Source organism: Rhineura floridana, chromosome 9 (assembly GCF_030035675.1).
Source record: "Rhineura floridana isolate rRhiFlo1 chromosome 9, rRhiFlo1.hap2, whole genome shotgun sequence".
Taxonomy (NCBI): Eukaryota; Metazoa; Chordata; class Lepidosauria; order Squamata; family Rhineuridae; genus Rhineura; species Rhineura floridana.
In genome coordinates this window covers 20,163,167-20,451,524 of record NC_084488.1, presented here as the reverse complement: position 1 = coordinate 20,451,524, position 288,358 = coordinate 20,163,167, and the positions used below count along the sequence as shown (strand labels likewise).

The following is a 288,358-nucleotide window of genomic DNA, read 5'->3' as shown; positions in this document are numbered from 1 at the left end:
TTTACATGCCACCAGGTTAAATGTTGTCTTCTGGAGTACTGAAGAACAGATGGGATGCCTCTTTGGTCTCCTAAAGGGACTTCTTGTGAATGAGAATGATTCGTTCTAGAAATACAAATGCAAGGCATTGCCGCAGTATTATGAACCATTGCTATATCCCTGTGGGAGTTTCTGTGAACTTTTCATGTTGTTAAAATTCATACAGATTATAATTGATTTAAATTAATGTGAACTAAGTGTTAAAATATGCATGGAGAGAATATTATTTCCATCCAGACCAAGTTAAAACAACTTAATTCCATCAGCTTCAGCAAAATCCCCAAGCTCTCACAATTATAAGATGACTTCAATGTTTACTAATATACATTTTCATCCAGCCCTATCTTAAAGGCATGCCTTTTCAATCCCTACAGTCCAAAGGAAAGTCGTTATAGAAACAATTCATGCTTTTACCTCTCCAAATCCACAATCACAGTTCAATAGGAACTCTCTAAGGTTATATTCATTTTTAATAATTCAGGATCCATCATAAATGTAGCCTGATCTAGGAGTGGAACAGAGGCTTTTTAAAAAAGGAAGGGGGGAAGTAGACCAACAGCTGGAGCCAATGACAAACAGACAGAGCCAACTAATTCCTGTTTCATGTCCAGCTTTCTCCTCTCTGCTGAGTTCCACAAGGGCAACTATGAAACTAACAAGGGAAAGCTGGCGGGCAGTGCCATCCCCTGACCTGGTTGTAAGTAAGAAGGCCAGCAGGTAGGGGCTACTGAGGTTGGTGGGGCAGTGCCCCATTCTCATTCTCAGTGCCCCATTCTCTCTCGTGAACCAGCCTCTGCTGCTCCATTTGAAGGTGTCCCCTGTTTGAAAGGCTGTTCTGGTAGAGGTTCATTTTAAAGAACCAGAACAAGCAAGAAAGGGGCCTTGAAGTCACCCCCCTCCAACAGTTAGCACCTGCACAGTAGACTCAGAAAGTACACAGATCATCTGGTCAGTCCTCCACACTATAGTGAGATATATATTTAATTATAGTCTTTATTTCTTACGTTTGCATCTGTATATATAAATTAGTATATGCAAATTGTGTCATTTCCCCCTCTTTGTTGCAGATGTATTCTTTTGGGGGCAGGTAATCTGTAAGTAGCCACCCTAATTTTGCTACCTTTCTAAAACAAGCCTATTCATGTTAAAGTGTGTATATGTCTATGATTATTCTTGATGGACTCTTGCTAAAAGAAGCTCTCTCTCTCTCTCTCTTTGTTTTCTTGCAATGATTATATAAAACCCTAATCATCCAGGTAGGTTTACTTTAATTACCTCTCACGTTTCATGTACTAAAAACAGGATTTAAAAAATCAGTTTTCATCCATGAGAGTTTTTTAGTCTTAAAATTTTTAAATCCTAAACAAAAGTATTGATAGCCAAATACATAACCAAGTTTTCAAGGAGGCCTGGAGTAGTTAATGCTGCAAGTTTTTAAAAAACTGCTTTAAGACAGGGATGGGCAATCTGATCTCAAAAGCTCCCAGAAGTTCTCAGTTCAGGCCTCTGGAAAGCGCAGCCTGCCACTCCCCTGAAGCCTGTTTGGTGAAGAAGGACAGGAAGAGGGAAAAGGGGTCATCTAGCCCACTTTGGGCTTAAGTCCCGCCCACCAGCAGCATGTGACTCTTGATGGATTACCCCAAGGGAGGACTGTCCTTGCTTTATTATAAAAAAATGTTATTCTTTAACTACAGTCATCACCCTCAGATATGTTTAACGACATCTGTTTTTCTTAACACTTATCACAATCAGATATAGCAGGAGACACTGCCTTCGGAGATTTTTTGGGGTTTAGACATATGGCATGAGGATGGAATTTTTTTTTTACATAGAAGTTATATATAACAGAGAGAGAGCGCACAGTGTGACTGGGAAACACAAAGGTAAAAAAATGATGGAATGGGGGATGACGAGTCACTGCATCAGGTGCCAGTCAGCTCATCCCCCACACACAAAGAGATCAGAATGTGGAGGGCCAGACCCCAGACAGATCCATAATTCCCCCCTTCACTATCCCCATACTTACCTGCTGTAGGAAACAATTGACTCAACTGCTACTGAGCCTGACACTTGCTACTCCTGATCTAGTCAGTGATATAGGAAATGCTTGCCCAGAGGAGAAGTGTCTTGGATATTTGGAAATCACTGTCAGACTGGAGTGGTGTCCTACAAGGCCAGCAAAAGGAAAGGGAATTATCCCACACAGGGGACCATAGCCTGAATCTAGAGTTTCCATTTCCTTGAGATTGTGACATGAGTTGGTTAGAGCATGCTGAGGATGAAGCAGAACGTACTGTTCTGTTGGCCAGACAGGCCAAGTTCCTAATATTTATATCATACCTTGGCAATGAAAGGGCTTCATACTGACTGTCAATTAGACATATACCTGTCCCTTTAAGACTCCGAGCATGCTGTCCATGAATGCTCACTAGACTAAATCCCAGAGCCTCCCAGTTCAATTAGAAAAGGATCTGGCTGGTGGGCTGGATCCTTATCTCTTCCACTTCCTGTGGCCCAAGTTTGACAGGTGGACGAGGACTGCAAATCCCCTTTCGGCTCAGCCACATTCTTTTCTGCCATATATGATGTCAAATACAAGGCAAAACTGCTTGGCCAAAACAGCCAATGGGCTAGAAGTTCCCCACCACTGAACTAGAGGGTGTCATGCCTACTTTATATAGGACAGTCCTCTACTGGGAAGCATCCTTTATTTAAAAGACTGTCCATGTTATGGCCTACTGATTTCGGCTTCAGAGATTCACCACTCTCTCCATTAAATATGCTTAGCTTGGATTGAATCATACCCCAGGTTGTTATATATTTGATGCAAACTGGCAATAACTCAGCTGGGGAGGGGAGGGGGAGGTGAAGCACAGTCAAAGATAGTCATCTAAAACAATCTCCATTTTCTTCTAGGGAATTGCGTAATTTCAAATGTTCTTGGAACTACATTCCATTAATAAAAAGAGATTAACAGCCATGAAAGAATGACATCCTTTTCAGGTAAGAAAAGTACCAATAATACAAAGAGAGAATACAGTCCATTGGAAGAAGGAAATTAATTGGCTTTCATCCTACTGCCAAGTCAATTGTGTTTACATGTTCTGGTGTGTTGTTTTCCTGAAATGGATTACATCCTCCTACATTCCAGATTAATTTCACAGAGGACTCATTTAAAGCCAGCTTATTAGCTTTGGGCATTTCTAAGGATTTCCAGGGCAACTTTGTTTTTAAAAGCACCCAGAATTAATTTGGCATGTCATCCTCACATAATTTGTCTTGATATGTTTTTTAAAAATCGGAATGTACTGAAACTCTCAAGGGACAACACTTGCCCTGGGGCACCGGACTGCTGACAATACCCAGATGACTTGGCAGCTGCCTATAATGGTGGTGATCTTTCATCACAGAAGATATAAGCAATGGCATAATAGCCGATTGCCATGGGAAGTTCACAAGCTGGGTAAGATACAGGCATCCTCTCATAATGAACTTGTGCAGCACCAAAAAAAGGGAGAGAGGACACTGATTTGTATAAAGTTGGCAAATACTGATTTGTATCTATAGATGCAAATTTAGAAATAACATACGATCATTTAAATCGAAATGCCATACATCTCACCATATCGGAGCCTGTGATTGGTGTGCCTGCTCAGTCTGTTGTCCAGGTGCTACCTTCAAGATTCTCCTTGTGGCTCTTCAACTTTAAACTGGACTTGGACTGTATATAGCTTTTAAATGGTCCTCTAAAAACCTTTCAAATAGAGGATTGTCTTCTGTGAAGTAGGACACGTGGCCACCCTATTGGTCTAACTTCTCCAAGGATTGTCTCTATGTTTGGAGGTTGCACACTCCGAAAAGTATCCATAGCAACAGGAGAAGCAGTTGCCACTAGTACATCCAAAGGAACTGTCAAATGTTGAAACGTATGTAAGAGACTTCATCCTAAGTGTTTTGCAAATTGGTCCCATTGGATTCCTCAATTTCACTCAAGGACCACTCACACCTTCCACGACTTGGGACGGCTTCACTAGATGACTCTATGGTCATTCAATGCTGGTGGAGAACAAAGATTTATTTGCCGCCATCATGGCCACAGAGTAGGCCCTAAGATGAGCTCCAGCCTTTGGCTGGTTGTACAGCCTGAGTTTGGGCTTTTCCTTCACCATCAATCCGGTTGTCATCCCAGCCATTTTATCACTCTAAGCTTCCCAGAAAACCAGGGAGCCAATTGGGCTGTAACCAGAGGATGCGTCGGCTTGATTGACTGAGGTGCCCAGATCATTTCCTTGTTGTCAGATACCATACTGATGGACTAAAATGCTTTGATTGTATTATGAATAAGATTTTCAGACTTTATTTTGTTTGCTGGCTTCATTTATACACGCCTTTCAATAATAATGCCCAAGGTGAATAACAAGAATAAAATTCACAGTGGAAAAGTGCAATGGTAAGACGCTTGGTTTGCATGCCATAAGGCAAATTATGGCTTGCCATGACTGCCTGAATGTGTGGGTTCCTGATGAGGACCTTGCCCTCACTTTGGACCTCCCTGTGTTTTTCAAGTTGACATGGGATGGCAACTAAGACAAGGTTTGCCTTAGTATATCATCTGAATACAAGATCATAGTAAAGCTCTCCTTAATCACAAACTGTAACCAAAGGGGGAAAAAAACAAGGTTTGGCTTAGGATGTCACCTGAGCCTGAACCTGGGACTGTGGTTTGGGTTTCTCTTCCCTAACTATGATCTGGAACCGTAGGACAAACATTGGGTATGGATCGTGGTTAAGGAGGAGGGACCTTAAAGCATGATCCCAGGTTCAGACCAAACGGTGGCTTAGCTGCCATGCTGTGCTGACCTAAACAGCCTAGGGAGGAGCACAGTGCCTGCAGTCTCCTCCCTGGGTGCCAGTGCCTTCATACTAAGTTGTGATTGGTTCTGTGTTGTACAAATGCAGCCACTGATAAAGCAAGGTGCCTTTAACTATGGGGCTGCTTGTAGAGCTTCATTTTTGTGAGTGGAAAAGATTGGATACATCGAAAACTTTAATAATTATAACACATCAAAACAAAACAAAACACCTTACTGTTGCCATATAGCTATTTAGAAAGATTTCCTGCCAGTAAACTGGCCAAATAATAAAGGGCCATGAAGTTTCCAATATTGTCCATCCATTGTATTGTTTGTTTAATATGTAACATGTTATATAATTGGTTAATATGGCTTTATTGATAAAGTTAAAGTTATAGAAATAGATCTATAGTTGAATTTTTCTCTTTACATAATTCCCACATGGCAGAAACTGAGTATATCAATGACGCTTGTATCCTCTTTTGTCTTTTAGCTGATTCTAGAAGTTGGCCCCAATTAAGCTAAATGTCATATTAAGAGTTCAGGAGCAAATTAATTACACTCTTCACACTGATTGGAGATGTAATTTGTTGCAATGATCAAGGTTAAGTAATTTTTTCCTTAGGTAATTCTATGACACAGATTAGAAAGCCAATTCAGGTAGACGTTGCATGCTACTAACTTCAAGTTCCCCATTACGAATTCCAGAGCTTGCTTTGGTAATCTTTTTGGTTACTTTGCTTCTTTGAGGGGAGAGGGAGTGCTCTGCTGGGACCAGAGTAGATGGGAACCAGAGCCGTGAAATATTATAACCAAGATTTCTCCTACCTTCAGATCTTGGCTACAGGACCAATCTCCAACCATAACTTCAGAAATATCCTCAAAGTAGGGATGGGTAGCATATCCACTAAAACGTCACTAAAATTGCAAAGTAAATCAAACACATTTAAAGTGAATATCTGAACTGTATCAACTATCTTAATATTGCTGCTTCTTCCCTGCTAAAACAAGATCAGCACAGCACATATTTTGTTTCTGTTATTTGGGCTGATTGCAGGTGTTGCCACCACTCACCATATGCTCAGAGGCACATGTTACCAAATTCTTTCAAGCTATACAGGAAGTGGATTGGACTGTGAAAGACCAACCCAAATTGTGTTTTTGCATTTTTACAAATTTGTAGGGTAGTATAGTATCTCAGAGAGGAGGTCAGGTCTCCTGCTTTCCTGGTGCATTCACTATAGCTGCCCAATTTCCCTGCTTTTTAAAGCTTGACAGAAATATCTGTTAGCTATAGGTACATTCTTAAACCACAAGAGTTTTTTGCCTATTAGTAAATTAAATCTTACGTGGCTAGGCAAGATAGCTGCAATTAAAATTAATCTTCTTCCCAGATTTCTTTTTCTGGTTCAGTGCCTTCCAATTCAATTAGAAGACAAAGTACTTAAAAATGGCAAACACTGATAACTTTATTAACGTAAATAAAAAAATCTAGGATTCACAAATCTATGTTTTACAAATCTTGTGAGTGTGGGGGAGTAGACGTGCCCAAACTTAAACATTATTTTGAGCGTGTCAAATTAAGCAGCCATCTCCATTATAAGAGGTGATGCGGAGTTTGATTGGGTTGCCATAGAAATTGAGGCTGACTGCATACATTTACCTTTTTTGAAGATGCAGAGAGATGTGTTATCTTCCCCCTTAACAAACTCATTTCTTTGGAAATACACCGTGTGTGTGGAAAACAAGGATGAAGGCGATATCTCCTCATACATCACCTTTGTTGCCATTTTTGTATCATCCTAGATATGTGGAAAATAATAAACTGAATCAATTTGGGAAGTAGCCATCACAAGGTATCTATAGGATGTGCGATTTACTCCCTAACAATGTACCTCTCATTGATGCTCAGCTTAGAGATGCTTTAAATCCAGTGGCTGTAGGTTGTTTTCAATTATTGCAGATTCTTACATTTTGCAGGTTTGTTGTTCCACAAGAAAGTATAAATAAATAAATAAATAAGAAAGTAATCTTGTGTTCAGCCACATGGCAGTCTCAATGGAGTTATCTTATCACTATATCAGCATTTTGTACCACAAATTCCAGGTTTCTTAGAAAGTCTGAGGGACTTGTGGGAATTGCACCTTAAACATCCAATCTTGGACAATAAATGGAATAATATTTGGATCCAACCTCCACATAAAATAACTTCTACAAGGACCAGAGAAACCATAATGTAAATGCACTGCCTTCAAGTTGATTCCGACTTATGGCGACCCTCTGAATAGGGTTTTCATGAGGCTGAGAGGCAGTGACTGGCCCAAGGTCACCCAGTGAGCTTCATGGCTATGTGGGGATTTGAACCCTGGTCTCCTAGGTCATAGTCCAACACTTTAACCACTACACCACACTGGCTCTCTAGAGAAACCATACTTAAGCTAATAAACCGATGGTATTGTACCCCGGCAAAACTCTACCTCATCAGTTAAGAACTGTTGGAGGGAATGCAATTTATGGGGTGGGTATTTCCACATGTGGTGGGAATGTTCTATTGTAAATACACTTTGGCAAAGAATCTTTCAGGAGATTTCAGAGATTGTGATGCAAATAACTCCAATGGATGCTGGCTTAGTCCTGTTGTTGATATTCTCTGTTAAGTGTTTGAACTGATTATTTTCTTAGTGGCAGCAGCGAGAGAAGAGAGAGCTCATCATTGGTGGTGTGATGCACCTATTTCCATCCAGGGTTGGTAGACAAAAATCTGGACCATGGCACTGGCTGAGAAGCTCACTACGTCTAGTAGAGTACTGAAAAAATGGAAATGGACTGCCTTCAAATTGATCCCGATTTATGGCGACCCTATGAATTGGTTTCTTTCATGGTAAGCGGTATTCAGAGGTGGTTTACCACTGCCTTCATCTGAGGCTGAGAGGCAGTGACTGGCCCAAGGTCACCCAGTGAGCTTTGTGGTTGTGTGGGTATTTGAACCCTGGTCTCCCAGGTTGTAGTCCAACACCTTAACCACTACACCATACTAGCTCTCAATTTTTTTTTGGAAATTTGGTATCCATTATTTGATCATTCATTTTATTTACTTAAAATATTTCTACATAATAAAATTGTAAACAGTAAAATCACAAAAACATTAAAATAAATTAAAATACATAAAATACAGTACAATTAAAATGTATACACACACACAGACACACATATACATATATATAGGGATTGGTACTAAAGGGACTACAAAGGTAAAATTTAACGTAGAAGGCATAAAATCAGTGTCAGGCTCTACCTTCAATCCCTCCCAAAGGCTCTCCGGAACAAGATCGTTTTCAGAAATCTCCGGAAAACCAACAGGGAGGATACAGAGTGAACTTCTTGGGATAAAGTATTCCAAAGCTTGGGGGCCACAGCTGAAAAAGATCTCTTCCACGTGCCTGTCAATCTAACATCTTTCACTCCAGGCATGCAGAGGAGACCAGAGGCAGATGATCTTAAATCCCGGGCAGGTACATATAGGCGTAAGTGGTCCCTCAGGTACATTGGTCCAAGGCCGTTTAGTGCTTTAAAGGTCAGAACCAGCACTTTGAATTGGGCCCGGAAATCATGTAGTCAAAGTGGTGTTGTGGTGCCCCCAACTCTCCATAAGTCCAGCTGGTTAGCTATTCTGCCTAGGCATTTATGGTCTATAACAGCCTTTCCCAACCTTTGGGTCCCCAGATGTTGTTGGATTACAACTCCCATCAGTCCCAGCCACCATGGCCAATGGTCAGTAATGATGGGAACTGTAGTCCAGCAACATCTGGGGACCCAAAGGTTGGTCTATAATGTGACGGGTACCTTTTATTTCTCATTAATATTGCATTGCTATCTCTTTGCTCTGCACTGGGAAACTATGGAATATGTACCCAGCAGGAGGAGGGTTATGAAAATTATGAAGTAAGTCTTTAAATACAGGACTGAAAAGGTGGAAGACTACTCCCTAGGCCAGTGACTGTGAAGCTGAAGCCCTCTAGATGTCAGTTGGACTCTAACTCCCATCAAACAGAGACACCATGACCAATGTTGAAGGATGATGATGGAAGCTGTAGTCCAAACTACATCTGGAGGGCCACATATCTCTGCCCAAGGCTATGTTGGAGCTCCTCCTCACATCATCTTCATACATCCCAGAAACTGAGACAATACATAGTTTAGCAGATCTTACATTGCAACGGTAATGTGAGTAAAATCCTGAGCTTGGTAGGTTGGCCATTCTGTACTGACTTAGATAATCTGAAATAATTGTTGAGACTCTACTCTTATTGGGAAATGTAATCTTTGTTCCAGTTTTTGGTTCATATTTAACTTGCTACCCGAAAGTGATTCTTTTATACCCCAATTAGGTTCTATATACTATACAAGCAAACCGTTTTGTTATTGATGAAGGGGGGGGGAGAGTTCCTAGAAGACTGGAAAATTATTTGGAAGTTTAATTTGCTCCCCAAGTGGCCTAACACACCATGAACTTTAGAAACTTCCAGCCTTAATGTGCTCTCCTTCCAGATTGCCAACTCTAATTAAAAGCAAACTTAATCTTAGTACCTGCTCTAAGAGCTTGCATACAATCAGTCACATTAGCATGAACCTGTCAAAAGCAATATACAAACCTGCCTAGTGAATGAAGGAAGCAATGTATTCTTACCCTTTGTTCCATCCACTTTTGTCTCCTAAATTAATTATTCAGGCCCTTTCATAGTGTAACTGGGAGTCTGGCAGGTAATACATTTTCTCTTTAATGAGTCTTTCCCCAAGACTCATGTCTCTACTTTTTTATAGGTATGGTGACTAATGTGCGTGGCTCATCTCTTCTTTGGCAGTAAATAGGAAGGCATATTGTTAACTCTACTAAACATCATTGCATGTTATTTATCAGATAGATGCTGATACAATTTCTTATATTCTATACTGCATTCCTATCTCCGATATTTTCTGTACAATAATACAGGTGGGACTTGCAACAAAATGCTACAGTATAGCCTCACCTCCTAGCACAAACACTCCTGATCAGGGTCACTGTCAGATCCCCATATTCTTCCCTACGATAGAACAGGAATGAGGTATCTGGCAGGTGAGTAGTTGCTGTTTTCTCAGAAGGGAAGGGGTAAGGTGGCGGTGAGATTGGTGCAATGCACACACCCCAGCAGAGCCAATCCAGTGCTCCTGCCAGTATGTTTGCACCATGCCACCCTGCATGCCTCCTTTATCCTTCCACTCATCATCAGTAACTCACCTGCCAGGAGGTCAGGTAAGAGTCTCTGCCCCACCCACTTCTGGTGGGAACACTGTGGCCCTCCATCCAATTGCTGGACTACATTTGGTTCACCATCTGTAGAATGTGCTCCCCAGTGAGGTCTGCCTGGTGCCTTCATTGATATCCTTTTGGTGACAGGCAAAAGACTTGTCTCTTTTCCCAGGCATTTGATAGACTGAGATGATGTTGTTTGTATTAGTGTTCTGGCAAAGCTTTTTGTGGCTGTATGGAGATGGTTGTTGCTATATTATTTTGTTTTTATGGTATGGTCTATTTACTTTTGTTTTTAACAGGGTTATAAGTCACTTGGAGACCTTTGGGTAACATGCAACTAATAAATCTATAAATAATGATAATACAGTTCCCATTATACCTCAGCACTGCCCATGCTGGCTGGAGCTGGTGGGAACTGGTGTCCAGCAATATTTATTTATTTTATTTATTAGGCTTTTATACCGCCCGACTAGCAATAGCTCTCTGGGCAGTGAACACAGAGAATACAATAAAATCACAATATGATACAGCAAAACAAATAAATCTCTTTGCAGATGATTTTGCTTTAATGTTAGAAAACCCATTGTCTTCTTTACCAGCAGTACTTAAAGAAATCACAGATTATGGTGGTGTATCAGGAATGGAAATTAACTACAAAAAATCTGAGATGCTGAATATTAATGTATCACCACCTGATCAATTACATTTACACAAATTATCTAAAATTAAATTATGTCCTAAACACATAAAGTACCTTGGTGTACTTATTACTAAAAACTGGAAAATGCTGAAGAAAATGAATTTTGATGTCTTGGTAAGATCTGTTAAACTAGACATGAAAAAATGGAACAATCTTCAGCTTTCTTGGTTAGGCAGGATAGCCACTGTAAAAATGTAAGTATTACCCCATTTCAATTTCCTATTCCAGATCCTTCCAATTCAAATTGACACAGAAATATTTTTTAAATGGCAAAAATTAATAAATAATTTCATCCATCAAAACAAGAGAGCAAGACTTAGGAATAATGTTTTCTATAAATCAACAAAATTGGGAGGACTAGGAATACTAAATTTGATGTCGTATCATGACTCAGCCCATATACGTTGCACACTTTTAATGATGAAACATTCACAGCAAGGTATGTGGATCTCGCTGGAGCTTGACTCTTTCGACAGAAAACAGGCAGCAGCTCTTCCATTTCTGACGCACCACCCTGTAGTTTTAAAAAATATTTTACATCCTTTTGCATTTGCAAACCTTCAGGTCTGGACATGCCCGGATTAAGCGTCTGGCTCCAGACATCTCTCCTGAAGCTGAAACAGATCATTCCATTCGCCCAATGTTCTGTTTTTTTCAGATCCACATTCAACATCCTGTTGGTCCTCAGTGTTTAGTTCTCAAATTGGTCATTTTTGGGGAGGGGGAAAGTTGCTTTAAAAAAAAGTTATTTTGTACTTCTGCAAACCTCAGGGTTCTTCTGAGTATGCTGATACTCCCCCCTTGTTTTTTAATCTCAGTGGCCCTGTTTCAGTTTCAAAACTGTTGGCAACCACCACCTGACTTTACTATTAAAGTGAATGATAAGCAGGCCTAGGATGTCTTTTTGAGTTTAAAAGATGGCATTATTGCATGTCAAATAAAGTAAACAGAAATGTATACTATCTTAGGTTAAATCTCACTGGATGCCGAATGCATCCATCATATCACCAGAAAATACGTGGCAATCATTTGACCATTCAAGGAACATCTGGAGAATATTCAACATCAAAAATTGGTAGAGGAAAATTTGTGGGAGCAAATTAGTTTTTAGCTTTACCAGAAGAGAATGTGAGGACATTAAAAGTGCAGGTGTATCCTACAAAAATACCCCTCTGAAGCATATATACTTCAACAGTATAATATTTATTACCGGCAAAATCTTAAAATGAAATTACAGCCTTATTAAATGTAAAACCTGGCAAGCATTGTGTTTATGAAACAAAGCAGTGCTTTCAGCAGTACAAAACCTAAACAGATCTCTTGGGTATATACAGCTAGTACAAGCTGCTTCTCCTCATTCCACCTCCCCCAAAGGTTTTACTCAGTGCAACTGTCCGATATTTAAAAGGTGTAAATACTCATAAAAAACAGGAAGTAAAACTTCTTCCGTTTCTTTCACGAGTTGTTTATCTTAATTATTTCCCCCTAATAAGCATGATTTTGACCCATCTTGGTTGATAAAGTATTTATAGAACTCAGCCACAGCAGGCCCTATTGTAGTATACTATAAACTTCATGCAGAGCTTGGAAAAGTTACTTTTTTAAACTACAACTCCCATCAGCCCTAGCCAGCATGGCCACTGAATTGGGATGATGGGAGTTGTAGTTCAAAAAAGTAACTTTTCCAAGCTCCGACTTCATGGCTGCAGTCCTGCCTTCATTTACACCACAACTCTACATTGACTTAACCTACCTCACAAGGTTGTTATGAAGATGAAATGATTCACATGGAAACTGCTTTGAGCTACAAAGAGGGAAATGGCATAATTACAAATGCATCAAAACATATGGAAGCAAACAGCCTTAACAGGAGAAGATTTGGAAACAGAAATTGAAAAGCAATACAAGGAGAGGATGCATCAATTGATGACTGGTCTGCCAAGAACAGATCTTGCCCCTATATGAACCTCCCAATACCTAGGACTCTTTTATAATAGTATACAGCTAGCTATAGGTGGCCACTTAGACTTTGATGGCAAATCACTGGAGAAGCAGGTTTTCTGTAATGCTGGCCCACACAGTTGTACCTGAACAGAAATGGGGGGGGGGGGGTCAGGACATGATTCCCACTCTCTTCTCATCATTTAAGAGAGAGATGTTGAGAGGTTCATAGAGGGGCAAGGGCTGTAGCTTAGTAGATGAGTGCATCCTTGGCATGCAAGAGGTTCCAAATTCAATCTCTGATCTCCAGGTACGGCTAGGAAAATCTGCTGCCTGAAGCCCTGAAGAACCACTATCCTCTGACCTGATAGGCACCTTCTAGTTTGACATTTAAAAGCTTGCTGAAAGCTTTTCTGTGTCATGAGGATTATGCAGACAATTGAGATCAATAGTTAGTTAATGATGTCCAGTATTAATTTTTATATGGTTTTAACCAGTATTTATATATGCTCTAAACCATTTTGATTTCTTTTTAATGAATTGTGGTATAGAAATATTTATAAAAATGATTTTTATAAATAAATAATAATGTAGACCTGGGATGCCTCCAAACTGTTAATATTTTGCAGGAGGGATTCAAGCATATCCAGAAATTTAGCTTTGTGCAATTCAAGTGGATTGAATTGTCTTAACGTAACAAATCCACTTAATTTGTTTTGTTGTTGTTTTTGCAGTTAGGAAAGTGATGAAGAAATATACTGAAAAGTGTGGGATGAAGAAATTGTTAATGGGAAGACATATACAGTAAATATACCACAAGCAAATCAAGATGAATGCTCATTATCGTATAAGTTCCTCATAAACAAATCAGAGCAAATGCTCAATAAAGATAGGACATAGTTTAACCTTGTGTAAGCTTTGTACAAGTAAATCAGGATGAATGCTCAATAAAGAGGTTGTCCGGGGAAGAAGGCCAGATTATCCATGGCACAATTGGAGCAACTGCACCAGGGCTTTGCCTGCAAGAGGGCCCTGACTCTGAACTCTCATGGGCCTTGTATTAAGGAAGTTAGGAAGCAAAACGTGTAGACAGTTGAGACAGCCTTTCCTTTCCTGCCTTTTCAGCGTTTTAGTCAATGAGTGAACTAGTTCAATCCCAGGGCACAGAAATCCCTGAGTCCTAAAGAGCAGCTATTTCCCTCTTTCCTTTAGTTTCTGTTTCCTAATCTGTTATCTTGATCCATTCCAATCTGGGTTCAAGCCTGGTTATGGGACTGAATCAGCCTTTGTCACCCTGATGGATGACCTTTATCAGTTGAAGGACGGGGAGTGCGACCCTGTTATTCTTACTTGATCTCTCACTAGGGTTGCCAAAAGCATCCCAAACACTGAGATTTCAGGGGCGGGCCCTAGTGATGCCATAGAAGTGTGCCCTAGTGATGTCATAATGGATGGGAAGTAGTGATGTCATAGGGGATGGGCCCTAGTGATGTCATTGGGGCAGACCCTAGTGATGTCGTTAAGCATGATACATTAATCATCAACCACAGTTGCTTGGAGCATACCACTCAAACAAACAAACAAAAATCTCTGATTGGACATTAAGATAGAAATCTGAGCCAGGTCCAGCTGAAGTGACAGAATCATTCCTTCTTCCCTGCTTAGACAGCCTGAGTAAGAACATTTAATCTAGCCTACTTGATTCTGAAGTGTGGCTTCAATTACTGTTGTTCCCAAGCTACTGCCTCTGAAGGTAGACCAAACCATGTGTGTTTTCTCTCTGTCAATTATTACTCACTGGAATTGGGTTTGTTGTCTAAGTGAGTTTATATCAGCCCACAAATAAGGCAGGAAACAGTGAATTCTCTTTTACCACTATTGGGCAAGAAACAAGCCATCATGCAAATAACAAGGTACATCATCAGTGGGTTTAAGGGGGTTGAGCTGACCACATGGAACCACTGTTGTTGCTTTTATGGATGTAAGGGAGTATGGTCAGAGGTAAATGAAATGCAAATAGAAAAAGAAAAACAATACACTGATGATTTCCTAAATGCAATACCATACCAAACACAAGATTCCTATGTGTAAGACAGAAAGCTCAGCATCCCACAACCAGTTAGGGTTCCTAACCAAAATGAAAAAAATCCTGGCAGCCAGTCAGCCAAGGTCACAGAAATCCCCATGCACCACAACCTGACCCAGGGCTGCAGTCAGTGCAGGATGCTGTGGCATGATTGCTGACATGAGTGAGACCCTATCAGCACATAATACCTCTGCTCTGAAATCTGCACTGGTTGCCGATTTACTACCAGGCCAAGTTCAAGGTGTGTTTTCCATGTTACGGGTGCCACAAAATACTTGTTCTGCTCTTGTAAGAAATCGATCCTTAGTGTGGCAGTACTTGTGCTTTGGAACTCCCTGCCTATTTACATTAGGCAGGTACCTTCATTGTACTCATTTTGGCTCCTGCTAAAAACATTTTTGTTTAGGCAAGCCTACCCGGGCATGTAGAAGCTATTATGTTTTTTATCTGTTTTTAACTCATTGTTGGTTTTATTATTCTGAATGTTTTTAAATACCTGTCTTTTAACTAATTTTGCCAATAATTTTATTGTTTCCATTCTTTCTATAAACCACTTTGAGGTTTTTTACAATAAAGCAGTACATAAATGTTGTGAATAAAATGCATAAATAAATTTTGGAGTCACTGCGGCCCTTGGATCTCTTTTCTCTTTTTAGGCACAAAGGAATCTGCCTTATACCAAGTCAGGCCATTTGAAACCATCTAGCTCAGTACTGATGATATGGACTAGCATTGGCTCTCCAGGATTTCAGGCAATAGTCTCTTCCAGAGATTGAAGTTTGGACCTTTGCATACAAAGCATATGCCCTACCACTGAGCTACCACCCTGTTTTAAAATGTATCTTTTAAAATTGTTCTTTTCATTTCAGTAATGAATGCACAGCATACTAGGACAGATCCACATAATACATTTAAATCACATGAATCCCACCACAGAATCCTGGGAACTGTAGTTTATTAAGGGTGGTGGGAACTGTAACTGTGAGGGAGAAACTACACTTCCCAGGATTCTTTGGGAGAAGTCATGCACTTTAAATGCAAGTTGGATGTGCTTTAAATGTATTGTGTGGATCTGCATTACTTCATAAACTTTGCCTGCATATAAATCATTTTAATTAAATTTTAAAATGGAAATAGGCCACAAAGTTTATTGGGTGACCATAGGCTATGCATCATCTCTCAGCCTAATCTGTCCCTCAGGGTGAAAACATCAGAGGGGGATCATGACCACCCCAAGGAAGAAGGGCACTCTTAAAACGTAGAGGAAATAATTTGTAAATAATAATTTACAACCATAGTATGAAATCAGACACATAGCAAGACATAGTATGAAGAAATATTTATGTAAGCATGAATGTCAACGATGTTTATTATTTACACAACCTGTAAAGATATTTATAGTGCAATCCTATGCATGTTTATTCAGAAGCAAGTCCCAATGTATTCCATAGGGCTTACTCAGACAGGGAAGCATTCACAGGACTGCAATTCAGTGATAAGGAACTGCACTCACCCAATTCAAAATTCAGAATCATGGCACTTTAAGCTGTTTTGCAACTGTTTTTATACTTGTTTTACAGTTACTGGGTTTTAAATGGCTTTATTTCTTTTTGTGAGCTGCCTTGGTTTCCAACCCTACCTCACAGGGTTGTTGGGAATATCCCATATGTACACACACTGGAGATGTAAAAATACATACACCCCATATAATAGTTTATTGTTAAAACCAGTTGGCCATTGCAGAACATTTTTGCCAAATAAAAGCCGTGACACCAAAGTAAGCTCTGCCTAACTCTTTTTATTTATTTATTTATTTAACAGATCGGACACGGAGAGAAAGATTTACAACACAATCCTTTTCTGTGTTCACTCAGAAGTCCCATTGATTTTCATCACAATCCTAGCCATATCTACTCAAAAGTAACTCCTACTGAATTCAATGGGGTTAACTCCCAGGTATGCGGAATTAGTATTGCAGCTTTACTCCCAGAAAAGCTTCATATTGGGAAGGTTTTCAAAACAGAATGGGAATAAGACAAATAAACTGCCCTCTTCAAGAGTCCAGTAAAATTTATTTATGCCAAAGCTCTCTGGGTAGTTTACAGCAATTAAAAACATTAAAAACAAATATACAAATTTTAAAACACAAAAAACGATTTAAAAACACAATTTAAAAAATTTAAAAACACATGCTAAAATGCCTAGGAGAAGAGGAAAGTCTTGACCTGGAGCTGAAAAGATCACAGTGTTGTCGCCAGGTGCACCTCATCAAATAAATCATTCCATAATTTGGGGGCCACCACTGAGAAGGCCCTCTCCCTTGTTGCCAGACTCCCAGCTTCCCTCGCAGTAGGCACCCAGAGGAGGGCCTTGGATGTTGAGCGTAGTGTATGGGTGGGTTCATGTCGGGAGAGGCGTTCCATCAGGTATTGTGGTCCTAAGACGTGTAAGGCTTTATAGGTTAAAACCAGCACCTTGAATTGAGCTTGGAAACATACAGGCAAACAAATGCAAGCGGGCCAGAATCGGTTTATATGTTCGAACTGTCTGGTCCCTGTTACCAATCTAGCTGCTGCATTTCGCACAAGCTGCAGCTTCTGAACCGTCTTCAATGGCAGCCCCACGTAGAGCTCATTGCAGTAATCTAACTTGAAGGTTACCAGAGCATGGACAACTGAAGCCAGGTTATCCCTGTCCAGATAGGGGAGTAGCTGGGCCACCAACCAAAGTTGGTAGAAGGCACTCCGTACCACCGAGGCTACCTGAGCCTCAAGTGACAGAGATGGTTCTAGGAGAATCCCCAAGCTACAAACCTGCTCCTTTAGGGGGAGTGCAACCCCCATCCAGGACAGGTTGGACATCCACCATCTGGTCAGAAGAACCAGCCACTAGCAGCATCTCAGTCTTGTCTGGATTGAGCCTCAGATTATTAGCCCTCATCCAGTCCATTGTCACAGCCAGGCACTGGTTCAGCACATTGACAGTCTCACCTGAAAAAGATGAAAAGGAGAAATAGAGCTGCGTGTCATCAGCATACTGATGGCCATGCACTCCAAAGCTCCGGATGACCGCACCCAATGGTTTCATGTAGATGTTGAACAGCATGGGGGACAGAACTGACTCCTATGGAACCCCATACTGGAGAGTCCAGGGTGCCGAGCAATGCTCCCCAAGCACCACCTTCTGGAGGCGACCTGCCAAGTAGGAGCAGAACCACTGCAATGCAGTACCTCCCACTCCCAACTCAGCCAGTCTCCCCAGAAGGATACCATGGTCGATGGTATTGAAAGCCGCTGAGAGATCAAGGAGAATCAATAGAGTCACACTCCCCCTGTCTCTCTCCCGACAGAGGTCATCATACAGGGCAACCAAGGCAGTTTTCGTGCCAAAACCAGGCCTTTAACCTGACTGAAATGGATCCAGATAATCGGTCCCATCCAAGAGTGTCTGGAGCTGGCCTGCCACCAATTGTTCAAGGACTTTGTTGTTAAATTTAAACAACAATTTAAAGTTGTTTGACTCCTTAATTAGAAAAGAGTAGCACTGAAGCATGTACGCTTTTTAAAACTTCGATTCAAAAACTATTTGAAAGATAAAATGTATAATGTGCCATTTTTTGCAAGTATGCAGGTGCTATGGGTTGGTGATTCCCAAGTTCAGATAATTGGTCAGTTGCCTGCTTTGCATGGGGTCATGCTCCCTCTGAATAGCAGGTTTGTAGTCTGGGAGTGCTCCTGGATCCATCTTTGTCACTAGAGGCAGTGGTGGCCTCAGTAGTTAGGAGTGTCTTTTGCCAGCTTTGACTGGTAAGACAGCTGCGGCTGTTTCAGCCCAGGATAGACTGACCACTGTTGTCCATGCAGTGGTAATCTCCAGGGTGGATTACTGTAATGCGCTCTATGTGGGGCTACCCTTGAGGTTGATCCTGAAGCTGCAGCTGGTGGAAAATGCACTGCCGTGACTGCTCACTGGGACAGGGTATCGCCAACATGTCACCCCACTGCTGAAAGGATTGCACTGGCTTCTCATTAGGTAGCAGGCCAAGTTCAAGGTTCTGGTTTTGGTGTACAAAGCCCTCCACAGCTTGGGACCACGATGTCTGAAAGATTGTTTTACCTCTTATATACCCAGTCAATCACTGTGCTCTGCAGGTGGGGTCTTCTGCAGATACCAGCTTATCAGGAGGTCCATTCTGCACAACAAAGGAAGCAGATCTTTAGTGTAGTGGCACCTACCTTTTGGAATTCCCTTCCCTTAAAATATTAGAGCCACTGTGGTGTAGTGGTTAAGGTGGTGGACTATGACCTGGGAGACCAGGGTTTGAATCCCCACACAGCCATGAAGCTCACTGGATGACCTTGGGCCAGTCACTGCCTCTCAGCCACAGAGGGAGGCAATGGTAAACCCCCTCTGAATACCGCTTACCATGAAAACCCTATTCATAAAAAAGATATTTTTAAATATGTTTTGTTTAAATATGTTTTAAAGTCTTTTGTTTCTAAGTTGTTTTAAAGTGGTTTAAGTGTTTTTGTTTGCCATCCTGGGCTCCTTCTGGAAGGAAGGGCGGGATATAAATAAAATAAATAAATAAAAATATCTCTGTAGCTTTCCCAAGCCTAGCAACAGCAGCCAGTCAAGTCAGAGAACATGGTGTAAATACATAATGAATATAGTACAGCTTATTTATCCTAAATGTTTTGGTTATCTCTCTTCCCCCCACACAAAAAAGCAATCTAATAAATTAAGAGAAAATTTTGAGGTTTGGGAATAGGAAGTGATTTATGGTGTTCTGTATGAAAAAGGTAAGAGGTTCACGAACTTTAATCTGAACAGGGTTGACCTTTGCATGTTGAGGTTTGTGTTTGACTTCTGCACAGAGTGGCAATGGTGAGAAGTGTGTGGAAAAGAGACGGCTGATTTTTATTTAAGGTTTTATTATTGATTATGATTTGTCTTATTATTGATCTTTGTAAGCCACTCTGGAAGCCTGTTTTGGCTGAAGAGTGAAGAAAAATGCTTTGTGGTTTTTTTATGTCAGTAGAATAGTATACAGAATAAAAATATCACTGCTTCAGAACACTGGGGCTTGCTTGCATTCTTGAAGCAATGAGGTATGTTTACAGGTTAGTACAAAAATAGACTGAAAACACCAGAAACAATATTTTAAAAAACATTGGCAGGAGGCAGAAGTCCTTCCGAATATTAGAACAACCAGACTGGATGCAACCAAAGGTCCTCCTAGTCTAGCATCCTGCTTCCTTCAATGGCAGCCAGATGCATCAGGAAGCCCATAGGCAGGGTCTGAGACCAATAACCTTTTTCTGTTGTTTGTCTGTCATCCCTGAGAAGGGCCGGTTTCTAAAGGACGGCCAGGTGGGGCACTGGCCCGAGGGCCACTGGAGCTACAGGGCCCCTCTGCTCCCCTTCTGTGATCTGCAGCAGCAGCTACAGATCGCAGGGCAGGAGCTTCTGTCTACCACCCATTCCTTCTCTCCACCTACCTGTCTCCTGCCTTTTAGCATTGCCCTTAATGAAGATAGCGGCGGAGGTTTCCCTAAGGTGCTGAAGCCCCTGCTGCCATCTTGGTTGATGGCAGATATGTGCACGAGTAGCACGCACGTGTGCCATCAACCAAGATGGCTGCAGAGGCTTCATCCCCTTAGAGAAACCATGGCTGCCATCTTGGTTAATGGCAATGCTAAAAGACAGGAGACAGGTAGGTGGGAGGCATGGGGGGCCACAAACGCACACGTGCATGCACACACGTTGGGGCCCGGGGCAAGCTGATGCCCAAAGGGCCCGGCCCTGCCTGTTCCCATTGAAAACTGCCATTTGGGTGGCTGGACTATGACAGATGTGGAAATCAAATGTCTCTCCCCATCTGTATGGGATATGACCCATCTGCTTGGCACTGGTCACAATGTTTCATTTGGAAACAGAGAGAGCCGAACTGATGTAACTGAAACCCTTTGTTCTTTCCTTTCCAGTTGTCTACAAGTGACTTTACTTTTAAAAGTAGGGAATCAATAGGGTACGCCCGTCTCACTAACATGGCAGATAGGGCTGACATCTCTTTAGCTACAGGCAGGGATGGACGTTGTCAATTATGGGTCTCTCCATTTCTAATTTTTCCAGTTTTCAGTTAAGTTCTCCACACTTCTTAGCAATTTCTGATTTTTCGTTAAACAAAGTCCTCATGAAAATTCTTCAGCATTTAGTGTTTATATCTGCTAATACATTTTTGTGTTCCAGTTTGACTAATGGACACATTTTTGCAAGAATTTTCACTAATGTATTCGTTTTATGTACACTTTCCCCTAATATATGCATTTTTGAAAACTATTTGGTTGGAGAACTGCATCGCAAAATCTGGATACATGCAAAGTTTGAAGGATGACTGTGTTTTGGCTCTCATTTAAATGCAAAATGAATAGGATTTCTCCTCCATTTCTAGGCACAGACTTACTGACAGTGACTAGCCCAGGATGGGACTTTTATGTGACTATAGCTCCTGCGTTTGAAGTTCTGCCTAGATATGGGTACAGCTGACAGTGCATGAATGAGGTATAATGTTTTTCATGAGACTAACAATAGACATTACTTAAAGGGCATGCTCATGTCATTGTCGAACTACCATACAAATTCTGTGGCACTCTGTTAGATTGCTATCCTTTCAGAAGATTGTGAAAGTTCAGTTTAGTTTAATGATGTCTTATTTCCTCAGATGATATTTAATTAATGGAACAGAGGTCCTTATTTTCTCTATAACATGACAAATATCCCTTCTTAAGAATCTCCATTTGCAAAGAAGGAAGCAAAAATCAAGTGTTGGCAGTCTTGTGTCAAAAGATTTGCTATTAGCATCTGTGTGTTGCAGTTCTAATTAGTTTGCCACTTCAATCCTTTAAGCAATTTCTTTTTCTTTCTTTTTGTTTGTTTGTTATATGAAGACACTGATAAATGTGATGTCATGATAGTTAAGGTTAGACAATTACATTAGGAATACATTTGGCAGCAAAATGTTCTGAATCGATAGAAAACAAATGAGTCATGCTTTTGACACTTTCCTTTAGGCTGTCCTACAGCTGAGGATATGCTTGTTGATTTGTTTACACTGATTTGTTTATACAACTTTTGCATGTACTGATTATTAAAAGGATGCAACCACTGATAAGACTATAGCATAAGTAAGACTTCATTCTGTTTTAACAGTTTGTAATTAGATTCAGACTCACTTCACACATTACAAAGAAATCGTTTTACCATGTTTTAAGAAGGGAGAAATCCAATCTGGGGTTGGAAGCACAGCAGGTTTGGGATCCAGGGCTGGGTCCAAAAGGGAAGCATATTTTTTTCACCCAATATGTGCAGCTTTAAAAAGAAACAGCTGGTGTGTGATGGGGGAAGCAGTACTAAAACTATGGCCACTTTCCTAGTTGGGTGATTGTTGATGCTTCCAGACTTGTTTATGGAGCATTCATCCTGATTTGTTTGTAGGGAGGTTAGATGGTGTTGCATCAAGTGTTTTCTCACATTTTCCAGTGCATTTTCTTGTCATTTTTCCTTATTGCAAAAAGTCCAATTTTGATGGGAAGTAGGATCATTGCACAAGGACTCCCAAACAACTGTTACTGTGCAACCTGAATTTGTTGGAATGTGATTTAATCTCACTTAAAAAGTCTGTGTCTCCAGAGTGGGGCACTGTAACATGTGAACGGCAATGTGAAGATATGGCCAATAACTGATCATGAGCTTCAGCCAGTCTCTCCAGGGCCACCCAAGACATTTTGCTGCCTGAAGCAAAGGACAAGACAGAGCTCCTGCCCATTCTTCATACAGATCTCAACAGTGTTGATTCTTACTTCAACAGTGAGAATGGGCAGGGTCTTCCATTGCACCAGAGAACAGCAGCCTAACTTAAAGGGTGCAGGGTAGATCACATGGAACACACAGCTCTGACTGCCCCACACCCCTTACCATTTGCCACCTGATGTGGCTATCTATCTCTGCCTAACAAAGTGGATAAAAATAAGTGATTTGGATTTTTTAAATTGGATTTTTTATTTAAAAAAAAAACCATTAGTAAAACAGTACTCTCTAATTCAAATCTATCTTATTACAAACGTGCTAACCTACACTTACAGTTTCATTAAAATGAATTAATAGCTCTATCACATTCACATACATTCAGTTACCTACCAATCAAAGGGGGCATTCATTTCAGTTTTTCTTCTCATGAAAATGGCTCTGCCCAACCCAACTAGAAACTCTTGGGTTCTTGGAAGTTCTCGACGTTCAGTTTTTGTTTCTCTGACTAGTTACACACACAAAGACACAGGCTGGATGGGAATGAGATTGTTGTTGTTCTGAGCTTATGCAATGGAGGATCACACAAGGCAAAGAAATTAGGACAGAGACAATATAGAGAAGGACAGCTGAAGGCAGAATAGAAAGGAACAGTGGAGAGGACTGGAAAGAAACAATGGAAGACATTACAGTACAGAGACAGCTTTCAGTGCCTATATTCGCCCACACTATCTGGGAATACTGTGAAGAAATTCCTTCCCTGGGCTGCACACCTCTAGGTGTGCAGCCCAGCGTGCACACCTCTACAGCACACCTCTACAGCACTGTGTTATACGTGGGGCTGGGTTTTTTTTTCCAATTAATTTTTATTCAAATTTTCAAAACCAAAACAATACAAAAAGAAAAAAACACAAATCAATAACTAATACAATAAAAAAGAGAAAAAATATAAAAATATTGACTTCCGATTTGTCATAGTTCAGCTATAAATCTATAATATATAACAAACCTATCTCTTAATAGATTATAAAATCACCTTCCTCCAGCAGTTATCTTAATTGGTTTCAAATCTCATTAACATCATATCATTTTAATCTTCCACAAAAAGTCAAAGAGAAGTTTCCAATCCTTGAAATATATGTCAATCAATTCTTTTTTTTTCTAAATAAACATGTCAATTAATCCAACTCATCAAGTCTACTAAGTCCAGTAATTTCAAATTGCTCTTCTGTCTTTATCTGTATTAGGTCCATCTTCCATTTTCCATCTCCACGCATCCAAAAATCTTGCTGTCATAGTCATATAATAAAAGTCTGATAGGAATTTCCTCCATCACAGATATTTTCTTGCCATCAAATCCGAACATATCACTGAAGTATTGCTGCAAAGCCGCATCTCTGTTCCTCTTTTCCACATGATACACTAGTACATCTCTTGAAGATTTTTCCATTGACACAAAACAGGGATTAATTCTGTTGACTTTCTCCATTTCAAGTTTCATCAAATCCTTCCAGTCCAGGAATTTTTTTGAACCGATAATATCTTTATCTCCAATCTCTTCAATTCCTTCAGGGACAGCGCTGAGTTCCAAACTGTAATATTTGTCTCCAGGATCCGTCATAGCCAGGAAATCCAAATCTTTTTTCATGTCCATATTTAATCCAATCTCCAAAGTTTGAACCTTGCCTTTAATTTCTCTTTCATCTTTTTTTGGTTTTCCAGATCTATCTTTATTCTCCTTTCACGTAGAATCCTGAATGTCTTTCAGCTCCTGTCTCATTTCGTGAAATTCAATTTTCCACGCTTGTCTATTATTTCTCAGGTCTTGTTTTATTGACTTAATCTCATTCATTATTTTCTGAAACATGTCTAAAGATAAAGTCCCTTCTTGTACATCCATGATCTTCTTAATTGTCATTCTTAAAGCCAAAGGAACAAAACTCCTTCAATTTTCAATGTCCCAAGCAAAGAGCAGTTTATTTCTTTATCCAGTTACAAAGGAGTTAATCTTTCCAACCAACTGACGTCACACGCTAGACAGCCCTTATCTCTTATATGCCCAGAAGTGCAAAAACAGCTTTAGTTCACAGCGTCCAAATAACTAGTAGCAGAGAGAATGAGCAGATTCGTCAAAAAAAAAGTAGATCAGGAAAAATAGTCCCATACATATATTACACAAAAACCTTATAAATCAAAAAGATTCCAATCAGAAATCCCTCATCCGTTGTAATCTTTAAAATGCTATTTTCCATATCAGCTTTTTGCAATAAAAGAAAGATAGGCTATTTTTATTTTCTTCCCCCTTAGTTCCGTGAGTAAAGAAGGAAAGTCTTAACTCACCTAGGTTATCTTAATTGCTGTTACTTTGACAAATCTCTTTAGCTGTATAGATAAGACACAGGAGGCTTGCCTGTTTGTCCGTTGTTCTTTAAAGAAAAAAAACGGGTCACTTATTCAGCTGAGCTAGCATAAAAATCCTTGCTCCGTCTGGGCAGCTGGAAGCCTTTCTTTCGCAGACAATTCTGACGAATTCCAGACTCCAGCTATCACGACAAAGCTATGTGGGAAATCTCACGTTTCTTCCTTATCCGGAAGAAATTATCCCCAGTCAGAAAAGACCCTTCTGACTGAATTAAAAGCTGAAAAAGTTTCATCTAAGACGGGAGCCCGTCTCAGAGCTGCACAGGCGGAGGGATCCTCCTGGGAAAGTCAACGTGGGGCTGCTTTTGAAGATGGTTCTGCAACTGCAATTACTGCAGAATTCAGCATTCAGATTGTTGACCAAGGTAAGTTGGTTCACACATAACACAAATCCTGGCACGGCTGCACTGGCTACCAATTAGTTTCTGGGTTCAATTCAAAATGCTGGTTTTGACCTATAAAGCCTTTGTGGCTCAGGACCTCAGTATGTCAAGAACTGCCTCTCTGTGTATGAACCGACCCAGAACCTACATTCATCATCAGAGGCCCTTCTTCATGCGCCCCCTACACAGCAGGTTCAAGGGGTGGCTACACAGGCTTTTTCAGTGGTGGCCCCCCAGCTGTGGAATGCTCTCCACAGGGAGGCACGCCTGGCACCTTCTTTATGCATCTTTAGGCTCAAGGCAAAGACCTTCCTTTTCTTCTCAGATCTTTGGCCCTTGATGTGGGTGGTTTTAGTTATTCCATTTTATTTGGGTTTTAAGTTTTTATATTGTATGTTTTTAATTCTGTTTTATAGTGTATGTTATTAAATTTGACCATTGGGTATGAGGTGACTAACAAATAATAATGATAAAGATAACAACAACAACAACAATAATGCTGTGTTTATTGGCAGTATCCATACATTAAGTCTCCCCAACAACCCAGGGAAAATCTGTATGGAGAATAACCTTCATTAAGTGCAAATAGAATATGGATATGCTGCAAATGCACATCTGCAGCATATCCACAATGCAGTGTGCATCCAGATCTAAATGATGCATATTTTTCTTGGGAATGCTCAGTCCCATAAGTGTTCTATTGATGTCACATCTCGATATATCCTATCCCCTGTCATGAATCATGTACAGTTCCTTCTTTCATGTCACTGTAGCTTGAAAGGCCTGAATTTATCCAACATTTGGATTATCCTTCTATAAGAAAAAAACACAAATGTCTTTTAGCTTAACCATTATTGGTTAAAAGTTTTAGAAATGGTAGGGAAAACATCCTAAGGGCATACTGAAAATTGCAAGGTAGATTTGTTTTCAACTGAACTTTCCTTTACCCTCATGAAAGCAAAGTGTGTTAGGATTTTAATTTCCCATTGTCAGTGCTTATTACAGAGTGCATTCATTGGAATGAAACTTACAAGGGGGAAAACCAGCAGGAGAAACCATCTCCAAGTACTGTGTTTTTCCCCAAAAGACAAGAGCAATGCTTAAAAGTCATGAGACAGAATTTCCATTGTATAATGAATATGCCTTTGAAAGTTTAACAGCAAACCACTTTATTAATGATGAGACTCAGGGAAATGCCTGGCTGAAATGTGTAAGAAATTATCATTTTGTAATGGAGTAGCATTGGGAGAGGGAGAGATGCCATAGGAAAGCCACTTCATAAAGTGGCAAATCTGTCAGTGTAAATGAGGAAGACTTGGGGAGTTATAAGGAGATGAAGGACTGAATGCTCTTAGACCTGTCAAATTGATTGGACAATTTGGTACCTAAGGAGGTGGTGGGCTGTCCAACACTCTTGAATGCCTCCAGTGCTGGAAAGCCCACCACTTCCCTACGTTCCATTGTTGTACCGCTCTGACAGTTAGGAAATTTTTCCTGATGTTCAGTTAAAACTGGCTTCCTGCAACTTGACCGCATTATTCCTTGTCCTGCACTCTGGGCCGATTGAGAAGAGATCCTGGCCCTCCACTGTGGCAATCTTTCAAGTACTAGCACTGTTCGTGCTGTTTCCAATTTGGTTTTTTCCTCCCAGATAATAAAAGAAAAGAAAGTGACTGTCTGTCAACCTGCGGGGGGGGGGGAGAGGGAAAACTACATTCCCAGCAAAACTTTGTTCCCTTTGCTAAACCAGCATCACTGCCCTACACACACAAAACACACAGAGAAACAACCCAAAATCCCTCCCTGCAGTGCCAGAAACAATTTGGTGAAGGGGAGAGAGGAGTCCAGCCCAGTTGTAACTATGCACACTTACTTGGAAGTTAGTCCCACTGAACTCAGTGGGGTTTAGATCTGAGTAGGATGTATAGGATGGCACCTCTGAATGCTCTGATTATCACTCTCTTCTCACTCTGCCTCCCCCTCCTGCTTACCTCTTCCTCCTCTTAAACTGAATTTGATTCCCCCTCCCAAAAAGCAAAGAGCAGGCACTCTCTGCCTCCCCCTCCTGAATCATATTTGAGCTTTCTCCCCCCCCCCGCAAAAAAGCAAAGAGCAGGCTAGTCCATTTTATGGTCACTAAAGGAACAGCAAAGCACTTTAAAATGTTATATACTCTGTGTTTCGTTCGGTGTCAGGAACAACTACGGAAACTCGCACCATGAAAGTGTGGTCCAATAGATAGCAAATGTGCAAACTATGGGAAAAAATCCTGCACCAAATTCAAATACAGAGAAATTCTCACCCATCCCTAACCGGGGCCCAGGGGATATGGGGCAGTAGAGCTCACTCTCTACCCACAAAGAGGGAAATCTGCAACATTACAAGTTGCCCTCCCAGGGAGCATAGGATTGACCCCTTAGGGCTATAAAGATTGTATTAACAGTATCTGTATGAACTGATGGGAGACTTAATTGCAACGCCAAAGTTGAATGGGCCAGGGAATGGAAGTCAGGTTCATGATTGGCTAAATACATTTAGGGGAATTGTGTATATGAATAAATGAACTAGTTGAGGAAAGTAAATGATGAGAAACTATGATTTGAAGGAAAACTTTTTGCAAAAATAAAAGCACATTTACAGAGATGATTTCAGTGAGTGGCAATTTAAGAGTTTTTTAATCAGGAAAATGGACAATAAGTGCTGATTAAAAAGAAGAGTTGGCCATTTGGAGCCTCTCGGAATACAAGGGTCTGGCTCACTATAAGCCTGCCTTAATTTGCATTCTTCTAACATGCTCTTTTCAAAATTGAATGAAAAACTGATTTTTTTTTAAAAAAAATGTAACTGAAGTCTACACTTACAATTAACTTATAAACTGCATTTAAAGCCTAAACTGAGTTTAATCTGAAGGATGAGTATCCAGTTTTGTTCATAGGGGTCCCTCTCCAAAACTGAGTTTAGCTCAGGTTGAGGTTCACTTATTTATTGAAGACAATCAAGGATTCATTGATTCGAGGAGAGCTAACCCCCTGCCTGTACGTTTCTGTTGAGTTAACTACCATCATCTCCATGATTCAGCTTCTGAACTGGATATTTCTACAGGAGTATCCTTGAGATTTAACTTCTGACACCGAATATCTTTGCAGTGCTCTTGTTTCAGCTTCAGTTGATAATTATATAACTATATACAGTGCCTTGCAAAAGTAATCAGATCCCTGACCGATGCTCTCATACTGTGTGTGTTATGTGCCTTCAAGTCGATTATGACTTATGGTGACCCTATGAATCAGCGACCTCCAATAGCATTTGTTATAAACCACCCTGTTCACATCTTGTAAGTTCAGGTCTCTCATATTATTGAATTACAAATGGTACATTGTAATTTCGTTCTGTATGATATTTTATTTTGAAACACTGAAACTCAAAATTAATTATTGTAAGGTGACTGGTTTTATGCTGGGAAATGTTTGTAAGAAACATAAAAAACTGAAACATATTGCTTGCATAAGTATTCAACTCCCACACATTAATATTTGGTAGAGCCACCTTTCACTGCAATAACACCTTTGTCTTTTGAGGTAGGTATGTTCCAGCTTTGCACACAGTGTTGGAAGGATTTTGGTCCATTCTTCTTGACAGATTTGTTCCAGGTCGCTCCGGTTGGTTGGACATCGCTTGTGGAGTGCAATTTTCAGAGTGCCACAGATTTTCAATGGGATTGGGATCAGGACTTTGACTGGGCCATTGTAGGACATTTACCTTTTTGTTCTTGAGCCACTCCAGTGTTGCTTTGGCCTTGTGCTTGGGATCATTGTCCTGTTGACTATGGTCACTGGGATGTTTAAACACTTGGATATTATTTTGTAACTTTTTCCTAATCTATGCATTATCTCTTACTTGTGTAGAATGCTCTTTGGTCTTCATTTTCCTTCAGATCCACAGCCTGACCAATGATCCTTCAACAATGGGGGATTTATCCTGACAATGTGACAACTTTAATGGTTCACAGATGGAGGCCAATGGTACGGTAATTGTGTCCTCAATAGGGCAATTTCTTTCATTTGTGTAAACTGGGAGCTACCACAGCACAGGAGATGAATACTTATGCAAGCAACATGTTTCAGTTTTTTATGTTTCTTACAAATTTCCCAACATAAAATCAATGTCACTTTACAATAATTGATTTTGAGTTTCAGTGTTTCAAAATAAAATATCATACAGAGTGAAATTACAATGTACCATTTGTAATTCAGTAATATGAGAACAGTAATAAAAGAAGATTAGACAAGTTCATGGAGGACAGGGCTATCAATGGATACTAGCTGTGATGGCTGTGCTGTGCCACCCTAGTCAGAAGCAGCATGCTTCTGAAAACCAGTTGCTGGAAGCCTTAGGAGGGGAGAGTGTTCTTGCACTCGGGTCCTGCTTGTGGGCTTCCCCCAGGCACCTGGTTGGCCACTGTGAGAACAGGATGCTGGACTAGATGGGCCACTGGCCTGATCCAGCAGGCTCTTCTTATGTTCTTATGTTCCTCATACAGGTGCCTAACTTGCCTTTCTGCTTGCCATCATCTGCCTTGTTTTGTCACTGTCACAAGAGGAGGAGGAAGTAGCAAAGTCATTGCTTGAAATGGAGAATATCTGGATGTAACCCTATTATGAGCTTTGACCTTGTGACCAGAAGGATGTCATATACAGATTCAGTCTCTCTTCACTACAACCTAGCTCTGAATACCAAGGAAATAACAGCTCAGGAAGCTGTCTCATACCGAGTCAGTCTGTTGGTCTATCTAGCTCAATATTGCTTTGTAACCCTAGAAGAAAATTGTTTCTCATGTCTCTGTGCATGCATCTTGGTGGAAATGATAAAGACTTTGTTCAGACTTGGAAATTGTATCACATCCAAATAACTTTGGAGCAAACATACTTTCAGCAGAATTGGTACAGAACAGTACTTTTAAGTATTTCTATATTCAGGCAACATTTTCCACATTAATTAGTCCATCAAGCAGCCACTGAAGTTCTGCCACAGAAACCCAGTGCCCTACAAAGGATTTGGGGGCCTGTACCATGGAATAAACTCAGTTTATGTAAGGCACTGGCTGAGAATATGGGCCCTCACTGTCACCTTGCATGAGCTGAGAATGTGCCTACTTAACTTTTTTTTCTGGCTCCATGTTGAAGGGAAAGAAGTGTAATATTAGTCAAACTCTCAGTCTTGTCTGCTATTCTTGATCTCATTGAGGAATCTCTGAGAAGGTTCCAAGGGATCCCACATAGTTCCACAGAACATAGTATATAAACCAGTGGTGCAAAGGGAACATATTTGTAAGAATTGCAAGCCCCATTGAATCAAGTCAGATTTACCTCTGAGTATACATGATTAGGACTAGTGTTATTTTTGTTTTCAAGGTAGTTCTACCTTGATGTGTTCTCCTCTTCTATTTCTTTTATTATTAACAAGGATTTTACAACACAGTCCTGTGCATGAGTACTCAATGTATGTCCCTTGAATTCAATGGGGCTTACACCCAGGGAAATGGGAATAAGTCTCTGCACACTTACCAGGAAGTATATCCCATTGAATGGAAGTTCCTTTTTAATAGACATTCATAGGATTGCGGTGATAACTGATTCATCCCAAATGAATTGCAGTTGTTAGCTTAGATAATTTTAATAATTGTGAGGTAGTAAGAAGCCCCCAAATATTATTGCAAGCTCTTATGCTACTTATTCATGAGTTATGTATTAAACTATGGATTCATTTGTACTTGTGATTGTCATGTCTCTTGGCTAGTGGAAATGGATTGCAGAGTTTTACCAAACATTTTCTTTGTAATAACACCTTCAAGACATGTGAAAGAATGACTCATTCAAAATAAGAATATATTAATGGTGTTGCTATCAGCACAAAAGCACAAAAAGTGAAATGAACTATGATCGTAGTAAAGAACCTGGGTTCATGGATTATTGGACATAAAATTGCACTTTCCATTTTATACCTTGGCTTTTCAAACCTTTTGCATTAAAATGTCTGTGAAATTATGTGGTGAATCGCATCCAAAGTTCATAAACTTAAGCAAATGTCCTCATTTAGGGCTCCTTGCGCATAGACTAATTCCATCTGAGTCTTGGCAAAATGCCACATATTTGGAAATGAAAATCTATCTGGAATATTAATGCATGCTAACCTAAATCTATAAATGGTCCAGCTTTTAAGAAGTGCCAGGTTGTTTGTAGTGTTTCATGTCAAACTAAGTCAGCTTATAAAGAGATTTGAATAATGATTGTTTACCTATGCCTGAACTACAAAAGGGGGTGGGGGCAATGAGACAGTATTTGTAAAATAAGTACAATTGCATTTTTTTCTCCCCCCCAAAAAAGCCTTTTAACATGGCTGTTACAAACCACTAAGAATAGCTGCTGCAGGGCTTACTTGAGAAATTTCCAAGCATCATGCTAAAAATGTTAGGCTGACAGTTATCCTGCTTAGATTTTTGTGGTAAGTTGTTTGTTTTAATTTATATCTGTTTTCATATATGTACTCTAGTTTAAAGACTCTGATCAGCTTTCACAAATATTTAAACCTGATATTAAAAAGGGAACACACCAAAACAAATTATCTTCCCTATGCGTGCACGTGTGACAGAGAGAGAATAGGCCTCTCCCTCTTGCCAAGGGCTGGTGTGGAGTCCTTTCATGTGCACTAAATGCACATGAATGGAGTGTCCAGAAGGCAATGACATACAGAACAACAAGGCCAACTCACTTATTCTCAACCCCCCGAAAAGGCCATTGAGAAGGCTGCCCTGAAAAGCATTGCTTTAAAAGAGATTCAGCAAACTATCCTAGTCTCACTGGATACCCTGGCCAGGATTTCCTACGTCACCAGCTATCCACATACCCTGGAGTGGCCTTCTTCCAACCCACACAGAGCTACAGTTCTCAGAATTCCCTAGTAAGAGGGATTGATTGTTCATCCACTCTGGAAATGGTAGCTCTGTGAGGGGAATAGGGGTTTCCTAACAACTCTCGCCATCCTTAATTTCCCAGGATTCTTTGGGGGAACCCTTGACTGTTTAAAGTGGCATGATGCATCTTTAAATGTGTAGTGCAGATGGGAACACTCTCTCAGTTGCTGCTCTGAAATAATGCAAATGCTCCAATCCAATCCAATCTATTTATTGTCAGACCATAGGTCATCACAACATCACAGTAACACAACATCACAACATGAAATAAAAACAGTATAAAACAAGCTTATAACTAAAAGAATTACATCTATAAAACCATACAGAACATGTTTAATTTTCCTTAGTTTCCAGATCAACCAAATATTTTGCTCTCAACCTATGAGCTGCCACAGCAAAAAGGGCTACCCGATAGGAAACCCAATAGTTAGTATCGGCTAAGAGCAAGTAAACAATCTGTTCGACGCTGAGGGATTCTCGTTGATTAATTAAAATGTTAAGGAACTTAGCTCTTGGGTGGTCATAAAGGGGGCACTCTAAAAGATAGTGAGGAAGGTCTTCCAATTTTCCCGATTGCCATATGCATTTCCGCTGGTCCATAGGAATCTGAAGATAACGGCCAGCTAATAAAGCAGTTGGCATTGTTTGAAATCTTAAGGCTGTAAAGGCGAATCGTAGATGGGGTGGTAAAGGGATTGACAGGTAATTCGCTCTTATATGATCTACTTTATACAGCCTAAACCAAGTAGAAAACTTAGTATTAGTAATTGTCAATCTATCTATCCACTCACAGTAATCTTATACTAATGCAAATGCTCAGAATATACGTAGGAGGTCTTTGCTCTTAAGATATGGGACAATAACAAATGGACAGAGCATTTCCACATGTCAGAGTTACCCATTTTGAGACTGCTGACATTCTGCGGCTGGTACAGAGTACGGCTATGCAGGAGCCCATCACTATGGAGAAAAGAGTGGCTGTTCACTGGCTTTCCTGCTACATATCGGATTGAAAGTGCACCAGTGCATAATCTTTGATCTAATCGCTAACTTTGAGAAGACAAATCATGATGAAAGTTCGTAAACTGGTTTTCTGGAGGTGACCGGACACATTGCAGACAGGGCTTCTGCCTGTTTCTGGTATTACATTTCACAACCCATCCAGTCCATGAAAAAGAAACTAATGAGCATGACTGTAAACCAGTCCTCTGATCAGATACTGAGAAAGGAAGAGATTCAGGGATGCAAGGCTTATCTGGGGGAAACATGAAGCATATATTCTGTGTGAAACTAACACACACACTCAAGTGAGACAGGGAAAGGACAAGCATGTCATTTCACCTTTTTCGGCAGGCTTTATCATTTGCTTACAGCTTAGGTAAATTTAAAAGGCAGCAAGAACAAGATTAGATTGTGCTGCAACCTGCCTAAAGTTTTCTGATGATGGCAAACTGCTGCAGGTGATGGTTTTCCAGTTTCATTTCCTCATTGTGGCTGGGCCCAGCTCTCTACAGAAATGAGATTAAGGATGCATTCCTATACTCTATCCTGGGAATGAGCCCTATAGAATTCAGTGGGTCTCACTTCTGAATAAGCATACATCCCTAACACTAACCCTATGGGCTGAATGTGCATGTTAACAGACACAGCATGAGATCAACTGTGGCTCTAGTAACCTAAGAACTGGAGCTCCACTCTAATATGGGAAGAATTGTTTTGACAACTTAATTACTTAGGAGTTATACACAGACAATATTAAGTATATGACTAGGTTAAACTCACATGGTATCACCAGGCTTGTATTTGCATGTTCAAAGGTTTGTTTTTAAGCATATAACAAAATGATTCCTACATGGACAAATCAACAAATTAGTCATAAGGGAAGACATGTTTTGGTTGCTTAAGTGCAGATGTTCTCATTTGATCACAACTAGCACCTCCTCTCTCCGTCTCCATTCCAAAAGGGAAGCCAAAAAGCCAGCACCTGCTATCTTTCAATCAGATGTGGGAAGATTCATCTAATTAGGAATCCTTCTGAAATATATTCTGTTAGAAAAAGAAAATGCTGTTGGGAAAATAATCCCCAAGGCTTTTTGTGCATTTCTGGAAGTTGCTGATGTGTTTGTAGATTTCAAAAATAAACATAACTGGCAACATGCTCTATTTTGGCACTGTAAAGCTGCATCTGTCAGAATATTTTTTTTCTCCACAAATCTGTTCTGAAATCAATGAGCCACTTAGCAGTGAGCAATTTAACTTACAGCCATAGGTACAGGGTTTGCTGGAGCAGTGGATACAAAACAGGTTATTCAACTACCAAAAACTTTCTGGTTTAAGACCAGAGTTAAGGCTATCATACTGTCTCAAGTTACACAAAGCTGGGAAATTAAAAGTTAAGGATAATGCCTTAACAGACAGATCCTGTGATCAGCAATGATGTTGTGCAAAGTGATAAACTGCGCTTGTTTACAACTTACCCTCCATGCACCCACACTTGTCCTTGGTCTTTCAAGCCCAAATCTAGATGAAAAGGATGGAGCTCCTAGCACCAGCAAAGATGACCCATGTTCCCCTAGTCTCAAATTACCTCATGAAGCATCCGAGTCCCACTGTATTGCTAGAGAAATCCTCTTGAGTTAACCATAAACTACTTGGAGTTTTAAAACCCTGAAGTCTGACAGCAAATATTCTTCCTTACCAAATGCTGGAGCTGCTCAGAGATAAGGGGACAGGCAGGTGTCTGGACAAGAGTGTGGATGCTTGTGGCTGGGTGAGGCAGAGGCAAATATTTAGATCAGCCTCTCCCAATATGATACACTCCAGATATTTTGGATTATTGGCATGGCCAATAGAAGTTATAGGAGTGGTAGTCCAAAACATCTAGAGGGCATCTGATTGGAGAAGCCTGATTTAGGAACTAGGAAGGAAGACTTTTCTTTCTAAATCAGCTTACAATCCAAACTGATGAAAGCCAATGTCATGCAGTGGTTAGCAGGGCTGGTCCCAAAGGGTGGCCAGGTCAGGCCCTGGTCGAGGCCCCCTGGAGCCACAGAAGCCCCTGAGGGGCCTCTCAATAGGATGGGGGAGGAATAGCGCTCCTTTTCTGCGATCGCAGAGAGGGAGCTTCTTCCGCCTGCCTGTCCTATCTTTTGAGGCTGCACGGGCTGCACACGGAGGACTGCCATTAACCAAGATGGCGGCTGAGGTTTCTCTTATTAACTACGGTACAGGACAGCTTTCTTGTAAAACCATCTTGCCAGAGAATCATTAAATTCTGCATATGTCTTACAAGAAGATATCTGAATCCTATTGAACATGCTGAAAAGATGAACATAGTTCTATAAAGAGTGCTTCTGTTTTATCATATCTGCCTTTGAAAATCATATCTGAACCCCACCAAAATAATCCATTTTGATGCAGCCTATGGAGGTAAGTTCTAATATGGATAATTAATCTGTGAATGATTCTCCTCTTCTGATCTTACATTAACTTGAGCAGCCAAACATAGACTTTTATAGAGTTAAGTGCATACGTGCTGGTCTGTGCAATTCCACAGAATTGATTCATTTCTCTTTTTTAAAGAAAAAACATTAATGGACATTGAATTAAAAGGGAAAGGAGCCTGCAATAAAGAAAGTAATATCAGCAGGTTAGATGGCATGGGATGGAAAAGATGGTCAACACAAGCTGTATTCTCAAAGCTGGAGGCAGGCAACAGCTGAAGGTATGGCCATATTTCACAGTTATGTCCACACTCATTCCCCGTCCCTGATCATGTCTGCTCAAGAGGATTTGCACGTTTATTAAACACTATAAAACCTGCCATATCTGTTGGACATGAGATTAGAATGGTGTGGGGGGAAATGAGGGTGTATAAACAGCTGGTATAGCACAGTGGGGAGGAGAGCCTGGCTGGGAGTCCAGAGTCTGTGAGTTCAAATCCGCGCTTGTGTCTCCTGGGTGTCAAGATCACAACCACAGTGAGTAACTCAGGGGTTACGTGCCCTGCCACCTGTGCAGCCGTGGGCAAGCTGCATAGTCCCAAGGAGCCCAGTTGCCCCCCAGCTGGCAGTTGCGGACAAGGATGTGGCTGGCTTGTGCAGCTGTGGCAAGCATCTTAGTACATCAGCCTCTGGGCTTCTTTTCAGCTTTGACTCAGCTGCGTCATTGTTTTTTTTCACTGCCCATGGTATCCGCGAAGCTCTCCTCCAACACCACATTTCAAATGAGTTGATTTTTCTCTTATCCACTTTTTTCACTGTCCAACTTTCACATCCATACATAGAGATTGGGAATACCATGGTCTGAATGGTCCTGACCTTAAGCATTCAGTGATACATCTTTGCCTTTGAGGACCTTTTCCAGTTCTCTCACAGCTGCCCTCCCCAGTCCTAGCCACCTTCTGATTTCTTGACTATTGTCTCCATTTGGTTAATGACTGTGCCAAGGTATTGATAATCCTTGACAAGTTCAATGTCCTCGTTGTCGACTTTAAAGTTACATAAATCTTCTGTTGTCATTACTTTAGTCTTCTTGACGTTCAGCTATAGTCCTGCTTTTATGCTTTCCTCTTTAACTTTCAACAGCATTCGTTTCAAATCATTACCGGCTTGGGCTAGTAGTATGGTATCGTCTGCATATCTTAAATTATTGATATTTCTCCCTCCAGTTTTCACACCTCCTTCATCTTGGTCCAATCCTGCTTTCCATATGATATGTTCTGCATACAGATTAAATAAATAAGGTGACAAAATACACCCCTGTCTCACACCCTTTCCGATTGGGAACTGGTCGGTTTCTCCATATTCTGTCCTTACAGTAGCCTCTCGTCCAGAGTATAGGTTGCGCATCAGGACAATCAGATGCTGTGGCACCCCCATTTCTTTTAAAGTATTCCATAGTTTTTCATGATCTACACAGTCAAAGGCTTTGCTGTAATCTATAAAGCACAGGGTGATTTCCTTCTGAAATTCCTTGGTCCGTTCCATCATCCAACATATGTTTGCAATATTATCTCTGGTGCCTTTTCCCTTTCTAAATCCAGCTTGGACGCCTGGCATTTCTTGCTCCATATATAGTAAGAGCCTTTGTTGTAGAATCTTGAGCATTACTTTGCTTGCATGGGATATTAAGACAATAGTTCGATAATTACTGCATTCCCTGGGATCCCCTTTCTTTGGAATTGGGATGTATATGGAACTCTTCCAGTCTGTGGGCCATTGTTTCATTTTCCATATTTATTGACAGATTTTAGTCAAAATTTGGACTGATTCAGTCTCAGTAGCATGTAGCAACTCTATTGGTATGCCATCTATTCCCGGTGATTTGTTTCTTCCAAGTATTTTAAGAGCAGCTTTCACCTCGCATTCTAAAATTTCTGGTTCTTCATCATATGGTTCCTCTGTGAATGAATCTGTCATCCTGGCATCTCTTTTATAGAGTTCTTCAGTGTATTGCTTCCATCTTCCTTTTATTTCATCTCGGTCAGTCAGTGTGTTCCTCTGTTGATTATTCAACTTTCCTATTCTTGGTTTAAATTTCCCTGTAATTTCTCTAATCTTTTGGAATAGGGCTCTTGTTCTACCCTTTTTGTTGTCCTCTTCTATTTCTATACAATAACTATTGTAATAGTTCTCTTTGTCCCTATGTACTAGTCACTGTATTGTTGCATTTAGGGTTCTGACTGTATTTCTGTTTCCTTTTGCTTTTGCTTTCCTTCTCTCTTTAACCATTTTAAGAGTTTTGTCAGTCATCCATTGAGGTTTTGCTCTCTTTAACTAGATATATTGTCTTTTTGCATTCTTCCCTGATAATGTCTCTGACTTCACTCCATAGTTCTTCTGGTTCTCTGTCAACTAAGTTGAAAGCCTCAAATCTGTTCCTTATTTGATCTTTATATTCTTCTGGGATGTTATTTAAATTGTATTTTGGCATTATGATTGCTTTGTTCTTCTTCTTTAGCTTTACTCTGATTTTTGATACGACCAGTTCATGATCTGTATTGCAGTCTGCTCCTGGTCTTGTTTTCACAGAAAGTATGGAACTTCTCAATCTTCTGCTACCAATTATATAATCAATCTGATTCCTATATTGACCATTTGATGATGTCCATGTGTACAGTCATCTTTTTGGTTGCTCAAAAAAAGTGTTCGCAAGAAACAAATGGTTGACTTCACAGAATTCAATAAGTCTTTCTCCTGCTTCATTTCTGTCTCCTAAACCCCATTTCCCCATAATTCCTAGTTCTTCTGTGTTCACTACTTTTGCATTCCAGTCCCCCATGATTATCACCACGTCTTGTTTTGGTGTGTGATCAATTTCGTTCTGTACTTCTGCGTAAAATCTCTCCAATTCCTCTTCTTCTGTGTTTGCGTCACTCAGACCTTGCGTTGTAGCTCCTAATTGCTTTTGCTACATCATTTCTCCCTATTAAAGCAACCCCATTTCTTCTTAATTTCTCATTTCCTGCATAAAATATTTTGTAGTTGCCTGATTGAAAATGTCCCATTCCCATCCATTTTAATTCACTCACACCAAGTATTGTAATGTTGATACATTCCATTTCTTGCTTGACAATCTCTAACTTTACCTGGTTCATGCTTCTCACATTCCATGTTTCTATTGTGTGTGTCGTAGAACTCCGGACTCTCCTTTTGCATCTGTGCGCATCAGCCTCTGGGGTTCCTTTTGGCTTTGACTCAGCTGCGTCATTGTCTTTTTCGCGGCCCATGGTATCTGCGAAGCTCTCCTCCAACACCGCATTTCAAATGAGTTGATTTTTCTCTTATCCACTTTTTTCACTGTCCAACTTTCACATCCATACATAGAGATTGGGAATACCATGGTCTGAATGGTCCAGACCTTAAGCGTTCAGTGATACATCTTTGCCTTTGAGGACCTTTTCCAGTTCTCTCACAGCTGCCCTCCCCAGTCCTAGCCACCTTCTGATTTCTTGACTATTGTCTCCATTTTGGTTAATGACTGTGCCAAGGTATTGATAATCCTTGACAAGTTCAATATCCTCATTTTCAACTTTAAAGTTACATAAATCTTCTGTTGTCATTACTTTAGTCTTCTTGATGTTCAGCTATAGTCCTGCTTTTGTGCTTTCCTCTTTAACTTTCAACAGCATTTGTTTCATATCATTACCGGCTTGGGCTAGTAGTATGGTATCGTCTGCATATCTTAAATTATTAATATTTCTCCCTCTAATTTTCACACCTCCTTCATCTTGATTCAATCCTGCTTTCCATATGATATGTTCTGCATATAGATTAAACAAATAGGGTGATAAAATACACTTCTGTCTCACACCCTTTCCGATTGGGAACCAATTGGTTTCTCCATATTCTATACAGGCAGCAGAGTAATTTTTCCTGACTTGAAGAAAGTGTGGAAATGACATTCAATTGAACATTAACTATTTCATGATTGTTGCTCTTTTCTGTTTTTAATTTACTTTCGTTAAAAGAAAATTCAGCTTAGGAAGACTGATGCCCCTTTTCAGTCAGCTCTTTATTTTGTACTCCAACCTTTCCCCAAAAGAGATCATAGCTGCACTTCAACCTCACAATAGCCTTTGCAGTGTGTTTAAATGATTGACAGTGACTTTCAGAAGGCCACCAGTGAACATCAAGGCTGAACAGGGATTTGAACCTGGGCTTTTCACTTCTAAACCAAACACTCTAGGCAGTGCATACTGGTGGGTTCAATATCAGTGGGGCAGTGAATCTACTCCGGGTTTTAGTCTGAACTTTCAAGGAGCTGTCTGACATGCTGAACCTAGCTTGGGATGTTTTCAGTACCTTGAACAGCTCCTTGAAAGTTCAGATTAAAACCCGGAGCAGATTCACTGTCCCACTGACATTGGACCCACCAGTCTCCCCTGACTCTAGGTGTGGGATTACATTGGTTGTTGCATTCTGGCTAGAGACTGATGGGAAAAAGCCACAAGGGCTGAGAAGAACCCTAGTTTAGTAACAGTATAGAGAAGGTTCAAGATTCAAATCTCAGCATCTGTAGTTAAAAATCCTAGGAAAAACATCAGCCTAAGCCCCTGGAGAGTCAATATCACTTGAAATAGACATTTCGCTCAACATGGACTAATGACACTGGTTCAGTGGAAGGTAGCATCATATGTTCATATGTTCCCCTTTATCTTACCTTTGCGATATGAGAACCACAGTAGCATGGGAAATGTGAAGTCCTATGCTGAGGTGCCTTTCTGTCATTATCATATTGTGCCTATGTCATACTCAGAGTAGACTTACAGAAATCCATTGTCTTAAATGTCTGTGATGGGTAAATTGGATACAATTCTTCATCATTAATCATGGCATTAAAACTTAAGTAAACACACCAAAAACAGGAAGCATCCAAAAATGATGAGCAAAAGGGAAAAATATATCTCAAAGATGCCAAGAAGATAGAATATTTTATTGTTTAATATGCCTGACACGTTTCAGCAATGATGCCTGTATCAAGGGCTTGTTTTCTTATTTCTTAGCAAACTGATCACAACTTGTAGTTGCCCTACAAGATCTTTTGTAACAGAAGTGCAATTCTAAAAACTATCTTGACCATGTCTTAGTAGAATTTATCATGCCACTTAAACTAATCTATACATAAGATTAGGGATATGATGATGATGATGATGTGTAATAGAAGAGGGAACAGGGAGGGAGAAAAAATGAAATAGTGCATCTATCTTAACACTGAGAATTACATTTCTCCCATTATGATATAAAGATGTGTCTTGTACCTTACTGTTCAAAAAGAGATGCAAGGGAATGTTACAAAAAAGAAATTCTCACAATGTTTCTTGTTTGTTCTTAATGTGTGGAATAAAACATGTATACTACTTCTTTTTATCTGAGATATCACTAAACCAAATACAGAAAAGAGGGGTTACATTGTCTTGATGAGTTGATTCTGGGAGAAATCTGATATCTTATACAACATCTGTGTCTGTTTTTTTCTGAAAGTGATGAAAAAAGTGACACTGTACCTTGAACCAGTGAAGCAGAAATAAAGTATGTAAAGCGCAGACAGAGAGGATATAAGGCCAAATTAGATGCCTGCTCCTGTCATTTTCCACAAAGTTGGTTCTTTTCTGCAGAGACAATGAAGCATACATTCAAAAAGAACAAGCAAGCTCTTGATGTGCACTGACAGAAGTGTTCAAAACAATGAAGGGATTCAATAAAGCAAAACATGAAGAACATTCACATTAGACTGGAGATTCCAACCCCACAGAACTGCATGAAAGATAAACATTCTGACAGTGGGTGTTCTACGCAGAGAAAAGTTAGCATAGAAATATATGAATCCCCAAGCCAGCATATGATTATTTAGTTGCTCAGCAAAATAATATACCACCTTTCTTTCCAGGTGCTCAGATAGCTATGGTAGCCCCATTAAAGCAAGTGTGTTGGATGTGTGAGGCCTAGGTCAGGAGAGGTTTGCCTGGTGAGGTGGAGCTGCAACAATAGCATCCCAGTAATTGCATCACTGCCATGTGATGGAAGGAGAGGGGAGTGGCAGCAGCTCAGTGGTCTGACTCAGTACAAGGAAGCTTCCTATGTTCCTAAAAACCCAAATTCAGAACTGTGCTGAGGAGCTTATGCCACCAAGAACCAGCCCTGTCTCTTCAAAGGTTTCTTCTGTTTTAGGGGTTTTGCTAATATGGTGCCCTCCAGACATTGTGGACTACAGCTCCCATCATCCTTGAGCATTGGCAAGGGTAGCTGGGGATGATGGGAGTTGGAATCCACAACACTTGGAAGGCACTATGTTGGCTACCCTTGTTGTGTCACAGAAATGTCACCAGTCTCCAATGACTGTCATTTCAAGGAAGCCAAGCCCAGGGTATGTGCTGGGACTCCTGAAACCTCCCACCACTCAAAGAACAGTATACTTCTAGGGTTATCTTTTGTCCTATGAAATCTCAACAAGCGATTCCTACTCCTTCCTATGATCTGGGTTGTTTCTGATATTTAAGTTTTCATGAAAACATGAGTGCAACATTATCCCCAAACAATTACTTGAAACTTGTTATATCCAGTATCCATCAAGGGATCATTTATGTGACCGGTTGGTTGTACTAAAGACATACCTTTTTATCATAGTTTAGGGAATTAGTAGTCAAGAAGGCTGTTCTGTTCTAAGGAAAAAGATGGGGACAGTCTAGAACTATGATAGGTCAGCTCTGTTGGTTTGAGAAGAGCCTTCCTCAACTTGGTACCCTTCAGATGTTTTGAACTATAGCTCCCATCATCTCTAGCCAGCACAAAGGCTATTCTAGAAAGATAATTCAAGTTTACTGAGGGACACCCAAGTGTAATCCAGTAAGCCAGAAAGGGGTCTACCACTTGCATTCCCTGGCTTATAACATACTTAACATATTTATATCCCATCTCACTTCCAAGATGCCCAAAGTGGCAAACATCAGAAAAATTATTAAAACATACCTTTTTTAAAATCCGAAATCATAGTCGGTGCAACAGATCACTTTTAAAAGCTAGGGCATACGAGTGGTAGACCCCTTCAGATCATATTTCATAGAACATCCAAGCCAAATTCTTTCTGGAACTCATCATCTCAATGTTATTAGGGAGGGGACCAGACAAATTTTCCAGGACAGGAAGTTCCATAACCTGCAAGCAGCAGGCTAAGAGGAGGGGTATAGCTCATTAGCAGAGCACAGAAGGTCTAATCACCTGGCATTCCCAGTTTAAAAGAATCAGATAACAGGCGATACCCTATGGAGCTGTGGCCCAGTTCTCACATCACATTAAACCAGGCGTTGGACATCTTTGGTCCTCCAGATGTTGCTGAACTACAACTCCCATCTTCCCTAGCTATTGACCATGCTTGCTGGGGCTGATGGGTGTTGTAGTTCGGCACCATCTGGAGAGCCGAAGGTCCCCCATGCCTGCATTAAACCATATATTATTTTCAACTATGGTTTTACATGAATGCATGCTCCTCAAAAGTTCATAATTTGCACAGTGTTCAGAAGTTCTCAATTTGCTGCTCCCCCGATAACCCTTTGTTGCACTGGGGAGGAAACAAACCAGAGGCTGGCTTCCAGTTACATGGGGACCAGCACTCAGGATTTATTTCCCCTAAACTTTGGATCAGATTTAATCCATGCTGTTGAGATTACTAGCTTTTGGTATATCAGTCTTCAGAATGGGAAAATATGTGGCCAGGCCCACATATTCCACAATAAAGAAATCATGTTTCACCTATAGCAATAAAGAATCTAAAATGACACTAAGGTTTACATGCCAATGAATCTGAAATACTCATGATAAGAACAGCGAAAGGCATGAATTCTTGGACCTTCATCACCACCTAAAACATGGTGTGCACAGACTACTGTGCTGGTGCAAAATTACAGGACATACTGTTGTCTCAGCATTACAAACTGAGATGTGGATATATACTGGATAGGCCAATGGTATGTTCTTTCCCACTCAGACGTCACCCTCCTATATGGACAATGTTGGCATTGGAGGGACCCATATCTCTGGTTCCTCCAAACATATTCTTGCAGCAGTGAATTTCACCACAGAAACATAGAAAGCAGACTTATACCAAGTCGGAGCATTGGTCTATCTAGCTCAGTATTGTCTATACTGAGTGGCAGCAGAACTCCAGTGTTTCAGGCAGGAGTCCTTTCTAGCCCTACCTAGAGATATGGTGGGATGAACCTGGGATCTTCTGCCTGCAAAGCTCCATACCACTTTGGATATATATGAACTGGTCCTTAAACTCACATTGTAAGTAGTGTTAGGCCTCAATACCTATTCCTAACATCCTTGCAGATCAAGCTACATATCTCACAATATTGCAAGCTTCTCAGAAAAATACAGTAAAACAGTTTGAGTTGCACCAAATTCACCATCTTCATACATAAAATTAATACGACAAGGCTGTTTCGAAACATATGACCCTCGATGTTTCTGGAGCAGTCAACTAAAGCCATCTTTTCAACCAGACTCAAATTTAGTTGTCAATTTTAGGAAAGTATATACTGGTGGTTTTGAATTTTAATTGTAATATTGAGAATAGTTGTGTCCCAGATGGGGATTTTTTCTGCATGTGTTATTATTCAATTCATAAATATTTATATATTAATAAATCTAGCAATTAAGTCATCTAGTCTCAAGCATACATTTTAATAAATCGTACATAAAAAGTGATGGGCCTTTCACTGACATCTATTTTACATCATGTGAAGTGTTATGTTCTGAATTATCCTGAAGTGTGACAAAATGAAGTGTATTTTTTCCATCAATGAGTGAGAGTAAGTAAATTGTTCAGTCATCTGTGTAGAGCCAGTTCCATCTGAAAGTGCCCATTATTATTTCTTAGCCTTATCTTGTCAGTTTCAAGTCTTCTTGTCAACACTTTTAATGAGGGGAAATCTCTTAGAACTGGGCACAGTAAACAAGACTTGCTTTGATGCTGTGAGATAAAGAGTCCATTTATTGTACAATAAAACTGCGCTTACCAGTCACCCAGCCTTATCTGTTGGACAGCATAAATCAAATTAATCAGTGTGTTTTCAGGCACAAATTAACTCTTGTTTTTCTTTCAGTACAATATAGATGAGAGCTGCACAAGCACTAGAACAAGTGAGATTTCATTGTTGATGACGTGCCCATCTTTTGTTTCTGACCTTTTCCCAGTCTATTCTGTTTAAATAACAAACAATAACTTGGTCCCAGTCCAAATATAGTTGTCGAGGTGCATCCCCATTTACATCAAAAGACATTTTCAGTATGTTCAATGGGGTTCAGATAAGCTGTGCAATGCAAGTTGGGGATATATGCGTTCCAAAGTGCTTTCCCATCCTCATAGCAACAAAGATCTCTCCAGCTTGCTTGGGCCACTGAATTTTATTGCAAACGGTTTTGATTTAAATTTGCTGTTCTGGCATTCATGGTGTGAGTGTACCTTCTGAGTTGTAAAACTGCCTTTCCTGTTTTGGGGCTCAGGCTATTAGCAAAAAGACGTCATTCATGCAATGAAGATGGACAAAGAAATTGCTGGATATAGTCATAGTCATTGGGGCCTTGTTAGAGACTAACTACCGTGGAGGGGAACGTTTTTCAGCTTGAAGGCCTTGTCCCTTCCTAGGCAAACTTCTGGGGGCCACATGGCAGTGGTGGGGCAAACGTGGGTAGAGCAACAAATGTTCATTTATCTCACACATCCCTCTCTGTTCTCCATCCAGGCAAGCAAGATGCCTCCAGGCAAGGACACATTCTAGCCAGGCAAAAGTACACAAGGAGTGTGCAAACAGGGTGGGTGAGGAGTGTGGCCTGTCGATAAGGGATGGAGTTGGGATGGGGATGTGACCCAGAGCTTATTGCTATAGGGCGGTCTAAAAATGTAATAATAAATAAAATAAAAATAAATAGTCCCAAATGCCTGGAGGGCTGCATTCAGCCCCTGGCCTTGAGGTCCCCCATCTCTGTCTCAGTGTTGGTCGAGATCTAGCAACATATTTATTGTTATTTTATTATTTGATTTCTATCCTGCCCTTCTCCCAGCAGGAGCCCAGGGCGGCATATCAAGATGCCCTGCCCACATAACAGGTAAGGAGCTCTCTTTCCGTGGTGGTGTGGAGAGCCCACAGACTACCTCTGCGGCAGCAACTGCATTGAGCAATCACTCACATGGGGTTGCCTGGAGAGATACTCGTCACATAGAGACTGACCAATGCAAGGCAAGAGCAACACATGAACAGAGTTGAGTATTCTGCAGGTAAAAGGTAAACTTTCAAACCACAAATCTCACCATCTAATGGGGCAGAATCTTAAATGGTAAGGGATCAAACAGTAGGTTCCTGGAATTCCCCATCATTCAGTTGGTCCTGACCCTAATTTGATCCATCTCGGTCCATCCCAACTGCCACACCCTCTTCCCCAGCTAATCACAGATGTTATTTACCAGGGAAAAACAGGGACCCAGAAAGATTGTCGCCCCCCCCCCCTCCACTGCTGGGAGAATATGTGATCCAGGCTGTACTGTGAGCATTTGAATGCAGTACCTTACTGACCTTCCCACTTCTGCCTCTTTCTGTCTAAAGAATGAATGGCAGTTTTCTCTTGTGCCACCAGGAAGGTACTACGCTGAAATACATGCAGTACAGCCACATTCGCTTCTGAAGGAGAAATGTTGAACAGGGACAGATTTTCCCGAGAGTTTACAAAGATACTCTCCAGCTTTGCTGCTGCCAAATGATAAACAGAAGCATGGACATTCTGAGATTGTGATCACACCACTGCATTTTGAATGCTGCTAGAAGTGCCATAGTAAAAACAGATGTAACCCTGAACTGAATCGTGTCGCATAAGTAGCTCACCAAAGTGCTGTATTACAAGTTGTTTGAATGTATGAAACCTTTTCATTCTGCAGATGGTAGAAAGAAGACAACAACTAAAGTTACCTAGCGACCAAGGTCACAGCTGCAGCCAATCACAATCTCCAAACTCCATCCCCTTCTCCTACTCTTTATGTTCCTGTGCTTCACCATCTCTTCTATTGCTTTCCTAGATCATCTTCAGAGTCTTTCCTGCAGTTCTTCTGTCTTTGCCCTTGTTGCTGTGGAAATTTTCCTTTCTTTCTCCTACCCTCATTCCCTTTGGAATGCCCTCTCCTTAAATATTAGACAAGTGCCTTTTGTATTGTCTTTTAGGCACCTACTGAAGACTTTCCTTTTCCAGAGAGTCTTTAAGTAGAGATCTTTATCCCAGTCTACGTCTGTATTGGAGTTGTTTTAATTATGCTTCGAAGATGTTTTAAATATGTTTTATCATTTGCCATTTGCCGCCCTGGGCTCCTTTCAGAAGGAAGGGCAGGATATACATTTAATATAACAACAAATTTTCTCATGGCCTTCTGCCTCCATTTTCCATAGGCCTATACTGCCTCTGCTTATTCCTTTCCCTCTTCTAAGAACTAAAAAGGGTTGGGAATAGAAGCTCTGTGAGGGGAATCAGCATCCTTGACAAATTACAGTTCCCAGGATTCTTTGGGGGAAACTATGACTGTTTAATGGTATGATACTGCTTTAAATGTATCATGCAGATGGAGCCCAAGTCAGGTATCAGAACATCAATGTCCCTATGGCAAACAAGATTGTTCAGGTCTCATTTCCTGCCCTCAAACTTTATCTTCTTTGATGCTGCCTGAGGCAAGAGGGTGGGACCAATCAGTTGGATCTCACTGGAGGCAAATCTCTTGCTAGGCAACAGTTCACACTGAGGTCCTCTGAGGCAAGGTAGTGGGGCTGAACAGCTGGAACTCACTCAGCCCATGATGGGAGGAAATCTTCCCTTGTTGGTAGCTGGTGTTTCCAGGCAACTGTGGTCCTCTGACACACGGAAATCAGACAGTGGGACAGTCCACATATGCTCATTGTTGTGTTCTGAGATGTATGAAGGCCAAGGAGCTTGCCAAAGCTGAAGTTTACATTATGCAGTGGTGGACATGATGTTGAGAACATAAGATGGTCTTTTCCATCCCAGTGGCCTGCAGATGTCCATTGACCATTCTGGCTGGGATTGATGGGAGATGTAGTCCAAAACATCTGGAGGGTACCATATTGGGGAAGGCTGATATAAGAAGAGTCCTTCTGGATCAGATCAAGGATTCCTCTTAATCCAGCATCCTGTTTTCCAATAATGGCCAATCAGGTGCCTCTGGGAAACCCCCAAACAGTGCACAAAGGCAATTACTCTCCCCAGCTCTATGTTCCCAGGTATACCACCTATGACATTTAGCTGCCAGGGCTACTATTGATTGATAGACCTATCCTTTATGTATTTTTCTAACCCCTTGTAAAGCCATCTAAGCGAGTAGTCGGTGTCACCTATGTCAGTGAATACCATATATTATTTGTGTGCTTTTTGTGTGTGTGTTTAAAAGATGTTTTGCCGCTGCAGATGTGTGGATGGGTGCTGGTTACATTTAACCCTTCACTTGCAATGTCCACCAGGACTTCAACCACCTAAGTTGGGTTTACAGTAGGGCCCCACTTATATGGTGGGTTAGGGACCAGGCCCCCGCCGTAAAGCAGAAATCGCCGCAAAGTGGAGCCCATAGACTATAATGGGGCCATTGCATGAAAATGACGCGAAAACGCAAAAGAGCAAAAATCGGCTTTAAAATAGAACATGAAAGCCACTGCATTAGCGGAATGCTGGGAAGCGAAGTGCCAGTAAGCGGGGCCCTACTGTATTTTGTGTCTTGGAGATGGAGTGGAAATCTGGCTGGGGTAGGGATTGCAGATGAGAACAGAGCTTGGAAGATTACTTTTAAAAAGGAATAATTTCAATTACTGTTACATGGCCCCAAAAAGGAATAAATTACCATTACAATTACAATTGTTCTGAAAGGAATGATTACTTTACTGTTACTCAAAAGTAATCACTACAATTACTGTTTAAAAACATGTTAGTGCCCAAAAGATGTTGGCCTTGGCTGCAGCACACCTAAGTAGCCTAAAACATTAAAAATAGACACACACATAGAGGTAGTAGAATAATTTGTTTTATCCATAAGATGGCAGTGGTGGTGTCTCTGCTGGTAAGGGAGGTGGGGAGGCAGGCAGAGGCACATCAAACCAATGCAATCCACCCACACTCAGCCAGCAAGCATCATCTCTTTCACTCAGCCACCTTCTGGACCCTGCTCTGCCACCAACTAAGGCACAACAACCCAAGCAAACATTTTCCAAGGGTGCAAAAAAGTTAAAACATTGCAAATGCAACAAAGTAGCCAACACATTATTAACACACACACACACACGTTATCTTTCACCTCCACAGTTCTTTATCTCCATTCTGCTGCTGCCTCCTTTTCCTCCTTTATCCATGTTCTTGTACTCATGCTCCTTCCTCCACTCCATTCTCCACCACTGTCCTTTTTTAACAATTGTTCTTTCCACTCCACCCCTGTCTCGCTCTCCATCTCCTCCCTTGTCGCCTCCTAAACACCCACAGAGCACGAATCAGGAGCAGAAGACTTCCACTGTTCCCCCTCAGTAACGCTCAAAAGTAATGCAGGAAACATTATAATTACTCCTCAAACGTTATAAAATTACTCCCCATTCTATTACAATCAAAATGTAAAGAAATTACCCACTCATTACTCAAAACAGTAATAAATTACAAGTAATTCATTTTTTGTAACTAATTTCTTCCATACACGGGATGAGAACAAGTGGATGAGCAATTAAACGGACCCCTGATGCCTGCCTATCCCCCTCCTGCAAATGTGTCTCTACTCCCTATTAGTGGTAGGAGGCAAACACAGACTTCTGAACCCTGTTTCTGTTATTGTATAATGTGAAAATGTTAACTTTCATTGGTACCCCACCTTGAGTGATGAAGAAGCCTACAAAGTGTTTCCAGGCAGTCACCCAATCAGGAAACAACTGGGCCTGGACTCAGATTTTGCTTGTCTGCAGCCAAGGAATGTTGCATCATGTACTTTCAGACCCTGCCCATAGGGTTACCAACCATACTCTTTTAAGAGTACATGTACTCTTTTTGAGATGGTGCAGCAGCATGCTTTTACTTTTCAGTTATCAAAGACAAATGTACTCTTTTTGAAATGACAAAATGATAGTAACCCTACCTGCCCATTATTTGTTTTTTTAAAGCATTTTTACCCATTCTTCAACCGAAAGGGGGGGGGCTCCTAGGTCAGCTTACAAAGACCAATTTTAAAACACAACACAAAAGGAAAAGGGATTGGAAGGGAGAATGAAAAAAACAAACTCAGGTTTTGCTCCTTAGTTACAGTGGCAAAGTTATTATATTGACCAGCTGGGATAGAAACACTTCAAGGTGGAGGAAGAGCCAAAGTTGCTTGTCTCTCAGCAGCGCCCTCTGCTGCTGCCTGATGGAATGGCTCCTGCAAGTGCCAGCTGAGAGAGGAAAGGTGTTATTGATGGGCTGTAGCATTAGTTAGGTATTAGGTTCCTTATATATTCTTCGAGGAGGAAAAAGGAAGGGATCATGTACATAACAATGCTAGAAGATCCTTTTATATTGCTTAACAACCCTCTCAATTTTCATGGCAATACACAAAACAGTCAGAGTGAATAGAGAGTTCAAAGTCTAAAAATAGAGAGAAAAACCTCAGAGCCCTTTTGGACTTTTTCTGTCAGAGTTCTCATAATCTGTTGAAATTCATTAAAAATCAGTCATGTTCACAGAGTACCTGTAATCCTATTACTGACCTTGCCCCATACTCTGACCTTCATCTTCTGCAGTTTAAAAGTTAAAAAAATGCCTGGCTGATTTTTAATTAATTTAAGAAATTTTGGCTTGAAGCCAATGATAAGGGTGGGCATGCTCAGTAAGAACCAACTGTCAGTGTTCTAAAAGCCAGACTCACAGCTGCTGGGCTTGGCTAATCGGGCCACACCCACACCAGACTTTGATTTCACTTGAGACAGTCATGGCTTCTCCCAAAGAATCCTGGGGACCATAGTTTGTGAAGGGTGCTAAGAGGAGACTCCTGTTCTACTGAGAGAGCTCCAGTGGCCAGATTAGTTTAACAGTCAGCCACTCTGATTGAAGGTCTGTGAGGGGAACAGGACGTCTCCTAGCAACTCTCAGCACCCTTCACTAACGACACTTCCCAGGATTCTTTCAGAGAAGCCATGACTGTTCAAAGTGAAATAAAGGCCTGGTGTGGATGTGGCCAGGGACAGCTTTGGTTTAGATTTGGGTGGGAGGCTACATGTGCCTGCTGTAGAATAAAAAGGTGGGAGAAATGCTGAAAAGCAATAATACTATTCACAATGTTTTCCTTTTGGAAAGGAAAGGGGCTTCCCCTCTGCCCAGTGCCCACCCACCCAATATCCTCCTCTCCCCCTCTTCCTACCCTCTCTGCCCCTCCCCTGGTCAGTGTTGGACTACAACCAGGGAGCCCAGGGTTCGAATCCCCACACAGCCATGAAGTGACTTGGGCCAGTCACTGCCTCTCAGCCTCAGAGGAAGGCAATGGTGAAACCACCTCTGAATGCCATTTACCATGAAAACCCTAGGGTCGCCATAGGTGGGGATCGACTTGAAGGCAGTCCATTTCCATTTTCAAACATGATTGCACAGAAATAAATCCCACTGAACTCAAAAAGTCTGCAACTGAACAAATCCACCCTCCCTTCTCTGCCCTCCTATCTCCTCCCCCTTGCCCCTTCCCTCCCCCTTCATTTGCCCCTCCATCCCCTTCCAATCCCCTCCTTCCCCCTTCCCCTCTTTCCCCTCTCCCTCCTCTCTCCCTCCCCTTCCTCCTCCCCATGGTCAGTTTTACCTAACTTAAGTATGATTGCATGGGAGTAAATACCATTGAACTCTATAAGCATGAAAATAATAAAACCTGACCTCCCCTCCCCCTTCCTTTGCCCCCCTCCAATCCACTCCTGCCCCCTCCTCCTCCACCCTGGTCAGTTTTACCTATCTTAACCATGATTGCATATTAGATCCCATTGAAAATAAGCATGCAAATTATCAGACCTGCTTTCCCCTCCTTCCCCTCCTCTCTCCCTTCCTCCCTTCTTCCTCTTTCCCTCCCTCCCTCCCTGGTTAGTTTTACCTATCCTAAGCATGACTGCACAGAAGTAAATCCCACATAACTCAATAAACATGCAAATGATCAAACATGTCCTCTTCCCCTCCCCCCCTGCCTGCTCCCCTCCCCCTTCTCCCCTCTGCCCTCCCTCCACCTCCCCTTCCCATCCCCTATGGTCAGTTTCACCTATCTTAAGCATGATTGCAGGGGAGTAAATCCCACTTAACTCAATAAGCATGGGAATGATCAATCCATTCTCAGCAAACTTGGATCCCATTTCTTACCTCCTGGGTTAAAAAGCAGAGAAATTTACTAATAGGAAAAAAAACACCTTGCGGTTTAAGAACGTACCTATAGCCCACAGATATTTCTATCAAACTTTAAAAAGGAGGGAAATTGGGCAGCACGTGTTACCAAATTCTTCCAAGCTACACAGGAAGTGGATTGGACTGTGAAAGACCTACCCAAATTGTGTTTGCATTTTGACAAATTTGTAGGGCACTACAATATCTCAGAGAGGAGGTCAGGTCTCCTGCTCCCCTGGTGTATTCACTATAGCTGCCCAATTTCCCTGCTTTTTAAAGTTTGATAGAAATATCTATTAGCTATAGGTACGTTCTTAAACCACAAGGTTTGGAAGGAATGGTTTGACATTAAGCTACGGAGTCCATGTTGCCACATAAATTTGTCAGCTTGAGCACCAAAGGAAGTTGTTTCAACGTTAGCTCTTTTTTCTTTTGGTCCTCTGAGTCATCAAAATAACCCCTTGGAGAAAGGGATTCCATTTCATCTCTAACTGTGTTTGGCAGCAAAGCCTGAATGCAGGACGAATCAGTTGGCTGATGCGCTCGTGTGGAAACTTTTCCCGTTAGCAGCCATGAATGATAGTGTGCCACTCTGGATCCGCATCAGAGCTCTAAAGATGGCTTCAGGCAGAGCCTTGAGAGGGTGGCAGGGAAGGGACAACCTCCTAGGCCCAGCCACAAGCCTGCAATGGACTCTTTCCTGACTGCAGGCTTGCCGTGTCCTTTCTGATCCTGGGTTGGGGCAGTCATTAACCACTGTGGGATTGTTTCTTTTCTTCTCCAGTAAATCAGCAGGCAAGGGAAGTTGGGAAAAGGAGAAGCCTGTAACAGTTTCTGTCAAATTGGGCCTTAGAGAAAAACATGCTGGCAGGTTGAAACTGCTTCAGCCTACCTAATGTCCTCCCCTATACTTACCATAGTGGGATGAGTGGAAGCTGGCAGTCCATTGAGTATTACGTGGTGAGGAGTATTATGAGTATTGTCTTTCCTGGGAAGTAAACCACTTTTGTCCACAGAGTTTACATTGTCACTGGGACAGATTGAGTAGACGAATCACTGATGGTGAATTAAAAGTAGAGGTAGAAGAGAAATTTGATCCAGCTTGCATTTAAAGGCAGATCAACCTCACCAAAGACTCCTGAGTAAGCTTAGCAGTCATGGAATGAGAGGAAAGGTCCTCTTGATGACCAGGAACTGGCTAGGAAACAGGGAACAGCGAGCAGGAATAAATGTCTAGTTTAGAGAAAAGGTAAGAGGTGACATGCTAAAAGTGTATATAATTCTGCATGGCATGGAGAAAGTGGACAAAGAACAGTTTTTCTCCCTCTCTCATAACACTAGAACTCGTGGACATCCAATGAAGCTAAATGTTGGCAGATTCAGGACAGACAAAAGAAAGTACTTCTTCACAGTGTGTAATTAAACTATAGAATTCACTCCCACAGGAGACAATGATGGCCATCAGCTTGAATGGTTTTAAAAAGGGATTAGACAAATTCATGGAGAATAAGGCTATCAGTGGCTACTAGCCACAATGGCTATGCTCTCCCTCCACAGTACGAGGCAGCATGCTTCTGAATACCAGTTGCTGGAAGCCACAGGAGGGGAGAGTGCTCTTGTGCTCAGGTCCTGCTTGGGGACTTTCCCTAGGTATTGGGTTGGCCACTGTGAGGCTGGACTAGATGGGCCATTGGTCTGATCCAGTTTGCAGTTCTTATATTCTTATGTTGTTAGTTTGTTCTGTTTGAAATATGCAGATCTTGATCCTTGCCTGTTTTAGACCACACTACTCTTAGGAACATTGGAACCTGCTTTATAGTGAGTCAGAGCATTGCCACACTCACCTGCCATCATACCTGATGTCAGGTATGAAGGAAGTAAGGGTAATGCTTCCCAACTGTCATGCATAATTCTTGCAAAGCCACTTGCATGGTGCTTCCCAAGCACCCAATAACAAGCTGGTTATTCGGCATTTGGGAAGTGTGTGTGTGGAAATAAAGATCTAGCCCCTAGGCCAAAAAGGTTTCCCACCTCTGCTCAAGGGTTTCAGAGAGGGAATCTTTCCCAGTCCTACCTGGAGATGCTGCGGATTGAACCTGGGACCATCTTTATATCAAGCAGATGCACTACCACTGAGCTATCTTCTCTAGCGACTGGCTTCCTAAAATGCTAAATCTGAATCCTTGAGGCCCATCCCATCCTGGATCTTCTTTGTTCCATCACATGGACTAACATCACACCTTGTGACATACTAAATGAGGGTCTCCAGCAGAATGTGTTGGGCAAGTTATCTTTCATGGACATTTGCGATTACTGATGCAGGCATAGAAAGTTCTGTCAAACTTTTTGTCAGACTTTTAGAGGCTGATGGGTGGAGTCATTTTAAGTGACGAAGCTGCTGATTATGTTATTTATGCATTTTATGAGAATTTTTTTATGTTCTTGCTCATCATGTATCAAGTTTTGCATTGCCTTATTTTGTTGCAAACTGCCCTCTGCAGGGCGGTATATAAAATAAATATCACTTATTTATATCACAGGCAAATATCCAAGGTGGCTGTGATGCACCTTTAACTACAGTCCAAAAGGCAGTGGGAATAAAAATTGGTATGTATACTATTTTAAGCAGGACTCCCACTTTTCAAGGTACCAGTATAGTCCATCCAGTGTTGGAAAATGTGCAGCAACACAGAAGGAGCATGCTACCTTGCTGGAATGTCTGGACTGTGTGCAACAAAGGAGTAATGACTATGAATATATTACCCTAATACTTGGGAAACATTCTTAATCTTGTTCGCCCCAGGATTTTTCCTTCTGCTCATCACCCTCTTTCCTTCTATTCTATGTACACTGAATTTTTTTTAAAGTCTGGTAGACTTTGGTTATAGATTACCTACACATCACTGATAGCACAATTCTACACACATCTACTCAGAAGTGAGCCCCATTAAGTTCAATTGGAATTGTGCATGGGATTGAAGACATTAGATAATATATAGACACTATATAGACCAGCTTACAAAGTGGTTACATGACTTAACTATATGGGAAATGGTTATTTAAGATTCACCTATTCTAGAAAACTCTAGAAGGTTCCATAAAGGTTCAGAATAGTTACTAAAGACTGTAAGTCAATTTCATTTGCATTAAACATAAACCATCTGTTTGGCATATGTGACAATCCAGGAAGAGATTATATATGTAGCCACTGATGCTGGATGCTGCTTTTTATGCCACCATTTGGTTCCTGGTGCACCCAATCAAGAAGGGAATTTGGGAATAGAAGCCTATGCACACATTACCATTACTGGATCAGGGTGCACATAGTTAAGTGAATGAATTCCAGTGATTAAATTCTGAAACACTTCATATACTCAAAAAAAGAAAAAGGTACAAACTTGAAACTACCAAAAAAGGTGAAATTTATTTATACTGGTTGTTCCACTGCTAGTGTAAATAACCATTTAATTATGGTTAAAATATCCTGGCAGGTTTTTTTTTTAAAGTCCCTTTTTATTTCTATGTTTTCTGTACCAACATTGTGTAATTGTTTTTTTTTTCTGAAAAACAGACACTGAGGCCATCTTGTGGTTAAACATAAGTACTTCCAATTTAAAATAAAAGCTGGAATCTGATCTGAAGTTTAAAAATTTGATTTGTATTTGTATTATCGTGGGCTGTTCTGTTCTCCAGATAGTGGTCCAAATAGGTTCTGGAAGTGTATTTTGCCATGTTTAAACGACTCATCTCATGGATGTTCAGGCTATATTGTATTATCTAAGCCTTATATGATAAGGGTAAGCCCTTCACAGTTACAGAGCATGTGCATTACAAACAAACTCCAAAACAGAGACATAACATTAAATATGGAATATCTCTGTTTCTTATAACTCAAAAACAATTGAGTTTTTTTTGGGGGGGGGGCGCAAGTGAAACTGTGGATAGACTGCTTACCAGTCCTTGATTCAGATCTGATAGGACCACAGTCTCTTTCGGTGCTGGATCTGGCCTGAGGCATATAGTTAATGTAGGCTAAAGAAATTAGCTAAAGAAATTTTAAAAGTTTGGAGATTATTATTACAAAATACGGTAAAAGAGATTATATTTTCTTCTTGGAAAAGGATAACTGAATATAGTTAAGGCTTTAGATGAAATAAGAATACAAATAAACTCACACTTACTTCTCTCTATAATATATATATATATGCCTAATTCCTAGAAGAAAAAGAGCCCATACAGGTGACCAAATTATCACAGGTTGAATTTTTCACTCTGGGGTAGTGTGGTAGATGAGGTGTGCTTACATTCTTACTATCTGATAGGTTAATACAGATCTCAAAATGTATGTTTGAATGTGCGACAGAATAGTTGTTTGCATGGGCTCAGTATCATCTCTTCCAATACAATTAAGTTTTAGTTACCCCTCTTAACTATTCTAAAGCATATTAAATTGGGAGTTAGTGTAGATTTTCTGAATGAACTGTAGTTGTCTTACATTCATCTCTGGAGTCCATCAAGAACTTAGTCTGCATCTGGATGATCACCAACTGCACTTACCAGGATGAATTCTCCATGGTGTTTTGTTGATAAGGGAAAGATAGCTGATATAATAGACTTAGTAAGGCCTTTGACATCCATATGTACATCCTTTGACAAACAGCATGGAGACTTTTGGGAGGGCATTTTCACCCAGCCTTAGTGAATATATAACTAAGTTCGCATGAAGATTCTGCTGTAAGTAACATGGGGGAGGTATATTGGTAGAGGTGAAGTCATGGGTAGCGGCCAGGAGGAAAGGACTCCTCACCAGTACTAAAATAGTTTCTCTGGATTTTCATTTTTTTCTTAAAAACAAAGCTCTTAGCTCTTTTACAGTCAAGGTTGTAAAAAACACACAGGCAGTATTCTGTCCTACTGTACAAAAAGGACTCACAAGCCTGAGTGGAAAACTGGGAACAGTTGTCCAAGTGCTTACCTCTCATTTTGATTTTTTTAACATGGCAACTAAAAATTGTTATAAAGTTTAGTACATTATAATTCAACAGATTATGCTATTACTTTATATTTTAATCATATTTTGAGAGGTGTTCCATTTTTTATTGTGCTACTGAATGACTGGCAATAGCCTCTGGGTAAGCAAGAAAGGTTTGGATTTAATACATTATCAGCCAGGAGTGAGTGGTGGGGCTGGGTGCTACCCGTCACACAGCCAGCCTCCTGGCAGTGGGGTTACTGTTGCTTCCCGAGATGGTTCAGTGGAAGGGCAGGGTAGCAGTGAGATCAGTGGAGTGACAGCAGTGGCATGAACACTTGACCTCACTGCAGTCCTACCCCTCTCCCATCCTATCCCGGTAAGCAGTAGAGACATCACTGCCAAGAGGCCAGCTCCACGGCACTGCCCCAATCTTCTGGCCCCTCCTAAAATCCTGTATGTGTCTATCCAGAAGTAAGTCTTATTGAATTCAATGGGGATGACTCCTAAGTAATTTGGCACAGGATTGCAAATGCAATTCTTAATATAAATAAATCAGACTACTTGCATGTTTAGGTTTTACTGTCTCACAGAGAGTGGCTTGCAATGCCCCCATGGATCCTAAGGCTGCCTGCATCATCACCATACATATTTAAAGTTTCTGTCTACAGGCCTGGCAGAGAAATGGATCACTGAACAATGAAACAGCTTTCAAATACATCTAGTGATAAGCAATTTTTGAAATGGTTTCATTTTAACTTTTGCAATGAATCAGTCATCAAGAAAGAGTAAAAGAAAAACAACTTCATAGACTGCTCCCCCTCCCCATGCCTAATAAAGTAATCAGGATGACAGTAGCACATCCCAATACTGCCTTTCGATCAATGAGTTTTTCTCACAGACACATAGTTCTCCCACTTGAACTGTAGATCTTCAACGAGATCACTCCTGCCACTCTTGTAGAGGTAGCGAGAGAGGAGCTGGAGCTTGTTAGCTGATCGTGGAAGATTCCTGTTCCAGAAGCAGAGGAGCTCATAGATCTGCCCGGTGAGATCATCAGGGCACTTCAGTTTAATAAGCGGAAGAGTGCTTCGGTGGAGAGGCAGAGAGAGGGCGAGGCAAGAAGCGTTATCTTCTGACAGCTCATGTGATAGCCAATATAGTAAGTTGTCCCACAGCGCCTCTGTGAGTAACAAAGGTTAACTTATGAAGGCAATCATTTTCTTAAGGCAACAAATCATGTTTTAAAAGATTCAAGCAGTGATAAGTGGAAAAGAATTCAAGGAAACTGGGCCTCATTCATTCTTGAAAAAAAGGCCAGAAAATGGGCAGAGAAACAAAATAGATATGATGATAATCATGCAACTGGCAGTTGCAGCTTTAGGGTGGACCTGATCCAGATCAGGACTGGACCACAGTGAGAACAAAGGGTGAAATCCTGTCTCCTCCCTCCCCTACACACTGCAGTCCTGATCTAGATTCAACCCCCGTACCCATGGCAGCTTTTTAGTAAACACAAAACAATCACATAATAGCCAGTTACATGATTATCATTACATCTGTTTCAGTCCAGGACCATCATCACACTACCCATGCCAAGTGCTGTTGAAGCCACATAGAACCCCAGCCGAAAGAAAAGCAGGAGATAATGGAAGGGATTAAATCACCCCTGGCTGCCATTTTTCCTCTGTAAAGCATGCCTTCCCATGGCCATTCTGCAGCTAAGCAGCAGAATCTGGGTACTGTACTTGGCAACATAAGCTGGCTGAACAGCATGTATAGGTATACCCTGCTTTAACGTTTGCAACGGGACGGGAGAGTATACTTTAAGAGAAAATAAACTTTAAGTGAAGCAATTGTCTTCACTTGTACTGCACGCAATCACCACTAGATGGCAGCGGTGTCATGCCAATAAAGTGTACGTTATTGCGAAGCGCGCGAACGTTAAGCGGGGTATGGGGACGGATGGAGCATGTACGTTATAGCGAGCCGACGTTAAGTGAAGCAACGTTAAGCGGCGTATGCTTGTAGTTCTGCCGTGAGGCAATCCAAACCTGCAATGAAAGCTCCCCCTTGTGCCCACTGAATGTGGACAGGGAGGGGGAGAGGCTGGAACCCAAGCTGGCACCACTGCCACAACCTGATGGCATCAGGGCTAGTTTGGGCCTGATTGCTGTGCCAGCTCCAGGTTGGCATGGCGACTTGCCTGCCACACTAAGTACCAGGGTTGTGGATGCAGTGGTGGCTCGGCTGCTTCATCATGCCCTGTTGCTGCCTGGCCAGGAGTTAGTTTGCCTTGTAATTTAATGAATTCAGTGGGCCTTACTTCTGAGGAAACATGCACAGAATCACACGGCATGCCATTTGCTGTGGAAAAAAAGTCTTCTTACCTGACGAATCAGGTGATATTCTTTTTGTGCTTTGCGGGCGAGTGATAAGCTTTTCCTTCTATGCAAAGAAAGGTATTCAGAGTAAAAAAACAATGTGACTGAGGAATCAGAGGAACAAACGTTATGAAAAGAATTGTCAATGCGGCCACAGGAGCAGGTATGCTTGGATTAGCTCCACTGCTGACCCGCACCGGCCTTCCTGCTGCCTCCCCCCTCAGTTAATGGCAGTGTCCTGCACTTTGGGAAGCTTGGTAAACAGCACTCCTCCACCCTGCTCTGCCCCACCAGCCACCACTGCGACTCGCTCAGTGTGTGCATTTTATCTTCACAACAACCCTGTGAGATAAGTTAGCCAGAGAGGCAGTGACTGATAGTGTTGTGCATTGGGAACTAGGGATGGAAGGATCTGTCAATTTCAGTTCTCTCAGTTTCTCATTTTTCAAATCTTAAATTCAGTTCTCCACATTTCTGCAGCAATTTGTACATTTAAAAAAAAATCCTCATGGAAATTCTTCAGTATTTTAGCACGAATTTCTCCTAATAAACACACTTTTTTGTATGCAGTTTTGATTAATGTACACATTTTTGGAAGCACTTTCTTCTAACATAACACATTTTTGTATGTTATTTTCACTGATATATTCATTTTATGCACATTCCCCCCCAATATATGCATTTTTGTAGACATTGGTTGGAGAACTGTGTCACAAAATTCAGACACGTGCAAATTTTGAGGTATGGCTGTGTTTCGATTCTCATATTGTTTCAGAAGGTGCAAATTTGATACCTTCTGCTTTAAATGCAAACTGAATCAAATTTCTCTCCCATCCCTATTGGGAGCACCCCGATGAATATGAAGTTTGAACCCGGATCTCCTCAGTCTAACATTGTCCACTGTTTGTTCTTCCTACCACTCATTCAGTATGGGTTGTTCTTACATCACAACATAGTGAAGGGCTTATTCATTCTTAATTTCCCCATGATTGTGTTGGGTGAGCTGTGCAAATGTCTATTTTCCTGCTGAACTTATGGTGAGAGAAGAATTGCCTCTGGGCCTCTCTACAGTTACAAATGATGCAGCACAGCTCATTACTTGCCAGGCAGAAAAAAAAACACTTTGTGTTCTTTGCTGCACACTGGCTGGCTTCCCTAAAGGACCTGCTATTTCACCCTTTCCCCAAAGCGAATCTTTTTTGGGGAAGTAGGTAGCAGGGAAGGTGGCCGCTCTGTTCCTTTCATTCTGCCAGTCCCTCTTTAACTTACATGGGGGGACACGTGGCGGGGAAGGCTAGCTCCATTACCAAACAGCTTGGTTCTTCTGTCCACTGTGGGGCAACGTCTGCAATCACTTGGAACTCAGATGCTGATCACATTCAGGACTATAATGTAGTAAGAATGAAGCAGATTTTTGCTTTGTGGCAGATTGGCAGTGTGCCCGATAGCCAAACACAGTTTTCTTACTCCTTTTATGAAGAAGGAACACTTTGCCTTCATTCAGAATGTGGTTAAGCAACATACCTTTGGCAAGGTTAGATCCAATTTGCAGAGAAGGGTCTGATGCTGGTAGTCTTCAGGTAAGAGAGGTTGTTCCAAGTTCTTAGCAATTGCTTCTTTGCTCACTTTGTAAAATAAGGTGGTTCCTTTGTAATGGGGTGAGCTGTAATTGCCAAATTCATCCACTTCCTTGATTTGGAGGTCAAGCCTCGACTTTCTCTGTGCATGAAAAGTAAGTTTGTAGGTTTTTCCAAAGGCCATCCCGTCATCTGTACATATACATTGGAAAAAAGGGGGGGATATGATTGCCTAAGTTGATACAATATTTACAAATGTTGTGTGCTTTATTTATTAGCAACTGTTTCATTAAAAGTCTTACACAAAATACTCCTTCCCGCAACCCTCCACCATACCCTCTGGTTCCCCTTTAGAAAAAATAAGACTGGCATGCCCTAAATCATGAAGCATGCAACTTTCTGATTGGTTCACTGTTCATTTTCTTCACTATTATATGACCACATTCTCACCACACATTTATTCCACTATTATTCCACTTTAAACAGTCATGGCTTCCCTCAAAGAATCACAGGAAGTGTAGTTTGTGAAGGGTGCTAAGCGCTGTTAGGAGACCCCTATTCCCCACATAGAGCTACAATTCTGAGTTCTCTGGGACTGACTGTTAAACCACTTGGGGAACTGTAGCTCTGTGAGGGGAAGAGGAGTCTCCATACAACTCTCAGAGCCCTTAACAAATTACAGTTCCCAGAATTCTTTGGAGGGAAGCCATGACTGTTTAAAGTGGAATAAATGTATGGTGTGAATGTGGCCTAATAGAAATACAATGGTTACAAAGGGATCTAAAAGTGCTTATATTTAACAGGATTCCACTTCTTGTTCCTAAGGGCACACCCAACCATAGCGTTCAAAGGATTTTGTAAAATGTCGGATGAACTTTCAAACCTGCTATGGCCTCCTATACCTGGTAGTCTACATCACAGGATAAGCCTGTCTCACCACCAGCCATCTGCATAGTTGCATCTGCACATGCAACCCAAACATTAGATGTGTGTGGCCACAGTGCAAGGCAGCAGGGGTGAGGCTCATCTGTGTGGTCCCATGATCCCCTCATATATTTGTTCAGTATATGGGTGAATCTGAAACCCACTCCCTGGTTGTTTAATAATAATAATAATAATAATAATACCTTTATTTCTACCCCACCTTTTGGCCAAAGGCCCTCAAGTTGGCTTACAAAAAATAGGCAGAAGCATAAAAATACATAAATGAAGGCAATACAATTTACAAAAATTAAATAACAAATATCATTATTTAAAAAAACAGCAATTACAACATTAAAAAACAACCATTACAATTTGTACCCCTGCAGATGTTGCTGGAGTGGATTGGATGTATGAATTGTCACCTGTTCACATGGTTATCATGCAGGCAAAAGTTTTAACTGGTCAAGTGAAGTTTAGTTTAGTTTAGTCTTTAGTTTAACTCACTGTTGGGCATTTCTGTTTGCAAGTTTGTTCATTTATTGCTTCATTTATAATACAGGAATTCAATTTGTTGACAGCAGCAAGAATGGTAGTATGTCAAAGCTGAAACAATAGTACTCACCCCTCTTCTATAGATTCTTGGCTTATAAAATTTGGGATTTGGTATACATGGTTAAATTAACAAACTTTGTTAGGGTAAGAGAAGGTAGGCAATATGAAAATATTTTGTAGAAAAGAGGAGTTTGTTTATTACTTATTGAAACAACTAGGTGCAGGACTCAGTGAATCTGTATAGTTGGGAGATATTTAAGAATTCTAAATTACTTAATTGTTGCTGTGATAATTAAATTAACATGTGATAATGTATTGGAATTGTTATGTTATTGGATTATATATGTGGGATAATATATTGGAATTGTTTTGTTATACTAGTGTACTATTTTTATATGCTTTTATATTTTGTCTAATAAAGATTCAATTAAAAAAAAGAGCCCCATTTTAATATTTAGATACCGGAATGAAAGGTATCAAACATATTCAAGATAACATTCCGGATTGTCCTACTTAGGACACTCCTACTTAGAGGAGATCTATTGAAATTCATGAACCTAAATTAGTCATGTACAGTGAGTCATCAGTGAGTCTATCCTGAGTAGAACTACCATTGAACACCACCCTCTGTGTTTCAAGGATGAACCACAGCTTGATCCCCACACCTGGTTTCAAGAGGGCCAACAAAGATGCAAAGGACAATTCAGTGCAATGTATCTTTTGGAGAATGAGCCATCAGAATGAATGTTGATGTTGTTGTATATTGGACATTCATGGACAAACTGCAGCTTGATTACCACACTCAATTTAAAGCAGAGGCAGAAAAAATATAGAACAATGTGATGGTTTACCTGACTTGAAGACTAGGGGATCAGAATAAAAAATAATGTGCATGTTAAAATTAGCTAATTGGGGCATATTTTTCTTTGGGAAAAAAATAAGTGGAATGAAATAGGGATTTATGGATTGTTCAAGTGTCATGTGGTATATACCATTGTATAATCCTTTTTTTTTAATGAAAGAAAAAAGTATGGCATGAAGTCTTTCAATTTTTTTTTAGTCTCTGCTGGCTCTTCCATGCATCAGACATTGCTTATGGCCACCATGCATGCACGGACAACTCCTTGGTGGTAGAACTTTTCAGACAAGCTATGGATGTCATGGATAAGAAGGGAACAGATTAAAAGCATAGTGCCATGGAGTGTATACCGTAGAGTGAATTATATATGGTCACAACATAAAGTGGCACATTCAAGAAAGGAAAATGGTAATATGATTTTCTTTCTCATGTGAAGAGGCAAATCAGCATTACCTTCATAATGGCTCATTCACTGATTGTATAAGCTATATGTCAGTACATTGTAACAGGCATTTAAATTGTTACGAAGTTTTTGATTTATACACTTAAGAAGTTGATTTTTAAAAGAAGAAATTTTAAGAAACACAGTAGAAAACTTTTGAGCATCTTGGTCAATTCTTATTGCATATGGGTTTATGTGAGTGAGTGAGTGTGTGTGTGCGCACGTATGTGTGCGTGCGTGTACATGGACCACTCTAAAAAGACTATACAGGAAAACCCAAAGTGGAAAAGAAAACAATTATTAAACAAGGGCAATTAACACAAAATTGAATTCTTTATATGCAACAATGTGAATAGTGTTCCTTTTCTTTCTTTCTTTCTTTCTTTGGTTGTGTGTTATGTATAGTTTTATACTGTTCTGATATTTGTATGGCAAAGAAGAAATAAAAAGTTTTTTTTTTAAAAAAAAGAATGGCTCATTTATTCACAGTGTAGTTACGCAGCAGAAAACTGATTTACCTGAAGCATAAATATTTCCACTAAATCGAAAATAAACCTGTTCTCCTTCTCTCAGCTGAAATGGCTGAGAGGGATCGGGAGGGCTGGTGAACCCCTCTTCACGCAGACCCTGCAGCTCCAAGTTCAGTTCCTTGGATGGAACCAGTAAGACAACTATCTTGTAAGGATCTTCTTTTTTCCGATACAGTACTACTTTCACTATGATGTTGTGGATGGCTTCCTCCAGATTTTGAATAAACTGAACTAGATGTGTGTTGTCCATTGCAGAGGACAGGCGAATGATAATAAAGCTACATTTTTTAAAAAAAAGAGAAATATATATGTATTTTATTTATTTATTTTATTTAATTAAGCTTATATACCGCCCGACTAGCAACAGCTCTCTGGGCGGTGAACATTATATATATAACTGCTTGAGATGAAATAAAAAAACCAATCATTGATTGCAGTTGATACACTATTGATCTGTGCGAAGTTACTCAACATTCTCAATATTCAACCATTTCATTAGTGCAATACATGGTGCTCTGTGAACGCCAGGGTTGGTTCACACATACAGGTTCTTCACTCATTGGCTGTAGCATCAAGTGGTGACTTTCTCATGGGAATGGAAGATAAGTCCTATTCAGGCATTACCAAGCAAAGAGGCAAGATGGGAACAGCGGGCCCATGTGTTTAGTCCCAATCCCAAGGTCAAGTGACTTGTCCCAGCACTTTGCATGATGAGGTTGAACTTCTTCAGCAGTGAGCCTTTTTATGCATGGAGGCTCCTTGCACAAGTGGGAACCCTGGAAGATCAGGGATAACAATCATGTGGGGAGCCTTTAGGAGTACAAAAGACTCCCTACTTCAAAGATTGCCCTCATTATGTGAGGAGCCATAATAAGTCATGTGATCTCAGGAGCAGAGCTAAATGCATGGCCCCATAGCACCAGTGTACCCATGTTGCCTCTTTGCACTTTAAATAGGGCTACACAGCCCAGCACATAGTAAAAGCATTCATAGAATGTACCACTTTAGTCTGAAGACAAAGGTTTGCATGACTGATTGCTCCCCCATTAAAAACAAACAAACATTCCCTATGCAACGAAAACTAGGACAAATGCATGTAGATTTAAGGTGGGGAAGGGTGCCATTACCAACATCCCAGCATGTGCTGCCTCCAGTGCAGATCTTCCCACATTCTGCATAAATGTCTGAAGGGATCTAACCATGTTTGAGTGAATGCACTTAGAAACCACTCCATCATCTGAAACCCTGATCAGACAGGTCATGGTTAGAATCAATGTTCTGACCTTCACATTCAATACATGAAGATTGGGTATAAAGTTGGCACACATTGGGACATGGGGGGGACTTACATGCATGATCCCTCCCCACTTTAAGCCCACACCCAAATGTGTGAGTCAGGTTTAGGTGAGAGGGGAAAGGGTTCTAGTAAAAATTTATCCCAGACATACTAGTTTTCAATCATGCTATGTCCCACCTACAGCTTGGGTGTTGGAGAATTCCGACAAAAACAGAAAAAGAAGTGGAAATTGCTGCAGTTTGTGTGTTTGTCTGTGATCAAGAATGGAAATCAGTCAAGCAAATGCGACCAGTATTCATTCACATCGTTGTTGCTGAAGTCCGCAAACAATACATATTAATGACTTTTTAAAACATTGTTTTGACATTTTCTTTACACTAACATGAATGTAAATTATGTAACATGTTAAATTGTGGGCAGTGAGATGAATAACATAGTGTTTAGTGGAAACCGCACTGCAGTGGAATGGAAACAGTGCTGCGTGTGATGAATGCAGGTCAAAATGGAAATAGCTGCCATCTCACATTCCTAAGTGGTTCAGTCCAGGAACAGTTTTTGCCATGAAATGTGGTGTTTGCATATAAAGCCTCCAAGTCATCCAATGTAATTACCCAATATAAACTCAGAAAGAATGTTAATAGTGGGGGCCCACAACTGTGAACCACCTATAAATATGACATTGATGCAGAAATTTTAAAACTATTAAAAAGAAATGAGGAAAGTTGAATTAATGACTTGCATTTCTTTCCTTGCTTCCACTGAAAAATAGAGCTCATCTTCCCTGTGGTGAAATATTTCATTGGATTTCACTGTAAACATGTCAAATGTTTTCTGAACATTTCCTTTTGCAAAATGAATATTGTACCTTCACATTAATCTAACTATTTGATTTTGTCTCACCTGTCTAAGGGCTCATTTAATTCAAATGACACAAGGCCATTCCGTGCATTTTGCACTGGGATGTCATCCAACACAAACCATTCATCTTCTTTGCTTCTGTACCCCAGTAATTTCAAGGATTCATTGAGATTCTCCCCAAGTTTTCTTGGAGAAGCACTCATCACTCTGGAGAATCATAAGATCACATGATAAACTTACTTTTTTTAAAAAAGACAAAACCACAGCTTTCTGAAAACACTTGTGCTTATCTTGGAGAATCTCCTTCCACAGAATACTGTTAAGTTGTTATAGGGTCTGTTACTCTATTGACCACAGTGAAAACATAACCTTTTCTTTGTAGTTTTTTTGTATCATTTGCTAGTTGGTAGTAAACCCTGGATGGCTCCACACCTGTCATTAATGTCCCGTTTAGACTTTGTCATTATTTCCAGTGTTTGGGTTTTGAGTGTCAATGCTTATGTTGCCCAAATGGGACCACCCATGCACAAGAGGGAGATTCAGAGGAAACCCAAGATTTGCAGAAGTATATATATAAAAAACATTTTTTAAAAAAATGCTAAGCGGATGAGAACTGCCAAAAAAACCAGCTCAACTGAGACTGAGTGTATGCAGTGACCACGACATGCTGACCAACTATTGAGGGGGAGTGTAACTGGAATCCTAAATAGAAGCATTCCACACTGCAGTGTTTTGTGCTGTCTCCCTTGTTTAAATAAAACCTCTTTCTGGAGGTATCTGAAGCCACACCTGTTTGCTAGGTGGGTGGTATAAAGATTTTTTAATTTTTTTAAAAAAATCCACTTTGGTCAGAGAAAGAAAACAATTTGAATGTGGAAGCCAGCTAGGGAAATTTCTAACTGGCTTTTGAGAATCTCAGTGTGCTGTACTTAAGGTTAGCAATTCTTGACTGTTCATGCTTGTTTTAACCCTGCTCAGCATGGATATGTATAAATTAACTGGCTTTTTTTTAATGCCTCTCTTTACTGTAATGCCTCTATTTGCAGTGAGATTGACTGTAAACTGCCTGATTTCACTCCCTTAATTGCAGCAATTGCTTTTCATGTGTTAGAATGGAATTTAAATACTGCTCTGGAGAACACTCCAGTTCTTCAAAATTTTACCAATGATTCCTTAATGGGAAGATCCATGGGGAGAAGATCCATAATGGCAGACAAGAGTCTCTGAAAAATAGCTTGCTCATTAAGACCAACATCCCCCTGTAACATATAGCCACAGAGGAAGCCACTCTCAGTTGAAATAAGCAACAGGGAATCCTAGAAGGCCTGAGTTTCAGTTGCAGAACATGTCTCAGAATCTTGTGCAATGAACAGTGATTCTGTTACATAGGCCAAATCTGTACTATACATCTAAAGCAGTATCATATTACCTTAAACAGTCAGGGCTTCTCCCTGGGAAGTGTAGTTTGCTAAAGATGTTAAGAGTCCCCTGTTGCCCTCACAGAGCTACAGTAATCAGAGTGGTTTAACAATCAATCCTTCTTCCCAGGGAATCCTAGAATTGTAGTTCTGTGAGGGGAATAGGGGTCTCCTAACAACTCTCAGCTCCCTTAACAAACTACAATTCCCAGAATTCTTTGGTGGAAGCCATGGCCATTTAAAGTGATATATCACTGTTTTAAATATATGGTTCAAATGGGGCCATAGTTAGAGCTTCTTTGGCAGACAGCTTAACGTGGAATGTCTTCTTTGAAAGTGGATTATTAAAACCCACCATTTTAGGGTGTATAAAAATGGCCAATTTATAGGAGTCAGATGTGGAAATATGCACCCCTGTGCCACACTGTGTCAACAAAAGCTTGTGTTGTTTCCTTGACCTTCTGCTTTGAGGCAAAGTTGCTTTGAGGCAAAGACAGAGTAACAAGCACATATTGCTGAATGAAATCTGCTCCATGATATCATAATTGTGTTACTGTTATTTCTGTATTGCATTTTGGTTCCAGTCCCATTAAAAGCAGCTTCTAGCAATACTGCATCATGGAGTAATTTGAGGCTCAGGGAGGGCCTGAGTTAGGCTTGCCAGGTCAGAAATATCCCAAACCCTGAGATTTAAGGGGTGGGCCCTAGTGATCTCATGGGGTGGACCATAGTGATGTCACAGGGGCAGGCCCGAGTGATGTCATTAAGCATGATACATTAAGCATCAACTACAGTTGCTTGGAGCATACAGCTCAAACAAAAACATTTCTCTGATTGGAAATTAAGATAGAACTCTTAGCTAAAAGATGGACCCTGGGTAGGGAACATTTAATTTAGCCTACTTGCTTCTGGCAAGAAAGGTTTAAGTGCCCTCATGCCAGGCCAGAAGGCCACTGTAGAAAGAAAGGAACCTAGTGTTGTGGAGATGTTAGATGGGAACACTCAGGAGTAAAGATGGATGCCCCTGAAGGCTGCAATCCTAAACACACTTACCAAGCGACTAAGCTCCATAGAACTCAACAGGACTGACTTCTGAGTAGATATGGTTTGGATTGTGCTGTTCGTACAACTTGACTAGGGATCCTCTGCAAAGATATCCATATCCAATGGGGTTAGCAACCCCCTTCTTGAATGCCCTTCCCCTACCTTTTAATATGGTTGCTCCAAATGTGTTTACAGATTTCACCTATCACTTCAGAAAGAGGTCTAAGAAAGAGTAAGAAGATTCTCTACCTTTTCTGTCTACATTGTGGTCTGCTATAAACTCACTTTGGGCTCATCTACACAGCGGTTTAGTGTGTGTTTGGTGCTACTTGCATCCCCTTTTAATTCATATGGTTCATATGATGTTACTGGCAAACAGAAGCTATGATGCAGTTTTCCCTCTAAATTGGTACTAACCCAATCTGCTGATAATTTGAAAAGTTTAGAACAATATAGCTCCACTTCGCTTCACATGTCTTTAAAGATGGTTTGCTTTGATGGTGTTTAGTGGGCGGGTGAATCATCACTTTCAGCAATTCTCCCTTCTTCGCCCACCAACTCTCCCATGAATTCCATTTTGTTTCCAGTGGTTTATCTAGCAACTTCTGACTGCTCTGTACTCCCTGCTTCACAGTTTGCTGCAGTCTTCCCTTCTTCCCTTCCTTTCTCCCCAAGCAAGCTTCCTTCACTCCTTTTGTTTCCTAAGAAATCTAAAGTGGATTTTTTTAAAAAAAAAAGTCATCTCAAAAATATTGATATCAGTATTGATATTTTCAGAAAATATTGATATTAGTATTGATATTTTGAGAAAATATCAATATTGGTATTGATACTTTCAGAAAATATCAGTATTGGTAATGATATTTTCAGAAATATTTATATTGATTTTTTTAAAAAAATACCAATATTATTCTTGCCTGGACATTTTTTTTCTTAATAATTTTGTTTGTTGTTTAGTTTGATTTATGTGAATTGTATTGTTTTCATTGATGTATTTTTATATTTGTGTTTATTTCTCTTTGTAAGCTGCCTTGAGGGCTTTTGGCCAAAAGGCGGGGTATAAATAAATTTATAATAATAATAATAATAATAATAATATGTTGATTTGTTTTTCCAGCAGGGAAAAAATAACTCAAAAGAAGCAAGGGGCAGTGAAGAAAGGGGGCAGATAACCCCACTCAGGTCAAAAATATTTGATATGCCCAGTAATTGAGCAACCGGAGGGAGTTAAAATGTAAAATTAGAGGGCAGAGCCACAAGGAATATCAACACAAATCCTTCCCAGAGAAATGCCTACTTGTGTGAATGGAAAACAATGGATTTGAAGCTACCATTGAGCATGAAGTGTGGACCTTGCAAATCTATTATGATGGTAAAAGCTGTGTATTTGCTACAAAGGAATGCTCCCATGTGGATAAGCCCTTTGACAACCAACCCAAATCCAGTGATTAATATTTCACAGAGAGAAAACACACATGGTTGGTCTACTTTCACAAGCAGCAGCTTGGGAAAAACAACAATTGCAGCCACACTTCCCAGTATGTGAATTCTCTTTTACCACTATTGGGCAGGAAACAAACCATCACACAAACAACAAGGTGCATCATCAGTGGGTTTAAGAGCTGAGAGCATGGAACCACTGTTGCTGCTTCTATGGATATAAGGGACTAAGGTCAGAGGTAAATGAAATGCAAATAGAAAAACAAAAGAAATGATGATTTCCTAAATGCAATACCCTACCAACCACAAAGATTTTCCTATGAGTAAGGCAGAAAACTCAGCATCCCACAGTCAGGGTTCCTAACCAAGAAACAAAAAATCCCTAGCAGCCAGTCAGCCAAGGTCACAGATATCCCCATGCAGCACAACGTGACCCGGGGGCTGCAGTTAGTGCAAAATGCTGTGGCACGATTGCTGACATGACTGAGACCATATCAGCACATAATACCTCTGCTCTGAAATCTGCACTGGTTGCTGATTTGCTACCAGACCAAATTCAAGGTTTGCTTTCCATGTTATGGGTTCCACATAGTACTTGTTCTGCTCTTGTGAGAAATTGATCCATAGTGTGGCAGTACCTGTGCTTTGGAACTCCCTGCCTATTTTGTTGAATTCTTTTTGGCACCTGCTAAAAATATTTTTGTTTAGGCAAGCCTACCCAGGCATGTAGAAGCTATTATGTTTTTTATCCCTTTTTAAGTCATTGTTGGATTTATTATTTTGAATGCTTTTAAATACCTGACTTAATTTTATTGTTTTAATTCCTTCTCTAAACCACTTCGAGGTTTTTTTTTACAATAAAGTGGTCTATAAACGTTGTAAATAAAATACATAAATAAATTTCTGAGTCACTGTGGCCCGTGGGTCTCTTTCCTCTTTTAGGAACAAAGGAATCTGCCTTATACCATCTCAGGCCATTTGGTACCATCTATCTCAGTACTGATGACATGGACTAGGATTGGCTGGCTAGAATTCCAGGCAACGGGCTTTTCCAAAGACTGGATTTTGGACCTTTGGATCAGTTACAAAGTTTACTGGGTCACCTTGGGCTACTCACCATCTCTCAGCCTAATCTGTCCCTCAGGGGGAAAACAACAGAGGGGAACCATGACTACCCCAAGGAAGAAGGGCACATTTAAAATGTAGTGGAAATACTAATGTACAACCATAATGTGAAATCAGATACTTATCCAGACATACTATGAAGAAATATTTATATAAGCATGACTGTCAAAGATGTTTATTAGTTACATAACCTGTAAATATATTTATAGTGCATCTTATGCATGTTTACTCAGAAACAAGTCCCAATGTATTCAATGGGGTTTACACAAACAGGGAGCGTGCACAGGACTGCAACCTCAAGTGGTAATTAACTTCATTAACTCAACCCAAAATTCAGAATCATGCCACTTTAAGCTGTTTTCCAATGTTTTGTGCTTTTTTTAATAGTTATTGGATTTTAAATGGATTTATTCCTTGTTGTGAGCTGCCTTAATTTCCAATTGGCAACCCTGTCTCACAGGGTTGTTGGAAAGACTCCATATACACACACAATGTAAAAATACATAGACCCCATATAATAGTTTATTGTCAAAACCAGTTGGTCATTGCAGAACAATTTTTAAAAATCAGTATTAGTTTCCTGCCATATAAAAGCAGTGACACTAAGCAAGATAACAATTTACAATACAAACACAATCCTTTGCTATATTCACTCAAAAGTCCTATTGATTTACAGCACAATCCTAACCATGTCTATTCAAATATAAGTCCAACTGAATTTAGTGGGGTTTACTCCTGGTATGTGGGATTAGCTTTGCAGCTTTACTCCCAGAAAAGTGAGTACAGGATTAAATGTTCATATTGGGAAGGTTTTCAAAATAGGCTATGAAGTACAAAAATAAACTGCCCTCTCCAACAGCCCAGGAAATTTTCAATTTGTTTGACTGCTCATAATTAGAAAAGTATAACACATTGTAATGGCATCATAAGCTGCATGTACACTTTTATTATAATCATAACTGAAACTGTTTACTGTGCATGCCTACCAAAATCCTGGTATGATATCTTGTTCTAGATCTCCTGTACACACAGAGAAAGGAACTTTTGCTACTGCTGAAAGTTATAAACTTACTGAATTTATGAGATTTTTGGACAAGCAGGAAAAGGCAACCGTTTTCTAAACTTGCAGTGGCTTCTAGCTATTGTCTGGCAGTCAACAAATCCCTTCTCAATCACAACCCTGACTTCACTTATTGGCAACAAACCTGAAAGGGCAGAGTTAGAGCAGCCAGCTACAAGCTCATTTAACAGACATTGCAAGGGGAGGGGTAGCTGACATTTTGGTGTATCTATCTTGAACCAGGCCATCTAGGAATTTAATTATTTTTTTAAATGAAAGCTGAGAGCTCAGAGATTGGGATGACTCACCGGAAGACCCACAGAGGACACCAAACATCTGGAGTCTCTGGGCAGAAACCAAAGACCTGGCAACACTAGCTGTGACAGCATCACCTCTGCACAACACTAATCTCTGAGGGCAGGGGTGGGTAAATGTATCACATGAAGATTTCACACAATGAGATTAATGATCCTACACGTTCTGGGGTTGAGAGAGGGAAATAAAAGTGTAGATCAGGGATGGGGAAGCTGTGGCTCCCATCTTCCAACTGCCATTAGCCCAGCCAGCATAGTCAAACCTCAGGAAAGGTGGGAGTTGTAGTCCAATAATATCTGGAGGACCACAGGTTCCCTGTCCCTGATGTGTATAAAAAACTGCCCTGTCTGGAGAGTGAACACCTGCAAGAAAGGATTGGAAGTATTTATATATTTTAATTAAAAATATTTATATACCACCTTTCGGCCCAGAAAAAGCCTCCAAGATGTAAATATACATCTTAATACCATAAAACTGAAAGCAAGAGAAATCTTAAAACCAATCACTTAAAACACAGCATAAAAAAGGATTAACACTATTTAAAAACCATTAAACGCATGGTAGATTAAATAAATCTAATGTAAATATTTCTGATAAAAATATAAATACACAGTTTGCAAGGAGGCAGGAATTATTCTCTCTCACCGAAAACGATGCACAGCTGTAATCCTGTGCATAGAAGCACTCATCGCTCTCTCCTGGTCTATCTCATTGCCTTCCCTCTTCTTTTCTTGATTTGGAGGACAAGGCAGAACAATTGTGATGGATTTGTTGAATGGCTGGGATGAAGGATGTTGAAGATGCACTAAAGGGCTTGTAGATGTTACTAAATGATATACATCATTTTTTGTTTTTAATATGGAAATTACAGATGGCTCAATTGGTTGCACCTAGGGATGGAAGGATATGTCAATTTCGATTCTCACAGTTTCTCATTTTTCCAGTCTTAAACTCAAATTTCCTACTTCCTGGAGCAATCTGCAATTTCCCCCAAAAAAATTACTCATGAATTTTTTTTAGCATTTTAGTGCAAATTTCTCCCAATAAACGCATTTTTCTATGCAGTCTTGACTATTATGTACACAATTTTGCAAGCATTTTCTCCAAATATAATGCACTTTTGTATGTTATTTTCACTAATAGGTTGATTTTATGAACACTTTCCTATAATATATGCATTTTTGTAACCATTGCTTGGTTGGAGAACTGCATTGCAAAATTCAGATGTGTGAATTTCAAAGGATGGCTATGTTTCAGGTCTCATATTGTTTCTGAATGTGCAGATTTGATAGATTTGCCTTTAAATGCAAACTGATAGAAGTTCTCCCCTTGTTGCACCTGCATATAATTATTGTTGTAATTGTCATTATTTTTATCACCATCTATCATTCATCACAATTAATCAGGCCTAGCATCAGTGGACTGCACCATCAGGTAGTTGCCGATGGCCTGAACCCTCAGGAATTGATAAAGGAATATCGATCAAGCAAAGGAAAGTGGCTTAGCTGCCTCCTCCTCCTCTACTGTGACTGAGGCTAATCAGTTTTCACATTAGCAAGCAGAGACTGGTTGTTTTCCTTTTTGAAAGGAAAGGAGGAAAGCAGTTTTCAGTGTCCCCCATGCCCCACCTCCTCCTCCTCCTCCTTGGCAAGCCTGGAGTCCTTAATATGAGCAAGACTCTCTAGTTTCTAGGCTTCCTTTTAATCATTTAATGGGTTAACACAACAGAGATTAGAAGGCAAGTCTAGAGAATCTCACCCACATTCTCTCTTGAGACTCTCTAGTGCTAGGATTGCCTTTTAATCTCTGTTATAGGCTTGGCTTGCTTCCTCCTCACTTGGAGCTTGGATCATTCAAGTGGAGGAGGTGGGAGCGAGAGAGTGCTGTGCTGTAAGTAAAATCAATAAGAGAACAAACAATATATTTGAGGGGAGAACAGGTGTTGGGGAAAGCTGCTGAAGTTTGAAGCAAACAGGATCACTCCACAAAGATGGAGAATAAACAGACCATTGAAAAATTCAGTGCTAAATCCGACTTCCCAGGAGGATCGCTCCGCCTGTGTTTGCCTCTAGATGAGTTCTCATCTCAGAGGAAGCTTTTTCAGTTTTAAAACCAGTCAGAAGAGTTTTTTTGACTGGGAAATTTTTCTCCCAGGCAAGGGAGAAACTTAGAGATTACCCACAGAAGTTCCGTGGTGTTTGTTGGACTGGAATTCATTGGAATCGCCTATGAAGGAAGGTAGCCAACAGCGTCGGACAGAGCCAGGGATTACAAACAGGCTCTAACTGATTAAGCGAGACTTTTTTTCTTCTTCAAAGAAAAACGGAAATTAACAGGCAAGCATCCTCCTGTCTATTATCATCATTTTGTTATCGTTACTGCAAAAGAGATTTGTCAAAGAGTCAGCAACAAAGAAGCCCTGGGTGAGTTATAACTTTCTCTTTTACATACGGAATTAAGGAGGAAGAAAATCGAAATAGCCTATCTTTGTTTTTTATTGCAAAAAGCTGGCATGGAATCGAGCATTTTAAAGATATAAACGGATGAGAGGCATCTGATTTGAAGATAAAATTTGATTTATTTGATATTTGAGTATTATATGTCTGGGACTATTTTTTCTGGTCTACTTTTTTTTTTTGGCGAATCTGCTTATTCCTTATGCCACTAATCATTTGGACGCTGTGAACTAAATTTGTTTTGGACATATAAGAGATAAGGCAGTTCGTGCTGTCTAGAGGGTGATGTCATCTAGCTTGGAAGATTAACTCATTTGTGACTGGAAAAAGAAATAAACTGTTCTTTGCTTGAGAATAGTGACTATATTGGAATTGAAGGGGTTTTGTTCTTTTGGTTTTAAGAATGACAATCAAGAAGGTGGCTGAGACCCTGAATGGTCAGGAAGGGGTTCTCTCTCTAAATATGTTTCAGAAAATAATGAATGAGATTAAGCTAACGAAACAAGAGCTGGGACAGAACAGACAAGAGATGAAAATTGGATTTGGCAAAATGAGACAGGAGCTGAAAGAAATTCAGGATTCTATAACTGGACAAGAAAAAGAAGATGAAAGAAAGATCAAAGGGAAGGTTCAAGCCCTGGAGATTGGAATAGATTTATCAAATATGGACCTGGAAAAAGATTTGGATTTTATGGTTGTGATGGATCCTAAAGACAAATATTACTGTTTGGAATTCAGCGCTGCCCCTGAAGGAATTGGTGAAGAGATTAGAGATAAAGATATCAACGACTCGAAAAAATTCCTGGATTGGAAGGATTTGATGGAACTTGAAATAGAGAAAGTTTATAGAATAAATTCCAGATATGTGACAATGGAAAAACTCTCAAGAGATGTGTTAGTGCATTCTGTAAAAAAGAGGAACAGAGCTCCAACTTTACAACAACATTTCAGTAATACATTCAGAATTGATGGCAAGAAAATATCTGTGATGAAAGAAATCCCTATTAGACTCTTATTATATGACTATGGCAGCAAGACCAAGATTATTGGGTGTGCAAAGATGGAAGATGGAAGATGGAATCAATACTGATAATGGGAGAATGGGAGAAGAGCTATTGAAATTACTGGACTTAGTAGACCTGAAGAGATGGATTAATTGACCTGTCTATTTGGAGAAAAAATGATGGATATATATCTCAAGGATTAGAAACTTCTCTTTGACTTTTTGTGGAAAGAATAAAATGATGTTAATGAGATTTGATACCAATTAAGATAACCACTGGAGGAAGATAATTGTATAATTTTATTAAGAGACAGGTTTGTTATATATTATAGACTTTTAGCTAATCTACGACAAATCGGAAGTCAATAGTTTTTATTGTAATAGTTATTAATTTGTTTTGTTTGTTTTGTTTTTGAAAATTTGAATAAAAATTAATGATAAAAAAAAGAAAAATTCAGTGCTAAATCCAAATTCAGCAGAATTCTCACTCATCCTTACTCTTAGCAACCTTAACAAACTACAGTTTCCAAGATTTTTTGGGGGGAAGCCATGGCTGTTTAAAGTTGAATGATGCTGCTTTAAATATATAGTACAGATGGGGACAAATGAGGCCACATCACCGCAGAGGGAGCTGGATTTGGCCCAGTGGCCACCAGATGCAGACCTTTAAAATTGGATCTTTTCTCTGCTGTCATGAATTGATAACTTCATTTATTTCATAAGCAAACCTAGCTGATGACTCCAGATTCAGTGCTCTAGGACAAAGTTTTTTGCAGGTGCCAAGTATCCATAAATATCAAGGATTACAATAAGAGCAATTAAGATTTATATATTTAATGCAATTCCATTGTGTGAAGAGTGTCTGGAATAGCTGCACTCCAATCCACAACCATATGGATCTTTTGTAAATTTTATTTAAAACAAAGAGTTTATCCACGTATTTAGCAGAGCATGCAGTTAAAGGATTTTTAATATAATTTCAATATGCATCATATCAGAAAAAAAATCACCCTATAAACTTGCAATTTTTACGAAATCTGCCATTTCCTGGAATTTGAGACAGTTATAAATCAACCCATGCAGCAGTTCTCCTGTGTCATATGACAGAAGCTCATTGACTGAAAGAACTGTTGCCATAGGCTATGACCCTGATGCACTTGCAGGGCTTTCCCTTTTCTATAAGTGATGGAATGGTCTGAGTGTATAAAAGGGAATCCCCCATTTATGCACAGAGTATTTCCCTTCATTTTTATGGCAGATGGGACTAAGTTCCTGAGGGCATGTGCAGAATGGAATTAGCAACAACAACTGTTCTCTTTTTGCTGCCTACTGTAAAGTAAAGTGTAAATTAAAATAGGCAATGGAGAAGAACCAACTGCCAATGCACGTGGAATGAAGATTTCATTTTAGTAAAATTATCTATTACTAGTTTACAAATGAAATGCACACCAAATGGTGGGAATATCTACAAAGCAGCTGTGCTGGCTATTGCTCACTTTTGCAAACCCATAGTAATTATTGACCCATTTTATCCACTCTTGTTAAGCATGGCAGTCTTTCCTCACTTTATTTAGCTGGAGGTGCTGACAAACATGGAAATAGGTGTGATATGATGGTGAGGATTGGTGTAGTGACTGTTGATGTAATCAATGGCTCCCTGAAACATGGGAAAACAAAGCTATTTGTCAGAGCTATTTTCAAGTATAGGTCCATAGGGAAGCACATGGAAAGCTGTTTCACCTGTAGGTTATCCAAACACAGTAGATTATACTTCTCTCCCACTCTGCTTTCTAGAAGCACCCATCCAATCTACATCAGCAAAGTGGTTCAGGAGGAGAAAGCAAGCAGACAGACAGACTCACAGAATGCAGGGCGTTATTAAGATGATAAATAAAAATTCCCTCCCAGGAAAAATGCAGACATCCAGGAACTGAACTGTTAGCTGAACATTTAACATTGTATGGTTAATATACAGTGGTAAACTTCTAATGATTCTTTCCCAAGCTTTTACTGCCACCCAGGGATGAAGTGAATGACAGCCTCTATTTCTTGACATCAAGAATCCCTTCACAGGAACAAACAAAAAAGAAAAAGCTTTCGGCCACTGTACTATAAAGGAAGATGAGCAACATTCTGTTAGGGGCCTTTATGGTCTCACTGAGACACTGGCTGAAATCCAAAGAAATGCACAACTAGTTTTGCATTCCTTGAAGTCTGGTTTTCTTCAACACTAGCCTCACATATGACAAGCTCCTTTTGAAACCAAGGGCCAAAACCATGTTTCTTTTAATGTGCGGTTAGCAATTGTGTGTTTTTTTAAAAAAAATTAAATTAAATTATTATTATTATTATTATTAAAAAGCCTACATGGCAATAATCCTGGGGGGTGGGGATCTCCCACTGGTACAAATGGAAGTTTCTCCACCCCAGGGCTAATTACAACCAGTGGAGAGGGGGCCATCAGGATCATGGCTGGAGAGGGACCTCCCCTTCATCATGATGTGGTCCCAATGTAAATCACCCCCACCCCCAAGCCTGGTTTTAGTTTTTTATCAAAAGCGAGGCAATAAAAGTAGTATCTAGTTTGGCCCTGATGAGGGGACTTTCAAAAGCAGTGTGTGATATGGCATGGAGGTCTCCTGTTTAAAGAAGAAAAAAATCTCACTCTTCATGCCCAAACTCTTCCTTTCCTTGACTGATAACACTAATTGTCCAAGCTCACATGGGTAGAAACCATGCCATACTTTCTTCCTGCACCTGTGCTGTTCTACTTCCTGAGAAGGTAATGGCACTGAGGGAGCCAAAAATGGACACACACATATTACTCAGTCTGATTACTCTGACTCATCATTTGACCTATAGCTGATTGTGCAAAGCAAACTCGATGCACTGAAAATAATTTCAAAATGTTAAATAAAGCTCTGTCTATGACAGAGCTATGGACCTAATCTAGTCCACCAGACTTCTCGTCCAGCCCCTGGTAAATTCCCTTAAACCATGCTCCACCCCCCTCCTGTTCTGCCGCAAGATGATCATGTAGAAATAGATTTTTTTTCTTCCATACAGGTTCATTGCATGCTGAGAAAGAGGCTTCCTTTTCTCAGTGCACAGCAAGGAAACCAAGCTGTGTGTGTGTGTGTGACAGAGAGAGAGAGAGAGAGAGGAAGAGAGAGAGGGTCCCACCCACTTTGGTTTTGGTCAAATATAATGGTTGCATTTTTAAACCACCCTTCATCTTGAAGGATCCTAGCTGTGGTGTATGCAAATATTCCAATAAAATATAGTAATATACAACAGAAATAAATAAATCAACTGGTATCACAGTTTTTTTTAAAAAAACACAGCAAAATATACAGAAATGTCAGCGGAATTGGACTCTCAGAGGTGCAGTCCCCTCTCCTGGCCTACAGTGCTTGGATCTGTGATGGCTTTTTCACACATGCAAGTGACCCTTTGTATGACTGTCATTAAATGATTAACATGCGTATGTGAACTTGTTTACATGAAGTCATGAATTACTAGTTCAAATATTTGCTTCTATATGCATTCCCTAACTGGAACCTCTCTCTGCTAATAAAGCAAGGTGTTTAACCCATTTTCCAGGGAAGAATTTCCATAATTCTCAAGGATTACAGTAAGTATTTTTCAAGCATACCTTTAGGTACATTGCTATTCGAGAAGTGAAAGTTGATGGCGGGCAGCAAAATGAAATTCTGGAATCCATACTTAGTTTTCGTGAAAGTCCTTTCCTTGGAATAGTGACTGTCTCAGTCTTTAAGCATGAAACCACAGAAAAAATACCAAGCTGACACGTTTTAATTTCAGCCAAAGTCCCCTGTGTGACAGAAATTAGTGAAAGTTGCTGTACGTGAGAATGAATTATGAATTCCAACCTGGGAAACCAACCAAAGAATAAACAGAAAGTAACTGTTGAGAGTTAACAACCACTGAGGAAGACTGTTGTTGCTATTGTGTTTCCATTCAGCCTTATCAGGCAGCCACAGAAATGTGGGTACTGTGCAGCTTTATGTAATTTACCACAGAGGTGTGGGTATGGCTTCCTGTAGTCTCATCGCTCACTGCTTCAAGGTAGGATATCAATGAAAGAATCACACTATGGAGACTTGGCCAGGCTCAGCGTCAGCACCTGGCATCCTAGGGCAGTTGTTGGCCTGTAATGCCCCAGTAGAGCTGACCCCTTACCTGGGCACTCCACATTAGGCAGCTGGTCTGTGAACCTAATTATCCCAATGCTGTGAAGTGACACTACATCAGGCATTCTACAGCACTGTGGGAAATTAAAATGGCAATTCCCTATCACTCTTGGAGTGCTACTGCTATTGACAGGTGAGCCTAAGGGAGTTGTGAAAGACCACAACCTCTGTTTCCCCACTAATGTGTGGGGGAGTCTTACCACTTATTCTCCTTTTATTTATTTTACTATCACAAAGTGATAGTAAAAGTGGTCCTAGGCTATGGTCTGAAGGCACATGAGGCCAGCACCCTGCTGAATCTAAGCAAGGTCAGGTCTGATCAGTGCCTGGATGGGAGACCACCTGGGAACCATATGTAAGCTGCCTTGGGTTTCTATGATAAAAAGAAAGGTGCAGTATAAATGTAACAAATAAATAGTGAAAGATCTCACCTCTTTTTACTATCTCCTGCAGGATACCTGCCTCGTACAATTAAAATAAAATGATAGTATTTTTCCTAAACTTTTTACTATTCTGTTACTGCTATTTAATTCCAACTTGTTTTCTTAACCTTCTTTTACTATGCAGAGTAGTAGGATATCGATAGGCATGGGATGAACAGATCAGGAGACTTCTATCAATCAAATAGGCTATCTTTTATTAAATATTCATAGATTTACTTGCAGGTAAGTTATCTAGCAACACATAACTTGATAATTCTTTACTGTTACTTTCAATCTGTTACCCGATATTTTAAAAAGAAGTTACTGTTGCTGTTAACTTCTTTTTAAAGTATCAGGTAACAGACTGTCGAATAAGTCGAATAAATAAGTAACAGTGAAGAATTATCAAGTTATGTATTGCTAGATAACCTACTTGCAAGTAAATCTATGAATATTTGAATACTTTATAAAGAAGTGACTGTTGTTGTTAAAGAGAGCCAGTGTGGCGTAGTGGTTAAGGCAGTCTTTCCAAACCAGTGTGTCTCCAGATGTTGTTGGACCACAACTCCCATCAGCCTCAGCCAGCATTGCCAATGGTCAGGAAAGATAGGAATTGTGGTCCAACAACATCTGGAGGCACACTGGTTGAGAAAGGCTGGGTTAAGGTGTTGGACTACGACCCGGGAGACCACGGTTCGAATACCCACACAGCCATGAAACTCACTGAGTGACCTTGGGCCACTCACTGCCTCTCAGCCTCATGAAAACCCTATTCATAGGGTTGCCATAAGTTGGAATCGACTTGAAGGCAGTACATTTACATTACATTATATGTTGCTGTTAAGAGGTGGCTGTATACAAGCCCTAGTTCTCACCCCTATGCAAAGCTGATAGCCAATTCCACTTTTATCTCCCCAAGTTAGCTCACAGGGACTGAAAGTACTTTACTTGAAGTCTTCTCTCTGGTTAGGAACTTACTGAAAGCTACAGGGTAGAACAGGTTCTCACAACTGTCACTCACACTGGATTCCAGCTCTTGAGATTGCTGTTGTCCCAACTGGCTTGCTTCAGCTTTCCTCTAGTTTTCCTTCTGGTTAGTTACTTGAAGACCAGAACTCAATCATGAAGATGCCACAGTGATGGAGAACCCCTAAGGGGTCCTGGCCCCAGGCAATATGGGCCCTTGAAAATTAATGAAGGAAAAATGGATTTCTTTCCCCTCATTCACAGACAATAGGCATTAAAACCAAAGCGTGTGTAGGGAAAGGCAGAGAGAAGGTCAAGTCCACACATTCCTGAGCATCTTTTGGTGCCAAATGGTTAATGCATGGCTGCAGATAATTAATCTGGTATTGTTTAAACAAATGTATACAATCTCTTAATGAATATTTTTTTTTACTATTTGATCCTGGAAACAGGTTTCTGATCTCTCTTTTTTAGAAAGCAAAAGGCTTCAGCTAAAATAACTCTTTATAATGGAAAATCTAGGTAGACAGAAATTTTAGCTTGATACTGATTTTATAATGGCATGATGTGTATAATTTTATTTCATAAAAGTAATTAAGTGTGTTCTGGAGTTAAGGGGTATTCTGGGATGAGCTGCCCTCTGTGTTTGATGGAGGGTGGCTAAACTCAGTTTTACCCTTTTCCTTTATTGTGATCCAAAATATATTTTATATTATGTGGCCTTCAGCTACAGTATGGTGATATAAAATTAATCTTTCTCTATAGCAGTGTAGTAATGAGTGGAATGTTCACATAGACTTTTCCAGTCACTTTAAGAGGAACCAGAATTGGTCTTGCATCATGGTATTGTCTAAAGGAACATGCGTTATGTCCTAGAGATGCTGTTATGTCCTATGGATGTTCGTTGACCAGCTTGGCCGATCAGAAAACCATGATGGGAATGAAATGCATAGTACAGAAACATCAGTAATTATGATAGTAGAATGGTGAGATCTGGAAAAGGGAACAGATTGACATTAATCTGAGAAAAGATAACCACACAATGAGATGGGATGTGTCTACTTGGTTATGAATATACACATATTCATTTTAATAAAGTTATCTGGTTGGTTGGAAATATTTCAAGAGGGAAGAAACTGTTATGTCACAGAGGGAAGAACATGGGGGGATTGGTTGACTACTGTTACATGTTGTAATTGTATCCTATAAAACATCTGTGCACACTATATTTCTTTGCAGTCCCTCCTAGGTTTATGGGGAACTGACGTTGCATATGCTTGCTGTTTTTTTTAATAAAGGCCTACCTTTTTGCTTTAAGCCTGTGTCTTTAATTTACTTAAGGACCCCCAGCAAAGATCCCACAGGAGAAAATAACAATTTCTCTATCGTTTCCTGAGTTGAACTGTCATCTGCTACCACTCTGACCTGGAGAACTGTCTCTAGAGTCCTCCTTTTAGCTTCTGTTTTAGTTGTTATAACTAACATTTGTAAATGATGCTCTGCTTGCCACCTGCTTCTTCCTAGTCTCATCTACTGGCCCTCTTTTACCTCAAATAATGCTATGCCTGCCCTTATATGCTCTCCAGTCAGAATTCTCTTATCAATGATAAGATTCTTAGTGGGATTCTGAATCCTCATTAGTCTATAACTAAGGACCAATGGTTTTTTAATAAAATGTACACTAAAGGACCTATCACAATTTGACCCTTTTCAGTTCTCTGAACCCAGGTGAAAAGTAGACTCTGCTGCTGTCATACTGGAAAATCTCATAAGTATCTAAACCCTCTTTTGAAACTGTATTAGCCTAAATGATTCTTGGCAGACTGTCTACTGAACCCCTATACATTATTTAGAAAATGTATAAACCACTTTTACCAAAAATAAAATTAAAAAAATCTCCAGGCTGTGAACATGTACATTACATCTCTTGGGCTTCAGTCAGAAGTGAACTGTCTGTTTATTTCCTCTCATACAAAATAAAACAATATTTAGAACAGAGTGTTTTACATTTAATTTTTCCATCACAATGTAACTGTTTCCTGATAGGACCCATCAATATAAGAGGCTCAGGGCCCCCTCAAAAATGGAGTGGCCCTAGTGCTTTTTGATTATCATAGTGGAAGAAACCACATATTTGGCACCACCCATATTAGCTATCGGGCAAAGTTTTACTGCTGGTACGTAAATCCCTAAACACCCAAGGACCTGCTTACCTGCCTTTCCCCCATATCATCCTGCTCAAAGCCTTAGGTCATCTAGTGAAGCCCTGATGTGGGTGCCACGTGCTCTGGACATTCATTTGATGAGTATACAAGGCAGACCTTTTAGTGTGATGGTGGCCATCCTTTGGAATACACTCCCCACTGGAAATCAGGTGGTGCCTAGAATTTGTGCTTTTGTGTGTTTCCATAAGACTTTTTTTATTCAGCCAAGCTTTTTCAGGTTAGCTGTGTTGGATGTTGTTTGTTCTGGTTTTGCAGATGGATTTAGTGTATTCTTATTGTTTTAACTTGGCATTTTGTATTTGTTTCTTTTTTGTACACAGCCACAATACTTTCAATTGGTGGGTGGTTTATAAATTCTTTAAATAAAAGAAAGAAATAATGTCATTCTCTCGCCCCTACATGTTAGCAGACCAGCTTGGGAAGAAGCAATAGGAATGTGGCTCTCCTTAATACTGAGGTGTCGTATAAAAATCCCTAAGCAAGAATATTTTGGTTAATATTTATACTATTTGAGAACACCTACATGTTTTGGTTTAGAGATCATGGTGTACATTTATTTATTTACTTAAAGACTATGCCATTCAATAGGATGCACTCTCCTTATTTTCTTTTCAAGCTGTGATCCAGCACAACAAATAAGAAAACAGACAGTGATCTGTTTTTTTGAGTATCTCCTTTTACTGCCCATGAATGAAAGGTTTTTTGTAAGGATTTGTGGGGGTGGAGAATGAAATGCCAGGGGGGCATTCTACACATTATATTCATTAGGCAGAAACCTACTTAAAGTGCATATATCTGGCATCATTTCCACACTGCTGCCGTAATGTATAGTACGGCTAATTGTGTTTTTCTTCTTGATTTTATGAAGAACTTCAGTGCCAGCACTGGTGCTCTGCACATGTTCTGGAAGACCAATGTGATAAAAGAAGCCACACATCATCATCATCATCAATTTAAAACAAATTGGGCAAAGCAGGAATAGACCACCATGAATTTCCTGTTTGTAATTAAAGGGATGCAACAGCTCTGTTTTTCCTGATGAATTCAAAATGGGAAGTAATTTAGCCTAAAGATGTCTGGTCTCCCTCACCTTTAGCACTGAAACCAGGAAAGTATTCACTAACCTTGTGGTTTCCCTGGTGCCCTTCCAAAGTGACTGGAGTTAAATAGCGTGATTGGAAGTTCATGTCAGTCACCTTCACCATGATGTCTTTGTACATTCCTCTGTAACACGAGGCAAAAGGAATCGCAACGGTGATTGGAGAAACGATTGGTTGGCCAATCTGCGAACAGCACTCAGCACTGATGACATTGCTGACCAATTCTTCTGAATCATCCACCACCAATGAACTGAGATCATTGACAACTTTAATACCTAGATTTTCAAGGATGCTGAAAGGGGCTGAAATACAACAGGCCACTTCAGGTTCACTCAGACCATTCACTTTCACAAGAAATCTGCAGATAAAACACAACATTATCCATATTTGCAATAAAGAAGACCAGTAGGCAGAATATCCTGTAGCTGGTATAGTGTAGAAGCTAAGAGGCAGGTACTGACACTGTATGGATTTTGGCATGCCATGAAAACATTTTTATTTCTGCAACTATATCCAGATCATTACTTTTATCTAATCACTTTGAATACTCTACTCTTTTATTCATGATGTATCTTTTTCTGTATTTTATTTTGTTGTAAATCACTTAAAAGATCTATGATTATAGGCAATTCACAAATATTTTAAATAAATAAATGGGAAACTAAGCAGTGAATCAGGAAGTCTCCAGTTTGCATCTCACCTCTGGGATGAACTCACTAGGTGGGCTTAGACATACCATCCTCTCTCAGCCTCAGTGCCTCCATCCACAACATGAGAGAGAATAATACTGACTTACTTCAGAGTTGTTGCAAGGATTACAATTAGATAATGCACGTGAAGCACTCTGAACACTTGGAAGTGCCAAACAAATGTCAAATATTATTTGTTTAAATAAATGTAATTTAATCCCAATTATCCATCTTTGTTTTTACATTTATAAAACACAAGCAGGAGATTAAATTGTATTCAAAGTAATAGTAGGTTTTCAGGCTTTCATGCAAGAGCAGTGGATTGATGCAAGCCAAGCTTAAAATCAAGCCATCTGACCTAGCTTGTGTGCATATATTCCTAGTTTATGAGGAAACTGTATGCATTGTATGCCAGGCATATAGTTTGCTTAATCCAAGCTATCAGCTTGAGCTATACATGCATAGAACATTCCTAAATGTTCCTTTTGGCCTGCTGTTTGGGAGGAGATCATGCAAATGATTCAATCCCCTTGCTATGACTTTCTGTTGAACAGTTGATTGGGAGGATTTCCATTTTTTACACATGTCCAGCCCTTGCTACTTCATCCATGCCCTTTTGAACTGAAGCCTACACCTATGTGTATGGACCCTGTTGCCTTCCCCTGCAGATGAATTTAATGGATTGAATTATCTGGATCTTCTTCCTCAGCAGAAATTCTTCTGCAGTACACCTGCTTTCTATTCTCCAACACAGAGTTTATTTATTAATTAAATGTATATCCCACCCCTCCTCCCAAACGAGTTGGATGCACTCACTGATTTCAGTCAGGTTAAGCATACCAAAGTCATTGTGGGATTGTAGCATATATGAAAGCACGTGAAAGCTAATTGGGGCATAGTTCCATATACTCAGCATTCTCCTGACTCTAGGTATGGGTCAGAGCTTGGAAAAGTTACTTTTTTGAACTACAACTCCTATCAGCCCAGACAGCATGGCCACTGGATTGGGCTGATGGGAGTTGTAGTTCAAAAAAGTAACTTCCAAGCTCTGGTATGGGTGTTCGTGATACTGCAATGGAAGTTGGAAACAAAGATCCTACATGAAGTCAAAATGCTAGCCCTCTTCAGGTGTTGCATAGAAAACCTGGGTTCTAAAATGTGCTGGGAACCTCTGCGCATAACAAGAAGCACCTCGCTGCAGGCAGGGGACAGAGGGGAGGGTGGAGCTAGTATGCTGCCCTTCCTCACATAGCATCTTCTCCAGATATGGGATATCCAAATAGGGCTTCTCTTGCCATAACAGGTTTGTTAGTCTTTAAAGTGCCACAGGCCTCACTGGGTTCTGTTGATGCAACAGGACTTCTGTTTCTTCTCCTCCCCCCATACACCCCCAAAAGCTGCTCTGGAGGGTGTACTGGGGGCTGGAGAGAAGAGGAAATTCCATTGCATGCATGGTCCCTTGAGCCAGCAGAGCTGCAGTGCTTGGTTGTTTTTGCTGCAACAGACTAACATGGCTACCCTTCTGGAATTTGTCCCCAAGGCTCCTATTGAGTCTCCAAAAAAACCTCCAGTTGCTCTTACTCTTTATTCATCCAGTCGCTTTCATTGTTCTCTTCCAGCTTACCAGAAGACAGATTGATGGAATTGTTTTTATGCAAGTCTTCTGACTGTGTACAACTTTCTTGGTTGCTTCGGGCAATTTCATTACTTTTCTCCTTTTGAGTGACATCTATGGCAGTCCTGCCTGGCTCTGCAATCAGCCTGCAATTCCCATTTCCCACCTGCTTTTGGGGCTCTTTTATCTCTGTCTGTTTTTCTTGATTAGGAAGTGTCTGCAGAGGTCTTACACTGCTGTTTTCCAGCTCCCTGGACACAGTTACATTTTTTCCATGGTTTCCTGGTCTGTTTCCTAAATCTATGTTTTCTGATATTTTCTTAGCAGAAGATAATACTGATTGAGAGCCTATTCCACTGTCCTTACTTGGCAATGTAATTGATTTTTCTGGAATATGTCGATCTTCATTTTTCAGAAGTACCGGAAATTTCTGTTCTTTGCCTGATATTTTTTCATTTAAGGATACTCCACTTTCAGTTTCCACAGCTTCATCTTCCGTCATCTGGGTTCTGTTTTCCCCTCCGCGTATGGATGAAGGTTCATAAAATGGCTGTCTTACATAAGCCAATAACTGCATGTCATTTACTTTCTCTTTGTCAGCATCACAGACAGACTTCTGAGGAATACATGGGACATGTTGAACTTTGCCTGATTTTCTGCAGCTCATTTCAAGCAGCTTGTTTTGTGACTCTCCAAGGTATTTGATGACATGTAATACGAGTTTATTTAATTTCTGAAGCCAATCTGCAAGGTTGCTCCCCTCTGAAGAAGCAAACAAAAACATATTTAATGGGTAATACATTACTTGTTATTTCTTTGGGTGAAAAAGTTAAGTATGCTGTTATATTTTTATCTACTGTTGTCAATGCTCAACTTGGTTCCCTTAAACATTTTTACAGCACCTTAGCTTCTTTTTAAGAGGCGCAAGAGAGGTTGGTTTACTTAAGCCCTCCCTACCCTTTACAGAAGAGTGGCCACCGAGATTGCTCTGGTCTGCCTAACTCTGCACACTTGTTGCCTACAGCAAAGCGTTTCCATTTGGCCACACCTGGAGGGACAATGGTTTGCAAAATCTGTTAGAAGCTGATTAAAAAAAAAAAAGCTTGCATTCGAGCTGATCCCGCCAAGTTTTACAGTAAAAAGGGGTGGGGTTTGATTAGCGTTGTGTTCCCGTTTTCAGAAAAGAGAGGTAGAGACGCAGAGCAGTATGTGTATCTCTACCCTCAGGCTGCAAATCCATCCTGCACACTGCTTCTTGGGTGTGCTAGATAATTTACAGGAGATTGGAAATTGACAACTGCAAATAATTGGCAGTTATTACAGGATTTCCCAAGGAACAGACCCACATTTTAAATGATTGTTTTGGAAATCTAGGGTGACCAGGACATATATCTAAGTGGGGCCTTGGCAATCAGACCTTGCTCTGCAAATTGGGGTTCTGTTTTCCAAAACTGCATTAAAAGACACTTTTAACACATTGTTATAGAGTTGAATAAGCAAAGTACTTTTTATTCTTCAAAATCGTGAACTTCTTTGAAGCCTCTGCTTTTCTTTGCCTTTGACCTTGATCACCCAGTTTTATAATACTGTTATGAGCATGGGGGGGGGGTTTGGAATGGATGATTTCTATGGGTCACCTTTCCAGCCTCTGATTTGGAATCCTATGCCCTGGGGGCTGGCTCTGCAAGCCAGATGAATCTCTTTTGTTAACCAAATAGATTGGCCAGGTAAGATAATGGGCCCATCAGTTGCCTAGCAATGGAGGATGGGCTAGGAAGACCCCTTTTGTGATTGAAACTCTGTAGGGGAGCCTTCCCCCGACTCTTGGCAGCCAGCAGAAGGTGTGTGCTTGTAATTTGTGTGTGTCCTAGAGAATAGCTGGGGCTGCAGGCATGCAGAGAGGCTATCCCTCTGCATCATGGCTACAGGATGCCCCTGCACCCAGATGGAAAGCTGGATATTAGACTGCTGATGCCTTGAACCCCTCCATTCTGAAGCTCAGGTTGGAATGTGTGTAAATAAACAAACCATATTTCATAAAGACACTGCAGTCTCCGCTGACCTTCTTTCCAAAGGAAACCAAGACCTGGACCCCCAAAATCTCACCACTCGGAGATTGGGGGAGGCACACAACAATACAATGGCAGACTATGTTATTATCCCTCATCTCCTCTTTTCTTGCTGAATATTTTATACAAAAGAGATGCAGGGAGGGAGGGTAGAAAGGAGGGAAGGTTTTGTTGAGGAGTATTTTCTTGGAAAAGGAGCGTACTCTGAAGAATCTGAAAAGAAACTAATGCATATCAAACATCTACAGGAAGGTGAATTGGATTCATTGTTTTCTCACAAAAAAAAGCTCCTCGATTGCTTTCTGAGGAACTGTATGTTTGTGACCCAGAAGCCCAGGCATGAACGGACTTTTGAGTAAGGAATATTATATTTGTATATTGAAGTATGAAAATACTGTTGTAAGAATGCTCTAGGGCTAAAAAAATGTTATCTCTGTCTAGGGTTTTGGATGTCCTGGCACTTGATGACTGATAACTGGCAACAGCACCGTTTTGATTAATGACTGTTGGATGGTCTGTTGCTATCCCAAGCTGGAATTTGTGTCAGATATCTAACCTGGATTGGAATCCTTTATGTTGTTTGCAAGTGGAAGAAGAAAAAGTAGTCTGAGTTTGGCTCTTGCTGGGGGGGAAATGGTACAAGGTCCCCGGCTTCTTACCACAGCTTTTCAGCAGGGCCAGCTCCAGCACCAGGCATAACTGGGCCCTTGGGCACCAGCCTGCCCCAGGCCCATGGCGCGATAGCCCAATCCCCCCCAATAGGCACTGTGGGACTAATAAGCCTGCCCGTGTGCCCCATCTACTTCTTGTGTTGAGATAATGACGTGCATGCATAGCATGCATGCCTGCCATCAACCAAGATGTCAGCCCCTTCGGAAAGCCCTTACTGCCCTCTTGGGTGATGGCAGACATGGGCACATAGCATACACAGCATTCACACTGACAGAAGAGGTAGGTGGGGCATGCGGGTGGGCTTACTGAAGCCTGCACTATATGTACTGGGAGGAAGGTACTTCACCGAGGAAAAGGAAACCAAACGTGAGGTTGAGATGGAGAATGAAATCAAGGAAGCATCCACAGGAGGAAATGCTTTGTAATGGGTGTCCAACTACCTTCACATAACAGGGTAATTGTATATTTTGGTCATGACAAAGGTAGAATGTCTAGATATCCTACATGCCTATTCCTGAGAACAGTTGGTCATGGAACTGACTAGAGGGAAGGAGACCCTAGATTTAATAATGATATGGTGTGAAGTATGTGTGTTGTTGAATCAGCTAGGAACAAAGTGGACAATTGCCAAGAAGGTCCAGCACAGTCATATTCTACTTCAAAAAAGGAAACTTCTCAGTAAAAGGGAAATAGAAAGGGAAGCTCAAGAGAATGATTGGGGGGTATTCAAACTACAATAACAGAAGCTCGGCTAGAAAGTATACCGCAGATCGGGAAAGATAGAATGTTTAAAATTTTTTTAAATTGTGTTTTACATTGTTTTTAAAATATGTGTTTTTAAATTTGTATGTTTGTTTTTAATGTTTTTAGTTATTGTAAACCGCCCAGAGAGCTTCGGCTATGGGGCGGTATATAAACACAATAAATAAATAAATAAATAAATAAATAAATGCACATTTATAAGATGGAGGATATTTGGCTCAGCAATAGTACATGCAAGAAGGATCTTGGAATTGTTGTTGATCACAAGCTAAACATGAGCTAACAGTGTGATGTGGCTGCAAAAAAGGCAAATGCTATTTTAGGCTGCATTAACAGAAGTATCGTTTCAAAATTGCCTGAAGTATTGGTTCCCCTTTATTAAGCACTGGCTAGGCCTCATCTTGAGTACTGCATCCAGTTCTGGACACCACATTTTAAGAAGGATGCAGACAAACTGGAACGGGTTCAGAGGATGATCAGGGGACTGGAAACAAAGCCCTATGAGAGACTAAAAGAACTGGGCATGTTTAGCTTTGAGAAGAGAAGACTAAGGGAGATATGATAGCACTCTTCAAGTACTTGAAAGGTTGCCACACAGAGGAGTGCCAGGATCTCTTCTTGATCATCCCAGAATGCAGGGCACAGAATAATAGGCTCAAGTTACAGGAAGCCAGATTTCGACTGAACATCAGGAAACACTTCTTAACTATTAGAGTGGTATGACAATGGAACCAATTACCTAGGGATGTGGTGAGCTCTCCAACACTGGAGGCATTCAAGAAGCAGTTGGACAGCCACCTACCAGGTATACTTTAATTTGGATTTCTGCATTAAGCAGGGGGTTGGACTTGATGGACTCAAGGGCCTTTCCAACTCTGTGAGTCAATGAAGGGCTAGGAGCTCCCTTTCCACAAACTGTGGCAGGGTCAGGTTGCAGGACTCGATGCTGCTGTGGATCATGGAGAGGGAGTGCCACCCGCCCACCCTAAGAAGGGGTCCTTCAGGAGCCCCTCTGGGCCATAGGGGCCATTAGCCAGGGCCCAAACTGGCTATCCTCTGGCATCAGGGGTGGGGAAACTTTTCTGGCTAGTGGGCCTGATGTTCATCTCCCCAATCCTGCTAGCCAAAGTTGACAGGTGGGTGGGGTCACCCACCTTTTAATCACCTGACATCACAGTGATATCAGACTATGCTTTCCTTTGAAACTTTGATTTTTGGAACCTGCCCAGGATGAAGACACCTTGAAACACCTCCAGGGATCGAAAGCACACTTGTATCGGCCCATCAGCTGAAGGGCAGATGGGTGCATGCCTTCAAACTCCCCCTCCCATGCTTCTCCTTTGGACTGCAGAGAAGGTGGAGGAGACTGAAGGCATGTTCCAATCAGCCCATCAGCTGCAAGACGGATGGGAGTGTGCTTTTAAATGCCCCTGCCCCAGTGCTTCTACTTCAGACCTTCAGACACAGGGGTTTGAAGGTACACTTTGATCTGCCCATCAGCTGATGAGAGTGAGCCTTCAAACATTTGCCCTCACTTGTGATGTCACTAGTGATGTCAGCTGGTGGGTGTGATTTAGGGAAAATGGCCTCGGGGCCGAATTGAACCCCTTGAGGGGGTCATGATTGGCAGAGAGACCGGGGGTTCCCTACCCCTATTTTAAGATATTGGCAAGTGAATTGATATTGTTCAGGAACTCAGACTTGTGTGACTGCATACTTATTTTTCACTTGCTCACCCTACGCATTTGTCAATAAACAATTTATCAAAAATTGTCTACTCTTTCAAGTGCTTGGGAAGTTTCTAGTACTCCCTTCACAGAAGGAAGCTGACCTTCCAGTGCCTAAATCTACAACTTCCTGTCATTTGGGGAATTGAGGAGCATGAAACAGTAGCTTTGCATTTGATATTTTACAAAAAATAAAAAGATGTAGCAATCTTTTTGCCCAACTTCCAGAGGGGTAGTTAGGTTAGACTGTTGTAGCAAAAACAACACATTTATTATGACATAGACTTTTGTGGATTAGAGTCTACTTTACGTTCCCACACTTCAAGAGCCTATTACAAGTGTATTTTAAATCTAAATATAAGATGACATGAAAAATCAAGGAACTGATTTGACATGATTAATGATATGACTCCTTCTGTCCAATTTCTAACCCTAAAAAACAACTTAAAAGTATGATACAGTTAAGTAGGTTTGTCTCATTGATTTGAAGAACCCAGTTGCCTCTTTCCAAAGATTTGAAACTTGACATATGGAACTCTTTGCCACAAGTTGTTATGATGGCCACCAGAATATATTGCTTTCAATAATGATAATTTTATCTATTTTAGGCATTTTTATCACATTGTTTCACCAAAATAGGTTCCCAGAGTGGCTAATAAATGTTACTGATAAATCCTTGCTCTCAAATTTGCAATCTAAAACGACATGACACAAAAGGAAAAGGGATTAGGAAATAGGAGGGAAGAGAAATCTCAAGCAGTTTCTTAGTTACACAGTTCTTGTAGTGACCAGCTGGAATAGAAAAGATTTCTAAGAGTCAAAAGTTGCTGGTCTTTCAGCATAGCTGATGGAGAGGCTCTGGAGGACAGGCTCTTCTCCAGAGAAGTCGCATCTCCCTCCTTGAATAAATAATCTGAATTATTTATTTATTATTAAATAATGATTACACAAATTCATGGAAGATACATCAGAAGATACAACAGTTATTAACTGTGACAGTTAAATTGAACTGCCATGGTAAGGAATATAACTCTGAATACGAGGTGTTGGGGGCAAGTAAGAGGAGATGGCCAGCATTTTATGCTGTTCTTTCAGAGCCATCTGCTGGCCACTCTTTAGAACTAGTCCAGAATTCTGGACTAGATCTGATCATGATCTTACGTTATTTAAGGAAAGGGAGTGATCATGAGTGAACAAGTGAGGTTATTAGAGTGCATTTGGCTGACCAGATGCTTCATATCTCTGGAGTTTAAAGCTTCTTTTTAATGAGCCAATGTATAGCGGTATATTAAAGAAACCCCTAGAATTCACTTTTTCAATATATTTTGTGGATCTGATTTTTCTTAAATGGGTGAACTGTGCAGGGTCCAAAATTAGCAACATTATTGTAACAGATGGTTCTCAAATTTTCTTTATTAACAGAGTGGTATTCACTGCTAGTCCTACTCAGAGTAAACCCACTGAAGCTAATAGACATGACTAACGTAGGTCTATTAACATCAATGCATTTATTCTGAGTAGGACTATGTTGAATACAACCCATAGTTTTGAAAACATGACCACAGCCATAGATGGGCTAACCCGAAGATGAATTTCCTGGTTAATCACCAGATATTCAGACCCTGTCAGTATTATACAGCCACAAGAGTGGCTGTATACTATAGCCAGCATGTATTTTTCACATTCCGCAAAGTTAAATTGAAAATACCCCCCATGCCATTCTGATGCTTCCCATAAGCTTATTTCCAAACAAAACCTTACAAAACTTATAGTCCTGAACTCAGAAACGCTTGCTTAACAACCCTCTCAATTTTCATGGTGATACACAAAACAGTCAGAGAGAATAGACAGTTCAAAGTCTAAAAGAAGAGAAAAAACCCCAGAGCCCTTTTGGACTTTTTCCCCTGAGAGTTCTCATAATCTGTTGAAATTTATTAAAAATCAGCCATGTTCACAGAGTACCTGTACTCCTAATACTGACCTTGCTCCATACTCTGACCTTCATCTTCTGCAGTTTAAAAGTTAAAAAAATGCCTGGCTGATTTTTAATTAATATAAGAAATTATGGCTGGGACCCTATGATAAGCCTGGGCATGCTCAGTAAGAACCAACTGTCTGTGTTCTAAAAGCCAGACTCACAGCTGCTGGGCTTGCCTAATCAGGGGGCCACACCCACACCAGACTTTGATTTCATGTGAGACAGTCATGGCTTCCCTGAGAGAATCCTGGGAAGTATAGTTTGTGAAGGGTGCTGAGAGGAGACTCCTATTCCACTGAGAGAGCTACAGTGGCCAGACTGGTTTAACAGTCAACCACTCTGACTGAAGTCTGTGAGGGAAACAGGGCGTCTCCTAGCAACTCTCAGCACCCTTCACTAACTACACTTCCCAGGATTCTTTGAGAGAAGCCATGACTGGCCAAAGTGAAATAAAGGCCTGGTGTGGATGTGGCCAGGGGCAGCTTTGGTTTAAATTTGGGTGAGAGGTTACATGTGCCTGCTGTAGAATAAATAGGTGGGGGAAACCCTGAAAAGCAATGATGCTGTTCACAATGTTTTCCTTTTGGAAAGGAAAGGGGTTTCCCTTTTGCCCAGTGCCCACCCACCCAATCTCCTCCCCTCCCTGCCCCTCCCCCAGGTCAGTGTTTGACTATGACCTGAGAGACCAGGATTCGAATCCCCACACAGCCATGAAGCACACTGGGTGACCTTGGGCCAGTCACTGCCTCTCAGAGTCAGAGGAAGGCAATGGTAAAACCACCTCTGAATACCGTTTACCATGAAATCCCTATTCATAGTGTCAACATAAGTCAGGATTGACTTGAAGGCAGTCCATTTCCATTTTCAAACATGATTGCACAGAAATAAATTCTACTGAACTCAAAAAGTATGCAAATGATCAAACACACCCTCCCTTCTCCTCCCTCCGGTCCCCTCCCTCTTACCCCTTCCCTCCCCCTTCCTTAGCCCCTCCCTCCCCATCCCCTTCCAATCACCTCCTTCCCCTTCCCCCTCTCCTTCTGCATCCCCATGGTCAGTTTTACTTATCTTAAGCATGATTGAATGGAACTCTATAAGCATGCAAATGATCAAGCCTGCCCTCCCCTCCCCCTTCCTTTGTCCCCCTCTAATATGCTCCTTCCCCTTCCCCCTCCTCCTCCCCATGGTCAGTTTTTCCTATCCTAACCATGATTGCATAGGAGTAAATCCCATTGAATTCAATAAGCATGCAAATGATCAGACCTGCCTTTCCCCTCTCTCCCCTCCCCTCTCCTCTCCCTTCCCCTCCCCTCCCCTCTTCCTTCTTCCTCCTCCCCTGCCCACTCCAGCTATCCCTTCCTCCCTCCCTGGTCACTTTTACCTATCCTAAGTTTGATTGCACAGGAGTAAATCACACTGAATTCAATAAACATGCAAATGATCAAACCTGTCCTTCTCCTCCCCTCCTCCTCCTGCCTGCTCCCATCCCAGTCCTCCCCTCTGCCTTTCCTCTCCTTCCTCCTCCTCCCCCTCCCCTCCCCATCCTCTGTGGTCAGTTTCACCTATCCTAAGCATGATTGCAGGGGAGTAAATTCCACTGAACTCAATAAGCATGCAAATGATCAATCCATTCTCAGCAAACTTGGACAGGATCCCATTTCTTACCTCCCAGATTAAAAAGCAGAGAAATTCACTAATAGGCAAAAAACCTTGCACTTTAAGAACATACCTATAGCCAACAGATATTTCTATCAAAGTTTAAAAAGCAGGGAGATTGTGCAGCTATAGTGAATGCACCAGGGCAGCAGGAGACCTGACCCCCTCTCTGAGATATTGGACTGCCCTGCAAATTTGTCAAAATGCAAACACCATTTGGGTTGCTCTTTCACAGTCCAATCCACTTGCTGTGTAGCTTGGAAGAATTTGGTAACATGTGCCTCTGAGCATATGGTGAGAGGTGGCAACACCTGCCATTTCCAAAGATAGAGAATTATATTTTTGTATGTTTGTTGGTGTTCTTACTTTGCTTCTTTCCTCTGTTACTAATGTTTCTACAGATAATCTAAACTAGAAAATTTTATTTCCCTCATTATTCATCCTAGAAGTCTGTGTCAAATTTATTTTTACTAATTTCAAATCCTTTTTATTGGTCAATGTCATATGATGGTGAAGACAGCCTTTTGTGTTTCAAATGGGAGGTTATGTTCTATTTCTATTTTGGGTGCATTAACAGTTGAATCTGAAACTGCAGTTTGATGTAAAATCAGATTGATTACAATATGTTGCTACTTCAGCAATGACTCTAGCTTGCATTGGCTGCCTATACGTTTCCAAGTTCGACTCAAGGTGCTGGTTTTAACCTATAAAGCTTTACACGGCTTGGGACCACAATACCTGCTGAAATGCCTCTACCGACAGAAAACCACCCTTACACTATGCTCAACATCAAAGGCCCTCCTCCAGGTGCCTACTCCAAGGGAAGCTGGGAGGCTGGCAACAAGAGAAAGGGCCTTTTCAGTGGTGGCCCCCAAATTATGGAATGATCTTCCAGATGAAGTTCGCCTGGCACCAACATTGTTATCTTTTCTGCTCCAGATCAAGACTTTCCTTTTCTCCCAGGCATTCTAACAGCATGTCCTGAGCTCTGACCCCATGTCTTTTACCTGGTTTATCTGTGCTTCACGGTTTTAAACTTTGTATGGTTTCTAAAATTGTATATTTGTTCAATGTCTTTAATTTTTGTAAACCGCCCAGAGAGGTTTGGCTATGGGGTCGTATATATATGTAATAAATAAATAAAATAAATAAGAAATAAGAAATGGGGGTGCCACAGCATCTGATTGTCCTGATGCGCAACCTATACTCTGGACAAGAGTCTACTGTAAGGACAGAATATGGAGAAACCGATTGGTTCCCAGTTGGAAAGGGTGAGAGACAGGGGTGTATTTTATCACCCTATTTGTTTAATCTATACACAGACATAACATATGAAAAGCAGGATTGGATGAAGACGATCCACCCATTTAGTGTGAAAATTGGAGGGAGAAATATCAATAATTTAAGATACGCAGACGATACCATACTACTTGGAGAAACCAGTAATGATTTGAAACGAATGCTGATGAATATTAAAGAAGAAAGCACAAAAGCAGGACTACAGCTGAACGTCAAGAAGACTAAAATAATGACAACAGAAGATTTATGTAACTTTAAAGTTGACAATGAGGGCATTAAACCTGTCAAAGACTATCAATACCTTGGCACAGTCATTAAGCAAAATGGAGACAATAGTCAAGAAACCAGAAAAAGGCTAGGACTGGGGAGGGCAGCTATGAGAGAACTAGAAATGGTCCTCAATGCAAAGATGTATCACTGAACACTAAAGTCAGGATAATTCCGACCATGATATTCCCGATCTCTATGTATGGATGTGAAATTTGGACAGTGGAAAAAAAACGGGTAAGAGAAAAATCAACTCATTTGAAATGTGGTATTGAAGGAGAGCTTTGCGCATACCATGGACTGCGAAAAAGACAAATAGTTGGGTGTTAGAACAAATTAAACTAGAACTATCACTAGAAGCTAAAATGATGAAACTAAGGTTATCATACTTTGGACACATCATGAGAAGACATGATTCACTAGAAAAGACAATAATGCTGGGAAAAAGAGAAGGGAGTAGAAAAAGAGGAAGACCAAACAAGAGATGGATTGATTCCATAAAGGAAGCCACAGACCTGAACTTATAAGATCTGAACAAGATGGCTTATAACAGATGCTATTGGAGGTCCCTGATTCATAGGGTCACCATAAGTCATAATTGACTTGAAGCAATATAACAACAACAAACATTTCCCAGCATAAAACTCATTCACCTAACTATGCTTTCTAAGAACTATTTCCCTGACTAGCGCTGACTACGCAAGCCTCCGGTTACAGACGTTGACTCAGCACCTCCTCCTTGTTAAGGCCCCCCTGAAATAGGTTTCCCTTTCACACGCAAATGACGAGAGCGGGGGAAAGGGGCTGGACCTCAACTTCTCCCTCTGAAATGAGGGGGGGTAGCTGACTGGGTAGGCATGGGAAACTGCTGAGCATCTGGCTGGGACTCAGCAAGTGGATCAGGTGGCTCCTCGAGCGCAGGAGAAAGGGGCATGTTCTCAGAAGCAAGCTTTGACAGCTCTCCCTGCACTTCCAGAGGAGGAGTTGGGATTTGGGTGCTCTGAGATTGTTCCTCCCTCAACCCCATGGCCAAGTCCTCAAAGTCAGTCCTCCTCCTGCAAGCCCTGCCCCCTGTCCTGGGTCACAACATTGAGGGACCCTTAAAGGAACAGGAGCAGAGTCTGTTTCTAAACTTGGCAATCCTGTTTGACATTGATGATCAATTTTAAAATAAAACATTATGTCATTAAAATTATTTATTAAATTTAAATAACTCTAACACTTCTTGTATTTAGGCTTCTGCTCTTTCACATTTACTTATGAAGCCCCCTATGTACCATTAAGTTCTAGTACGCTACTGGCCTGAAGCGTTGTATTAGACTTAAATACATGGTACTGTTCGCGGTTCCCTCTGGAACTCTTGTAATAGAAATGCAACTACTAAAAATGCATGTCATTAAAAGATTTAGAGTTTGAGACATTAACCATACCTAATTTGAACAGTTAAACATAGATACGTATGCTGAAGCTTTAACTTCCATGTGCATTTCAGGGGGGAAATTGGCTGCTTTGTGTTGAATGCGAACTCCTTGGCTTACAATATACACTTTATATACTTAGCTTTACTTGCCTTGCCTTGATATCTGATGCCAACCTTTGTCACAAAGCATATTTAGCAGCTCGTAAGTATCTTGAAGAATCTTAGTAGTGTGTCCTAGTTGCTGGCTGAGGGCTTTCATGAGTTCTAGAAGGAGAGGAGTCAGTTTTGGAAGATACTCCACTATCTTCTCATTGTCTTGACAGTCACTTTTGAGAAGAGTCTCTCCTAAGCTGAGGTTGTGGTGCCAGATCTGTTCCAGTATTTGATCTGGATTATCAGATGCAGCTTCCATGGCAATTTCATAAACTAAAAGTAAAGGTTTGGCTCTCTCTTTTGCACAAAAAACAATTTTTAACGAGTTCTTCCTTAGGCTATTTACTACTAAGCTCAAGAAATATTGTACCCTTGTCCTATAGAAATATAAGCACTGAGTTGCTGTTGACGATTAAAAATGAGTTACTAGGTGACAAATAGGTGTGGCTCTCCAGGAATAAACAGAAACGAAGTACAAAGACTAGTGCTTGATTAGAACTATAATGGCTTGAGAGCAAATGTTATAATGCTGTTATACAAATCTATTGCATGACCACGGTAGGAATGCTGTGTACAGTTCTGATTACCTCACCTCAAAAAGGGCAAGGTTCAGAAAAGGGCAACTAAAATGATCAAGGCATTGGAGCATTACCCAGGTTACATTTGGGGCTTATTAGTTAAAAAAAAAGGCAAATAAGGGAAAATACGATAGAGGTTATAAGATTATTCACCAATAGGCAAAAAAACTTGTGGTTTAAGAATGTACCTATAGCCAACAGATGTTTCTATCAAACTTTAAAAAGTAGGGATATTGGGCAGCTATAGCAAATGCACCAGGGGAGAGCAGGAGGCCTCACCTTCTCTCTCAGATATTGCACCATCCTACAAATTTGTAAAAATTCAAAAACAATTTGGGTTGGTCTTTCACAGTCCAATCCCTTTCCTATGTAGCTTGGAAGAATTTGGTTACATATGCCTCTGAGCATATGGGGAGTGCTGGCAACACATGCAATCGGGTATTCTGCAAATAACAGAAACAAGACATGTGCTATGCAGGGAGGAAACAACAATATTAAGACAGTTGATAGAGTTCAGATAGTCACTTTAAATATGTTTGATTTACTTTGCAAGTTTTGTGAAGTTTCCTATAGGAAATCATTTTCTTTTACTTGTTTCTGTGAAGAAGGAAGAGGGGAGGGGAGAAAGGGAGGAGGAAGGGAGAGGAGAGGGAAGAGAAGGGAGGAGAGGGGAAGGAGGGAAGAGGAGAGAGGGGGAGGGGAAAGGCAGGTGTGATCATTTGCATGCTTATTCAATTGTTCAATGGGATCTACTCCCATGCAATCATGCTTAGAATAGGTAAAACTGACCATGGAGAAGGAGGAGGGGATGGGAGAGGTAAGGAGGTAGGGAGAGGTAAGGAGGTAGGGAGGGGAAGGAGGGGGGAGGGGATTGGAAGGGAAAGGGGGAGGGATGGGGCAAAAGGGGGGAGATAGGGAGGAGGAAGAGGAGGAGGGGAGGACAGGAGTAATCATTTGCATGCTTTTTGAGTTCAGTGGGATTTACTCCTGTGCAATCGTGCTTAGGATGGGTGAAACTGACCTGGGGGATGAGGGGGAAGGGGGAGAGAAGGGGAGGAGATTGGGTGGGCGGGTGCCTAATTGCCCTCACAGAGCTACAATCCCCAGAATTCTCTGGAAAGAGGGGCTGCCTGTTAAACCATTCTGGCCAGGGGAATAGGAGTCTCCTGACAACTCTCAGCACCCTTCACAAACTACACTTCCCAGGATTCTTTTGGGGTAGCCATGACTGCCTAAAGTGAAATAAAGGGTATGGGTGTAGCCCCGATTAGTCCAGCCAAACAGCTGTGAGTCTGGATTTTAAACACTGACAATTAATTCTTACTGAGCATCCCCAACACTATAATAGACTGCAATGTTAAATTTCTTAAATTAATTAAAAATCAGCCATGCATTTTTTTTAACTTTTAAACTGCAGAAGATGAAGGTCAGAGTATGGGGCATGGTCAGTAATAGGATTATAAGTACTTTGTGAACATGGCTGATTTTTAATTAATTTCAACAAAGTATGAGACCACTGATAGAAAAAAATCCAACAGGGGTTTGGATTTTTTTCTTCTTGTTTTACACTTTGAATTCTCGTTTCTTTCTGAGTGTTTTGTGTATCGCCATGAAAATTTAGAGGGTTGTTAAGCTTGTTAAGCAAGCGTTTCTGAGTTGTAAAGTTTTGTTTTGAAATGAGCTTATGGGAAGCAGCAGAATGGTATGGGGGTATTTTCAATTTAACATTGTGGAATGCGATAAATCCATGCTGGCTAAAGTATGCAGCCACTCTTGTGGATGTATAATACATGGCATGGAGAAAGGGGAGAGACAAAAGTTTGTTCTTCTCTCAAAATTCTAGAATCCAGTGAAGATGAACAATGGAAGATTCAGGACAGACAAAAGGAAGTACTTCACATAGAGCACAGCTAAACTATGGAATTCAAGATCACAATATGTATTATTTATTATTTTATTTATTATTTATTTCTTACATTTATACTCCACCTTTCTTTTCATGAAACCAGAGGCAGCTTACATATGGTTCCCAGGCGGTCTCCCGTCTAGGCACTGACCAGACCTGACCCTGCTTAGCTTCAATAGGGAATTGGCCTTATGTGCTTTCAGACCACAGCCTGGGATTTATTAAATGTATATCCCACCCTTCCTCCCAGAAGGAGCCCAAGGCGGCAAACTAAAACACTAAAAGCACTTTAAAGCATCTTAAAAACAATACTTTAAAATATATTAAAACAAAACATCTTTAAAAATATATTAAAACAAAACATGTTAAAAACATATTTTTTTAAAAAACTTTAAAAACATTTAAAAAAGCAATTCCAACAAAGACGCAGACTGGGATGTCTCTACTTAAAAGGCTTGTTGAAAGAGGAAGGTTTTCAGTAGGCACTGAAAAGATAAGGGAGATGGTACCTGTCTAATATTTAAGGAAATTCTAAAGTGTCGGTGTCGCAACACTAAAGGTCCACTTCCTAAGTTGTGTGGAATGGATCTCCTGATAAGATGGTATCTGCACGAGGCCCTCACCTGCAGAGCACAGTGATCGACTTGGTATATAAGGGGTAAGACAATCTTTCAGGTATTCTGGCCCCAATCTATAGGCTTTGTACATCAAAACTATAACCTTGAAGATGTAGTGATGGCCACCAACTTGGATGCCTTAAAAAAGGGTTTGAGACAGATTCATGTCGGATACGCCCATCAAAAGCTACTACTGGAGGTAGATGTTTTATGATTTTGTTTTGTATGTTTTATGAAAATTTGAATAAAAATTATTGTAAAAAATAATAAAAAGAGCTACTACTGGAGGTAGATGGCTATGTTCTACCTCCAATATGCTTCTGAATACTAATTTCTGTAAATCACAAGTGTGAAGAGTGCTCTTACACTCAGGTCCTGATTGTGGACTTCTCATAAGCATGTTGTTGGCTACTATGAGAACAGGATGCTGGACTAGATGGGCCTTTAGCCCAATCCAGCAGGGCTCTTTCTGTGTTCTTATGAGGCTAAAGGAGAATGCTATCAACTGTGTTTAAAACATCAGTGAAGTTGTAGTCCACATGCCCATGTTGCTTCAGTTAGAGAAGCATGCAGCAAACGTCCAAACATGTTTACTTAGAAGTCCCTTTTGGCTCTTGCCAAACCATTCATGCTTCTCAGTGTGCTTACTGTTCTTTGGTGTATTCAACTAGTCACAAAAGTTGTTTCACCTTGAATACACCGGAGAAAAGAAGTCAGAACTACCCCATGGTGAGTCTCTTACTTTATAGGGAGTGATAAGGAGATTTTATCACATGTAAGGTACACAAGACTATGCAGCAAAAGAGTCATCTGTATGATGCTCACTGCATTCACATTGCCTCCCTACTTGCATGTTATTCACGGGTACACCTTCCAGTCATTCCTCCAGAAGGAAAAAAGAGGCTCTTTGGGACTTCCACTGCCTAGAATCACTCCCTCTAATAGTGAACTCAATGTCTCCATCCCAACAGATCTGGAGCCGACATGGACTACTGAAAAATGAGAGGGAGCTGTCAGCATGCTCAGAGTAACCCTGAGATTTGGAGTATTTTTAAAAGTGATTAAAAGAGAGTCAAACTTCCCCTAAAGTAGCCCACCAAAGACTGTATATGCTTAGTGAACCCCAGAAGCCATAAAATGTAGAGTGTCAAAAATAAAAATGGAAATCCAAGAGGGGAGGGAGAATTCCCCCTGATCAAGGAAAGCATGACTGGATGGTTGGCACTCTGAAGAGGAGCACTCATATACTGCAACATTTTGTTGCAGCTTCTACTTGCATAACTCATAATACGAAAATAGTTTTAACATGTGAAGACAGAGGCTGTATTTGGAACACATAGTTTGGATAACTCTTTTGAATATAAGAAAACAAGACAAAGAACAAAGACCACTACTCCATCTAGATCATTATTTCTAAAGTTTCACACAGGAGTCTTTCATACAGCTGTGCCAGAAACCTTGAACCTGAGACCTTGTAATGAAAGGCTCTACCACTGGGCTACGTTTGGCCCATCCCCAATGTTATACGAACATTTAAGATGTTTTATTTACATTTAAATTGTCTCAATATATACGATTGATATGCAAACCAGTTTGAGTTATTAAGCAGATGGAATGTCAGACATTTGGAGACAAGGCTCAAACAGGCCAACAGTTCCTCGCATAATTAAGCTTCATCTGTTTCATTTGTTCAGTACCTAACATCTACAAATCGGCAAAATGTTATAGAAAAATGCTTTTGCAAAGGATTTGCAAGTGCCATTTCAAATCAATTTTCAAATGGGGAATTGTATTTTCTTTTTAAAAAAGAGAGAGAAATCTTCCCAATCACGCTAACAGAGTTACAGAGAAAAAAATGACAATATCAGATAATAAAATCTCTGGTGTGTTCAAAGCTGTCAGCTGACATTTGCAAACCGAGAGCAGGCTGGGAACACTGTTAGCTCTGAGAATAATGCTGTCTTGTTCTTCTTGCAATATAAGCATTGCATCAGGTTCATGGAATGCAATTTCCTTTCTGATTTTTGTAAGATTCTTTTTGACTCAGCTTTACTGCAGCCTAAGTGATTTTACAAGGTGCTGAAACTTTCATTCAGTCACAACAAGGAATAATGACTTCTAGAATCTGATAAACTGTGCTTTCCCATTTCTATAAAATGGGGGAAAATACATATAAACTATTGTGCAGGGAACTAAACTATAAAATGGCCTTCTACACATAACTTCCTGCACAATGATTATGGTACAGAATCCATATTTCAGAAAACATGTATAATAGAAGCACAGAAATACTGAAGGCTGTTTCATAAATTGGCGCCAGATTTAGATGGAATTTTGCTGTGCAATCCTATCCTTGAGATCTGCCAGCTGAGGATAAAGTGGAACCCCTACTATGGCGGGTGGAACACAAGAAAGGCAAAGTATGTATAATTTATCAAATAACATATTTTTATAATCCTCTTTGTTTGATCCTATTCATGTTTATTTAATAGTAAATCCCAATGAGTTCAAGAGCTCTCAGTCCCAAGTAAGCACAGCCAGGTTATGTATGCTTAGCTGGAAGCAAGTCTTCCTGACTTCAGTGGTATGAGGCCTGCCAAATTTGCCTAGCAAAAAATACTAATAATGCAACTCAACCTGGCTTGTTGACAGCATAGAGATGAACAAAGCCGTCTGCTAGTATCTGCACATCACAAAGGCAGAGCTACAGTGGCCAGTTGAAAAGCGGGAAACCTTGATTTAGTAGACCCATCATAGCAGGTCTTTGGGGCAGATGCTCTAGGTCCAACTCAGCTGCATGAGTAGGAAGACCTCAAATATCAGGACTAGCATCATCACATGTTGAAGTAAGTGGAATAATACACATTGCTGTCTAAAGAGAGGGGAGATCATTGTGGACTTCTCATAAGCATGTTGTTGGCTACTATGAGAACAGGATGCTGGACTAGATGGGCCTTTAGCCCAATCCAGCAGGGCTCTTTCTGTGTTCTTATGAGGCTAAAGGAGAATGCTATCAACTGTGTTTAAAACATCAGTGAAGTTGTAGTCCACATGCCCATGTTGCTTCAGTTAGAGAAGCATGCAGCAAACGTCCAAACATGTTTACTTAGAAGTCCCTTTTGGCTCTTGCCAAACCATTCATGCTTCTCAGTGTGCTTACTGTTCTTTGGTGTATTCAACTAGTCACAAAAGTTGTTTCACCTTGAATACACCGGAGAAAAGAAGTCAGAACTACCCCATGGTGAGTCTCTTACTTTATAGGGAGTGATAAGGAGATTTTATCACATGTAAGGTACACAAGACTATGCAGCAAAAGAGTCATCTGTATGATGCTCACTGCATTCACATTGCCTCCCTACTTGCATGTTATTCACGGGTACACCTTCCAGTCATTCCTCCAGAAGGAAAAAAGAGGCTCTTTGGGACTTCCACTGTCTAGAATCACTCCCTCTAATAGTGAACTCAATGTCTCCATCCCAACAGATCTGGAGCCGACATGGACTACTGAAAAATGAGAGGGAGCTGTCAGCATGCTCAGAGTAACCCTGAGATTTGGAGTATTTTTAAAAGTGATTAAAAGAGAGTCAAACTTCCCCTAAAGTAGCCCACCAAAGACTGTATATGCTTAGTGAACCCCAGAAGCCATAAAATGTAGAGTGTCAAAAATAAAAATGGAAATCCAAGAGGGGAGGGAGAATTCCCCCTGATCAAGGAAAGCATGGCTGGATGGTTGGCACTCTGAAGAGGAGCACTCATATACTGCAACATTTTGTTGCAGCTTCTACTTGCATAACTCATAATACGAAAATAGTTTTAACATGTGAAGACAGAGGCTGTATTTGGAACACATAGTTTGGATAACTCTTTTGAATATAAGAAAACAAGACAAAGAACAAAGACCACTACTCCATCTAGATCATTATTTCTAAAGTTTCACACAGGAGTCTTTCATACAGCTGTGCCAGAAACCTTGAACCTGAGACCTTGTAATGAAAGGCTCTACCACTGGGCTACGTTTGGCCCATCCCCAATGTTATACGAACATTTAAGATGTTTTATTTACATTTAAATTGTCTCAATATATACGATTGATATGCAAACCAGTTTGAGTTATTAAGCAGATGGAATGTCAGACATTTGGAGACAAGGCTCAAACAGGCCAACAGTTCCTCGCATAATTAAGCTTCATCTGTTTCATTTGTTCAGTACCTAACATCTACAAATCGGCAAAATGTTATAGAAAAATGCTTTTGCAAAGGATTTGCAAGTGCCATTTCAAATCAATTTTCAAATGGGGAATTGTATTTTCTTTTAAAAAAAGAGAGAGAAATCTTCCCAATCACGCTAACAGAGTTACAGAGAAAAAAATGACAATATCAGATAATAAAATCTCTGGTGTGTTCAAAGCTGTCAGCTGACATTTGCAAACCGAGAGCAGGCTGGGAACACTGTTAGCTCTGAGTACAATGGGAAGAAAATCAATGAGAAAATAGCTTCCTCCATGTTGACAGTTGCCCCACCTACAATACCACAAGAGAACATAGGAGAGGATGTGACTCAGCACCCACCAGTACAGAAGCCCCCCACAGGAGTCCACAAGTCCTGTCATGGAGATACCACAGTGTAGGGCTATATCTTTCTGGCCCCAGGTTGACCCAAAGAGGGAAACAGGGAGAAAGGCTACTCTGTACGAACAGCCTGGAGGGGCACTCTGGCATCATCTTTGGTGTAGGGTACATGTTGTGTTGCAGAGGGTCTGCACCTATCATCATGAGCTTATTGGCCGCCTCTGTATATGGGTGGCATGGGGGCATTGTCATTGGCAGAGTCCCTGACTGGTGGACTGTGTTTCCAGGGAGGTTGTGGGTGTGAGTAATCCTCCCACCATTTTCTTGTTTGCAGTTCCCCTCTGATGTTGAGAACCCATTGACTTGGGTGGCCATGCTGCAGCAGTAGAAGTGATACTGGACCTGGTGTTAACATGGTTAAGCTTTCATTTAATATACACACAGGGAACTTTATTTTATAGATCTTGCTGCCTGGACATTCCTGTGTCTTAGGTTTTGCTTTATTGCTTTCACTCTGGGATTGCATTTAGAATTGGCAGCCTCTGAACTGTCCTCTGCAGTTGTGCTTTTAAGGGCAGCTTGATCCCAGCTGTTATCTGTTGATAACAGGTCTTTGGGGCAGATGCTCTAGGTCCAACTCAGCTGCATGAGTAGGAGGACCTCAAATATCAGGACTAGCATCATCACATGTTGAAGTAAGTGGAATAATACACATTGCTGTCTAAAGAGAGGGGAGATCAGCAAGTCCATTAAGTCCACCATCTAAAATTACCAAACTGCATTACTAAGAGCACATTTTAGCCATGTCTACTCAGAAGTAAGCCCTACTGAATTCAATGGGGCTTATTTCTGGATATATGGGGTGAAAATTGCAGCTTCAACTCCTAGAGTAGTATTCACCTCCAGTCCTACTCAGAGTTGACCTACTGAAGTTAATGGACATGACTAACTTAGGTTCATTAATTTTAGTAGGTTTACTCTGAGTAGGATTTAGTTGAATACAATCCCAGAGAGCGTGCTTAAAACTACAGCCTTAAACAGTAACTTTGTCATACAGAAACCGAGATGGTAAAGTTTCTCCCTTCGCTCCATGGCAGGGCTGGGGCTTCACCTGTTGAATTTCTGCATGGTATGCTGCTGTTAAAAAAACAGAAACAAGGCCAGCAACAAAGCTGTAATCATACATCGGAGAATAAACTATTTATCTGTTCTGATTTAGGTTGCAACACTTCCTTCGCCGATTTCTCTCCAAGGGATTTGGCCGCTACCCTTTGCCCCGAGCAAACGGCTGCGGCTCCGTTTCCTCCCTTTTGCCGAGCGAGCACGCCCAACGGAGGAGCTGAACAGACGCCTCTCCCAGCCCACGTCTGGGCCCCGTGTGCAGGAAGGCACCGAGGCAACGCTTCAATCACTCCGGCTCCGGCTTGGCTGATTCAGGTGTCCCTTCCGCCTTCACTTTTCTCCTTAGGCGCTGTTGCCTGTCAGTCAAGTCTTTCCTAGAGCGCCTATCAAAGTCCAGGCTAACAAATCAGAAAGAAGGTGTGAAGGAAGGAAAGAAAAAAAGAGAAAACAAGAGAAAGAAAGTGTAGAGTTACTTCCTTTCTTCCTGCGAGATCTGAATTCTTGAAAGCCAGGAGGTAAGTTGGCAAAAAGGAGGCGCGCGGGTTGCCACTAAAAGAAGAAGGGGAAAACCAAAAGCCGCCAGGTTGTTCTGAATGCTTCCATCGGGGAAGTCTCAGAATGCCGTCTTGTTCCTTGTTTGGGAGTTTTCTTGAAATCAGATTCACTTCCTTAACTTCTGACCAGGGAGATTCTCATGTTGTTTAAGTCGTGGGATGATCAAGTATTAAAAGATGCACCCTCCCCCATCTTAGCCTCTTGTATAAATTAACAAGTTTTTATTGGAGGTTCTGTAAAGGAGCTCACTTCAACGAGACTAATGCACAATTAATGAGTACCGGCAGCTTGTTTACAGTGATGTTACAGATGGGCTGATTTAGGGCATGGTTGAAGAATTCAGTCAAGTTGAGGGTTTGGAATTGCAAAACTATTAGGGTTAAATGAGCCATAGATTAGCAACCATTGAACATAGTACATTTAGTTTTCTACTTGAAGTCTTGATTTTCCCCTCAAAGTTTATATGCACAAATGAGCACTCTGCTTAATTTTAATACTTGTGCTTAGTGTATAGCTGCTTGAATTAGTGTGTTCAAGCTGTTCACCTACATTATATGGGTAATCATTACAACAAGCCTGTAAGGTAGGTAGGTAGGTTGTTGGTAGCGTTATTCCCAAATTCTAGGGAGAGGCTGAACCTGAGAGATAGTAGCTTCCTCACAGTCATCTAGACAGTTCATGGCTGAGGTAAGAGTTCCAATGTATTATGAAAGCCAGGTTTTGTAAAGATTTTTAGAGTTGCCACCTTTTTTTGCTGTAGTTTGATGGGTACATTCACATGTAGAGTTTTTAAGTAAGCAAAGCTGTTCCCATCCTTTTATCAGAAACTTGTTATATAGAAATCTAACAGGTGAAGCTTGTCCTTATGTGAAGGTAGGCAGAGGGAGAGGAATGAGGCTATTAAAATAAGTTGGCAGCTCCCACTTTTGGTGCTTCCCATATAGCTGAGCTGGCAATATATGGGACCTGCAAGTTGGGACATGTCTCTTCAACCTTCTTGAAGGTTTGCAGTAACCAACAGTGTATCTAAAAGCTGAGCACAGTTCTGCTCAGACTGGCTAATGATGGCTTTTCAATAGGACTGAATTTATTTGGAGCTCCCCTCCCCCCAGGGTTCAGCCGTGGTGTGTGTTTATAGCACTGCAAGAGTATAACCCTGGAACATATGAAGTGAGAATAAAGGAAAGTGTTCCTGATCAGGTGTAGAATGCATTGCCGTTGAGCCCCCTACATTGCTTTTTCTGCATACTAAGTACTATCTTCAGGGGGTGGTGGGGGAAGGGGGGAAGGCTGTGATTCTCAAAGCATTTTACTTGTAAGTGAACCTGCCCTATTGAGCATGACCCTACATGTGGGATTTTGGCCTTGGGGAGCATAACATGTAATTTTGCTACATATAGCAGAGCTGTGGCTGCAGTTAAGCAATCTCCACTTTACTCTCGAGATGAGTTGCTGCTTGCTTATGGTGAGCTGTCTCTTTAATGCCAGTGTGCTCATCTTTTTGGGAATTAGTTTCACTGGGATTTCTTTCAATACATTGCCCTGCTCAAAGTGTCTAACCCCTCAACATGTTTTGAAAGTGAAAGGCAATGCTTGCATCTTACCCATGGCATGTCTACTCAAACTAAAGTCCTGTTGAGTTCAGTGGGGTTTGTTCCCAGATAAGTGGGTACAGGTTTGCTGTCTCTACTCCCACATCATTGTTACAGGATTCTTAGCAGGAAGATTCGCCCTGGGCTCCTACTGGGAGGAACGGCAAGATATAAATCTAAATATATAAATAAATAGTATCTTGTTAATTGTGAAATACACCTCACCATTCAGCTTGCAGCACCATATGGTTCTTGTAAGCTATTTCTCATGGGAAGCTATACTTTTATTAATAAGCACCTTTTAGCTGTCCATACAGGGGTTTAATTGAAGCGGGGCATGGGTGATAACATCTGGGTTGGTGATTGGCCTGGAACTAGCAGAACAATTCCTTTGCTGCTGTTCATCTGTAGCAAGCAGCATTTTTAGTAAGTGGGACTGAACAGGTTGCAATGTCAATGTTGCATCTGTTTTTTTCATGCTGCACCTATTTTCAGCGATTAAGCAGAGTTAACCGCCAGTAATCTTGTGGCTCTTTTCCTGCGTGCATCATTCCATGTTATAGCTAGCTTTGCAGTGTCTGAACCAGGAAATAGCTCATTTTCGTCTCCTGCACTAGTGAGGGCCACTCATGTGACACTTACCCCAAATACTACAGATTCAGTCTCATGCCTGCTTAACTGGAAATAAGCCTCACTAGGCAGTTTTAATTCTGAATAACCATACATAAAATTGTGCTAAACTGGGTCATTTTTTGAGAACCAATGGCATGCTGAAAATGGAAATGGACTGCCTTCAAGTTGATCTGACTTATGGTAACCCTATGAATAGGGATTTCATGGTAAGCGGTATTCAGAGGGGGTTTACCACTGCCTCCCTCTGAGGCCAGTCCTCCACAGCTGGCTAGGGGCTGCTCAGCTTGCCACAGCCGCACAAGCCAGCCCCTTCCTTCTACGCAACTGCCAGCTGGGGGGCAACTGGGCTCCTTGGAACTATGCAGCTTGCCCACAGCTGCACAGGTGACAGGGCACGTAATCCCTGAGCCACTCACTGTGGGGGTGATCTTTAGCTGGCCCTTGACACCTAGGAGACACAAACGGGGATTTGAACTCACAGACTCTGGACTCCCAGCCAGGCTCTCCCAGCTGTAATGGCATGCTATGTAGTTCCAAAACTGAGTACACTCCTCAGTCCACCAGTCAATGCATCCACTTGGTTCACTCTCTGGACTGGTCAATGAACTTTTTCTGTTGTGTACTTGTTATGTGGAATAACACATCCCCAGTTACTTTGTCAACATTGTATCCTGGAAGGAGTTTGGAGTGTCAGCTTGAACCAAGCCTAGATGTTGGCTCACTCGCTTATAGCTGTTGGCCCAGGTACTTATTGTTTGTTTATTTATTTATTATTTGATTTATATCCCTCCCTTCCTCCCAGCAGGAGCCCAGGGCAGCAAACAAAAGCGATAAAAACACATCATAAAAACAGACCTTAAAATACATTAAAACAAAACAACTTTAAAAACATTTAAAAAAAAAATATTAAAAGCAATTCCAACACAGACGCAGACTGGGATAGGTCTCAACTTAAAAGGCTTGTTGAAAGAGGAAAGTCTTCAAAAGGCGCCGAAAAGAACAGAGATGGCGCCTGCCTAATATTTAAGGGGAGGGAATTCCACAGGGTAGGTGCCGCCACACTAAAGGTCCTTTTCCTATGTTGTGCAGAATGGACCTCCTGATAAGATGGTATCTACAGGAGGCCCTCACCTGCAGAACGCAGTGATCGACTGGGTATATAAGGGATAAGACGGTCTTTCAGGTATCCTTGTCCCAAGCTGTATAGGGCTTTGTACAACAAAACTAGAACCTTGAACTTTGCCTGGTAGCAAATGGGCAGCCAGTGCAATTCTTTCAGCAGCGGGGTGATATGTTGGCGATACCCTGCTCCAGTGAGCAGTTTCACCTCCGCATTTTGCACCAACTGCAGCTTCCAGACCAACCTCAAGGGCAGCCCCACAAAGAGTGCATTACAGTATCCAGTCTGGAGGTTACCAGTGTGTGGACAACAGTGGTGAGGCTATCCCGGTCCAGAAACAGCTGCAGCTGTCTTACCAGCCAAAGCTGGTAAAAGGCACTCCTAGCCACTGAGGTCACCTGGACCTCTAGCAGCAAAGATGGATCCAGGAACACCCCCAAACTATGGATCTGCTCGTTCAGAGGGAGTACAACCCCATCCAAAGCAGGCAACTGACCAATTATCCAAACTCGGGAATCGCCAACCCACAGTGCCTCCATCTTGCTAGGATTCACTCAGTTTATTGGCCCTCATCCAGCCCACCACCCAGTCCAGGCAGCGGTCCAGGGCTTGCATGGCCTCTCCCGATTCAGATGTTACAGAGAAATAGAGCTGGGTATCATCAGTATACTGCTGACACCTCACCCCAAATCTCCTGATGGCTACTCCCAAGGGTTTCATATAGATGTTAAACAGCATGGGTGACAAGATGACAACCTGCAGCACCCCACAGCACAACTGTCAGGGGGCTGAAAGACAGTCATCCAATCCTATTCTCTGAGAATGAGCTTGGAGATAGGATCGGAACCACTGTAAAACAGTTCCTCCAATACCCATCTCACCAAGTCAGCCCAGAAGGATACCATGGTCAATGGTATCAAAAGCCGCTGAGAGATCAAGTAAGAATAACATGGTTGCACTCCCCCTGTCCTTGGAATAAAGGTCATCCATCAGGGCGACCAAGGCCGATTCAGTCCCATAACCAGGCCTGAACCCAGACTGAGATGGGTCAAGATAATCTGTTTCATCCAAGACTACTTGCAACTGCTGCGCTTATTGTTGAGTGGTAGAGGGTGTTTTGCTGGGTGGCCTAGGAATAGTGGAGTAGCCCTGTGTTGCTGTTACCCGAAAAGAAAGGACTTTCTTTTCTGCCTTTCCTTCAAATGTACTTTGTGGATTTTAATTTTCATGGGGTCAACTCCTCTCCCACCCATTAAGAATTCTGGCTCCCCTGCTGCCATTCCTGCTGAATGGGATATTATGTCTGAATCCTCCGCGCGTGTATACACTTTTATTATTTATTTATTTTATTATTTTATTTATATCCCGCCCTTCTTCCCAGCAGGAGCCCAGTTCAACACATACGGGCAAAAATGGCATGGTTAATGTACTACTTTAATATAAGATATAGCAAATGGTGGGTGCAGGGCCAGTGCCCTGGGTGGGTGGTGAGGAGCTGCATGCAATCATTCTTCTTCAAGTGATGAGTGGAAAAGGAAGATCTTCAAATCCTTTCACTCATGCTTGTTTTTAATAATGAAAAACATGGTGGTGGCCAGAGACAGTGCATGAGGCAGAATGATGGGTGCCACTGGGCTAGAAAGTACTCTCTTTCTCTTAGTTCTCTTAGCATGATAACTAGATAATACACAATCACAACTGAATTATTTATTTATTACATTTATTTTCCACCTTTTCCCCAAAGAGCTTAAGGTGGCTTACATGGCTCTCCCCGCTCCCCATTTTATCATCCAAGCAGCCCTGTGTGGCAGGTTAGCCTGAGAGGCAGTGACTGGCCCAAGGTCACCCAGTAAGCTGCATCGCTTAGTGAGTATTTGAACTCTGGTCTCCTAGGTCCTAGTCCATCACTTTAACCACAATGCCACACTGGCTGTCACACTGACTAGCACTAGTATAGTATAAGATTGTAGTTGATGTTGTCTGGAAGCCCCTTGTGTAGTAGTGTGCGTTTGCCAATGAACGGCAACACAGCACATGCCAAAAAACTAGATGTTGCTATTTTTTTTTTAAAAAAGGTTTGCTTTCTGATTGCTAAGCATCCCTCATTTGGCAAGGATCTTTCAACACTAAAGTTTTAGCATCTTTGGAGAACAGGCCTCAACCTGTTAATGGGAAAAGATGCAAAAACATAAACTAGTTTTGAAACCTCCCATGTTGTATTCTGGTTTTTGAAGGCTCCCAAATATATTTAAATGCATCCAAACCAAATTTCCCTTTCATTTGTTTGAAAGACTCTCCCCTTTACAATATGTTATATTACTTGTGTTTTATAATGACTGCTGGATGGACTTTTCTTACAGTGTGTTATTTATCACAGATGAAGTTCTATATACATTGTAGTGGCAGCTAAATGTTTATCGTTTATAATGGGTGGAGACTGCTTGCTTGTCTCCCTGCATCGAGGGGGAGGGAGTTCCTATATATAGTGCCGTGCAAAAGTAATCAGACACCTGACCAATGCTCTCATATTACTGAATTACAGATGGTACATTGTAATTTCATTTTGTATGATATTTTATTTTGAAACTCAAAATAAATTACTGTGAAGTGACATTGGTGTTATGTTGGGAAGTGTTTGTAAGAAACATGAAAAACTGAAACATGTTGCTTGCATAAGTATTCACATTAATATTTGATAGAGCCACTTTTCGCTGCAGTAACAGCTTTAAGTCTTTTGGGTAGGTATGTATCAGCTTTGTCGGGGGGGATTTTGGCCCATTCTTCTTGGCGGATTTGTTCCAGGTGGTTCAGGTTGGTTGGATGTTACTTGTGGACCACAATTTTCAAAGAGCGCCACAGATTCTCAGTGGGATTGAGATCAGGACTTTGACTGGGCCACAGTAGGACATTCACCTTTTTGTTCTTGAGCCACTCCAATGTTGCTTTGGCCTTGTGCTTGGGATCATTGTCCTGCTGAAAAGTGAATTTCTTCCCAAGTTCAGATTTTTAGTGGACTGCAGCAGGTTCTCTTGCAGTATTTGCCTGTATTTTGCTCCATCCATTCTTCCTCCAATTTTAACAAGATGCCTAGTCCCTGCTGAGGAGAAGCATCCCCACAGCATGATGGTGCCACCACCATACTTCACTGTAGGGATGGTGTGCCTTGAGACATGGAAAGTGCTAGGTTTGTGCCACACATAGCGCTTTGAGTTTTGGCCAAAAAGCTCTATCTTGGTCTCATCTGTCCACAAAACCTTTTCCCACATCACAGCTGAGGCACTCTCAAGCTTTCTGGCAAACTCCAGATTTGCTTTCAGATGGTACTTTTTGAGTAACAGTTTCTTTCTTGCCACTCTCCCATACAAGCCAGTGTTATGCAGAGCTCTTGATATGGTTGACTGGTGCACCATTACTCCACTCCTGGCCACTGAACTCTGTAGCTCCTTCAAAGTGATTGTTGGCCTCTCTGTGGCTTCTCTCACAAGTCTCCTTGTTCGAGCACTGAGTTTTGAGGGACGGCTTTTTCTTGGCAGTGCCTAGGTGGTGTGATGCAGCTTATACTTCCTGATTATTGATCCAACTGTGGTCACAGGGATATCCAAACAGTTGGATATTATTTCATACCCTTTTCATAATCTATGCATTTGTATTACATTATCTCTCACATCTGTAGAATGCTCTTTGGTCTTCATTTTCCTTCCGATCCACAAAAATGGGGTTTTTATCCTGACTATGCGACAGCTACTTTAATGGTTCACAGGTGGAGGCCAATGGTAAGATAACTGTGTCCTCAATAGGGCAATTTCTTTCATCTGTAAACTGGGAGCTTCCACAGCATAGGGGTTGAATACTTATGCAAGCAACATGTTTCATACAAACATTTCCCAACATAAAACTAATGTCACCTTACAATAATTGATTTTGAGTTTCAGTGTTTCAAAATAAAATATAATACAGAACAAAATTACAATGTACCATTTGTAATTCAGTAATATGATAGCATTGGTCGGGGGTTTGATTACTTTTGCATGGCACTGTATTGGGCTGAGGAACACACTTTTCTATCCTGTTTTTATGGACCATTAAACTTTTCTTTGAAACATTGCATAAGGTAAGGTGGCATCATTAGAAACTTAGCAACTAGTACTGAGATCTATATAGCTGGGTTAATTTCAATCGGCAATATTCTTTTTATGGCTCTCTTAAAGTCTATTATTCAAAGTACTGAGTAAGATACTAGTTTGCTGAGCTGGAAAATATGGGAAGCAAAATTAGCGCTAGCTGAATACTTGCTTTCTGCTTAGGGAAGGGCTGAGGGGGGAAAAGGAGGTGGGTGGCATGGTTACAGCTCAAATAATTCTAATCATCAGAGCTGGCAAATACATTCTGTAAACAATGTCCTAAACATTGTCAGGGGAATAAAAGACTCTTCAGTTATGTGGGTGAGATTGTATGAAATTGAGTTTTGCCAGTAGGGCTGAAAAAGCCATTCCTTTATTGCACAAGTGCCAGAAATTCTAAATGAATGAACATGTGTGTGTGTTGGAGGGGTGGAGTAGCAATCTTTCTGAGTAAGCTTTTTAGTGTTTCTTATCAGGAAGTTCTTTGGTGTGTGTCTGTATGGGAGTCTCTAGCACCTATGCCTCATCATTAGTGGAGGCACCGGGCTGGTTCACACGTGCATCTACATCATTTGATGACTCAGATCTGCACCTCTCCTGTTTTTGAGGTGACATTGGGTCATGTTTTCCTGTTATGAGAGATTCATGCTAGCTTATTTGCACATGGGAGTCTGTGTTCAATAGTAAGTGTATGTACTGCTTAAGTTGTTTCACATGGCTGTCATCAGAGCCAGTGTGGTACAGAGTGTTGGGCTAGGACTGTGGAGTTCCATGTTCAGATTCTCATTCAGCCATGAAGCTCACTGGGTAACTTTGGGCCAGTATCTCTTGCAGCCTGATCTACCTTACAGGGTGGTTGTGAGGATAAAATGGGAGGGGGAAAGAACCATGTACATTACCTTGACTTCTTTTAGAAGAGAAGTGGGTTATAAATATAGCAAATAAAGGAGGATCTTATTTATACAGCCACAAGAGTGGCTGTATACTATAGCCAGTGTGGATTTTTCGCATTCCTCAATGTTAAATTGAAAATGCCCCCCATGCCATTCTGATGCTTCCCATAAGCTCATTTCAAAACAAAACCTTACAAAACGTATAGTCCTGAACTCAGAAACGCTTGCTGAACAACCCTTTAACTTTTCATGGCAATACACAAAACAGGCAGAGAATCGAGAGTTCAAAGTGTAAAAAGAGAGAGAGAAAACCCAGACCCCTTTTGGACTTTTTCCTGTCAGAGTTCTCGAAATTTGTTGAAATTAATTAAACATCTGCCATGTTCACAGAGTACCTGTAATCCTGTTACTGACCTTGCCCCATACTCTGACTTTCATCTTCGGCAGTTTAATCTCCCCTTAATTTCTCATAAATCCTTATTTCTGCTTTTGTGTGTTCTACTCTGTTGCTGTCTGCTGAGTCTCCATCTCAGTAGATTCCCAACTCTCTCCTTTTTCAGGCACGGTATGATGGTATGTTTTGCAGTTTTATGCTGCTGTTCTCTTAATTTTAAAAAGATCAATCTTTTATTGCTGTGTGAGTTGGGGGTGTGCACTGCATGTGTTGTAAGCCGGTCTGCTGGCCATTTATTTAATAAGCTGGTCTAGCATGGTGCCTTAAGAGATTGAGGAACAATCAGGAATTCCTTGGCTTAAAGTTACCCCTGCTATGAACTCAGCATATAGTCCACCCCTCCAATAACAATACTGGCCTAGCTTACAGCAGGGGTGGGGAGCCTCAGACTGGGGGTCAAATGCAGCCCTCCTGCCTCTTTGTCTGGCCCTCAGGACTCTTCCCCAGGTCACACCCCTTCACAGCCACACTCTTCCTCACCAGCCACACTTCCTCTCCTCAGGCCAAGCCTCTTACGAGCCCTCATTGGCACTCTCCTTGAGTGTTTTTGTCTGGCTGGAATGTGTCCTTGAATTCTGATAATGCCTCGTTTGCCTGGGTGGGTGACGGAGAGGGGTGAGTGTGTGTAGAAACTAGCCTACTGTACAAAGTTAAAATCCACACTTGTTGCTCTGCTTTCTTCTGCTGACTACTGGCACGTGGCCCCTAAAAAGCTGAGCAGGAGGTAATGTGGCCCTTGGGCTGAAAAAAACATTCCTCACCTCTGCTTTACAGGATATTGTAAGAATCGCAACCCGATAATGTATGTGAAGCACTTTGAACACCTGAAAGCTTTCTACAAACATTCAGTATTAATAATAATAAATTATTTTTTGCAGCTGAATGAATTCAGAAGTGGATTCTTTCTCAACCCCTCCCCACTATCTCCCTCCAGAAAGAAGGTATTTCCCCCGCTAAGCTTTGACATCAACTTCCCCCCAAGGCCATGTTGATTAATGAACAAAAGTCCACTTATTTGTGAAGAAGGGAGTTGCCACATGGAAGATAAGCAGAAAAGCAGGAAAAGAGTGTCTTGTAGCAATTTAAAGACTAATAGATTTATTCTGGCATAAGGGATTTTTTGCATTTGATGAAGCGGACTCATGAAAGCTTATGCCAGAATAAATGTGCCAGTGTTTACAGTGCTATAGTACTCTACTGCAAACAGCAGCAGGCTAGGGCCTGCCTATCTTCCATAGAAATGGAAAGCCATGCACAATAAGACATCAAGGAAGTTGGTCATTATTGTGAAAATTATCTGCTAGTACTGAGTTGAGAGCCAGTGTGGTGTAGTGGTTAAGGTGCTGGACTATGGGTTCAAATCCCCACACATCCATGAAGCTCACTGGATGACCTTGGGCCAGAGGAAGGCAATGGTAACCCCCCCCCCGAATACCGTTTACCATGAAGGCAGTCCATTTTCCATTAGTACTGAGTTAGTAAAAAAAACTAGGACCAGTTTTTTTAGTTTGTATTGACTTGTAATCTATTCATGTGCTGCATCCATTATTCCCATGACTGAGGATATAATTGTAGTTCTTGCTGATGGGTTTCCATAAAATCAACTCTTTTGATTGTCAAGGGAATTGCATGTTAAGAGGAAGAGTAACACATATCGGAAATCCAGTTTTAAAATCGTCTGGCACAAGATAAAAGCCCAGATACTTACTTGCTTTATGATGATACTTGGCAAGGAAAGAATTCAAAGGGCATCAAGAGATTGTTCTTTATGCCAATAAAAATGCTGAACTTGGAGTATAAAGTACCATTTCTAATACATATATTCTCTCCCCACACTCTCTGTAGGATTTGAAGGTGTGTGTTGAATTTATATATGGTGTTATTGCTTGTGGAAGACAGTTCATTCTATCCAGGGGGCTTAAAGAAGAACTCTGCCTTGATTCTGAATATGTGTGGATAGTACTATATGCTTCTTTGGAGCTCTGAAAGTGAGGAATGAATTTGCCAGTATGTCATTCAGGGACATTGATGTGGATATAAAAGAGTTCCTAGTTGGCATCAATCTGGGGCAATACTTTCAGAATTTTCAAGACTTTGGTTATAATGCTCTGCGAGATTGCGTGGGGGTAAACAACAGTGTGCTTCAACAAATTGGAATATCTCCTACTGGGCACCGCAGAAGAATTCTCAAGCAATTGGAGGTCATGCTTGCAAAAATGCTAGAAAAATCTGTGGCTCTTGAAAGCCAGAATACTGAAGATGTGGAAGAGTTAGGAAATAGCTGTTCACAGCCACTTTGCCACAATCCCGACACATGCATTATAAATCCAAATGAGAGTGAAACAACAATCTGGGTAACTGGAGAATGGAGACATAAGGCTTGTGACAATAATGACATGTATGAAGATAATAGCAAATTTGCAGACTGTGAGTCATTAGATGTTGAAGGCAACGTGTCTTCAGGTTTGGACTGTCCTAACTCATCCTGTCAGGACTTGACATGCTCAACAGATGTTACTGCTGTTTCAAGAAATTCACTGAACAATGTGATGTCCAAAAAGATATCCCTTTCACTTGAAAAAGGACAGTTGGGAGCCATCCATTTTCAACCAGATGATACTCCCAAAGAAACTTCATTTCTTTCCTCTGCTTTCTCTTCATCAGAAATGAAATCTGGTGAAGATGATGAGCATCTGATGTTTTTTGGGCTGGAAAGTTTGTCAAATGCCCCACCAGACTCTCCATTCTTTGAATTTAAAGGTGAAATGGTTGAGAATGATTTGTATAGCACTAGTACTTTGAGTTCTACAAAAGGAACTCCTAGACCAACACGGTCTTTCATGCTTAGGCATCGTCCTGTTCCAGAAATACCTGGCTGTTCCACAGCAGCAGCTTCAACAAGGTAAACTTTAATAAATTGCAACATTTTATGGTGCTTTTTGAATGTTCTGTGTGCTTCATGTATACTGTTTCAGTAATCCTTGCAACTCTGTCAAGTTGGTCAGTATTCTTTTCTGTGTATTTCCAGACAGGAAGGCTGAGGCCTAAGGCCAGCCAGTAATTTCATGTCAGACTCAAGATCTGAACCAGAAACTTTATGGTTTGCAGCTCAGTCTCCCAGCTGCTATTTCAGATAAGGTCTTGTGTTAAAGAACAGCAAAGGTGATGGAGCAAATGTATATTGCACAAACATGGATGAGACAGGGAGAACAGATATAAGATGTTCTCTTAATATGTGTGGTTAGAGAATATGGAGTGTTAGCTGGGATAGCTTTTCTGAGTAAAATGGTGTTCAGCTATGCTGCAGTTTGCTTTTCTGGGCTCGAGGGTGCCTTCTACACTGCGTTGCCTCCTGTACCAGTGCCGCCCCCCACTCTGATCACCACCTGGTAACTGCCATTTTAATTTCCATATAATATGCCTGAGGGGAAGCATTGCTCTGGAGCATTTGTAAGGAAATAAAATGATGGCAGCCTATCACCGAGTGCCAGAATTTTGTTTTTCAAAGGGAGAATAAGAGCAGCTGATGTGCAGTGCTAGGGCCCAGGCAGCTGCTTAAGGATGTTACTTAGGGACATTGGATCTTCTTTCTCTTACACGCAACTACTATAAGTGCTGTACCTCACTGGTAGATCATGCGTGCAGAAGGCGCCAGGTTCAATCCCTGGCATCTCCAGGTAGGGCTGGTAATGTCTCCTGTCTGAAATGCTGGAGAGCCGCTAACAGTCAGTGTAGATCCAGTGTAGCTAACATTGTGCCCTCCAGGTGATGTTGAATTCTGATTCCCATCTGCCCTTGCAACACTGGCCAATGGTCAAGATAATGGGTGCTGGTGACCTCCAGATGTTGTTGGGTTTCATGTTTGCTACCCCTGGTATAGACAATATTGAGCTACATGGACCAATGATCTTGAGTCGTAGTAAGGCACCTTCCTATGTTAATTGGGTGCAGAAACTCTAGTCTTTTAGGCTTCTGGTCACTCTAGCTTGAAAGAACATAAAATCTGCCAACTCTGCATGCTAAAGTAAATGTATATTGCTCCCTGTCTTTCCGTCTGTCCGTGTTCACTGTTCTGGTGTGACATCCAAATTTCTCTACCTACTCTTCAGAATGCAGCATTTGATGTCCAAAGCCAGTTTCAGAGGGAGTGGCAGGCATTCTGCAGACTCATGAAAAGTAGGGTTCTCTTAATTTTAAAGTGGTCTGCTTGCTTCTAACTTTTTCTGACTGTCAGATATTCCACTGGTTCCCCAGCATCACTTCACGTAAAACAGGCTTCTGTAACCCTTTTGCTGCCACCAATTCACACAGAATGCTTCTTTAAATCCTCCTAGTAGCACACATGGAAGGCTTTAGGCGTGAGATGGTACCACCACTGAGAGTCACTATAAATCTTGAACTATGTTGTCGGTTTATTAAAGGGATATTATTTGCAAAAAGGAATAGGGTTTCTTATTTTGGGACTTTATAGGTGCTTGCTGACAGGTTCTAAAGTCTCCAGAGACACTGCTGCTGACACCAGCCTCCAAGTGGCTCTCCCCACTGGCCCATTTCCCTAAACCTCCACCCTAGCCAGTTACTTCCATAACCCAATTAAGCTGCTAGACCCAGTCTGCCTCTGTGCCCCCAAAGCTCCTCTGGTTGCACTTCTGGCTGTGGCACAGTTTAGCCAGTGTTATATCCCCACTTGTACCACTTCCCTCTGGCAAGACCTTGTTTCAGGGCAGCTCCTCAGACACACTCAATCACTGGCTCTCTTATGATCTTCACCAGAGCACAATTAATGACACCCTGGGTAATTATATATAGGCCTCAGTCCTTCACTCAGGTATTTTCACCAACCAACTCCAACTGCCCTTTCTAAGTGCTAGCTGTCAGTTAACCCTCTACTGCCTGGAATCTCCAGCCAATCGGAAAGAATTTACCTGATCAGGCCCCATCTCCTAAACTAGAGTCTTAAAGCGATTTTGTCTCTTTTCACAGAACCTGTCACCAAGCAACCACTGACAAGGAGGCTTACCGCAGCGTACGAGAACAAGGCCTCATGGCAGTCACAGTGGCCATATGTTTTTAAACACAAACACATATATAGCATTTCTCCACACAGACTATCACAAAACAGTGTGTTTCAGTACATCATGTTAGAAGACATGTGGGCCTGCCACTAAAAACAGCAAGCTTCTCCTGAGTCCCCCCCCTCCCTGTGTTTCCCTGTCCCTTTCAGCAGCAGCCAATATTTTGAAGTGGAGGAATGGGGAAATGCACAATTGTAATAACTTTCAGATACATAATATGGCATTTCAGAGGGGAAGACTGGAAGTGGATTCAAGGCTACAATTTTTGGCAGCAGGCTCCTGTTCTTTGTAACTTGCAGTTCTGCCGTGAAACAGGCTGGCGGTTTAGCCAGTATAATCAGGATGTGCAAACCACTGAACTGAGGTCACACTTTGTTTTTCGATTTTTTTTATTAAATGCGATGCACAAACACTAAGATTTGATAATACAGACGAACTGCTGGTTTTGAAGCCAAGGTCTTTATTGTTAATGCTGCTGCTTGTCTGTCAGTGCTTGAATTTTTTTTATCCTCCTAAAAAGTGTAGTGTCCTTGTGTAGTGCACTTATCTAGTATTCTTTCATGTCTGGATTTTTAAAAGAATTCTCTATATTATTATTCGCCTTACGTATGGCCAAGAAACAGATTTCCCCCCCTTCCGACCTTTCCCTCTCTTTGAAAATTGCCTCCAGCTTGTTAAGAGCAGATTTCTATAATGTGTGTCCTTAGAAATGTAAAGAGACTTTTGGGGATATGGTCTTCCAGCAGTGCTGCCAGCATGGCTGTGAATTCTACAGAGAGCTCATGTTTTGTCACCTCTTATTTAAAGTGTGCTGCTAAGTTTTTTTTAAAAACAACATTGTTCTCACTGAAACTTTAATACAAAATCTATCATGCAAAGTAGCTATAATGAGCAGAAAACTCCATGCCCCCCCTGCCTTCCGTTTAGGTCATAGTAATGGGTCATGTTTAATATCTTTTATTTTTATTACTTACCAAAATAAGTTAACAGTACTGCAGTCCTATAAAATGTTACTCTGTAGCCTGAATGCCTTGGAAAGGTTACAACATTTGGGACTTTTTAGTTCAGATAAAAGGCGACTAAGAGGGGACATGATAGAGGTGTACAAAACTATGCGTGGTGTGGAGAAAGTGGATAATACTAGAATTCATAATATTAGAACTTGGGGACATCCAATAAAGCTGAATGTTGGAAGGTTCAGGACAGACGAAAGAAAGTACTTCACACAGCATGTAGTTAAACTATGGAATTTGCTCCACTAGATGTAGCAATTGCCTCCAACTTGGATGGGTTTAAAAGAGGGTTAGGCAAATTCATAGAATAGAATAGAATCATAGAGTTGGAACTAGGGGCCTATAAGGCCATCAAGTCCAACCCCCTGCTGAATGCAGGAATCCAAATTAAAGCATACTCTACATGTGGCTGTCCAGCTGCCTCTTAAAAGCCTCCAGTATTGGAGAGCCCACCACCTCCCTAGGTCATTGGTTCCATTGTTGTTCCATTGCTCTAAGGAAGTTTTTCCTGATGTTCAGTTGAAATCTGGCTCCCTGTAACTTGAACCCATTATTCCGTGTCCTGCACTATGGGACAGTCAAGAAGAGATCCTAGCCCTCCTCTGTGTGACACCCTTTAAAGTACTTGAAGAGTGCTAGAAAGCTATGTTCTTCCTGTGCCATCAGAGGCAATGTGCCTCTAAATAGAAGTTGCTGGGAACCACATGAAGGGAGAGTGCTGTTGCACTCAGGTTTTGCTTGCAGGCTTCCCATAGGCATGTGGTTGGCTGTTGTGAGAATAGGATGCTGGACTAGATCCACTGGCCAGATCTAGCAGGCTCTTATGCTCTTAATGTCTTAACTATTTCAGTTCATGTGGGTATGTTGTGATGCAATATAACTTTGAAGAAGAAGCCTTAAGTCCTGTGAATGTGATAAACTTATATTAGTTTTACACTGGTTTGACTGTCATGGCTCCCGCTCCCCCAGCCTCTAAAACACATTATAGAAACTTTAGTATATTTGCTGAGGAATCTTGATACAGACCCTAGCTCCCTTCATAGAACTACAGTTGTCAGGGTACACTGAGAAGAGGGAGTGACTGTAAGTATGTTGTGGTAGATAGACCCATTTACTAGATATACCCCTATACTTTAGCTGAGATGTTAAGTGAATTGTTAGAATAATGCCTTCTGTTATGGCACTGAATGTGACTTCATGTAAAATTTTGCAGTTTCAGATCCAGTGGCCAGAAGGTACTTGTAAGGCATACCCTTGAACTGTCCCATGTTATGTAAAATTGGCCTATTATATGATGATAATCCAAGGTATGTTACTGTCCTGGTGAAATCTTACTTTTGCCTTGGTTTTTTTTTGCTATCTCCCTCCTGGCAGCAGAGAAGCGTATTTTCAGGAGGGTAGTAAAGAGCAGAGCTGCTATGCCAACCGCCCAGGCTTTATATTGGCAAGAAAAAAAAATTAGCCTAGACAAATAGGTATGATTGACAAAAAAGGGGGGATGTAGCTGTTTTTAGGGATGGATACATTAGTCTGTCTGTGACCATGTCACTTTCTCATTGATCTGTAGATTTTTTTAAAAAAACCTAAATTTACACATTTCTAAACCCAGTAGGAGCCCATTTACATTTATACATTTTAAAAATATATTTTGATATGTGTTTGAGCAGAAAACTGTTTTGGAACATTCAGGAAGTGCAAAAGCCGATGATTAGTTCAGGAGGTCCAGATTAATTTGTATTGAAATTCACATTTCCCCCATACCTCTAGGCCTGTTGTGGATGTGAATACACGAAGGCAACAACTCCCAAAGTTACAGCCATTTAAAGATGCAATTATCATGCTGGTTCTACTTGTAGAGTATAGTATGATGACTCACACTGGCTTAACAGAATGCTGTCCATAAATCTGCTTGGGCTTGTTGCAATAGGATGGCATTAGACCTTACAGAAAGAACTTCTAGGGCAGAGGTGGCTAACCTGTGGCCTCCAGATGTTGCTGGATGAACTCCAACCATTTCTGACTCTGGCCCCACTGGCTGGAGCTGTTGGGAGCTGCAGTTCAGCAACATCTGGAGGGCAACAGGTTAGCCACCACTGTTTCAGGGATACTCATTGAATGACATAGCATCACTATACTATGAGTTTCCATAGTCTGCCCAACAAGGAGCCAGTAATGTAGATCGGGGAGGGGGGGGATTGAAACTCACAGTGTACTTATGTTATATCATGTTTTCAATATTTATAGGTGTTATGGGGATGAGAGAGGTGGAGGAGGAGACACAGGGCTACTGGCTTCAAACGTGCCCCTTTGCCTGAAAAACGGAGCCTTTTTCAAGCCCAACTGGGCCAGGAATCTGGTGCATTGTAATTGCTACACAGAATGAAAGAATTATGAGCTGCTGCTTTGGGTCATTAATCTTAAAATTAGATGGATTGTAGGAATCTGAGATCATGAAACTGAGCTGATGCTAGAAAATTATTCATTGTTGCTTTTGGTTTTATAAAGAGAACCTTTTACATTTCTTCATTATACCGTGTCTTGCTTTTAAGTCTTTAGGGAACGCTATTGGAGTGTTTTGAAAAGAGCAGATAGCAAGTTATCACAATTTCAAAGGATTGTCATATAAGGTTAGGTGATAGGAGATGAATGGTTTGATACTATGTCACTGTTATCTTTATTTCCTAACAAGATTCAAAAAGACTTTGTTTTGAAATTTTAATAAAAGTAATGTGTCATAGTTTGTTCTTATGAGAAACCTAACCAATTGAGACAACATCAAAATGACATGCTGCCTACATGGAGAAATAAGTTTATATTGCAATCTTTGAAGACTTTTTTTTAGCATTTTGGTTTATATAGTTCTCACATTAGTAACCTTACTGGGAAAAGAGAAGGGCCCACATCCACAGGTGATTCACTTGTACACACTGGAGTGTAACAGTAGTCAGGTTGATTTGTGATTCTGTACGAGTAAAGAAGTTGAATTTGATGGCCAGTACCCTCAAAATGCTGAGTCTCAGATTTCATTTTTTTAAAAGGACAAGTTTTTAGCCCTTCTGATTTTATACATCATAGCACCCCAAAAGGTCATCATTGGTGCCTCTGGGCAGGGCCCCAGAATATGAGCTGCTTTCTTCTTCTTCAAAAGTAAGTCTATAGCCCTCCTAGAAATACAGTTATGAAACAAAACATGAAGGTGCCCTTGAAAGTGATTCCTGTGAAAGGAGCCAGTCCAGCTGCTCCCGTCTGTCTTTAGTCAGTGAGTGAAGTCAGAGCTGAAATTGATCAGGGAGTTGTTTGATGAAGCAATAGGAAACCCTAGGGTCCTAAAGATCTTCTGTTTTTCCCTTCCCTTTAGTGCACTTTTTCTGTTTCTCTAACTTATGTTCTAGTAGCACTTTGAATCTCCATAGCTTTCCCTTCCTTGTCACCTAGTGAACAGGATTCATCTTTCCTGAGGTGGATTAGTCCGAGATCAGGTACTTCCTAATTTTTTTCTGCAAAAGCTACATCACATTTTACCTGATTCAGTTAACTGACAAATATGGGGACTGAACCTGGGACCATTTGCATGCAAAGCATATGTTCTACCACTCAGCTAACCCTCTCTGAGGGTACACAGTAGAATTCTGACTTCTTCTTTTTTGCTTCTGTTGTATTTGATGTTATATAACTGATCCTTGGAAGTGATCAGGTTTCAGACGCCAGAGTGGGCTGCTGGATATGATTTCTAATTATTGGGGGTGCAGCTTGAGTACCCTTTGTAGCTCCCTGCCCTTCCCAATAACTAGCAGAAGGAGAAGATTATGCCAGTTTGCATAATTTTGTTGAGATTGCAGCATCCAGGTTTTCTAGATACACAGGATTGGCAACTTCATATAGTAAGGACCTCTTCTTGCCTTAGGTTCCATTGTGATCCCTTAAAATATCCTGTAAAGTTCATGGCTTTGCCAGGGGCCAAATACAAATGGCTCAGGCAGATCCTGACTCCTTACATTTCTATGGTGGAATAATCTTAAATTTCTAGATAGTGGGAAAGGGTTATTGAGGCATCTATAAATAATAGTAATCTTCCTGCTTTCTGTGGGCCCATGTGGGCTGGGCTCCACGCTTCCCTCCTCAGAGTTGGCTCACACACATCCTTTTCTTACCCTTCCATTTAGAGTGAAACTATTCTGTTTAGTCCTATGAAGGAGGGTCAAAGTCTGCATGAGCAATTTTGGATGATGGATTGGGCAGCTTCATCAACTTGCATGGGGGGGAGGAACGCTGTAGGGGTAAAATCGGACGGTGGGGGCCCAACTCCCCCTGAACTCAAGCAAACAAAGTAAAGTTGGCCCATTGAATGTGTATAGGGGTGGGGGAGTGGTAACTTTTCCACGCTGTTTGAAAAATCTTCCAGGTTTTTTCTTTAAGATCTCCATTTACTGGAAAGCCCGCTAGTCTTTGTTTTTGCTTGCAGCAATGCTGATATTTATCTTTATTAGTGTTGAATGGGTTTTTTTTTATTAGTACTGACTGTTGGCTGTCTTGCAGATTTAGAGATCCTGAAGGACTGAGTAATAAGGGAAGGCAGGATAAAGGCATTTTAATAAATAAAGTGAACCTAAATCTGCAAGAGATTCTGTAAGCTCTTTCACAACCAGAAGCATAAGAATTGAGATAAATGTGCCCAAATGAAATCTGCAATAAAATGTTGTAGTGTGGCATGCTTCTGTTCAGAGTTCCAGCTCCAGTCAATTAATCATTGTCAGTTAATTATATACCACATTAATTTATATACCACATTTTAATTTCTTAAGTTCTTAAATTCTTAAGATTAGCCAGTCCTCCAGGTAGGACAGAACACCAGCCAGCCTATGAGCCTGACTTGTGTAATGTTACTGGGTACTATTTTCTTTCTTCCAGTCAATAGAAAAGGCCAATTCATGCATTCTAAAAAATACATGAGGTCTTGAACTGGGGAGTAGGAATGGGCATGTATTGCATCCCCAATATACATAAGTGCTTTGGACAAGCCTGTCCCACCCCAACCTTCCTACATTGAGTGGAAAGGCCTGAAGAGGCCTTTAAGTGCATTCATTGACCCCAGGGTTAACATAAAAAAACCAAAACTAGATCCTTTAACCCTCAGGTCTTCCCACTTCTGGTCTACACTACTTAAGATCAAATATAAATAATAACCTGACCCAAAGTTTAATAAACAGCTCTGTATTGATCTCTCTCTCCCCCCTCCCCAAAAGCTCTGTGATTGTGTTACTATGAAACAGTAAGTAATATAAGTCCAAATTAAGATATGTCACACCAGCAGAACAACTTCTAGTCTTTTTCAGTCTTGTATGTTAATTTTCTTGGCTGTCCTTGCGAGGAATGATAACAATTGTCTCTTGAAGAAATAAAGTAGAAGCACAACAAATAAGTTGAAACTAGACTTCTATAGCAACAGAAAACATTATACATTCACACTTAAGTGTTGTGGAAGTGGTTTGAAAGTGCATTCCAGAAGTGTGTTTTTAATTACTAGGATGTGTTTCTGAGCAACAAGCATCTGTTTTAATCACTTCCATGATAATTACCACACTTGTATTGTTAGATCTGACTTTGGCATAAGAATGGATCTCCAGAGGTAGCAAGGAAAATATGAAGGTATTCAAGATATTGAATATTTCCAGTTCATTTTTCATACAAATATGTTTTTCTCCCACGAGTGTTTCTGGACCTTTAAAGGCAATGATAAACTACCTCTGAATACAGCGTACCATGAAAACCCTATTCATAGGGTCGCCCATAAGTCGGAATCAACTTGAAGGCAGTCCATTTCATTTTTCAAAGCATGACAAATATAATTTAGTCCAGCTTTTCCCAACCTGGTGGCCCCCAGCTGTTTTGGCCTACAACTCTGATCATCCCTGAACATTGGTCATGCTAGCTGTAGCTGATGGGAGCTGTAGTCCAAAATATCTGAAGGGCACCAGCTTGGGGGAAGGCTGATTTAGCCAAATTACTGCGCTCTATATCTGTAAAGAGTGTATATCAATAGTAGAAATGTTTATGATCCTGATTTTTCTTTGTCACAGTGGGAACAGCAAGTGCTAACATGTTAGCTTGGATGATGCTGTGGCAGGTCATGTTGTTTTGGGTTATAAGCAACTTATATGTGAATATGTTTCTGGGAAGCTGGGTTTTGAATGTTTTTGGAGACTAATCTAACCCTGAGCAGAATTGTCCACGTTTATTTTTATGACAGATTTTATTCTGCCTTTCCTTCAAAGAAGGAACTGCAACTTACATGTGGTTCCCTCTGCTCCCCTATTTTGTATGCCAAAGTGTATGTTTTGGCGATTAAGCTGCTTTTTGATATAAATATTGTCATCAACAAAATATTATCTGTTTGGCTATCTGTAATCTTGATGTGGCTCTTTATTTTTAATGCATTGTTGCTTAGGAAGTGAAAAAATTTCCATTATTCAGAACATATTTCCTTCAGGCTGAAAATTAACACAGCATGTTTGGGACATTTATTCGCAAAAATAAATGCGAACATGCAGTTTTTGCAAGAGTAGGATTTTCCAAATGGTTCATTTTCAACCTAGCAGAAATACACGGTTCTCCATCCAAAGTGCTGATCAGTTTTCTGTTGCATTTGATGTCAAGTTGATGTTTAGCAAAGTTCCTGTCGAAGTGACTGGCTGATTACTGTGCACTGTCATGGGCTGTTATTTAAGACTGGTCTATTGCACATTATTTCTATTTTATACAATATGCTTGATTGTGCAGCAAGTAATTTGCTTTTTTGTGGATCCATGATAACTCTTTGGATACCTGTCTTTTTGTTCAGAACAAGCATCAGTAGCTGTGAATATGCTATTTTCACATTGTGCATCATGACATGCAGGAAAGAAGTACAGTGAGCCTTGGACATTTGCAAACCCCCTTCCCCTCTCTTCTTACACAGCTAGAAGGAGGAGTTCAGAAGCTTTTGGTTTTGGTTTTGGTTGACCATGGTTTGCTGTATTGCCTGGGATGACACACTGTGGTGAATACTAAATGTACATGTACTGCCTTCAAGTCGATTCCGACTTATGGCAACCCTATGAATAGGGTTTTCATGAGGCTGAGAGGCAGTGACTGGCCCAAGGTCACCCAGTGAGTTTCATGGCTATGTGGGGATTCAAACCCTGGCCTCCCACATCGTAGTCCAACACCTTTAATACTAATTATGGTTAATTTCAAACAAGACAACTTCAAATATAGGTTATGAGGCTGGTTTTTAAAAACTAACCATAGAGTTAATCAAAATTCTGTGTCTAGGCGGTATGACAAACTGTGCTTAATTAAAAACAGAATTGAAAGCTTCTATATTCTTTCTCTCAGCTCTATGAGGTAGGAGGGGAAAGGGCAGTACACAAGTCCAAAGATCTCTGTGGCTTGTGCGCATCACACTAAACCTTGATTTAATGTGGAGACCAAAAATTGTCTTTTTTGGAATTAAAATATCATGGATATTCATTGCATCTCTAGTTAATTGCTTAAACAGTTCTGTAATGACTTTAGATTAAGTGTTATAATAAAGTAGGATATTTTAGGACAAAATATTAATTGTGCTGAAAATGGAAATTAGAACATAATGTTACTGCTTGGATTTTGTGAATGAACGCAACAGCTTTTTAAACCTTAAAGTTTATAATTCTAACAAAATAGGTAAATGCATGTTCTGTCTAATATTTATCTATTCTGTTTGGTATCTTTCCAGCTCCCTCCAGGAAAGAAGAAATGTGAATGGTTTAAGTATCTCTTGTTCAGAGAGTCATCCTTCACAAAGAAGTGAGTTGAACTTTGCAACTAATTGCAAGTTATATTGAGTTATTGGAGAATGTAAGAAAGCAAGCAGAGGTGATAATTGAATTTTTTATTTGGGAAATATAGCATAATAAGCATAATGTTGGGAAGGCCATATTAATGAAAAAGGATGTTAATAAATAAAAGTGGGTACATCTATTTCTTGAATGATATTTTCTTTATTTGAAAGAAATGTTAGCTTTACTTTATATCTCTTTCCACCTGATAGCATAGAACTATTTCAGTTGGGATGAATAAATAATGCTTGAGGATACGTCAAAGATCTTATAGAAAGGGGAAGCTCATACAACTCCCCCAGGGAGAAACGTGTGCACTCCCATCATTGGGATGGCTGAAGTGTGAAAGAGATGTGCAAGGTTTGTTCTGGTGTAAAACCTGAGAAGCACAGAAACAGGATGTGTGAGTCACATGTGCATTCTTCTGTGTTGCTTTCACATCATGCTTCACAAAGCCATTGGCAATGTATCTTTCCTCTGCTAGGGCAATTAGAACTTACCAGTAGCCTATGATCATTGCCTTCTTTGAAATATGATTGCTAGGGAGTGTATGTACAGTATTAGGCTCTAAGTATATGTGACAGTAGCGGATTCTGCTTTCAGAAAGGGTGCTACCAAACAGATATAAAGCAGGCAGTGAGGGGCAATTTCATACGGAGAGATGTGGGGATGCTGAAAACTTCCTTTTCAGACCGATTTTCTTCTGGCAGGATTTGCCTCTGGAAGTGGCTTCAGTAGAAAAAAGCATGGGGTGGAGGAGGGGTACAGCAAGGAACCTCTTCCTACCTACCACTGCTCCACATTAAATCCTCTCCAGCTGCTTGCTCTATACTTGTTTGGCACAACTGGCATTCTTATAATGCTGTCATAATGCAGTTACATCTCATTAAATGCTAAATAAAGTGTTATGAAGGCAGGGCAGTCGGAAAGAGCTCAACAGAAGAAAAGTGGAGATGTGTATAAATTAGTGTGAGTGCACGGAGAGAGAGAGATGCTTCCCTGTGTTCATTTTGCCATTCCTTACCATTCTCATACACTCCTCAATACAATGTCCATGGACATACCTACATGCTCTTTCTTTACAGTATTTGTCTGCTGCCATTCCACAGTGTTTTCACAGCAACTCCCCAAATGCTCCAATATTAAACCAGCCATCCAAATAACACAAAATCAAAAGTAAAATCACACTAAAAATGAAAAATCACCAAGAGCAGCAGTAATATATTCTCATCAGTCAGAAAATGCTTTTTAAAATTAAACCAAAAGAGTGATGTACCTGGCGGATCTTCCATAAAATTGACTACTCTTGTGTGTTTCTTTCACTGCCCCATCCACTGTCACAACCCCCTACAACTTGTTATTTAAACTCTCTACTTATTCCATACAACATACTGGTTTTTAAGATTCCTCCCGGTTTTGATTGGCGTTTGGTATATATTTCAATGGAAATAGTCTGGTAAGCCTGTTGCTTGAAAGAATAAAATAACTTAAGGTTTGTTACTACTGGAAAATAAAGTCACTCTGATTCCAGGCATACATGTGGCTGTTATAGAGCCATGATGCTCACAGTCACAGACACTTTTCTCTGACTGACTAGAAAGGAAGAAGGGAGGAAGTAAAGCCTGAGGAAAAAACAAACAAGCAGTTGCTAAGACAGGAATCAGCGAGGGAAAAATAGGTTGCCTTTCTGTCTCTCACCTCCCACTTGTTCAGATTATTTGTTACAATCATTGGTGCTCTAGTCCCAACAGTTCGAATCCTCTTGGGTGTACATCAAATGGATCTTTGGATCCTGGCCATGGTGTTGAGAGGATTAAGGACAGTTAATAGAGTTTTACTTTCTTCTGTGCATATGCATAAACAACTATTTGAAGTGAACTTTTGCCTGCTCCTGTTTAAAACTTACCTGGACATGTTTGGACACATTTCGTGCTCCGCAAAATAACTCTGCTGTCAGCTCTAGGCATTTTAAAACCATGAAACAGCTTCCCCTCCCCTCCCCCTCTTCTTCACACCCTGGAAACTATGAGATGGGTTTGAAGGCTGGTGTTTTTTTTATCTTCCTTTTGATTCTTTTACATTCAAAGGTTTTTGGCTGAAACTAATAATGGCTATAAACTTTCAACTTTATTCAAGGAATGGTGAGTTTCAAAACATGACATTAAGACTGGGAAGAAAATGGTAATAAAACCATTTATAAAGTTGTTATGTTTATTAGATGCTTTGTTTTGCAGAAAGGTGACCTCAAAGCAACTTACAAAAACTAGTGTAAAAATAAATAATGACAGACACTCTTCATTTAAACATAAAAGCTACATTTCTATTGCATTCTGACAGCAACATAGCACATTTTTGGAATCCTAGATAAACAGGTTCAAGCTGTCGTGCCATTGTGAAGCCATTGCAGTGTTCTTAATTTAGTCATCCTCTCATAAATGGAACCTGGGAAATGTGGGTTAGGACTAAAAAACTAATCAAAGAGTCTGCTATACTTTGGCTTTCATATAACCCTGCAGCCCTGCCAGATTTTGCAACATAGTCCCATGGATCATCCCACCATAGCAGGAAACTGTTGTGATATGAACCATGAACAACTGTGTCTTATCTTTTAGTGAATTAAATTTATAACAGCGGAATAGGGCTCCTCGAGCTGAGTGGCTCAAAGAAAGCCTGAAAGAAGTTAATGGAGAAAATATGTCTACATATTTATGTACCATAAAGACAAACACTGTCTCTGGTTGGCAATAGATTTCCAGTGTGAGGAACCCTGCTGTTTGTTTATTTATTTATTTATTAAATTTATATCCTGCCTTTCCTCCCAGAAGGAACCTAGGGCAGCAAACAAAAACACTAAAAACACTCTAAAACAGCCTTGTCCAACCTTTGGGTTCCCAGATGTTGCTAGACTGCAACTCCCATCAGCCCCAGCCAGCATGGCCAATGGTCAGGAATTATGGGAACTGTAGTCCAGCAACATGTGTGGTCCAAAGGTTGGACAAGGCTGCTCTAAAACATCTTAAAAACAGACTTTCAAATATATTAAAGCAAAACATCTTAAAAATATCTTTTTAAAAAGAGCTTTAAAAACATCTTAAAACACAATTCCAACACAGACACAAACTGGGATAAGGTCTCTACTTATAAGATTTGTCGAAAGAGGAAGGTCTTCAGTAGGCGTCGAAAAGATAACAGAGATGTCGCCTATCCTTGAAGGGAAGGGAATTCCAAAGGGTAGGTGCCACTACACTAAAGGTCCACTTCCTATGTTTTGTGGAATGGACCTCCTGATAAGATGGTATCTGCAGGAGGTCCTCATCTGTAGAGAGCAGTGATCAACTGGGTATATAAGGGGTAAGATGATCTTTCAGGTATCCTGGTCCTAAGCTGTATAGGGCTTTGTACACTAAAACCAGAACCTTGAACTTGGCCCAGTAACTATTGTTCTTGGGTTTACATGCATGTGCGTGCACCAAATGCTCAGAGTGACTGACTAACAGTGCGATCTTATGTCTATTTAAAAGTAAGCTCCATAGAGTCCAGCAAGGTGTACTCCCAACTGGAGGATTCCCATTTTTAGGGGTTTTCTTCCCCTAAAAATGAGTTACTGTATGCTGCCACCATTAACCCTAAAGCTAGCCTGAAAACCAGTAGACTGTCCAGGTTGTTGGATGTGTGTGTGTTTCTAAGCCTTACTGGTGAACACCCTTCGCTTAAACCTAGCTCTAGAAATAATTAAAATAAAGTGACTTTAGATTTACTTTTTGAAAGTTCGGGGGTGGTAGTACAGGACTTACCAGTATCTTGAGAAATACCTTTAGAGCATATGAAGTAGCTCATGGCTAGTATATGGGGAAGATTTCAGTGAGAAATACCAGAGAAGTACTTTTTTAGCCCAACAAAGTTAATAGTCAAAGTAGATAAAGATGTTTATTTGGGAAAAGGCAGAAAAATGGGAAGCCAACAATTCATATTCACAGACCTATTTATATAAATTAATCAAAATGTTTATTAGCTAGTTACATTTTATGTGCTTGAGCAGAGTCTTGGATATCAGACCATATGCAGAGTTTCTTGCAGAAAATATTATCTTAGTCCATTACACTGCATCTTATTTGCTTAGCTTCAAAGAAGGCAAGGTACTGAGGCTATAAACCACATATATTAGAATATGTGACAAGATGAAGCTGGTGTCCTTCCTAAGAAAAGAATGGTCCAAACTACATATGGTGTCCGAACAAGGCAGATCAAATAACCTTATTCTTGCCTTTAATGTATTTGATATTGAAATCTTATATGGAAAATCTCCAGTGTAGTGTTCTTCCTTTAGGCCTTGTTCAGATACCAACAATGAGAGCAGTCTGTACATAGGATGGACTTCCTTCCCCACACATATGGACACAACTTGGATAAAGTTCATATGAGCATTCATTCTCATTAGTAGCAGGGCTTTACTTTTACAGTAGAAGCTTGTGGCTGATATTGACAATTGGATGCAAGTCTCCTCATTCTCATCAGCTTGAAAGAGGACTGCTCCCAGATCACAGCATGAGGCATTGATATGAATTTCAGAGGATTTATCAAAGTTAGGGTCAGGCAAGACAGGCTGTGAGGTGAGGCAGGCCTTCAGTTATCAAAGGCCTACTTACAACTGGAAGAGCAGAATACAGTCTTGGAGAGTTTTTTCCTACATAGATCAGTGAGAGGGGCAGCTATCACAGTACGGCCTTCTACAAACTGGTGATAATATCCAGCAAGTCTCCAAAGCGATTGGACCTGCTTCACGGTGATGGATGTGGCGTGATCCACTGAGCAATAGTTTCCACTTTTGGGAGGTCAGTGTGGCCTCTTTTTACTCTTTTACCTGAATAAACCACTTTTTGTGCATTGGAAGGGATACCAGTTTTGTGGAAGCGTTTTCAGCCTGCATTCACATGGGCCAGGTGCTCTTCTCTAGAAGAACAGTAGATGATGATGTTGTCCAGGTAGGCCAGGGCAAAGTATCTTAAATTGTTAGAAGTTGGTTAACCACACTTTGGAAGGTGGCTGGAGTAGTTCTGAGTCTGAAAGGCAACAAATCCCAGGTGAGTAGTAAATGCAGATTTGGTTTCATTGTCCAAAAGGATGATGCTAATGTAAGTGGTGCCCCCTAGCTTTTCTAGAAGGACATCTACTTGAGGCATTCAAAAAGTGTTGGAGTGGTGATGTAATTCAGACAGCAGCAATTAACACAGAACTTAACTGAGCTATCGGAGTTTGGTCCCAGGGAAAGACCAGAGACTATTGGAGAATGCTATGACTCCAAGAGACCACATCTTGGACATGTGGACAAGGTGCTTGGACAGGTATGTGCAACCACTTCGGTACTCGATCCTTGCCCCTCCTGGCTTATAAAAACTAGCAAGGAGGGAACAGCTGGCTGGGCCAAGGAAGTGATAAATGCCTCCTTGCGAGAGGGAGTGGTCCCTGGCTGTCTGAAAGAAGCGGCAGTGAGACCACTTCTGAAAAAACCTTCCTTGGACCCAGAGGACTTCAACAGTGGCAAATGTTCCATTCTTGGGCAAGATCTTGGAACGAGTGGTTGCTGACCAGCTCCAGGCGCTATTGGATGAAACCGATTATCTAGATCCATTTTAGTCGGGTTTCAGACCCGGTTTTGGCACTGAGACGGCCTTGGTCGCCCTGTTTGATGACCTATGTCGGGAGAGAGACAGAGGGAGTGTAACTCTGTTGATTCTCCTTGATCTCTCAGCGGCTTTTGATACCATCAACCATGGTATCCTTCTGGAGAGGCTTGCGGAGTTGGGTGTTGGAGGCACTGCTTGGCAGTGGTTCCGCTCCTACTTGGCGGGCCGTCACCAGAAGATAATACTTGGGGAACATTGCTTGACACCGTGGGTTCTCCAATATGGGGTCCCGCAGGGTTCGGTTCTGTCTCCCATGCTTTTTAACATCTATATGAAGCCGTTGGGTGCGGTCATCCGGAGTTTTGGAGTGCGTTGTCATCAGTATGCTGATGACACGCAGCTCTACTTCTCCTTTTCATCTTCTTCAGGTGAGGTGGTCGATGTGCTGATGTTGCCTGGACGCGACAATGGACTGGATGAGAACGAACAAGCTGAGACTCAATCCTGATAAGACTGAGATGCTGCTGGTGGATGGTTTCTCTGGTCAGACGGTGGATACATACCCTGTCCTGGACGGGGTTACACTCCCTCTAAAGGAACAGGTTTGTAGTCTGGGAGTCGTTTTAGACTCTTCCCTATCACTCGAGGCTCATGTAGCCTCGGTGGCACGGAATGCGTTCTACCAACTTCGGTTGGTAGCCCAGCTACGTCCCTATCTGAGTAAGGAGGACCTTACATCAGTGGTACATGCTCTGGTAACCTCATGTTTGGACTACTGTAACGCGCTCTACGTAGGGCTACCTCTGAAGACGGTTCGGAAGCTACAGCTAGTGCAAAATGCGGCGGCCAGACTACTAAGAAGAACCAAGCGGTTTGAGCATATAACACCTGTTCTGGCTCGCCTGCACTGGCTTCCAATATGCTTCCGGGCCAGATTCAAAGTGTTGGTACTAACCTATAAAGCCTTATACGGCGCGGGACCACGATATCTGCTGGAATGCCTCTCCCGATACGAACCGGCTCGTACACTACGGTCTACTACGAAGGCCCTCCTCCGGGTCCCGACCCATAGGGAGGCCCGGAGGGTAGTAACAAGATCTAGGGCCTTCTCAGTGGTGGCCCCCGAATTGTGGAATAGTCTCCCCGAGGAGGTACGCCTGGTGCCGACACTATTATCCTTTTGGCGCCAGGTTAAAACCTTTCTCTTCTCTGAGGCATTTTAATCTAAGTTAATTTGAGTAAATGTTGTAATTTTATTTTAGATGGTGTACTTTTATATACTTGTTGTATTAGATCCTGTAATTTTATTATTGTATATGTTTTTATGTTCACCGCCCAGAGAGCTGTTTGCTAGTCGGGCGGTATATAAGCTTAATAAAATAAATAAAATAAATAAAAATCATGTACCACCTTTAATAAAAAAAAAGAAAAGAAAAAAAAAGAATCCCACTGTCCATTTTATAGTTTTAAAAAAATATTGGCAGGGTTGGAAGACTAATCCCTGCCAGACAGTACAATTTACACATGCCCATTCAGAAGGAAGCCCCACTGTGTTCAGTGGGACTTACTCCCTGGTAAGGATGTATCTGATTGCAGCCTAAGATACTGGTTAGGAATAGGGGAAGATAATGCCTCGTGCAGCAGCTGCCTCTTTAGATTCTGACTCCTTAGTTTCTTCTATATCATGTAATAAAAGTAGGACCTGCAACAAAATATTGCAGTGTGGAGTGCTCCTGTACCAGTCGACTATCCATGCCCTCCTCCAAAATTTTCCATTCCATTCCCAGTCCGTTTTCCATGTGTTCCCCCCTCCCCCCCACCAACTGATGGTCAGCATTCCATGCCCATTGAGCACACTCTGCGCTCTTTTGGTGGTGGTCTCCCTTTTTAGGATTTTCCCTATTTTTTCTTTTCTGCAAACTGTGCAGTTTCCCCAAGCCTGCTGATACCTCCCGTGTGTGTGTGTGTATGTGTGTGTCATTTTACAATTGGTATTCCTAGCCCAAACACTGGTAACAGAGGGAAATATCCTCTGACACTACACTGTGATACTTTTTTTTACAAATGAGAGAAACTTAGACTGGTGTATCACTAGACTGTAATAAAAATGCATTGAATAGCACACACAGCTGTAATTCCAAGAAAATGGTGACTGTGAGTTTGAACATAAACCTCTGCAGAAGTTTTAATTAATTTAGTCTCCAGCCCTGAGACTTGCTTAGAAGCATTTTCCAGTGCAATGAATGTTAAATTATGTAAATAGGATTAGCAATGTGTACCCATATTATTTTCTGAACTACATATATTGAAAGGGACTTGTATAACTTAATGCTGGGATGTGGACTTGAAGAACTATCTGCTGAAATACAATTGGTATTGGTGCCACTGTATTTTTAGTCAGCTTTAATTGAAGGTATGATAGTTGATACTAGGACTGTTTAAAGTCTGCACAGTTTTGTATGACAATCTGGAACTTCTTAAGAGTTGCATGCATGCTTACATCAACAATTTATTGAATGTCATAGGAGTAGCCAATGTGTTGCCCTCCAGATGCTTAGACTGAGACTCCCACCAACCCCAGAGAGCATGACCAATGGTGAGGCATGATGAGAGCTATAGTCCACGACATCTGGAAGACGCCACATTAGTTGTTCTTAGATTGCAGCACCAAGTAGTGACTTATTTGTGTGAATTAGCCATCACCTACAGGAACTTGGTACTATTCTCTTGGAAGAGTCCATGCATTTATCTTGGGGAGAAAATATGCAAGTTGTCATAGAATAAGAGTGGTGACAAGATCTAGGGCCTTCTCAGTGGTGGCCCCCGAACTATGGAATGGTCTCCCCGAGGAGGTGCGCCTGGCACCGACACTATCATCTTTTCGGCGCCAGGTTAAAACCTTTCTCTTCTCTGAGGCATTTTAATTCCTGTTAATTTTAAATTATTATAATTTGATTTTAGATTGTACAGTTTTTTGTACAGTTTTGTATTGTGATATACTGTATTGTGTTATTTTTATTGTATTTTTAATGTTCACCGCCCAGAGAGCTGTTGCTAGTCGGGCGGTATATAAGCTTAAATAAATAAATAAATAAATAAACATGTTTGTGAAAATGAGTGACACATGTACAAATCTGAAGCAAGGCTTGTTTTCTTTTAAAGGAGATTCAGCTGAAGAAAAGCCACCTCCTATATCTCCATATGGAGAAACCTTTTTTATCAGCTGCCCAGAAGACAGGGTGAGTTGTTTGCTAGTAAAATTTCTGTCATTGTGATAAGGGTGGAGTGGAGATCATGATGGTGCATTGTATGCCTTCTAGGATCCCTGTTAGTTAGATCTGGGCCACCTAGTGTCAGAGTGGAGAACAAGTTCTGCTGTCACTGCCATAGTGATCCAAGTGCAGAACTTCATTATTGCCTATAAAAGTTGGGGGCAGCCCATTCACTGTTATGGAATAAGGTAAAGGGGAACATGCAAGAACTCCATTGGAGTTTGGGTTGCTCTTGCTCATTGCCACTGCTGATTTCAGTCTTTGAGAATCAAACGTGCCCTCAACTGCCTAGACCCAGCCTGTGTTATTTTCTTCATCATTTTGGAGTGTGACAAAATATTGGGCAAAGGGAATGGAATGTTAGGAGTTGGCAGATACATTGTGTTATTTATTTGATGTATGAGGAACTTTTGGCCTTCCCAAGCTTGCTGGGCTACAACCCCCATAATCCCTGGTCATTGGCTATGCTTGCTGAGGCTGATGATAGATGCAATTCAGCAACTTCTGGAGGGCCAAAGATTCCCCACTCCTGACTTATTAGGAGCCTACACAAGTTAAAACTGGTTGGCCTTGTGTAAAGGATACAGTCTAGAAGACCAGACTCATTAAGATGGGGTAAGAAGAAGATAACACTGTATTTTATCCAGTGATTCTCACTAAGAAATAAAGCATGCATTTAGGGAGCCAGGATTCTTGAACTGGGAACTCTAGCAACAAGTTCTATGTGCCTTACTCTTTACCAGTTGGAGAAAAAAGCTTCTGGTCGTCTTTTTGCTATGCTGTAATGTCACCACTGTGCATGGTCATATGATGGTATGGCAGCTGCCAAATCAGTAGGAATCAAGTGCCACAGGGGACCAATAGGGTTCCATTTGCTCCTGAACAGCTGCTGGATACATATTGCTCTTGAACTAGTATCACAGCTTGCTTCAGCCCAGCAATGGTAAATATGTCAAAAAAGGTGGAAGTTTTCTACTAAATTCTTAAATATTTATTAAGCGAAAATACATCCCTTATTAATTGCACATAAAACCCAGATTCTGTGCAACCATTACTTTATGCAAGTTTCATTTGCAGGATTAATAATAGGGAAAATGATTTGAAACTAAGATTAAAGACAATAACTACAGACCGCACTATTCACAGACAACTTTTCAGTGTTGTTAGATGTAAGATTGAAGAAGAATATTGGGTCAGGCATGGAGAACAGAAGGTTTCAGTTTATAGGAGGGATGCCTGGAGAAACTTGTTAATGAGACACTGGGGAATTGGAGGAAGAAGGTAAATCAGCTGGAACTTAAGCCGTTTATCTGTACTGAAAAATGAACTTGGATGTTAGAGATACTGAGCTGTGTTTTCAACCAAGAAAGAAGTAATCAGTGAGAATACTTTTTTTTCCAGGAAACATACATAAAACCCCCTTTGTTTAATATGCTGCCCTTTCAAGTGGCCAATTTACATGTTCTGAAGAGTTATTTGAGATAGAATTTGCCCGGCTGGATTTTTTATTCCCCTCCCCTTTGGAAGTGCAGACCCTCTCAGCCTTTATTACAGAGATAGCTAATATGGTGCCTTCCAGATCTTGTTGGACTACAATTCCCATCATCTCCAGCTAGCATTGCCAGTGGTCATGGATGATGGGACTTATAGTTCATCAACATCCAGAGGGCGTTATGTTGGCTACCCCTGCTTTATTACAAACTGCTTCTTGGTCAAGATGGCAAACCTCTTTTGAACTGACACAATTCAAGATTATTTCACAATATGTATCACAATATTATAACCAAAGCTACAAACAATATCAATTAAAAACAAAGAATCCATAGGTAAAACAAAGCAGTGCAACATAAGCCAGGGAAATATCTTCTGGTAAGAAATGCCCTATAATTTCTTTGACTGTGCCAATTATCAATCTACGGGATAGGGATGGGGAACCTACAGCCCATGGGCAAAAAAAATGGCCTGCCAGGCTTCCCTATTTAGCCCACAAGGCCATTTTGGACAGAAGGTTGTTTGAATAGTCACATTTCACAGAATAGGAACTTTGTGTATACAAAAAAAAATCCCCATTGTAAGTTGTTTTAGAATCGTCAGAAATGAGCACTCTGTAATAGCTTTCTGCAATGAGAACATGTATCAGAAAGCCCATTTTATGTATATACGCATCCAAGATAAGACTGATGGGTAGCTGGATCTACCTGACCTCTACTTTGCTGGGTTTTGTCTCTGTCATTGTGCTCTGTTTGCCACTGCCTTGTGACACTCTGGCATTTTTTGTAAATTTTATTTTACTGTATTATATGTGTTCAAAAATATAATTAATACTTATAAAAAAGATTGTGGCAGTTATTTTAAAGGGCGGAATCCAACATTGTGTAAGTGGACTTCACCTTCCTCTCCTCTCCCACGAAGCCCTTTCCTCCCAAAAATTTCCTTGAAGGACCCCCCAAGACTCTGGGGCAGATTTTGAGGGTGCACAGGGGGAAGAAGAAGGTGAAGTCCTGTTGGTTGACTGGAAGTCAGTTCTGCTCGTGCATGGACAGCACTGGACACACCCAAAGGCTTGTAGCTTTCTAAAAATTACCTATATCTATTCAAGTTTTGGAATCTCTTTTTGCAGGAAATCTATATCAAAGAACTTTCAAGCATCCAGGAGGAGAACCGAGATGACAAAAGCACTGAAGGAGAGAGCCTTCGGAGCAAAACACGGTATTGGATGAAAACTTTTAATTATATATGCTTAACATCCATCTCTCAATCTAAATGCATAGAATAAGAATGTGTGCTTCAGGATCAGGATTTCTGAAAAAAATCTGAGGAATTGCATAATGTTGCATCCTGTATAAATTAGTAGTATTACAATGAATCAAGTTCACCTATGGGAATACCTGCAGGAAACCATTCTGTGGATCCAAAATGATGCTGCTCTTATGCACCTTTGTGCTACTGTTCTACTTTTCTAGAGTTCACTTCCAGAAATCTCAGCTTTTTCATACTTTGTGCTAAAGCTGAGGCCTGGTTTTAAATGAGAAGCTGAGTGTGGTGAAAAGCGTTTATCTGTGTAGGTCTTCTATGTGGCTGCTGTCATATTTACATGAATTTGTCCCATTATAACCTCTCATGCTGCGTTTGTATGCCAGCACAGCATTTGTCAGGATTGCAAGTTGCTGGTGTGCAATGGGCAGACCATTGGGGTTAAGCAACTCCTGATTCACTTTGGGAGTGAGGAGTTAATGAGAAAACGTCAGCTTGCACTACACAACCAGTACATTCTGTTGGTTGTTTTTCTGTGCAATTGATCATCTGAAAAGCACGGAGGCTGTATGTCCTGTGTGAGGTGTGTATGCAGGCAAGAGTGTGTGTGCGCAGAGTGTGGGGGTAGCTATGGCCACTTGGGGCTACATCCACTGCTGGTATGTGGACCTTCGGGAGGGTTGGCCAAAGGTGAATGTGGCCCTTAGGATACAAAAAGTTTAGCTACCCCTGCTCTACAGAATCATTGCCAATCAGAGGAGGTGATCTGAGCTAGATAGACCTGACATTTAAGGTAGCTTTGTATGTTCAAGTGAGGACTATGGCTGTTTCCAATATTATTTTTTCCTGTTCTCCTCTGTAAGATGCGTGTAGTTAAGCAGGGATAAAATGGCCCAAGACACACATCTTTAATATCGGAATGGCCGGATGAAAATTGTGCGGCAGAATGACTGGCTCTCTGGAACTCTGCTACTTGTATATTTCAAATTAATATCCTCCCATTGCAAATACTAATAACTTTGGCTGTCTTCTCTCCGCCTACCTGTATAAAGCACCAGTCCTCCTGAGCACACGTAGTAGGATGTAATTTCCACTGAACTCAGTGGGACCTGTATTAGAGTAAATATGTGTAGGGGCAGGTAAGTGTTTACAAGATGAAAACTGGCGAAAAGTAACATTCATTTGGCCCTGTTGCTTTAAATATTTTTTTTCAAAATAGAAAATACTTTGCGAATCCATGATCACTGTAACCAGTACAACAATGCTGTAAAATAGGTCCTATATTTTTGTTGTTGGCAGTGGTAGTAGAAGTGGTTTTATTTCTAGATCACACTTTAGCTAAAGATCACAGGGATACAACAATATATAAAATAATACAAAAGTAAAAATACGTGCAGTTGTAAAAGATCAGAAGACATACCAGACAGCAGAGATCAACAATCAGTCCCTAACATAATATGCAGCAGGGATGGGGACCTTCACCAGCCACATCCCTTGCCAGCCTTGCTTCACATCCTCCTTGGGTGTGTTTGTCTAGCTGAAATGTATGTAGAAACTAGCCCACTATACTAAGGTAAAGTTCACATTTGTTGCCCTGCCCTCTCCTGGCATATGCCTCCGGAAAGTTGCCCAAAGGGGAATTGTAGCCCTTGGCCTGAAAAGAGTCCCGCAGCCCTGATATGTAGCCTTACTATCTCTGTTCGTCCCAAAGGCATGAATGAATAAATGTGTTTTTGAAAGATACTGGAAGGACACTACTGAGGGAGCCAATCAGATCTCCAATGGGAGGGAGTTCCATACTTATTGTGTGTCAGGATTGAAGAGGCTGAGAGACAGAGTGACTTGCTTGAGGCAATGTGGTGAATTCATGATTTCAGCCAGGAACTTCCTGGTTCATAGCTCAATCTGTATTACATTAGCTCTAAGAATGTTTATACAAATATTCTGTTGTGGTAGACACAGTTGTATTTCTCTCTTGCATTATGGTAGTTGCGTATTGGGGGTTCTGCCTTTTTAGCTATGAGTACAGAAAACACAGTGCTGAGGAGGTGCTGACTGCTCTGCTGTGATGTTGGTTTCCCACTATATGAAATTACTACCCTTGATTCCCCCCCCCTATAAACAATATTAACTGCAGCACATTATATGAAATAGCAGCAGATAAAGTCAATACATTGTTCAAAGGAATGAGAATGATTTCAGTAGTCCAAGTAATACTCTGGGTCTAACTTGATATGTTGCTAAATGTGTCACTTAATGTGGTGTGTGTGCGTGTATGGTTAATCTTAGTATCTATTGTGGAGAGTCCTAATTTTAATTGGGACTGCAGTGCTAGGGGAGGGGAAGGGTCATCCTTTTCTTTCCTGCCATAGTCCTCACCAAAATGCTTCCCTCCACCCCAGTTGCTGTTAGCCCCAATAAGGATGTTTTCATTGGTGAAAATGAGAACCCCCTCCCAGGGCTAATACCAGCTTGTGGGCATTTTTGTCAGGATTATGGCAGCGAATCTAGGGTTAATTCCCCACCCCTATGTGCTGTGGTCCTGACATACATCACCCCTCTTCCTGCAACTTCAACAGACACGCTTAACATCGCATCTAGTTCAGCCTTTACAAGTGGTGTGTTAAAGTTATTGATATTCACTAGGCCTAAAGTTAGACCTGCTTTCCGCCAGTGCTGTGGAGCAATCTAGCATCATTGTTTATTTATTTATTTATTATCATTATTTTTACCCCGCCCTTTTTCCAAAACTGGAACTCACGGCGGCTTCCAGATAAAAGCACACATATAATTAAAAACATACAAAAGTCTAGATTAAAATCAAATTAAACAATTTACAGTATTAAAACCATTCATACATACAGTTAAAATAATTCAAACTCAGTTTAAAATAATACAATTAGGCAACAGCAATGCAGCACCCTTCAAGACCTGTCCTTAACAGCTTTCAGTTCCAAAGGCTTGTTGAAATAAAAAAGTCTTTGCTTGCCAACGGAAGGACTGCAAGGAGGGGGCCATTCTTGCTTCCCTAGGAAGGGAGTTCCAAAGCCTTGGGGCAGCCACTGAAAAGGCCCTATCTCGCGTCCCCACTAGTCGTGCTTGTGAGGATGTAGGTATTGAGAGAAGGGCCTCTCCTGAGGATCTCAGGGCCTGGGCAGGCTCATATAGGGAGATACGGTCTGACAGATAGCCTGGACCTAAGCCATATAGGGCTTTATAGGTCATCACCAGCACTTTGAATTGTGTCTGGAAACAGAGTGGCAACCAGTGGAGCTTTTGTAACGGGAGTCGTATGGTCCCTGTAACCAGCCCCAGTTAACATTCTGGCTGCAGCACGTTGCACCAACTGAAGTTTCCGAACAGTCTTCAGAGGCAGCCCCATGTAGAGCGCGTTACAGTAATCTAAACGGGATGTAACTAAGGCATGTGTCACCGTGGCCAGATCAGATGGCTCAAGGAACGGGCGCAGTTGGTGCACTAATCTTAATTGTACAAAAGCACTCCTGGCCACCGCAGAAACCTGGGCCTCCAAATTTAAAGCTGAGTCCAGGAGCACACCCAAACTGCGAACCTGCGTCTTCAGGGGGAGTGTAACCCCATCCAGCACAGGCTGAATTCCTATTCCCTGATTTGCCTTTCGACTGACCAGGAGCACCTCTGTCTTGTCTGGATTAAGCTTCAATTTGTTCGCCCTCATCCAGTCCACCACTGATGACAGACACCGGTTTAAAACCAAGACAGCTTCCTTGGAGTTAGGTGGAAAAGAGAAGTAGAGTTGGGTGTCATCCTGATGGCACCGAACCCCAAACCCCCGGATAACCTCTCCCAGTGGTTTCATGTAGATGTTAAATAGCATGGGGGACAAAACTGAGCCCTGAGGGACCCCACAGGCCAACGGCCAAGGAGTCGAACAGGAATCCCCCGGCACCACTTTCTGGGTTCGTCCCTCCAGGAAGGAACGGAGCCACTGTAAAACAGTGCCCCCAAGTCCCATCCCAGCAAGGCGGTCCAGAAGGATACCATGGTCGATGGTATCGAAAGCCGCTGAGAGGTCCAGCAGAACCAACAGGGACACACTCCCCCTGTCCAGTTCTCTGCGTAGGTCGTCCACCAAGGTGACCAAAGCCGTCTCCGTCCCATAACCAGGCCTGAAACCAGACTGAAATGGATCTAGATACTCCATTTCATCCAGGAATCCCTGGAGCTGGGAGGCCACCACACGCTCTATTACCTTGCCCAAAAATGGGATATTGGACACTGGCCGATAATTATCCATTATGGAGGGATCCAGGGATGGCTTTTTCAACAAAGGCCTTACAGCTGCCTCCTTTAGGCACACTGGAACTCTGCCTTGTTGTAAGGAGGCATTGATCACTCCCTTCACGCACTCAGCCAGTCCCTCTCTGGCGCATTTAATGAGCCAGGAAGGGCAGGGGTCTAGAAGACATGTGTTGGCTCTCACCTCTCCAAGGATCCTGTCCACATCCTCAGGCTGTACAAATTGAAAAGAATCCATTATTATTGGACAGGCAGGAGCCAAAGTTACATCCACTGAGACTGTATCAACTATAGCATCCAAGTCGGAACGAATCTGAGTGATTTTATCTGCAAAGTGCCATGCAAATTCTTGGCAGCGGCCTGTTGAATGGTCTATATTATCCCTATGGGGGCCAAGATGTAGAAGACCTCTGACCACTCGAAACAGCTCCGCTGGACGGCTCCCTGCAGACACAATAGTGGCAGAAAAGAATGCTTTCTTTGCTGCCCATACTGCCACAGAGTAGGCCTTCAAATAGGCTCTAGCCCGTGTTCGATCAGACTCGCTCCGAGTCTTCCGCCAACGTCACTGTAGTCTCCGTCTCATTCGTTTCATCACCGCCAGCTCCTTGGTAAACCAAAGGGCTAGTCTGGCTCCACTTCGTGAGAGGGGACGCTCAGGAGCGATCGTGTCCACCGCCCTGGCCATTTCCCCATTCCAGAGGTCAACCAGAGCTTCGACAGATTCGCCTGCCGAGGTGACAGGAAAATCCCCAAGAGCCATCAGGAAACCATCCGGATCCATCAGCCTCCTGGGGCGGACCATCCTAATCGGTCCCCCACCCCTGCAGAGGTTCTGAGTCCCAGTGAGTCTAAACACAACCAGGTAGTGGTCTGTCCATGACAATGGAACTACAGAAAGTTCCTCCACACCACCATAATCCCTCTCCACACGGAAAACAAGGTCCAGGGTGTGGCCAGCAACATGAGTGGGGGCAGATATTACTTGGGACAGACCCATGGCTGTCATGGAGGCCATAAAGTCCTGAGCCACTCCAGACAGGGCGGCCTCAGCATGGATGTTGAAGTCCCCTAGCACCACAAGCCGAGAGGACTGCAACATCGACCCCGAGACCACCCCAGCTAGCTTAGGAAGGGAGACTGTTGAGCAGCGGGGTGGGCGGTACACCAACAGAATCCCTATTCTGTCCCGACCACTCAACTTCAGATACACACACTCGAACCCTGGATACTGTGGGATAGGACACCTGGTCAGGGAAATGGTATCACGGTAGACCACTGCAACTCCACCTCCCCGCCCCCCAGGTCTCGCCTGCTGCTGCACAGAGAAACCTGGCAGGCACAGCTGAGAGAGATTAACCCCCCCAGCTTTATCCAGCCAGGTCTCTGTAATACAAGCCAGGTCGGCATGCTCATCCAGGATCAAGTCTTGAATGGCCGTTGTTTTACCATTCACCGACCTGGCATTCACGAGCAGCAATTTCAACCCAGGGGGACTGTCACCAAGGCTATCCAGGCTATTTGCAAGGGGAGACAGTTTGGGTGCAACCAGCACCCTGTTGCATTCCCATCTCCCCTGATAACATAACTGCCCTGATAACATAACATTGTTTGACATCATGGGTGAATGTTGCCTAATTTGTAGATTTTTTAAAACAAATTTGTAAAATGTATGACGGACTTCGGCAAACCATATAGGCTTTTCCTGTTTATATAGGATGTTTTGCTGTTTTATATGCCTGTTGTTCAGGATTAAGTTGCAACACCCTATGGCAAAAGAGCAAGATTGCTTGCTTGAAGTATCATTACATTTTATGTTTGCTTTCAGTACTCTTAATAATCAAAAACAGAAAATCACTGGAGACGTCGCAAACAATGAATTGGTACCCCAAGAGGATCATTGTCTATTGTCAAATAGATTTGCTGGTGAATCTGAATACTCTGCAGTGAAAAAATGTGCTCAATATTCACGAAGAGGAAAATATAAAACATCAAAAAGCCTCAGAAGTGGGAAACTGGACTTTGCTTCTAAGGAACAGATTTATTCCCCCCATTATGGTGATGTTGATGAATTGGTCAATAGCCCCAAAGACTCAATAACACCCTATGCCTGCTTTTATGGTCCTGCAACAAAGAAGGTTAAAGAAGGATGGCTGGATAAGTTATCTCCTCAGGGGTATGTCATTTTTAACTTTGAGAAGTTTTTTTTTAAAAAAATGACTTTATAACTTGTAAATGTTAGGTAGTTGATCCTGTCTGTTCTCATTTTGTTTCATGAAAGGCAGGAGGGCTGAAAAGTCAATGGGTGGCAATAGTAGTCTACCATTTTTACTGTAGCAGCACAATCCTAAACATGTCTACTCATAAGTAAGCCCTGTTGAATTCGATGGGTATGCTCCCAGGTGGGTGGGGTTAGAATTGCAGCCTAACTGCACAATCGGATTCCTGCTTTCTCAAAAGTAAGGCCCACTGTGTTCAGTGGGGCCTGCACCCAAGAAAGCATGCAGAGGACCACAGCTGAATAATCTACAGCGTTGTTTTTTCAAATAACCTTTTTTCTTTCGTTGCATGCAGAAAACACATGTTTCAGAAGCGTTGGGTAAAATTTGATGGTGACAGCGTTTCTTATTATAATAATGATAAGGTAAGTTTGCAATGGTTGAATAATATGTTCTGAGTTATCGGTGATCTCTCTGTACTTTGTTGCAGTGTACTAGTTATTCATACTTTTTAAAGGGGAAAATTGCACATAATCTAGTCCTGATTTGTTTGCACTGAAGGTCTAAAGAAGCAGTTTCTGTAGTACAGGGCTGGGAACCTTTTTCTCCCCAAGGGCTGTGTTTGCTAATTCCAGTGGTGTTTGGGCCAAGAGAAAAAAGTGGGTGGGACAACAGAGCTGTCTCTTAACTTGGCCTTCTTGGTAGTTCCACCACCCCCAGAAAGTTTGAGGATGGTAGCCCAGGAGAAGGCATTCTCTGTGGCAGTCCCTAAGGTGTGGCAGTTCCTCCCCAGAGACGTGAATCTGGCACTTCCATTATACATCTTTTGTCATATGCTGAGGATGCATCTCTTCACCGTAGCCTTTGACACTATGTGTGTGTGTGTGTATGTAGAACCCTCTCTAGTTGTGAATGTTATGTGTTTTAAACTTCTTTTAATATTGTAATTTATTTTGTTGTGAGTTGCCCTGACCTTCTGATGAGGGGTGGGTAATAATAATAATAATAATAATTAAGAACAGGGTATACTTCAGCCATGCAAAAGTCAAAGGCTTCTATACACCCCTTTGTATCCAGGCAAGCAAGATACATTATCACTGTTCTAGGACACTTTTCAGCAAAAGCCAGTAGAGACTGGTGGCTCCAATGTCAGTCAGACAGTGAATCTGTTCTGGATTTTAGTCCAAACTTTCAAGGAGTTGCCCAAGGGCTGCACCTAGATTTCAGCACCTTGGACAGCTCCCTGAAAGTTCAGACTAAAACCCAGAATGGATTCATTGCTCCACTGACATTGGAGCCACCAGTCTCCACTAGCAAGATCACTCGAGGAGTCTAAAGAGCAGGGCTGGTGAAGGCCATGGCTTAGATAGAGTCCCAAGGGCCAATTAGAGAGGACTGAAGGCCACATTTGGTTCCTGGGCTTAAGGTTCCAAACCCTTATTATAGCACATGGTAACACGCTAGTGGATAGTAGTCCTCTATACCCAAGTTTTGTTTGTTTAAAATATTTATCTCCATCAGTTTGAGGTAACTTAAACTGATAGCTTATAATCACAGAACTACACTTACGATAATACAAATGATTATAAATGGCAGCACTAAAATGCAATCCTGGGCTGAAGAATTTTGTGCCCAGCTGATCATTGTAACACTCACATCCTCAGTTATTCAGATACTGAAAAGGAAACCCTCTTCCAACTTTCTTTTAAAGGCTAATTGAAAGCATTATCCTGTAGCAGACAAAACAGCAATGTGATCTTATAGATAGATAGATAGATAGATAGATAGATAGATAGATAGATAGATAGATAGATAGATAGATAGATAGATAGATAGATAGATAGATAGATAGATAGATAGATAGATAGATAGATAGATAGATAGAGATAGTGCAGTCCTTTATTTTTTGATCAAAGGATACATTTCTAAAATTCAGAGGACAAGGGAATTGGAAAGGGGAGAGATTGTGGAATCCTCAGTAGCATATACCCTGTGGTACATACTTTTCTTGTGATTGTGATACAGCAGCAGTACCAAATCCAGACAGTAGATGCCTGTAGACACCAGCACATAATTTCTGGAAGAAATGCTCCTAGGAATTTTATAATCGAGCTACTTCACTGGGGTGAAATACACAGGAATGATGCATCATGTATGGCAACCAGTTTTCCCCTGAAAAAATAAGTTAAGTTTGATAACAATATATTTGAACAGATACCCACATGCAGGATGTATACGCACACACACACGCACGCACGCACGCAGGCAGACAGAGAGACAGACAGAGAGACAGAGAGACAGAGAGAGAGAGTCTGTCTCTATCTCTGTCTTGCTGTTTTTGCTGTTAGGAAATGTTCAAACTGTTAAAGTAGATCTGCTTGAGCAACGACATTCACTGAAAGAGAAAATTATTTTATTTCAGTTTCCTAGCAGTCTTTCAGCTCAGTCTCATCGGTAGTCTGTTCAGACATTTGAAGCATGTAGAAGCCCCCTTTGGAAATGTTCCTTATGTGTTTTATCAGTGCATAAGCAGGGAATGGGGCTGTGCCAGCTAGCCCTACCCCTTGGCATTTACACAGACAGTGGGAATATCTGCAGGCAGGGTGCTTTTGTGTGTATCCTACTGTACAGAAGAGTCCCTCTCTGTCCACATTTGCATGGTAGGTGAGGACATTGGCTGGTGGAGCTAGTTGATGTGACCTGCTTATGTGCAGACACAGCACATGAGCAACACCTCTGAAGGGGGCTAGATTGAACCTGAATTCAGAGAGAGAGTGGCAATGAATGCATGCTCACTAGATTGTTTATACAAAAATTAAACCCCCCTCAATTTGCCATTCTAAGGTGGCAATTTCAGAGCAGTTGTTTCAGTCACCATTTGCAGGTTGCTGTGTTGTTGTTTGACTCTTAAGAAAGCCTACATTTGCAGCAGAGGAGAGGGAGCTTCTTAACTTCCTCTTTCATTGTTTCTCTTTACAATCTTCTTTAAAACTGGTGGCAGCTTTGATGACATAGCGGCAGAAATGGAGCTATTGCTGCCATACCATTAGGCTTTTAAAAAAAGAAGTTAAAGTAAGAACTCCCCCTGCCCCAATTGTAAGCCTCCTCCCCTGTCTCTCAAATCACTTGGCACCATTGCTCTTCCTTCTTTCCTTTTGTTTCATTTTGGAGTTCACCCTGAAGTGAAACTGTAGAGAACATCTCTAATGCACACATGCAAACTGCGTGCAGATAATCTTTTTTGTGTGACTGGGGACTATCATTACTACATGTTGAGCATTTGTGTCAAAAGAACACTTTGTCATTAGTGTGGGTACTTGTCATAAAGTAAAATGGGTCTCTTTAAGTAAGACTCACTTGTGCTTTCATAGACTCTTTTTATTGTATTTAATGCAGGAAGTGTACTCTAAGGGAATAATCCTCCTCTCTGCTATGTCTATGGTCAGAGCCCATGGGGACAACAAATTTGAAGTTGTTACAGCACACAGGATCTTTGTCTTCAGGGCTGAAAAGGAAGGTAAGAGATGCATTTTTAAAGACTGTTGTTGCTCATTGCTGATTCATTCTTTTTCCAGTCACTTTAAAGTGTTTCAAGTGCTGAGTTGCAAGAGACTCATTGTTGGTTCCCACGGCAGTAGTAGATGTTGTGGATGATGTTTCTTAAGAAGCTAAGCAGGCTCTTCTTCCAGTTCGAGGATTAAAATTTGTAATGTTAGTCCAAAACAAAATGCAAAAAGTCTGTTGGTGGATTCTCTTACTGATGTAACTGCTACGCTGTGTAAATCTAAAATTCATTCTTGTACTGAACTCAAGGGACTCTTGTCATACGGAGTTTTGTGTCTTTTCAAGAAAAGATGCATGTTGTTTGGTACTAACCCCTTGGGTAGCTTGTCATGAGTCCCAACAGATGACATCAGGATCTACTATATAGCTACAGTATTGTTGTTCTTTGTCCCACAGCTATAACGCTTCTTGATCTATGGTCCTTGAATGATTTTCTCATAGCCCAACAGTTATTTTATCATGGGTACAGCCACCAATATTCAAACTCTAGTCAGGATAAGGACCACAGGAACATTGGTGAATGCAGAATGGCTTTTAGTAAATGCACATTGCAAAAACTAGGTGCTATCTAAAAAATATGGTTGCAACTGAAAATAGTAGATGTACATCTCTTTGTCTCCCCTGGCAACATGTTACAAAGCAAGCAAGCAAGCAAAAAAATAATAATGAAAGACAATGTGGACAGTTTAAGGCCATTTTGGGGGCATCTGCGGAAGCATGGGCCCCTTGCCAAGTCTCAGAGCTCCCTGGCCCTGCTGGTAGTACTTCTTGATGTCTGTTCACTGTCCTGCTCTGTGAGAGGCTGCATTCAGACAGCACTTCATGCCATTTTCCTGATGTTTCCTTACCTGTTAATTTTTGTGTTATATGTGATTTTTCACACAATGTAAACACCACTTCTGGAAATGTATATATCAATCAGAGTCAAGTGGGTTCAATCAGAATCAAGTTGAAGTTTAGTGCACATTTCCATCTTATTTGCTTCCAGAAAAAATCCATTTGCAACCTCATTAACCTTGAAAATTGCAGGAATTTGGCGTTTTATTTTTCCTGTGGTTTTCTTGGGATCACTTGGGTGGTATTCCATCATACAGAAGTGCACATACTTATAAAGGATGGAGGTGTGGCAACATGTCTGACATCCGTTGTTGTGTCACACCATGGCCACTGGTGTGAATGAAATTTAGCATGACATGGCAGTATGTTGATAAAAAAATACGGCAGGTATTGCCGTGTGGAAGGAACATTATAAATCGGAAGAGAAGCGCTATCATTATAATCAGGAAGAATAAACCTTACATCAATAAACCCCACATCTGAATGCAGCCAGAGTTCAATGCTCACAGGTAAAGGTTGGCAGTGGTCAATCACTTGTCTGAGTCAGGAATTCAAGGCAACAGTCAAGAGCACTTATAGGACCTTGGAGAGTTCCCAGGATTCTTTTGAGACAGCTGTGCTCTCTGCAAGTACTTAGGTCCAACTTATTTATTTATTTATTTTTATTTATTATTTTATTTATACCCTGCCCTTCCTTCCAGCAGGAGCCCAGGGCAGCAAACAGAAACATTAAAAACACTTTAAAACATAAAAAGACCTTAAAATACAATTAAAAAAAACGTTAAAAACATAAAAATTTTTTTAAAAACATCTTTAAAAAAGGGTTAAAGATATTAAAAGACATATTAAAAGCAATTCTAACACAGACGCAGACTAGGATAGGTCTCAACTTAAAAGGCTTGTTGGAAGAGGAAAGTCTTCAAAAGGCGCTGAAAAGACAGCAGAGATGACGCCTGCCTAATATTTAAGGGGAGGGAATTCTACAGGGTAGGTGCCGCCACTCTAAATGTTTGTTTCCTATATTGTACAGAATGAACCTCCTGATAAAATGGTATCTGCAGGAGGCCCTCACCTGCAAAGCGCAGTGATCAGGGGTAAGACAGTCTTTCAGGTATCCTGGTCCCGAGCTGCATAGGGCTTCGTACACCAAAACTAGAACCTTGAACTTGACCCAGTAGCAAATGGGCAGCCAGTGAAGCCTTGTATATGTTGTCTGGCTCTGTAGTGTAGTAAGCTCTGCCTCTCCAGTGGAGCTGACTAGCTGTTAAAGGGCTCTCATCTTATTTTTTAGACTTTGGTAGGGGTCTTGCGGAAGATTACTCCTCTGAATCAGAGGAGGATGGCAGGGCCGTGTTCTCAAGACAGGCGGGCCCTGATGAAGCTCCTGGCAGTTCTTCCCCCAAGAACAGATCTGGTGCCTTTTCCTCCATTGCACAGTGTATCATCCCTGGGTCATGGATCATGATATTTGCTTGCTCTCTGCCAAGTGAGGAGTGAGAGGTGGCAGCAGGGAGAAGAAGGATCAGCAGCTTCCACTTGCCTTGCCTTCTCCCTCTGAGCTGTCTTCTGACTGGACCCAGAGGGAGAGGGCAAGCAAATGGGCATTGGCAACAACAGCAAAGAGGTGGGCCCACTTATCTTGCCTAAGGGTCCACAGATATATAGGTGACACTGAGGATAATGGCATGAAAATGACAATAATAATAAAAAGCAAAAGGAGGAGGTTCTATTTTGCTTGTTCTTCAGTGCCAAAGTATTAAAGTCATCACAAGCTGTGCTTTGGAATTACATTATTAAACATTACATTTTTTTACTGCCCTTCCTCCAAGGATCTCATAGCAGCTTACAATACCCATTTTATCTTCACAACAGTCCTGTGAGGTATGCTTAATTAATCCAACTAGGAACTATATAATAGTGCCCAAGGAGCTTGCTACTCAGAAGCACCTTTAGTATGCTCTAGGGAAAATCTGTACAAAAGCGCTCATACTGTTTTTACATTAGAACCTGTCTTTTTTCCAAATGGGACACACAGAAAAGACCTTTAATTGTCTTAAAAAATAAAAATAAAATTTGGTTTCAAGGAGTTTACATAACGCAAACAATTTTTTTAAAAAGACAATTTAAGACTTCCCGGAAGGAGTGCTGGCTGGTGATTGTCTCTGAGTGAGCTCTATCTCAGAGGAAGCTTATTTCAGTTAAAAGCCAGTCAAGAGGAATTTTTGACTGGCGTAAATGTTCTCCAAGATAAAAGGGGAACCAAAGAGATTATCCACGGAACTCCGTCGAGCTGTAGATTGCTAGATTTGATTAGGAATCCCCCTGAGATAAGAAGGCATTTCTAGTAGTGGAAGACAGAGTCTGGATTTCCAACAGGCTGTGCTGAAAGTAAGCGAGACTTTTTTTCTTTCTCTTTTAAAAACGTTTTTAACGAGCTAGCCTCCTTCTGTCTAAATCTTACCAACTAACTTAAATTACTATCGTAAAAGAGACTTGTTTACGAATCGGCAACTCAGAAACTTGAGTGAGTCACACTTTTTTCGTATTATACAAAGCTAAGGAAGAAGGGAGTAATTCAAAGAACCTGCTTTATTTTTTATGACAAAAAGCTGGCTTAAAGCTGGAATTTAGATGGAGACTAAATGAATCTTCATTACAGAATGATAAAATAGTGCAGGAATGTAAGAAGAAATTAAAAGAGTTTTTTGAACACAATTTACATAAAGGAACAGATGAAAATATTGTTTGGGATACAAGTAAAGCATTTATGAGGGGATATTTTATTAAATGTAATTCTGAATTAAAAAAGAAGAAACAACAGAAAATGCAATTGATCTTGGAAGAAATAAAACAAAAAGAGGAAGAATTGAAAAAGAATCCAACTAAAGCTTCTACTGTAAATCAAATTAAAATGTTACAGAAACAAGTGTCAATGTTGACAGTTAGAGAAATTGAAAGGAAATTAAATTTTGCTAAACAAAGGACTTTTGAATTTGCAAATAAACCAGGGAAATTGCTAGCATATAAATTAAGAAAAGAACGACAAAAAAACTTATTTTAAAGATACAAGAAGGAGATGAGATGTTGACAGACGATTTAAAAATCCAAAGGGTTTTCCATCAATATTATTCAACTTTGTACAAGTGTCAGGAAATTCCCTCAGAAAAAATAGAAGAGTATATATCCAAACAGAATTTGCCTAAAATTACAGATCTTCAGAGACAAGCTATTAATGGTCCTATTACGTCAAGAGAAATATCTGAGGCTCTAAGTAAAATTAAATTAGGAAAGGCGCCAGGACCGGATGGACTATCAGCAATGTATTACAAATGCTTGGAGGAGGAACTTTTACCACCTTTACAGTATACAATGAATTCTATTTTACAAGAGGGGAAGATACCGGATAGTTGGAAAAATGCCAATATAACATTAATACCTAAAGAGGAGCAGGATTAAGTAAAACAAAAAATTATCGGCCAATATCTTTACTGAATAATGACTATAAAATTTTTACAATGATTTTGGCAGAAAGAATGAAAATAATATTGCAACAATTTATTCAGGAAGATCAAGCGGGGTTTTTACCTAAAAGACAATTACGTGATAACGTCAGGAATGTTTTGAATGTGTTGGAATATCTAGAACAACGAAATGACATACAAGCTGCTTTGATTTTCTTGGATGCTGAGAAAGCATTTGATAATTTGAATTGGAAATTTATGTTTAAGGTTCTAGAGCAAATGGACTTTGGAGATAATTTTATAAAATGGATCAGATCGATTTATACATCACAGAAGGCACAGATAATTGTCAATGGGGATTTAACGGACTTATGTGAAATACAAAAGGGTACAAGACAGGGATGTCCATTGTCCCCCCTTCTATTTATTCTGGTTTTAGAAGTGCTGCTTAGAGACATAAGGCAAGACAAAAGGATTTCGGGAATAAAGATAAAAAAAGAGGAATATAAATTGAGAGCATTTGCTGATGACTTGACAATTGTATTAGAAAATCCCTTGGAAGGAATTAAAGTATTGATGGATAAATTAGAAGAATTTGGACCATTAGCAGGATTTAAGATCAATAATCAAAAAACGAAGATGTTGGTGAAAAATTTATCTTTAAGAGATCAAAAAGGGTTAATGGAGAAGATAGATTTTAAAATAGAAGAAAAGGTGAAATATTTAGGTATCATTATGACAAATAAAAATTCAAAGTTGTTTCATAATAATTATGAAAAACTATGGACAGAGATTAAGAAAGATTTGTTAAAATGGGATAAATTACAGTTGTCATTAATGGGTAGAATATCTGTAATAAAAATGAATGTATTGCCGAGAATGATGTTTCTATTTCAAACAATACCTGTAATATCCTCTGATCTACCTTTCAAACAATGGCAAAAAGATATTTCTAAATTTGTTTGGCAGGGGAAAAAACCAAGAGTTAAATTTAAATTATTACAAGACGCCAAAGAAAGAGGAGGGCTGGGATTACCAAATTTGAGATTTTATTTTGCTGCTTGTTGCTTAGTCTGGATAAAGGAATGGATTCTATTGAGGAATAAAAGATTATTGGATTTGGAGGGTCACAACCTGAAGTGGGGATGGCATGGATATCTATGGTATGATAAAGCAAAAGTTAATGTGGATTTTAATAATCATTTTATAAGACGTCCTTTGTTGAATATATGGAATAAATACAAAACAAAGTTTTTTTCGAAAATACCACTATGTGTTTCAAGTCAAGAAGCATTTTATAGAAGAGAAATGGCTGGAAAAGAGAAATGGTTAACTTACCAAGAACTATTAGAAAATGTGCACGGTGAATATATAATGAAAGAGAGAAAACAATTAGTAAAGGAAGGATATAGTTCACAATGGTTTGCCTATTTACAATTGTTAGAAAGATTTAAAATGGACAAGAAAATGTATGGGTTTGAAATAAATAAATCTGATTTTGAAATAGGTTTGTGTACAAATGATGAATGCATAATTGCAAAAATGTATAAATTTTTATTAAAAATGGACATGGAAGAAGAACAAGTAAAAGAGTGTATGGTTAAGTGGGCAAAAATTTTTGGTTATAATATACAAATGGATCAATGGGAAAATATGTGGAAAAAAGGTTTGAAATTTACATTATGCTATAATCTTAAAGAAAATTTTTATAAAATAATGTATCGTTGGTATATGACTCCAGAAAAGTTGTCAAAAATGTATAGTAATGTTTCTAATGTATGTTGGAAATGTAAACAACAAGAAGGATCTTTTTATCATATGTGGTGGTTGTGTAAACAGGCAAAATTATTTTGGGCACAGATAGGTAGGATGATGCAAAAAATCTTAAAGATAAATATTCAGTCAAAGCCAGAATTTTTTTTATTGGGTTTTATGGATAAACAAAAGGAAAAGAAATATGGAAGAATAATATTATATATGATCACGGCAGCAAGATTACTATATGCACAAAAGTGGAAAATGGAATCGATACCAACAATGGAAGAATGGCTATTGAAATTAATGGACTTAGTTGAGATGGACAAATTGACATGTCTTATTAGAGAAAAAACGACAGATACATTTCTTAAGGAATGGAAGCCTCTTTTGGACTTTTTGTTGAAAGAAAAAAATGAAATGATGATAATGGGATTTGACGATTAATCAAGATAGACCTTGGAAAAAAGTGAATTTCGTATGTTTTAGGAGACAGGTTTGATATATATTATATACTTATAGCTGATCTGTAACAAATTGGAAGTCAAGTTTTTCTTTTTCTTTTATTTTTTTCTGCTGTATTGTTTTTGTTGTATTTGTATTTGTTTTTATAAAAAATTGAATAATAATAAAAAAATTATTATATATAAAAAAAGACAATTTAAAAGCTGATTGTAATCCTATGCATTGAGGTAAGCTTTACACTAATCTAAATTCATCCCTTGGCATGTAAACTCTTAATAAATTTTTTCGTCTGTAATGTAAGAAAACAGAGGGACAACAACAATACCTGAGAGAACAAATAATTTGCAAAACTTTGGTGCACAGTCATGGTGCAAAACAAACAAACAAAAAACAAGCAGCATTTTCAAGACTTTTTATGAAACAGTATGAGTTTCTTGGGACCTTTTTTTAGCACTTATTAACACCACTTAAAAGCTGTGCTTTCAGCCATCTGCTGTGAGTCACTGTTCATTATAAAACTGACAAAGAGCAATGTGAAGTTGATGGCTTGGGTGTGAAGATCAAAGAAAATCTGATTTAGGTTTTCTTGTGACTTGCACACACATAGATAGATAAATACAGATAATATATTGTCATTTTTACAGTGTTTCCAGCCATTTTTTAGACACTGAAAGCAGGGCTTAAGCTTGGCAAAGGAGGACAGAGTTATTTCTTCTCTGTTCATTTATTAACCTTTAGAGTGTGTGTAGAATCAATATGGAAGATGATTGTACAACTTGAATTATTTATGGAGAGTGTTTGTGTGTGTAATCAAATGACCAAGTAATATTAAGAGGGGAACAAGAGTTGAAACACTTCAAGTTTTCCTGGCAAAAGGTGAAGTAATATGGAGGAGGCATTTACCTGAAATCTATTTGGACATGAAGTCATTCATGGAAAGTGCATGTAGGGTCAGCTGGTATGGAACCATCTATACCAGAGTACTGTGTAGCTCCAGAGGTACTATGAGAACTGAAGAGGGTACATGTGACTGTTTGGGGTTTTGGTATGTTTGCAGCAATGCACAAAGGCAGTGTGGGAATACTACTGTAGTTGTTTGCCTGGTGAGGAGGAAAGAATGAGGATGATTGACCAGGAAGACAGTGGGGAAGGGATTGGTCCTGGGCCCAGTGCTCTTCAACATTTTTATTAATGACTTGGATGAGGAGGTGCAGGGAATACTTACCAAATTTGCAGATTATACAAAAATGGGAGGTATAGCTAATACCTTGGAAGACAGAAACAAAATTCAAAGGGATCTTGATAGGCTGGAGCATTGGGCTGAAAACTACAGAATGAAATTCAACAGGGATAAGTGCAAAGTTCTCCACCTTGGAGAAAGAAACCAAATGCACAGGTATAACATGAGGGATACTTGACTCAGCAATACTACATGCCCGAAAGATCTTGGCATTATTGTTGATCCCAAGCTGAATATGAGCCAACAGTGTCATATGGCCACAAAAAAGGCAAATGCTATTTTAGGCTGCCTTAACAGAAGTATCGTTGCCAAATCACATGAAGTATTGGTTCTCCTGTATTCGGCACAGGTTAGGCCTCATGAATTCTTTCCTTCTGACATTGTACTGTTCACACAAGTAGACCGCTCCTGTGAAAAGTCACTTCAACAGACATTGGCTCATCCAAGTGATGTTTAATGAAATATAGCAGTATGTTATGGAATCGTTTGTGTGCCATCTTCTTAATTCAAAGAACACAATATATTTGCAACATTTCACATGTTTTAAGTTATTTATTTTAGTTTCAAGTTTGTGTCCTGCCTTTCAACAATGTGTCCCTAAGGCTTCTGACGGTAATAATGAAACAAAGTCATAAGCAAAACATTAAAAAATCAGCATTAAAATCCTATTAAATAGTTGCTTACATCAATGTTCAATTGCTAGTTTTGTTCAATTTTCTTTCTTTTTTTTTTTAGATGAAAGGAATGACTGGATTAGTACGATCCTCAGTGCTTTGCAGTTGCAACCTGAAATCTCTCAAGTGCGAACTGCTGTTCCTCCTGAGAAAAGGGGTTATCTGGAATTGAAAGGATACAAAGCCAAAATCTTCACCTTGCTGCAAGGAAACAATGTGTGGATCTGCAAAAATGATCAGGTAAATGTGGCTTCTTTTATTACTCCATTTTCAGCATGAAATTTGTATTCGTACTAGTATTCCAGACAAAAATGCTGTGTGATATTTCTGGATCTGTATTTGTGAGGCATGTATAGAATGAAAAAGATTGTTCTGTTTATGAGAGAACCTGGTTATGGGGAGCAGGCCCTGTATTAAAACTCCTATTCAGGCATGGAATTTTATCTGATGGCATTACTTAAGCCCATTTCTCCCAGCCATCACTATTCCATATGTGAAATTACATGAATGCTTGGCAAAGTACCCACAGAAGGTATTTGGGCTGGACAAAAGATGTAAGAATTAAAATGCAATTGGCACGTTAGAAACACTGTGTTCTGTATAAATATTGAATGTATGGGTTTGGGCAGAAGGAACATAGCTGTGTGGTTGAGCACATGCTTTGTATGCAGAGGGTCCTAGGATCAATCCCCAGCATCTCCATATGTATGTATAGATGTTACACACACACACACACACACACACACACACACACACACACACACAGAGGGAGAGAGAGAGAGAGAGAGAGAGAGAGAGAGAGAGAGTTTTGAAAGCAACAAACTGAGAGGCAGTGGAGAGATACCTCTATCTGAGATGTGGGAGAATCCCAGCCAGTCAACGTAGATGCTCCTGGTCTGACTAGGTACAGGGTAGCTTCATATGTACCCTTTGGAGTCTTGACATAATGGCACATAATTGCTAGGCTCTGCAGATACTGTAAGGATCTTTTAAACGTTGCTTTCTTTCCATATACAGCATTGTTTTGAGTGAGGGCTTTTTTGTTTAACATCAGTTATCAAACCAAAAAACAGCAGCAAACAACAAGAGGAATGTTCACAATCAGCCTTTGCAATCAATACATCAGGCAGCAACAGAATTAGAAGTTTGAGTTAAGAAAGGAATGTTTTCAATTGCTTCTGGAACACACAAAAAGAGGAAGATAACTTTTTGGGGAAGGGAGTTTTGTATAAGGGGCACCACCACTGAGAAAACCCTTTCATGCATTACAATGAGCCTTGCCTCAGAAGGCAGCGCCGCATGCAGGAGGAGCTGATCTAAGTGGTCAGGTAGATTCACATAAGAGGAGATGATACTTTGGTAGGGTTAGAATCATTCTAAGCATCTTGTTCTCTGAATTTTCCATAGATCATTAGATATTGGCCTCATACTTCCATGGCCATCCTTTGAGGCAGGGATGGGCAATCTGTGGCCTTCAGTTGTTGCTGGACTACATCTACCATGATCCCTGACCATTGTCCGTGCTGGCTGGGGCTAATGGAGATTGGAATCCAACAACATCTGGAGGGCCACAGTTTCTTCAACACTGCTTTTAAGGCTAGAAACGTCTTCCCCATTAAAAAGAAGGTAGCAATTCTCAGAAAGTGGGTGGGTTTTCCCACAGGATAATGATATTTACATAGGACTTATTACAGTCTTACATTGTTGCAGTTTGTTGCCCAGTGTTCCTCCCTTGGGCTGTAGTTTTTAATTGCCTAATTGTTTAGATAAAGAGCTCTGAAAAACATTTGCTCAACTAATAAATCAGGCAGCAGATCTTTCTTAAAATAATTATAGTAGTATGTTTAATGCACATACTAAAAACTACAGAGGGCTGTACCATCTTAGAAGAGGCATTTTCCCCTTCTGTTCCACATAGGAGCAAATGCATCTTCTAAGATAGCCTTCCCTAACCTGTGGTCTCCAGGTGGACTACAACTCCCATCAGCCTCAGTCTGTACAGCTGTGCTTGCTGGAGCTGATGGGAGTTGTAGTCCAAAACATTTGAAGGGCACCAGGTTGGGGAAGTGGTTTTAAGTTAATGTGTGCTACATCTAAAAAAAAAATGCTTTCTGTTTCAATAGTCCATTTATTCCAATCTTGTACATGTCTACTCAGAAGTAAGTCTCATTTTAATTTTTTTTTATTCAAGATAAAGTAAAAGTACAAAATGTTCCAATTCGATTACACAGAAGCATTACAAAATAAAGCAACAACAGCAAAAACAAAATATGAAATGAACAAAAGTAATAATAGGTAATTATTAAGATTAACTTCTTACCCCTTCATATTTAAGCGTAATAATATAATACAACAGTTTCCTATATTGAGGTAAATAAATTAAATGGAGCTATTTCATCTATCACTTTATCATTCCAGAATTGTATAAATAAAGCCCATTTCTCTACAAATTTATTTTGATGGTTATAATTCATCGCATTTCTATTATAAGTCATTTTTATCATTAATACTGTCTCCTAAGTTTTTTTCAACCAATCCATCAATGTTGGGGATTTGTTATTCTTCCATTTTTGCGCGATACATATTTTTGCCACTGTGAGCAAAGTAGCTACTAATTGAAAATCTACATTAATAATTTCTTCACGAAATAAGCACAAAAGAATTGTTTTAGTATTTCTGGATAACGTTTGACCGGTAACATTCTGTATTATATCTAAAATTTTGTTCCAAAAAGGTTTTATTTTAACACGGCTCCAAAAAAGATGTATAAAATCTACGTTACTTCTTCTACATCTCCAACAGTACATATTTTGATTAAATATTTTGCTTAATCTATGTGGTGTTAAGTACCATTGATAAACTGCTTTAAAAAAATTCTCTTTCAAATTACTATTTGATAATGTGGTTGGGATATTCTTAAACAATCAAATCCACTCTTCTTCCGATATTGATAAATTAAATTTCTCTAAATCTCTGCTCCATTTCTTTTTATATGTTGAATGTAATTGTTGCATACTTAATGAGGAGAGGATTTGATGTATTTTAGCAATAGCATTCTTTTTCTCTGATTGTAGTAAAAAAGTCGCAAAAGCCATAGGAGGACGTGGGTTTCCGTGTTTTGTTTTTATTTGTTCTACTATATGCCTTAATTGAAAGAATTGAAATAATGGAGGCCTCTTATTATTCAAAATTTCAGCTGCATTTTCATAAGAAATAATAAATCCTTATTTAAACCAATCACTATACTTGAATAGTTTTCCCCATGTATAGTAATTAATAGTTTGTTGTAGTTGATTGTTTACAAATTCGTTTCTCAAAATTTGAAGTCAGAGAGGAGAAACCTGGGGCCAGCTTTTTTACACAATAAATCCATACTTTAAATACTGTGTTTGTAGATGTAAGGAAATTCTGTTTAGTTATTATTGTTTTTGGCTTAACCCATAGTAGTTCCTGTAATCTTCTCCTATACATTTCTTGCTCCGCTTTTAATAAGATACTATAGCAATCTTCAAACCAATCTGTAATTAACGATAATTTGACTGCTTGGTAGTACCTAATAATGTTGGGTACTCCGAGTCCTCCATTACTAATTTTTTTGATACAGATGTTCATTTGCTGTTCTACTTGGCTTGTTTGACCAGATAAATTTCAATATTTTTTCTGTATTTGAATAAGTTTGTAGTTTTCTATTTCTAATGGTAAGGTCATAAAAATAAATAAAATCTTAGGTGGGATCATCATGGATATAGCTGCTATTTTTCCTAGCCATGACAGTTGTATTTTCCCCATTTATTTAAATCTTCCTCAATCTGTTTAAGCATTCTTTTATAATTATAATCTTTGATTATTTGAAGATTAGGATGTAGCCAAATGCCTAAGTATCTTATTGGTTTATCTTCCCATTCTAAACCCGTGTCCTTTAGCGTTTTTCTATTGGCCTTTTGTATATATTAACTCCAAAGCACTCAGATTTATCTATATTTATTTTATATCCAGATGCTTCACTATATAGTTGTAACACCTTAAAAGTGCTTTCAATAGATATTGTTGGGTGTGTTAAAGTTAAAGCTATATCATCTGCATATAAGTTTATTTTAAATTCCTCCGTACCGTATTTGACTCCTGTTATTTGTTGGTTATTTCTTATTAATGTTGCTAATGGTTCCAAAAAAAATAGCAAATAATAATGGCATTGAGTTCTTTCTTGGGTAAATGAATTTAGGTTTGCATTGTAAAACTCATACAGTTAATCAACTAAAGCTGCAGTCCTATGCATATTTTCCCCAGAGTAGCTCTAATTGAACACAGCAAAATTTAATTTCTGAGTAGAAATGAATTACTTAATAAATGTGTTGGATTGTACTGTATCTTTAACTGGATTAAAGCCATAGGATTTTGCTCATTGAATATGATGGAGATAAGGGACCTGTGGCCTTCCATATACTGTTGGACTCTCAATTCCCATCAGCTCTAGCCAGCATGGCCAATAGCTGAAGATGATAGATGTTGTAGCCTAACAACTGGAATATAACTTAGATGCCATTAGAGTGCTCTAGCTTTTTAATTTATTTTTCTCCCAGACAGTGGTAGTAGATACTGTTGATTGATATTTGGGCAAATAAACTGAGCATCATGAGAGCACGGAAATCCTCATTTATCTGGGAACTATTCCTGAGATGTCTCCCATAGGCTTATTTTAATGGTAGCATTAAGACATCTGTCTAGACTAATAACAGGTTGAAAGCAGAACAGGTCAAGTTGATATACTGATGGCTATTAAATTTGATAGGTAAAAGTCTAATAGTATATTGCAGTATTTTTTTTAATGACGCTAAACATAATCTATGTCCATTCTGAAGCTGGTTGATAGTGGAGTTTCACGAAATGTTTGATAGGATAAGATTTTCTGACAGAGAGATTTTTAATCTGAACACATTCTATTAATTATTTTATGAACTTTTTAGTTGCTTTTCAGCTAAAAATGAAACTTCACAAAAACAAAACACTGCATTAAATAAGAAACAAAAGCAAAATACTCTGTTAAAAACACTATTATTAGAATAAATTTCATATTGCAGTGTAGCTAAACTGAAAATGCATAGTGAAGACCTTGTCTGTGTGAGTGAACCAAATACTGGCTTTGAAATATAAGTTTTCAGAAATAGCATGCTAGAGTAAGTGCATCACTTGACTGTAACTTCTCCCTGCTCTGCATATAGGGAAATGAGATGATTTCGCATCAGGGTTTGAAAGTAAAATTATAAGACTCTTTTAAAAGTGTTTTATGCAACTTAAATATACATCAAAAGACTTTACAGTATGAAGGTTTTGATTTTAGCCATATTCAGCCTACAAGAGATTAACCAAAATTATCTCATTGATAATATAGCAAGGAAAGTGAATTTAAAAATCATAGAGTCATTGACCCTGCATTTAGACAACCAATTTTCTATGATGTGGTGATGGGGAAAAATGTACTTTTGAGGTACAATCCACAGGGAATGGGTCTCCACCTTTTCTAAGGAAGACTCACTCCATCAGAGTACCTTTCTGAAAATGAAAAGTGGATGGAAATACTTCTGCTCTTTCGGTTGTTTTGGATGACCTCCCCAATCTGGGGTTTAAAAAGCAGGCACAAGTCCTCTTTTTCCTCCTCCTCCATTTACATGAGCAAAAGTATATAATTTCAGTAAAGCTGTTCAGATGTACCTCTGAACATTGAACAATCATGCTCCTTCCCTGTCTTTCTCCTCTCCTCACATATCAAGGTCATAAACTTCCAATCTCTGTTTGCAGCCAACCATAGCTGAATATTTTGTGCAAACCAGGCACTCTATGGTTTGTGCAAACCTTACAGCAGCAGAAATGTAAGCCATGGGTTGTGGTTTGCTCTCCTGGTTTGTGGGTAGGCAGTGGTTTTGTGGAAACCATCATTTGTTTTATTTATTTATTTTATTATTTATTATTTGATTTATATCCCGCCCTTCCTCCCAGCAGGAGCCCAGGGCGGCAAACAGAAACGCTAAAAACACTTTAAACATCATAAAACAGACCTTAAAATACATTAAAATAAAACAATGTTAAAAACATTTTTAAAAAAGCTTTAAAAACATCTTTAAAAAAAGGGTTAAAAACATATTAAAGAAAACATATTAAAAGCAATTCTAACATAGACACAGACTGATTTGTTGACTTTGGACAAAGCAGACAATTGTGGTTTTCTGCATACCAAGATTGGAAGTTTCCATTCCTACCATGGGAAGGTTATACAGCAGGGAGCACTTGATCTCTGCCTAACAAAGAACCTTTGTGCTTTGCTTAAGGTTGGAGATGGATCTGGATTTTGTTTCAAAAAATGGGCATCACTCATAGCTGCTTTGTCCCAGAAACTTGCTGTACCCATAAGAGGTTATGCAGTCTTCATCTTGAGAACGAGTCTAGATGCAGATCTTGTGGCTACAAATTGAGCCATTTTCAAATTATTTTTATGCCTCCCTTTTTCTCACTGCTTTGTGAAATGTCTACCCTGATTAAGATTTCTGGAGAAACACCTGTCCATTATTTTTTGCCTTTTTGGTTGGTCCTAATGAAGGTATTGCCTATCTGTTGATTTTTGATTTCAGGTTTGAGTACACACCTCAGAGGTTAAGCCACATATAATATTCCAGATAAACCAATATCTTTCTTTGTAAATGGGGACTAGTTTCTTCTCAATTAGACAGGACAACATGAGGGAATGCTGCTGCACACCCTATTGTGGAAGCATGGCCATAAATAAGTGTTCTACAGAACAGGGATGAACTCTTTTTTTTTAAAAAAAACCTTAATTATGGAGGTACGTAGGCTAGAATGGCAAGATAACTAGGAATCCCTTTAGACCAAATTTTCACTTTGAGCATGACTTGATTGTGTTTCCTTTTAGCAGAAGCTGTTTGCAAAGGACACTGCTTTAAGTTTAGGTCCCTTCTAAGCCTCTTTGGAAACATGGCCTGGATATATATAGTCATTAATTCCCACAGTAAGGAAGCCCCAGAAGTACTGGAGTTCTTGTCACTTCTAACTAGGTGAGGGTGTTGCCTACTTTGAAAAATGACTCTTTCTTCCCCTGGGAAGTCCCCTTGAACAATTATCTCAGGCAGAACAAACTGCCACATATATTCTCAAAGCATCAGCACTTTACCTATCCCCCCAACTGTTCTGGGGTTGGGGTTTGGCTACATCAAAAAATGCAGTGATCAATACTAAGTTAATTAACAATTAGCTTAATGATTTAAAATATAAACTTCCAATGTTCTTTTGAAATTCTACCTTTAAAAAAAACCATATTAAGCATATTTTTGGGTGAGTGAGCAGTCATTAGGCAATTTGGAGCAATGCATTGTTAGTATACCGACCTGGACCAGTGCCTGGGCACAGTGGTGGGCTGAATGAGGACCCATAAGGTGAAACTAAATCCTGACAAAGCAGTTCCCAGCTGTGGAGTTATTTCTTGATGGGGCTGCACTCCCCCCATCTGAAGCATCAAACATTAGTCTGAGAGCGCTCCTTGATCCATCATTGTCACTGGAGGTCCTAATGGCCACAGTGACAAGTAGCATCTTTTCCCAGCATCAGCTGATGCACCAGCTATAGCCATTCATAGGCCAAGGCAACTTTGTCAAGGTGATTTGTGCATTGCTAACCTCAAGACTAGTTTACTGGAAACCTTACATTGAAATTGATCCATAAGCTACAGTTGATGCAGAATGCAACGGCAGGGCCCCTGACTGGATCAGCTAGCAAAAACATGTGACACCATTGCTTAAAGCATTGCATTGGCTGCCAAGTTGCTAGTGGGTCAAGTTCAAAGTGAAGTTGCTAACATTGTTTTAAAGAGAGAGAGCAGTTAAAGACAGATTTTGTTTCATACTCATATTAAAAATCATGGTTCATAATACATTCTGTGCTAAGTGTAAATTTCTTGTTTTTACCCATGACTTAGGAGATGCAGATCATCAGATCATGGTGGGCTTTGACCCATGAGGGCATATATCACAATAAATTTGTTAGCCTTTGCAGCAGGGATGGGGAACCTGCGACTCTTCAGATGTTGTCACTGCAGTCCATGAACCCAACATCTCTGACAGTTGGCCATGCTGGCTGGGGCTGATTGGAGATGGAGTCCAACAGGATCTGAAGGAGTAAAGATTTCCCCTTCCTACCCTAAAGTTTCACAATATTGTGTTACTTTTGGTCTTATTGGTTAAAATGACTAAGTATTCTTAATGTAAAGTACTGGCAATCTTCTGTTTAAAAAAATAACAAAGTATTTTATTTATTCCATTTCCGTTCCACCCTTTCTCTCAAAGGGGCCCAAGGTGGCACCTTAAAACTCTCCCTCCCTTTCCATCTTAAAACTCTGTGTCCCTTTCTCTCCAATAGGGCATGATAGAGTTGGAAAATTAGGATTGAAGAGGTTCTTGAGGGTGAGAAGTCCGCATTTTGATTGGCAGCAGGTGAAAGAAGCAGGGAGCAAATGAATTGGAAAAGGAGGACAGGGACATGCCATTAGCAGCTGTGTACTTGATCAACTAGAGAGGGAAGAAGCATGGAGGCTAGGCAGGAGATGCATGGAATAATCAAAATGACAGCTGAGCAAGATGCATTAGTGGGTTACAGTCCTGGGAGGAGCAAGGACAAGTAGAAGAGAAGCAATAAGGTTTTATACATTATTGGAAGTGGCAAGTCCCATTCTGTTTGCTCCAGGTTAAGTCTGGGGCTCATTTTTGAGAAGTATGTTAGGAGATGATTCAGAGAAATTTGAGGGGTTTTCATGAAGAGCAACCAGCTAAAGGGCCTGAAAGAACTGATTTTCACGACTCATGTTATTATGAGACTAATAAAACAGTTATGTTAAGGGGAATGCTTGTTAGCAAACAGATGACCAAGACTGCTGGAGACTACTGGGGGTCCAGGGAGGAGGAAAGTAAACACACACACACACAGACACACAAGCTTGCAACACATGCTCTGGGGAGAGGGGTGCAAACTTTCTCTTCTGGTGCCATTGTGATGTCCCTATAGTTTGATAACTGTAAATATGGTAAGTGTTGGGTTTATTAAGCGATATATGGTAAGTGCCTGAGTGAGAGGGGGGAAAACATGGGCTAGAATGCTGGAGAATGTTGGATGATGATTGGCTGAGTGTTTGATTGGCTGAAGGTATAAATGAGAGGATGACAGAGGAGTTGGGGGAGAGTTGTTGTTGGTTGGTTGTGGAGTTTGCGTTGATTGGAGTTGGTTGTGGGCTGGATGGTATTAGGCTGGTATTGAGGCAGATTATATTTGACTAGAAACATAAAGAGTAACACAATATATGAAACCATACGCTTGTTAAATATACCTAAAGTAATCTTGTTATTTCCTGGTGTTTTTAAATAAATATATTATTGGTTTACCAAAAGCTTGATCTTTGGCTGGGGCTTTCACAGACCAGAAGGGTGGGTAGGGTAATTACCAAGGTTGGGAAACAGTATCAATGGTGGCAGTGGTGGATAGTGTATCATCAAGTATCCAGGGCAACCCAGGGCTGTATGCTTTATAGACAAAGATACAGGGGGGTTGTGGCCTGCAAGTGCACCCAGACACAAAGTAACAATAAGCCAGAAGGAGACTAAGGCAAAGTCCCCAGGCAATATTGTGAAATAGGGAGTGGCTGGTGGTGCTGCCTAGCAGTGGAATCTTGCAAGATCTGTGCTAGAGCCGGTGAGAGAACAAATAAAAACTAGGATCCTGACTGGAGGGACCTGACAGGTGGTGGTCTGAGGTGGGATCCTCACAGCCATCCCCTTACACTTCCCCTTAATCCTAGGTTGATTTTCTGGGGTGCTGCTGGAAAGGGGAAGCTGGAATGCCCAGTGGGCACCTTTTGTAAGATGCATAGCATTATTGAGGCTCCCCTTTGTGAAATGGGGGGGGTGAAAGAGAGAGAGAGAGAGAGAGAGATGGGCATGGAATAATTAAATGGCTAAATCTAGTTCAGACATCAGATAAATATGTTGCAGCAATAGTTGCGGTTATCCATGAAAATTCCACAAGAATATTGGAGAGCTTATTTCATCTTTTCCCCAGACATACCCTAAGATATCATGATTGAGATTGTTCTAAACAACCAGCATAAATGTCCAGTGGGATGAATGTTTTGGGGTTTGTCAAAATGACAGGGCTGGATGGAATGACTCTTTTCATGGGTCTTTGATTCTGTTATCTTTTCATTATTGCTGGCTGTTAAGCAAATGCCAGTCATTGATATTGACTCTTCAGACATCTGAATAGAAATGAATAGAGCTGGGGACATAATGTGATCACAATTGCTGGAGTCCATTAGCCACCAGTGTGTGAAATTCTGAATAAGCTCAATTTAATTATTATGGTGTTCAGTTCTTGTACTAGAGAAGCCCCACTGGGAGGGGACTGCACTCTCGTTGTGCAAATCAGGATTGCTCAATTGTGTCAGTTTGTTTTTCCCTCTTTCTGTGTTCTATCTAGTTTGGCTGTTGCTAACCTCTTCTGCTTATGCCAGATCATATAGGATGTTTGTGAGACAACAGATTCTGTGTAGGGTGTACTTGATGTGTGTGCTGTCAAGCGTGCCTCTTGATGCACAAATCTGTCTCTTGGTTATGTCAGCCGCCTGGCATTGGGCCGCATGGCATCTTATTTAATCATTGAACACTTCGGATTAGGGACAAAGTCTCTTGAAATGTTCAGGTAACAGCACTGTATTCTTTCTGAAGTAAACCTAATTATTATGCTCTTTGTGATTCATAGTTTCCTCTATTAAGGCTTGGGCAGAAAGTATCCCTATCAGCCCAGAGAATTATATCCACGTATAATCTTCTGGCCTGCAGTTGAGAGCTGATACAGGGTAGTATTTAAGTGTGTGAGCTGTGTACCAGAAAAAATATCTAGTTCCAATTTTATCTCAAGAGCTGCATCAGACTTTTTTAATTGCTAGGTTACTATTGCAAGCCAAACTCCAAAAGGAACTGCAGTGTACTGGCTAGAAGTATGAACTGTAAAGTTAACTTATTTTTTAAAAAATAAAAGATTTAAAAATGAATTAGAGGAAGTAGGCCATTGGCTTTGGCTTTTTAAAAAACAAAGTTTGCAGTTCACATCCTGAAATGCAAGTGGTGAGATAAGTTCTGGTTTCTTGCCACATGGTGGAAGAACACAGGAAAGGAAAGAGCATCAAACCCATGAAAGTGAGGCTTAGTGGTCTAAGCGCATTGTCCCCACCCCTACCCCTGGAATGTGCCTCTGGGAGTGCCAGTTCAAATCCTATGGTCTGCCATGGTTTTGTAATACAGGTTAATCTAGTAGATAAATTGTCACGTTATTCTGTGGAAATAATTGTATAATAGTAATTTAAATAACATCCCAGAAGAATATAAAGATCAAATAAGGGACAGATTTGAGGCTTTAAACTTAGTTGACAGAGAACCAGAAGAACTAACTGGGGGAGGTGCAGCTCCAACCAATCTTCGACTGCTGGTGTGTAATGCCAGGTCTGTGGTACAGAAAACATCTCTCATCCATGACATGATCATGGATGAGAACGCAGACCTGATGTGCATTACAGAGACCTGACTGGATGAGGCCTCAGCTCCTGTGCTTGAGGCCATGTGCCCAGCCGGTTTCCGGTACACGCAGCAGCCGAGGATTGGTAGGCGGGGAGGGGCAGTGGCAGTTATTTATCGGAGGTCCTTGATTTTTGCCAAACCCCCTCTCCATGAGACCAAGTTTGTTGATTGCATGTACTGGAGGTTGGGCCCTAAGGGCAGTTTAGGGATTCTCCTTGTGTACCGCCCACCCTGCTGCACAGCTGACTCCCTGACCGAGGTGCTGGAGCCGTCTCGGCTGTGTGGGTTCTTTCCCCCAACCTTTTGGTTTTGGGGGATTTCAACCTGTATGCCGAGGCGGCTCTCATAGGAGCCCCTCGGGATTTCATGGAAACCATGACTTCCTGGGAACTGCACCTTAGTAATTTTGGGCCCACCCATGTAGCCGGTCATGCTCTTGACCTTGTATTTGTCTCAGGAGGGGGAGGTAGTGCTCTGAAAATGGGGATTATTTCTTCAGACCGCGTGTCATGGTCAGATCACTATTTGGTGAAAATGAACCTCCTATTGCCGCACACCCTCTGCAGGGGACAGGGACCTATTAGGATGGTCCGCCCCAGATGCCTGATGGAACCATTAGGATTCCTGAATGCGCTGGGAGATTTGGAGCTGACCGAAGACCGCCCGGTCGAAACCCTGGTGACAGAGTGGAATAGGGAGATCACCGGGGCAATAGACCGGGTGGCCCCAAAACGTCCTCTCCCCCTGAATAGAGCTCAAACCGCACCATGGTACACACCACAGTTGCGGGGTTTGAGGCAGGAGGTGAGACGACTAGAATGCCGGTGGCAGAAATCTTGCTCAGAAGACGATCGGACACGGGTTAGAGCAGCAATAGTGGCCTACCAAGTGGCAACAAAGGCAGCAAAGAGGGGTTTCTTTGCTGCCTCTATTGCATCTGCAGAATGTTGTCCCAGGAGGTTGTTCCAAGTGGTCCGAAGCCTGGTCGGTCCAGTTGCACAGGAACCATTTGAGCACTCTAAAGCCTCCTGTGACGCATTTGCGAAACATTTTGCTGATAAAATTGATCGCCTGAAGAGTTCAATTCCGTACTCCGTGGACACAGGAAGCGGGCCAGAGACGATCAGTTGCGATCCGGTCCGGTGGGATCGGTTTCAGCCTCTTCCCTCTGAGGAAGTGGACAAGGTGCTCTCTACTGTGAGACTGACCACCTGTTCGTTTGATCCTTGCCCCACATGGCTCATTGTCAGCTGTAAAGAGAGACTGAGCGAAGGGATCAAGGCGGTGGTAAATGCCTCCTTGGAAGAGGGGGCACTGCCATCTGCCCTCAAGGAGGCGGTAATAAAGCCCATCTTAAAAAAGCCCTCCTTGGATCCCCAAGATTTGAATAACTTCCGCCCAGTCTCCAATTTACCATTTCTGGGCAAGGTGATCGAACGCGTGGTGGCCAAACATCTGCAGACACACTTGGAGGAAGCAGATTATTTAGATCCGTTCCAATTGGGCTTCAGGACTGGATATGGAACTGAAACAGCCTTGGTCGCTCTTGTGGATGATTTGAGGAGGGCGTTGGATAGGGGTGAATACTCATTCCTCATCCTCCTGGATCTCTCTGTGGCTTTTGATACCGTCGACCACGGTATCCTTTTGGATCGCCTGGAGAGAATGGGAATTGGGGGTACTGTGCTAAAGTGGTTCCGATCCTATCTGTCTGACAGGCACCAACGAGTGGCATTGGGGGAGGAGGTTTCAGACCCTTGGCCTCTTAATTGTGGTGTGCCACAGGTTTCTATCCTCTCTCCCATGCTATTTAACATCTATGTAAAGCCATCATCAGGAGATTTGGGCTGCAGTGCCACCAATATGCGGATGACACTCAGCTCTATCTCTCATTTAAGTCCTCACCGGAGTTGGCTGTGGAGACTATTTCCAAGTGCCTGGAGTCCGTAAGTGAATGGATGGGAGGTAATAGGCTGAAACTGAACCCTGACAAGACCGAGGTACTGCTTGTGGGAGACAAGAGAAGATTGGAAGATATTGACCTGGTGCTGAATGGGGTTAGTTTGCCCCTGAAGGACCAGGTTCGCAGCCTCGGGGTCATTCTTGACTCCCAGCTGTCCATGGAGGCTCAGGTATCAGCAGTGAACCGGACAGCTTGGTATCACATCTGATACAGAGGCTGCGACCCTATCTTCCGGTTCATCTGCTCCCGTGGGTAGTGCATGCCCTGGTCTCCTCTCGCTTAGACTACTGTAATGCGCTCTACGTTGGACTACCCTTGAAGACGGCCCGGAAATTACAGCTGGTACAGAATGCGGCGGCACGGTTGATTAAGAATAGCTGCCGGCGGGATCACATCACCCCAGTGCTTGAAGATCTGCACTGGTTACCAGTTGTTTATCGAGCCCAATTGAAGGTGTTGGTGTTAACCTTTAAAGGCCTACACGGTTTCGGTCCAGTGTATCTAAAGGAGCGCCTCCAGCATCACCAAGTATGCCGCCTGACGAGATCAGCCTCTCAAGACCTTCTCTCGGTCCCACCAGTTAAAACAGCTAGACTGGTGTGGACCAGAGAGAGGGCATTCTCGGTTGTGGCCCCCACCCTCTGGAACTCTCTGCCATAAGACCTACGCCATGTCCCCTCCTTGGTAGGTTTCTGCCAAGGACTAAAAACATGGCTGTTTCAGCGGGCATACAGAATCCCTGGTTAATTTTAATTCTACAGTGTACAGATGTGGGTAAATTGAATATGTTATAATTGTATTTATATGTGTATTTTAAATTTTAATTATGTACGCTGCCTAGAGTGGCTGTTCATTCAGCCAGATAGGCAGCCTAAAAATAAAATTTTATTATTATTATTATGAAGTCAGAGACATCAGGGAAGAATGCAAAAAGACAATACCTCTAGTTAAAAAGAGAGAAAGATCTCAATGGATGAGTGAAGAAACTCTTAAAATGGTTAAAGAGAGAAGGAAAGCAAAAGCAAGCAATGACAACAGAAGTTTTATGTAGCTTTAAAGTTGACAATGAGGACGTTGAACTTGTCAAGGATTATCAATACCTTGGCACAGTCATTAACTAAAATGGAGACAATAGTCAAGAAATCAGAAAAAGGCTAGGACTGTGGAGGGCAGCTATGAGAGAACTAGAAAAGGTCCTCAAATGCAAAGATGTATCACTGAGCACCAAAGTCAGGATCATTCAGACCATGGTATTCCCAATCTCTATGTATGTATGTGAAAGTTGGACAGTGAAAAAAGCAGATAAAAGAAAAATCAGCTCACTTGAAATGTGGTGCTGGAGGAGAGCTTTGCAAAAAAGATAAATACTTGGGTGTTAGAACAAATTAAACTAGAACTATCACTAGAAGCTAAAATGATGAAACGGATCATACTTTGGACACATCATGAGAAGACATGATTCACTGGAAAAGACAATAATGCTGGGAAAAAGAGCAGAAAAAGAGGAAGGCCAAACAAGAGATGGGTTGATTCCATAAAGGAAGCCACAGACCTGAACTTACAAGATGTGAACAGGGTGGTTCATGACAGATGCTCTGATTCATAGGATCGCCATAAGTCATAATCAACTTGAAGCAATATAACAACAAACATTTCTCAACATAAAACTCATTCACCTAACTATGCTTTCTAAGAACTATTTCCCTGACTAGCGCTGACTAAGCAAACCTTACAACGTAATCGACTCGAAGGCACATAACAACAGCAACAATTATATAAAGAAGAGGCTGCGTAAAAGACAATTGAAAGTGTTTTATAGCCTAGTAGGAAATTAGTCCACAGTGGTGGCTGGTGCCAATTGGGATTGGTCCAGCAAAAGGCAAGGAGACCAACAGTAGGTGGACCCAGAGCCATTAGTAGGCAGAGCCAGCTAAGTCTAATTTTGCCTCTATCCTCTTCCCTGCTGAGTTCCTAAGGGAAACACTGAGAATGAGGAGAAGGAATTCAACCACCACAAATGGCTGTAAATGAATAAAAGTCTCTGTTCAAAGAGAGAGGGGTAGATCTTCCAATCAACTCCCCTTCCTTTTGAACAGAGGTCTGCTGTATTCTCATTATAAAATATTGGTTTACTTTCAGGTAATTCGTTACATACTTTATATCTAGGACTGCAATCCAATGTATATTATATATCAGTGGTGCTTTCTTCTGAGCAAACATGGATAGATTCAACTTCTACAATACATTCAACATGTGTTTAGCAAAGGTTTTTTGCGGCCTACTGCCAAAATGAAGCACAGGCATCATTTATTGGGTTGAATCATAGGCCACTTTATTAAACAGAATCCAATTAGCATATGAACCTGCTGAGGGGAAATTAAGTGCAGGAGCATCCTGAGCCAGGCAAAGCCTGCTTGCAGCTATAGGGCAACCAAACCCTGCCTGAGCCAGGGGCTGTCCTGTGCCAGACCCCAGCTCAGGCCACACCCTGAGGATGTTTAGGGGGTCCAACCCATGTCACTGCTCCTTGGAGCCCTGAAACCCCGAGCAGATGAGGCATGTTGGCCCCAAAGGCAGCCCGTATTCTGCCTCTGGGCCATATAGCCCTGGCCTGCAGGCCTCTGGACTGCCTATTAATTAATTTATCATTTAATTTGTATCCCGCCCTTCCAGCAGGAGCCCAGGGCGGCAAACAGAGCGCTAAAAACACTTTAAAACATCATAAAAACAGATCTTAAAATACATTAAGACAAAACAGCGTTAAAAACATTTAAAAAAAAACTTTAAAAAAGGGTTAAAGCATTATTAAAAAACGTATTAAGCAATTCTAGCACAGACGCAGACTGGGATAGGTCTCAACCTAAAAGGCTTGTTGAAAGAGGAAAGTCTTCAAAAGGCGTCGAAAAGATAGCAGAGATGGTGCCCAAAGGTGCCTAAAGGTGTCACCTAGCTGCCCTTCCCTTTTAACCTTTTTTCTGCACTTCTTTGCCCAAATGACCATTGACATATTAAAGCCAAACAGCCCCAATCAGCCTATTAGCCTTAAAGACCTGGCTATTCAGGCAGGCCTATGGGATTGGGGTGGATTAGTTTTATGATGTTAAATTGGTTGGTTTTAGTCTGTTTTTGATTGCTGTTTGATATGTATACTATGTTTTTATATTGTTGTACGTCGCCTAGAGTGTCCGTTAACTCGGACAGATAGGCGACACAGAAATAAAATTTATTATTATTATTATTATTAATCCCCACAGGCATCCGTGCTAACCCTTGACCCTTCCCCACTAACCACAGTGTTTAGTAGGCAAAAGAAACCTGCCGGCAAAGGGAGGCAAGCAGGCCAAAAATTCCTAGTCTGCCCCGTAGCGACCAAATGAATCACGCTACAGCACAGGGAGGGTTGGGTGGGTGCTGCCAAATTCAAAAGAGGGCGGGAAGCTGGCGGCGCAGGTTTAAATACCCCTTGGCTGTCCCGCCCCCTCGCTGTGTGCTGCGTTAGTGCCCCACATGCATGTACCTGCCCAATATGGCGGCTCAGGCTTTGGCTGCGGCTGCAAAACTCGCCCCTTTGGCCCAGTAAGTACCGGGTATGGAGCTGGATTGTGGCCTACTGCTGAAATGAAGCACAGACACCATTTATTGGGTTGAATCATGGGCCACTTTATTAAACAGAATCCAATTAGCATAATGAACCTGCAGAGGGGAAATTAAGTGTGGGAGCATCCTGATGAGCCAGGCAAAGCTTGCTTGCAGCTATAGGGCAACCAAACCCTGCCTGAGCCAGGGGCTGCCCTGTGCCAGACCCCAGCTCAGGCCACACCCTGAGGATGTGTAGGGCGTCCAACCCACATCACTGTCCCTCGGAGCCCTGAAACCCTGAGCGGATGAGGCACGTTGGCTCCAAAAGCAGCCCGTATGCTGCCCCCAGGCCATATAGCCCTGAGCTGCAGGCCTCCAGACCGCCTATCACCCCCAAAGGTGCCTAAAGGTGTCACCTAGCTGCCCTTCCCTTTTAACCTTTTTCCCGCACTCCTTTGCCACAGAAGGAGGACAAGCCTCTGCTTAGTCTCCCTTTACCCCACGCCCAATAAGAATCTCGTGTAGGCCCCTCTGCAGATCCATCAAGAGGATGTTGTTGCCCACGTCCATCAGATGCACTCCGTCTGGCCAAAACAGCTCCACCCTGTCATGTCTAATCTCTAGGTGGTGAATGACAGAACCCCCACAGTCCATCAGAGCCCTCTGGATTTGCCTGTTCACCTTTTTGCGGGCCCTATCCATCCCGTGGGTCACCAGTGCAGTTCCATTTCCTGCGTGGCAGGATGTCAGACCACACCAAGTGCACCCCTGGCCACTACATGCTTGCTCGATTAGGGCCTTGCCCTTCAACAGTCCCAAGTCATTACCCTCCAGGTGGATGACAAGAAACTGGGGTACTGACCGCTCCACAGCTGGCTGGAACAATGTGGAAAGGAGCCCATTCCAATGCATCCCACGGCGGCCGAGCCAGTGCACTGAGGCCCATTGACTGAGCCCCAGCTGTGTACCAAAGTGAGACTTCACCGCTCTGCGGCCTGCCCAGAAAATCATGCTGTGGCTGCAGAGTAGGATGCATGCCTGCTCCATTCCTTTCAATTGGCCTGCCGAAATAATAACAACCAACATCAGGAGGAAGGGTAATAATTAGGAGCCAGCCTTTTGCGACTCCGACAGTAGTCTAATATAAGTTTTGTACACATCCAAACGCCACCTGCCCATTGCCTGTAGCCTTTCCTTTGAGAAACCCAGGTGGGCAGCGGTGGAGGCCGCACCTATCCGGAAGGAGTGTGTCCTGAACTTACAAGGGTCCACACCTAAGTTGTGCAGCACGGCCTTGGCTACTGTCCAGAACTGGTACTTGGTGAGGGGGTGAGTGTCCCTGTGTATGAATAGATACCTCAACTGCAGCCCCCGAATTGCCACAAAGCGCCGCAGGGCTGTTACCGAGCAGAGCTCCTCCTGCTGACAGGGCTAACACAATCAGGCGTCCCTTACCATGTTGGTCAGTCTTGGACTGTGTAAGTTGCAGGAGGGCACGCTCTGCCTTCCAACTGAGGTCTGAAACCATGAGGGCCCAAAGGGAGTTGTCCGACTTAGACCCCACCACCACCTCCCCAATTCTAAAAGCCCCCAAAATAGAGTGAGGGCGGCCGCATGAAATAGCAGTGCCTCAAATGGGGAAGAACATAAATCCTTCCACTGTCCTTGCAGGCTGAACAGTAGTTCTAGGGAAAGGGGGAGGTGGTCATCCAGGGTGCCTGGGCACCTGCGGGACCAGTCCTCTAGCATGCAGCGGACCCTACAGTCACCAGTGTGGTCCTGAAAGCCCCAGACCTTTGCCAGGAAAGAAGGCCCGGAGAGCTTACCTCTGATGGTCCTAACTGAGAGGCCCCTCTGTTTTCCCTGCACGGAGAACTCCATAAGATGCTCCACGGGGATGGGCCATTCTTGTGTGTAGCCTCTGGCCTCCCTGAAATAGTACAGCTCCCTACCTGCTCCCTGGTAGCTGGCTATGGTGCTGGGTGCCACAGACAGGCTTATGGCCCTTTCCACTTCGTTCCTCCAATCTCCCATAGCGCTGGGGGAACCACATCCAGTTGAGCCCTTGCCCACAGCGCCAGCTGGCGAAACCTCTCCATCTGGTTCTGTGACAGAGCATCAGCAATACTGTTATTGATACCCGGTACATGGCATGCCAGGAACAGGATATTATAGCGCAAACACTGGAGCACAAATGTTCACCCCAGGCGCATAACGTTGGGTTTTTCTGAAGACAGGGTGTTGATAACATGCACCATAGGGAGGTTGTCGCACCAAAAGTGGATACGGAATTACACAACTTGTTGGGCCAGAAGTGCACAGCTACAGCAATGGGAAAGAACTCCATGAACGTAAGGTCCTGGGTTAACCCAGCCTGTGCCCTGTCCTGTGGCCAGCTGCCATAGCACCATGTGTCATGGAAAATAACCCCAAAACCACAGGAACCTGAGGCATCAGAGTGCACCTGTAGCTCGGCCTCCAACAGGCGCTCCCTCCTCCATAGGGATACCCCATTGAATTCCCACAAGAAGATAGACCATACTGCCAGGTCGGCTCTAAGAGCGGCTGTGACCCACATGTGGTGTTGTGGTCATGATAGGCCAGCCATGGCATTGTATATGCACCACAGGAATGCACGCCCGGGCGCTACCACCCTAAATGCAAAGTTCATATGGCCCGCCAGCTCCTGAAGAGTGGACAGCGTCACCTTCTTGTACCCGATGACTTTTGAGATTTTCCCACTAAGGGCCACCAGCTTGTCCTGAGGGAGTCTACAGCACTGGGCCACGGTGTCAATCTCGATGCCCAAAAAAGTGAGAGTGGTGGAAGGGCCCTCGGTTTTCTCTGCTGCGAGGTGGACCCCAAGTTTATTTATTTATTTATTTATTTAATTTCATTTATAAACCGCCCTTAGCCAATGGCTCCCTGGGCGGTGTACAACATACAATAATAACAATAATCAACAAAAATCGGAAGATATAAAATACAGATACATAATAGGACTACCTAATGTTAAGGTAATTAAAACATTAAAATACATACAAATGAATCCATCAGCACTGCGAAATGGGCCATAAAGGCCTTACAGGCACCAGTGTCGGCAGGGCCTGCAAACAGGAAGTCATCTAAATAGTGCACCACTGTTTGCAGGCCTGCCCATCCCCTGACTGCCCACTCCAGGAAAGAGCTGAAGCGCTCAAAGACTGAACATGAAATCGAGCAGCCCATAGGCAATGCCCTATCCACATAATATTTGACAGCAAAAGTGAAGCCCAACAGTTCAAAGCCCAGTAGGTGAACAGGGAGGAGATGGAAGGCTGACTTGATATCACATTTTCCCATGAGGGCCCCGATCCCGCAATCCCTAACCATCTGCACCACCCCGTCAAATGATGTGTAGCGGACAGAACATAGGTCTGGCAGGATGAAATCATTGACAGACTCACCACGTGGGAAAGACAGGTGGTGTATGAGGCAGAATTCGCCTGGCACCTTCTTGGGAACGAGGCCCAGCGGAGTAACTCTGAGGAAGGGGGTGGGTGGCACCGGGCAGGGGCCCAATACTCTGCCTGCTCTAACTTCCTTGTCTATTTTGTTGTTCCTTTTTCCCACACAACCAATTCCATGCCCACCATCGACTTAAGATTGCGGGACATAAAGGCCTGACTGAGCCCCAAGTAGGGGATCCTAAAACCCATTGTGAAGCCTTCCAGCAAAGACTGTGCATCTTGGACTAGTGGGTAACGACTGCGCAAGTGTTGGAGCTCCGTGAGCTTAACTGGGCTGGGGCCCTTTCCTTGAGCTGTGCCAGCAGCCCCTGGCTTTCTAGGGCCGGTGGTGTCCCTGCTGAAGGGGCGGCCCCTGGGGCAGCCTGTGCAGGCATGGGCCCCCCGCATATCACACACTCGTGTTGGAATCTGCAGAGGCTCTGACCACAAGAGCCCCGGGAGCTAACTCCCAGCAAAGCAGTCAGGGTTGAACCCCCTGCCCCACTGCTGCTACCTGCTGAGCTAAGAGGTGTCCGCTGTCTGTCCTGTCGCTGGACACGGGCTTGGAGTGTGACATAAACTGCAGCTGCAGATCAGCCTCTTTTTTGTCCCAGGGGAGGGAAGTATCAAAAGCTGCCCTCATACGGAACGCCTCATCATAGGCAAGCCAGGCAGCCCCTTGGAACTCAGAATAACCTCGATATACGATGTTGAGGTATTTAACAAGTACTGAGCCCTTCTGTGGGTGTTTCTGCATCACAACCCCCAGGTATGTTAGGAATGCTGTCAACCAGTTAGCCCAAGTGCACTCTATGTGTTGCCCCTTGGGTTTATCCGGTTCCACATCATCACCTTGTCTCTTTGGCTGGTTCCCTAAATAAACCCTATTCGTAGGGTCGCTATAAATCGGATGCAACTTGAAGGTAATCCATTTCCATTTTAGGCCTAAGCAGATGTTCAAAAGCATGTGACTATTGGCTCTGCTGGCTGGGGATGATGGCAGTTGGAGTCCACAACATCTGGAAGGCCATAGGTTTCCCATCCCTGATATATAAACCATCACTAGTGACTTTTATTGCATTCAAATATTTTGGCAAATTTCCTCCTTTCTTAATACTTTATAGTTTGACTAGGTGTAGGTGGGTGTAGGTGTGCGTGTGTGTGTGTGTGTGTGTGTGTGTGTGTGTGTGTGTGATTTATGTTTACCTTCCTCTTAACGTACACATCATTGCTACATAATGTGTTGTCATGCCCAAGCTGACAGGTGATTATAGTGCTGATTCCCCACCCATACAACTCGTAGGAGTGGATTAATAAGTCTCCATGAAGTCTTCAAGATGAATCTTTGTATTGTACCAGAGCGGATACATCAGGCACAAAGCAATTGATTGAAGAAAAAAAATTGAGTTGTTGAAAGCCAAGGAAGTGAGTGTTATTAGAGTCATGGAAGTGAGTGAGAACTAGTAACACAGAAAAGGAAAAATGAGTAATCCAAAGTGATGAATGAAAGCACTGAAGAAGTTTTGAAGTGGAAAAATTTGCATATCTATATTGTAATATCTGAACAGAGTGGTTCATGACAGATGCTCTTGGAGGTCGCTGATTCATAGGGTTGCCATAAGTCGTAGTCGACTTGGAGGCACATAAAAACAACAAATATTGTAATAATGGTTGGGGGATGAAGAATGTGAACCTAACAGTCTTATGGCCTGAGACCTAGTCTATTTAAGCTTCCCAGGATATTGTTTGCTTAAGTTCCTGAATTTCCTTCAGGTTAGTGAAGGGTGCTTTATTGCAAATGTGGGTTCTGGAAACTTGCTTTCTTGAATTTGACCTTAAAGAACTGTAGGCTGGTATTTTGAGAGGAAAATACCAAGATGCTGGAAATGTGGTGTTTATTTTTTTTGAAAAAGCACAATGAGATCCGGCCACTACATTGTCTGGCCTTCATCAGGTGCTATAAATACAATTAGAAAGACACACTACATTATTACACATAACAAAATACACTACAGCATAAACTCAATCTACTTAAACTAATCTGTACAAAAATTTTTTTTTGCACTTATGTAGATTGGTCTGTAATACTCTTCTCTAGCAAGATTGCTTGAAATGGTAGATGACCACAAAGAAGAATTCTCATGAACGTACTCATATATATGCATCCCTATGTCTCTTAATTCCAGTGTATCTAATTGATCATAAGGGAATTGTGTGCAACTGAGGACTAAAAATATGGGAGGGATCATCTATATTTGTTAAAACTTATAAGAGAGGAAGAAATTCCAACCCCTCATTAAGACCACCAGGGGTCAGCGTTTTTAGTTCCAAAATCCACACTATTTCTTTCCTTAATAAGATATTACTGTTTTCCCCACTTATTTTTTCTAAAAACCAAATCTTAATCAGTAGAGGAGTGATGACATCTTGTAAAATGCTCCACCAAGGAGGCCCCAGATCTCTTGTTTTTATATAAAGTTTTTGGCAACTGCACAGAATCGTATAAATGACATTGGCAGTATTGCATGTAGAAAATTGATTCAAAGCATATTTCTTGTGATTGACAGGGTTGCCAAAAACTTTATATAAAACTTTATATATGTCATGAACTGCTGCCAGTTCTCACCAGGACCCAGCTCCCAAATCCAGAGCAATTGATCCTGGCCAGGCACAACCTGTGCTTCCCTTGGCAGGGATGAGTAACTCAACACCAACCCTGCAAGATAGGTAGACTGCTACCACCCCTTAATTCTGGTCACCCACTCTGGGCCAAGGGGAAACCCAAAGTGCCAGAAATTGACCTGCCAAGGATTCCAGAAGACAAGAGCCAAAGATGCACTCCTTGTCTTGGAACTTTAGGCAAAATATCCAGTAGTTCATGGCTAATTGGCCAAGGTGCTGGACTCAGAGCCAAATCTTCCCTACAATGAATACACACTGGTAAATAAGAAGTAGCTGTAGTAAATAAAATATAAGTGCACAAGTCTAGCAACAAAATAGTTCCTTAAAACCCACACCCCTGAGGGCCAGGTAAAATACAGAGAGTTACAGCTACAGATAAAAATAACAAAACTGTCTAGCCTAATCTATATTTACAGTAGAGGTAAACAGCAAAATAACTGCATGGTTCTACCTCTCCCCAGAGATGTATAGCCTGGATAGCAGATGAAACATGGAACCTCAACATCAGGTAACATCAAGAACATTGAGGAACAAAGACTAAGGTCTGAATCCTATTATTATCAGAAAATGCCCAGCAAGAGCCAGGAATTAATTAGCCAGTCAGGGGGGTTCCTGATGATGAAACCTTCTGGAGCTTTAATGCCTAACGGTCACACACTCACCAACCTTCCCAGGCCGATTGGGGTTGAAGTACCAGTCTCAACTGATAAGCAGGTGTTCTTGCTTATAGCTTAATTAACTAGCTTCAGCTGTGAGAACTGCATTCTCATGGCCTCTTAGAAGCCTCATTTCATGCAAGACGTTCCCCCCCACAATTCCTTGCGTCAGAACCATTTTAGTTTTTAATCTTTCAAACCATGCATTCATGACAATATAGGCCAAACATCAAGGAATGTCAAAAGATGTATAGGGGAACACCTCAGCAATATTAAAAACAAGAGATCTGGGGGCCCCTTGGTGGAGCATTTTACAAGATGTCATCACTCCTTCATTGATTTTAAGTTTTGGGTTTTAGAAAAAATAAGTGGGGAAAATAGTAATATTTTATTAAGGAAAGAAATTGCCTGGATTTTGGAACTAAAAATGCTGACCCCTGGTGATCTTAATGAGAGGTTGGAATTTCTTCCTCTCTTATAAGTTTTAATAAATATAGATGATCCCTCCCATATTCTTTGTCCTCAATTGCACACAATTCCCTTTTGATCAATTAGTTACACCGGAATTAAGAGACTTAGGGATACATATATATGAGTACGCTCATGAGAATTCTTTGTAGTCAGTTATCATTTCAAGCAATCTTGCTAGAGAAGAATATTACAGACCATTCTATGTAAGTGCAAAAAACTCCCCCCCTACATATTAGTTTATGTAGACTATGACTTTATGCTGTAGTATATTTTGTTTATTATGTGTAATAATGTAGTGTGTCTTTGTAATTTTTTTTATAGCACCTGATGAAGGCCAGACAATATAGTGGTCGAAACTCATTGGGCTTTTTTCTGAAAATAAACACATTTTCCAGCATCTTGGGATTTCTGCCCTTTTTTTATCCTCGGCTTTTTGGATGCTTGCCACTTTCTGCTTTTGGTATTATGAGAGGCCTCACTAACTGGGTCTTTGAAAGACCTATCTCTGAGACTTGGGCAAGGTGGATGTAGAGTTTCCTGTCAGATAGATTTGGCTTATTTGTACCGTTGGTATAAAATGAGTCTTATTAATGTAGGATGCAGTTCTGAGGATTTTATTCTGTCACCTATAGTATTCTTCGGAAGCCATTCAACATAAGGATTGTTAGTAAAATACTAGCAGGAAGATTTCTTGCTAGTAAAATGCTAGCAGGAAACTAGCATGCATGCTTAAAAGCATAAAGGTTATTAAGGGCATGAGCTGAGAGATGGAAGTTCCTTGGCTGAGAGATGGAAGTTCCTTGGGTGGCCTTAGCAAACAAATCTCTGTCTGTCTGTCTGTCTCTGCTTTAGCCATAAACTCATGTTCCTGTGATGTTACTAGGAATGTCACATGTTAAAAGAAATGCTAAATTAATATAAGATGTGAAGTGTTTTAAATTCTTAGGAAAAATAAGGCATTTTATGAAAATTGCTGTTTCTTGCAGGACAGTACGTTATAGTGCACAGAATGTTTGCATTGGACGTTCTTTAGGCAAACAACTTTACCCTTTCTGTCCTTTTCTATAGGCGACAACTGTTTCCAAATCAATGTTTAGAAAAGTTGAGTGGATTTTTTAAATTATGCTTATGTGTTCTTTTTTTTCCCCTCCAGGATTTTAAGACTGGATATGGCATCACTATAATCCCCATGAATGTGGCTAATGTGAGACAGGTAGACCGAACAGCAAAACAGTCTTTTGAAATAATAACACCTTATAGAAGCTTTAGGTACGGCCATTGAACATTTGTTTTAACAATAAAAAGACAAATAATTGTGGAATCAATTTTGGAGACATTTTGAAGCCATGTACATGAAGTAATTGCCACTTCTATAGAACAAGAAAACTGAGGGTGGAATTTCACATTGGCCCAGTTTGTATATCATATTGGCCCCAAGATTTGCCTTGTAGCTGTATCTGCATTTAAAAAAAATCTGATCTCTTTATGAGTTGCTGTGGCCTCTTCACTTGAATCTGTCATGTGGGTTCCAAGCTGCTCTGTATAAAATGAAGTTCTGTCTTCCATGTTCACTATGATGAGGAATATAAAAATGGCTATAATTTTTTCCTCTTTTGACTGAAGTAGATGAAATTTACAAGCACAGGAACCCCTCCATACCGGGTTTAGGTGGTCATATTGCAGACAAAAAGATTCAGAGGCTTTTTGTGTGAGAAGTGAAAGGGATTCACTTTCTTCCATAATCCATTATGGGGTGGGTGGAAGAAAGGATTGCCTCTTGCTCTTTCTTGTCCTAAAATAATTAAATGGTGTGTGTTCTTGCTTGTGCATTATTTCAACTTTGTAACTTAACACCACTTTTTCTGGTGCTTGCTTATGTCCTCCAGTAGGTCTTGCAACATGAAGCTGTCTACAATGCTGCTTGTGGAGTTCTGGAGAACTCTGTTGGTTTTTGTTTTTGTTTTGTTAAAGCAGAGCAATGTAGGGACATTATTTATTTTTAGAAAATGAAATGAATCTTTCTGCTTTTAAAAGGTTGGTGAACCTAGAGAAACAGAGAGATAGAAAAATGTAGAGCTATATGTGTCAGAAAAGCACAGAAACAATAGAGCAATATGAGGCTTTGTGGTGGCCCTGATCTGACTTGAGGAGGTTTATTGACATCCTGTTTTGACTCGGGGAGGGGAAAAAAGCACCCTGAATCTCACTGACTTGCCTCATTATTGGCATCCACACTGAGCTGGTACAGACCTCTAGTACAAAGGGGTGATGAGTGTAAATTGGCAAATGTTAATTGAGCTAGGTAAGAAAGCAAGGCAGTGTTTTTTTAAGGCTCACTTCATGTGCATTGATTATCTTGATGCTCAGTTCTCATCTTCATCTTCATACAGCTAACAACTCTTAATTGTTTACAAAACAAATAGGCCTTATCTATTTTTGAGTTAATATAAAGACACTTTGGGTTTCAGCTTTACAGCAGAATCTGAAAAAGAAAAGCAGGAGTGGATTGAAGCATTGCAGCAGTCCATTGCAGAAACTCTCTCCGACTATGAAGTAGCTGAGAAGATCTGGTTCAATGATTCTAACAGGTCCTGCGCTGATTGTAAAGCCCCTGATCCTGACTGGGCATCCATCAATCTCTGTGTCGTCATTTGTAAGAAGTGTGCAGGTAATTAAGAAATCTTGAGGGTTCCATCAAACAGCATATCTGCCTTAAAGGGCATGTCATGTCTCAACCATATTAATTTCTGATTTAGTATAAATCCTTTAATCCCATTATGGTTTGAGGCCTCCAGTTTAGTCTTTTTTAAAATGATGATATATTTGAAAAGTGCCTTTTTAATTAAAATTAATAAAATTATATGTAGGATTATTGTTTATTAGGTATAACTCTGTAGGGATAGTATCTGGGATATGTAATTATCCCCCAATGTTACTAAAGGATTTCACAGATTACTTACATCAAGCATAGGGTCAGTCCAGCCCATGGGCCAAATTAGGCGAGTAGGGGTCCTAGTTAGTTTGTTTTCCACAAAGCAGACCCTACAACCTGACATCGTATATGATGCTAGGTGTGGGGCAGGTAAAGATGTGGCTGCAAAGGAACAATTGGGTCCTTAACAAAGTGCACTCCTGATTGTTCCTTGGCAAACAGGACTTGCATTCAGCTCCTTTTAAATTTGGTGCCAAGTGCAAGCCTGCTGGGATTGGCTATACTCTGAAGTTCTGATTGGGAACTCTGGAGTGTAGCCAATCCCTGCTGAAAGCAGGGCTTGAAGTCACCTCTGATCAGCTCTGACTTCAGTCCCTGCTCAGTTTTGCAGGTGCAGTTTGAATCCAACCTGTGCCTGCAAAGGAGCATTTTTCCTTTGCATCCTGACTTGAACTCAAGCCACACTGCAGAAGAAAAATATTCCCTGGCAGCTTTACTTGAATTCAAGCTTGGCTTCAAACAAAAATTGGGTCACTTGACATGACAAAGTCAGGTGATTGGTAAGTTTCTGTCCCCACACATTTGCCAAAATGGTCCACAGAGGGTGAGGGAGCTCAGGATCCAGCCTGCTGGCCATATACTTTTCCATCCCTGACTTATATCATACTTAGGCACTTTTTCCTTTAGCTGAAAATCTGGACACAAACACTCTTCTCTGAACCCAATACCTCTTAAATTGTTTTTTGCAAGCACAGAAGGATGAAGAAGCAATGCTTATGCCTTAAAGTTAGGGCAATATTTTAAACAAGATATTAGAAGAGCTAAACTGTAATTGTTGTCTCCAAGAATGAATTTGAAGGTAATAGAAAAATGTGGCTCGCTATTTCCTGCAATTAAATTTTATTATTAAAATGGAAACAAAAAATGATATTTCTATTTTTAATGATAGAAATAATAAGCCTCCTTTCTGTTTGAGGCTCGCAATCTGAGACAATATTGCCTTCCATCTATTCATCTTCTGTCTATGTGACTGACTGAGAACACCCTATTATGAGTCCATTCCCTCTGTATACCAAGTTCACATGACGAGAGCAGGTGCAGAAAAGCATCCTTGGAATCTCTCCAAACCTGGGTCGTTAGCCCTTTCAAGATCTAATGTTCTTGTGTGGAGAGGGGAAGCATGATAAAGTATACTCCAAATGCATGTGTTTGTTTTAAAGTCTGACAATTGTATGTGCAGAGGACTCTCTTTAGATCTCATAATAAATACATGGAGATTGGTCATGCATGATCTGGCTAACCACCACCTCTAGATCACACATAAAAAGGGATCTTGCAGAAGCAGCCAGTGGGGTGGGATAGTGCCATGTCACCACTCTTCTGTCAGCAACATCACTGCCATTTATTGGTACGGTGCCACCTACCAGGATGGTGCTCCATCAGTGCATCTGCACAGACATGAGATTCCAGCTACGCAGAGCTTGGAAAAGTTACTTTTTTGAACTACAACTTCCATCAGCCCAATCCAGTGGCCATGTTGGCTGGGGCTGATGGGAGTTGTAGTTCAAAAAAGTAACTTTTCCAAGCTCTGGATTTCCATACCATCCCAGTAATCGACAGCAACAGCTCTATCTGGAGGGCGGTGGCATGGCATCACCCCACCCATCAGCCACTCCTGGGCTCTTGTGTATTTCAGAAGCCTCATAAATTTTTTCTGTTTCTTGCACTGCTGGTCTCCTTTAAAATGTATTGTCTGTTGATCAACTTTCTATCCTTATTTTTAACCCTGAAATGTGTTGCATCTTGTTCTTTTGAATCAGGGCAACACAGATCTTTAGGGCCCAGAGATTCGAAAGTCCGAAGCCTCAAAATGGATGCCAGCATTTGGAGTAATGAACTCATTGAGGTAGGAATGAGAGATGCGCCTTATCAGTGGAAGAAGTAACATTTACTGTGAAGTTTCATGGCATTTCATGATGTTCCTGAGGAATTTGTGTAGCTCAATCACAGATTATCCTGAGGATTGCTGTTAGTTGTTCCCTGTCTTACAGAGGCCTGACTGGCCTCAACTAGGAGGCGAACGTTAGTGTCACTGGTACCATCCTGTGGAATGCTTTTCTAGCAGATATTTGGCAGGCATCATTGTTTTTGACTTTCAGGCATCTGTTGAAGCCTTTTTAATGCTGTGACAGGCTTTTGCAGCTGTTTAATTCTTGTTTTGATTTTCTAGTCACCTTAAAAAAATCTGTATTTTTATTTTTAAATGATGTTGTATGTTTTTATATTGTAAACTGCCCTGATGCTTTATGATATGGCAGGACAGAAATATGTCTATTAATAAATACATGAATAAATTTGAAATAACTTATTACTTGATTTTTTACTTTTATTGTCCTATGGTTGGGTTGTTTCATGTTAGACTATAATGACATTTCTTGGAATGGAAAGTGTGAGGAAAGGGTTTTTTTAAGGAAAGCTTTATTTTACTGGGGAAATAGAATCTTCCCTATTTATAGGGCTCAGTGTCATCTCATATTAAATCAGTTTCTGTTATTTTCTTGGTTAAGTGAATTCAATACTTTTGGATGTTCTATTTAATGCCAAGCTATGGGACCTTGCAATTACTTTATAATGAAATATTGATATAATATTTTCCTTTCTCTTCCCACATTTTCCAGTTTCCAGAATGGCAAAATGTAAGTTTGCAAGGAATGCTAGGGTGGATAATTGATTTTCTATGGATGCCTCCTTATTCATTTGTACTTTCTAAGCATTTTATTGTTCTCCTTAGATCTTGTGTTGAGATATTGCTAGGGCTATGTGTAAGATGATGTTTGATGGGAGCATAGGAACCCTGCAGAACATGTGGTAGGCCACAGCATTCAGTTATTCAAAATGAGAGTCTCATTTTAAAAAGTACCTATCCAGCCCATGTGGCTGTGGAAATGTACTTGATGGTGTGTGCAGATAATGCCTGCTGAAGTCAAATGAATTGCTGGATGAGATTTCGTAAGATTGGTGAATAAGAATATAAGAAGCTGTCTTTATGCGGAGTCAGATCATTGGTCCACACAGCTCAGTACCATCTACACTGGTTAGCAATGGCTGTCCAGGATTTCAAACTGGTTTCTCTTCCAGCCCTACCTAGAAATTTTGGGAATTGTATCAGGGACCTTCTACATGCAAAGTGGATGCTACAGCCCTTTCCCCATCCTTAAGTATGGGGCTTAAGACTCTGTTTAGCACCTTTACTGTCCCCATCACTAGGAGAAGCAGCAGGGCAACCCCATCATTAGGCAGAATGAGGTGGCAAAATCAGGCAGCCGCTTTTGGTTATCATGAAAAGGCAGCAAATTGTTAGATGTTTTCAGAGCAGATTTATTTTACAGAGTAATCTAAGCCCCCTTTATGCCAGGCTGGGTGGTTGTGGTTGGATTAGGTGGAGGTGTCCCTTCATGCAGCTCTCTTGGTTAAGCCAACTTTTTACTGGCTGCTGCTAACAGAAGGATCACTCCATCAGCACCAGCCTCCCATTTCCATCTTCCAAACAGGTGGGGTGGGTAGGAGGCCCACTGGCAGGAGCCAATGGAAAGCCCCCAAATGGGGCATTCCGAGGGTGGGGAGGTGGCAAAAGCTCATCCACCCCAGGATCCGCTGGATCCTGAGGTGGTCTCAATTGCTGTTGCATGATGCGATTGCATCCAATTGGGTCCAATTGTTCTGCACACCCTCTCCTGTTTCTCCCGCGTTCACTGTGAGTAGCAGGGTGAGTAGCCCAGTCAGGTTAGGATTGCACCCATAATGAGTTTTCTTTTGTTGCTGTTTTTCAGCCAGGGTTGAGGCGCTATGTGATTTTTTCCCCCTAAGGTACCAGAATAGTTTGACTGGCCTTGAGTACTCTATACTTTGCCTTTGCAGAGTGGGGGGTGTTTGCTGTTCTGTCGCAAAGCAGGAAAATTTTGGAGCTGGCAAGAAGCAGCATGAGTGATACAAAATGAGAAATGAGTCAAAGGTTCTTAATTTTGTGTAATTGGTGCAGGTTGGAGAATGCAACTTTTGCCATTTTGGAATTGGAGTTACATTGATAAAGTTTTTTTCTTGTTTTAGAAATACACACAGGGCATTGCTGCCAATTTGAATTGTTTTTTAACTGTACTGTAATCGTACATAGCTCCTTGTCAATCTTAACTCTACGTAATCAACTTTCTTGCTAGCTTAATCTAATTTTTTTAATGCTAAGTTTGCTTTCTTCCTTCTGCAGCTTTTTATTGTGATAGGGAATAAGAGGGCAAATAGCTTTTGGGAAGGAAATCTTCAACCAGATGAGGAATTGCTAATGGATGCCCCAACAGACAGAAGGCTGACTTTTATCACACAAAAATATAAAGAGGGAAGATTCAGAAGAAACACTTTTCTTTACAAAACCAAAGAAGAGTTAAATAAGGTAAAGCTAGCAGAAATGTTGAGGTATGGTTGTCAATTTTTGGAGGATGTGTGGGAATTCTCTCTCTGTATTTTGCTTGTTAAAAATTATAATAAATTAACTAATATGCAAAAACCCTTGCGGTTTAAGAACGTTCCTATAGTCAACAGATATTTCTATCAAACTTTAAAAAGCAGGGAAATTGGGAAGCTATAGCGAATGCACCAGGGGAGCAGGAGACTTAACCTCCTCTCTGAGATAGTGTAGTGCCCTACACATTTGTCAAAATGCAAACACAATTTGGGTTGGTCGTTCACGGTTCACTTGCTGTGTAGCTTGGAAGAATTTGGTAACATGTGCCTGCCCAATTTCCCTCCTGTGCAATCATGCTTAGGATTGATGAAACTCACTTGGGGGAGGGGGGAGGAGGGGGAAGAGGGAGGGAAGGGGAGGGGATTGGGAGGGAGGGCATTGGGCAGAGGGGACACCCCTTTCCTTTCCAAAAGGAAAACGTGAACAGTATCATGCTTTTTCAGGGTTTCCCCCACCTTTTTATTCTACAGCAGGCACATGTAGCCTCCCACCCAAATTTAAACCAAAGCTGTTACTAGCCACATTCACACCAGGCCTTTATTCCACTTTAGACAGTCATGCCTTCCCCCAAAGAATCCTGGGAAGTGTAGTTAGTGAAGGGTGCTGAGAGCTGCTAAGAGATGCCTTGTTCCCCCCACAGAGCTTTAATCAGAGCGGCTGACTATTAAACCACTCTGGTCACTGGAGCTCTGTCAGGGGAATAGGAGTCTTCTCTCAGCATCCTTCACAAACTACACTTCCCAAGATTCTTTGGGGAATGTCATGACTGTCTAAAGTGAAATAAAGGTCTGGTGTGGGTGTGGCCGCCTGATTAGCCATGCCAAGCAGCTGTGCGTCTGGCTTGTAGAACACTTGACAGTTGATTCTTACTGAGCATGCCCGGCTTCTCACTGAGTTAATGCTAACTTTCTTAAATTAATTAAAAATCAGCTAGGTATTTTTTTAACTTTTAAACTGCAGAAGATTAAGGTCAGTGCATGGGGCAGGGTCAGTAATAGGATTACAGGCACTCTGTGAACATGGCTGATTTTTAATTAATTTCAACAGATTATGAGAACTCTGACGGAAAAAAGTCCAAGAGGGGTCTGCTTTTCCCTTCTCTTTTTACACTTTGAACTCTTTATTCTCTTTGAGTATTTTGTGTATCACCATGAAAATTTAGAGGATTGTTAAGCAAGTGTTTCTGAGTTCAAAACTATACGTTTTGTAAGGTTTTGTTTTAAAATGAGCTTATGGGAAGCATCAGAATGGCATTGGGGGTATTTTCAATTTAACATTGCGGAATGTGAAAAATCCATGCTGTATAATAAATAAAAAACAGCAGCCTTTTGGTACTTTAAAGACTAACTTTTTTTTAGACTGCAACTTCCATCATTCCTCACTCATTTGCGATGCTGTATGCGGCTGATGGGAGCTGTAGTTGAAAACAGCTAGAGGACAGGTTGGGGAAGGCTGGCTTAAGTATTCATGAATTAGAGTCCATTCTGTGAAGCAAAAGAATAGTAGGGTTGTGCACCAAGTATTGGAGTTCAACAGCTCACAACTTTAGTAAAGGATCATGGCAATGTAAAGGTAGCTGATATGACTAGTGCAGAAAGGAATATATAACCCAAACTAATGAGATACACAATTGGGTTGTCATTACTCTGTTAAGACACCTTTAGATTAACCATTCTCTTCTTGGGGGAAGGGTGATATATGGTAGGCTTCCCATTGGAGCTGCCTGCGAGCCAGTTCTTCATCTCTTCCATGTAGGCCAAGAGCCATCTGAGGAGAAGAAATCAATGTAAAAACTTCCTGTCCCCCATAAGGAATGACTAGCTGAAGCATAGGTTGCTTTATTGCACAAGTGATCTGGTAGGTGCATCATGCTCCTTCCAAACCTCAGCTGATGCCAAATGAAGTCTTGTATATATCCCATATACCAGATTCTCTAGTCTGTAGCTCCAGCCCCCAAATCCTGTGAGATATCTCTGATAGATAAAAAGGTCAGATTCCAATGGGCAACCCACCCATCCCTAGCAAATCTGATAGGCAGAAGCATCAACAAGGCAGAGGGTCTGAACAGTACTAATGTTAGATAAAACCCAATTTGTTTTCAGTTATTTCTGGGCATTGCATGAAATCTTCAGGTTTGTTTTAGATCTGTTGATGAATTCACGTTCAAGAGTTCATTTTATCATTAATTTTCTTGTATGTAATTACAAAGGCCAGAATCCAAAGAATCACGTAACTACTACTGTATCTCCCAAAAGGGAAATTTGGGCTTGTAATTTTCCAGTGGCAGTCCTTCATGCTCTCTGTGGTGAATTGCTTTTGAAATGGCTTAGAGATTTAAAGACAGCTTTTTATATGGGATGAAGGTTTGCTGTTTAAAGAGAGGAGGAATGTCTAAAAGTCAAAATGGGAGGTAGAAGGCCTTGATTGCACCTAAGGCAGCCTTTCCCAACTAGTGGGCCACCAGATGTTGTTGGACCACAACTCCCATCAGCCTCAGCCAGCATTGCCAATGGTCAGGAAAGATGGGAATTGTGGTCCAACAACATCTGGTGGCCCACTAGTTGGGAAAGGCTGACCTAAGGCAACTCTTTGGATTCTAGCACTATTGTCAATTTATTCTGGAATGTCCCAATAATAGTGGATATGCTACTGGGGTAATATAATGATATTTCAGTTTGTTCCATCTGGTGTGAGACTTGTGAATGTAAGTATTCAGAAAGGGATTTTGCTTCTTTGTGGTTTTTCTGTGCGGAGGTAGAAAAATATCAATAAAAAATTCACTCAAGACAGAGTAGCCTCCAGATGCACCATTGCTTTGCTAATATTGGTGCACCATATACTAAAGTGATCCTGCTTCCTGTGTAGTATTTTTATAATACCATAAGAGTTTTTTCTCACTGTATGCATCAGAAGTCAGAGCCCATTTTTTACCAAAACAATTGCATAACCATGGAAAGATATGGAACTTGCATCTATAGTTGAACCTAAGCTCCATGTATTCTTTTAAAAAGACCTTTGCAGACATTTTGATGTGAAAAGGAGCCATTCTCTTCCATCCATGGATGAGAGAAGCCTGTTCAGAGGACAAATGTGGCATCCTATAAGTCTGTATAAGAACATAAGAAGAGCCTGCTGGATCAGGCCAGTGCCCCATCTAGCCCGCAAGCAGGACGTGAGTGCAAGAACACTCTCCCCTCCTGAGGCTTCCAGCAACTGGTTTTCAGAAGCATGCTGCCTCTGACTAGGGTGGCAGAGCACAGCCATCATGGCTAGTAGCCATTGATAGCCCTGTCCTCCATGAATTTGTCTAATCTTCTTTTAAAGCCATCCAAGCTGGTGGCCATTACTGCATCTTGTGGGAGCAAATTCAATAGTTTAACTATGCGCTGAGTAAAGAAGTACTTCCTTTTGTCTGTCCTGAATCTTCCAACATTCAGCTTCTTTAAATGTCCACGAGTTCTAGTATTATGAGAGAGGGAGAAAAACTTTTCTCTATCCACTTTCTCAATGCCATGCATAATTTTATACACTTCTATCATGTCTCCTCTGACCTGCCTTTTCTCTAAACTAAAAAGCCCCAAATGCTGCAACCTTTCCTCGTAAGGGAGTTGCTCCATCCCCTTGATCATTCTGGTTGCCCTCTTCTGAACCTTTTCCAACTCTATAATATACTTTTTAAGATGAGGTATAGGGAGGTGACATCATTGTGATAGGCTTTGTTGCCTTTCTGCATTTGTTCTTTCGTGTCTTCAAGTCGATTATGACTTTTGGTGACCCTCTGAATCAGCAACCTCCAGTAACATCTGTTGTGAACCATCCTGTTCAGATCTTGTAAGTTCACATCTGTGGCTTCCTTTATGGAATCAATCCATCTCTTCTTTGGCCTTCCTCTTTTTCTACTCCCTTCTGTTTTTCCCAGCATTATTGTCTTTTCTAGCGAATCATGTCTTCTCATTATGTGTCCAAAGAATGATAACCTCAGTTTCATCAGTTTAGCTTCTAGTGATAGTTCTGGTTTAATTTGTTCTAACATCCAATTATTTGTCTTTTTCGCAGTCCATGGTATGCACAAAGCTCTCCTCCAACACCACATTTCAAATGAGTTGATTTTTCTCTTATCTGCTTTTTTCACTGTCCACTGTTCACATCCATACAAAGAGATTGGGAATACCAAGGTCTGAATGATCTTGACTTTACATCTTCGCATTTGAGTACTTTTTCTAGCTCTCTCATAGCTGCCCTCCCCAGTCCTAGCCTTCTTCTGATTTCTTGACTACTGTTTCCATTTTGGTTAATGACTGTGCCAAGGTATAATCCTTGACAAATTCAATGTCCTCATTGTCAACTTTAAAGTTACATAACTCTTCTGTTGTCATTACTTTAGTCTTCTTGATGTTCAGCTGTAGTCCTGCTTTTGTGCTTTCCTCTTTAACTTTCATCAGCATTTGTTTCAAATCATTACTGGTTTCTGCTAAGAATATGGTATCGTCTGCATATCTTAAATTATTGATATTTCTCCCTCCAGTTTCCACACCTCCTTCATCTTGGTCCAATCCTGCTTTCTGTATGATATGTTCTGCATATAGATTAAACAAATAGGGTGATAAAATACACCCCTGTCTCACACCCTTTCCAATTGGGAACCAATCGGTTTCTCCATATTCTGTCTTTACAATAGCCTCTTGTCCAAAGTATAGGTTGTGCATCAGAACCTTTCTGCATAGTCACTCAAATAAATATAGGAAATTTGCTTGCATGGCTTCTGTGCACATGAGCAGGAACACTAGAAAAATAAGTTAGTGAACAGTGCACATATAAATTGTACATCATATGCTCTGTTGAGCAGTCTAGCTGAATGTGTGAAGATTGTGGGTGGATCCTTTAGTTGCTACACACACACACATGCACACATTCAGCATAACCCATTCACAATCTGAACAAGAATGTTAGTGCATTAGTTCCTGACCAAGGTACGCTGTCTTGAATAATATATCTTGGTTCAGACCTACAAATTCCCCCAATAATAATAGTACGTTATGATTTAATAACCTTATTATAATTGTTTGTGAAATGTGGTGTGCTCTGACTTTGCTGTATGAATTTCAACTGAATTTATCAGCTATAGTGTGATGAGACCACTAAGGCTGCCCATTAAATTAAGAGGCATTAATCCGTTCCTGTTTGGTGTTCTACTTGTAGCTCATGCTTTTCATCTTTATGATCAGGCCCTGTGTGCTGCAGTAGTTAAGCAGGAGGTACTGGAAACAATGGTGGTGGTGTTTAGTGGAGCAGATGTAATGTGTGCTACTGGAGATCCTGTATACAGTACCCCATACTTGTTAGCCAAGAAATCAGGACAAAGGCTACAGATGGAATTCCTCCACCACAATAAGTTTTCAGGTATGGAGCAGTGCCAGTACTTTTTATATGTAACTGCATACAAGGTTAGCAAATGTATTTTGCATTAATACCAATTCAAACAATGACAAAATGGAGAAAATGTGGCAACATTAAATCAAAACATTCTTTAAAATCTCTTTGATGTATATTGCATGGTATGGTTGCATTTTGTAAGCTAGTTAAAAATCATTAACTATGTACAGCCTGAAGTAAATTTACTCTTCTGGATTTGGCGCCTCTCTTTCTCTGTGAGAGAGAGGGAGTGAGCACTTAGATGGAGAAAGAAATTGACATGTACACCTTAGTCACAAAAATATTTATGATGAATCATGTTCAAACTCATCAACTACTACTACTACTTTAGGACTAATACTACACAGTCCCAATAATTCTTGAGTCTTAATGCGACAGATTACTTGTTGAAGAATGTGTCTGAGTCGGGGTGACCAATTTAACATGGTTAATCCAAATCATAATTTGTAAACCAACTTAAAACGGTGGTTTCCCAATCTCTGGTTTGGCTGATCTTTTAACATAAATTAGGTGTTCTATTAACTAGTCTACACTAGTGTACACACCACCATGTGTACACACACACCACAATCACCACCACCACCCTGGCACAAATGTTATGAAGGGCAGTATATAAACAAACTATGCTTAAGAAGAACACGCTATTATCTTTATTTATTAATTGAATTTATATCCTGCTCTTCCTCCTGAAAAAGTAACCCAAACAATTTAACACAAATAACATACTGAAACAGTTAAAATACTCCAAAACACAATTAAAATTAAAAAAAACCTTCTAAAACACAGTTAAAAATGTTGTAAAACAGTTTCAAATATTCTAAAACACAACTTAAAAATATTCTTTCATCAGTGATCTTCAGGTTGTCAGGAACAAATGCCTGGGTAAACAGGAATGTTTTTAAATTTCTCCTGAAAGTTAATAGTGATGGAGGTGGATACACCTCATTGAGGAGGGCTTTCCACAAATGGGGAGTCACCAGTGAGAAAGCCCTGTCATGGGTCAGTGTCAACTGGACGGCACTCAGTTTATGTTTTTAGCTGTATTCTTAAAACATTGAATGTATACATGTTAAAAAAAAAGGAATGTGTGAAATACCTCAAGATACCAGGTTATGATGTATATCATGTGGGCTTGGTGATTTAGTGTATATGTGTTTTGGACACTGAAATTGCCTTTTTAATATACTTTTTGTTACTTTTATAGATTTTCCTAACTACGATGCTCATTCAGACATTTCCTATCGAGATTCTTCCTCTTTCCTTTGTGACTATTTATACAAGGTTTCCTTCAATGCTACAAGGCTGTTAACTGAGAGAAAGCTAAAAGAAGGTATTAGACTCTTTCCCACCCCCTTACCACCATGCTTGACTGGCTTTGTAGAGTCTTGGTATTTTTGTGTTTTAAGAAGAATAAGAAAAACCTGTCACTACATTGTTTTATTTAATTCAACTTTCAGAGAAGAAACCCAAATTATGTTTCCCGAATCACATTTCCTAAAGTATGCCATCTCATTTATGAGCCAACTTTTTATTGGACTGTACTACGGACTCTTCTGCTGATTTTGTGTGTTTTCAGTAATTTAGAGTTAACTTTGCTACTCACTGCTGTATTAGTCTATAGACTCATGCATCTTTTCCTCCCATTAACTTAAATGCAGAGTGTAATAAGAGGTGGTGTGCTCTGGAAAGTGGCTTTTTGAGCTACTATGAAAATGAGAAAACAGCCTCCCCTAATGGGATGTTTGTCATCAATGAAGTCATCTGCCTTGTCATTCATAAAGCAAACTCCTTCATACATATGGGGTAAGTTCTGGATCATCCCAAAATGTAAACCATCTTAAATAATCATATTTGAAATGTATCCCTGAAGCATGGTGAATTGGGAGACTTTGAATTTGCTTCTTCACATAAAAGTGTCACTCTTAATGGGCATAGAAAGATGAAAATTCTCTGCAGTTTAAAAAAAACAAATGGAACAAATTCCCAGTGGTGCTGGGATTTACCCATTGCTCTTGTTGGATATGGTATTTTCCTTCCATCTGTTGATAACAGCTAAAGAGCAGCTGACTGCATTATCCTTTGTTTTTCCAGATAGCTGGCCTTTTAAAGCCAGGACAGGCAGCTGAGATAGCCCAGTTGTGCTTTCTCTGGATAGGGAAACAGAATGCAAAGCTATGGTGCAGACTCCTATTCTGAAATACAGCAGATAATGTGTATCCAGGGGTGGTGTGGTGGGAGCACTTACAAGTGAGAATAGTGAGATAGTACAGTAGTAAAAACCTTCTCCCACACACCAGATGCCCACTGTGAGTGCCCCCACCTCTGTATTTGTTTCCTTTACGATGTCTAGCTCTGTCCTCAATTTCTATCCCTTTAAGGCCAGAAGTGCACACATGAGCGTGTTTTGGAATCTAAGACTATTCTGCTTGCCTTTTAAGAGTCATGGTAAGGATTTAGGAGAAGGGCCATGAGCAACAGATGGCACAAGCAGGGGTAAAAGGCCTTAGCTATCACTTGACTGATTGCTTAGGGTGTGTAGCCATTTCTCCTAAGTGACCAGGCCACACCAGTGGGGATTTGAAATGGCAGTAAAAACTGAGGCTGAAATTCTTATTCAGCAGGGCAAAGACCCAGCTTCGGACAGTGGATTAAGGAAGTGACTTACTTTGTATTACTGTCCGAAAATTTTAACATTCCCTTCAATCTGTAAGAAAGTAGATACTGCCTCTAAGATGGCACTGCATCTGTGCTGTGCATATGCATTACATAGCATGCATAGTGCAATAATGAAAGCATTGTTTATATGCGTCTTGAATATATCACTTTACCTACCCCAACAGGTTTTTGGTAATTTATATATAATGCCCTTAAATCTGCTGCTGCTACTGTGTGTGTGTAACATGTGACAACATCTCTAAGATGCTCCTGCATTCTCATGCCCATTGCTCATATTTATCCTAATCCCTCTGGGGTCCATGTGTGCACCACAGGTGGTACCATCTTGCAGATGCCACCTGCTCTGCTACTTCTGTTTGTTCCCTTCTATGAAATGGGTCAATGCTGTGGGCCAGTGGGCTGAAGGCACCAGATCTTCCATTTGGGGTGAAAAAGGCTAAGGTCACTCCACAGTTAAATTATCCTGTGTATCTTTATGATTCAAGAGATTTGGTTCTTTCTTCAACCTTGAAATAGGGTAGCAGTTCAGTTGACCAATACATGGAATACTGTACTTCCTGCTCTAAGCTATTAACCCACACCCCTTTGGTCCCCCCCTTTTTAACTTGCATATCTTGCTACAATGCTTTTATATTCTATTCCCTGCTCATTAATTTAATTTATATTGAATCAACTATAAATAAAACATTGTTGGAAGAAAATGCCGGGAATTCTGGGGGAAGCATTGAACTGTTTGTTGCTTCACTTTATAAAGCTTATACAAAATAGAATTGACTCTTCTTGTCCTTGGTGGTTTTAGAGCTATATTTGCCTTTGAAATCTACTTACTGTCAGAACGTGTGTTTCTCTTTGGTGCTGAAACGGCACATACTCAAAGAAAATGGACTCAGGCAATTGCCAAGGTAATGTTGATAATTATCTATTGTGGCTGAGGCAAGATCCTTTGCATTAGATGTAAAGTGGCATGGTTATCTTACAATCTTGAGAAAACCCAAATTTTAAGACAAGTAAATTTAGATCTTGAGAATGTGAGAAAGTGCTTCCCCCCCTACTTAATGGAAAATATATGTTGTTATAATTTCTTCTGAAACAACAGTGAAACATGAATAAAAATTCAAGGTTTTGTTTTTTTGAAAAAGATTGAACTTAAGAATATAACTATATGCAAAAGCACTGGTGGAATACATTAAGAGCAACTACCACAGTAGTTTTTTCCCCTGCAGTTTCAGTGAAAATATTTGCCTTCTGCTTAAAACAATGCTATTATTTCTTATGTGAAGAATAAAGCTGTATGTAAACGTCATTAGAAAAAAATTGACCGTAGAACAGAGTGTGGCCTGGATGGACCATTACCCTCCAATCCTTTGACCAATCACGTCCCATCTGGAGCTTGACGATTTCAGCAGTTCTCTGTCTTACTTTGGGATCTGAAGGACAGATGAAAAGTGGCATTTTATATGACTGTGCTGTCATTTCAATCAAAATGTGACTATGACGATATCATAATTAATTCCAATTATAATCCTTATTAATGATGGTGGCCCAACTCCAGGTGTTTTGAATTAATTAGATCATTCATATTCTGGATTCTAAAGCAGTCTTGGGACTGAGATGACTTTGGTCATTCTGGTGAACAACCTATGTCAGGAACTGTGCATTCCTGTTTGTTCTCTTGAACCTATTGGCAGATTTTGATCGCACTGACTATGGTATTTTTCTAGACCACTTGATTGGAATGGAATAAGTGGGGACATAAGTGGGTTCCAGTCCATCAAAAAATCAGTAGAAGGCAGTGCTGGAGGATTACTGTTTGCAGCACTCTTTCCCAACCTGGTGCCCGTGCACACCTGCCATATATTCTACCATCCTTCTCTTCCTAGGACTGTTGTCTATAAATTACTCCTGCTCAGTGCACAATCAACAAAGATCTGGAAGTGAGGAAAGTGATATGCTGATTCCCTCATCTGTGTGGTTGTGTCTGGGGCAGCCTTCATCACCCTGGTGCCCTCTAAATGTTGTTGGATCACAGCTTCCTCCACCCCAGACCACCACACGTGTACTGGCTGTGGCTGCTGCAGGTTGTAGTCAAAAACATCTGGAGGGCACCAAATAGAGGAAAGCTATTCTACATACACCGACTTCCTGTGTCTCACAAGATTCATCTTGCCCCCTCCCCCAACAAATGCAATTTAGCAAATACAGAAATCCTCCATACGAGTTCATATTCAGGTCGGCTATGGTATCATCAGTATAGTTTTTATATGCTCGTTGATTTTATTGTGCTCCTTTAATTCTGTTGTGTGTTATATCTGTTGATTTGGAAGCAGCCTTGGGCCTCTGCTATATGTGACGTAAAGCCAAGATATAAATAAATAAAATTAATAAGTAGGTCATGGATCATTTCAATATCTGGGAAGTAAAATCAATGTGAATTTTACTTAAGTGTCTAAAGGTCATGCTGCACTTAGATTTTAATATTGATTTTTAAGTTCATTTATTTTCTTTATTTTCATATGGAATAGCACTTTGTACCTATAGCGGCTAAATGCCTCCTGGAAAGGGACTATGATGTGATTGGCCAGCTGTACTACAAAGACTGCCACAATCTTAACAACTGGAAAAAAGGCTGGTTTGCTATAGAGAAGTCAAGCCTGTACTTTTGCCTAGAACTGGAAAACTCTCAAGAGGATTCAATGTGTCTACGGAGGCTCCAGGAGTTAAGTAAGACTCTGAGAATAGCATGTGTTAGAGATAGTTCATGGAACTTTTCACAGAAGTATGCGGGGGGGGGTATTGGCCTGCATAAATTTCCATAATGAGCATTAAGAGGGGCATGGGAGCCACCTCCCTGTAGCTACTTCCCACACTGCTCCAATACTGTATGAATAAAGGAAATGTGGCAAGGCCAATGTCACAGTTTCCACCTGCATGATGTTATCTTCTCAGGACAGTGGGCGACATTCATGTGGTAAGGAATTGTGTTATCCACTAATTTCAATCACACACAAATTTCCACATTATGGCAAAGTGTCTCACATTGATATGGTAAAGTGTAAAGTATGTGGCTTTATACTGTAGAGTGGCTGTATACTGTAGGCAGCATGGATTTTTCACATTCCAAGCTTAGCTTGGGGCACATCTCCTTCACGGCCACCACCTCCAACCTGCATGAGCCGGGCCTCTCGTGGGACTACCTGCCGCTTGCCATCTTCTCATGCTTTTGCCCCATCTGGCCCCTTAACATCCTGGCCTTGGTCTTCTCTATCATGGGAAGAATCCAATTATGTTGGTGAGCAAATCCTTTGCAACAGCTGCTCAGTGTTTGAGGACTAAAATTCCTGAAGTGGCAGTACTGCATTTTAAGTACAGATTATCTCCAGGCCTGTAAAGAACCTTGTTTTCTTAACAATGTTAATATTTTGTTGTTTAAATTTTTGTGCCTTGTATTTTTTTTTCTGATGTGTATTTTTTATATGTGTTTATTTTTTTGTGAGCCGCCTTGAGGGCTCTTTGGCCAAAAGGCGGCATAGAAATAGAATAAACAAATAAATAAATTCCGCAATGTTAAATTGAAAATACCCCCATGCCATTCTGATGCTTCCCATAAGCTCATTTCAAAACAAAACATTACAAAACCTATAGTCCTGAACTCAGAAATGCTTACTTAACAACACATGATTGCACGGGAGTAAATCCCACTGAACTCAATAAACATGCAAATGATCGAACCAGCCCTTCTCCTCTCCTCCCCCATCTGCCAGCTCCCATCTCCCTCCTCTCTCTGCCCTTCCTCCCTTCCTCCTCCCCCTCCCCCCTCCCCCATCCCCTGTGGTCAGTTTCATCTATCCTAAGCATGATTGCAGGGGAGTAAATCCCACTGAACTCAATAAGCATGCAATGATCAATCCATTCTAAGCAAACTTGCACAGGATCCCATTTCTTACCTCCCAGCAGAGAAATTCACTCATAGGCAAAAAACCTTGTGGTTTAAGAACGTACCTATAGCCCACAGATATTTCTATCAAACTTTAAAAAGCAGGGAAACTGGGCAGTTATAGTGAATGCACCAGGGGAGCAGGAGACCTGATTACCAAATTCTTCCAAGCTACACAGCAAGTGGATTGGACTGTGAAAGACCAACCCAAATTGTGTTTGCATTTTGACAAATTTGTAGGGCAGTCCAATATCTCAGAGAGGAGGTGAGGTCTCCTGCTCCCCTGGTGCATTCACTACAGCTGCCCAATTTCCCTGCTTTTTACAGTTTTATAGGAATATCTGTGGGCTATAGGTACATTCTTAAACTGCAAGGTTTTTTGCCTATTAGTGCCATCAAGCATAAAGACAACAATATCTTTAAATTTATTTATTTATTTAATTTATTATACTTGTATACTGCCCCATAGCCGAAGCTGTCTGGGCGGTTTACAGTAACTAAAAACATTAAAACAAATACAATTTAAAACAGGTCTTATAAAAACAGTTTAAAACACAATTTAAAAATTTAAACAGTATAAAACACATGCTAAAATGCCTGGAAGAAGAGGAAAGTCTTGACCTGGCGCTGAAAAGATAACAGTGTTGGCACCAGGCGCACCTTGTCAGAAAAAAATTTGGGGGCCACCACTGAGAAGGCCCTCTTCCTTGATGCTATCATCCGAGCTTCCCTTGGAGTAGGCACCCGGAGGAGGGCCTTTGGTCTTGAACGTAGTGTATGGGTGGGTTTGTATCGGGAGACGTGTTCTATCAGGTATTATGGTCCCAAGCCGTGTAAGGCTTTACAGGTCAAAACCAGCACTTTGAACTGAGCTCAGAAACGTACAGGCAGCCAGTGCAAGCGGGCCAGAATCGGTTTTATATGTTCGAACTGTCTGGTCCCTGTTACCAATCTGGCCGCTGCATTTTGCACAAGCTGCAGTTTCCGAACCGTCTTCAAAGGCAGCCCCACGTAGAGTGCATTGCAGTAATCTAATTTGGAGGTTACCAGAGCATGGACAACTGAAGGCAGGTTATCCCTGTCCAATAAGAACGTAGTTGGGCCACCAACCAAAGTTGGTAGAAGGCACTCCGTGCCACCGAGGCTACCTGAGCCTCAAGTGACAGAGATGGTTCTAGGAGAACCCCCAAGCTATGAACCTGCTTTTTCAGGGGGAGTGCAACCCCATCCAGGACAGGTTGGACACCCACCATCTGGTCAGAAGAAACACCCACCAGCAGCATCTCAGTCTTGTCTGGATTGAGCCTCAGTTTATTAGCCCTCATCCAGTCCATTGTCGCAGCCAGCCATCTTTAAATCAAATTTGTCCTGCAGTAATGTTAACATATCAATACAAGTAAAGGAAGAGGATAAAGACAATACTTTCCTGTCCCACTACAGGTGTTAATTTACTCAACAATTCAAAAATCTTGCATTATCACCAGTTGGTCCTGCTGTGAAGGGATAGTTTGCATGCATTTGGGGTCCAGTTGAATTGCCACAGAATATAATTTTGGCATTCTACTGCCATTTAACTCCAACCTCCCCCCCCTTTTTTCACCCATGTATATATTTACAAGACAACTGAGTGTTCACATTCCATGAAGTGGGCTCTGGTCCATGAAAGCTTATGTCATTATAAAATGTTATCGTTTTTGGACCCTGCTGTTTCTAATCATGTGAATGAATTAGAATAATTTATTGGTTTGATTCCAAGTGAAAACATGACACTTGCAAGACTATTGTTTATGTAAAAGAAATGTGTGGATGTGCCTATGGGAGACCAGGGTTCAAATCCCCATGTAACCATGAAGCTCACTGGGTGACCTTGGGCCAGTCACTTCCTCTCAGCCTCATGAAAACCTTATTCATAGGGTCACCCTAAGTTGGAATCGACTTGAAGGCAGTACTTTTACACTTTACATTCAGCTTAGGTAGCACTGTGAGAAAAAAGGCTGAGGGGACAGTTTATTTATTTATTATTTGATTTATATCCCACCCTTCCTCCCAGCAGGAGCCCAGTTGCACAAAGATTGAGGGGTTCGGAGCATGGTCCACAGATGGGAATATAACTATGTCTGTGGGTGGGATCTGTGTTGACTTCAGTCAGTTAGCTCTCATGTTACCATGGTTGGATAGTTATGTTTAGATCATGATGTGTGGCAATAGTGTCTAGTTGAGGCTGCTCTGCAATTTATTCCGTTATTCTGACATTTTCTTACCTGGTAATTTGTGCATTATATTGACATTTCACACAACATAAAAGCTAGTTCCAGAATTCTAATGGAATATAGTGCAAGTTTAGCACTAATTTCTGTGATAAATAATACCAAAAACAATCTGTTTGCAAGGTTGGGAACCTGGAAGATTGCAGGAGTTCTGCTCTAACTGCAGCTGCTCACATGACAGGCATCTCAGCATGCAATGTGTTCCTGCCGTTTAGGCACGCATTTTTTTTTCACCTGACAAAAATTGTACCCGTATTCTGGCATAGACATGGGGAGCAGCATTCCCTTCCTTCTTTTCCCATACACACGCCTGTGTCCGGACACTTACTCAAGCAGTGAATTATGAGGGAACTACAGTGTGCCTGTGTAAAATGGGTGAGGGACGAAAGTAAGATGCTGTTAATTGCAGCTGTGTGAAACACAGTTGCGTAAAATGCCGGTATATCAGCTGAAAAAGCTATTGTTCTTTAACGCAACAGGTACTGCAGTGTTAAAAGAATTTTAGAAATAGGGACAGAAGTGCTACCTTTTTAATCCATTAAACTAAAGCAATCAGCCCCATGTGTGAAAGCAGCCATAGTAAAGGCAATACAAAGCCTGGCATCCAGAATAGCAACTTCAAGAGTTCCAGTGAATGGATGGCACAGGAGGGTGGTGGAGTCAGGCAGTTGCTAGAAACGTGACCTATTTCTCTAAAAGCCCTCATCCCAAAAGACAGCAGAGTTGCATATGGGGTGGCCCTGTGGCTTGTCCAGTTCTACACTAAGTGGGAACATGTCCAGAACATCTAGTTAAGGTGCACCAGACCTCACAGTCTCTTTGTTTGTACACCCATGTCTCTCACTGTCCCTCTGCCATCTTGCTGGAGCCAACCTGAAACAATCAGGTTGAAGCTAGAATGGAACTACAGGAATAATAGCCAATCTGAAACTCAGGTTGAGGCCAAGTAAAAATTCACGGAAGAATGTAATAGTATCTTGATGGTGGTTGGCCCTATAGTAACTGGGAGGTTAGACCTGAAGGATTCAAGTACTAATTCCACTGGTGAAGGTATGTCACAGGGCTTTGGGAATGCAAGTTCCAAATTAGAGATATGAAGAGGAATTTTTACGTTTCTGTTTTTCAAACAGGCTGCATAAAAAAAAATTACATCTTTTTTATGGTTCATTTTGTTATCCAGTCAAGTGCTGAATAGGGGTGGAAATAGGTTAGTTTATTTAATGACCAATTATGTGGAGGAGGGGTATTTGCCATTTCTCCCCTTCCCATGTCTATACAATTCTAGAAGTCATTTCAAGGGACAAAATGCTTGCCCTGTATATCTGAACAAACTTGCTACTTCATAATGGTCAGAGGAGTGCAGTCTGTTTAAGGCAAGATTTATTTACAACCTAAGAGCCAAATTATTTCTGGTGATTTCACTTGAATGTCCTTAATAGGAAACATATTCATTGCCTTACTTATCTTTGTTATTATTCATAGAGAGGGCTGCCTATTTCATCTTTACTAGTTGCTGGCTTCCATTTAATCCTTACCCGGAGACTAATGTTCATTAAAAAGATTTCCAGGCTCAGCTGCTATTGCTGTGTTGCAGTATAACATCCAAAATATTTATTCCACTTTTTAAAATGCTGTGGTGTGTGTCTGTTTTAAACTTCACTTAGGCAATTGTAAGTGTTTTGGTTTCTTTGTCCATTTCTTAGCTATCAGCACCATAATCCAAAATGGAGAAAAAATAGATGTTCTGCTTCTGGTTGAGAAAGGAAGGTAAGAGATGGTTATGGGTGATTGTGGTGATGGTGATTATTTTTCTATATATTGCAAATTAAAAAAACGTGGTTCTGTCTACTGGAGAGACATCTTCTAAATGTGTGGGAAGGGTGTCTGTATTTTCAAATCATATATCTTGGAGATGCATTTTCAGATGTTTCCCCCTAAACACTGGAATGTTAACTGGAGTATGTAAAAAATGCACATCCCTAAATCCAAAATTTTCTTCCAGATTTATATTTACTCAATCTGAAATCTCTCTCTCTCCCTCCTCACACACATACTGTGTTACATCTGTTGGGCACAGCAGGGGCAAACATCTCCTTAAATACTTACATGTGTAAAAGTGTTCATGGGTACATGCTCATTTTCTCATGTCCTGATCAATGTGCAAATGTTGGGAGGGCAGGGTCAGTGCAGCAGGGTCCATATAATATAATAGATGCATGAACAGGACTGTAAAAGACTTCACTTTAAAATTCTAGCTCTATTAAAAATTATAGTGGCAGTTGCCCCAAACTAGTAATCCCTTTTAATAATATATAGTAATATATATATATATTAGTTATTGGTCATGCTGTTTTGAAAGAACCAGCTGTGTAAATGGGTTGGAGTACAAAAAAGGAAAATGCTTAGCAATACTACGTATTGAATAAAAATACAATTGAATAAAATAAATATTTCAGAACACGAGTCTTCTTTTTAAAATGTATCCAGCTAATTCAGGCCCTTGATCTAGCTAGCATGGTCTGCTCCAAGTGACTGCAGCTCTCCTAGGTCTCTGGCAAGGAAATTTCCCAGCCTTGCTGCTTGAGATCAATTTAATTGGAGATAGCAGGGATTGCATCTTGTATGCAAGTTAGGTGCTCTCCTACTTTGGCCTTTTTGTTGAAAGCAGGGATGGCGAACTTGGGACCCTCCAGATATTGTTGGACTCCAACTCCATCCAGATCTAACCAGCCTCACCAATAGTCAGGGATGATGAGAGTTGTCGTCCAACAACATCTTGGGGATGGGCTGCAGAGGTTCCCCATCCCTGTGTTAAAAGTATAATTGGCAGTTGGTCCCAGGCTATGGTCTGAAGACACTTGAGGCCACCACCTTGCTGAAGCTAAGCAGGTCTAGGTCTGGTCAGTGCCTGGATGGGAGACTGCCTGGGAACTACATGTATGCCGCCTTGGGTTCCACGGTGAAAGAAAGGAGGGGTATAAATGTAATAAATAAATTTATAATAATAAGTGTCATAGTATTTTCTACTCTGATGACAGAGTAAGGTGAATCTATTGCAAGAACAAGGGTGATGTTAATGAGTCCCTCTGGAGCAAGCAAAAGAGAAATTCTAAAATACTGCCCTGAGGAAGACATTCTATGTTCAGATCTGGATCTGTCTTGGGTCCAACTATATTTTCTTGCTGCACAATTGTAATATTGTTTTTTGTTCTGTAAAATTGTTTTTTTTGTATTGGCTGAGGTTTATGTCTTCCTTACTTTCTTCATAATTTCTTCATAATTTCTTCATAGCTATAAAACACCATCTTGAGAGGTATTGTTGTATGGTTAGAGTATCTGATGAAGACTTGTGTTCAAATCTCCCAAAAACTATAAATCTCTCTCAAAGCTAACGTACTTCATAGGGTAGTTGTGAGAATAAAGGGGGTGGGGAGAGAAAGAGAAAGGAATTTCTCCTTGAGCTCCTTGAAGAGCAGGATATAAATGTTAGATTAATAAAATCTATTCTTCAACAGTTTAAATCCCTTCCACTTCTACAAATCTCTTACTGGAAAAAGTGAACTGCCAATGCTCTCTTCATATAAATATCACTTTTCTAGTAAGAAACCAAAGTTCTTCTGGCCTTCTGTTTCCTACAAATGTTGGATTTCTGAGAAGTGTCATTTGAGGTTTCCCTTCAGTTCTTTATGTACCCATAAGATTAATCCCCTTCTTTTTTCAACCTTACTTTTTTTTTTTTTATGCTGCATACATTTGGCTTTGAAGAAGGGGGAAATTAAATTGGAAAGTCACAGAAGGGCTCCTCCAACACTTCAGTAACATTCTGAATTGAGTTACAAGAAATGTTTGCCAAAAAAAAGTGTTAGCTGACTTCAATGGCTGCCTCGAGAATCTAAATGTATTGTTTCTGCAAAACTTCCCTGCTCCCTATGTCCATTGTGTGACCAGTCAGCCTAACACTTTCTCATACATTCACAGAGCTATATAAGCTATTTTCAGGCTATGATGTTTGGGTGCTTCTGAAAGAGTAGCATTGGGGTTTATGTGATAGCTTGGTCAAGTTTTCTGTGCTCCTACCAAAATGATGTGCATGTAGAAAAATGCAAGGATGTGCATATCTAGAGTTCAGCTTTTCATAAGCGCATCTCTTGCTGGTTATATTGAGAAATATTTTTTAAATGGACTAATTTGACCAGGGGAAAATAATTGGAGGCCTCTGTAGAAGTTAGAAGGCAGTGCAATTTTTCACACCTGCTGTGTCCTGACAAAATTTGAAGCAGCTTGGGGCATTGTTTAGTTGGTCATAGTTAAGTTGGATGCAGGAATCACATTGTGAATAAGTTAGATCTTTATAAGTAATTATATAAATGTTGAAAAAAAATCTCATGCATGCATACAAATAAATCCATTGTCACTTTCATATCCTGCCCATAAGCAGTGAATTTCCTAGAAAATCGATTGGCTAAGTTAAAAAAGTCCTGTTTCATTTGTGCTCACAGTTTATGGCTTCCTCAGTTCTTTGATGGAGGCCCAAGATATTGTCATGCTGCCTTTTTGCTTATAATCTCACTGCATCATTGCCTTTCGAGCTTCAAAAGAAAAACTACTTTTCTATTCCTGAGTGAACCTATTGTGCCCAATGCCACACTGGATCATGGCATTTAGAGTCTTAAAACTTCACAACCATTGATACATTTTTGAGCCTGTGTAGATATTGAGAGATTCAGTAAGATGACAGGAAGTATCATGGCTTACAAGGCTTAAAATATCCTCCAAATGCAGAAGTTATGAAAGTACATAATATATTTTTATGAAGGGTAATAAAAGCTTCTATCTCCAAAAGGAATATATAGCAGATTTATCAAAAGCATGAATTTTCAGAGCTGGAATTGGTGTTAAGTTATCCAAACTGCATTTTCTTTTTTATTTCAGTGGCAAGTCTAATTAAAATGTTTGTAATTAAGATCATTCTGTGGCTAATGACAAACCTGAGCATCCTGCATTCTTTTCATGCAGTTCCTGCAAAGAGATATCTTATAGAGATGATAAAACTTGAAACAGCATAACAAAAAAAGTATTAGCTTTTCAGTAGTCTTAAGATGAAATTTCCTCTTAGCCTTGGGATGATGGGTTTTGTGGGAAATAAAATTAATCCTGCCACCTGGGTTGCATTGACTTCATTTATGTTTATAATTATCCCTCTGCCTTGTGGCCTGTTTAAAGGGCTGAGAAGGGCAAGTGAAAGACTTAAGTCAACTGCTTGTGATTCTTTGTGTGGAGGCATCTAATACTAAGAACTGGAGGAATAAAAAGGCTAAGATGTGGGGTGGGTGAGTATGGCTTCCCCAAAATGTCCTTGTGGTGGGCCAACTTTCGCCTGCAGGCTGGAGATTCCCCTCCCCTGCTGTACTTTGTAATCTGTTCCAATGCAAATATATCTAGGCAGGCTAGCATAGACCTCCTTTGAATTGGTCAAGTTATTTATTACATTTGTATCCTACCCTTCCTCCAAGGAGTTCAGGGTAATGTACATGGCTCTTCTCTTTCTTTTCTCTTCACAGCTGTTTAAGGTTATGTTGAGAGATAGTAACTGGCTAAAGGCTGCCCAATGAGCTTCATGGCTAAAGTAGGGATTTGAAATTGGAATCTCCCCAGTCCTAGTCCAGCACTCTTAACTATGACACCAATGCTGGCTTGCTATAGTCTATTTGTAACTAATGCTAATGATAAACTTGTGTGCGCGTTAAGCAGCAGTGAATCTCCAGTACCCAGTGACTTGCCTTTCATTCTCATGGAAAAGTGATATGGATGGAAATGTTTCTATATAAAGAGAGACCAGCCAACCTGAGCTATACACCTTTTGTGTATAGCTGCCTTTTATACACTTAGAGAACCCCTTCTTTAGAGGACCTTTGTGTTTAGTTGCCTTCTGCTTCAGACTTGCAGATCCCATTCTTCCCTCCCATCCCCACCCCCAAGCTCAACCCTGAAAAGAAATATTGTCTTGGAAAATAGGGTGCTTCCAAAGGAAGCTCTGTAAATGCTTTCCTGCACTTTAAATGTTGTGGCTATTTTCAGCCTTAGGTTATTGCCAGCTGTTCAGTTGGTTTGCATTCACCTATTCATACGAGATCAGTTGCGCTCTTTTCACTAAAACAGGAACCGCTTTCTCCACTCACCTGCTCATTCCTCCTTTCAAAATATTTTCCAAAAACTTTTTGCAGAACGTTATACATCCACGGCCACACAAAGTCGGATTTCACAGTCTGGCACAGCACAATTGAAAAAGCAGCAGGTACAGATGGCAACGTGTTAGAAGATCAGCAGCTCAGCAAAAATGACGTCCCGATTATAGTGAACAGCTGTGTTGCATTTGTTACGCAGTATGGTAAGTGGAGCGGAGCATTTGTTCACGTTCCTCAAAATCAGAAATGCATCCGGATAGAGTACTTAAGAAGCATCTACATCAAATTACATTAGTTGGGCTTGAGCTGTTATCTGTAAATGCCGCACTTTGTCAGAGGTTTTCACTGTTGCACTAGGTTGTTTGTGTGGCAGTATTTACCTTTTGGGATATACGTGTCAAGGGACAAGATGAAATGCATCTCATTATGAGGAAAATGGGGGTGGAAATGAAAGCTGGAGCTTCTTGGAACCACAAGGGGGCCATTTATGCTTGTTAGATGCAGGATATTATTCATAGCAAGATGAAGGGCTGTGTGGCAAGAAGGCAGTATCTGTTGTTTTATATCTAGTATAAAAACTTAACCCATGCTCTAAAGCTAACAGCCTATAGGGTTATGGCTGTCAAAAGGTGTTCCATAGAACTCTGGACTTGTTCAGCATCCATCATGGATTTCTCAGAAAGAGGATCAGTAAGAAAAGACGGCTTGCCAGCCTCTAGTGCAATCTTCCTTAACTGGTGCCCTCCAGCAGTTTTGGACAACTCCCAGCTAGTAGTCCAAAACTGCTGGAGGGTGCCATATTGAGGAGAGTTGCTCTGCTGATCTTCCACTGCACCGTGAAGCCAGAAGAGAACACTGGATGTGTTGTAATATGCAATCTCTGGATTTGTGGACAATGGAACCCAGGATTTGAGTGTGTGTCCTAGAACATGGCCAAGAGTCCTCTGCAACATGGGTGCCCTTTGCACTTTCTCCAGGCCACTAATCCATGATCTGCTCCTGCACAAACATTTGAATGATCTAATCATATGGGAGGAGGGATTCTAATGTGTGAGAAAGGCCCACTTCATTGACTCCCATTCACATAGTTGCATCATTTAAATGTTCACCTAGATGTATTTGTTCCTATGCAACTACGTAAATTTTTATTTATTTTATTTATTTCATTAAACTTATAGACCGCCCCATAGCCGAAGCTCTCTGGGCGGTTCACAAGACAAGAAACATCAAAAATACAATAAACGTGTAACAATATAAACACATTAAAAGTTTAAAATGTTAAAAAATTAAAACAATATCAGCGCATACAAACATGTTAAAAAGCCTGGGTGAAGAGAAAAGTTTTAACCTGGCGCCGGAAAGATAGTAACATTGGTGCCAGGCGTATCTCCTCTGGGAGATCGTTCCACAGTTCGGTAAATGCCACAGGGCATCATATTGGGGCTCTGTGATGTGCAAGCTAATGTACAAAGAGTAATATGAAGGTTAAAAGGTTTGAAAGCACTCTCCGGTGGAGCAGGAATGTCAAAAATCCATGGAAAGTTGGGACAACATGTGTAATGTACACAATATTGTGTAGTGGTAAATTGTGAAGAGCAGGCATTCATCATGACAGCTCCAAGCCATATCCGCTGGAGACTTCATTGTAATGGTCCCAAGGAGAACCCTAAAAGGCAAACAGCTGTGTTCCCCACCCCCATATAGTGGGTACATGGACACATCAATAAGAAACAGCAATAATACCAATTTTTTTAGGATCAGTATAGCTACAATCTTATGCATACTTTCTGGTGGGTAAACTCCAAAGAACTCATTAGTGCTTGCTTCTGATGTCATAAGTTCCACTTGTAAAATGCTCTTCAGCCAACTGAAATGTGACTTTTAGCTTTTAATTATATATGCATACTATTTGCAAAGAAGTGTTATAATTTAAACTGGCATGAATCATTAAAGATAAGGAAAGAAGTATCCAGCCTCTGATTATTTTCCTCTGATTTTCTCTGTGCTAATCTGCCCAAACTATTTCAGAAGTCTCATTATCACCACATTCGCTTACCAGAGTAAGGAGAATCTGTCAATTACTCCAGTACTCTGGAAAATGACGTAATCACTCCAGCTCTGAAAAACATCCTGGAACTGTGTTCCCCCTGCATCTACTTCACCACTGGTTATACATGGATTAAAGGCACCTTCTGGGCTGCCTCTGTGAAACAACGGTAAAGGAATGATGAAGCAGATCAACTTGGAAGTGTTTGCATTTGTGAAGTAGAAAAAAATAGTGGTTTTTTCTCTCTCTCCATAAAGTATTGGGCTATTTTAAATATTTTTTAATTTTTGAAAAAGTAATGTTATGTTCCTTTATTTAGGTTTGGGTAGCAAAAATATCTACTTGAAAGGTGGGGATCCTTCGCAAGTGAGTGAACTGCTAGAGCGCTTCAAAAAAGATGCAAGAAGCGTTAAACTAAGGGCTGGAACAAATAATCTGGAAGATGTTACTGATGCGCTGAAATGTTTTCTGTCCGAAATAGATGACGCACTTCTTACCAAAGAACTCTATCCATTTTGGATTTCTGCATTAGGTAATGCACTATAATTGCTATAAAGCCATGGAGGCATTGCTTAACTGTCTGGATGCCATTAGGGTCATCCTCCAATTTCTTGAAAGGTTTCTAAGATGCTTCCTTTTTTTGCTGTCACTTTCCCAGAGCACTTTAGATTATTGGGAACAGAGGTGAGCTTACCTTATCATTGCTAGGTTGCAGTAGGTGGTGGGTGTGCCTTTTCTTTCCATTAAACATTTCTCCAGCACTCTGCAGCCTCCCCAGCTGCCTGTGCTTCCTGATTTGAAAAAAAAGGCCCATGGCAGAAACCTTGTGATATCTTCCCCTGAGCGTTAATTGAAGTATGGAAGGCCAAGGAGGCTGGCTACCAAGTTCCCGAGCTTGGTGCAGTCACTGATTTTGTTTTAAAAGGAAGTCTTTTCTTTTACCTAAAAAAATAAATAAATACACGCTCATTTCTTCAGTCAGCATTTTTGAATGGAATTTCTTTTCTTACTCATTAATGGAGATTGGAAAAAATGCTAAAGAAACATTTAGCACAACTCTAATACATATGTAGAGAATGAGCAATCTAGCACACTCTCTTAACATGACCATCATGTTATGATGGTGAAAGTGCAGGACTAATTAGGTAGTTACCACCCCAGTTCTGACCCCAAGCATACTAATTCTGTAGGTAGGTAGGTAGATATTGTGTCTGTATATATGTGTTTGATTGAACATCATCTGGAGTATTTTAATAGAAAGGTACTTAATATGTTGCTTGTCCTGAGAGTGAGTTGTTGAGCTTACTGAAGAGTCTCTTTCAGATGCCCATAGGAGGTGAAAGTCTTGTAGCTGATTTATCTGCTGTCTTTCAGCAACTTGCCTGCCATTACTCATATTCTCATTATGCAATTTCAGCTAAGCTTGTCTAGAAAACAAGGAACCAGGATTCCACACATCTTGGTTGGTTTTGGTAGCCAAAATATGTGCCCGCTATGGCTCCTCTTTTAACGGGGAAGGGAGGGACCTTGTCTCTGACACATTGATGAGCTATGCATATGCTGAGGCTTATTGCAACTGTGTGGGCAACCCTCCTCCTTAACTCTAAACTCAGTGGTAGTTTTTTTCTGTTGCAATTAATTTTGGTGACATTTGGAAGCTGGATGGGTCCAGGGTGTTGTAAACACATCATTACATGATGGGGACGTGCCTGCTGCCCTTAAAGAGGTGGTGGTATAACCACTCCTTAAAAAGCCCATCCTGGACCCAGTAGAGTGTAGCGTACCAGCCAGTTAACAATCGCTTGTTTTGGGGAAAGGTGGTAGAAGGGGGGGTGGAGTAATTGCAAGTGTTACTGGATGGCACTGATTATCTGAATCAACTTCATTCTGGATTTAGGCCTGGTTTTTGTGGCTGAATCAGCTTTGGCCACCTTGATGGATGTCCAAAGAGGGATAGTGGGAGTGTGACCCTGTTACTTCTACTTGGTCTCTCAGTGGCTTTTGATACCAAGTAAAAAACTAGGAGCCTGCCAAATCTTTGCTGGAAGAGTGTTCCACAGCATGGGATTGGTGACACTTTTGGTTGAGGACAGTTGGGCCTCTGTAACATAGGGGGCAACTAACAGCACTCCTCTGGCTGTTCTCAGTGATCAGACTGCAATATAAGAGCTCAGGTGGTCCTTAAGGTATCCTGGACTCAAATTGGTTAGAGTTTTGTATATGAATGCAAGAATCTTGAACCTGGCCTGGTAGCATATGGGTAGCCAGTGGAGATGTTTTAGCAGAGGTTCACATGTTGTTGGCTATCTGTACCCATCAGTACTCTAGTCACTGCATTCTGCACCAGCTGGAGCTTCCAGATGAGGTTCAAGGACAGTCCCATATAGAGTATTGCTGTAATCCAGTATTCAAGGTTACCAATGTAAAGACTACAGCGGCCAAGTCATCCTGATCCAGATATGGCCATAGCTGATGTACCAGACGAAGCTGGTAAAAGGCACTTTTAACCGAAGAGGTCACTTGGGCCTCTAGTGACAAACATGTATCTAGGAGTACCACCAAACCATGTACCTGCTCCTTTAGACAGAGTGCAACCCCATCCAGAACAGGCAACTGATCTATCTTTCGAACACAGGAAATGCCTATCCACAAAGCCTCCATCTTCCCAGGATTCAAACTTAGTTTATATGCCGTCATACAGTCTACCATTACCAGAGCTTACACAACTTCTCCTGGTTCAGATGTTATAGAAAAGAAGAGCTGTATTTCATCAGTGTACTGATGGCACTGTGCTCCAAAACTGATGACCACTCTCAATGAAGTGAATGATGTTGATGAGAACACCAGGGAGGCACTAGAAGACAAGCAAAACCCAGGAGAGGAAAAACCTCAGGTTGCCAAGGTCAAACAAGAAGCAGCAAGCGGCATGAATATCCAGCTATTTTGATGTAGCTGATATCCTCACTATTCACTGCTTCTTGTTTGACCTTGACATCTTGAGGTTTCCCCTCTCCTGGGCTTTGAACAGCCTTGATGCCCTGTGGAACCCCATAGCAAAGGGAGTTGAAGAGCACTCTCCCAGTGCTACTTTCTGGACTCAATTCTGCAGGTAGGAATGGAACCAATGTAGTACATTACCTCCTGTACCCATCCCACACACTCGATCTATGACAGTGTTTCCTAACTAGTGTGCCACCAGATGTTGTTGGACCACAATTCCCATCTTTCCTGACCATTGGCAATGCTGGCTGAGGCTGATGGGAGTTGTGGTCCAACAACGTCTGGTGGCCCACTAGTTGGGAAAAGCTGATCTAGGAGAATACCATGGTCACTGGTATTTTTGTCTGTCTGTCTGTCTAATCTATCCCTTCCTTCCAGTAGGAGCCCAGGGCAGCATTTAGGTTTTTTTTTTTACTTTTACCTAGTTTTTTTTACTTTCAGGCATCTCTTGATGACTTTTTTATGCCAACAGCCTATGCAGTTGTCTACAATTTTCTTGAGTAGCCACTAGCCAGTCATGTTAATGATTGTCCTGTTACTTTTGAAGTTTTTTTTTATGTTACTGTTCTGTGACCTGATGTTTGTGAGAGAATGGTATATAAATACTTTTATGAATAAATAAATAGTGATTTAGAAATCACATCTGCTCAGTGATCATTGAAGCCTCTCTGAGATTCAGTGTGAAGTCAGAAAGATCCCCTGCCCTCCTTCCAAGTCTGAAGAAAACCACCACTCTCCCTGATACTGTGCTGAGTCTCAGTAAGGCTCAAAATGCAGTCAGATGCCTCATTCCTTTCTGACCATCTCTGAAGTCAATACAAGGTTGGTAAGTGACTTTGTTGCACTCTAGGCTATGGAGAAGAGTGGGCTCTCATTAAATACGGTTGCCAGTAAAGACCATATTGGGGGGGGGGGGAGCAGAACACAAAGCAGGTTGTTGGAGGAAGAATGGGGAAGCATTATGCAGTTGAGGAGGAAAACATTATTTCTAAAACCTGTTTGAGATACCATGTCAGTTGTTAATGGTGTAGTTCAAGAGGGATGTATTCTAATCAATATTGTGACCTCTCAGTAACCTTCTCTAAGCAGTGAAAGTCTCAGTTTTCCATTCTATCTAGTTGTCTATCTTGTCTATTTGTATTTTAATCATCTCTGCCTATTAACCATATACATGAGCAAACAGAGGAATCTGCTTGACAGATAGGTACCTTGAGACTCATTGCAGGCAGTCCTTGAATACAAAAGTTGCAGGGAATATCCTCCTTGTTTCCACAATTGTTTTCCTTCAAACATAATGTGTTGAAAGAGAATTATCCATATTGTGTCTGTGAAGTGGGGGCTGATTGGCTGAACAGGAATGTTAAATGACTAGATGCTGTTGAGATGCCAGATCAATATCCTTCTCTTTTGGACTACACTGTCATTAATGTTAGGTAATTAATTTTTCCCCTCCCACTTCTCCCTCAGATACACTAGATGAGAAAGAGAGAGTGAGAAAGTACAGCACTTTTATTCGAACACTTCCACCAGTCAATAGGGCAACTTTGGCAGCTTTAATGGAACACCTTTACAGGTCAGTGTGTCGGTAAATCTACTGAAAGAACACATATCAGAGAGCACTAAAAAAAAAACATGTCAAAGCTCTATGAGGATAGATGAATGTCAAATATGCCTGATAATGTTCAAAAAATATTTATGCATTATCTCAGAAATCTTTGAAATGCTCAGGAGGCATTATCGTCATTTCCCCTGCCTTTCAGGACACAAATCCTTCCAAAGGGGCTTGCAAATAACATCAAAACACATTAATAAAACCACAGTAAACAATATCAAAATATAGCTAGCCATCAGGATTGCTAAATGACTAGTAGACATGGGGATCTGTGCAGGGCAGTTGGTAGTAAATGGTCCTCTGCAATGGGTGGGATATATTATTTTTGTTAGCTATAATAAGCAGTACCTGTAGCATACTGTTGCAGCATGGAGAACTTCTGTCAGCCAGGCCCTCCATGTCTGCTGGTATCTTCCCCTTGTGCACAGGTGGCACTGTTTTGGTTACATAAAGAATAGGAATTGCCCCTGAATGTTGGAAATGGTGATAATGTAATAATAGTCCCTGTATTACTGATGCCAAGCTGAAGTTGATAAATTGGTGGCTTGTATGAGACTATGTAGTGAACTCATAGGCGAGGCAACATTTTGAACTGGGGTCTTTCTGGTTCACAATGAAATGCTGCTTCCAGTTCCCAATTTAGACAGCTTATTGAGGAGATCATGATAGATGGTATTGAAAGGTCTAGGATAATCAACAGGTTGTGTATTTTGCCCTCAAAGGGATTAGCAGCTGATTGATAGTTATTTAAATCTTCAGGGTCTAAGGTAGGTTTCTTCAGGATCAAGGGTACATATGGGAGGCCACAATTGTCCAAGCACCATGTCAATAATTTCAAGCCTCAGCACTGAAATTCATCCAGTGCTTTGATTTAGGACAGCGTTTCCCAACAAGTGGGCCACCAGATGTTGTTGGACCACAATTCCCATCTTTCCTGACCATTGGCAATGCTGGCTGAGGCTGATGGGAGTTGTGGTCCAACAACATCTGGTGGCCCACTAGTTGGGAAAGGCTGATTTAGGACCAGACCAGTCTCTGAATACCTTCTAATCTTGGCTTCCAAGTCACAGCTGATATAAGGGTTTTTTCTTCCCCAAATGCTTTACAAATATGTGACAGCATATCAAATGAACCAGATTGCAACAGGCCCCGAACCACCCTAAAAATCTCCACCAGACAGCACTACAAGGATGGCAGAGAATAATTTCTTATTTGCTGCTATCACTGCCACAGAGTGTGCTCAAATAATGAGCTCTTAGTAGTGTTTTATCAGACTTGCAGTGAGTTTGCTGTCACATTTGAAATTTCCCGAGTCATCTTTGTGAACACTGTTGGTAGACAGACTTCTGAGCTAGGTTGAATGTTGCTCTATATCAGCATTAATACAAGCCCAGTCCACTTTCTGAGATCCTCACATTAATTTTTTTACAAAAATATCTTTCTTATGGTTCCTTATGGTTGTGAATATATGAAATCTCACAAGGTTGGTGGTGGTATGTTTTTGCTTAAAAAGATTGCCAGTTGTCAGAAGGTGGGGCTTTATGCCTAGAGTATATCTCTTATAACATGATGGGGAGAAGCAACCAGGATTGGCATTCCCTGTCTTGGCCTGCTTTCAACTTTCCCAGGACACTTGCTAGGCCGCAGTTTCAAACAGTCCTGTGTCCAGGCTTAACTGAATCCCTTGGTCCAGCAAAGGCAGTTCCTCTGCTGAGGGAGCAACTTTGCCATGCTCTAATAATCTATGTAAAGGCAGAACAATCTGTGTAAAGACAGGCAGCATGAGAATTGTAAGTTAATAATATAGGAAAAAACTAGATGCATAATTTTATTTTAATGGAAGCCTTCTTTTGAGTTGAGCTGTCATGTTGGAAATGCATGCTATGCCTTGGGGATGGGAAGGGGTCTGCACTTACACAGACCAGTGCTCACTGAAGCATTCTGAATGGATTTATTAACTTTAAACAGGGTACAAAAGTGTTCAGAAATCAATCACATGGATCCTCACAATCTAGCAATGGCGTTTTCATCATGCTTGTTTCAAACGAAAGGACAAACCAGTGAAGAAGTTGATGTGATTGAAGACCTGATTACAAATTATGTGCCTCTCTTTGATGTAAGTATCCAGCATATTTATCAGATTTCTCCAGTAATATAATTTGGCAAATGGATGAAAACATAAATGTTGTATTGCACAAAATTTGCCTCTGTTCGGTAGTGCTTTCAGCAGGCCTGAAAAATGCTTCCTCCACCCCAGTATACACCATTCTTTGTTTTTCAGCCCGAAGGATTGTGACTCTGCATTTTCCTTTAGAAACTGGACTGACTGGGAGAAGCTAAACCTATGTTTTTAGGTTGCTGTGAATATTGTCATTGCATCCATTGTCATCCATCTAGGAAACAAAATCCTCGATGGTAATCTTAGTACATGATTACCTCATTCAAGTCATTCTCATTGTTCTTGATGTAGTATTAGACAGCCACAAGAGTGGCAGTATACTATAGCCGGCGTGGATTTTTCACATTCCGCAGTATTAAATTGAAAATACCCTCCATGCCATTCTGATGCTTCCTATAAGCTCATTTCAAAACAAAACCTTACAAAACTTATAGTCCTGAACTCAGAAACGCTTGCTTAACAACCTTGTAAATTTTCATGGCAATACACAAAACAGTCAGAGAGAATAAAGAGCTCAAAGTCTAAAAAGAGCACACACAAAAAACCCAGAGCCCCTTTGGACTTTTTTCTGTCAGAGTTCTCATAATCTATTGAAATTTATTAAAAATCAGCCATGTTCACAGAGGACCTGTAATCCTGTTAATGACCCTTCCCCATACTCTGACCGTCATCTTCTGCAGTTTAAACGTTTAAAAAATGCCTGGCTGATGTATAATTAATTTAAGAAATTTTGGCTGGAACCCAATTATAACATCGGGCATGCTCAGTAAGAACCAACTGTTCTAAAAGGCAGACTCACTGGCTTGCCTAATCAGGGGGGCCACACCCACACCAGACTTTAATTTCACTTGAGACACTCATGGCTTCCCTCAAAGAATCCTGGGAAGTGTAGTTTGTGAAGATTGCTGAGAGGAGACTCCTGTTCCACTGAGAGAGCTCCAGCGGCCAAAACTAAAATCAATAGTAGGGAAAACAATGGAGAGAAGAAGGCAGAGAAACCAAGAACAGAAACAGGAACAATCTACAACCGAGGATGAGGATTGTTGGGGTTTTTTAAGTACATTGGTGACAATATAGCTCTCCCTTTAAAAAAACTACTGTTGTTGTGTACCTGAAAATGGAAATGGACTGCCTTCAAGTTGATTCCAACTTATGGCATCCCTATGAATAGGGTTTTCATGGTAAGCAATATTCAGAGGAAGTTTTCTATTGCCTTCCTCTGAGGCTGAGAGTCAGTGATTGGCCCAAGGTCACCCAGTGAGCTTCATGGCTGTGTGGGAATTCGAACCCTGGTCTCCCAGGTCGTAGTCCAACACCTTAACCACTATACCACATTGGCTCTCTCTTGTGTACCTAAATAGCATTTTTTTAAAAAAATAAATAGTCATACTAACAGACAAAACTTAAGTGTCTGTGTGGTAGGGTGAGAGATCTCCAATGGAACCAATACTGTATACAGCCAGGGCAGGAGTTGGGTTATTGGCGTTTTATTCAACCCCTCCAGCAGTTATAGTTTTTTCTTAAAACTAAGTTTCCCCACTGACACCAAAGGGAGTAAGTGCCTATGTCATGTCCATCCTGGTCTACATTAGGGTCCCAATCTGTGGATGTTCCAGGGGATTGAGGGGACTCCAGCGGTGGTGGTAGATCTACACCAGCAGAGCTTTCCAGCGGCATATCAGGGGCCTTTGAGGTGGACATGCTAGAGACACACTTATGCCCATAATAATTCCTGTCAGCCAGACTTCAGTAAGGGTTAAGAATGCTCCTTAAATCTTTTAGCATGAACATCAGTTACAGTCTGTTTATTGTTCATCATCATCATCACCATCCACATTTCATCTTGATAGGTCCTCAGATTGTTTCACTGTAAAATTGTAATAAAATCTATTATTATTTATAAAATTTGTTATTTCCCTTTCTTCCTTTGGGTAAAGTACCCAAAGTGATGTGCAGCTCATAGACAATAAAAACAGCAAAAATAAAACTGTACAAAAAAGCAACAGCTAAACTACCTGCATGTCAATTTGAAATGCCTAGAAGGGGATAAACAGATTTCCGTCTGTGCTTTAATTACATCAATGAGATGACCTATGAGCCACATTAATATTCTAATATAGAATGTAAGATCACAACAAAACAGGCAGTAATAAAAATCAAATGCATAACAGGGTGTACATACACCAGGAAGTGTGTTTGTGCAAGTCATGTTAAAATGAATGACAGCTGTACAAGAGCACTCATAGTTGTGCTCCTGTATGGCTGCTGTTTCTTTTCAAAGGACTTGTTTGTGAGCTTTTGCCCAAAACATGTAAAAGCAGTAGGGGTTGAAGGCAGTTTCCATAGTAAAGTAAAGAGCAAGTAAAGAGGTTGTGTCCTTGATCTGGACATATATCCTTCTTACCTTAACCCATCTGGGATCAGTTCTTCACTCCTATAAAGGAATTATCTTTTTACATATATAGTGCAGTTAGCATCAAATACATATGTTGTATGTTGGATCGGGCACAAGCAGATGCCCAGGATGTAGAACAGAATAGTGACAGGCTAGATCCCAGTTGAATCACTCAGCCAGACAAGTCATAGGTTTTTAAGAGTCACTTTACTGACATGAAAAGTTTTAGGATACAATTACAAGCTCTTTCTCTACTAACAAACTCCTTGACCCCCACACTCTGCCAGTTTCAGTTTCCAGCTATATACTGATAAGACAGCTGGTTGTCCTGGCAACGTGTCCTTGAGGAGTGCACGTCCACTCCAGCCTTGTGAGCTACTTGGCCTTGTAACTCTGCCATGGAAAAATACTCTTAGGAACTTTTTACTTGCCAATAACATACATGTGCTTTATAACTGTGTATCCTTTTATAACTATGTATCCTTAAACTATGTGAAACATTTAAGCAGGGACTTCCTCAAGTTGTCCTGGTCTACTGTAGCTCTGTAGACCTGGGATGGGGAACCTGTAGCCTTCCAGATGTTGCTGGACTCCCATCAGCATGGCCAATTGTCTGGGATGATGGGAACTGTATTCAGACAACAGCTGTGGGGCCACGGTTTCCCCATCTCTGTTGCAGACTCCCATTTTTGTGGCAATTCTTGCTAGTTCTTTACTTGCAGGGTTTCTTTTTCATGTGGGGGAAACTCATCTTCAGTCTAAAGCGATAGAAAGAAGTGCATTACCTTTTGGTTGTACAGTTTAGTTCTGCTGTATGAGTAGGCCAGAAATGGAAAGGTGGGAAGGCATCAAGTACGTGGAGAGGGGGTGGGTGTGGGGGACAAATGGCCTTCCGGATGACCTGTTTATTCAGTGTTGATCCTGATTTGTTTGCAGGGAGACTAGATGACATTGGCTATTTAATGAACATCCATTCTGATTTGTTTGTGGGAGGTTAGATGATGTTGCATCAAAGCAAGCATTATCCCATACTTTCTAGTGCATTTTCCCATCACTTCCATTATAACAAAAATTGTGATCTTTTGGGAAAGCAACAAAGGTCTTGTGGCTCAAGACTTGCCAATCACCTATAAATGTGCAACCTGAATATGTGATTGAATCCCACCCCAAAATAGCAACAGTGTAGAAGCGTTTGATTCTTTCCAAATCGTGATATTTCCTTCACTATGTATAGCTCAAGCCAATGTCTTCATCGGTTGTAGAGTTGGTGTGCTTTGCAATGACACAACCATCTTTGTTGCTTTTTATGAATAGTCCAAGTGATCGTATGTGTGGGAACCAATACTGCATTTTATTTTTGTGAACAGGTACATGAAGATCAAGTGAAGCAAATGGATATTGAAAATAGCTTTATTACCAAGTGGAAAGATACTCAAGTAAGTAATGATATTAACTTTCCCTCCTCAGGGGAAAGGCTGTCACTCTGTTCTGCAAGCAGAAAGGCTCTAGGTTTAATCTCTAACATTTCCAGGTAGGGCTTGGATAAACTCCTGAAACCCTAGAGAGCCCCTGCCAGTCAGTGTCAATGACACTGAGCTAGATGGATCAATGTTGTACCTATGTATGTGGCAGTTGCAAGTGTTCTGCCCCCATATTACTGGTGTGAACTGTAAATAAAGTACAAGGGAGCAAGAGAATTGCTGGTGCTCCACCAGGATGCAGCAAGGCATGGCAAGAGCCTTAGTATAAATCTTGAGGTCTGAGAAATGGAGGAGTGGTGGACACTGAAATGCTCAAGGGACTATAGTAACCAGCTTATCCCAATTTCAGCTGGCACATACCAACTTCCTAATAAAGAGTGTTGGGAACACCAGAACATGAACCACACATTTTGTGGCCTGACGTTGGGACCTAGCTCTCTTCAGGCACCAAACAGAACTGGAGTGTGCAACACCCAACCCTGTGATTGGCAGACAGTATGAAGTTCTTGGGATTGGCTAGGTTTCTTATAAACTAGGAGTGGGGAACCTGGGGCCCTCTAGATCCTGTTGGTCTCCAATGCAGCCAATTGTCAGGGATTCAGGGAGCTGTAGTCCAACAACATCTGAAAGGCCATAGACTTCCCATCCCTATTAAAAATATTCGCAGCCTGCCTTTCTTTCTTTGCCTGGCCTGCAAAGCAGCACCTTCTCTTTGTACTTCAGGCTCTACTTCAGGCTCTAACAACTGACCTCAGAGACTTTTTGGAGAGTGGACATGTCAGGAATGGCTAGAGTACCATTGTAAGCACTGGGCTTGTATTTGCCCTTTGATTACTTGTCTCTGCTAGCCATTTCTATTCCTAGTTCCTCTATACAACAAATTTATTTATTTATTTATTTATTTTATTTTATTTATTTTCATTTCTAGACCGCCCATATCTAATAGCTCTCTGGGCGGTGTACAAAACGAGATTAAAATACAATATAGAATAAAATCAGTAACAGAAAGGAACACATTAAACTAAAACATTAAACATAAAACATTTGACATTAAAATGCCTGGGAGTACAGCCAGGTCTTAACCTGGCGCCTAAAAGAAAGAACCGTAGGCGCCAGGTGTATTTCCTCCGGTAAGCTGTTCCATAATTCGAAGTGGAATAGTCAAATGTATAACATAGCCTGCTAAGTGTACTCCAAAGAGGTTCATGTCTAATGTGGAATAGTGATCAGAGTCTTCATTTTTTGTGGAGGATGAAAGATTTCATGAAACAAATCCTCTGTTTAGCAGAGCACTAGTACAATGGCTACCTGGCAGGTCTAAAAAAAGGTGGTGATTTTCTGTAGATCGGGCACATAATATATTTTTAAAAGAAAGATGGGATCCTCTAGGTGGAGCTGATACCCAGCTATTTTATGCAAACTAAACAATTCAGATAATGCTTATTTGTTGCATGAAACGGCAATCTCTGTTAACATTCAGAAATAAAAAAAAATGTATATATAGATGTTACAGTGCATTTTATACCGCACCTGTTTGAATAGCAGTGAAAGGCAGCCAACAATACAGAAATTAATGTGTGGAGCTTTTTTTGGTGAGGTAGGAGTCCTAAATGTATCTTTTGAATGATTAAAAATAGAAAGCTGAATTTAAAAAAAAACTCACTTAGCCCAAACTTTTTTTCAACTCAGTGAAAAACTCATGCTTTTCATGTCACTTACGATGACCTTGTTTTCCTTTCCAGTTGGCACTTTGTTAACTGTTCTTCATTTTTTTTCCTGCCCACCAAACACTTTGCCAGCTGTTTCTGTTTGCTGCTGTAATTTGCAACACAGTTTTTTTTCCGCTCACTCCAATGTGCAGTTTGTTTACATACACCCCGTGGAAATCAAATGTCAACTTCATTTTTTTCCTCCAACCTTTTTTCAGTAATATCATCTAAAAAGCAAATTTCATCACAAAATAGGCTTTTTCTGAATTGTTGCCAGTATAATTAAGAAGCTTTCTTCAAAGTCGCTTTGTAATGTTTTCTCCCCTCACAAATGATTCCATTATTTTCAATTCTCAGAGGCCACAGTGACCTTAAAGTCCTAATTTCTCGGTTATGTGACTCTTTCAAATATAGCAATGCAGTGTGTTCTTAGTTACAAAACACACAGTATTTCTAAAGAAAATCCCTCTAAATATTTTCCATAAAGTCTTTGTTCCTTATTGTTTTATATTACCAATAAGTGCACAACTTGCATCCTGGAAGCACAGATGCATTTCTCCATACCACAAAAAATCTCCGCTCCCCACTTCATGCACTGTAACAACCTCCACGTTGAGCAACATCCACAGTTCTATTACATGTATGGTTTGTTGTCAAACCATCATACCTCCCTACCCGACAAAATCGCCACTCCTGCGTAGGGCTGGAGGAGAAATTTGATTCAGTTCACCTTTAAAGCTGAATCTATCAAATTTGCACTTGCCAAAATGGCACAAGAACCAAAACACAGCCATCCTTTGAAATTCACCCTTATCCACATTTTGCAATGCAGTTCTCCAACCAATGTTTACAAAAATGCATTTATTTCAGGAAAGAAAGAATGTGCTAGTGAAAATAACACACAAAATGTGCTGTATTGGGAGAATTGCTTCAAAAATGTGTGCATTAGTCAAAACTGCATACAGAAATGAGTTTACTGGGAGAAATTCACACTAAAATGCTGAAGAATATTCATGATTTTTTTTAAAAAAATTGCAAATAGCTGCAAAATGTGGAGAACTAATTTGAGATAGGAAAAATGAGAAGCTGGCATGTCTTTCCATCTCTACCCCTAACAATCTGAACTGGTCTAAGTGTGAATAGCAATTCCCATATTCCTCCATTCTTTTACATGTGTGGTTTGATTTACTCACTGGTGGAATTCTAACTCCTCTTAAGGAAGAGATTTCATCACTCTTCAGGTTTTTGGTAACAAAGGTGTGAAGGAGCTTCTGAGAATGTCCCAGATGGCCCCATCCCCTAGATACTATGTCAGTCTGTAGGGGACCCTACACACCTGTTGCCACTTCAGTGAGGACAGGAGCACTGGTCAATCAGGGCTTCCATCCCTGTGAAGGGAGCTATATGTACCTACATTGTATGCACACACCTGTTACACTAACACCAATCTCACACTAGCATCTAGGGGTGGGGCTAGTGTGGCACATTTTTAGAAGTCCTTTCATGTGTTCGGTACCCACAGGTACCAAATGACTGAAGAGGGCTTTTCTGTTGTGTGTTATGATTTTCTGTAATCATGGTATCTTGGACTAATTTTCGCCTTCCCAAGTTTTGCGGAAATACTTTGAACAGTGTTGATATCCTCATGATATCCAAGAATACACACACACAAATACACACATGCCTTGTTTCTTCCTGCTGAGTCTCTAGTTTTCTATATAGATTTGTGTATTTATGTGTGGGAAAGGTGATCTAAGATGCATGTGGCACTTGTGTTCATTACACACCAAAATGCCTATCTTTTTGTCTGAAGTTTTATTTGTACTTATTTCATATTCTCTTGGGATGTAAAATGGAAAAAAAGCACAGATGCTTTGCGTTTCGTGGGCCTTTTAACCGTTTTAAAATGTGGCAGACAATTGTTGAGGTGTCAGAACAATATCTCTGAGCTTGGGGTTGTCAAGTTTTGTTTGTTTTGCCCTGAAACATGAAGAAAACAGTTTGTCCTTCCCAAGTGTAACCACAAAGATGAGGAAATAAATGGCGTTGTTTATGCTTATTCTGAAAAAAAGGAGAAATCGGAAAAAATAGCTAAAAATTCAAATTAATGTGATTCAGACCTCAGTGAGATGGTAAAATTGGGCCTAAACTGTTCCACTTCAGCAAGTAGGGAAAATACATGATTGAAGGCTCCTTCGTAAATACATTGACAACTAGCAAATCAGGAAGTGGATTATAACCCAGAACATTTCCCTAACATTCTAGTTTTCTCTGTGGAGTGGAACTCATATGAACTCCTCCCTGCAGTCTGAGCAGTACAGCATGTACACAGGTACACAGAGGGAACTATGCCTAAGGCAGGGCCACATTACTGAGTTGACACTAGTTTAAGTTACTCAATGAGGGATCAGCTTTGTCTTTAGGGTTCCCATTATAGGTTTACTGTGATAAAAGAAATTCTGAAACATCACAAATTACCAATGAAAACAAAAAATAAATGAGAATATGGGTTATATAGGTTTGGAGACTTTTTGATTTGGCTTGTTAATTGCACATAGAATTTTGAAAGAAAATGTAAAAATGGCTCACTTAACGCAAATTTACAAATCCATTGTGCTTAATTAAGATGGCAGCAAGAAATCTCTGCCTGCAAACAGAGTTTCTTTAATAGCAATGGGCTGGATGCCTTTTCCTTCATATGGTCAACACTGTCCTCTGTGTTTCTAGCCTGATTCTACAGGGAACATGCTGTTGCCTGTGTTCTTGAGACTGGCCTTCGGTAGTATTGATTTTTAAAAAATGCATTCAGACATTGGGTCACTTCTAGAGGTCAGAATTGATCTGATTATTCAAAGGCTGTTTGAATTTTGACCCAAGAGAAAATCAGGCTCCAACAAGCAATAAAAAATGAATGGGGGTTGGGGAGGAATTATAGGCGCAGAGCATTCTATGCTCTACGTGTGGCAATGCATGAACTCACATGAGTACAGCTCACCGTCCATAAGATGGGTACAGTGAGTCTGGAGAGGGGCTGCAGGAGGATGGCTGAAACAGTAACTGCAAAAGATTGGATTATCTCCTTACTGTTTTCATTTTTATAAACTACCTTTTCCTCTAGGTTTCCCAGGCAGGAGACCTGTTAATTGAAGTGTATGTGGAGAGAAAGGAGCCAGACTGCAGCGTTATAATAAGGGTTTGGATATATTCTTTTCTATACACTTTAAAACAGAGGTGGGCAACTTTTTCTGCATAAAATGAGTTGGGGGGTAGAGGTGCAGATTGTCCACCTGTGCTTTAAATGCTTCAAAAAACTTACATTTGGAAGCACAGAGTTGTACCCAACTAAGTTGTGCCATTGGTTCAAAGACTTTCACCTGTGCAAACAGACTTCCCCTCTTTGTTCTCCCTCCCTGTGTCCACCACGCCCTCCCCAAATCTGCTCCAGAGGGGTGTGGGGAGAGGAGAGGAAGAGGAATTCCTGTTGTGCAGTTCCTTGCACATTGGATGCAACCCATAATCTATTGAATTTTAAATTCCATTTTCAATATTGATATGTAATTGTGGGTTTTTTAAAATTAAATTTTACCTTTTTTAAAAACAATTTTTGTAGAGCATGGCCCTGATTCACCATAAGCATGCATGGAAGTGGGCCTCTACACATAATGACCTAACTCCCAATCAAATGCATAGAACTGAACAATTGCCAGCCTAGTGTCATTGTTGATGATAGCACTAGTCACTTGTTTTGTGGGGCTGGGGGCTGAGGAGAATGAAGCAGATGAAATTGAATCCAGTCCCCTTTCCACTCTTCCTATCCTAAGCATTTGATCAGTTCTATTGCCAGTCATCTGAGCAGGTGAGCATACATAAGGCCTCTCTGACTACAGGAACTATATGTTCAGCAACTGTTCATGCATGCAACTTCCACATGCATGGACGGAGACATATTTCAATTCCTCATGTGACTTAAACAGAAGAGCCCTATTCATGCATTCATGGGATGCTTGTGAAGAGGGCATGATGGTGAGCATATCAGCCTTGCACCCCAGTGTCCTCATTCCCATCCCTGCCCACCTCACCCTTGACCTTCCAACACTAAGCAAGAGGGTCTGAAGAGGGATTCTATACAGTCAGGCAGTTTAAGACCAGATTTGAGATTGATGTGGACATTGCTGACAAAAGCTCCATTTTCCCCCTACATGCTACCCATTGCCATAGCTTTCCATTTTTGATAGGAACCACTTCCTCCAGATACATCATGGCAGCCATCTTTAAAAATTCATGTAAAAACCTATAGCTATCAATAACATGGTTTATAAGCCACTTAGGATCATAATCTTGGTGTCTATACATTTTCTGAGTCAAGGAATACAACTATACCATTTAGAAAAGCAGCAGATTTTTTTTATTAACACAAAAATTAAACTACTTAAAAGTTGCAAGTACAATAGACAGAATACTGTTGATGCAACATAATAACTGAAAATACTGTTGTAACTATATGAACTGAAAATGTGATGGTACATGCTCATCTAACTTCTCACAGTGACAACAGCAGAGTTCTGTGCACTTCCAGCTAGCCTTTGTGCATGCACACCTAGCACCACATCCGCTTTTGCAGCTACACTTGACTAATTTACCGCAGGCTTTGGAGGCAACAGAATATGTTCCACACAGGAACCCATAGCTAGCTGTCCCTATTGAGAGTCCAGTCCCAACCTTCTGGATTAGGTATGTGTTGTTCACTTTGCTCACTGGTACACCATATTCCCGCCTGATAAGCAATCCACTTGACTGTTGCAATAGTGCATCCTGGATTGGGAGAATTGTCTCCATTGTCTTCCCCTTCTGTCAAAACAGCTCCTTTCTGGCTTCATTCATCATGCAGGATAACGGTGAAGCATTCCAGATGTTGGAAATATTGAGCATCAGCCTTTACTTTTTTATAAGGATGGAGTGCCATGTAGGTAAAGGCACATGTCACATCATGATAGCAGTTGCATGCCTCCCATGCTGACTTTTTCCCTTGTCCAAAGAATGCAGACATGGTATTACATCCCATGAAACTGTGGAAGACAGAGAGGGCCAGGGATTTTTCTCTACCTAGGTATTCTTAGATAGCACTGATGTGATGATATGTAAAGGTCTTACCTGCGTCAAATGCAACCTAAATACTCACATCTTGGCACAGGGTGATCAGGTGATGAAACTTGCCAATGAGGATCACTACTACAGCTGTGTCAAGAGAGCACACCAGACAGTTAGTACAGCCATGCAGAAGTCATCCTGCAAGAGGATGAGCAGCCTAGTGTCTGCTTCCTCGTGATCACATAGTGCAATGGATTGATTGGTTCCTTGAAGAATAGCTGTGGTACCACATGTGGTGATGCTTTTCGTGTCTTTGGGACAATCCACATTGGCAATCTTGTTGGATAGGAATGCAAAAAGCTCCTGTATGTTGGTGGGGTCACATAAGAAGTTGACCCAGTTTCCTGGGAGCTTGTTCTTACCTGCAACCTTTCTCCGAACATGATGTACAGGTGACAGAGAAACATCTCACTTGAATTAGAAGATTTTTCCTGTTTGTTTTGTCTTGGTGTCTGACCGTGGACAACTTAAGAGAGGAAGGGCATTCTTCTTAATTGGCTCATGAATGGCGTGTGTGTGATCAGTTATCACTTTGCAGTATTTGTTATACTGATCTTTTCCTAGACGACACACTGTTTGCACTGTGTTCGTCACAGATTCATTCAAAATATTCTGTGTGTCTAGAGTTAATAACACATCACTGTCATTCATGAAAGAGTTTCCAAACTCATTCATGACCTGACATAGACTCAAAGCTTGTTCCTTAAACCTTTGTGTGGAAAACCCTCTTCATGACGATAGCCACACTCTGAGTCTGTTTCGTTTGGGAGGTAGTTGTCTTCAAACTGCTTCAGTAATCTTGATTGTTCAGGCCCTGAGATCATCCATTTCCTGAAGGATTCTTGGTCAGTCCGACTACACTCCCAGAACCCTTGACTGCTTCATTGTTTTGTTCATGGGCTTGGCCGATTGGGATGGTCAAGAATCTGTTGTTGTTTTTGTGGATGACCCACAAGATGAGGCCCAGAAGTTCCATGTTAAGAATTGTATTCCTGCACTAGAATGCTGGACTCTTTTGTACAATTTCCTGTTTTCTTGGTGCCATCACTGTGTGCTCCTTCAGTGCTCAGGAAAGCATGCTCCTGGAGTTTTGCCAGAGCCAAAGCAATCACCTGGTGAGTTTATCTTGTTCTGGTGAGATGTGAGGCCTTCAGGAAAGAGTCAACGGTGCCTGATAATGCAGTGCCTATTTGTGTCAGTGCATTGGTTCATCCGGATCCCTCCAAGTAGTCACCATATGTTTTCCAAATCGCCATCTCTATATGCAGGCCACCCAATGTTGCTATGAACTTTTCCTCGCCATGCATGTCAGGCCTGTTGCATTGAGTGCACTTGGCAAGAGCACAGAGTGGTGCATCAAAGGCTATAACTGGTATCTGTCCAGGACTGAGGAATTCTGTAGCCCAATGCAGCACATTCATTCTATGCGTGATCATAACTGCCATGCAATTATATGAAATACAGACAAAGAAATGGAAGACATTTAAGGAACATTTCTTAAAATAATTGATCTGCTTATTTTATTTTTGACTAAATAATCTGCTGCTTTTCTAAATGGCATAGTTGTATTCTTTAACCCAGAAAATGTATATTTAAACACCAAGATTGTGAATTTTCAAGATGGCTGCTATGATGTATCTGGAGGAAGTGGTTCCTATCCTACAGCAATGGGTAGCATGTAGGAAAAATTTGGCGCTTTTGTCCAGAACGTCTACATCTATTTGCTAAGCTGCCTGATTAAAGTGTTTTTTGCTGAACACGCTTAGAATCTAACAAAAAACTGGGAACCCAAACGCATGAAGAATCTTCCTTCAGACCTGTGGGGAATGGGGATGGACATTGAGGGCAGGGCTGGTATGTATGGCTCAAGCCCCCTCCACGCCTTTGTTCTTTGAGCTCATGAATAGGGTTAAATCATAATTTTTAAAGCTGTACTTTCAGTTTTGAAACTGTAATTTCCTTATCTCCCACAGGACACAGAAAGTATCAGTTGCACAGTGATTGTGGTGTTTATTTAAGAGTACAAGGACCCTTAAACGCCTTTTCACCTGACATCATTTTGAGCTTTCCTTTGCTGCAAAGCCTTGCTCTTGAAAACTGTTTTGCTCCATTTCTCCTAGCATTTTGGAAAGCTTTGGGCCCTTTGCAGAATTGTTTCAATCTCCTTGTACAACAAACTGGTGGTGTTAGTGGAAGAGGAGGAGAATTAAGCACTTGTAGTATAGAGATATTTGGTAGTGATAAATTTCATTAAAATTTTAGACAACATGTAATGAGTCAGCAAGTGTGCCCCCTCCAATTCAAGTCCATTTCTCTTTGTGATACGGTTTTTCTTCCATACTTTAAGAAATATCAAATAAGAAGAGATGGGAAGAATGCTGTCAGTGATATCCCTCTCTTTTTTTCTAAAGGAATATGAGCCCTTTCCAATCTCTTGGTGCACAGTTAATGATGAATTGGCTAGAAATTTGATAAATAAGAAATGGAATCATAAAGTCAACCTTTTTACAATTGTCCTCATAAAAGAAACTGGATAGTTCTTCCTCCCTATGACTGAGAGCATAAACCTTCAGCCCGATTTAGAATCCCAAGGCCTATTTAAGTGGTTTCTAAACTATTTGTGATCTTCAAAGCAGGTATCGCCAATAATGGAGGCAGAAGAATTGATGAATGACATACTAGGAATAAAAAACATCACACCTCACAAGGATGATATGTGGACTACATTTGAAGTGATTGAAAATGGAGAGCTAGGTTTGTGGCCTCACTATTTTGGTGTTGTCTTTGTACATTTGCATTTATCCATTCTGTAATGTTTTCATTGTAGAGAAGGCCAAGGTATTTTTTAAAAAATTCAAAAAAGTTCCGTTAAAATAAATATTGAAACTAATTGGATTGTACAGAGCTGCATTAGTGGCACACAGTGGAGAGGCTTCAGGAAAGGGCTTAACTTGACCACACTCCCTTGCCTTCTCTGTGACTTCCATGATATATACATAATCATGGACCCCATCACTCCTCTACCTGCATTCGAAAGTGGAACAACCTTGATGCAGGTTTACCCATCTCAGTAAGAACTTGAACCTAGTGAGACGACCTTCCAGGTGCAATGCAGCTTGGCAGGGAGTTAAATATTAAAAAAAAGAAAAGCAAGATCTCAATTCAAATTAGAATTTGTTTAATAGGCTGAAATCAAATTCTGAGAAGAGAAGTATATTAAAAACTTACATTTTCAAGAAAGCAATTTCAGTCTGATATTTATTGTTGGATTGGGACAAATCACTCTCTGTTTATTGGCAAACACATAATGACCTTGGGAGCGGAATAATGTTATATGTAAGTTTGACAGCTAGATGTCTGAAAATATTGGAACTGAAATATTAAAGATAAACTAAATTATTTACATATATAGCAGCAGAAATAATTGGCAAAATTATCTGGCCTTATACAGGGGGCTTGCTATAAAAATGTGATCTGTAGTATATAATATTTTTGCAGTAATTTCTATATGATGGATAGTTTGCAAATGAGGTGTGTTGCCAGTTAAATAGCTAATGCATTTCAATAGGATGATTTATGTACCATATAATCCATTATGACAGATGGTCTTCAACGTAACTATAAATAAAGCAGTAGGTGTTTGCTCTGGGAGGACACGCGTTCTTGGCGGATGTGCCTTGTTTTGCTTCTTTTTTTCCTTCTGAAGCTTTTGCTTTAAGGTGGAACTCAACTAGGTTGTTATCTTTGTATGAGAGTTAATTGTCATTAAGCTTAAATGGGTTTAGAGGAAAGCTGAATTAAGGATTAAACAAAATCAACATAGGAATCTCTCCATTTATTTTTAAAAGTGCTTACTCTTGTCTGGTGATGCCTCCAAAGACAGAACATTTTTCACCCTCATGCTGTGCACTTTCAAAAACTATTGCTGAGCAAGCATGCTGCAGTTCATTGCATAAAAAAGTTTTCTCCCCTGCCACCAACAGAGTGGGCTTTTCCATGTGGTAAGGACCTGTAAGGAATGAAGAACTTACTGCAAGGTTGCCATTTTTGATGGCATCCCTGCTCAAGAGTAACATGTGCCCCTGCTCTAATAGTAGTTTGTTCTGCATAAGTGTGTGGGCTCATGGATAGGTGATCGTGGCTGCTTTTCTCCTCCCTGGCTGGAACGCTGACTGAGTAAAGGCACAGCTTGGCTTGCTGTCCAAACCCAGACTCATCGGTTAGCTCTCTCCAGACAAACCTCAAGCCTGTACCAGGTTTGTCCTATGGTTTACAGGCTTGTGGTTTGCCTGAACATGCCCAGGTTCAGACGACACACTAAGCCAAGCCATGGCTTAGCTCAGACCAGCAAAAGAATGACCAGGGAGGAGCATATCAGCTGCATTATCTTCTAGAATCCATAGGCTTATGCATTTGCCATGGTTTGGCTTAGCATGGGATTCAAACCATGCCACTGACATGAGGCATGTTTGGGTGTTTTAACTTGCACAATTACATGGCATGGGGGAATATAGCTGTGCCTGCTGACTCCACCCCTGCATCTCCTGTCCTCCCCTACTGTCTGTGCATAGAGAAAGGAGTCTGCTGTTTGTAGGCTCATCACATTATTTGGAAGCAGTCATGGTTCAAAATCACTTAGGGAGGCTACACATGTAGAGCAGGATCCCCTCTGCAGATTTTGCCTCCAGTGCATGGACACTGAATGCTAGGGGTGGGGATCCTCCAGTGAATGGGTGTGTGTGGAAACAGGGATATACTGATGAGAGCAGGACTACTGTCCCCATAATTGCTCTCCCCCCTCAATGCCCCAAAAGGGCTGTATTATGCTACCCCTCCTCTGCAAATTAGATGATTTGTTAGAATTTGGTCCAGACACTGTCTCTCAGCCTAACCTCCCTCACAGGGCTGTGAAAACAATATTGGGAGGAGGAGACCCTTATCCTCCACTTTGAGCTCTTTGGAGGAAAGGTGGGATTTAAATGTAAAAATAAATAAACGCATCCACAATAGACCAATCAAGGTGATGTAAAGCTTACATTTGCAGAGGCCCCAGGCATGCCTTAGAGTCCCCAAGTTTAAGAAGTCAAGGCGATTTCTAGAAGGGGGGGCAGGTAGCAGAAGAGAAGATGCTATTATATTCTGCCTCCTTTCTTTCTACAGCCCTTATGTCGACATCTTAGTTTTACTACACAATTCCTATGCCCCATTAAGTCAAGTTTACTCCATAATTGCCCCTCATCACAGATGGTCCATGTAATCTATAAAGACAGGAATTATTTTACTTAATGCTGAATGATTTTTGTACACTGTTATTAACCTTTATTTATTTATTTATTTATTTTTATTTATTTATTTATTTATTATTTGATTTATATCCCTCCCTTCCTTGTATGCTGCTGTAGATACTTTTTAAACAGAGAAGCTGTCTATACATGTCATACACAAACAGCACAGATGCTGTATTTGGACAGAACTAAGAGTTGTGATGATATAATTGCGTTGGTCAGAATTTGGAATATGACTTCTGTAATATAGCAAGATCCGCAACGAAAGCTATGATAAATAAGATTTTTTTTCCTCTCCCCCACCCCAGAACGCCCTTTGCATTATACTGAGAATGTTCTAGAACAAATTCTTCATTGGAGTTCTTTACATAACCCCAGCAGTGCATGTCTTATCATAAAGAAGTTTCTGCCAGCAGACACAATGAAGGTGTACAATGGTATGTAGAGAAACTGATTTTTTTTTAAAAAAAGAATATAATGTTCTGTGTCACTTACCAACAAAGACCTTCATTTATTAATCTTAGTTGGGCTTTCAAGTTTCAGAGGGGTTTCAATGAGATAAGTGTAAGTTGGGACCAATGGAGTACATCCACCACCTTGCTCTGTAATTTCCCAAGACTGGTGGATGAACTCCAGGACACTACAAAAGAGTGAGAAGCCCCTTTTCTTACTATCAGTTTCTTTTAAAATAGTGACTGGCTCTTTATCTTACTATCATGTAAATGTTTGCAGCAGAAAACTATGTTCTCAATCTTGGCAAGAGCCAAATGTTGTTTGAATAAAATAAACCAAGGGAATGGTCTTTCAGTGCCAGAATTCTGGAGGCACATATCTTGATTAAATGAAGACACGGGAAGCTGCCTTCCACTAGGGCAGACTCTTTCTCCACCTAGCTCAGTCTTGTATACTCAGGCTGTGGCTCTCCAGGGTCTTAAGGCAGAGGGCTTTCCCCCTCATCTACTGATCCTTTTAACTATGAATGCCAAGGGATGTACTTCTGCATGCAAAGCATGTGCTCAGCCTCTGACCTAAGGCCCCATCTCAGCTGGTGGAGGCAAAACACCAGACTTCGTAGTCTACGTCAAATATTAACGTCAAGGTAGAAAAAACTGTTGAAGCTTACCATACCCAGCTTCTGATAACAAGCTTCAACGTCTTGTAATGCTAGCCTCAAAGGAGAGGTAAGCTTCTTGACTTTTACCTCACTGACATTTAAAAGCTGAGCTGGACAGTAATACCTAGCTTCCTATCCCTGCCTGCCAGCCCTCTGATGCCCAGTCTACCCTTGCCACTTCCCTTAAAGAGTTACCAGCTAACAGTGTAAGCAGCAGTGGTGCTTCCTCTCTGGGAACCTGTCACACTCAAGATCTTCCTCTCCCCATGCTCCTCCACTGCTGCTCCCACTGTAGCCTAATAAATCTTTACGAGAAGAGGGGGTTGGGAATTGTGTGTGGGGGTTTCTGGGATGGGTATTTTTGAGATCAGAGTGGAAGGGGTAGGGCAATTTGTAATGCTGTTTTGAGTCAGAAAATAAACATAAGTTATTTACAAGTTGGAGGGGAAATAACTCACTTCTGAGCCAACCTGTCAGGATTGGGGAGGGGGCAAGGAGATGCCTCCTCACTAGTTCTTTGTAGAACAATAGATATAATCTTAAATTTTGCAGCCCCAAATTTGGCTGTTTCACATCAACACGTGGACTTCACCCTGTGCTCCTTAAGGGAGGAAGGGCAGGATACATTTTTAATAAATACAATAATAAATAACAATCTGCAGAAATGGTTTTGATGATGCCTCCCAATGTTATGTCTGTTTTTACATAAATAATGGGGGGATTCCTAAGTGGAGGGGTTATTGAGAACTAGTTTTTTAAAGCATACAATGTTATTGCCACCTGAGAGAGAGTAATTGCAATGGCCTTTTCCATATAAACACATGTAAATACAAATTTACTAAATGCTACATATGGCACAATTCAGCCAAAGTTAAGAACATTTAAATGCCATTCAGAGCCAAAAGGAAGGGTAAGGAAACAAAAAGGAAATGAAAAAGCAAAGCATGTGGTTATCTCCCTTTTCACTCTGGTTGGATCCTTTGGTGGTAAAGTTCTGAATTCTTGAGCCATGGATATTGGTCCTCGCTTCCCCACAACATCTCCTTAGTAATGTGTCAGAGCAACTAGGACTTTGTAAACATGCCTTGTACAGATGTAGTTGCTTATAGATTTGGGGATACTTAGTTATTCCATTCCCTTTCCCTCTGTCTGAGCAAATGCCTTCTAAATCAATCTCAGTGGAACCCCTGAATCCAGCATTATTGCTTCATCTGTTACCACTGATACACCTCGAAACTAGGATCTAAAAAGGAAACAGTGAAAGTAAATCAAATGTGATTTCACTGTCAATTTGTCACAAGGAGAGCTGGCATAGTTTCAGAAGCTGTTAGCTTCTATCGACTGCTGAAAACAAGCTGCTCAGCTCTGTGTGGGTCTAGATGAGTGGAGGTAGACAGAGCAGCATGGAATACAAGAGTGCACCCCCATGTTTATTTATGTTTGCACTGAATGTATAGACTGCTTGTATTTTATTAATTGAAATATGTTTCTTGCCTTTTTATCTATAGAAACAAACCAGGATCATTACCCACACTTTGGGGTCAGCTTATTTCAATAAAGTTATTGAATAAACCACAGTTAACACTAACAACAGTCTGTCTGGATTCAGATGTAGTGACAAACCATGATTAGTTGAAAACAGAAGCAAATACTTCCAATCTCCTCCACTCAGGACACCAGAGAGGGAAGGGTGGAGTGCACATGGCCAAAGTTCATGCACATACTGCTAGACCAGACTCTCCCAACCTGGTGCCTTCCAGATGTTTTGGGCTATAGCTTCCATTATACCTGACCGTTTGCTATGCTGATTGGGGCTAATTGGAGTTGTAATACAAAATATTTGGAAGGCACCAGGTTGGGGCAGACTGTGCTAAACTATGGGAACCCAGAGATGCCTTCCACCACTGAACCTGCAGCCCCTGGAAGGTTACTCATGAGACAGTGCAGCCCTCGGGCTGAAAAAGGTTCTCCACCTGTTTGGGCACCATGTGTGAACACAGCTACTAGCCTGGATCAGAAGTGATGCTAAGTAATAGTTTGGTGTTACAGCCACACAGTCTCTCTCCTCTCTAGTGCAGCCATCAAGAGATTGGAAGCTTTCACTTTTGTTTCCAAAGAACTGCTGTTTATTGTTACATCTGAACTCTAAGCTGCGGTTAGTCTTAATTATGGTTTAAGGAAGCAAGCCAGCTTCGTAAACCATGGTTTGAAGTTGGCTGTTTCGATAAGCCTTAGTATAAGAGTTAGCAGTTTGTCTAAATTTGGACATAGGAAAAACTGCTGTTAGTTAAATATGGAAGTGAAAGCTTACCTCCTCATAGCTGCACTGGAGGATTGGGGAGCCGATGAGCCCAAGAATCAGTCGTGTAATGCAGAGTGCTGACCACAGTTTGCTGCCTTACCCTGATTAAAATTCCAAGCGTACAGCAAAACCTGGATTTAGTTTGAACTAATCCATGCCTCCAAAGATCATGTATATGTATTTGCCTGAATAATGAATATTTTTCTTAAAAATATGTGTAAGGTATAGCAATACACCTGCTTCACATCATATGAGGAGAGAGGCTGAAGAGGTGCAGAAAATTATCTTAACCTTTGTTTGCTTGATCCAGATATAGCTCACAACACACTGGCTGGGTGAAAATGGTTTCACAGACTGATTTGTGGCCAGGTGTTAACTGAGGTATTCAGAGAGTAACCCTTAACTATAGTTAAAGAAAACAAACTGTGCATAAATCTTACGGTCTAAGGCAACAATGTTTAAAATAAATGAGAGCTGACAATTGATTCTTGTTTTATTTTATTTTTATTTTTGTATTCTGTTTGTGCAGATTAATGTTAAGGATTTATACAATTCAGTACTCAGTAGGATGTGGGCTTTTAAAAAAAAAATGCTGTGAACCCAAATGCTCTTTTTATCATCTTGACAGAAAGGAACACAAAAGGCACCATAAAAGCAAGCTATCTGAAGTACAAAGAGGAGCCATCCAAATTACTGTCTGGAAATAAGTTTCAAGACCGCTACTTTGTTCTGCGGGAAGAAAATCTTCTCCTTTACAAGGATATGAAGGTATAAATGCATGCACTGAGCCCTTTTAAATCATGAGCAATTATGCTTAAACCCCTTTCTTTTCACATAGGGTTTGACAACTGACATTGGATGCTTTGTGTTCTGTTTGCCTGTGTGGAAAGTTGGAAAACAACCTGGTTTTTGGCAATAGCATAAATGAAGAAAAAAGTGAAAGTTTAAAAATTAATTTATTCTGCTTTGTGCAACAATGTAGATTAATGTAACATTTAATTCAAACACACTTGACAAGTGAATGCAGGATGTGTTGCCAACAGTTTTAATAGGGACCTCATTGATTTCTGAAGCTTGAATAGCCTGCTTGTTTAAATAAGTCAGATGGCCAAGAACAACTACTTGATCCCATACTCGCTGCATATAGCACGGTCAATGAGCCTTTCAGAGCTAAAGCATGAGACAGTCAAGGACCTATCTGAGAAAATTACCGTTCTGAATCCAGACAATAGGAAAAGCAGCAGGAGCAAAATAAAGGTGAAGGGGACTGTATCAAGGCTGCAGGGAAATCAAGTCACGTTATATGCTTTGGATAATTCAGGAGCAAGGCTGGAAGGGGTGAAGTTTAACGCTGTACAATAACATGCTCTAAGGAGGATTGAAAAGAGTACAGGTAGCCACATAGTACAATACAAAGGCTTGCACAATTTTCTTGTTATTTTAGAAGATGGGAATGTTTTTATGGCATGAATTCTTGAAATCCAAAGGGAAGGTTGAGTTTCTCTCCTTTCACTTCTAAACATCGTTCATGCCATGCAAAGGAGCTGCTTTGGTAACTTTCAGAATCAAGCAGATGCCTTGAGAAACCTAGGCAGAAGCAGACATTCACTGATTCTGTTAAGTGCTTAGTTTGCATAAGCCGCTACATAAGTATCTATCTAATTTGAACCAGGCATAAGTCTTCCTCCTCAAAAAAGGAGCACGCCATATGAACATGGCCTCTATGTCACAGGTTGTTTATGTGGTGCACCAATGAACACCACATGTTATCTGCATGGTAGAGGAGAGGAACTCCCACAGCTCTTACTTGTGTGAATTGAACACTGGCTGCAAAAATTCGTGAGCCAGAACCTAGAGTGGGGAGCTCACTGATCCAGGGTTCCTATAGTCAGTTATTGAAACTGGAGCTGAAATCAGAAGTTAGGCTTGGTCGCAAGACTGGAGTGTAGTAGACAGCAAGTATTGGTCTGCTGATCAGGCAAAGGCAGATTCCATAGGATTTATACATGGCTTGACCGATCCAGAGGCCTCCTGTTACCAGCAAATCACATTTCATATCCTGATAAATCCCATTGTTCAAAAGGAATATAGGCATTGGGCCCTCAAGGATATCCCAATTCACATGGGATTCTTATTATTATTTACATGCATTAGTAGCTTATTACCTAAAAGGTCTCCAAGCAACTTACATTTAAAAACTTAAACATAAATACATTATGCTATTAAAAATTCATATAAAACATTAACATTCTCATGTAAACAACAAATTAAAATATTTAGGGCTGTAATGCTAAGCACACTTACCAAGAAGCAAGTGCCATTGAACTCAAAGGTGCTCACTTCTGAGTAGACATGTATAGAATTATATTGTTAGTATTACTTGTAGCTTTCTTGATTTTTTTCCCGATTAATTGGGTAAGAACATTTCCCCAAAATGTCTTGATTTATATGCCTTTTATAACAAGCAAAAGAGCAATTATACACTTAGTCTTTCATAAGGGGGAGGGAACTTTTTTTAGCTAGCCAATAAAGTATAATATTATAATAGCCTTAGGTCTATTTTTCCTAAAACCCTTAAACTATGTCCTTTAAGTGGCATGGCTACTATGTTTCAAAAATGGTTTCTAATTATTTAGCAATATAATCTAAAATTGTCACATTTGCGAGTATATATTGGCACCTTTAAAATTTATGCACATGTAACTCTGCATGATTGAAGTCTTAATTAGCACTTGGCGAGTGTTTATTGCTGGGTTTGTTTAATAAGTTGCCTTAAACTTTGCATTTCATACCATTAAACTGCTCCCTTTCATAACTTAACATTTCACCTTTCATGATATGTGTACATAAGAAAAACAACAGAAAGGCATTCTATTTGTGATAAATGAAAGCATTTCTTTAAAAAAAAATAGAAGCACAAAAGGTTCCTCTTACATAATGTCTGAATCATTTCATGTTTTCATCTTAATTATTTTCAGGATAAAAGGTTGCAAAGAACTTGCGGCTAACCTGTGGACAGTTACTCCTCTTCTCATTTAACTTACCCCATTACCCTGATGTTGTTCTGCTGTGTGTTTTCCTGTTCTTGCTCACCATTACTGGCTTGCTCTGCATATGCTGGAGAAGTGACGTCAGAATAAGAAAGGAAGCTGTTGTGAACTAGATAGGAGGGATGGGAAATCTCAGTGCCGGGCTGCCTTTTTTTGTTGGTATCACTACCAAATTCTTTGTATGAAAATCAATTGGCATTTTTTAGATTTACATTTGGTTGTATCTTTAGATTTTTTAAAACTTTTATCCAGAAGGTTCAGGATGGATTATATAATTGCAAGTCTGTTGCATACCATTCAGTTCAGATAAGCAAGGCTACAATGCCACAAGAGAAATCTTCCCATTTCCAGTCTTTTGCATCCTTCTCCTGCTCTCGCGCCTCTCTTCCCCCTTTTCTTTATTTTTAATGTTTCTTTATTCCCCCATGTAATTAATACATTTTTCCCAACATGCAAATGCAAGTGATCCAAATCAGATGATGTCAGCATAGATATCATATTTATTTTATTATGGGCAGTATTACATTAATTTCCTGAAAATGCTATATTACACTGCTAAACTATCATTTTAAGAACTTGTTCACTTGTGCATACCTAGATTAATACGTAGATTTATTTTGCATGAATGGGCACTTTTATTACTGCGGCAGAATTGGATTAGGAATTATTTTTGAAACATTGTAAGGCCAATTAGCCACAAAATACCAATGAAAAAGAACTCTGCAGTGAGCTGTTTGCCTAAAAGGCATTGGATGCTACACTTGTGCCATCTCCAGCTTGCTGAAGTCAAGAGGAGGCAAAAGGACTCCCTTGAAATTGGATTCAACTGTTCCGGGTTCCCCGTGGATACAATCCACCTCCAAAAAGATGCATAATGATTTATGGTGGAGATTTAGCTTGCCTTGTCCTTAGAAATAGGCCAGTGAAATCCTCTTCTGTTTGTTACAGCATTCCTTCAGTCCAGGAACTTGCCTTAAAGGGTTGGTTTTCCCAACATTTCTTTATGGTTTGTGCAAATATGTAAAGAGCAATTTTTGTAGGATTTGTTTTCTCCTGCAGATGAAACCCAGCTTCCTTTTGCCTGCGCCTTGTAACAAACAGACAGAAGCTCGATCCAGGAATTTTCCATGAGTATGTGGCAAGTGCCATGCAAGACAATAAAGGAAGGGTCAACAGTGCAGTCCCACAGCCCCATTCTCCAGGCATTGGTGTTTATGCATGGGGAAAGCCTGAATGGGGCTCTGCTTTGCAGCAGTTGTAATGCTTACTCGGGCATCATTATTGCCATGCTTCTGTTTCCTTTTCCCCCCTAAAGCACCACAAATAACTTTTCATTTCAGTTTATAATTCATTAATTGCCTAATTTACAGCAATGTGCAAGCGCTGCTCAGGGCACATGGGAAGCAGGTTGGATTGTGACATATCTGCCAGCTAATCAGTGCTGTGTATAGGTGGCTTCAGCTTCAAAACCGTTTTCTTCTGAGCTCAACCATGGAAAAGAATGCTTGTCTCATCAGAATGCAGTGAATGCATTTCCAGAGCACAACTACTGTCATTCTGCTGTGTCTCTATATACACCTTATGTTTTATATAAGTTTGAATAGCTTCTGCACCTCTGTCTTTGCAACTTCCAAGATAGTATTCTTAGTATTTCACAGTTTTTCACTTCTTCCCTTTTGTAATTTTTCACTACCTTCAGTCATTGCTTCCCATAATCTCACCTGCCTACACTACCTCAGTTACCTTAAACAGTATAATCAAAAAAGCAAAATTAGCCAGGTTTCAGCATCACATCTTAACTGTATCCCAGGGACAAATGGCTGCCATTTATATGCTAACTGAAAGGGAGAATGATTTGGAACAAAGTGATCTTCAATGAAATAGCAAGGAAGGATATCCAAAAGATTAGCTGAGATTGGTACTTTTCTGCAGCATTGCTGTTTGTAAATTTATGTTCCGTTAATTTAGCCATTTCTGATCTCAACAGAGCAGCAAGCCTGAGAAAGTGCTACCGGTCAAATCACTGAAACTTTATCTTGGAGTGAAGAAGAAACTGAAGCCACCAACAAAGTAAGAAAGGAAGAAAAAGAAAATACTGTGGGTTACTCTTCAGCCAGGCATGTTGCATTCCTAGTGAGACAGGAACATAAAACTTTTAAAAGTGAAACAAAAACTTTTAAAAGCCAAAGGAAGCTAATCTGTATCCATCTTTCTTCCTGTGTTTAAATTGCATCCCAGTAATATTAGTTGTTCTTTTAATGGTTCTGTGTTAAGAAATTTCTTTATTGACCATTCTTTTCTAAGCTTGGCATATGCCATCTCTTGTGGGCTGTATTGGTTATGTGCTCAGAACCTCTAACCTGAATTCTGGTGATAGGCAGATATTCAGTGTGAAAAGCAGTAAAATACACTAATTTGATCATCTCAGTGTCAAGCTGGGATCCAGAGAAGAAATATTTACCTTCTGTGAGGTATACCTTTGACTTGGTACAAATACATGGTATTACACAATTGTCTAATCCTGCAGACTTGAATACTCCTCTGTTTTTTAGACTTGGGTTATTATTACATAATAAATGGCATTTTCACTAACCTTAGCTACAGTTTGAAGTAGGCTTGCAAACTGTAGTTTATTCTATTTCTTAGTTTATTGTATTTAAATGGACAAAACTTCAAAGTGGTGCAACTAAACTTTAAGGCCCAAGGGCCATGCTAAGCCTTTGCCAAACACAGCACAAGACTCACTGCAGCAAATGTAGACTGTGTGGGCTCAAGCAGAGCACCATGAAGACAGGAAGCCCTCTGTCCTACTTCTTGCCCAGGATGAGCCAATGGCCCAGCCTGGGCATGGTTAGTCTGGAAAATTCTTCCTTGAGAAGCTGTCCACTACATGGGACAGTGGTCATCAGCTCCTGATGGGGTGGAGTTCATACATGTATGATAATTAGTCCCCAGGCAATTTAGGGCTTTCAGGATTAGAACTTTGAATTGAGACATAAAACACATGGACTACCAACGTAGTTGACTCAAATCTGTCAAGTGGTATGTGGCAGCATTCTGCAGAAATGGAAGTTTCCTAGCAGTCTTTAAGTGCAGACCCACGAAAAGCACATTACAGTAGTCCAACCTGGAAATTATTATAGTCTTTGTTTCTGAGTAGTGGGCATAGGTAGACTATTAGCTGAAGCTGAAAAAAAGATGTTCCAGACCACGGATGCTATCCCCAACTATTTGAATTGAGTTTCAGTTTATTTGAAAAATAGTTGGATGTAATATACTGATAACTTAATTCCTGCTCCTTGAAGAGCTCACAGCAATTTCATGTGGATGTTTAAAAACATGGAAAACAAAATTGTAATATGAGGAATTCTGTAGGAAAATTGTAATATGAGGAATTCTGTAGGAAAATTGTAATATGAGGAATTCTGTAGGAAAATTGACACAGGGAGATGCACTAGTCTCTCAGCAACTCCTTCCCTCCAGTAAGTAATGGAACACTAATTCACAAACTAGAAAGGTAATCAGTATTATTGAAACCATTGAATCAGTATGGTTATCCGTTCCCTTCTAGTATGGGTCATTTGCCATTATGACCAAGATAGTCTTCTAAGACAGAATGATGCCACACTAAAATGGATCCAAATGAATCTAAACTTCATCCAATAATGTCTAGAATTGAGGCCAACCACCACCCTCTCCAATTTATTGTTTCTCCCATTAGATAGTATCTGATGATAATAAGTCACAAGATTCTTAACCACCTTCTCAATAAACAACCAAGAGTTCTGGCCTTACCTTTGTTCAACCTTCAAATGGTTCACTAAGTAGGATAGAGCTAAAACAGCCTCCCCAAAATTCTCCACACTGTTTGTAAGTGGCAAAATTGGAAGTGAGGGCATTTTGCTGAATATCATTGGTATGATATTCTCCAATCGTTTTTTCCTCAGAAACTCTCTTCTGTGAAATTACTTCACATTGGTGGATGAGAATGAAGCAATGAAACCCATTGCTTCCTTCAACAATTTTAAAATAATATTAAACAATATTAAAACTGGATCCGCAATGGCACCAAAATTCACAGATGGTGAAAATGGGGAGGACATTTTGCTGAATATTCTCCAGGGTAGAAGTGAAGTTTTCCAACAGTTCAGGAGGAGTTTTTTTAAAAGAGAAATTATATATTAAAAAAAAAATGTCAGGAAAATCTTTTCTGAGAGATGCTGCCCTAACCTGACTCTGCTGATGAGTGCCTCTAAGTGGACTTGATCAGGATTTTGTGGACCTGAAATCAGGGCACACCTATGCTCTGCTAGGGAGTGTTGCCTGAAACTGAACATATAGCTCCACTGTTCCATTACACACTGTTCACAATATTCAGTAGGTCTCTCTCTGACCCTCTGAGGAGGCATTTTAAAGGTACAAAGGGCTGCAGGGGAGAGAGGCTGCAATGGTTGATACAGCCTTTGGCTTACGCTGCAGTGTTCTTCAACCTTGAGCCCCCAGATTTTGCTGGACTTCAACTCTCATTTTTCTCAGCCAGCTTAGTCAAGGATTATGAGAGTTGTAGTCCAGCAACATCTGGGTACCCAAGACTGAAGAACCTTGGCTTGCAGAATATTGGCTAAACTCCTGGGTGTACTCTTTTCTCTTTTTTTGTATTTGTATTTATGCACAATAAGTATGTTGTTTTTTTCTAAATTTTGTTTGCTTTTTACAGTTGGGGTCTAACATTGTATTCTGAAAAACATCACTGGTAAGTGATTGGCACTAAAATGATGCCCCTTCTTTCATTGTATTTGGAAAGGTATTTGTTTTTAAAATTAAATAAGGAAGCGCCATGGTTAATATTTCCTTGCCTAAAGACAGCAGGTCAGGAAATTCTATCAGTGATTGAAAGTCAGGAGGCAGGTAAGAACTGACTCTCACAGATCATTGTATAAAAATTAGTCTTTTGGGGTCTGACTTTCACATTGATCCACATGTATGTTACGTATTCAATTAATTACTTAATATATTACTTAATATATATATATATATTATATATATGGTGCTGTTAGCATTAAAACAACCTTGTGGCAGAGAATGAGTTGGCCGAAGAGATCCTTGCCTGAATCTGAGACCAGATACCCAAGTTCAAGTCTTAACACTTCATTTACTGTAGCACACTGACCACCACCACCCCAAAAAATTGAAGGACTGATAAACAATACTAGAATCTGTCTACTGAGCATGCTAAGTAATGTATGTCCAAATTATATCCATGACTGCTCCACACCCTTTATTGTCGCTCAGTTTCTTCTGAAGTGTTACAAACAATTATGGTTATGACAAACTAGCTACAACTTGATTGGCGTTGTTTGTGTAGAATATTATGTCACTGGAACTGAATTTATGTTGATGTATGTCTTCTAGGCATTTATGTTGTGATGGACAGGATTCCCAGCTGGATTGGTTGAGCAGCATTTTTATTGCACAGGTATTTTCCATTATTCAAATTAAAAATGCTCTAAAATGTAAATGTACTGCCTTCAAGTCGATTCCGACTTATGGTGACCCTATGAGTAGGGTTTTCATGAGGCTGAGAGGCAGTGACTGGCTCAATGTCACCCAGTGAGCTTTGTGGCTGTGTAGGGATTCAAACCCTGGTCTCCCAGGTTGTAGTCCGGCACCTTAACCACTACACCACACTGGCTCTAGGCTCTTTAAAATAAATTTGCATTTTAATATATTATTTATGTATAAAAATATTTGTATTCTGCTATTTCGTTAAAAACATCAAAGCCATTTACAACATGTTTAACAAAACAACAACCATAGCATAAAAAGCATTAAAATACAATAAAAACAAACTTCAATTATTGCAAGAAAAATGTTCTTAATTGCCTGCATAAGCCTGGCGGAACAGAAAGGCATTCAGCAGGTGTTTAAAAATTAAAACAGAAGGCACCTGCTGAAACTCTGTTGGCAGAGCATTCCAGAGAACCAGGCTGATGACACTGAAAGTTCAATTTCGTGTCGATCTTAAATGAGCCTTGCCAACTCGGGGGATGACCAAAGCCACTCCTGCAGATGATTTCAGTGATCATGCTGGGATATAAGGGTTCAGGCGTCCCTAAGACACCTTGGACCTAAATCGTTAGAGCTCTGTAAATTAATACAAGGACCTTGAATCTTGCTTGGTAGCAGATGGGCAGCCAGTGCAGATGTTTTAAAAGTGGTGTCACATATTGCTGGCCATGTGCTCCCATCAGCATTCTGGCTGCCACATTTTGCTCCAGCTGGAGCTTCCAGACCAGGGCCAAGGGCAGCCCCACACAGAGCATGTTGTGGTAATCCAGGCTTGAGGTTGCCAATGTATGGACTAGAGAGATCAGGCTATCCCTATCCAGGAACTGCCATAGCTGACGAACCAGGCAAAGCTGGTAAGAGGCACTCCTAGCCACAGAGATACTTGGGCCTCTAGTGACAAAGATGAATCAGGAACACCCGTAGGCTATGGACCTGGTCCTTCAGAGGGAGCTCGACCCCATCCAGCACAAGTAACCTGCCTGTCTCCCAGAAATCTGAACCACCTACCTGAAGAGCCTCCTTCTTCCCAGGATTCAAGCACAGTTTATTGGCCCTCGTCCAGTCCACTACAGCATTCAGGCACTGATTCAGAGCATTCACAGCCTCTCCTGATTCAGTTGTTACGAAGATACAGAGCTGCATGTCATCAGCATATTGCTGACACCTTGCTCCAAACCCCCTAATGACCGCTCCCAATGGCTTCATATAGATGTTGAATAACAGTGGGGAGAGAGTAGTACTTTACGGAATCCCATAGAACAAGTGCCAGGGGGCCAGTGAACACTTACTGTGTTACTCTTTGAACGCAACCCTGAAAGTAAGAATGGAACCACCGTAATACAGTGCCTCTAATACCCATCAGACTGAGTCAGTCCAGGAGGATACCATGGTCAATGGTATCAAATACCACTGAGAGACTGAGCAGAAGTAACAGGGTCGCACTTCCTCTGTCTCTCTCACAATAAAGGTCATCCATCAAGGCGACCAATGCTGATTCTGTTCCAAAACTAGGTCTGAATCCAGATTGTGATGAACTAATCAGTCTCATCCAGAAATACCTGCAGTTGGTCTACAACCACCTTCTTCACCACCTTTGCCAAGAAAGGGGAGTTGGTGACTTATTTATTATTTATTATTTATTGATTTATTATTTGATTTATATCCCGCCCTTCCTCTCAGCAGGAGCCCAGGGTGGCAAACAGAAACGCAAAAAACACTTTAAAACATCATAAAAACAAACCTTAAGATACATTAAAACAAAACAACATTAAAAACATTTTTAAAAAAAAACTTTTAAAAACATCTTTTAAAAAAGGGTTAAAACATATTAAAAAAACATTAACAAGCAATTCTAACACAAACGCAGACTGGGACAGGTCTCAACTTAAAAGGTTTGTTGAAAGAGGAAAGTGTTCAAAAGGCACCAAAAAGATAGCAGAGATGTCGCCTGCCTAATATTCAAGGGGAGAGAATTCCACAGGGTAGGTGCCGCCGCACTAAAGGTCCCTTTCCTATATTGTGCAGAACGACCCTCCTGGTCAGATGGTATCTGCAGGAGGCCCTCACCTGCAGAGTGCAGTGTTCAACTGGGTATATAAGGGGTAAGATGGTCTTTCAGTTATCCGGGTCCCGAGCTGTATAGGGCTTTGTACACCAAAACTAGAACCTTGAACTTGGCCCGGTAGCAAATGGGCAGCCAGTGCAATTCTTTCAGCAGTGGGGTGACATGTTGGCGATACCCTGCCCCAGTGAGCAGTCTTGCTGCCACATTTTGCACCAGCTGCAGCTTCCGGACCAACCTCAAGGGCAGCCCCACATAGAGCGCATTGCAGTAATTCAGCCTGGAGGTTGCCAGTGCGTGGACCACAGTGGTCAGGCTATCCAGGTCCAGGAACAACTGTAGCTGTCTTACCAGACAAAGCTGGTAAAAGGTACTCCTAGCCACAGAGGTCACCTGGGCCTCTAGTGACAAAGATGAATCCAGGAGCACCCCCAGACTACAAACCTACTCTTTCACAGGGAGTACGAACCCATCCAAAGCAGGCAACTGACCAATTATCCGAACTTGGGAATCACCAACCCACAGTGCTTCCATCTTGCTAGGATTCAGACTCAGTTTATTGGCCCTCATCCAGCCCACCACCCAGTCCAGGCACCGGTCCAGGGCTTGCATGGCCTCTTCTGATTCAGATGTTACGGAGAAATAGAGCTGGGTATCATCAGCATACTGCTGACACCTCGCCCCAAAGCTCCTGATGACCACTTCCAGTGGCTTCATATAGATGTTAAACAGCATGGGGGAAAAGATGTACCCTCCAGCATCCCACAGCACAAATGCCAGCGGACCGAAAGACAGTGACCCAGTGCTATTCTCTAAAAGCGACTCAGGAGATAGGATCGGAACCACTGTAAAACAGTGCCTCCAATACCCGTCTCACCTAGTCGGCCCAGAAGGAAACCATGGTCAATGGTATCAAAAGCCGCTGAGATATCAAATAAGAATAATAGGGTCGCACTCCCCCTGTCCTTCTCCCGATAAAGGTCATCCATCAGGGCAACCGATTTAGTCCCATAACCAGGCCTGAACCCAGGCTGGGATGGGTCAAGATAATCTGTTTCATCCAAGAATACTTGTAATTGCTGCGCCACAACCCTCTCATTTTCCATAGGAGGACGGCCATCAAGCGGGTTATAGCTCCACCTATCGTCCAAAGGCAAGAATGTTCTGAAGTCAAGACTAGGGGCGTCAGGCCCCTCCCACTCTCCAGTTCATTCTTGCCTTTCGTCCTACAAGTTTGATATTGTCGATAGCGTAGCTGTTAGATAAGTTCTCGTGTATCTGTGTGACAGGGTGGGAGTGTTTGTGTGTGTAGTCCTGTTCGTTTTCTTCCCTCTGTATCGTCTTGAACGACCTGTTTAAAAATTATTTGTTTTTTATTCCTGGGGACTTTCTTGGGGTTTTTTTTTCCCTTGCCTGTGTGTTTTTTTTCCCCAGTGCCTCGCCTAACGGCGTTTTAGGGAGACCGCGGCTGTGGTTTTCCCTTCATCAGGCGGCGGATGCAGCCTTAGCCAGGAGCTTGCGGCTGCAGCTCCTGTACTGCTCTGCCGTTTTCTCCCTGCCGTTTTCGGCTTGCCGCCCCCCCAGGAGCCAGCTGCTGCGTCTCCCTTTGGCTTTAGTTCCTGGTTTCTGCCGCGACATTTTTTCTTCGAGGCGGAGGAGCCTGCGGCTGCGGCTCTCCTTCCTTGGAGTGCTCTACCCCCCCTCGACTCATTCCGCGGTTTTAAAAAAACCTCGCCGCGACGTTCTCTAGGCGGCTGCGGCTTATTCCCGTTCCCTGCTATTGCCTCAGCGGCTACAGGGATTTTGCTGACCTTCTGCCTACTTGGCAGAGTTTTCTCTTATCTGGTTTTTAGACCGAGATTGTGTCTCTCAGCCCCGCGGCTGAAGAACATGTTTCGGGCAGTTCTCTCGCATTTTCTGGTCAGCCCTGTTTTGGCCCGCTGCTGCTCTTTAGTGTCTGCCATTGCTCCCCCCTCGTCCCTCCGCCATTTTTGATCAATTTTCCCCCGCTTTTTGCGGGCGCCATTTTGTGTGTCCCTTTACCCCCGCTCTTTATGTTAGCCTAGTCAGTATTGCAAAGGGGGGTCTATCTTCAAGAGCTGTGGATAGCAGAGCCTAAGGCTGCAAGTCGGCTCTCTCAGTGCGATTTACTCTCTGTGTGTGTGCTGCAGATAGGATCCTGTGGTCCTACACAGGTTCTTCTACTAAACCTGCCACTGCTGCTGCCTCTTGCAATGCTGCCTGCTACAACTATCTGTGATTGAACTGTACATTCTGCCCCATCCGTGGCCGTGTACCAAGGCTGTTGATACTATATAAAAGCTGTTTGAACTGTACATTCTGCCCCATCCGTGGCCGTGTACTTCGCCATCTGAGCCAGTGCATTCTGCCCCATCCGTGGCCGTGTACTGAGCCTAATTGAGTCTGTACATTCTGCCCCATCCGTGGCCGTGTACTGAGCCTAATTGGGTCTGTACATTCTGCCCCATCTGTGGCCGTGTACTTCGCCATCTGAGCCAGTGCATTCTGCCCCATCTGTGGCCGTGTACTGAGCCTAATTGGGTCTGTACATTCTGCCCCACCCGTGGCCGTGTACTGAACCCCTTCGGAATATATGATGGCGGAACAGCCAGCGACAGCTCAGGCAACCAAGCCTAAACAGCCTAAGGCAACCAAACACATGCACATCAAAGCGGTTGCCAAAACTAAGCATTTATCCAGCCTTGGATCAACCAAGAGAGCACGCTACATTTCTGTACAAGTGTCTGAGGAGGCTAGCCAGGAACCACTAACAAATCTGTTTAATTCTCCGACCGCTTCCTCCGAGGAGGACTTTGCAGGGTTTCCTGACCAGCCAGCAGCCAGCCATCCTCCTCCTGTATTACCACCGAGGGCACATTCCTCTTCTCAGCCTGGTGAACCGTCTATCTCTTTGCCTTTGCAAGCACAACCGTCTTCCACACCGGGGCTACAGCTGTCTCATGAGTTCTTATCACAACTACAAGACATTCTGTCGTTCTTTTCTCAAACACAGTCTCAGGCACAAGTCACTGACACGCCTCAGCAGAGGGTTAGCAGACAACCCGATGATCTGGGTCACTATGTTCACAATGAGGCAGATCCATCATGTTCTCCAAACCCTTTTGACATTGCCAGAGGTAGATTTGTCGATAACGTCTCTTGTGGGGAGGACCCACCATATACTATGCAAGCCGAAGGTGACGACTGGAGTGACCAGTTGGAGCGAGCGGAAGATAACTCATATCGTCTGTTTGATACCTCCAATTATCAGCCCCTTGCTCGCAGAGTACTAAACACCCTTGGTCTATAATCTGCACAACCTGCAGCTGCCACTCCCACAATTAAGGGGGCCAGAGTCCTGAAATCTCCCACACTAGCGGAGCACTACCTTCCGGTACCAGACCCTATTGCTAAGCTGACCTATGAAGAATGGTCTCACACATTGCAAACTCGCCGTTTTAACGCTCTTGCAGACAAGCTTTACTCCTTGGTCCCGGACTTTACTAGCAAACTAGCCGTCCCTGGCATTGACGAGCCCATCTCCAGTCTGGTTTCTAGATCCCTCTTGCCGAGGGAAGGAGAGTCCCACTTAAAGGACGCCACTGAGCGGAGGCTGGACTTTGCCTTACGCAAAAACCATGAGGCCACCGCCTTCGCCATGAGAGCTTCTGGATCAGCTTCCATCTTTTCCAGGGCAGCGATGATGTGGTTGGATGACCTCTTAGATGATCCCAATCCAGATCCTGTAGCTCTAAGGAGATCATTGATTAAACTGCACAAGACAGCAGCATTTGTGGCCGATGCCACCTTGGATGCAAATCAGCTGGGAGCACGAGCTATGGCGGCTCAGGTAGTCACTCGACGGACCCTCTGGCTTCGTCACTGGCAAGTGGACTCTACAGCCAGAGTTAATTTATCAAGGGCACCTTATTCCGGCTCCTTACTGTTCGGCGAGGAAGCCCTAAAGGCTATGCTTGTTGACCCCAAGGATGCTCGAAAGCCTGTCTTGGCCACTGTCAGGAACGTCGATCACAGGCCTTTCCGACGTTTCACCCCATACCGCACGACCCAGCCCTTTCGAGGAACGCGGCCGCAAATTCCGAAATTACGATTCCCGCCCCTTCAGGGGAGCCTGGAACAGACGTTTCCTGGGCAGAGGTCAGTACCAAGGGCGCAGAGGTACCTCAATGTCCTCATATAGGGGAGGGTTTCGCCAGCACAAACAGTACTGACGTGATACCGGTTGGGGGTAGACTGCTCCTGTTTGGAGATCATTGGCTGCGTCTGACTCAGGTCGCCTGGATCAGAGAGCTTTTTTGTTATGGCTATGCAATTGAGTTTTGGGCAACACCTCCAGACAAGTTTCATACCTCCCCTTGTCCCAGGGCACCAGCCAGGCACTGCATCATGCAGACAGCCATACATCACCTCTTAGACACAGCGGCGATAGAGCCAGTCCCTACAACAGAGAGGTCGGAAGGGGTGTACTCCCTCCTATTTGCTGTGCCCAAACGAGATCTGTCATGGAGGGCGGTATTGGACCTCAAGTTCATTAACCATTTCGTAAAGTATCGCAGGTTCAAAATGGAATCCCTCCACTCCATTACAGAAAGCCTACAAGAAGGAGACTTCCTGGCTTCTATCGACCTAAAGGAAGCATATCTCCATGTGCCCATTTGCATAGCCCACAGAAAATTCCTTCGGTTTGCCTTCGGCCCCCAGCATTTTCAGTATTGAGCGATGCAGTTTGGACTCTCATCTGCCCCGAGAGTCTTTACCAAGGTGCTACTCATACTAGTGGCTTACCTCCGGCTTCAAGGGGTCCATATCTACCCCTATCTGGATGATCTTTTAATACGGGAGAGTTCCAAGGAGCTGGCTCATCGCCATCTAACACTCATGCTCCATGTCTTGCAGGCCTATGGCTGGCTCGTCAACTTCGACAAAAGCCATCTTCAACCTACCCAATGCCTACAACATCTAGGGGCGATGTTGGACACCCTGCAGGCGACAGTTTCCTTGTCCCCAGACCGCATAACTGCTATCACAGACATCGCGCGGTCTCTGATGCACCAAACAACTGCAGACGTCATGCTTCTAGCCAGGGCTCTCGGAATGTTGGTCTCCACCATCCATATTGTGCCATGGGCCCGAGCTCATACTCGCCACCTTCAGTGGGCTTTGTTGCCGTTTCAGCAGGACATTGCCAGCTCAAATCATTGCACAATTCCCCTGAGCCCTGCACTGCGTCTTTCATTCCGCTGGTGGATGAGGGTCCAAGATCTTACCAAGGGCACTCTGTTCAGAGAACCCTGCAGGACTGTTATCACCACAGATGCCAGTCTCCTCGGCTGGGGAGCCCACTGCAACTCCCAGTTCGTTCAGGGGGTTTGGACCGCAGTAGAGCAGACTCAGAGCATCAATTGGCTGGAGCTAAAGGCTGTCCACTTAGTTCTGCTTCATTTTCAGGCTCTGTTCCCTTTGGACCATGTTCTCATTCGAACGGACAACATGTGTGCAAAATCACATTTAAACAGACAGGGGGGCACCAGGTCCCATACTCTGCAGAACCTAGCTTACCTCATCTTCAACTGGGCAGAACAACATCTACAATCCCTGAAAGCAGAACATCTCAGAGGGATTTGGAATGTGACAACAGACTGGCTCAGCAGACAACAGGACTTTCCGGGAGAATGGAAACTTCATCCGACCATTTTCCATCTTCTCCAGCGTCGGTTCGGCCTGTTCTTAGTCCATCTGTTTGCCTCCAGTCGCAATTGCCAGCTCCCCAGGTACTTTATACTATACCTGGACACGACAGCGGAAGCGGTGGATGCTCTGTCAATACCGTGGCCGGACGGCCTATTGTACGCCTTCCCTCCAATACCACTGTTAGCCAGAACCTTGAGGAAGGCGCGGCGCGAGAGGGCACAGCTGGTTCTGATAGCACCATATTGGCCCCGTCGACTGTGGTTCTTGGATCTCCTTGCTATGTCGGTGACGGATCCTTGGACACTCCCAGTCAGGCCAGACCTCCTATCCCAGGGCCCAGTATGACATCAGGACCCCACTTGGCTCAACCTAACAGCGTGGCTTTTGAACGGAGACATTTGAAGTCGGCTGGCCTGTCTGACGCTGTTATTAACATTATCTTGGCCTCGAGAAGACCATCTACCACTCGTATATATCAACATACTTGGGTGGCATTCTCCAGGTGGTGCCAGTCCCAGCAACGCGATCCTTCCCAGGCCACAATACAACAGGTGCTGCAATATCTTCATAGCGGCTTCATGATGGGACTTAGACCCAACACCTTACGTCGACATGCATCGATGTTGTTGTCTGTTCTTCTCAGTGTCCTCCACTGGTGCCACTATTGCCTCACACCCGTTCATCAAACGCTTTCTGAGGGGAGCCGCTCTATGCTCACCGGCTGTTGTCCATCATTTTCCCTCATGGAGTTTGTCGAAGGTCCTGCAGGCTTTACAACGCCCTCCGTTTGAACCCATCAGGACTGTGCCTCTACATCTGCTGTCCTTCAAGGTCTTGTTCCTAATCGCAATCACCTCTGCGAGACGAGTTTCGGAACTGGGCGCATTGTCTTCTGCCCGCCATCTCTGTGTCTTCCACAAGGACTCTGTTGTACTGAAGACTGATCCTTCCTTCCGTCCCAAGGTTGATTCAGTTTTCCATTGCAACCAGGACATTGTTTTGCCTTCCTTTTGTCCGAATCCTACTCATCCTCTCGAGAAGGCTTGGCATTCGTTGGATGTCCGGAGGGCTCTCAAGACCTACCTGTCTAGGACCCAGGATATACGACGATCCGAGTCTTTATTTGTATCCTTTAATCCACGTTCTATGGGGCATAAAGTAGCTAATTCCACCTTATCCCGCTGGTTGCGGGCATGTATTGCCTTAGCTTATGAGTCTCTTCAGCTTCCAGTTCCAGCTAGCATAACAGCTCATTCCACTAGGTCAGCGGCCACTACGGCTGCTTTTGCTACCAACGCTCCTGTTGCTGATATTTGTAGAGCTGCTGTTTGGTCTACCCCACATTCGTTTATAAGGCATTACAAAATAGATTGTTGTGCCTCTGCCGATGCTTCTTTTGGCAGACGAGTGTTGCAACAGGTTCTTAACGATGATTAGGATGTGGGTGGTTCCTCCCTGTTATGGGCTGCTTTGGTACTGTGATGTTCCTATATATTAGTGTATATATGGTAAGTGCTGGTTGTTTAGAGTATACATGGTAAGTAGTGAAAGAGGAGGGGGAGTGAATAGGCAATAGAATGCTTGATGATTGGCTGAATGTTTAAAATGACTGACAGTATAAATGAAAGGATGACAGGTAAATCTGGGTGAATGTGAGGTGGTGAATTGTGGAATCTGGGGGGAGAAGAGAAAGAGTGGATTGCTTGGTGGGGTTTAGAGAGTTGTTTACCAGGAGGGAGATGGAGTTCGGATTAGTATTGAGTAAAACCATATGCTTATGTGCCTTAAGAAGAAATCTTGTTAATCTTGTTAGCTTTGTTATCTGTAATAAATACTTAATTTGGTTTACCAAAGGCCTGATCCTTGGCTGGGGTTTCACAGACCAGAAGGGAGGGTAAGGTAATGACCAAGGCTGAAGGGGAACTGTAACAAATGGTGGCAGCGGTGAAGAGAATAACAATACCAGTATTCAGAGTCTCTGGGAATACTAGTATTGGGACGTTACTGGTGGTTGCCTAGCAGGGGGATCTGTTGAGATCTGTGCTAGGGCGGATAGGTAAACCATAAGAGAGTGCGGTCCGGACTGGTGGAGTCCCTGGTGGTGCCTAGTGACAGGCAGTAGCCACGTGCAGGTAGGAACCTGACAGGGCATTACAAAATAGATCGTTGTGCCTCTGCCGATGCTTCTTTTGGCAGACGAGTGTTGCAACAGGTTCTTAATGATGATTAGGATGTGGGTGGTCCCTCCCTGTTATGGGCTGCTTTGGTACATCCCGCTTGATGGCCGTCCTCCTATGGAAAATGGACCATTGGTCTCACCTGAAGGGTGATTTTCATAGGAGGACGGCCATCACGCCCCTCCCAGTTGGAGGATACCTAGATATTTTTGGGGATTTATTATATACTCTGTTACGCTATTATATTTAGATTTACTAGTGAAGTCAAGACTGCTATTACTGTTATATCGCTAAGTTTAGAGTCATATTATTATGAATATTGCTATTGTTTATGTTATTGCTGGTAGGCCTGTTGGCCTTTTTTCCTGCATTTTTAGATATCTCTCTGGACTCGCTGCAAATGAACTGGAGAGTGGGAGGGGCCTGACGCCCCTAGTCTTGACTTCAGAACATTCTTGCCTTTGGACGATAGGTGGAGCTATAACCTGCTTGATGGCCGTCCTCCTATGAAAATCACCCTTCAGGTGAGACCAATGGTCCAATCACCTTCCCTAAAAAGGGGGTATTTGCAACTGGTCGGTAGTTGTCACAAACTAATGGGTCCAGGGTGGACTTTTTCAGGAGTGGTCGGATCACCATCTCTTTCAAGGCAGCTGGAACCACTCCCTCCCACAATGATGCATTGACCACACCCTGGATCCACTCGGTCAGTCCCGAGTCTATAGTCTATAGTTGTTAGACTCCATTGGGTCCAGTGTGGGCTTTTTAAGAAATGGATGCACCACTGCCTCTTTAAGGGCAGTGGGTATCACACCATTATGCAGAGTTGCATTTACTTCACCTGTGACTCATTCAGTCACCCCACTCCAACTAGTTTTAATAGGCCAGCATCGACAAGGATCTAATGAGCAGGTGGTTGGGCGCACCACTGCAAGCCTTTTGTCCACCAGTGTAGGTGTAAGGTATGTATTTATATATTTGTATTATGTATATACACTCACACTCATTTAAGCAAAAATCTCCCTATTCAATATAAATTGTAACCTACACATTACAACTTTCCTAAATAAAATGTTTCTCATTTTAGATGTTTCTCTAAGTTCATTTCCGATTTCAAAACCACTCTTAGTATTTTGGCCAGGGATACAAATTTAGTCCCCAGTACTAAATTATTTGGAGGGGGGGGCTGGTAATGCTTCCCAGAGTGATTTTGTGGAGATGTCCACCCGATTTGAGATTTCTAGTTTATTTGACTCTATGATCTCTTTGATACACAGTACTTGAGTTCTGCAGCAAAAACAAGATTCACCTTGTATCTGTATCAGTTGTGTTTGGAAGCAGCCAGTCATTTTTTAGATCTACTCTGTGTTGTTCTGATTCACTTCAATATTTGGCTCCAAATCTGATCTGTTAAATCCAAAACTCTATTTTGCTCCCACTTACTATAAAGGGGAATCTAAAAATGGCTACAATGTTTTACCCTTTTTATAAAGGTGAATAAAATGTGCAGGCAAAGGAGCCCCTTTGAAGTGGATTAAATCTGACAAGTTTCAGGCAGATCCATCAAGGAGTTTTCATGCAAGGAACCTTTATTTTATTTTATTTAAATCTGCAACTTTTTAATTTTCTTCCAGAACGGGATGCAAATTGCAGGCATAGCTGCCCCTTCCAAGGGGATGAAGCGTATCTAATTTAGGTGCTGTGGTTCTCTCGTAAGGGCAGACTTTACGATTTTGGGGTGTAAAAACAGAAAACATGGGAGGGGGCAATCAGTTTTAAAACTGAAGACATGAGGTATGTACCCCTGCATAAAAAACTTAGCAGTTAAGACAAATAGGTCTAAGAGCTAACTTGCTAGGTAATTTTACCTTAACTATGAAAACCTGGAAAAGTCAGGTTTTTCACCGCCCCTCCCTTCCTGAGAAAAAGAGAGAGAGAGCACTATGAGTTTCAGTAGTCTATTAGGTAAAAGAGCAATTGGGAAAGAAATAGGCCACTCCAGTAGCCGAACTCAATAGTCTAATGGTTTTTACTGTTTTTATATATGCAGTTGGTTTATCTGTTTTTATTGGATCGTGAAATCATTTCAAGATGCTTCATAAATGTTACTACTACTACTACTACTGCTACTACTTGCTGTTTATGCCTTGCTGCTTATGCCCTGATTTGACAGCCAACATTTGGAGAAGAGGAACCCCTATGTTTAATTTAGCATCCCTGCCCCAAATCACTGTGATTGGAGTACACTAGGATAATAATTCACTGATTAAAACCTAGACATGTCTGTCAAACTAAAAGATCCACCCTTTCCTCTCCACCTCTTCCTCTCTCAAGCAATGGGTGTTTCCTCATTCAGCTGAGTTTTGTTTCTCAGAAAAGGTAGGGTGTGTGGGGGTGGGGGGTGCGTGTACGGGGCCAGCTGTGCATTCAACTTTATGGAGTAACCAAGGCAACTGATCTACTTGGAAGGTGAGGCATTCCCTAATCTATCACAATACACCTTGCTAAGGGCATGCTCTGACTTGAACGACTATTCTGAATTACCCTGGTTTGCCTCATTATTTGAGAGCTGATGCACACACAGAGCAGATGCACACCGCTACCCAGTACACCCTCCCCTGTCTGTCCTATAGTACTTGAAATCAAAGGTAACCATATCACACTGGCTCACTCCACCAGGTTTCTATTATGTTCACTCTATCTCTATATATTCTCCTTTAAAACTAAGCATTCCAACTCCCCCCCATCCCCCGGCTCAAATAAACAGCTATAGATAGTGTGCCTCTCCAAATGGCTCTGGGATATTCTGAAATCTAGTGTTTTAATTTTCCATGTTAAATAGATTGCAGTTTGCAATAATAATGTCTATGACATGACAAATCTTCCACAGCACAGTAATATCTGGCCACCAGATGGGAAGACAAGAAAGCAATCTATTACGAAAAATCCAAGAATTGGTGTCTTGCCTTTAATACCAATCCAGCATGAAAGAAGTATGGCAAAAGCCAAAGTCAACACTTCAGAGGTTGGTTGCTAGCTAGATCTGGTTATCAGCATTTGTTTTACACTTTTTTTGTATATGTAATATTCCTGTGATAATTAGAACAGTAGATATTCCTAATATGTAGACCAGTGTAGTTACACACAGACACCACACTTCAGCCTATATTAAAGTAAGAAATTTAACAGTTAAAAAATGGCATCCATAAACTAAAGGAAAAGAAGTGTAATATGCACACTCTAAATCTATTCCGAATGAAATTATCTCTGTATATTCTGAATTTATGTTATAATAACATGTTGATGCTATATGATACATTTTTGTGAGATTCATGTAACTACACTGGCACTCATAAATAATTATATTTATTTTTCTGTCAAATTATTTTTTATTAAATAAAAATCTAATCTAGGGGGCAAAAATCAATTAGAATTAAATGAAAAATGATTGCACTTCAGTGGCTCTAATAAAATCTATCAAAGAATAATTTTACTTTTTTTTTGTGCCGTATCACTGCTTATTCCCAAAAGAGCAGGGCAGTTCTTAAAATGTATATCTAGACTTGTGCTAAATAGTTGCAATAGTAAATTAAGCCTCATCTGGAACTTAGCAGCCATATTTTTCCATTATAATGCTGTTTGACTTGAAGAAGAAATTGGTTGGAACCATGGCAACGAAGACCGATTCATATTCCAGCAGACATTTAGGGTCTATTGGGATTTGTCTCTTCAACATATGTGTCTTCCAAGATGAATCTTAAGCTCCCACAAGGCGTACAGTTGTGTCATTGGAGTATGAGTATTTAGATCTGTTTCTAGGTGAGATAGGGAGAAAATAAAATTTATAGCTCTAACTTGCCCATCCAACTTGACGAGAAATCACTTCAAGCATATGGGGACACAACAGATGGTTTGTCTATGTGAATATGATTCATTTTTGAGTTATCAGTTTGGGAATACAGGAGAAACTTTTCATACACAATGAATGATGTTGATGATTTTCTATTGACTTTCCAAAGTCTTAATTCTTTTCTTCTGGTTTCTCTGTCTTCTGTTCTCCTTTCTCTGTGTTCCTTCTCACACTCTCCAATCTTCTTTCACCTTTCTACTGTATAAGCCCCAAATTACATCTTGTGTTCCTGTTCCCTGTTATTGAAAGTCCAGTACCCCATGATGTTCATCCTTCTACTGCGTTCAAAATTTGTTTAAAACTTCAGATTTTCACTCTGGCATCTTCAAACTAATTTCTCTTCCCTCTCTTTTGTGTGTTTAGTCTCTCAAATTAAAAGCCTCAGGGACAAGAGATTGTGCCTTTTTATTTTTTTGTACATCATTTAGTTTCTGTAGGCCAGGGGTGGGGATCCTATTGCTCTCCAATTGTTGTTGACTCATCATCATCAACTCTCATCAGCCCCAGCCAGCATGGACAATTGCCAGGGATGATGCGAATTGTAGTCAAACAAAACCTGTAGAGTCACATGTTCTCTATCCCTGCTGTAAGCACTCTAGAAATGCACAATATTAATGACATATGGTCTTCCTTCCCGTTTTGCATCAGAAGAGTGGAGTAGGAAGTAGGATGCAATAGAGATTACTCCGATATTTAACTTACTTATTTGCTTATTTTAAAAAAGTATACCCTACTCTTCATGTCCAAAGGAGTTGTTCAAAGTGGCTTTGGCTTACAAATATAAAAATAATCATAATGTGATCAAGCCCTTAAAGTGCAAATTTGCTTGAGATCAGCTGATAAAGTGTAGGTTAGAAATATATTAAATAAATTAATGAATGAATAAATTATATTAAATAAAAATAAAATAAGCCAAAAAAACCCTAAAACACACAAAAAAGCCAAGAACTCAATATGTTGAGCAGTAGCAGAATCAAAAGCTAGTTTAAAAAGGAATGTTTTCAGTTCCTATGGAACACAAATAAAGAGGAGGATTAACTAATGTCTTGGAATAGGGAGTTCCACATACAGAAATCCACCATAGAGGCAACAGTCTTATGTGTTGTCACCAACCTTGCCTCAGAAGGAATTTAATGGGGGTGGTGATGCAGAAAGCTTTGCTTGTATGAGAGTCAGATTTTCAGATTCTTGTCTGCTTGACAAACCCCTACATTGAAGGCCACAATTACTTGAAAACTAAATGACCAATAGATAATTACACAGGGATGTATTATGTATGCAATTCAATCTCTCCTTATCTTTATTCAGGATTCAAAACTGGAATCTGAAATTGATTTAACTGAAGACAAGAAAGGTTTAAAACAAAAAGTGTCATTGGTAGCACAGTGCTTAGAACGCAAGGAGGAAAGAACCCGAAGCCGTGCACGAAAGCACCGGAGCCTGATCTGTTTGGAGGATACAGGTGATGATGTTGTTGACTTACCCCAAACGCCCTTCAAGGAATCCAAGTCACCCAAGAAAAATGAGAGCAAAGTCAGTCAACCTCATCTGGAATCTGATAAGCAGCTTCCTGCAAATGTTATTCAAGAACTCAGCACTGTTCTGCAGCGGCACAGAGCCTTCCATGAAGAGACTTAGAAATAATTCTCCAGATTTGCACATCAGAGACTTAATTGTTGTCCATGTACAGTGTACAGACTTATAAAATGTATTTATATATGATCTAAAAGAAAATGGGTTCTATCTACTAGTCTCTGGCCCTTCACCATGTGGTTGCAGCAGTAGCTACATCTGTATATTTGCCTTGACTTCGCCCCACAATAGTGATTGCCAGCTTCCTGTGCCTGAAGTGGGAGTGGCAAATCCTCCCTGCCCAGAGTGCTCAGAGCCTAAACTTAATCAGTCATCAGCTGAAAGTGTAAGGGAGGATGACATGAGCATGAAAGGAAACTTCTCAGCTCTTGAGAGGTGGCTCTGCAAATATTTTTTACTACTTGTAGACAAGGACAGAAGATGCATAGGCAATTCTGAGATATGTTTTCCTCCCCTGTATACTCCTCCCGGTGGAGCATTACAGTGGGCTTGAAAACCGTGTTGGTGGTCCCAAAGCTGCCCAAGGGACACCAGTCTGCTATCATTTCTCAACACTGTACAACAAGCCTTCCCTAACATGTTGCCCTTCAGATGTTTTAAATTGCATTTCCCATCAGCTCCACCTAAGCAAGACCATGAAATCATTGACAATTCTGTATAGAGCTGGTAACATAATACTAATCTGAAGAATGAACAGCTTCTTAATATGCCACAAAAATGAAAGCTCTTAATGTACATCTGCCTCTACCTAGGAGATTTGTTTCTTCTCTGATTCAGAACTGTGATCCCCACCTAACTCTTATTGCTATGGTTAGCTCCACAGTTTGTGCAGCAACCAGGATTGCTGCAGATATGCTGGTGTATGCCAAGCATAGTTATGTATGTTGTGTAAAGTGTGGAGCTTCCCCAACCCAAAGTTCAAGGAGAAGATAATGATCTGCATAGGCTGTGCACTTCTGAACACACAAGAGTGCTCTGGATCACTGGCATAGGTTACAAACTTGCCCATAGGCAAGACTGAGCCCATCAAAATCTCTGGAGCATTTTGACTATGAGCCAAGCTACACATGACTTTAATCACATGGGTTGCTCTGGAGTTCATGGCTTTTCTTTCAGAAATTGAAAGAAAGCATATGGAAGCTTCTCCTCCCCATACAAATTGGGAGGCATGTGGGAGACATATCCAGATGGGGACCATAGTGGGGAGTGGGAAGGGCTGATACCTAAACCCCCCATTCACACACACCAGGGTCCTACTCAGGATTCTCCTACCCACCACACTGGCAGTTTGTGAAAGAAAAAGTGCACAGTCAAGCATAAACCACATGATTACATGAAGTTTGGCCCTAAGAATAATTCAAGTCATACATTTAGTACCATTTCCTCCTGTGCTAGATTTTTATGTGCACAGTTTTTTTATTTTACTTTTTACAGCATTAAAAAGTTTACCCCTCCCTCTACTGCCGTCTGAATTGGGATAGCTCATTCTACCTTGTTGGGACACAACAATATCATTCTCACCTCATTCCACTGCATGGGTAGATCAGACCACCATTTTGACAAAGATACTATAGCCACTTTACCCCAAACCTTGAATGTACTGTAGTATATTGAGTTGCTGAATTCTTAAAGAGGATTTATGCCTATTATGTATAATTTTATGCTGCTAAGAAACTGCCAGATAAAGTGATATTGGCCATTGTTTTCTTTTGCAAATCAAAGCTGGGCCATTGTATATTACAGATTTTATAGGCAATTGGAAGGCAGGAGAAAGATGCAAGAGGGGTCATCTTAAGTCTTATTTCTAAATTTATCTGATGTTCATGCCTGCTATGTAAATAAGTGCAGAGAAGCAGTGCTCAAACTCTTCACTGTGGACCACTTGAACATTTTTTGGAGTCTGCAGACAATGTAATAAACTTTTTGTTGTGTTTAAACCAAGTTTTAGAAACATTAACTGGTAAATTTTAGGTGGGAAGTAAAAGTAGTGAGCACTAACATTGTTATGAAAATTATGGGCCCCAGTCTACAAGCTTGCTTGTAATCTAGCCCTACCTAAAACTGCCTCATTCTGTTTCAGGGGGGGAAAGTATATCAAGTGCAGGACCAAGTACAGATATTCTTGAGTGTCCCACAACCTTTCCTCAGAACATCTGGATAGAGTTTGCAGACCACCGTTTGAGGAACTCTGGTATAGAGGCTACACTGATGCTGTGCTGCACCAATTGTGTGGATTGCCTCACTGTCATCACTATTAGATGAGGTTGAAGGTGCATGGGATGAGTGGGGGCATGACAAGGCAAGCCTAGGACTAGCCTGCTTGTGAGCAACTGTGGGTCATTTCAGCCATTCACATACTTAATATGTGGCACTACTGCCTATTTATAAGGGATTTGCAACATAGTTTTCCTTGCAAGGCATAGCAAATTCAATATCTTGTAGCTATGTCAGGGCAAACCTTCCCATGTATCATGTAGGCTATGCTCTTGTATGTCCCAGGGTATGGTCTGAAGGCACATAAGGTCACCACCTTGCTGGATCTAAGTATATCAGTCTATTCTTTGCCTGGATGGGGAACTGTTGGTATCCACATGTACACCATCTTGGGTTCCAGTATAGAGAAAAGGCAGAATATATATATGTAAGGTGGGAAGAATAAAAATATAGCCAAAGGTATGTGATAAGCATTGGCTGAGCTATTTATTTATTTATTTATTTTTAAAACTTATATACCGCCCGACTAGCAATAGCTCTCTGGGCGGTGAACATAGATACAATAAAATACAATATGGTACAAAAAAAAATCATAGTCTAAAATCAAATATCACAGTCTAAAACAGCAAAGGCTCAGAATCAAGTTTCAGACATTACAGTACATTAACAAAAATTAAAATGCCTGGGAATAAAGGAAGGTTTTAACCTGGTGCCGAAAGGATGACAGTGTCGGCACCAGGCGGACCTCCTCAGGGAGACTATTCCACAGTTCGGGGGCCACCACTGAGAAGGCCCTTGATCTTGTCACCACCCTCTGGGCCTCCCTATGAGTCGGAACCCGGAGGAGGGCCTTTGTAGCAGACCGTAGCGTACGAGCCGGTTCATAGCGGGAGAGGCGTTCCGACAGATATCGAGGTCCCGCGCCGTATAAGGCTTTATAGGTTAGTACCAACACTTTGAATTTGGCCCGGAAGCATATTGGGAGCCAGTGCAAGCAGGCCAAGACAGGTGTTATATGGTCAGACCGCTTCGTTCTTGTTAGCAGTCTGGCCGCCGCATTTTGCACCAGCTGTAGCTTCCGAACCGTCTTCAGAGGTAGCCCTACGTAGAGCACATTACAGTAATCCAAATGTGAGGTTACCAGAGCATGTACTACTGATGTAAGGTCCTCCCTACTCAGGTAGGGACGTAGCTGGGCTACCAATCGAAGTTGGTAGAACGCATTCCGTGCCACCGCGGCTACATGAGCCTCGAGTGACGGAAGAGTCTAGAACGACTCCCAGACTACGAACCTGTTCCTTCTGGGGGAGTGTAACCCCATCCAGGACAGGATATGTATCCACCACCAGATTGGAAAATCCATCCACCAACAACATCTCAGTCTTATCAGGATTGAGTCTCAGTTTGTTAGTTCTCATCCAATCCATTGTCGCGTCCAGGCAATGGTTTAGCACATCGACCGCCTCACCTGAAGAAGATGAAAAGGAGAAGTAGAGTTGCGTGTCATCAGCGTACTGGTGACAATGCACTCCAAAACTCCTGATGATCGCACCCAACAGCTTCATATAGATGTTGAAAAGCATGGGAGACAAGACCATTGTGATGCCACAGAGTATCTACAAGAATCCCAACTGCTATGGGGAAATTATCAATATGGTTGGCAAACAGAGCAGCTTCTGTTGGGAAACTATCATATAGGGATAGTTCTGATAGCCAAAAATATCTTACAAAAATGCCTGTCTAATTGTCATCAATCTGTGTTCTAAAATGGCCAAGAATGACAAGTGTACAGACTTGAGAATGCCCTTCTGCACTCAAATGGTAACTCAATGGGCATCTTTCTTTTTTAACCAGATCTCTACAATAGCTGGGGATGAAAGGGGGTTTGGGTACAAAGCCTTTCACTGTTGGCTCTAAACATCTTATATTGCAAAGTACGGCCATGGTACTACTACTGCCATAATTTGTAGCAAGTTTAAAGAGCTAATTATGCCTAGCTTTAGAATGGATGTTACACCACAGCTTCCAAAGGAAAGCTGCACAGGAGGAATGTGGGAATGGATTGCACATTCTCTTTCCAGTTTTCTTTCTCCATTAGATCAGAAAGCATCTTGAACTGAATGTAATGAGACTTCTGCATGCTACGTTTTTTTAAGAAGTATTTTTTTTAAAAAATTATGTGCATATTCTGCAAAACCTTTTTTAAAGTTACAAGGATTTTAGTTGCAATCCAGCATCTCTAGTGCATGCACAAAGCTCTGTCCCATTCTGCCCAATGCAGGAGAATTCTCTATGCACAAAGCTTTCCTTGGAACAAAAGTAATAGATGAGGCAAGCCATTTTCATGGGGAGCTCTGCATGCACATTCAACCCCCACAGAGCTTCAGATTACAGCCATTGGTTATTGTGTTTTTGTCTCTTCCCAACATCTGATTATGTAAAAATAATAATCTACTTATATTTAATTTCTGATAAGCCAACTGTTCTTCTACCATCACTGTTATTTCACATGATGATTAGCAGTGAATCAATTCAGTGTGAAAAATGAAAGCAGGCATTTATATAAACAAAATCTGCATATTGCAGTGGAGTTTGTTGGGAGCAAGGGGCTAGTTATTTTTCCCCACAGATCTTTTTTATTCTTAAGTTTTCAAAAAGATGTTTGCTAGAATATTGCTCTAGTTTAAGAGCATAAAGGGTCTTGTTTATTCCTGTTTTAACTATCATCTGGTTGTTGCATTACCAGATTAAAGTTGTACAGTTTATTAGAGCAGAAAGAGACATTGCTAGATATGTATGCCTGTGCTAAACGAGCCATGCCACATCTTTCTTCACAGTGCTATCTAGATAATAGAATGTGTGACATGATGTCATTGCACTGAATACTCTTCCATTCCAAATTCACTGCTACCACTTGCTCTAGTGAAGATATTTGAATCTAAAATGTGATTATGTACCTTTAGTGTGGTAGCACCTGCCATGTGGAACACTCTTCCCAGTGGCAGCTGGTAAATTCATGTCAGTAGGGCAGTGGAATCCATTCCAGGTTTTAATGTGAACTTTCAAGGAGCTGTCAAAGCACCTTGGCTTCAGCACCCTGGACAGCTTCTTGAAAGTTCGGACTAAAACCCAGCGCAGATTCCACTGCCCCAATGACATGGAGTTACCAACCTATTTTTTCCTATTTTCAACACATCAAAATACTTTTTTCCCCACCCACACTTGCTTAATACCCATATAAGTTTTCATACCAATGCACACAAAAAATCAGAGAGAATCCACAGGTTAAAGTAGAAAATGGGAGTAAAAAATCCAGAAGGCTGGTGGACTTTTTTTGTAAAATGTCATAATTTGTAGAAATTCATTAAAAATCAGAAATGTTTATAGATTACCTGTAATCCTATTAGCTACCTTGCCCCATATTCTGAGCTTCATCTTCTGGAGCTTCAAAATTAAAGAAAATTGCTAATTTTTAATTAATTTAGGAAAATTAACATTGGAGTCTCTGATAGCATGCTGCCTGCAAACAATGAACCAACTGTTCAGTTCTAAAAACCCACCTAACAGCTGTTTTGCTTGGAGCCAATGTAGTCTATTTGCTAAGCAGGGTTAGCTTCCGTTTAAATGTGGATGGAAAACCACATGGATCTGCTGTAGAATAAAAACATAGGGAAATACAAAAAAAATGATATTAATGTTTTCCTTTTGGAAAGGAAATGGGCTTTCCCTCTGCCCAGTGCCCAGCCACCCACCCAATCCCCCCTTTTCCCCTCCCCTTCTCCCCCTCCAAATTCTTCTACGTAATATAGGAAGTGAATCCTTGCCATCGTGCTTATGGTCCTTCATGCGGCTTCCACATGTTTAATTTCTAGATAAGGATCCCTTCCTTAGAGTGAGGTTGTTTGGGTTGGGATTTTGCTGCAGGCTTAAACATCACCTGTAGATTTTGTTCATGTCTGTTTAAATCTGTAACTGAACGTGAGATAAGAGCATATATCCAGTGCAAAATAACCCCATTTTCACAAATGTTCTTGAAAACATTCCAGAGTACTAGCTGTGCTGGTTTGCTACAGCAAACACACAAGCATCTTGGGGGACCTCAAAAACAAGGATTTATTGGACAGAAATCTGACATAAGAAAGTTGCAACTAGGAGCCAGTGGGAAAACATTTCATTCTCCCAGGAAGCTTGGTGGCGGATCTTGCAAGTCCACATTCTCTCATCAAAGAATACTAATTGGATATACTCCAACATGAAATTGTTTAGCTCTCATTTAAAGTCAATGTGATTCTTTTTCTTGTGGAGTAAATTAAGAATAAAGTGTTCTCTCCCACTACTGTATTAATTGCTCATAACCAGGCATTTTAGCATGTGTTTTTTTTTTTAAATGTATTTTTAAATTTGTATATTTGTATATTTGTTTTTAATGTTTTTAATTGTTGTAAACAGCCCAGAGAGCTTCGGCTATGGGGCGGTATACAAATGTAATAATAATAATAATAATAATAATAATAATAGGACTGTGAAAGACCAAGCTAAATTGTGTTTGCAATTTTACAAATTTGTAGACCAGTGCAATATGTCAGAGAGGAGGTCAGGTCTCCTACTCCCCTGGTGCATTCACTCTAGCCACCCAATTTTCCTGCTTTGTAAAGTTTGATAGAAGTATCTGCAGCTATAGGTATGTTCTTAAACTGCAAGGTTGTTTGCCTATTAGTGAATATGTTGTCAGAATCTCAGTAGATAACTCCGAGTTACTTTAGGTATGCCCAAAGATTGGGGTGTTCCCAGTGCAATAGCTAGCCTTTTTAACTGATTCCTGTGATCAGTGAAAAACTCCCTTGATGTACAAAGTTAGTCATGCAGTACTTTGGATTCAGACTGCTGTCTTCACCCAAAAGAACTACTCTTAATTTTTCCAATTTCAATTCTGAACTGAGATTTACTTTATTTTTTTCATAAGTCATTACTGACTTTGTAATTAGTGTTGTTTATGTTAATACAATTTACTACAAATTATGCTTTGCTAACATAGACTATAATGCCTTTTTTCTTTTAAATCTTAGCATTAACTCACCAAGGACTACGATTCTTCATCGAACTATTATGAGTAAATTGAGGTTGGTTCATTCTATGTCTGAATAGGTTTAATGTCTTGTTTTCTTTCCTGTCTTTATTTCCAATATGTGCCAATTAAGAGCTAATCATGCTAGGGTTTGAATAGTTTTACATTTACATATTTCAATTATTGTAAGAAAAAATATTTCAGAATTGTTAATTCAAGTATTTATTATTTGCTTGGCCCAATATTATTGGGAGTCTATATTCTACACCTACTTATTAACAATCCTACTGAACTCTGGGAGCTCAATCCAATTCTACAATGATGAACACCCATGCATTGAGGAATCCCTGCCGGACATGATGACATCTGTTTCCCCCCTCCCCATCAGAACTCAGTGCATGGGACTTTACAGGGAATGGGAAGGCTTCCCTGTTTTCACAGAGCTCTCCTCTCAGTCAGGGAATGCATGCTTCCCTTGACTGAACAAAAAGGAAAGAGCAGACAAGTCAAGAATGATGACGTGGTGTGCCACATAATGAGAAACCTCCACCCCAGGCTTGGTTCATAACTAGCTTCTGCTAAGGACTCTGCTATGACAAAACTGGATCCTCATGCACTTCCAATGAAACGACTGTGAGTGCTATGGGACCTGTCCCTTTACCAAGCCCCATGAGCCCTTCAGCTGCTGCTCTAGAGGGTGGACATCTTTCTTCTCCTCACTTCCTGGTCAGTAAAGGAAGTGACACAGATGAAAAGAATCACAGGAAATGTTGCTTTCCCAGGGTTCCTGACACAACAGGACTCCAGGCAGCATTTATGGTAGGTGGGAGAGAAATATTCTTAAAATATGGGCTGGAAATATCTTGAAAGAGAGAGAGAGAGAGAGAGAGAGAGAGAGAGAGAGAGAGAGAGAGAGTAAAGTTAGCTTCAGTTTTAAGGTAAGCATTACAAGCCACCAAAGTTTGTATACTGATCCAAGGAACGACAAAATTCAGTATTATTTCTAGTGCTGCATCCCTAGAACAGAAGGGCATAATAACCTGTGTTAAATTTTGGCCAACACATTGTCTAACTTTTTTGATTAAGAAAAACTGAATTGCAGACAAACCAAGAAGATGACAAAGAGTCCAAGTTTGTGTCGAAACAATTGTATGGATTCCATGACCTTTCCACCAAGATACTCAAATGTTCAATATTTCAGTAGCAGTATTGGAGGTTTTTCTGTATCAGGATACAGAAAGCATCCCAGACTTTCTGAAAATCACATAAGAAGAAACTAGAGTGACTGACTGGGGTACAGAATTTCTTGTACTTAGTGTTGCATCTGGCATTCCATCATGTCAAAATGTATCTTAGGAGGACTGTTGGGAAGTTATTGAAGTGTCTTTAGAATGGTCAGATGTGTCAGTTACATGTCAATTTCACTTCACTGATAGGGGAGTTTCTTGAAGGAATGAGTTCTGAATAAAACTGGTATGAAATTGACATGCATCTTGTCCCAGATTAAAATGAGATTGACATAAAGCCTTAGGCTCTGTGGCACTTAAACGGGATGTTGGAACTGTCAGTAGGAAAATGAAGAAGGAACATTTTATTATAGACAAAATTGTGCAGTGTCTAGGATAACCCAAGCTAAATAAGGGATTGAATAGGCAGGAGGAATCCATGTTGTGATCCACTTTGAGGGCAGAAAGACAGCACAAGAATTTCAAACAAACAGTACAATCCTATGTATGGGCTCTGACTGCACCACATTGCTGTAGCAAATTCAGCAAATTCTACTGAATAGAGCTCTGCAAGGCATCCCCAATTCAGTTCAGGGCCCAATCTAGCAATCTTGATGAGGGCTTAAAACACTGATTAAACATACAGCTGGGGAGGGGGAGAGATGATGCAGGAGAGACTCTCTGCTTGCATCATCTCCTGCTCTCCCCTTCTCATTGCGTGACCGCATGTTTAATATCACACACACACACACACACACACACACAAACACACACACACTTGACAGCTGTGGATCGCTCCAGGTGAACCCATCCCATTCCAGGGCTGCTTCAACACTACCCAGAAAAGCCCTGAGTTGGCCCAGATCATTCTGGTTTGGGATTTGGCTGGATCAGTTGCACAGCCCTACCATTGATGATTCTTGAGGTTATGGGTTGATCATAGGATCATTGCATTTAAGAGGCCCAGAAGCCCATCTAGTCCAGCTCCTGTTCTTCTGAGATACCTGCATATCAAAGACGTACTGTATCATCAGCAGAGGTTGATACATTCCTCTGTAAACATCTCTTTGCAAATAGCTCAAGATGACTTGTGTGGTCATGATCTGATCCCTCTAACCTTGGTGTGAACTCTTTGTGCTATTGTGGGAATGTTGCTAATTGTATATCCCTATAGCCCTCTGTATTTGCCCAACATCACTAGACTATGCCATGGATATGTACTTACTTTTTCTTTCTGATCCATGCCCTGTAGTGTTTCATGAAGCACTTTATATGGTGGCTCTTTGTTATATTTCTGGCATTTACTGTATGTGTGCCATTGCAGAGTGGGTATGCTCACCCTATGGAGCTATCCACTGCTAGTTTGTATTTCCTCCGCTGTGCATCATTTCAGTAGCACAAGGTGAAACCATTCCAGTGATGGTGAATGAGATCACAACTTATTTTACCCCTCCACTATGCCTCCTGGATGGTCTGTACCCATGTTTCCACCATGTAGGGCTTTACATTGTTAAGCACTATTGGCATGCCTGTGTGACCTCAATCTCTTGTGTTGTTGCAGTGTCAGATCCCCCACTCTTTGTGCTGTGGTGCAGGCCAAGTCACCTCAACCCAAGCCACTTGACCAGTTCACAGTGCCTTGGTTGGCAGACCGGATCAACTCTTTGACCTGAACTGTTCACTTTGGGCCTAGTTCTCATTGAAATAGTAAACCTGAGTTAGGGGCTGTATCACTTCAGACTGTAGGTAGGGCCTCACATGACTGGATGCTGCTCCACTCTGAAACTTCCCTCCACATAGAAAATAGGCATATCAGGGAGAAGGGTTCCCACGTAGATTTCTCCATGACATGCTTGCTTTCTATGTGTAGGACTCTTTTGTTTTGTTTTGTTCTTGGGTGGGAAAGCATTTCATCATGTGAGGCATCAGTGGCAGGCTTCTTTTCTCAGTGAGAATAAAACATTTGTTTCTGTCTATGTACTTTCTAACTTTATGAATTGTAGGTGGTTTTAACCATGTGAAAAGTGTAGGCAAATGACTGATGAATGAGACAGAAAACAACAATTTGGCTCTAGCCGTGTCTGTGTTGTTCACATAAAGGAAATGAGCAAAGTAATTTTGGTTGGGTCTATACTTATGTTCAGGCCCCTGAAGGTTAATATGTAGCACATTAAGCATGTTATAATTGAACTGTAGGGAAACAAATTAAAATTGTAATGAACTCTGTTCCCTTTGGAAGTAAAATTAGGTACATCATTACCAGCACTGGTAGAGTTCTTGATATTATGGTCTAATCAGCACTTAATAGCCCATTCTCTGTGGCTCTAATTTCACATAATTAATGTGCATGAAAAATGAACCATGTAAAGACTTTCCATTTCCATGTTGTGCATTGGATAAGGTAAGGACGCTTCTATTCGTTCCAGGCTCCTGCTTTCCAGGCTTGGGCAAAAAATGGTTGAAAATCCTTTTTTTTTTTTAAACTGGCTTTGATGAAACTCACTTAACAGTGGGAACATCTCTGCAAAATAACTGAGGAATTGAATATCAAAAGAACCCAAATCCTTAATTTTAACAATGTCAGTTTACAATCCATGTAATTATCTTTTGTATTCAAACATCTCTAAACAGTAGTATTTACTTATTTATACAGCATTATAGATACACAAAAAACTATGCAGAGTTTCAGATCCCAGCCAATCAGGAATCACAATTTGGGAGTGAGGGCAAGAAGCATTGACCTCACTAAGAATGTGTCTCTAAAGAATTGGGTTTGGAACTCAGCTTGCTCTGACACCCATTCCAAGAAAAGTCAGTGCTTCTTGCTCTCGTACTGAACTGGCTTTATGATATTACCATACTGGTTATGTGATATTTTCATAAGGGACACTTTTAATGGAGTGAAAATCTTCATGAAAAGTGTCCTCCTCACCACAGCTCTGACCACATTTTTGTTCAGCTTATAAAAGCCCCAATCCAGAGGAAGTTAATCATAAAATCAAATCTGTGACTAACTTATCCTCTTTATTTTAACAGAACTTAATCAATAATATTCTTTTGATTGGGGACACAATGTTTTTCTTATTATCTGTTTGCAAATACCAGCTGAAAGAGAGCAGGCAGACAGCTGGCAGGCAAAGCAGAATATATATTTGATTTAGTAAAACTGTGCTCAAATGGAAACCTGGTAAATAAAGTATTGGACTTGCAGTGGTGAGAATTAGAAGGACGTAGATTTTGAGAAGTGTCAGTCGCCTCACATCATTATGACATCAGATGATTGAGGGATGGGATCTGTTGGCTGATGCTGGTTCCAAAGCATTCAGTCAACCTAACAGGCTGGCATTGATTTGACTTTGTTCTGTATCCACTAGCTGCTGCTTTTAACCAATCCATACCTTTTTTGCCCAGAAAAATATTGGTAATAAAATCAATATTTTAAAAAGAATTATCTATATTTTAAAATGAAATATTGATTAATTATCATTCTTACAATCAATTCTTTAGAGGCAGTTTTTTTTAAGTCTGTTTTCAAAAATAGCAGAAATTCGCTACATTAAAATCTGATCCTCAGCTATGGACGACAAGTGAATCAATGGAACATTAATCCAAATTCGGCAGAATTCTAGCACATCCCTATCCCATGGCAGCTGGGGAAAATAAAGACCTGACCCACTGGGCTAAAATGGGTCTACATACCCTGATGTAAAGGAAGAAAAAACAGAAAGTGAGTTTTCCTTGCTCCTGAAGATCATATAGGGGTTCATAAAGTTTGCTAGGACTACAGTTGCTTCTGTATCAAGAGCAAGCCCCAACTGCAGGATCTTTCCCACTACATATGCTAGCTAGACAGTATGCTACCCCTGCTTCTAGGTTAGGTTCTGCTATTTATCAGGACCATAGAAATTCCACCCTCCTGCATCCAGTCCCTGACTCAGAAAACTTCAAATTATAGAACTATAGTAAAGTTCTATAGTAAAGTTCATAGAATGGCAAATTTCTTGAGAGAGTCATTGGATCAGTGGCTGATGGGTCTCTTGTTTGGTATTCTAAACTCCAAGCTAGTAAGCAGAAAGAATGATCTCTTGCCTACATAGTCCTCTTGATGAGAAATAGAGAGTGGTGTTCCACCACAGCATGTGGTATGATTGTACTTTCTAATGGCATGATCATGGGTTAGGAAAGTAGATTTTTATGCTTTGGCCAACAACCATATATTTGACCAAAGCAGAGAAAATAAATGAATTGCACTGTGCATATTCCTTACCATATCCAGACACATGATATTATGGGTGCTGAGCATACTACCTTGGCAGGAACATGAAAGCAGAATTTACTTCCCTGACTGGAACCTAGCTTTGTGGGCTACCTAGGATTCTGTGTGCTCAGGTCTCAGAGTCCCTGTGATTAGCAGATAGTATGAGGCATCGAGTTGCCCAGGCTTGGTATAAATACTGGGAAAGACGACGACTATGACGACGCCGACGACTACTACTACTAGTAGTAGTAGTAGTAATAATAATAATAATAATTGCTTTATTGAGGGATTCTATACAGGATACACTCAAAAATATTCAATTACAAAATTATATTTTGTAACACACACACACACACTGAACATTGTCTTAAGTATTTGTTGGGTGTTGTCTTTTAATTCAGACCATGTAATTTTTTAATCAAGAATTTTTAAGTATTTAATTTTGTATCTTTTATACTACCACATTGATCTTTTCTCCTGAAAAAGAAATTTTCTCAACTGCCTTTTTTGTGTTTGCCATTTTTCCTGCATCTGTCTTCATTCCTCTCTTGTTTACTCTCATGGCAGCTTGGCCTTCAGCCTTGCCTGATCAACAGTGCAGTAATTTATGTCTCCAGTTCAGGTTTCCTCTATAGCAGGGCTTGGGAATCTGTGGCCCTTCAGATGTTGTTAGACTCCATCAACCCCATCCAACACAGCCAATAATCAGGGATGATAGGAGTAGTTGTCCAATAACATCTGGGGAATTGCAAGCACATTGTTCCTACCATCAGGCTAATATCTCTAGCAACAGACTTCAGGGACACTGGGGTGGAGAACATGCACATTGTACGTCAGCCTTCACCATGCTCACTGGGGCTGATAGGAGGTGTAGTCCAACAATATCTGGAAAGCATCAGGTTGGTAAAGGCTGCTCAAGGGATAAGTATGTGGACCTAGACCCTCATCTAACAGCTCTAACAGTTGTAATTTATTTATGGTTGTAAATTGTTTCTCTTGAGATTTATTTTGTTTTAATGCTTGAATATTGTTAGCAACTGACTAGCTGTTGTTTTCCTTGAAAGCGAGGATAGACGTGTTAAATAAAATAATGATTTTATTTCATTCTTGAAAGTAGCTCATTCACAGTGTTGTTTCCCCCTCCAAAATTCAGAAATGTCTATGTATTATTATTATTATTATTATTATTATTATTAATAATAATAATAATAATAATAATAATAATAATAATAATCTTTAACCACCTTCCCCTCCAAAGAAGAAAGGATTATGATGCTCCATTACAGGAACATTATTGGAAAAGGGCTGTAGCTCAGTGGTAGAGCATCTACCTTGCATGCAGAAGGTCCCACGTTCAGTCCCTGGCATCTCCAGGTATGGCTGGGAGAGAATCCTGCCTGGAACCCTGGAGAGCTGCTGCCAGTCAGTGGAGACAATAGTGAGAGAGAGAGATGAATGGTCTGATTCGGTATAAGGCAGCTTCCTATGTGCCTATGCTTTCATTGTTGGTGTGCTTACAAAGGTGACTCATCAATCAGTGCTCCTTAGAAGTTAGCAACATAGATACTTTCATAGTCAAATAGTACATTTGAGCTTTGGTCTCTTGGTGCATTTAACATTTTGGGTTATTACTTTTTTCTTAGACAAAAATTAGAAAGACAAAAAAAAGATATCTCAAATAGCCTCTTTTGACTGTTGTTAATGGTGAGCAAGGGGGGGGATGAAAGCTAGAACTATTGACAAGTGAAGAGAAGTGTCTCACCATATGGATTGTAATGTTTTAATTATATTCTTCTTTCTTTTTTTTGTGTGGCAACTTTTAGTGGTAATAATTTTTCAACTAATTAAAGACCAGCTGCTACTTAGCAAGCTCGACAACCCAATTAGGAGTCCAGAACCTGGTAAACAACCTTTACTGCCAGCTAGCGAGCTGAATCACCTCCTGTTGCTGGCACGGAAGTTATATTTTTGTAACTATTTTGTAAATTCATGTTGCTGTTGCTTTTCCTGGCTCTGGCAAATGCTTTGCTTTGGAGCCACCTAAAACAATCTGACATCATATTGGCATCAGCTTTTATATAATACTGGAGATCTCTAGTGGTATTCTCTATTTTTAGGTTTTTGAACTAACTCTCAAGTGGCTTTCCTATGGATCTTGATCTCACATCATGGTAAGTCAAGCTATGGCTTACTGAAGGCGTGGAGAACCTTTGGCCCTCCAGATGTTGCTGAACTGCAACTCCCATCATTCCTGGCCATTGGCCATGCTTGCTGGGACTGATGGGAGATGTAGTTCAGCAACATCTGAAGATCCAAAGGCCTCACACACCTGGTTTCCTGGGACCATGCAAACATGGGCTACAGCTCATGGTTAGTAAGGAGAGAGCTTAATTATGATCCCAGGTTCAAATGCCTTGGGGCAGAAGTAAAAAAACAATAACTAGGGAGGAGCAAAGCAACTGCAAGCTTCTCTCTAGGAGCCCACACATTTACATGGACCCTTTTACTTAGCTTGCTACGACACATGAACCTGTGATTTTGACTTGTGCAGCCTCTCTTCCAGTTTTGTAGGAAGATTTTAGCTTGATTTACTGTTGCTTCTTGCAGTGGTTAGTTACTGCAAGTCCTTGTGTACACATGCATAAGGCTACATACAGTATGTACACCCTGGGAACACATGCTGAGACGAAGAGCTGTAGCAAACCCTGGTATTTCTCGGAGGGGGATTATGCAAGAAGACAACAAGCCAGAGTTTAGAGTCTGCCACTATCTGATTTATTACAGAAATAAACAGAATATGTACATGGACAGCATTCAGAGAGAACTGGCAATTATTTGGTGAACTCTATAAAGAAGAGGATGAGGAGGACCAGGTGAGTTGGATCATTTAACACCTATGCCCAGGTCCCCTTCATGGCCCACATGGCAACTACTGTCCTGTCTCAGATGTTACCCAGTCCAATACACTTAACTGGGTGTACACCAGATGTTCAGGAATTTTGTTTATTTGATTATGACATTTATATATCGCTTAATCATTAGCATTTCTAAGCTGTACTATTAGTCAAGAACATTGGCAATCTAAATGGAGTGGTCCTGGATAGGATTGCATTCCTAATAAAGGAGCAGGTACATAGTTTGGGGGTATGCCTTTATCCACGCCTTTTTTTAAAAAAAATCCTCAGGTGATAGAAATTTCTAGAAGTGCCTTTTATTAGCTTTGGGTTAGGCCAGCTACAGCCTTACCTGGATAAGATGGACTTAGCTTCAGTCATCTATGCTTCAGGTACCTCTAGACCAAATTAATGTAATGCACTCTCCATTGGGCTGCCTTTGAAGATAGTCTAGAAGCTTCAACTGATCCAAATTACAACAGCCAGACTTTTGTCTGGTCCTTGCAGGTCAGAGCATTATGTCAACTCCACTAGAATAATAATAATAATAATAATAATAAATTTAATTTCTTTATCGCCTATCTGGCCGATGGCCACTCCAGGCGACTTACAAAATTGTTAAAATACATTTGATAAAATACAGTAATACAATATAAAAAACAACACATCTGCAGCAACAATATTAAAACTGGGCAGGAGGCATTTCAGTTATAACAATTAACCCTCCCCAGATACCCTGAAGGCCTGCTGAAAGAGCCAGGTCTTTAAGGCTTTCTGAAATACATTTAGGGAAGAGGCGTGCCGGAGATCTTGTGGGAGGGAGTTCCAAAGAGTGGGGGCCGCCACTGAGAATGCCCTCTCTCTTGTACCCGCCAATCTGGCTGTTTTTGTTGGCGGGATTGAGAGAAGGCCCTGTGTGGCCGATCTTGTCGGGCGGCATAATTGGTGGCGTTGAAGGCGCTCCGTGAGATAAACTGGGCCGGAACCGTGTAGGGATTTAAAGGTCAATACCAACACCTTGAATTGGGCTCGGAAAACAACTGGTAGCCAGTGTAGGTCGAACAACACTGGTGTGATGTGATCTCGGAGGCGACTATTCGTAAGTAGTCGAGCCGCCGCATTTTGTATCAGTTGTAATTTCCGGACAGTTTTCAAGGGTAACCCCACGTAGAGCGCATTACAGTAGTCCAAACGAGAGGTGACCAGGGCGTGTACCACTAGTGGGAGCTGGTGAACAGGAAGGTAGGGTTGCAGCCTTCGTATGAGGTGTAGTTGGTACCAGGCTGCCCGGCTCACTGCCAAAATCTGAGCCTCCATGGACAGCCTGGAATCAAGCACAACCCCAAGGCTGCGGACCTGGTCCTTTAGGGGTAGACTCACCCCGTTGAACTTCAGGTCAATGTCGCCCAACTTTCTCTTGTCCCCCACAAGCAGTACCTCGGTCTTATCAGGGTTCAACTTCAGCTTGTTCCTTCCCATCCATCCACTCACGGATTCCAGGCACTCGGACAAGGTCTCCACAGCCAACTCTGGTGAAGATTTAAACGAGAGATAGAGCTGAGTGTCATCCGCATATTGATGACACTGCAGCCCAAATCTCCTGATGATTGCCCCCAGCGGCTTCATATAGATGTTAAATAGCATGGGAGAGAGGATAGAGATAGGTTAACACTTGTGCTTGGGAATCTCCTGGTGCATGCTCACCACCACATAACACCTAAATGTGCTTTCTGAAAGGGCAACATCTTTTACTGGAGTCAAAATGAGGTGTTCTCCTGAGTGTGTGCATCTGAGCTGTCCTCTGATGAGAAATGTGCACCCACACCAAATGATGGCAAAAGGGGATCTTTATTAGAAAGAATAATAGGTATTTTTAACAATACACTTGATTAAGGCATGAGCACATTTATTTATTTATTTATGTACAGTAGTTATGGCTTGCTCTTCATTGAATAATTTAAATTCCAGAGTAAGTAACAAAATAATAAAGATAAACAGTGACATCTTGCAAAATTCAGCTGGTCAGCATGAGATATAGGGTATTTTGAATGGCAATGCCCTAACTCTGGAGTGCCTTCTAATCTGAAATTTGTAAGCCTCTCTCTCTCTCTCTCTCTCTCTCTCTCTCTCTGTGTGTGTGTGTGTGTGTGTGTGTTTGTGTCGTTCACCAGAAACTAAAGATGCTTTTATTTCAATGGGCTTTTCATGTGTAACACATAGTTTACTGTTCCGCTGTCAGAGGTAGTATGTCTCTGAATACCACTTGCTGGGAACTACAATTATGGAGCGTGATATTGCACTCAGGTCCTGCTTTAGGGCTTCCTGTAGGCATCTGGTTGCCCAATGTGAGAAGAGAGACAGCTGGACCAGATGGGCCTTTGGTCCGATCCAGCAGGGCTCTCCTTATTGTTCCAAGTTTTAATGTACAGCATCTTTAACTCTGGCTACTACCATGTTCACCAAATCTTCATTTTGCTTCATTTTAAGCATTGATAGTATTTTTGTTGTTGCTTTTAGAAATTGTTTGTTGTACTTGGCTTTTTACTGATTATCTCATAATGTGCTATTGTGATGTTCTTTTCCTCTCTGGGCACTTTTAGTAAAAGATATACAAACACGCACACATTCGTCATCATGTTGTCGCTGTTGTTGCTGTGTTCTGTTGACCTTTTCTCATGAGCTCTCTGATAGATAGCCAATGGCATTTAAAGTAATGACCATGTTGAGTTGCAGAAAAGATATTCTGATTTCTTTTGGAATTGGGCATTTGTGTGATACCAAAAGCTGGTAATAGTGCACATAAAGTAGATATTTTACCAATGTTCAAAACACTTGGCCATGTCCCAGAGCTCTTTAAAGAACAAAAAGAGCTTACACTTCTTTCGGGCTTTACTGCCAATATGTGATTTTCCCACTCCTTTCCCCCCCTAATTAAGCTAGCTTCTTAGATTGTCAACATATGTTTGAAATTGGGTATTAATTGCCCCTGCTTTTTAAAATATAAAATCACGGGGGGGGGGAGAGAGAGAAGCACAATACAGGATGTAATTTAAGTTTAGATTAAAATCTGATTTTTAAAAATTTTGCCTGCAGAAGCTGCCTAAATGCAATTGTTTTCACCAGAGGGCTAGCCTTTGTTAAAGAAATACACTGACCCAATGTCTCTTAAAGTACTGAAACAACAGTTGTTGGGAAAGTTGCCATACCAAGCTCCTCCTTTACACAATTTTCACATATCTTACGTAGGTTCTTTTGTTGTTATATGCCTTCAAATCAATTATGACTTATGGCGACCCTATTAATTTATATATATATATATTCAGAGGGTTTTCATGGTAAGAGGTATTCAGAGGTGGTTTACCATTGCCTTCCTCTAAGCCTACGACACACGGCTTGGGACCACAATACCTGATGGAATGCCTCTCCTGATACGAACCCACCCATACACTACGTTCAAGATCAAAGACCCTCCTCCGGGTGCCTACTCCAAGGGAAGCTGGGAAGCTGGCAACAAGGGAGAGGGCCTTCTCAGTGGTGGCCCCCAAATTATGGAATGATGTTATTGACGAGGTGCGCCTGGCGCCAACACTGTTATCTTTTCGGCGCCAGGTCAAGACTTTCCTCTTCTCCCAGGCATTTTAGCATGTGTTTTATATTGTCTTAAATTTTTAAAATTGTGTTTTAAATTGTTTTTTAAAAAGATGTATTTTAAATTGTATTTGTTTTTAGTTACTGTGAACCACCCAGAGAGCTTTTGCTATGGGGCGGTATACAAGTATAATAAAATAAATAAATAAATAAATATCCATGTGTCGTTATGCTCCCTTTTTTGATTGGCTGGTGTCATGTGCACTTGTTCCAAGCTTTTATTTTTCTTTTAACTGTAGGTTGAAACTGAAGGGAGCAGCTGAAGCAGTTGGGGGCAGTGAGGGCTAGTACAGGAAGAGGAAGCCCCTGTGCGGTAAGTGTTGTGGTTGAGCAACCCTACCTACATAGTTATTTATTTATTTATTTATTTATTTTGTTTCATTTTTAAACCGCCCATAGTGAGTGGCTCTCTGGGCGGTGTACAAAAGATTAAAATACAGAATATCACAATAAAATCAACCTACCAACAGTAAACATAAACAGCAAACCAAAAAAGATTTAAAATTATAACATTAAACGCTTAAAATGCCTGGGAGCATAGCCAGGTCTTAACCTGGCGCCAAAAAGATAGAAGTGTCGGCGCCAGGCGTACTTCTTCGGGGAGGCTGTTCCACAGTTCGGGGGCCACTACAGAAAAGGCCCTAGATCGAGTAACTGTCCTCCGGGCTTCTCGATGGGTTGGTACCCGGAGGAGGGCCTTAGATGCTGAGCGAAGTGACCGGGTCGGTTCATAGCGGGAGAGGCGTTCCACAAGATACTGCGGTCCCACACCGTGTAAGGCTTTATAGGTCAAAACCAGCACCTTGAATCTGGCTCGGAAACAAATGGGTAGCCAGTGCAAACGGGCCAGAACAGGTGTTATATGCGCTGACTGGCCGGTCCTCGTCAGCAGTCTGGCTGCTGCGTTTTGCACTAGCTGAAGCTTCTGAACTGTCTTCAACGGCAGCCCTACGTAGAGCGCATTACAGTAATCCAACCTAGAAGTTACCAGAGCATGAACAACTGAGGTGAGGTCATCCCTGTCCAGATAGGGGCGTAGCTGGGCTACCAACCGAAGGTGGTAGAACGCATTCCTTGCCACCGAGGCCACTTGCGCCTCAAGAGACAAGGAAGGATCGAAAAGAACCCCAAGACTATGAACCTGTTCCTTCAAGGGGAGTGTAACCCCATCTAAAACAGGGTAAACATCCACCATCTGGGCAGGGAAGGCATTCACCAACAGTGTCTCAGTCTTGTCTGGATTGAGTCTCAGTTTATTAGCTCTCATCCAGTCCATTATCGTGGTCAGGCAGTGATTCAGCACATCCACAGACTCACCTGTAGAAGATGAAAAGGAGAAATAGAGCTGCGTGTCATCCGTGTACTGGTGGCAACGCACTCCAAAACTCCTGATGACAGCACCCAGAGGCTGCATGTAGATGTTAAAAAGCATGGGGGACAAAACCGACCCCTGAGGGACTCCACAATGGAGAGTCCAAGGTGTCGAGCAATGTTCCCCAAGTACTACCTTCTGGCGACGATCCACCAAGTAGGAGCGGAACCATTGCCAGGCAGTGCCTCCAACTTCCAACTCCGCGAGTCTCCCCAGAAGGATACCATGGTCGATGGTATCAAACGCCGCTGAGAGATCAAGGAGAATCAACAGAGTCACACTCCCTCTGTCCCTCTCCCGACAGAGGTCATCATACAGGGCGACCAAGGCTGTTTCAGTGCCAAAACCGGGTCTAAAACCAGATTGAAACAGATCCAGATAATCGGTCTCATCCAAGAGCACCTGGAGTTGACCGGCGCGACCACCCACTCCAGAACCTTGCCCAAAAAGGGGACATTCGCCACCGGTCTATAATTGTTCAAGTTATCTGGGTCTAAGGAAGGTTTCTTTAAAAGAGGTCTCACTACTGCCTCCTTGAGACTACTAGGGACTACTCTCTCACTCAAGGAGGCATTTATCACTTCCTTGGCCCAGCTGGTGGTACTAGTCCTGCTAGCCTTCACTAGCCAAGATGGACAAGGATCTAGAGCAGACGTGGTCACCCGCACCAATCCAAGCACCTTGTCCACTTCCTCAAGCTGCACCAACTGAAACTCATCCAATAATGAAAGACAAGACCGTGTTTTGGACACTTCAATGGATTCATCTGTCATAACAT

The 288,358-nt window shown here is 41.1% G+C and overlaps 2 protein-coding genes across 6 annotated transcripts; one reads left to right on the top strand and one right to left on the bottom strand.

Annotated features, from left to right (window-relative positions):
- Positions 1-58,249: 58,249 nt before the first annotated feature.
- Positions 58,250-100,145, bottom strand: DTHD1 (death domain containing 1). Its single transcript, XM_061584730.1, has 10 exons — positions 99,884-100,145; positions 87,850-88,645; positions 85,604-85,937; positions 80,308-80,487; positions 73,839-74,083; positions 66,834-66,998; positions 64,625-64,914; positions 61,277-61,521; positions 59,759-59,816; positions 58,250-58,551 (listed from the first exon to the last, which is right to left on the bottom strand). Exons 1-10 carry the CDS (start codon positions 100,143-100,145, stop codon positions 58,250-58,252), a joined length of 2,877 nt encoding a protein of 958 aa, XP_061440714.1.
- An 8,643-nt stretch (positions 100,146-108,788) lies between these two features.
- On the top strand, positions 108,789-269,537 carry ARAP2 (ArfGAP with RhoGAP domain, ankyrin repeat and PH domain 2). 5 transcript variants are annotated; one of them, XM_061584049.1, is made up of 34 exons: positions 108,789-109,192; positions 118,924-118,986; positions 119,891-120,947; positions 131,887-131,957; positions 140,776-140,852; positions 143,506-143,594; positions 149,746-150,093; positions 150,492-150,561; positions 153,533-153,653; positions 162,194-162,372; positions 187,749-187,864; positions 189,064-189,263; positions 191,348-191,433; positions 193,789-193,971; positions 199,269-199,443; positions 200,681-200,806; positions 201,135-201,279; positions 202,952-203,054; positions 204,675-204,873; positions 210,057-210,120; positions 214,578-214,741; positions 216,905-217,117; positions 221,053-221,158; positions 223,166-223,313; positions 227,139-227,207; positions 232,080-232,154; positions 236,743-236,863; positions 239,703-239,831; positions 243,439-243,578; positions 247,848-247,930; positions 250,578-250,613; positions 251,273-251,336; positions 264,291-264,425; positions 266,619-269,537. In XM_061584049.1, exons 3-34 carry the CDS (start codon positions 120,055-120,057, stop codon positions 266,946-266,948), a joined length of 5,058 nt encoding a protein of 1,685 aa, XP_061440033.1. In that variant the 5' UTR covers positions 108,789-109,192; positions 118,924-118,986; positions 119,891-120,054; the 3' UTR covers positions 266,949-269,537. The 5 variants fall into 5 exon arrangements, with proteins under 5 accessions (XP_061440033.1, XP_061440032.1, XP_061440036.1 ...); XM_061584050.1 differs by lacking the exon at positions 108,789-109,192 and adding an exon at positions 109,580-109,919; XM_061584048.1 differs by lacking the exon at positions 118,924-118,986.
- The last annotated feature ends 18,821 nt before the right edge of the window (positions 269,538-288,358 follow it).

What these genes read in the sequence shown, in the direction of transcription:
- DTHD1 (XM_061584730.1), bottom strand. Translation starts at nt 100,145, where the DNA reads ATGGAAGCTGCATCTGATAATCCAGATCAAATACTGGAACAGATCTGG. An exon ending in GAATAGCAATGTACCTAAAG is followed by an intron (nt 74,084 to 80,307) that starts GTATGCTTGAAA and finishes TTCCATCCCTAG; the next exon opens with GTGCAACCAATTGAGCCATC. An exon ending in TGGATCTAACCTTGCCAAAG is followed by an intron (nt 59,817 to 61,276) that starts GTATGTTGCTTA and finishes TTCTTTGCATAG; the next exon opens with AAGGAAAAGCTTATCACTCG.
- ARAP2 (XM_061584048.1), top strand. Translation starts at nt 120,055, where the DNA reads ATGTCATTCAGGGACATTGATGTGGATATAAAAGAGTTCCTAGTTGGC. An exon ending in ACTGCAGCGTTATAATAAGG is followed by an intron (nt 232,155 to 236,742) that starts GTTTGGATATAT and finishes TGATCTTCAAAG; the next exon opens with CAGGTATCGCCAATAATGGA. An exon ending in GATTGAAAATGGAGAGCTAG is followed by an intron (nt 236,864 to 239,702) that starts GTTTGTGGCCTC and finishes CCCCCACCCCAG; the next exon opens with AACGCCCTTTGCATTATACT.